Below are 288,358 nucleotides of genomic sequence, written 5' to 3'. Positions count from 1 at the left end.
CACGAGTCTGACCTCCTGCTGCTGGGAGTGATCCCGGCAAGGGAGGCTTGGAAAATAGGTTTCCTGCTTGGGGAGGTGCTAGCACCTCCCCAGACAGACTTTAGTGTATTGGGGCAGGGAGGGCTGAAAGGAATGAGACATGCCTGGGGCACACAAGGTGTCCCATGCATAGTCCAGTTCAAACCGGTGCTGGGGCACTCCAGCCCCAGTCCTGGCGCGAAACTGGATTAAGGGAAGGGGGTGTAACCACCCCCCTCCCAGGTCACACCCATAAGGCGTGACCTAGCAGGTAACCCAGCCCCCCAGATTAGTATAAGAGTGGTAGCTGGGCCCAAGGAGATTAGTTGGCCTGAGATCCTGCCATTCAGGGTCTCAGGCTGTCTGCTCTCTCTTTAAAATGGACTCCATGTACCCTAGGTACATAACCAATTGGTAAGGATCACCTTATTGGACCCTGTACAGTGTACCCTAGGTACCCAGGGCATAGGTGTACCCTAGGCCTCCCAGGGGCTGCAGCATGTATTATGCCACCCCTGGTCTGGCCTTCCAATCAGATACAACTGGCTGATCACTCAGCTGGGGCAAGGTCGTGTAATCACCCCTTGCTTAGATATAGTATACCTATATCTACCCTTAAAATAGACACATGTGTACCTATCAGCCACTCCTATGGCAGGCCTTAGCAATCCTGGAGGCAGAGTGCTTGGTAACATGTGAGATGGTGCTCTAGCATGAGCTGAGCCTGTCTGCAGCTTTCGGAACCATGTCCTTATAGCTGTTCTATGATATAGCCTACCATATACCCTTAAAGTGCCTTATAATCTTAAACGGTTATGGTAACTATGGTTTGGCTTTATCAAAACATGTCGTGTAAGGTGTCTAACACTTTGGAATAATACCCCCATACCATTTCTGGTGATGAGGATATCATTCCCCCCTTTTAGAGGGAGAGACATGTTAAAATCCTACTTTGCTGTTTAACTCTAACCAAAGCCTCAGCATCACAAAATGGATGCTGCTGCCACAGACACAAGTCTGACCTCCTGCTGCTGGGAGTGATCCCGGCAAGGGAGGCTTGGACAATAGGTTTCCTGCTTGGGGAGGTGCTAGCACCTCCCCAGACAGACTTTAGTGTATTGGGGCAGGGAGGGCTGAAAGGAATGAGACATGCCTGGGGCACACAAGGTGTCCCATGCATAGTCCAGTTCAAACCGGTGCTGGGGCACTCCAGCCCCAGTCCTGGCGCGAAACTGGATAAAGGGAAGGGGGTGTAACCACCCCCCTCCCAGGTCACACCCATAAGGCATGACCTAGCAGGTAACCCAGCCCCCCAGATTAGTATAAGAGTGGTAGCTGGGCCCCAGGAGATTAGATTATCCTGAACCTGCAACTTGAACAGAAACTCTGGACCTTCGACATTCGACGAAAGAAGAAGACTGAAGAATCTCCCTTGTGGCCAAGGAGTGGCTACCCTGTGCAAACAGGCACCATCAAGAGACTACCCTTTGCTTTGCTGAAGTTCTACGAGGGACCGACTGCAGAGCCCGACCAGAGCCTTGACTTCCAGACTTCTCCGACCCTGATCCACATCCACAGCCGAGCTGAGATCCGTGGAGGCGACGAGAGACGTGGGACCGGCTACCTGGGAAAAGTGGCGAGTATCTTCCAGCGCAGCTTCTGAGGCACCCTCTAAGTTGTGCACCGGGGATTGAGAAGCCCCAACCCCAAGCACCATCTGCACCGAAGATCAGCCCCCCACACTCCACGAGTCCTGCGTGGGGCCCTTCTGCATTTTCTTGCTTGCCGCGTCTGTCCGGTTGCTTGCCCGTTGGCTAGCGGCCTTTGTGACGACACACCTTGAAATCTTCACTGCTGGTTTGGCTCCTCCAGACTGGTTCCCGCTTCCTTGCAAAAGAGAAGCACCCCAGACCTTCCTGGTCTGCACCAGAAGCAAGTCCTCCGTTCTTCGTGGGTTCCGCTTGCCAAGGCTTGGTGAGTCCTAGTTCGACTTCGACGCCGCCGACTGCAAGAGCCTTCGTGGGACAGCTCGCCTCCTGGTCCTGGTCGTCCTCGACGTCTCCTGGTACCCGTGGCTGCAGCGACAAGCTTCACCTTTCACCTGCAATATTCACGACATCGCCTGGTTCCTTCCTGGTTCCACGTGGTCACTGGCTAGTGACCATGACTCTGTCCCTTCTGCTTGCAGGTATCCTCTCTTCCTGATCCCAGTCTTGGGATCCACCGGACACTCTTCACTGACTGCCTGTCAGCAACTTTCCTTCAGGCATCCATAGGAGTCCACGACGAAACCCGACGCAAGTTCACACCTATGCACCCGCAGCCCGTGGGCTAGGTAACTTGGGTACTTCGGTGCTCACAAGGGTAGTGACTATCCTAGGGTCTAGTTTCCGAGTCTCGACTCTCTAGCTGCTTCAGAAGTGTCCTTAAACTGTTAATTTCTACTTGCTAGTAATTCTATTGACTTTTACGCATTACGCGTGAGTGTTTCCACTCTGCACCTGAATCCCGTGGGCCTCCCACTTCCTAACTGTTGCTAGTGTAGTGTAGCCCCAGCGATTCCCTAGGCCTAGGCCTATCCTATTTTCGTGACAGTGGTCCTTATACCACTTCTTTAGTATATGGTTTGCGTGGCCCCTAGGGCCTAACTGTATTACTTACCTGTGTGACTTAATGTATGCTTAAATAAGACTGTGTTGTACTTACCTCTAATCTCATAAAGAGTGCTGAGGGTTTGACTAGAATAAATACACTTTATTTTATATATATATATCTGTTGTGGTGTCCTTTCATTTGGTATTCAAGGGATTATATATGGTATCACAGCTGGCTTCACATGCCATTCAGAGTTTAGCCTAAGACTGCTCTTGTCCATGCTACCACTAGGATAGCTGGTCTATAAGGTTGACTTTACAACCAATCACCATAAGGGTTGTTTGGACTGATATAAGGTGTACACTAGAACTAGTGACATCATACATCAGGCCAACTTCTCACATTGGTGAGCAGCGGTTGGGATCTGAGCTTGCTGTTGTAATACCATTGTAATCTTGAGATACTAAATTGAAAGATCACACAGATATTGTTTAGGTACATATAACATAGATTATAATACTTAAATCCTACTGGACTTAGTGGTTGTAGGTTGAAGGGAGTAACACACCCTGACTACAACTGCCAGAGAGGTTTAGTAGAAACAACTAGTGTAGGTAGGTGCACACACCACACCCTCACTAGATCATGTCTCTGGGAGGAGATCAAGTAGATGCTCTCTCAGGAGGGGCAGGTCTGAAGAAGACCCCCTCTAGATATTATACCCTAACTTTTCAGGAGATGAGACAATTGTGTACCTCCAGAAAGTTAAAACAGGGTGCAAACCCTACCCTCCTTCAGCTAGTACAACTCCTAGAGGAGTATGATACTTTTAGGGCCTCACAGGCCAGTACCCTAGGTACAAAGGAGGGTCTACCCACCACAGATGAGTCAGATGGGACTTCAGATGAAGAGGTAGACAGCCAGGGCCAAGTAGGAAGACTTAGCCAGGCTAACCTAAGCTTACATGGGAGTTTGCATGGGGTCCCCCCATACAGACCCCCAAGTGGGCTTACCCAGAGAAGCAGGAGAGACAGATCCCCTTCAAGGGAATCCATCCACTCCCATGTCTCTAGCATCTCTAATGCTTCCTCTCACATGGGAATGACTTCCCCTGAGAGAAAGGAGCATGAAGCCAGAATGAGGGAAGCTAATCTGAGGATTCAGAGGGAAGAACTTGCCCTTGCCAAGGAGAAGCTTGCTCTGGCTAGAGAGCAAAAATTGTGTGGGTCAGAACCCACTGGTGGCAGCAACATTCCTAGAGATAGGGATAGGTCTTATGACCATAGAAACCTAAGTAAGATAGTCCCCCCATATCAGAATGGGGATGGCATCCACAAGTGGATGACTGCTTTGGAGAGGGCCTGCAAAGTACAGCAGGTACCCCAGAGTCAGTGGGCAGCTATCTTGTGGCTCTCCTTTTCTGACAAAGGTAGAGACAAGCTCCTCACAGTCAGTGATGAGGATGCTAACAATTACAAAGTCCTGAAGAGTGCTCTGATAGATGGGTTTGGCTTAACCACTGAGCAATATAGGTTGTTGTTCAGAGACACCCAGAAGACACAGACACAGGACTGGTCTGATTTTGTGGATTGTGCCACTAAGGCTTTGAAAGGTTGGTTAACTGGCAGCAAGGTGCAGGACTATACAGGATTGTACAACTTGATTATGAGGGAGCAGATCCTTAGTAATTGTCAGAACCAGCTTCTCCATCAACACCTGGTAGACTCAGATTTGACATCTCCCCAAGAATTGGGAAAGAGGGCAGATAAATGGGTCAGGACCAGGATTATGCCTAAAAATCAGGGTGGTGACCAAAAGAAAGATACCACCAAGCCTCAAGAGAAGGGTGGGGATAAAACAAAAGAGAAATCTTCCTCAGGGCCCCAAAACTCCACACAGGGTGGTGGGTCCCAAGCTCCCTCCTCTACCACAGTTAAAAAGCCTTACTGCCATGAGTGTAAAACTCCTGGGCATTGGCAAACTGACAGCAGTTGCCCAAAGGCTAAAAACAAAACTGTTCCTCCAACTACTACTGTCACACCACCTATTACTGTCAGCAGTAATCCCCCAGGTGGTTGGAGTGCCCCCAAAAATTTGGTTGGGTTTTCTTGGGGAACACAGGGGGACCCTGGCTTAGCCAATTCCCCTACAGCAGGTACTCTTGTCTGTGATGGTGGCATGGGGTTTGCCAACTTCACTGCCTGTCCCAACACTTTGGGTAGGTACAGACAGGAGCCCTACATCAATGGTAGAAAAGCTGAGGCCTACAGAGACACTGGAGCTAGCATCACTATGGTGGCCCATAGGCTAGTTCCCTCTGAGCAGCTTTTGCCTGGTTTCTCATACCAGGTAACTAACATTGATGGCAAACAGAACAGTCATCCCATGGCAGAGGTATGTCTCAGCTGGGGAGGTGTCACTGGCCCTAAAAGGGTGGCCGTGTCTCCAACCTTGCCTGTGGACTGCTTACTGGGGAATGACTTAGAACTCTCAGCTTGGGCTGGAGTTGAACAAGACACCCATTCCAAAATGGTAGGCCTTTCAAAAAAGGGTAGTGGGGTTGTGCCAGCCACAACCCCTGTCCAAGTAGATTTCCTCCCTGAAAAGGTTGGAAGGGCAGTGGTAGCCACAGCCCAGGCAAAGACAGACTTCCCTGTAGAGACTGGCAGAGCTGCGACAGTCACAGCTCAAACACAAACTGAGTGCCTCCCTGAAAAGGTTGGCAGGACTGTAATGGTCTCAGTCCATACTCAGACTGACATAGGTGTAGTGAAGCCTGAAACTATGGATCACTCCACACAAACAGAGAGTAGTGGAGAGGAAGAAAAGTCTCCCTCTCCCCAGACATTAGGAAAAGGTCAGCCTCCTCAGGGATCTGACCTCACCCCCTGTGAAGGAACTGCCCCAGAGGTAGCCAGGCCTGGCCTGGCAGAGCCTCTGATGTCAGTGGCCCCTTCCAAGGTGGGACCCAGTCTGGTGCAGGTAGCCTGCCTCTCTCTACCCTGCCTCAGTCAGCCCAGAGCTGCAGGGGTCAGGGAGGCCAGTGGACCCCAAGAGGGCCCCTGTCCACAAGAATCCCCCCATCAAAAGAATGAGGATTGCCTGGCTAGTAGCCCTAGCCAGGTGATGGTTAAAAACATTCCTGAGGGATCCCCTTTACAGGTAGTTAGGGACCTCCCCCAGAGGGATTCTGTTGGGCACAGGCAAACCTGGGACCTTAGGGCCCCAAACCTGACCTGTCCCTCCAGTAAGCCCACAAAAGGGACCCAGCCTCCAGCTTTAGGTAGCCAGAGCACAGTGCAACTCAGTGAAAGACATCCATGGTGGAGGATGATTGGAGGAAGCTGAGGCCTCACTTTGAGGACACTCACTTCAGTATTCCATCTCAACACCAGCCTTTTACTTTGCAAAGACACACCAAAGGTAGAGATTCCCTGTGGTGGAGACCCTATGATACCTTTAGGGTGAGGGATTGATTAGTGGACCATGAGACAGGGGGTAACCATGCCAGTGCTGGTTCTTCCTTATATGGCCACTTAGGCAATAGAGGCTTACCTTGTAAAGGCCAGCCTTATCTCCTTTCGTTTGGGGGGGGTTGTGTAGGAAGGTGGATATCTGATTATGGTTACCCCCAACTTTTTGCCTAGTGTCTAGCTGGTTTTTCGACTTAGTTGGCCTGAGATCCTGCCATTCAGGGTCTCAGGCTGTCTGCTCTCTCTTTAAAATGGACTCCATGTACCCTAGGTACATAACCAATTGGTAAGGATCACCTTATTGGACCCTGTACAGTGTACCCTAGGTACCCAGGGCATAGGTGTACCCTAGGCCTCCCAGGGGCTGCAGCATGTATTATGCCACCCCTGGTCTGGCCTTCCAATCAGACACAACTGGCTGATCACTCAGCTGGGGCAAGGTCGTGTAATCACCCCTTGCTTAGATATAGTATACCTATATCTACCCTTAAAATAGACACATGTGTACCTATCAGCCACTCCTATGGCAGGCCTTAGCAATCCTGGAGGCAGAGTGCTTGGTAACATGTGAGATGGTGCTCTAGCATGAGCTGAGCCTGTCTGCAGCTTTCGGAACCATGTCCTTATAGCTGTTCTATGATATAGCCTACCATATACTCTTAAAGTGCCTTATAATCTTAAACGGTTATGGTAACTATGGTTTGGCTTTATCAAAACATGTCGTGTAAGGTGTCTAACACTTTGGAATAATACCCCCATACCATTTCTGGTGATGAGGATATCATTCCCCCCTTCTAGAAGGAGAGACATGTTAAAATCCTACTTTGCTGTTTAACTCTAACCAAAGCCTCAGCATCACAAAATGGATGCTGCTGCCACAGACACGAGTCTGACCTCCTGCTGCTGGGAGTGATCCCGGCAAGGGAGGCTTGGACAATAGGTTTCCTGCTTGGGGAGGTGCTAGCACCTCCCCAGACAGACTTTAGTGTATTGGGGCAGGGAGGGCTGAAAGGAATGAGACATGCCTGGGGCACACAAGGTGTCCCATGCATAGTCCAGTTCAAACCGGTGCTGGGGCACTCCAGCCCCAGTCCTGGCGCCAAACTGGACAAAGGGAAGGGGGAGTAACCACCCCCCTCCCAGGTCACACCCATAAGGCGTGACCTAGCAGGTAACCCAGCCCCCCAGATTAGTATAAGAGTGGTAGCTGGGCCCCAGGAGATTAGATTATCCTGAACTTGCAACTTGAACAGAAACTCTGGACCTTCGACATTCGACGAAAGAAGAAGACTGAAGAATCTCCCTTGTGGCCAAGGAGTGGCTACCCTGTGCAAACAGGCACCATCAAGAGACTACCCTTTGCTTTGCTGAAGTTCTACGAGGGACCGACTGCAGAGCCCGACCAGAGCCTTGACTTCCAGACTTCTCCGACCCTGATCCCCATCCACAGCCGAGCTGAGATCCGTGGAGGCGACGAGAGACGTGGGACCGGCTACCTGGGAAAAGTGGCGAGTATCTTCCAGCGCAGCTTCTGAGGCACCCTCTAAGTTGTGCACCGGGGATTGAGAAGCCCCAACCCCAAGCACCATCTGCACCGAAGATCAGCCCCCCACACTCCACGAGTCCTGCGTGGGGCCCTTCTGCATTTTCTTGCTTGCCGCGTCTGTCCGGTTGCTTGCACGTTGGCTAGCGGCCTTTGTGACGACACACCTTGAAATCTTCACTGCTGGTTTGGCTCCTCCAGACTGGTTCCCGCTTCCTTGCAAAAGAGAAGCACCCCAGACCTTCCTGGTCTGCACCAGAAGCAAGTCCTCCGTTCTTCGTGGGTTCCGCTTGCCAAGGCTTGGTGAGTCCTAGTTCGACTTCGACGCCGCCGACAGCAAGAGCCTTCGTGGGACAGCTCGCCTCCTGGTCCTGGTCGTCCTCGACGTCTCCTGGTACCCGTGGCTGCAGCGACAAGCTTCACCTTTCACCTGCAATCTTCACGACATCGCCTGGTTCCTTCCTGGTTCCACGTGGTCACTGGCTAGTGACCTTGACTCTGTCCCTTCTGCTTGCAGGTATCCTCTCTTCCTGATCCCAGCCTTGGGATCCACCGGACACTCTTCACTGACTGCCTGTCAGCAACTTTCCTTCAGGCATCCATAGGAGTCCACGACGAAACCCGACGCAAGTTCACACCTATGCACCCGCAGCCCGTGGGCTAGGTAACTTGGGTACTTCGGTGCTCACAAGGGTAGTGACTATCCTAGGGTCTAGTTTCCGAGTCTCGACTCTCTAGCTGCTTCAGAAGTGTCCTTAAACTGTTAATTTCTACTTGCTAGTAATTCTATCGACTTTTACACATTACGCGTGAGTGTTTCCACTCTGCACCTGAATCCCATGGGCCTCCCACTTCCTAACTGTACACAGCATTTACCTCTCAGGTCGCCCATTCTTTCATTCTGAAAACTTTTGAAATGTTTCTTTTCTTTGTTTACAACATCTCTTTCGTTTTTCTTTTTAGTTTGTTCTTCAGAACGAGTATGGGTTCTAACAATTTTAATAAGTTCATCACATTGAGTACTATTGTTAGAAGAAATTACTGTCTTGGTACATCTGGAAGTGAGTTCAGCCTTAGAAATTATAGATGTGATTTCTCGTAGGCTGGAATCACCATTCATCCATAACTTATCTTGTAAATGTGTATTATTACAATGCATCACTAATTGATCACGAATTAGCTCTTCTTCTATTACTCCAAATTTGGATGGTAAAGCTAAATTTTTTAATGCTGCAATGTAATCTTCTACTTTTTCATTAGCACCTTGTTTGCGATGGTAGAAATTGTAACGATGTACTGCTTTGCACACTGTAGGAGCAAAGTAAGAATCAAGATCTGCTAACGCATGCGAAAAAACATCACCTTCATCCCCACTCCTGGGCTTCTTTTCCATGCGGTTATAAATACGTAAACAACCAGAACCCAAACAATGTAGAAGTATTTTTTTTTTCCTTTCTCGGGACAACTTTTCACTATCAAAAACTTCTAAATAATTAATTAAGTGGTCTTTCCATTCTTCCCATTCTAAACTTGTTACTTCTCCTTCTTTTACCATAAATGCCTGAGGAGCTAGTAGGTTCATTGTCGTCATGGTGCAATCTATGATGAAAAGTAGAATGAAATAAACCCAAAAAAATAATATAATGTAACAGAGAAGAGGAAATCAAATAACAATTGTCACCATTAATTGACACATGGTGTGTGTATCACCGTAGAATGAAGGCTGGTAACCGATTTCTTGTAGTGCAGAAACAGCTGATATAACTTGAAGCATTTCCGAATAAAATCACTGTTCCACTGTATTGTCTCCGGTAATCTGTTGCCAGGATACAGTTGATGCTACTTCGTCATCAACGTGAAAGCGGAGCCTTTTTCTAATGCGCGCGTTGTGACGATCTGATTCGTTGCCAGAATATGCTAATCAGCCGTGTTGCCAGGATACAATAGATCGTCACTGCGCGCTCTCGTAAGCTCGCGTAACGTGTGGTGTCAGTATCAACACGTACGAAGCATAGCGCAGCACGAAGACAGGAGAATAGCAGCACGGATCCGAACGTGGGCGTATTCAAACCACGCGTTTGCTTCAACTGCGCTCACAACTGCCAGTCTACACACAATCAACAAACTGACCTTGAAACGATGATCCTGGTACATGCGATGCTTACAGCACGTACAGTTGTCAAATCGAGCTTGCAGTCCGGAGTTTAGCGCGTACAGAGATGGGGTTAATATGCAAATCCCATTGATCCGCAAATGCTGTCTATCTGTAATGAACTTGAATGTGGGATCGCTCTTGCCGGGTTCAAACGTCGCCAATGTTGCGTAAAAAAATAAAGTCCAAACCGCAGCTTGTAGAAGTAGGGTTTATTGTAGAACCCAGCAGTATGTCGAGGAGGACAGCCTGAACACTCCTCTTCCAGCCTTGAACTGCCTTCATCTGATCTCACTGGATTCCATGGTTACAGAATGCAAAAGCTGGAATCCAATGAGGTCATGTAGCAGCAAGGATATAAACACAACAGAAGGCAGAGACAATTGGCCATTTGTCCACCCACTCTAAATAGGGTGGGTGGACAAATGGCAAAACCTAAGACAGTCCCTACTGGGTCAGGTGGTCGGAGCTGTATGTAAAGCAGTAGACACAGAGCAGCCTCTGTCGTCTACATACTGAAGGTCCGCCCAACTCTAAATGAGGCAGGCAGTCTGTTGTAACTGTGGCACGCACTGCCAATCAAGCCGTTCCCATTGGTTCCCCGACATTCTACATTCCATGTATTACCGTTATTCCGTTATTTTATACCGTTGAAATATGCTGGTACTGACAGTTGTCCGAGAGCTGCGGTGCCATTCACATGTGTAGGGGCTGTTACATTAAAGCTTCCTTCAACGAACCACAACGAATCTGCCTCGTTTTTACACAGACCTTCAGTTTGGCTGAGAGGGTACTCCGTTGCAAAGTTTCCAAGTTCTGACTGAATTGTTTTATTTGATTTACTGAATTGTCCTTCCTTTTCAGAGTAAAAAGACATAGGGTTTATTTGAGTTTAACCCTTCCGTTGCTAGGCTTTTTCCCCTAGAATGCTAAGCCCTTTTTCGGCTATTGGGGGAAGTTTGTGCTTAGGCCTCCATAAAGTTATTTCCACAATAGGTATTCACACCAAATTGATGTCCCTTTTTCCCAACATCCAGGGGATTCCAAAGGTACCCAGGGTTGGTGGATTCCCCTGGAGAGGAATCAGAAAATAGCCAAAATAAAGCTACATTGTATTTCATTTTATTACTTGATTCCACCTTTGATAGAGGGCAAATACTTGTATTTGGATGTGGTAAGGAACCTCCACCATAGGGTTTAAGCGGATCCTTTTAAGGTTCTGCTTAAACCTAATCCCTCTGAAGTTGGGCTTCCCTTTGAAAAAAGTATGATAGTAGTGACCTGACTAACTGGCCTTGTGATAACCTATCCGCCTAGTCTGATCTCCACCTCCTTTTCTTTTGTCATTTTTATAAGGAACAGAGAGCCAAATGTGTTTACCACTTTTAAGGCGGTACAAATTTAGGCAATTTTGTGTCGGCTTGTTTTTTATGAAGTAGCTCCATGACCCTTTTGTATGCTTTTGCATAGCTTCATTTCTCTGGTCTTGTAAGCGAAGGAGACATTCAAAAGTCTTGTTAATCCTTAGCTCCACCTTACTAAAACTATATTAATCAGGTGTGATGCAACACAGGTCATGTACAATGTTTTTTTATGGTTTTAAAACTGCTGAAGGATGTCTTTTTAATTAAAATCAACTGTTTTAATTATCTATTTACAAATCAATCTGGTAACTGGGATTATGCCGCACTTTATTCGACCTCTTACTGCATTCATTGCACAAACTATAGACATTGAATTGCGTGTTTTTGTACAATTTAACTCTATTCCCTCATTGTTGGGTGGGTTGTGATATGAATTCTGCTATTTTTAATTTGTGATTCTTATTAATTTTTATTGTATTAAGAAGAATTATATCGTATTATTTTAACTTGCCTACTTTGATGATCTATGTTTCCCAAATTAGATTGAATAAAGTTTATAATTGAAAGCTACATTGTGGGGTTATGGGGAAAAATAAGAAAACGTGCTCTGCAAAAAAAGAGTTTTTTCACTAAAAATGTCTCCAACAAAATGTTTCCTCTGCTGAAATCACCATCTCCCCAGCTTTCTGGAACACGCAGAGCTGAATAAAAAAAAACATTTTTGTATCCCAGTTTTGGCTTTTTCAAAGAGGTAGTCATTATCTCCTAATTTTTTGCGCTTTGAATCTACTTCCAGTTTGTGGTGAAAACCGCTGTGAAGCCCATGCTATAGATTTTTGATAAGTGAACTACAGTATGAATTCAACATAGGGTTATTTTAGTAGATCCCTCAAGGTTTTCCCAAATAAACTAACTGTTAAAATAAAAAAATATTGAACATGAGTAGGAAAAAATGTCAATTTGTGACAACGTTTTCATTTGTAACTTCTTGTCACGATGGCCGGTTTACAAAACAAATATACCATATGTCTGCTATACCCTTCTGGATGTGGGGATATATAGGGTTTGTAGGTTTTCCATGAACTCGAGGTACCCAGAGCCAAACAGTTGAGCTACACCTTACAATTGTTTTTTATTGTGTACCAACTATAGAGCAATACATATGGTAAAATATGAAGAGTGAAAAATAAATGGGTATCAAGGAAACCTATGTATTTGAAATGGACACCAGATACATAGGTTAGAAGGGGTGGTTATTTGTATATGTCTGAATTTGTGGCTACCCCTACTAGACTTGGATTCAGAGGTCCTTTCTCAAAATATATTTTTTCTTAAAAACTAGCTTACATTTGGAAGGCACAAATAAAGAGAAATTTGATTGAAAATAACAAATGTTCTACTATTTTGTATTTGCCCAAGTCTCCTGAAAAAAATGGCACCTCACTTGTATGGGTAGGCTCAGTGCCTGTGACAAGAAAGGGTCCAAAACGCAACTTAGGCACATCACATTTTTCCACGGTAAAGTGATCCTTTTTTGCAATGTTGGTGGCTGTGTATTTTGGGCCCTAGTTCAGTCAGCACCTAGTGAAACCAAGCATATCTGCACATTTTTTTAAACTAGAAGCCTGTAGGAATCCAGGTTGGGGTGATTAGATTGACTTACACAAGGTTTTTTTTACCCAGAAGTCCAAGCAAACCTCAAACTCCGAATAAAAAAAAAAATGTCCTCACATTTCTGTGATGGAAAGTTCTGGCATCTGTGGAGAGCCACACATTTACTACCACCTAGCATTTCCACAAGTCTCCCGATAAAAATGGTACCTCACTTGTGTGGGTAGGACTAGTGCCTGTGACAGGAAAGGCCCCAAAATGACATAACATTTAGCACTGAAAACTGACACTTTTTTTGCAATGTGGGTGGCTATGGATTGTTGGCCCTAGCTCAGCAGCACCAAGTGAAATCTAGGACATCTGCGCATTTTTGAAAACTAGACACCTGGGGCAACCCAGGGTGGGTGATATGTGTGGCTCACATTGGGTTTTCCTACCCACAAGCTCTTGTAAACCTCAAACTCTGGCTAATAAAATAAAATGTTCTAGCATTTCTGTGATTTTAAAGTTCTGCAATGTGCAGAAAGCCACAAATCTCCTACCACCTAGGCTTCCCCCAAGCCTCCAAATAAAAATGGTACCTCACTTTTGGGGCTTAACCTAGTGCCTGTGATAGGAAAGGGTGCAAAAAATAACATGGAGACCTCAACATTTCCTGTCACAAAAATGACCTGATCAGGCAATGAGGGTAGTTGTGGCTTTTAGGCCAGGGCTTAGCAGCCACCTATGAAAACCTACCAAAGTCACATATTTCTGAAAACTAGACAATGAGGAGAGCCTAGAGTGGTGTGCCCTTTGTGGATCTCATACATTTTTCTCATCCACCATGCCGTGCAAACCTCAAACTGTGCCTAAAATTGTGCATTTTCCTTGCATTTCTGACGTAAACTTCTGGAATCAGCAGATATGCACAACATTCTTGCTACCAAGCGTTTCCCTACTTGTTCCAATAAAAATATTACCCCACTTGAGTGCCTGAGCCTAGAGCCCGGGGCAGACACACATCAAGCCAAGGTCAATCGCAGTCCAGTGGGGCACTCTCATTGACTCTGTTTTGATGTCTGCTTGTTGGGGGCACTAGGCCCAGCCATGCAAGAGGGGTAGCATTTTTATCAGGATAAGTGGTGGAATGCTGGGTGATAGGAATGTTGTGGATACCTGTGGTTTCCGTAGGTTTACATCACAGAAATGCAAGAAAATTGTAGGTTTTAGTGAAAGTTTATGATTTGCATGGCATTTTAGGTAATTAAATGCTGTGGGATCCATGCAAGACATACTACCCTGGATTCCTCTGGATGTCTAGATTTAAGAAATGATTCAGTTTGGAAGTTTTCCCTGGGTGGCCGCTGAGCCCAGGCCCAAACACCAGTGCTACCCCTAATGCCAATTTGTAAACATTGCGTTTCAGAGCCTTTTGTATCTTGTGCGCTAGGCCCAGCCAAACAAGTAGGGTAGCATTTTTATAGGGACTAGTGGGGGGATGCGGGGGGGGTGGGAATATTGTGGATCTCTATGGTTTGCAAAAGTTTACACCATTGAAATGCAAGGAGAATGTGTGATTTTAGTCAAAGTTTGAGATTTGCACTGCGTTGTGGGTAATACAATTTCCTGGGATTCTCAAGAGGCAAACAATCTTGCCCCATAGCAAAATTATGGATAAACACCCTCAATCCACCTTTGTAGGGGCAGAGAGACTCTTAGTTCATTTTGGGAGTGGGGGCTGGGCCTGATGTCTGGACAGGCTGCCCCTACACCCAACAGCAATAAAATGGGATCTAGTGGGCTTTCTGCTATCCCTCCGGGGGCAGTTTGAAGAAAGCACCTTACATCTGCCCCCAGAGGGGAAGCAGGCAGAAAGACTGTTGCAGGTGATTTGTAGGAGTGGAAGCCAGGCCTGAAGCCTAGGAAAGCCACCCCTACCCATTTAAATGCATAATGGTGGTGGGATTCTAACTGTCTTTAATATGTCCCAGGAGAGGTAGAAAAACTTTTGGGGGGAGAACATTAGGCTATTGACAGGGGTCATGCTCCCCTTCAAACACAGCCCCTGGGGGTTTCCAATTCCTATCTGCCCCGTCAGGGAGAAGAAAAGACTGCTGGGGTTAATTGGGAGGGTGGGAGCTTGGCCCGGTGCCTTAGTGGCCCGCTCCCACCCATTATTCATTAAATAAAACACCATAGTGTCTAGTGGACTTTTTGCCCTCTAGGGGCAGATTGGAGATAATTACCTCTAATCTGCCCTCTAAGAGGGCAGAAAGACTTTCATGACTAGAGGAGGGGGGCATTAGCCCATTAACAGGAGGGAGGGGGTGTTCTCCCCCTCAAAAATAGTTCCTGATGTCTACTGGATGGATATCTGCTTGGGGATTGCCCTCCTTTGGTCATTCTCAAGCAGGGATCCACTAAAGAGAGTTGGCATTGGAAAGGGGAGATTCTCCCCATAGTGACCACACCGTCATCCGCTCCACTCAACACGCATGCACAGACGTCACCCAAAGATTACACTGACACTTTCATTATGGGTGAAGAACTGCTGCAGGTTTATTTCATACAACATAAGTATGACGATAAGTGGGTTATCTTACGGGCGATCCAGGGGAAGCAGCCCCTCGCTGCTCCGCCCGCCTTGCGAGCCAGCACGCACGGTGGGTCGATGCCCGTCAGTGCGGCACATTTTTTCAGATCCTCCTTTGGATCACGTGATCTGTCTAATACTCCCGCCCCTTTTAACGGGGCGGAGCGTGTTATGGCACACCCCCAGTTGGTCAGGCCCCCCAACCGCCCGAAGGACTAACGGGGCGCCGTCGCGGTCTTCCCAGAACCTCCTTCGGCTCCCGGACCTTGGCTCGGGCACCCTTACTGTGCCGGACAGGGGTACCCTTACTGTACCGCCTGTCGCAGAGGTACCCTTACTGTACCCTTCTGCCTCCAGATCTGCACCTGAGCACCGATGTAAGTTATAGTAAATGAGCCAATCAGCTCATTTTACTTTCACTTTCTTTGCAATTACGTCAGCGCGCCATGCTGAATTGAGCAAAAAGAAAGCCCCCTGGTGCTGAGGACGGCTCCAGCATGTCCCTAGTACCGAAAAGTTTAAAGAGGCTTGGTAGTTGTTTTCCCTTTCAAGGATAAGTTGTGATGTGATTGGTTGCTCAGCCAGGGAGCCGAGCTGGGATTGCTGAGACGTCACCACAAATCACTGCTCTGAATGGTGGGTTATTGATGAAGCCGCTCTGTGATAGGTTGACCTTTGACTAGCTGTGATAGGTCATTTTTCGCTAGATTGTTTGTTGTGATTTTGAGTTGATTTTTGGGTTGCTTCGAGAAGAAAGGAGAATGGGAAGTCTGTTGGTAAAGTCTAAAGTTACTGTTTTACCTAGAGAAGGTCAGAAATTACTTGTGGAAGAAATGCCATCCTATGAAATAATGAAAGAGATAGGGTAATATATGACTGGAATAAATACACTGCACATGATGAAGCTTTACAATTTCCTTTTTAGGATACCTTTAATGTTAGAAAGCTACATTTCTTGAGGCAAACCATGTTTGACATCAGGGGTGGTTTGTTATCCTGAGCATTGGTGCCCTGTCCCTCCCTCTCATTTCCTGCAGCCTCTTTTTTCATGGATAATAATATTCCCCTAACATTAGTGACTACCTTGTCTACTATTGACCCACGGAGTCAGGCACTTTTCACAGACACATACGCTAGTGCGCATATGCCTGTCGTTGTCGTAGTTTTTACTGGGTCAGCCGTGGCCCTCGCAGGCCTTCCAGGCTGTGACGTGATACACGCTCGCTAAATGAGAACATGCCAGGCTAAATTACCCTTCAGCTATTTGCTTCCCCGGGCAGTGTGTCAAACAGTGAGATGCATACCTCCCTTCACCATCTCGTCACAAGGCGGATACAGCAGATCTCATTGATTCCACCTCTCCCTGCGATGAGATGGGAAAGGGGTGGGGTTGACAAGAGGCTGCGTCATCACATGGATGACTGATTTAAAATATATTCGGTAGCACGCTGATTCCAATTCCCGGCTCTCCTATACCCCCCAAGATGGCTTGGACTGCGAGTCCCTGGCACTCTATTGCCTTCCTTGCCACTCGCTCCTTCTGATAGTGCTGCACAAGCCAATAATTTAAAAGAGAAATAAGTACAGCTGTTATTTATCATTGCACGAATGTGAATTGCTTGACGAAAATGTATCAAGGTGAGGTTATTTGAAATTAATACCTTGTGGTGGTATTGGTATTTTGACTAACTTTCTGCAGCCCGCCTCAGTTTTCTCACACAGAGCTTAAGAACAGCACATGAAGAAAATTGTAAAACTGGACTTTTATTTAAAGATAAGGAGTTTGGATTGGGGGGGGGGGGGGGAGTCGGGGGACGTTCCGGTGCCGAAGCTAGCCATGGTTATTACATGTTATTTTATTATTTTCTTTGTCTCATCACGCTAGTACAATATGACAAATGTATTTGTGTTTAATGCTCTGCCGAACCCCGGCTCCTGTTGTGCTGGCATAAAAAAAATAATAACATTTGTTATTAATAAAAAGTAAGGAGTTTGTGTTTTACCGTGCCGGTCTCCACTCCGGGTAGGAAAGGCAGTGTTAATTTAAAAGCTGATCACTTATTAGGTTTGTTTGTTGTGTCAATTTATATTTAAAAGTATGTATAATGTAAGCAGTCTCGAGGCTCAGGAATTAGAGACCCTTCCATGGAACTTCCATGTTCAATGAGGGAAGCCCTTATTACTTCACTCCTGAAACCTGGAAAGCCTGCGGACGTTTGCGACTCTTATCACCCCCTTTCCCTAATGAATAATAATGTGAAAATCCTTGCCAAAATATTGGCTAATAGACTAAGTTTGCTAATGGAGAAATTGGTTCTCCCTGACCAAGCGGGGTTCATCCCGAGCAGGGCGACAACGCATAATTTACGCACACTCTTCTCTATCCTGCAGTCTGTAGACCCGTAGCTGGCTTTGGTGGCAGTCTTTCTAGACGCCACAAAAGCCTTTGATTCTGTCGAGTGGGATTATCTATTTGTTATACTTCAAAACATGGGACTCCCTAAAGGTTTTGTGTCCTGGATTCGTCTCCTATATACTGCTCCGGTGGCAAGAGTTCTAATCAATTGTCACACCTCTTCCCCCTTTTCCATTATGAGGGGCACCCGGCAGGGATGCCCACTCTCTCCACTACTTTTTGCGCTGGCTATTGAGCCTCTGGTGGCCAGAAATTGGCAGCCTCATCAAGACAGGGTGTTCCGCTGCTTCCTCTGTCTGATACTCATTTCACTTTATGAAGATTATGTCACTCTATTCGTTAAGGAACCGCAACACAATCTTAATCCCGCTTCGGGGGTTTGTGCGAATCGGGGGCCTGTCTGGTATACATATCAACTGGGCGAAGTCTCAGATCTTTCCTCTCACCCCATCGGTGAACGCATTTACCCCTGATTTCCCTATTGGGTGGGGCACTGCTGAGGTGCGATATCTGGGGATACACATCACCACTGATCGATGATGCGTCTCAATTATGGCAGGGCTTTGGAGAGCATCACAAACAGTATCACGAGGTGGATTGCTCTTCCTCTCTCTATAGCAGGGCGCACCTCCTTCATAAAAATGGTTGTCCTCCCCAAGCTGCTATACCTTTTTTTAAATATTCCATATGACCCGGGTAGGCATTTCTTCTCCTCACTTCAGTCGGAAACTGATATGGCTGACATGGGGTGGTAAACAACCTCGGCTGCAGTGGGACACACTCACCAAGCCCTATTCCCAGGGAGGGTTTGATATCCCTAATTTTTAGCTCTATTAACTCTTGGCGCAGGCCCACTATGCTCAATTCTGGTTCCATCCCCCCAAATACATGCCACAGGTTGCCACGGAACATTGGTTTTCTGATCCCATGCCTCTAGACGGTGCCCTTTTGACTGCTACTACGCCACGTGAGGTTGCCCTGTCGCCGGTCGTTTGCACAGTGAAGGCATGGGAAGGTACAGCCAAGCGTCTTCAGGCCCCCATGCTTTATTCCCCCTTACTTTCTCTGGCATATCACCCTAAGATGCCAGTCTTGCAGGAAGGTATTTTTCAAAAAACTATGGCTAAATACGATATCACGTGCTGGGGGGGACCTTTACCTAAATGACAAATTCCGTACGCTACAGCAGTTGTTTTGTAAACAACCTCCCTCTCCAATGGACATTTTTCTATATGTCCGAGTGCGACAGGGCATCAAAGAGCACACACCTACATACCCTCTGGAGCCTTCGGAGATCGCCCCACTACGCACGATTAAACACACTGATGCTGCCTCACATTTGGTTTCTACACTATATCATAGCTTATACACCAGCCCGGATTTAACCCGCTGCACATCTAGAGACAAATGGGCAGCCGAGTTGGGACACAAACTCACTGACAAGCAATGGACATATGGCTGCATTCAGACAGAGCAAATTTCATCTAGAGTCGCTTACGCATTACCCATTATACATTTTTACATCACACTTACTACACTCCGGTCAAACTGCATAGGTATAGGTTGCGCGACAGTGATAGATGTGACCGCTGTGGTATGGAGGCTGCTGATTTCCTACATCTGGCCTGGGATTGCTGAGCTGTGTACGCATACTGGCGACATGTGCTCACAGCATTGGAACAGATGACCTTCCTACAGCTCCCATTGTCCCCTTTGCTGGCCCTATTAGGATATACAGAGAATTTGATGGTGACACATCGGAAGTTTATATCATTTGGCCTTCTCTTGGCTAAAAGGAGAGTGGCCTGTAGATGGGGCTGGGTTCGGGCACCTAAGTTTAAGGAATGGATCAGTGACATGTTATTTTGGCAGGACCAAACATTCACATTTGCAGAACATCTTCCCCCCCACATCACGCCCTCGCAATATTTGGGACCCCTTAAAGTCATATTTACTTGCTCATCCCGTTGATGCCACAACACCCACCCGTGACACTACCACTGAAGACAGACTCCCGACCTCCCTTCATATTGTATACACGCTATGAGTAGAGATTGTGGATTCCACTGGCGTTACTATATTCCTTGATTACAGTTCTGGGTTTGTCTCATATGAACAGTGCTGCAGTGATTATTACTCTATATGTGGATCTGGACATTGCACTATACTTTAATTGATATTGCGCTCTCTTCAATTTGTTATTGTGTCTTACCTGTGCATCATACAAAAGCTGTATTCAATATATGCTTTTATAAAACTAAATAAAGGTTTAAAAAAAAATGTAAGCAGTCTCTTTCTGAACTTTTTTAATCACTCGCATATACCAAATTCCATTGCTGTATGCTGTCCCATTTAAAAACAAATGTTGGCCCCATATACTGCAGCATTCTGTGTTCCCGTCATCTACTCATATAATGTACCCTACATGTTTAGTCATCTTTCTGAGCCTTGTGTGGCAGTGAGCTAGTGGGGGTAAAGTGGATGCTAGGTCCTTGCATATTTTGGCAACCAGTGTAATTCTGCATTTTGTAGGTCGGTCATTGCCCTCTCATAGCTGCCAAGTTTACCAGGTCCATGCATGACTTATTAGGCCAGTCCGTGTTTTTTTTTTACAATTCTATGTCTCATAGACATATTTAATCTGGTTTAAAACCAGGACTACAAGTCCCAGAATTCTAGGGAAATAAACTCAGACAGGCCAACCCATTCAAGTATAGACACAGAAAACTTGGGAGGTATGGTATGCCCCCTACTTTCTGTGGGAACAAAGGTTACTAGCTATGTTGTACATTGGGAAGGTGGGTTTGAAAAATGTATTAACTGTGTTTTTTTTTTTTAACACATTCAACATTTTTATTAAGGAGACAAGGCAATCACAGCATTATCACAGCTGTTGATACAGAGTTTACCAGCAGACTGAGCAGACAGTGCAAAGCTCACACATATCTCAAGTACAGCCATGGGCCTATAACAAACTAGGTCCTGGAAATGAGAACCATTCAAAGATCATATGGTGGAAAACACATTAAAGGTTGGTTTGGGAGATGGTCATGTGCTTAAAAAACTCCCCTTAAGGCTATGCTCCATCTGATTCTTGGAATATATTAAAGGCTATTCGGTCCAAACAATTTGGACTATGGGAAAAGTTCTGTCTGTCGTAACCCAAGAAGCTTTTAGCATCTGGTCCAGGTCTCCTGTTCTGTACTCAGAACCTTATACATCCCTTAACAAGAGGCAAGAATGCAAGCCAACTTCTGTGCACTTGCCCTGAAACCAAATCCTCTTTGAAATCTCAGCTACGGATTTAATTACTAAAACCTTGAGGGTCATGAGTCCAAAAACAAAACTGTGTTTTATAAGGGTACATTTCCCCTTTCCTACACAGAAACAATCCCACTGGGATGTGATTAATGCCCAAAACACTGGGTCTTGCAATGAAACAAAGTTAAGAAAATCAAAACGGCAGTTGCGCGTTTCTTTTTCATTATCAACTCAGATCATATTGTCAAGGCAATGTTTCTTGTATACAGCTTAAATATTCAATCAGATACAAAGAAAGTATTGATGGTCTTTGCCAACCCAATTGCCAACTCAGACGCATACCATAAAGCATTGACAACACATAGCTATGGTGTCATGAGTTGGATCCGTAAGTCATGCTGCCAGATTCCAAATGTTATTAGGCACAGTTGGTAGTCCTCTGCTGGCAGGATGCATTGCTGAAGAGGACATCCCAGACCACAGTTAGAGGCTGCTATTCTTTAAGGATGTAAGCAAATTGTGGTGCACAGAAGACAACCTCTGACATCGTAGCTTAGCAACCAGGGCTCCTTCTAAGATGTAGTAGGCCCAAAAGGATAATTTGGTTGCAACGGCTGCATTAGTTTGAACAGCTACGCCCGATGCTGTCCAATATACACCTACTGGAAACCCTTGGTTGACGCCCAAATCCTACACTTCAGCTCTAGCCAGAATTTCTAAAAAACTCAAGTAGGAACCAAGGGAAAATATATCAAAATAATTCCACATAAATGCATGCAGAGACCACAAATTACCAATAATAGACCAAGTGGAAACCTCAACATAGCAAACATGCACATATCTCCAACTTCAATACAGAGAGCTCGGAATCCAGAGTGCAACATGTCTAGTGGAGGGGATAAGTAAGGAAAGGCCCAGTTATTGTCTGAATTGAGCAGAGACAAACCCACACCCAAACCTATTAAGCTAAAACACAACAGTTTTGCTCACGGCAAGCAAGAGAGTGCATAGTGGAAAGTATTCTACACACTCCATACTCGAAAGGTTGAAAGGAGTGGTGGGGCAGAGGTACCCACAACAGCTGGAACTAGGAGTGCTGCCTAAACACAATTTCATATTACATATGGGGCTGTAATAGTTGAACTAGTTTGTTTACTTCAATGATTACTGCAGTGCTCTTACATGCATTTCCTTACAATAGAGGGTTGACTAGTAGTGTGGAACAAACTCTAGCTCATCGCACCACTGAAGAAATGCCAGGTCCACTTTGGCTCATAAACTAAATCAGCCAATTAGTTAGGCACAAAGTGAGGCCACAGAAATGATCCAATGCCACATACAAACTGATGCAAACAAAACACTTTGGGCAGAAATCTTTACAGTTTTTGGCAACATTAATGAATCAATAGGAACAGAAAACTGCTACAACACTTGTGTACTTAGCCCAGCTCAAGGAGAAGAGACAGGGGTTGGAAACAGGGTGAAGAAATAACAGAGGATAAGACCGGGCGCTGGTGGCGGGAAGAAGACAATCTTGACTGGAGTTTAATGGAACAGCAATGCTGTCAGAAACTGAGCCTCAGTCAGGAAAGGGGAAGTAGCAGTAATCTGGAAGGCAGTACTCCTGCTTCAGGAGTAAAAGGAGATGCAATGCTCCCATTGAGAGAATCCATGGTACAAAGCATTACCAGTGAACCTGCTTGACATGATGGGTAGTGAGGAACAAATGTTCCAAAGGGAAAGCACAGGCTTCAAAGAGGGGGAAGTGCTGCCAGAGAGCCCTGGTTTCATGAAATGGAGAGAAACAGTATGACCACGGACAAAGTGCATGCTTTAAGAGAGGAGCAGTACTCCTACGTTCAGAGGAGAAGCAATACTGCCATAAAGGTCTCTGATTCAGGAATGGGGAAAGAGGTGCTCTAACATAGGACCTGTTTCAGGGGAATGGAGAATCAGTATTGATGTATGCAAACTCCATGCTTCAGGGAAAGGTGGAAAAGTGCTCTATTGCTCCCATAGAGTGTGTTACGTTTTCCTGCTCCAGAATCCCACAGAACAGAATCCTGTAGATGACACACAGAGCACAACTGGTTATTACAGCAGATTAAACATCTAAATGTGAACAGCCACAAAGTCCAGATCCTTGAGCAACAAGTGCAGTAGAACAAACCAGAAATAAATTTGGTTCATATATCAGGTGCAACAGCACAAAGCATAAAAAAGGATGTCCATGCAACAACACAAACCAAAGGAGGCATGGATGATGCAACAGAGGCAATAGCACCAAGTAGCAAAAGTGGGATTCTCTGGGTAGAGATGGCAAAGGAATTCCAACCTCTAAAAATAAAAACGAGTTGAGAGATTGGAACATACTTCAGACCCATTCTCAATCATCAGCAAGTGAATTCTTCACTTTTCTCAAAAGGGCAACAGTTTTAAGTGAAACTAGGCTCCAACTCAGAGAAGAAGCAAGAGTCTGTGCCCCAGGCCAGGGTGCTTTGGTTGCACAATAATAGGTGCAGGCAAGATAAGGCGATCCCATGGTACACAGCGTTCCTGTGGTCAGTTCTGAAATATGGATGTCCAGTGTAGAATTCTGCCATGCGCCTCAGCCATTAAGTGACAACAGTACATTCCAATGCTCTCCATGATCACATCCGAGATCCTCGTTCCTGAAGAATCTTGGCTTTCTCACTGGGCTCTATCACAAGACCATTTGTCGAGTTATTTAACTCTCTGGAGACGACACACAGAAATTACGATTGATCCTCATTTCCATAGTTATAGGAGGAGCCGATACTGATGAGCTGCTCAAACTTCCACCTATCGGACATTGTGGAGACCATCTGTGTCAGCTCCTCCTCCTGACACTGCAAAACCCGGTACACATGCTTCACCGGACCCGATCTTGGACATTGCCTTTGGCTGCAAGTGTGCCTCACCTGAGAGGCCCTATTCTCGTTGTCTCGTATCCGCTCCTTCACCAGTCGGACGAGTGAGGAAATGTTGTAAAACTCGGCCTCCTCCAGGACACCTTCTTCAGACAGTTCTTTGTTGAGGATCAGCTTCCCGTGTCTCAGGTAGTTGAGGATTGGCCCAAAGTAGGTAGGATCTCTAGCAATTAGGTAAGCCCCCGTCTCATCCTGAGGCCCCGCCCCCTCCAAACAGAGTCGGCTCAGCAAGGAGTGCGGTTCCCGATTAAGGCTTTCTCTGCTGGTAATGAAGCACGTACCGCCCACGTTCAGCCTCACCCACTGAGAGCGGGCGGCAGCGGGGGGTTCAGCCATTTCGTTCAAAACGGGAGTTGATCCTCCCAGCAGCAAAACGGGCACTTCCGGGACCCTTATTAACTGTGTTTGTAATATGCCTTACATTGTTGGAACCCGTCCCAGAGCATTTTGGGTAGAGTAACCAAAATATTGAAGTTGCATGAGTGGATCTTAAGGACAGAATGTGAGGCTTTTTTACTCCACTGTGACTGGGACACTGGGACTGCAAGTCATCTTGGTAAACAGGTATTAATTCTGCACAGGGTATAAGGACTGGAGGCAAATCTGCACTGTGCAGGTCAGAAGAAGATTTACAGTCTTCAATATCTGTACCATATAGTGTTGCCATCAAGGCATTTCCTATTGCCTTTCAAAAGAGGCATCAGTATTTTATACATATATCTATTCGTTCAATTGATTGGCTCGGTTGCTTCGCCTGCCCACCCCTTGCTGTTCCAGATGGTGGTTTATGCCCCAGCACTGCCATATTTCATGGGCCGCCACTGGATGTCATGAAACCGACGCCTTGGCTTACAAAGCTGGAAATCCTTAATAAGTGGGATGATATGGCTGCAGAAAATGTGAGTAAGAAAGCAGCAAAGTGAGTGAAAAGTTCTTTTGGACATTGGCTTGAGAGTAAAAAGGATTGACAGGAGAAAGGTTAGAGAGAAGAAATTTTTAAATGTGCAAAAATATTCCTTGCTATAATGACAGAGAAAGAAAAGAAGGATTACGTTTTTAGGACTCCAGGGGGTCAGTTTAGTTTTTAGAACTTATGGGAAGGTGGGTCGTTTTTTTTAAATTAGGGGTTGCGGTTTTGCCTCAGGGCAGTGGAAGGGGTTGGGGTAGCTTTAGGGACAACACGGGGGTGGAGGGGGTCAGAGTAGTGTATGTTAATGAGCCGGGTTTTAGGCCTAAGGGTAGGGGGTGGGGAATGGTTAGTCGGGGAAGCTTTTATAGCTTAAGGAAGGGCGGGGTCCTTTTTAGGGCTTGGGTATTTTTATTAATTAGGGGTTAGGGCAGTGGGAGGGTTTGAGGTAGTTTTAGGGACAGTGTGTCGGGGGTCGGGCAGTGCATGTTAAGGGGCACGTTCTAGGCCTCAGGGTAGGTGGAGGGGAATAGGTAGTTTTCAGGGAGGGTTTTGGCCCTCAGGATGGAGGGGGGCATGTAGGGGGTTTGTAATTTAGGGCTTAGGGTGGTGGGAGTAGGCCAGAGTGGTGGTGACCTTAGCCACACATACCCCCTCACCATTCATGCCTTTACCATAAAATTGTGTAATCAAGGCCTGCGTGGGAAAGGAATGCGTGGTTAAGATGCATTCGTCATTTGGGCTGCATGGTAGAGGCTCGCGTGGTTTAGTCATGCGTGCATCTTTCATACAACTGCTCCATGGCAATGTTGAATAGGCTGTTGACTTATACTGTCGATTAAATGAGATATTTAATCAAAGAGGCAGCCAGGTGTGTGAATGAGGCTCATGATAAAGAATGTGAAGTGAAATTATAAAATGGATTTCACACATGATGAAATTATGGAACTGGGCTTGAATACTTTGAAAGTTCATATTGAAGATATCATTGAGAAAACCCCAGATGGGAGTGATTTGAAAAAATATTGAGAAGGATGGGAAAAGGAGACAGCAAATACAAAGAGAATGAAAGGGGCCAAATGTAGTGTGAGAAATGTTAAAGTGAATCAGAGGTTGAAACTGGGGCAGGTTTTAGGATGTCCTTTGAGGGAAGCCCATGGAGGGAATCTTGTACATGTACATGGACTCAAGCGTATTTGTATGCATTAACAAATAATTTCCCGAAGTTGCAAGAGGATCCAGCAAAGTGGTACAATGAAGTACATTAATTGGCACACATTTCTCAGATTTTGTGGACGGATTCAAATTTGTTGTTTGAGATTGTGGTTCCTGGAGATTTGTGGTCAGAATGTAGAGTTGTTGTTGGCTGGCTGACACAAGAACCAGCTAGAGTTTGTCAAAATAACGCACCACTTGCCGAAACAGCAGACAAATAGAAGGCTGTGATTGAGTATCTGAAAAAACAAGTTTCTGACAAGGATATAAACTGGCAAAACATTTTAAGAACCTGGCAAAATGTATCAATGCATTCTTTTTTTGAGAGGCTAGGCTAATGCACATTTATAAGGAATACAGTGGAGTCAAAAGTTTCAATACAGATGAGGTTACTGGTTTTGTATCTGCTTTTTTATTGGATTGAGGTCAGAAATCAGTACCCACATTCAACAGAGTGAGTTGTGTTGGCAGACAAAAGGCATAGACGACATCTTGGTGTTGGCTAAGAATAGTAGTGAATATATTGAGACAAGGCAGAAAAATATTAAGGAGAAGCTGATGATTGCACAAACCAGTTTGATACAGGATCCACAAATCAAATGGGTTCAACGATTAATTTTGTGCAAATTGAATGAACGGAATGAATCAAGTACAGATTCAAAATAGTAGTAGAGGTGATGGAGTAAATATGAGTTTTGAAATGATGAAAAAGAATATGGCTTGTCACTCCTAAAGCAAGATTGGGCACTGGAAAAGGAAATGCCATCAGAATCCTAACAGGATTCAAGGGAATGTGGAGCATGTTTGAGCACTGGAAAAGGAAATGCCATTAGAATCATAACAGGATTCAGGGGTATGTGGGTCGTGTTTCACAGATGCAGAGAAATAATATGATGGTTCCAAATTTACAGAAAACAGAACAAAATGTGCAGTCAGAATTAATTATATCAATGTCAATGTTTACCACTCCTGTAATGCTGCAGAATATGAGAAACAGAATGCCCCATTCATACAGGGTATCAGCAGAATCCATTACTTCTTAGTGATGAAATGACGGGGAAGAAGTTTACAATGAAGGTGTCCGAGGGCGAAGGAGGATTGCATGCTTGGAGCAGTCGTAGAGGTAGACCAAAGTGCCCCATATGTTGACGGAAAGTCAATGGCCAACCTTTTTCAATTTTTATCGATACGAGGGTACAGGTTTTACAGTTCATTCTGTGGAAGTCCCAAACCTACCCCTCTTGGGAAGTGAAGTCTAAGTTGTAGGGATCAGTAATAAACACATTGTTAATCAGGTTACAGCAGAAGTTCCAGTTAGACTTGGCGAGATGGAAAATAACCACCAGTTCATTCTGCGTGACTTGAATCCTGGTAATCTACTAAGAAGGGATTTATTGTGTGAAATTAATTGTGTAATATATTGTACACCAGATGGTGTAGCAATAGAAACACAAGACGAGGACTCGGTGTTTAAGATGAGCTCTTCAGAATCAATAGTTGAATTATTTCCAGTTCTAACCAAAGAAAAGAAGCATCTGGATTTAAGACATATTGCCAAAGATTAAAAATGGGATTTTTCTGGTAAAGAGACAGGAATGATAAAAAGAGCAAAGCCTGTTAAAATCAAGGTCACATCTGATGCAATACTCCCTACAACTAAACAATACAGACTTATGAAAGAGGCAAAGAAGGGACTGAAGCCTGTGTTTGAAAAAAGTATTGAACAGGGAATCCACCTGTGGTTTACTCAGCAGGAGGTATTTGTTAGTCCTTGTAACTCTCCTGTAATGGGAATTAAAAATCTGAATGTCAAATGGAAAATAGTACAAGGTTGCCGTAATATTAATATAATTATTGTCCTATGTTCTCCAGTGGTACCGAATCCATTAGTGAGCCTGTTTCAAATTCTATCAGAAGCAGAATAGTATACAGTCATTGACTTATGCCAAGCGTTCTTCTCAATTCCCCTTCAAGAAAGGTCTCCATTCTTTTTTGTGTTCCAATTTTTTAATAAAGTTCTTGTGTGATGTAGAATCCCTCAAAGGTATAATGAAAATCATTCAATTTTCTCACAAATTCTGAGGCAAATTCTAGAAAGTTTGAAGTTGCCATGCTATTCAGTCTTGATGCAGTGTATCGATGACCTACTGGTTGCATCAAAGACAAAAGAGGATTGTAAACTTGCCACAATAGCCTTATTGAATCATCTAGCTGATAATGGACATTTGGTTTCCCTGATTAAAATGCAGTATTTTAAAAAAGGGAGCATTTATCTTGGATAACGTATGGAAAATGTTATGAGGAAAGTCTTGAAAGAACGGATATCTGCTAGTCTGAAAGCGAGTCAGCCAACGACCCAGAGGGTAGTTCAGATGCTTCTTGAAATTGTTTAGTGCTGTTGTCAGTGGATCCCAAACTTTTGCTTAATTGCAAAGCAGTTGGTGAGGTTAACATGCAGTAATCTTTATATGGGACAATTTGATGGTAAATCCATTGATGCATTAAAAAATTGAAAGAGAATTTGTGTCATGCACCCACGCTCTGAATACCTGATTACAATTTGATGATTTTCTTGTTTTGTCATGAAAAGGATGGGTGTGCACTTTTGATTCTTACTCATAAACATGTGCCCAATTGCATATCTTTCTGCTGGTTTTGATCCAGTACATGTGAATCTTCCAGGTTGTTTGAAATCATTTGTAGCTGTTTGCTTAGCCATTGAACAGAGTGAAGGAACTGGGATGGGCCATTCCTTAATTGTCTATGTCCCACATTCCGTTGAGATCCTTTTAACAAGAACTGAGAATATGACAACAAACAGTAGACTGACTTGCTATGAGTAGATCATACTTGCAGCAAAAAACATTTCCATTCAGAGATGTAATATCTTGAACTCAGCAACTCTACTACCTATTTCAGACAAGAATTAGACAGGACAAATGATAAAATAGATAAATAATTAAACCATTAATGTCTCAAGAAGACCAGATTACGTAGAAAGCCAAGACTAGATATTAAAAAAACCCATTAGAGATGACTGATCTGACATTATTTAATAACAGCTTCTGGTTAAAAGATCAATATGGAGCATTGAGAGCTGCTTATGCTGTGTGTACTACTTCTGAAACATTAGAAGCATTCCCTTTACTGACTATAACTTCAGCGCAGGTGGTAGAATTGATTACTTTAACAAGATCATGCTACCTATCAGAGTATTTGAATGTGCCAATGCATACAGACAGCCAGTATGGTTTAGGTGTTGTTCATGATTACAGGCAGCTATAGTTACTGTGAGGATTGAACACATCTTCAGGAGCTACCATAAAAAATAGTGTGTATATATTATATGCACAAAATGGCAAACAGAAAGCCAAAGGAATTAGCTGATGTGAATTGCACAGCTTAGAAATCTGGCATAGTTATGATTACTCTTGGATATAGATTTGAAGATCAGATGGCGAAGTATTGTACATTACAAGAAGAGTCAATTGTGCAAGAAAAAGAAAATGAAACCAAACAATTGAGATTTGATTCAGTATAAAATCTGAATAATGTGAATTGTTTCTTTATGGATTCAATCAAACATCTTTGAATGATTTGAGGGACTTGCATGAACATGCTCCAGAAAATGAGAAAATAAAATGGGAGAAGCTAGGCTACAGAAAGAATGATCAGGATTGTATGTCAATGCACAACAAACGTATAAACTCCCTCATTTAATGCTACATCTATTGTACAAATATTTGCATAATCAAATGCATGCAGGTAAAGATAGTTTGGTCAGAATTTTCAAAAGTATTGAGAGAATATAGGACTTTTATTTATTGCTGAGGATGTTTGCAGTCCAGGTTTGAAGTGTCATGTAAATAATCGGGAAAAGAGAACAGCCGCTGCTGAGAATCATATTGGCAAATCAGAAGGCCCATTTACAAGTCTCCAAGCAGATTTTATTGGGCTGGCAAATTGTAATGGGTTAAAGTATGCCTTGGTAGTTATTTGCTTTTTTTCTAAATGGGTGAAGGTGTTTTCCACAAGGAGAGCAGAAAGCATTACAGTTGCCACATTGTTCTTGAGGGAGTTACTACTGAAGTTCAGCCTTCCAACATCTACTGAGACTGATCGTGGTGCCCCTTAAAAAAATGAAATTTTGTAGATAATCTATACAGCATTCAACATAAACCAGAGATTCCACCATGGTTATAGACCACAGTCTTCTGGTCTTGTTGAACAAGCAAATGGCACTCTTAAAAATAAACTGGCAAAGGTGTGTGCTTCGACTGGCTTGAAATGGCCTGATGCTCTACCTCCTGCTTTGATGAGCATGAGAAGTACTCTGTGCAAAAAGACTGGTTTATCTCCACATGAAGTTGTCATGGGCAGAACAAAGAGACATGCATTTGTACCTTCGGCTGCACTAGTTTCAATAACTGATCAAAAGGTGTTAGATTATTGCAAGGGTCTGGCTGATGTAGTGAAATCGGTCTTTCATCACTGGAATTTATCAACAGAAAAATACGAGGATACTCTATGCCACATATTGAATCCAGGGGATTGGATTGTAATCTGAAAGCATGTGCGCAAGGGGTGCCTGGATGAGCACTGGAAAGGGCCATACCTGGTGATTCCAATGACGAATAGCTGAAACAATGGATGAGTTGAGTGATCTGGAAAAGAGTACACCAAATGTGCAGAGTCAAGTCCAGAGTCAGGCTCAAGTTCGCAGCCTTAATATAGAAGAAAGGGTGAAGATTTTGATGTTGAAACTGGTGAACACAGCGAGCCAATGCAATCTGAAAGAGTGAAGTTTCAGGTTAGTGAAAGCTCTGATGAAGAACCTGAAACGTCTGCAGCTGAGTCCAGGACTTAATCCACCATTAGCTTCACCTGCCATCGAATGTGGAATTCAACTAGCCTATACACACATGGTGTATTTAGCTTTCCAACAAAAACTGAACTTAACCCCAGATGTTCTGACGCAAGTTCACGTCTTCAAGGTTAAAGAGTCCATCATGGCAGTTGCCAGATTCCAAGTCTCAATCCATTCTAGGGGGGATCAACTATCCATTTTACAAGATGTTTCTCCTCTGATTCTGGCACGCTGTCGCAACTTCAAGGAAACAGCAATGGCTAGAAAAAATACCCTATCCCTGGGGCTACCCCCTCAGGCTCTGTTTCACCAAAGAGGGCAAAGAATATTATGCCAAAACACCCGGGATGCCTGTGAACTTCTCCAGTTAACACCTGTGCCTAACACCCTGAGTTCACCTCCTGGACCCTCGGAAGGGGCCTGTGGTGTCGAGTGGATGACCCTATGGCCAGCAGGTTAAAATGCAGGGCACGCAAGCTATATGAGAACATGGATACTCAACTGTACTTCTCGGACAAAACCTAAATCTATACTCTTGCAGACCCCTTGACTGGTAGTCAACACAATCTCAGGAGTTCTGGAAAATTTTCCAGATGCTCCCAACCGACAACCTTCTTCCTCACTTTTCTTGATTAACATTAAATATGTTTGAGATTCTACTGTGTTTGCAGTTCTTTGCATTGTTCCTTTTGCAAGTGTTCCATTTTCTCTTTACCTTGTTTACTCAAAACAATTCCACAGATGTAATACATCTTACCAGCTAACACACAAATGCGACTAACATTTATTCCTTGCTTATAATACCTGATTGCTCTCCACTACCGGTACTCAGGACGATGCCTACTCATCAATTCATCCGAATGGACAACCAAACACAAGTGCCCTGCCTACAGCTAACAACGCTGTCGCAATTGCACCATGCCCGATCGCATCTGCAATCGGACTGGAGCCATTGGGAAGGTTATAGGTGGCCAGCACAGGCGGAAGAGGGTTTTGCGTTCTAGTTGCCATGCACGCCTTCCGCCTTGCCCTTCTCTTACCTGATGCTTCCGGGTCACGATCCCTCGTCGGACGTCTGCACGTCGGATTCTAGTTTTCCTGTCCCAAATCTCGTTAGATTTCCCTATGCCGGCTTCGGTTCTCATGCTCCCGTATCTCGACGGGTTGGTTCTCCGGTCTCCTGATTAATGACGTTACCTGCGAAAAGAAGGCAAACACCAGTATAGGATCCTTCTTCTCCACTAGAGTGGTAACGCGCTATAGCCTGCACATTAGATGCTATTCATGCCTTTTACTTATCTGATATTGCTGCTCATGACAGCTTGGAGATTTTCTTTTTTCTGTGTACATTCTGCAATAAGGCTGTACTAAAACACACAAAAAAGACTGTTATATTTCCTGAAGTCTAAGAAGTTAGTTAGTTGAATTTTCTCCCCTGCACCTTTTTGTGCCTTTGAACAAATACATGTCCAGGAATATATTTCCTATTAACAAGGATATTTTTTATGGAGCATTTTCCTTGGTTGCAAGAATATCTTTAAACTCCTGTTTTTTACTTTTAAGGTGAGTGTTACACTAAATAGTTCATTTCATATATGTATCTACCTGTTGCAAGTACACAATATCTTATTGCTCTCTTTCCTTTCCATTAGTTCATCTATGTTTGATCCTGCAGCTGTCTACCTACCTGTCTTTTAGTGGAAGAGGGGAATTTAACAGGTGAATATCTTTTTGACACAATATTCAATTAAATGACAAGAGCGTAATAACAATAAATACACTAGATATATACACTAACACACATATTTTATTTATTTGCATACAGACATCTTCTTGACCCTAACTGACGTTACCTGTCCCCCCTGACTGTGCCTTGGAAAGAATATTTTCACTTCCCTTGTCTTTCCCATTTTCCCCTGTTCCACTCATCTGGCCGTGACTTTGTCAGGCAGTTTAAGTGGATAAGGGAAGTTGGGACCTTACTTCAGGATTGACATTTCGCCCCCGAGGAAACCTAAGGTGAGAATTACAGAACGCGAAGTCCACGTTCATTCTGCACCAGGGGGAGATTGAAGAGCAGTCTATAACCTTGACAGACTTAGTACGCATGATAGGGAACCTACTAAAAAAAGAAACTCAGGCCCTTACACTTAGAGTAGACACTTTACAAAGAGGTGCTTGTCCAACGGCCACAGCAGGGGTGACTACAGAAACTATTGGCACCTTTTTCTCCTCAGCCTCCTCATTTACTGGTGTTGGTCAGTCTGTGATCCATATCACAACTCCTTCAACTATCCCATTAGCACCCTCTGAGAGGTTTATGGGTGATCCCTCCAAATGCGCCTCATTTATAAACCAGTGTAAATTGCATTTCATGTGCAAGGCCTCCTGCTTCCCTACTGAACAAGCTAAGGTAACCTTTGTTTTGTCGTACTTAGGGGGAACAGCTGCTAAGTGGTCAGTTCCCCTAGTGGAGCATAATGACCTCTTGATCTATAACTATGCAGAATTTAAGGAGGAATTAAGTAGATTGTTTGATAAACATTCCTTCATGCAACCTATTGATACAGAACTTTAAACTTTGAAACAGGGTACTAAAGACCTAGGGGCATTTGTATCAACCGATTTTGTATTCGCAAACGCTGCGAATCGCAAAAAAACAGCGTTTGCGAATACAAAATCGCAAAAGGAGATGAATGAGGCATTTCAGCCTCGCAATCTTAAGGAATCGCTAAATTTGCGATTTCTTAAGTTAGCGTGAGCATTTAAGAAATCGTAAATTGCGATTTCTTAAATGCAATGTAACACGCACCCAAGTTGTGCGATTTCTCGTTAACAAATGGCAAATTACCACCAACTTCAAGTTGGTGGTAAATTGCGATTTCTTTGAAATATGCACTTTTTTGCATATTTCAAAGTGCCATGTGGTGCACATACATGCCCTTAGGGCATGTATGTGCGCCATATGTGCACAGATGCTGATTTCAGGGTGCATCAGGGTGTCATCATGACACCCTTGCACCTTTGAAATTATTCTCAATGTGCGATTAGCAAATAGCGAATCGCAAATTGAGAAGGACTTCCCATTCATTGCTATGGGCCTCCTGGCCCATAGGAATGCATGGGAAGGTATTCCTTAATTGCGATTTCGCAATTTGCTAATCGCAATTAAGGAATTTTGGGGCATATGTATGAAAGCAAAAATTAGTCGCAAACGCTGCGAATCGCAAAAAACAGCGTTTGCGACTGATTTTTCGCTATTTCATATGTATGACACACTTCCAAACTGAAAAATAAGAAATCGCTAAATTAGCGATTTCTTAGGCTGCGAAACAAGAAATCTGCGAATTTCCTAGCGAATACCTAATTTGCGATTCCTTAGCGTTGCGAATATCGCTAACAAGAAATCGCTAGCTAAGAAATCGCAAACACATGTATCAAAAAATCGCAAATTGCGATTTCACGAAATTCGCTAATTAAGAAATCGCTATTAACACCAATTGCTTGCAGGTGGTAAACTGGTGCAAGGTACAAAAACCAGCCCACAATGCAACAAACACACCCACAATGGCTGCTATGTACGTGATAGCCAGGAGGCTGCGTATTCGGGCCCTTGCACACAGGAGAATGAGACAGGAACGTATCTTCAGGCTGCGCATCACCCTGTTACAGAACACTGAAGAGGAGATCTATGACAAGTACAGACTGCACCCACAGACCATAATGGACCTGATTGAGGAGCTGAAACCCCACTTGGAGCACCCTACTCGCAGGACACAAACAATTCCCACACATGTGCAGGTCCTGTGCTCCCTGCACCTCCTCGCGTCAGGGAGTTTTCAACGGGTCATAGCGGAGGTTGGTGGGGTGTCACAGAGTGCACTTTCGCGCTTCTTCCATGCCTTCCTAGATGCAATGCTACTGAGGCTCCCACATCACATTTACTTCCCCACCACCCAACAGGCATTACAACAAACGATACTGGACTTCTACCAGATTGCACGTTTCCCCCACGTCATCGGCTGCATTGACGGGACCCATGTGGCCATCACACCCCCAGCAGAAACTGAATATGTCTACAGGAATCGGAAATGCTACCATTCCCTCAACATACAGATTGTGTGCAACGCTAAGTATCACATCACCGACATCGTAGCCAAATACCCCGGCAGTACACATGACTCCTTCATCTTCCGACACAGTGGAATACACAGACGTCTGAGTGCTGGAGAGTTTGGGGAGGGGTACCTGCTCGGTAAATACATTGCACACATCAATACATCCACTACATCAGTTGTGGGGGGGGACATTGACTCACCTATTGTGTTTTTTTCCATGCAGGTGACAGTGCCTATGCAGTGCGCGACTTCATCCTGACCCCATACCTGGATCCTGCAAATGCAAGTGAGAGGAGCTACAACAGGGCACACAGATCTACACGCTGTGTCATTGAGCGAACCTTCGGAATCCTGAAGAGCCGCTTCCGGTGCCTGCATAAGAGTGGAGGCGCACTGCAATACAGCCCTGAGACCTGCTGTAACATCGTGGCAAGCTGTGCAATGCTACATAACATGGCAATGAGGAAAGGCACCACAATTGATGTGACCGATACAGACACATCGGATGACGAGCGCCCTGCTCCCCCTGCCAGACCAGCACCAGGAGTTGGGGCAGCTGCTGGACGCCAGAGACGGACTGAGATCACACAAAACTACTTTTAGGTGAGTATTGAGGAAATGAGACTACAAAGCCTGATGATGTGTCAAGTGTTTAATCACACTTAACATGAAAGAAATTGTAATTGTCCCCAGCACATGTTGTACACACAGTGCAGAGAAGGCACAAGAAATAGGGCAAACAGCCTTTAGCGGGTTAATGCACCCGTGTTGCAGTCAGTGTCCCCGCAGATGATCACCTCCGTCGGTGCCGTCCAGGGTGGTTGACCCCCATGGTGCGCCCTTGGCCTGCTACCTGTCTGCCACTGCGGCGTCTTTCACCTGGCAAGGTTGGAGTGATGCTGCTGCGACTCGATGTGTCCTCACTCTCAGCAGAGGCCATTAGTGCGCTGCCACCTGCATTGGCTGTCTGCAGCTGTTCCACAGCAGTGGTCACCTGCGCCAGCCCTCGCGCTATGTCCTGGCAGCAATGTGCCATGTCCACCTGCATGGTTACGCTTCTGCGTGTGAGTGCGCTGGTGGTGGTGCAGAGGCGGTTGACTGCCTTGGTATAATTGTGCAGCCGTGCATTGGCACGTCGTCCAGCCCTGTCATTGGCAGCTTGGGTGTCCCTCAAAGTGGCACAGAGCTCTCGTATTGCCGCTACCATGTTGCGATTGTCCTGATGTAGGCGGCCTAGCTGGCGATTCATTGACCGCATTGCCTTGCTTTGCAGGCGCTGTTCGTGCAACATGCACTGTTCCAAGCCGGAGAACACGGTGCCTTCTCCTTCTGTTGCAGTGCTGCTCCGTGGCCTTGACCTGGAAATGGCCTGTTCCCTTTGCCTTGGTGTTGGTGCGTCATGACGGGGCATGTCTGTCACACCCTGACTCCCCTCTCTCCTGTCGGTGTCATCGCCTGTTGCTGGGACTTCATCCTCAAATGGAGGCAGTGGGGGCACATGTGCGCGCTTCCTGCGCTGAATTGGCTGCTGCTCTGTCTCATCGCTGGAGTCCGCAGGGTCTGCAGGCTCCTCTCCCTCAGCGCTGTCTTCTTGTGGCATGGCGTGTGCTGTGGATGTAAAGGGGACTATATGAGTTTGTGTTACTGTCTGCATGTGGCACTCAATAAAGTTACAAATCTTTGACGGCTAACCTCTGACACATTTCTATTCAATGATCCCCAAAACACATATGTTGCATTTACTTGTGATGGTGTCATGGACACACAGTCAGACACAGTACTACGAGTACCATGATGCATTGCTGGGTGTGCTGTAAGACCTGGGCTGGATTGGCATGTTGGGAGTTAACTATGCGCATTTGGGGGAGTGTGCAAGGGATGGGGAGGAGTGCAGGGTGATTTGGCATGCATCTTACCTTGTCTGCTGGATGAGGGGTCGGAGCTGTCGATTGCAGCCACACCACCAACGCTCTCAGGCAGGAGGGTTGACTCCACGAGCTCCTCATGGGGGGTTGGCTGCTCTGCAGTGGATGGTCCTCCTCCAGTCTGAGTGGCATCCTTGAGTCTGGCTGCCACCCTCTCCTTGGACCTCTGGCGCATATCATACCACCGCTTGCGCAGCTCCTCGATGGTGCGTGTGGTGACTCCAACAGCATTCACCTTGCTCTGTATTTCCAGCCAGATTTTCCTCTTCCTGGCCTCTGGGACTTTGAGTGCCTTCTTCCCAAACAGGAGCTCATGGCTGCAGACCATCTCCTCAATGAGGACCTCCTGCTCCTTTTCTGAAAACTTGTGCTTTCTCTTTCTTTTTTCTGCATCTTTGCCCTGCTGGTTTTGTTTGGGATCCATTGCTGGTTGCTGTCTCCAGGAAAGCCTCCTCACACTCCACAAGCAGCCTCTGGGTGTGGCTCAGGTGAGCAGGTGCAGGCAATCACTACAGTTTCCTGTTTGTGATGTCATCAGCCTGCACCAGGCTTGCAGATTCCCGTTTTTGCGATTTCTTATTTAGCGAATTTCGCTATTAAGAAATCGCAATACGGGATTCTGCGAATTATTTGCGATTTTTAAGGAATCGCAAATGATTAGCGATTTATTTTTTACATCCCGTTTAGCGAATCTGATTTTGCGAATCGCAAAATCTCGCAATTTGAGATTCGCTAAAGGGGAGTTTGATACATATGCCCCTTTAAGAAATCGCAAAAGTTTTGCAATTTTTTAAATACATCCCGTTTTGCAATTCTCAAATAGCGATTCTCAAAAAATCGCTATTTGAGAATCGCAAATGGAGATGTTGATACATATGCCCCCTAGTAACATACAATAACAGTTTCAATAGATTTATTGCAGAGGCTGGGTGGCAAAAAGCCAAACGTAGCACTCTCTTTTACAGAGGACATAAGAATGAGCTAAAAGGCGTGTTAGCTCAGGTGGTTGATCTCCCTGACGCATGAAATGCTCTTATTGACTTAGTGGTCAAATTGGATCATAGACTGCATGAAAGACGCAGAGAAAAAGGACGTCTGGACACCAAAGTGGTGTTGTATTTATTTTATTTATTTATTTTATTTTAAAGGTTTTATATAGCGCTGGCTAGACCCGGAGGTATCAGAGCGCTTTACATGAGTATCAAATCATAATTGCAGGTTACATCGTTACAAAGGTTACACAGTTATTAGAGCCTGACAACATAGTGACAAGTAAGGTCGAGACAAACAAAAAAGGACATATACGTAAGGGAGAAAGCAGGCAAGGAGAGAGATTCAGGGGAGGGGGTAAGAGCAGGGGAAGTAGACAGAGAATGGAGGAGGGAAATAGGAGGGGAGGGTAAGAGACAGCATGGAAAGAGGAGGGGGAGGGTGACGGGGACACAGACCGGTAGACGAGTCAGAGCTGCGTCCAAAGTCCAGTAAGCTGTGATCCCAGGGGAAGTGGTATCATTTCCCCATCTCTGTTGCGAGAGGCTCCCTATATGCAGTGGACTCTCTCAGAGGGGTCTCTGAGACTCCAAGGTCTACATACTGGATCCTTCCCTAAAAATGGGAGAGGGAGTGCTTTGGCAAAGGGTGCCATACCATACCTCAACTGTGAGTGGCTCCCTAGGCTCTGTGGACTCTCTCAGCGGGTTCACTGAGACTCCAGCGTATAAATATTGGATCTTTCCCCAACAAGGGGAGAAGGAGTGCTTAGTCAAAGGGCACAAAAAGGACAGGGGGCTAGGCGGTGTAGCGGGCAAGGGGAAAGATTCAGGTAAGAGGGGATAGGAGCAAAGGAAGTAAGTCAAAGAAAGAAAGATGCTAAATGGGAACAGATAGATAGATAGGAGACAAGGAAAAAGCAGAGTTACAGAAATACGATGGGGGGGTGGGCGAGACAGGGAGACGGGGAGAAAAACTGTGCCCAAGGTCCGGCTGGGTAGGAGTCGGTCAGGGGATGAACCAAGGCCGATCTCCTCAATAGCTGAACAAAGCGGCTAGATCCGAAGGTATCAGAGCACTTTACATAAGGTTCCACATAGTTGCAAACTTACATCAGTTACAAGTTACCAATGATACCAGTAAAAACATTTAAGGAGCATAGAAGAAAAGGAAAGTGGAGTGAGAAGAGAAAGGGGGTAAGGGGAAAAAGGGGTAGGGTATAGATACGACGGAGAGACGAAGGGAAAATCTGCCCAAGGTCCGGCTGGGTAGGTCACGGCCAAGGGGGAATCCTCCTAAAGAAAGGAAAGTAAAGCCTGAAAGGCATAGCGAAGAATCAGAGCCTATGCAAATAGGCAGCATTAGGGGATCACTTAGTGATGAGGAAAGACAACGACACAGAGATAAGAAATGATGTCTCTACGGTGGCAAGCCAGGACACTTTTAAAGGGACTGCTCAGTAAAACCCAAAAAACGAAGCGAGTCGGTAAACTACTGGTCCCAAGGTCTAAGGAGACCAGTACTTCGGGTGTATCAGGATTAATCGTCTCCAAACCTTTTAACTCAAAATGTGTTTTTTTCTACTTATCAGCATTTCTATGTAGAAGCACGCTTACAATGGGAAGATCAAGCAATGATGATTGATACTTGTGCCACAGGGAACTTCATGGACATACGATGGGCTAAACAAAAACTCCTCACTATCGTTCCTAAAGGGATAATTGATGAGGTCAAAAATATAGATGGAAGCAGCATTAAATCGGGCCCTATAGCTCAATATACTGATAAGCTGAGTCTTCTTATCCATAAGCAACATAGAGAAGTTGTTAAATTTGATCTTATCCAATCACTTTATTTCAGTGCCATTCTGAGCATTCTGTGCTTAATGCAACATAACCCAGATATAGATTGGACGAATCACTCGTTGACCTTTCATGCAGAGTTTTGTACTTCCCAATGCTTTCGAGAACCAGCACTTTTGAAGAACATAATGGTAGTTACTGATTCGGTACTACCCAAATTACCCACCTGTTATCAAGAGTTGGCTGATGTCTTTAATAAGAAAAATACGTCAAGTCTCCCACCACATCAGCCATTTGATTGCTGCATTCATTTAATCACTGGAGCAAAAATACCTTGTAGCAGAATCTACCCTTTATCTGAAAAAGAAAACTTGTATCTGAGAGAAAACTTAAATGAAATGCTCCTAATTGGGTTCATTTGACCTTCACGATCACCGGCCTCTTCAACTCTTTTCTTTATCCCAAAATGAGCGGGAGGTCTCAGATGGTGCATTGACTACAAGGCACTCAATGATATAACCATAAAAAATTGGTATAATCTACTATTGATTCAGTTCTTGCTTGACCAGGTCAAAGAAGCTATGATATTTACCAAATTGGACCTACGAGGGGCTTATCATTTGGTAAGAGTGCAAGAGGGCGATGAATGGAAAACTGCTTTCTGTACAAAATGTGGTTCATATGAGTATCTGCTAATGCCCTTTGGACTTTGTAATGCCCCTGCTGCATTCCGATGTTTTATAAATGAAACCCTAGGAGACATATTAGACATTTGTGCTACAGCATACATAGATGATATACTAGTGTATTGTTCATCCACAGCTGAGCCCATTGAGAAAGTGAAGGCAGTGTTAAGGAGATTAAGAGATAACCACTTGTACATCAGATTGGACAAATGCAAATTCCACACCACACAAGCGCCCTTTTGGGTTTTGTTTTATCCCTAGACAGAGTGGGCATGGACCCCTAAAAGATCAATGCCATAACACGTTGACGGGCACCTAGGTCAGTAAAGGAAGTGCAAGGTTGTTTGGGATTCAATAATTTTCATAGGGGGTTCATGGATAAATGTGCAACTTTAACAACTCTTATTACTAAATTGCTAAAACAAAACAGGGGATTACATTTTGTTGGAATTCTAATGCTGAAGAAGCCTTTTTAAAATTGAAGAAAGCCTTTGTCACTGCCCCCATCCTAAGGCTTCCAGACACATCCCAACCTTTCGTAGTGGAGGCTAATGCTTCCCAAGTTGCGATTGGAGGGGTCCTAACCCAAAGAGATTAAGAAACAGAGTGTTTGCATCAAGTTGCTTTCTATTCACTTATTATGAATCCAACTGAGCAGAACTATTCTGTAGGTGATAGAGAGCTCCTTGCCATAAAACAAGCCTTTGAGGAGTGACGTCAGTATTTGTTGGGGGCCTTCCATACCGTCACCGTCCTCACAGATCAAAGGAATGTACAATTCTTGAAGTCAGCTCGAGCATTATTTATGAGACAGTTACGGGGGACCCAGTACTTCAGTGATTTTGATGTTGTGATTCAATTCCAAACTGTGAAAAAACATGAGAAAGCAGACGCATTGTCTCAATTCGGTTATGAAGGAGTCGAGACCCATGTTGACCATCCTCCTATTATAGCCAGAGAGCGTATTTTGGGGGCCTTATGTTCCGAAGAGAAGTACATGAAGGAGGTTCTACAGGCACAGAAGCGTAAAGAAGTTGAGGATCTAACACATAAGTATAGTGGAGTGAGATATCAAAATCTCCTTTCTATACAGAGAGTTTTAGTAATTCCCACCATCCCTTTACAAAACACCAAGCTTTAGAATGGAGTCACTCTCACATGTTAGTGAGGCATCCAGGGTACAAAAAACCTCTGGAAATTCTTAAAAGATTCTTTTGGTGGCTTTCCATGGCTTCTGATTAAAAAAAAAATACATCCAAAGATGTCATGTATGTGCCCAAAGTATGAGTTCCCATCAAGCTCCAGATGGTTTAATAACCCCCATGCCTATGCTTCCTAGTCCATGGCATTCCATCTCAATGGACTTTATTGTGGAATTCCCTAAAACCACCCTAGGTTACACTGTAATTTTAGTGGTAGTAGATATGTTAACCAAAATGTCACATTTTATTCCACTGAAAGTCCTGCCTACATCCAAAGACCTAAGTACTATCTTCCTGAACCAGGTTGTGAGATTACATTGCCTCCCTTCCGTGACTGTGTCAGATCAGGGTCTCTAGTTTGTATCTAAATTCTGAAGGGGGTTGGGAACCCTGTTGCAGATCAATGTCCGTCTCTCATCCGGACATCATGGCCAGACAGAGAGGGTGAATCAGTGTTTAGAGCAGTACTTACGGAGCCAACTGTTACACTCCTCTGCAGATTGGGACACCTTCTTATGGATGGCTGAATTTGCTTTCAACAGCGGGATGAATTCCTCTATTGGTCTTTCTCCCTTTTACTGTAATTATGGGTTTCATCCCCGTCTTTTGCTTTTTTCTCCTCCTGTGTCTGTCCCCAATCCTACTGCCCTAGAGTTTGTTGCTCACATACATGATGCACAGACTAATGCTCAGGTTAATTTGGATAAAGCCAAGTTAGTGTACAAGAAAAATGCATATCTCCATTGTTGTTCTTCCCCTGCTTATGCTATTGGGGACCAGGTGTGGTTATCCACTCAAAACATAGCAGTGAAAGGAGCACACAAATTTAAACCCCGTTTTATTGGCCCCTATATCATAGTTAAGGTGGTGAATCCCGTGGTGATGAAGTTAGATCTGCCTTCTGCTCTGAAATTCCATCCTGTGTTCCATGTTTTCTTGCTAAAACCTGTGGCATTGGGGATGAACTTGCCTGCACAACCCCCGCCCCCCGGTGGTGATTGATAATGAACCTGAATACAAGGTTGAAACCATTGTAGATTCCCGCATGGTACGTCAGAGGTTGCAATATCTTATTAAGGGTTTGGTCCTGAAGATCGAACTTTGGAACCTGCTGGACATGTGCATGTACTATATTGGTACGTCTGTTTCACAGACATTATCCTGGTAAACCCAAACTTGCTGGTGGTGTTCTTGGGGTGCGGAGGTGTACTGTCACGATTGTGCCACGTCTCTTCCCATCTGCAGTTGGGGAGGAGCCATTGGGAAGGATATAGGTGGCCGGCACGGGCGTAAGAGCTGTTCATGTTCTAGTTGCTGCACATGCCATCCGCCCTGCCCTTCTCTTACCTGATGCTTCCAGGTCACGATCCCTCATCGAACGTCTGCATGTCGAATTCTAGTTTTCCTGTCCCACATCTCATCGGATTTCCCTACGCCGGCTTCGGTTCTCCTCCTTCCAGATCTCGATGGGTTGATTCGCCGGTCTCCTGATGAGTGACGTTACCTGTGAAAAGAAGGCAAACACCAGTAAAGGATCCTTCGTCTCCACTAGAGTGGTAACGCGCTTGCACCTGCTCATTAAAGGCTATTCATGCCTTTTACTTATCTGATATTGCTGCTCAAGACGGCTTGGAGATTTTGTTTTTTCTGTGTACATTCTGCAGTACGGCTGTAATAAAACACGCCAAACAAGACTATTATACTTCCTGAAGTAAAAGAAATTTGTTAGTTTATTTTTCTCCCCTGTACCTTTTTGTGCCTTTGAACAAATACATGACCAGGGATATATTTCCTATTAACAAGGATTATTTTATAGTGTATTTTGTCACATGAGTATCCATAATGTTGGTGTTATATGAAACTCCTGTTTTCTACCTTTAAGGTCAGTGTTACACTCCATAGTTGATTTCAAATATGTGTCTACCCGTTGCAAGTACGCAATATTTTATTGCTCTCTTTCCTTTCCATTAGTTCATCTATGTTTGATCCCGCAGCTATCTACCTACCTATTTGTGAGTGGAAGAGGGGAATTTAACTGGTGGATATATCTTTTTGATACAATATTAAATTATATGACAAAGAGTGTAATAACACTAAATATACTGGGTATATACACTAACACGTGTTTTATTTATTTGCATACAGACATCTTCTTGAGCCTAACTGACGTTATCTGTCCTCCCTGACTGTGCCATGGAAAGAAGTACTCCCCTGTTCCACGCATTTGGGCATGACTTTGTCAGGCAGTTTAAGTGGCTAAGGGAAGTTGGGATCTTACCTCAAGATTGACATCTCACCCCGAGGAAACCTAAAGTGAGACTTACAATAGCAGACACTTTGCATATAGTCAATCTTAACATACAAGAACTAAAATGGCCGATGAAAAGAGGGGCCCTTACCAAATAGTTATGACATAAAGATGCCGACATACTACTACTCCAAAAGACCCACCACTTAGCACAGGACCATTAGGCTACACTACTATCGGTATCCCATTCAGTTCCACGCCACAGCTCTCACCAAGATGAAAGGAGTGGCCATTCTTCTGAAATGAGGGATACTATTCACCATTCACAACAAACTAGTAGCCCGTAATGGTCGATTTATTGGCCTTAACTGTACAATTAGTACTGAACACTTAACTATATTCTCATATTCTCAATATATGGCCCAAATGACCATACTTTTTTTTGACCGCCTATTCCCTAGAATAGCGGAATTTCAAGCCGGACCACTTCTACTGAGGGGGGATCTAAACGTAACACTCGACTCCACACTCAACATATCATCCCCAGGAGTTTTAGACTCACAGCTGCCATTATCATTGCAGTACGCACTGGAATTATAGGACTTATAGACATATAGCGTGAACAAAACATAGGCGAACGCGACTGCTACTTTTATAAGAATGTCCACAGATCTTATTTTAGGCTGGGTTACCTTCTTCTTGACAGCAGATTTATTCCTCGAGTACTTGAAAGCAAATAGATACCAAAACCCTGTCTGACTATTCTCCTGTGGCGATTAAACTGGACTTATTCCTGCTCCCCACTCAAAACCGAACAGATGGATGATTAATGACCTCACATTCACAGATCTCACATTACGCGAATCCACCTGAACAACAATAGAAAACTACTTTAAAGAGGTTGACAATAAAGCGATCATGTGGCACATGATATGGGATGCCGCCAAGGCAAACATTTGTGGTGACATAATTTTGCATCCAGTCCACTTTACCTGATTGGCTTCCCAGCAAAAATCTAATCTTGAGCTGCACATTCAATACCTTGAAACCTTTCACAAACAGAGTGCCTCCCAAAGGGTTTACCGAGAGCTGCGTAACATGAGAGGGAAGCTAGAACAAATTCTGATTATAGAGGCAGCAAAATAATGCTCTGTACTAACCAACGATATTATGAAAAAGGTAACAAAGCCGATAGGCTACTGGCCTGTAAACTACAGAAACACCAAACCAGAAACACAATAATATCTTTCAAAGATGAAACAGATGCACTAGTCTCCACCATAACTTCATATTTTACATCTATTCTTCCATCCCACTTATCAGTCCTAATGGCTGATGAAGCGGCTCAAGATCATTATCGTGAGTCTTTGCTTTGCTTAATATCTCAAAACTTGATTTTTCACTGATCGATAGCCCAATAACAAATGATGAATTCAGAGATGCAATATCAAACCTCAAATCAAATAAGGCACATGTCCTCGATAGGCCATCAGCATCCTTTTACAATTCATACATTGCAATACTGGCCCTCCACCTCAAAACCCTATATAACCATATTCTCCAAGCGGGATATCTCACCCTTTACATGACAAAATCCATCATTACTTTGATTTTGAAGCCTGGGAAAGACCCCACACGCTGCAGCTCTTACAGGAACCCAAATAACTGACTAACCTATCCTCACTCTAATTACTTTCATATTTCACTATTCTAACTCAACACTAATCCTTTATGGGTTCCGGAGTAGCGTGCTACTCGCCTAAAAAGCACTTTGACGCCTCGTCAGGGGTAGTAAGTGCTTTATAAATGCAATTACGATACAATACTGACCGATTGCCCTACTAAATTTTGACAACAAAATCTTAATTTTGATCCTTGTGTCACACATTTGTGGTGTGTGTGGTCCATTATAATTTCCCCAGAACAGTTTGGCTTCATTAAGCACTGACAGGCAACTGACAACACAAAACTGGCTTATTCCCCGATTCACGCTTCTGAAAATCTCAAAACGTGAATGTCCTTCTCTCGCTAGTTGCAGTGAAGGCCTTTGATAGGGTGGACTGGGAATTCATTAGGAAACTCCTCCACAGAACAGGTATGGACACTAACCTCCACAGCTTTATTATGGCTGACTTTGCCCATCCGACTGAACACTTGAGGATCAACTGAGAACTCGCTGAACTTGTGACTCCCACTCGAGGTACCAGACAGGGCTGTCCCGTTCCCCCACTTGTCTTTGCCCTTACAATGGAGTCCCTGATATGGATTCTATGGAGCCTATGGGGCTATGTGCCAACCCTGCCATTCAGGGACTCCAAGTTGGCCCCAAAGAATACAAGCTAGCGGTGTACACAGATGATATCCTCTGTTTCTTAACTGACCCAGAAACTTCACTCCTAGCTCTACTCCAAGAGCTAAATCAATATGAGACAGTTTCGAGATTTTGTCAAATTCACAGCGACTGGCATTTCCCACTATAGGCTCAATCCAAACTACATTACAACAACTGGGGTTCCGTTGGGATGACCACTCTCTCCCATATTTAGGGGTCACACCATGGTCACAAACTCCATCTATGAGGTCAACTTCCCCCCACTGTTGGATATGCTGTACAAATACTTCTACAGGTGGGGGAAACTGGAGACATCCTGGCTGGGATGCATTGCTAGCATAAAAATTAACTTCCTTCCACAACTATTTTATGTTGTTGTTTCCCTTCCTCTCCAATTTACCCCTCACCTTCATAAACAAATCCAGAACAGACTGTTCAATTTTGTATGGAGCAATACATTTCCTAGAGTCTCTCGAGCTAATTTGTTTAGAAAAACAGGGGAAGGAGATCTGGGACTCCACAACGTGGCTGGACATATCCAAGCAGCTCAACTGTGACCAGCACTTGATTGGCACCAAACCCCAGCCACCACTCTCAGTACACAAGTGGAACAACGCTACGGGTGAATTGCCCTGCCCTGCTTACCATGGCTTCAACACAAAACAGTTTGACATACTATTTACATACTGGGAGACACTAACCCACAGACAGAATACAACCTCGTACCCCTCTCCAATGACACTGATCACACATAACCGCGACTTACCCCAGGTATGACGGATCAGTAATCCTCGATCTGGACCGGCAGGACCGATGGGGCCCCAATGTGCCTAGGGGACCTCTACCAAGAAGGGATGCTTCCTAATAGAGACACATGAAAAGACTGGTTCCATCTTCGACTGTGCAACGAGTTCCGATTGACTGTTGCACTGGGCGGGACAAAGGGACCACCACACAAAGGCCAATAAGGAAGAAAACTCTGCTTGAATTTCTTTTCTCAGATCGCACTCAGAAAAAGGGAAATTCCCTTCTGTATTCCAAGATAAATCGTACAAATGTGGACTGGATCTCCACACACACTGCATGGAATAGGAACTTGGATCGAGAGATCCCCGACACCACTTGAGGGGCCATGTGGGCCAGGGCTGCTAAATCTGCAATATGCATCCAGCGCAAAAAATACTCATAGAATATCCTCACCAGATGGTATCTTCCAGCTCGTATGAAAGTTGTAAACAGCAGCCCGGATTTGTGCTGGAAGTGCTGCGAGGTGAGAGGGGATTTGAATAACATGTGGTGGACCTGCCCTAAGGTCTACTCATACTGGGATGAGATAATACAAACAGTGGGTTCCATTATGACGATGAAACTCCCTGCAGACCCACTGCCTCTTTCACTAGGGGCTGCAGGAGACCCCTCCATATATCCTCTCAGGTAAATTGTTCATACACCTTCTCCTGGTTGCCCGACTTACGTTGACACAATTTTGGAAACAAGATGTGAGTCTGTCACTACATGTATGGTAGACTAAGATTTGGTCCATCTATGCAAATAAGAAACTAATGGCCCTAATGAGAGACATAATGCATAAGTTTGGTAAAATTTGGTCCCTTTCCAGACCCACATGAGAACAGGCAAACAATATAGGGTAGAAACCACAGGCACACCATCTATCTGCCAACGCTCTGAAATAGATGCAATGTCCTCAACAACTGACTGGCATTGCTGGAGCTTCCGACTGATGCCCTCCCATACATTCTCCACCTAGACAGTGCCCCTTCCTCCCCTCAGAGGTTCTCTGTATATTCCATGTCTCTTCCTCACTGTGTCTTGCATCAACAAGTCCTAAAGCGACTGATAGTGATGATACCACCTGCAAATATTTCTATGCAATGCCTGTTATGTGAGATGGCTAAGTCTGCATATCATCTACATATGTCACTATTCATGATAATAAATAAAACTTAGAAAAGTTTGAGCTCAAGTTTTTGCACAAGACAAAGTGCTATTGAAGAATAAGGAGACAAAGACTGTTGCTGAGGGAGAATTGTCTGAAGAATATTTGCCAAGAAAAAGAACTTGTAATAGGAAGCATTGTGAGCTAGAAAGAAAATCAGAAAGACAATTAAATTCAGGAACCAGTGGGAGTGAGTTTCTAATTGCTAAAAGGTCAAAAAGAAAGAGAGTACCAAATAGAAAATACACTTTGCCTATCAGGCTACAGTTTCAAAGTAGGAAGAAGATGAAGTCACAGATGATTATTCAGCTCAACATTTTTAGTTTTTGATTATTGTTTTAATAAAATAAGAAGAAAACATTATTGTTTTAAAGAAAACTTTAATTGATTTTTTAAATATTGCCACAATAAGACTTTTTGTCTCTATAGAACATGTAGTACAGCAGATGCTCTATAATTGCAGAGTTAGTAATACTAATTATAGTACTGATAGTTTTAGTGGAACTTTTGTGCTTATTGACCCCTGTGGGATATGCATCGGATTGTCTTAATAACCCTAAAATAAATAAATTTACCCATGGTGCACCCATACACAGGTTACATAAGTTAGTGGTCTTAAAGATAATCTCTATACTAAAATATTTAGTGAGTGTGAGAAATGTGGTTGTTTGTTGAGTTCGGTATTAATCCTGCCCAAGCAACAGCCACAATCCGTGTCAGGCTGAACTATAAAAGTTACTAAATTGATCTGTGCTTAACCCTCTGGTAGCTTGCCACAAAAGCAGTAAGGCTTAACTTAGAGGCAAAGTATAGCAAGCAAACAGTAATAAAGTGAAAACACTACACAAAAAAATCCCACACCAATTTAGAAAAATAGAGTAAAGTTTAGTAAATGATTTGACATGAAAACAAAAAAATCCAATAAGTAGAACTGGAGTAATGAATGTGTAATGTTTATCGTAAAAAGAAGTGCCTAAAAGATCAAAGAACCAAATGGGGACATCTAGTCCCGTGAGAACGGGTCAAAGCTGAAAAATATGGCCCACTGCGATGGAGCGCTGGTCAGATGCAAGAAGTGGATTGGGCCAGGGCTTAGAAGAAATTTCAGCAAAAAACTTCTGAGAAGGTAAGGTTTAGTGGTACAAGACTGCAGGAGGTGTCATCAAGGAGCCGCTAGATAAAGTCACAGTGAAGATTTCTACGTTCAGACATTCTTTTTTTTGGAAGTCAAAAACCTCCAGGGGGACGCAGCTGCAAGCTGTACCTGACGAGGGCTCCACGAGGCCAAATACCCCTTCTACGATGGACGATCTATCAATCAGTATTTATAGAGCACAGCTAATCACCCATGGGGGTATCCAGGCACTGATATCTCGTAAGTCTCTACTCGAAGAGCAGGGTCTTGTGCCCCTTCTTGAGGTCCGCCAGCATTGGTGCTGTTTGTAGGTGGAAGGGGAGGTTGTTCCAGGACCTGGCGGCGAGGTAGGAGAATGAACGACTTCCACTGTGGCTCCAGCAGATGCGCAGGACGTGGGCAAGGGAAGCAGAATGCAGTTGTTTGGTGGGCGGGTAAAAATTCAGGCGGTGGTAGATGTAGGCTGGACCGTGGTCATGGGGGCTTTGTAGGTGAAGGTCAGCATCTTGAACCATCACCTCTTCTGTTCGGGGAGCCAGTGGAGGTTCTTGAGGTGGAGTGTGATGCGGGTCAGTTTGGGGAGTTTGTGGATGAGTCTGGCGGCCGAGTTCTGTATGGTAGGGAGTCTCTTGGGGAGTTGGGTGGTGATCCAGGTGTAGAGTGTGTTTTCGTAGTCCAACCGTCTGGTAACGAGAGATTGAGTGACTGTCTTCCTGCTTTTGATGGGGATCCATATGAAGTACTTGTGCAGCATGCAGAGGGTATGGAAACAGGCAGAGGAGGTTGCGTTAACCTGTTGATTCATAGTGAGTTTTCTGTCCAGGATGATACTGAGGTTGCGGGAATGGCCCATGGGGGTGGATGCGAGTCTGAGCTCCAAAGGCCCCCAGGTGTTGTTCTACGGTGAGGTGTTCTTTACTAAGAACAGCACTTCCGTCTTGCCTGTGTTGTGCTTCAGGCAGTTGGTCCTCATCCAGTTGGTGACGTTTGTCATGGCAATTTGGAAGATTGTCCTGGTGGTGATGGGGTCTTCCGTAAGTGAGAAAATGAGTTGGGTGTCGTCTGCATAGAGGATGATTTTGAGTCTGTGGGCTCAGACAATGTTGGCCAGTGGAGTCATGTAGGTGTTGAACGGGTGGGGCTAAGGGATGGTCCTTGGGGGACGCCGCAGATGATGTTTTGGGATCAGAGGTGAAGGGCGGTAGTCGGATTCTCCGGGTCCATCATGTCAGAAAGGATGTGATCTATTTGAGGGTGTCTCCCTGGAGGCTAGTGTGGGTTAGTCTTTTGATGAGAGTGCTGTGGGATATGGTGCTGAACGCCGCTGAGAGGTCGAGGAGGATAAGTGCTGCTGTTAACCTTAATCGAGGAGAGACCTGAGGTCGTCGGTTGCGATGATCAGGGCGGTTTCGATGCTCTGAGTGGAACGAAAACTGGATTGGGAGGCGTCGAGTAGATTATTTCTTTCTAGGTGTTTGGTAAACTGGTCATTGATAGCTTTCTCGAGGAACTTGGTGAGGCACATGAGCAGTGATATGGGTCAGTAATTTTGGAGTTCACTGGCGTCTGCAGAGGGATTCTTCAAGAGGAGCCTGACCACTGTCTGTTTCTATGCTTTGGGTAAAGCGGCCATGGAAATGGATTTGTTGATGATGGTGGTGAGTGCACTGCTGATTTCCTTGTATTCGAGGATAAAGGCATGGTGGAAACAGAGGTCCGATTGTGCTGCGGAAGCGATCAAGGACATAATTGTGGTGGTCTGTTGCATTGTGAGAGGCGTCCAGGTGGTAAGTGGGTGGTCGTGGGTGTCATCAGGACTGGGGAGGCACCACTGGGGCTCACTCAGGTGGGGTCCAGGTATGGGTACAAGATGGTTGGAGCCTTTTCTGTCAGGAGGCCAACCAACTGGCCCTAGGAGTCACTCTAGTTGTCCTGAGTTCAAGAGGTGGAACAGGGCTCATGTAGTAGGACATGCTTCTGGAGGTTTGTGGCAGGCTACAGGCTTCAGAGCAGACCTTCCAGGTACAGCAAAGCAGTCTTCTGAAGTACGCAGCAGGCCACAGCAGCGGCAGTCCTCTGAGAGTCCTTTCACAGGTGCAGAAAGCTAACTGATGAGTGGGTCTGAGGATCCTATTTTTATAAATGGTGCCTTCTATGAAGTAGAGAGAAGCTTATAGAGATTCTATTTCAGTGCTTAGAGTTTCCTGACTCCCCTGCCCTGGCTCAATGCTGACTACATGAACAATAAGGTACTGTGAAGTCTTTGTGTGAAATCAGTGCACAGTCTATAGATTTGCAATTGAGGCCGAACCCAGCTCTTCCCACCCAGCCTGCCAATGATGGCCCATTCAGGCACACCTAATCCCTCTATTGTGTGCCCATCTGGGAGGAATAAACAAAGTCCAACTGGCCAACTACACCGATTCATGTGATCCAGGAACCAGCTGGAGGCACAAATTAGCTAGCACTTAAAAATGCCCTTACCTACAACCACCTTAGGCCTTAGACAATTTTTTACACAAACCAAAATCAGGTGTTTGTGAGATATAAATACATCTTTACTTATGCATGAGGTACATTTTACTCAATAATCATGACCTCAAATTTGTTTTAGTAATGATTGAACACAAACGTTTTTTAAACTTTCACATTTGGTGCGATAAAAGAAAGGAAAATCCACATTCAACTTGATAGATATACAGTGAAAAATATTTGAAAAACGTGTATAATAGGAAAAGTTAAATCAAAAATACATTGTGATAACACAACATTTATACATGAACTTTGCTAAAATTGCATCTTCACCAATCCAAGATTTTCCAAGACAAGAGCATTGCATTCGCAGTAAGTGCTCTTAGAACTGGAACGTATAAAGGGTTTAGAGGTATCTAATATGGGCTTCCAATAGTTTCTTTAGACAAATGAATTTATAAGTCCATATTGATACTGGTTGAACTAGGATCCCCTATTGATCCCGGTCTACGCGTTTCAAGCCCACACTTGCTTTGGGGGTTCACGTCAGGACAAAGGTTTGGTGAATTCTGCCTGGGTGAAGGGAAAAGAGTTTAGAGTTGACTGATCAGCAAACTCCAATATACAATCACATGGCGCAATGGTTATGAATTTACCTTAGGGGGCACGACAAAAGGTTTTGATTCCGACTAATCAGTTGTCGAGGTTATTAGGGATTTGTACTTGTGCACCAAATCAAAGGAGCAGGACAGGCTTTTCTGGATTGCTCATGTTGTTCTGAAAGGAAGGGATGAACTTCAATAAATAAGGTCTTTTAAAAATTGGAGTGAAGCACAGAGTTCGTGGTAATTTACAAAGCTTCTATTACCTGTGGGTCTATGTAATTTCTAGTTGTTTAGAAGTGGATTCTGGAGCCCAGTGTGATTCCCTTCTCTAAAAAACAAAATGGACCTGTTTCAGTCTTTGTTTGTGCCTGCGCACTTTAAAAACACAATAAACACTCGACAAGCCTTGCTGAAAATGCTTGCAATCAGGATTAGCTGTTTTGGCTTTTTAAAAATAACTTAAGAAGCATCTTGCAGTCAAACCATTCATGCTGCATTATATCAAGGTCACTCTTGCTGCTATTGTAATTAAATTACATTCGCTCTCCCCGTGTCAATAAATAGTTTTTTCTCAGTGTGCATATTCACAGAAAACAAGCGTGCAAGGCCAAGTCTTTTGGTCACTCGTTCTCAAACATGAAAAAATTATTTTTTAATGCCAATTCTGCCAACTTCAGTATGAATGAGGTGGGCACTCTATGGGGTCTTGGGCGAGCCTCAAGGAAAACCTTTGTTGCTTAAAGTTCATCATCTTGAGGAATTTGGGTTTAAAGTGAAACAACATCAAATGACAAAAGCCAGTGGTCTTCCATGATACATTAGTTGCCATCAATTTGGTGGTACAGGAACTGAAACTGAAAGAGGATCAGTCTATGGTTATTAAGCAAGCAGATAAGGGGGGGCGCTGTTGTTGTTTGGTCAAAAGATGGTTACACCTCGTAGACAAAAAACATTTGGACAATAGGAATTGGTATTGATGTATAGCGAATGACCCCACAAGGGAGATCCAAGAGGAAAACCATCAGGTGCTACAGGAAGGTTTCGACAACAACATTTTGGGCCCAAAGGAATTTGCCTACCTGGCAAAAACAAAGCCAAGGATTCCCGTCATATACTTTCTGCCTAATCTACATTAAGATCTCCAAAATCCACCTGGCCATCCAATTGTGTCTAGATGTGACTCGGTCCTCGGACCAATTGGCCAATACGTAGATGTATTTCTCAAACCATTCCTCCAGGAAGTGCCATCATACCTGGGAGATACAATGGATTTTATCACCAAAATCGATGGCCACCAATGTACCCTGGAAGACCACTGGCTTGTGACATTAGATGTTGTTTCACTTTATACCCAAATTCCTCAAGATGATGGACTCGAAGCAATAAAGGTTAACCTTGAGGCTCGCCCAAGACCCCAGAAAGTGCCCACCTCATTCACACTGAAGTTGGCAGAATCGGCACTAAAAAATAATTTTGTCATGTTTGAGAACGAGTGACCAAAAGTCTTGGCCTTCAACGCTTGTTTTCTGTGAATATGCACACTGAAAAAACAGTTTATTCACAAAGGGAAAGCGAATGTAATTTAATTACAATAGAAGCAAGAGTGAACTTGATATAATGCTGCACATATGGTTTGGCAGCAAGATGCTTCTCAAGTTATTTTTAAAAAGTCAGAACAGCTAATCCTGATTGCAAGCATTTTCCACAAGGCTTATCGAGTGTTTATTGTGTTTTTAAAGCGCGCAGGCACAAGCAAAGACTGAAACAGGTCAATTTTGTTTTTTACAGAAAGGAATCACACTGGGCTCCAGAATACACTTGCTGACAAACTCAATGACAATGATTTAAACCTTAAGTTCACCTGCACTACCAGTATGAAGTCTATTGTATTTCTTGATTTGGAATTGTACATCAGTAACAACAAAGTACATTCACGCACATTTAGAAAGCCATCTGGAAATGCCATTCTGCATGCCCAAAGTTTTCACCCCATCAATCTCATTGAAAGTATCCCCTATGCCGAGTGTTTGCGGATGAAACGAAACTGCAGCACCCAAGAGAGTCTAAAAGATTCCACAGAGAATCTGTGCATGAGACTCAGCAATAGAGGATATAAGACACAAATCTTGGAGAAAGCAAAACAAAAGTGTGCAGCCACCACTAGAGAAGACCTCATTTTCAAAAACAATGAGGGAAAGACGGGCCAAAGGAAATCTGTAGAACAGACACCCAGGTTGATTACAGGGTATAATACATACCATGCTAACCTGCGTAAAATCCTATATAGGCATTGGCCGATAGTGCGCTGTGACCCCATCATAGGCCCCTCCTGTGCCAAGCTTCCTCAATTAACTTTCAGAAGAGCCAAATCCATGAACTGGTATCTAGTGCTCCTGTGCAAGATAAGGGTGTCAGCTGGCTCAAGTCTCAAAAAGGTTTTTTCAAATACACCAGGTGGAATGCCTGTAAACATGAAATAAACACCAAAACAGTCTCCACTCCCTTAAGAAAAACTCCGCTCGAAATCAGAGAGAATTACACTTGCAAAACTGATTTTGCAGTATATGTGTTACGCTGTACGTGTAATAAAATGTACGTGGAAAGTACTATCCATCCCGTACACATCAGGATACTGCAACATCTAAGGGCCATCAGCAATGATGACCCTACGTATCCTGTGGCCCGCCATATAAACACATCACATGGCGGTAAAGCGGAGGACTTAACCTATTTTGTTATTGATAGTGTGAAAAAGAACATTAGGGGAGGTAATAGACAATTGGCACTTCGGAGATTAGAATTCAAATATATAATTTTGTTGGATTGCAAAATCCCAAATGGCATGAATGCTGATGAGGCAATGAGCGTACACCTTTAACTTTCTGCCAGTGTAGAAATTTGAATAATTGCAAAATTATGAATTAAAAATCACTAAATTAAGATAATGGTAACTGCCTACTTTAGACCCTTGAACCAATCAAACCCCCCCCCCCCTTTTTCTGACTCACTCTTTTCTTCAATTATGTTTCTTTACGTCTCAATATTGACACATGTAATTTATTATTTTTTTATTTTTGTGTTCTGACACTCCCTTTTTTAAAAACACCTTGAGATTACTCACCATATCAACAGACCCACTAAACTAATGACATTGAATTGAGAGAGGGTATGACCATCAGATAGAAACTCCAAAACTCCTGCCCACTAGGGCATAAATGAATTTATGAATAGATTTGTGCGCACCATTTCAAATCCATCCATATGCCCGTAAATTATCTCACGCACATGTGTGGTACCTTGAGGCAATTAGCATCACCTTCTCACTGATATTAATGGTAGAGGCTTTTTTGATGGCTGAACATCTGTGTAGCCCGCAACTTATCTAAAATAGATAATGTATTGTATTTTACTTTTATTTTTCCTTGGGAATGTTTTGGGAGTTTCCCAAAAATCTTGTTGTATCCGATTGTGGTAAAGATGTAATTTACATCTTATATTGTTTGATTTTTGCAATAAGTGGCAAGTGAGGTCTGTTTTTTCCGGGTATTGTGGGTCAGAATATGCACTGTTTATGAAAACTTTTCTATGTCTTTCACTAATCTTTTGGTTGCCATGGCAACCCCTTTGGTTTGTGTCACGAGTGTTTGAAACTTTATAAGAACTTACTTGAGTGATGCCGGACACAGTGAGCAAGGCGGACTTGTCCGCCGAAACGCATCTGGGCTTCAGCATATGGAATAAAAAATCTCTTTGATTAATGGTATCCCACGGAGTCAGTGCCTGCTTTGTGTCGACGAAACCAGGATTGGATAGAATATATATATACATATATATATATGTAGGCTATCGAAGTAATAAACTTACTGTGCCACAATCCCACGGAGTCAGCGCTTGTGTTTGAAGTTGCCAGGACTGGTAATATATATATATATATATATATATATTACCTACTGGCGGTCGCCAGTAGGTAGTTATAGTTAGAACCTAGTTTCACAGGAAAAGCATTTTTGATTTGCTAATAACTCTGGCGTCATTTGATGAATCGTCGTGAAATTCTCGGAAACAAAAGTCTATCCAGGTCCGCTCCCATCCTGAAAGTTTGGGGGTGATTCGTCGAGTGGGGGCTGAGAAAAAAGGGGGGTCCCAAAAAGTGTTTTCTCCGTGTTAATTTCCATAGGAAATTTTAGCCAAGGCCACAACCCGAACTGCTGAACGGAATTACACGAAATTTGGCAAAAAAAGGTAGTTCTTGGTTCAGAAAGAGACCTTTTTAAAAATGGAGTAAATCCGTTCAGTAGTTGCTGAGATATCGATAGAGGCAAGGTGGATCCGCGAACACTCCCGAGCACAAACTTCATTTTAATTGGCTGCCAACACTCCAAACCAGAAAGTGTTGGTAGCCATCTTGTGACTCGGTAGAACCGAGTCACATGAGAACAGAAAACCAAAGGGGAAAAAAAAGAAAAGGGGGCAGGACCCCATCCCCCAGGGCCTGCTCTATTTTTTCCTTATAAAAAAAAACTGGAAGGGGGCCACGCAGCCCCCCCTCCCGAGGCCAATTTCGTCCCCAGGGACCCCATCCCCCGGGGCATGGGCATCCTTTTTTTTTAGGCCTGGGCGGTAAATTTTGTTCCGCTCGCGGAAGTTGCGATATTTTGACATTTTCGCGTTCCATTGAAATTCACTGAAAAACCTATAGGTTTCAGGCACATTATAGTTATAAATTAGCATTTAAAAAACCATTGAAATTCACTGAAAAACCATAGGTTTCAGGTAAGGTATAGATATAAATTAGCATTTAAAAAACTTGGAAATTCACTGAAAAAAACATAGGTTTCAGGGACGTTATAGTTAGTTGGATATTTCACTCACACAAGACCATAGAAATTCCCCCGTTATAGTTAGTTCAGCTAACTATAACTCGCGCCCCCCCAATGCACTGCTGATGATGTCACATATTACATCATTCATGACAGGGTCAGTGACATCACTGATGACATCTCAAATTACATCACTGATGACATCATCCACGTCAAAATCTGATGCACCTCCTCACATTCTAATATAACTTTTGATACACCCACTGTAAAATACAGACTACCATTTTCGAAACTATTGACACACCAATACCAGTTACTACATACACACTCACTGATTCCTAGGTCTACACACACATCCACTCATTCACCCATACAATCGCTCATATATACAGTCACTCATCAATACAACACTATCATATGCACTCATACACATATACAGACACTCACACACCACCACTCATCCATGGAGTTACTCACACACCTAGTCAGTCATGCAAAGAATCAATCACACTCCCATTTCCTCAGCTATTCAGTTATACACACACCACCTCACTTATTCAAACATATTCTAACACATACTTACTCTCTTATACAATCACTGAGACAAGTACACACTCATTCATACAGCTATTCTCACAATCACTGACTCACGTATAGTCATTTATATACTCCAAATCTCACATACACTGCCTTTTACATATGTAGTTACTTGGATATGTAAAATGTATGACGACAGAACGCAAACAAAAACAACAAATGCCATTACATCGCATTTTATACATCGCATGCACCGTTAAATCATATGCATTTACCACGTAAACCATGGCATTGCATTTCCCTTCACATGCATGCAAAATACCTTTTCAACGCACACAAATACCACACATTCATTTACATCGCATAATTCTCCCTAACGGCCCCCCAAACACTAATATATGAACCTACCAAAAACAGTACGACCCCCTGACACTATCCTCAACCCTAAGCCTTAAGCCCTAAACACTAAAGCCTATAAAACGACCCTACACTGCGACCTCAACCCTAAGCCCTAAGCCCTAACCCATAAAGCCAAAAACAGTACCCTACACTACTATTAACCCTAAGCCCTAACCCCTAAAGCCAAAAACAGTACCCTACACTACTCTTAACCCTAAGCCCTAAACCCTAACCCCTAAAGCCTAAATACTATCCTCCATTACACTCCCTATCAACTACCCTAAACTCTAAAACACTACGAGTCCAGCGTCGTCCTTACCTGTTTCTCGTCGTGGTTCCAGCATTGTTTCTCCGTCCCAGTGCACGACCTTCCCGGAGCCCGTCCCGGCGCATGACCCGTCTGTGTAAAAGCATGCGTTGTCGTCGCATGCGATGTAATGTCATGCATAGTGAACGCACACGTCGTAACGTCGCATGCGTTGTGATGGCACGCGACATAAATGTATGCATTGTAACGCATGCGTTGAGATGGTTGTTCACCACCACTGAGACATCCAATCTCTCACCAACACACCCATACACACACTCACCTGCCCATACAGCTGTTTCCACATGCAATCTTGAACTCATACATCCAGTGAATCAACCACTCACACATCTAATACTCAGGCAACCAATCAATAACCCATAAAGACACTCATGTAGCTACTGACCAACACATGCAGCAGCTTACACAAAAACAGACATACTGATGCACACATTCAGACAGTTTAGTCACTAACCCATGCATTCAGTAAGACACATTTAATCACTCACTTATATTCACGCACCTACTAAATCCTTCATCCAGACACCCACTCATTCTTCAATACACCTTGGCATATATATAAAACATATTTAAACTTTACAGAAACACACAGTCACTGGATGATGTCATCAGTGATGTCATTTGAGATGTCATCAGTGATGTCACTGACCATGTCATGAATGATGTAATATGTGACATCATCAGCAGTGCATTGCGGGGCCGCGAGTTATAGTTAGCTGAGCTAACTATAATGGAGGAATTTCTATGGTTTTGTACGAGTGAAATGTCCAACTAACTATAACGTCCCTGAAACCTATGTTTTTTTCAGTGAATTACTAAGGTTTTTAAATGCTAATTTCTAACTATAACGTACATTAAATCTATGCTTTTTCCAGTGAATATATATATATATATATATATATATATATATATATATATATGTTATCTACTGGCGGTCGCCAGTAGATAGTTATAGTTACAACCTAGTTTCCATAGGAAATCTCAAAATTCTATTTTGAATAACTTTGGCGCCGGTTGACGAATCCTTGCGAAATCTTCTCACTAGCCTATGACACTCCGGGTCACAAAGGGTGTACATGTGCACTTTGCTCACTTTTTCAAATTAACACCGTTGCATGACAGAGTCTGTAGCAATGATAATTCACACTGATCTGAGATCTCTTTCTACAGTCAGGTTGGCTGTTCTTTTCTCCGGTTTCCCCTACATTGGTATTCTAGAATAGAGTTTCATGATTTATTCACGTCCCTCGTGTTTCATGTGTGGACACTTTTGCGTTTTTCTCTTTACTTACTCTCCATCTCTACTCACGTTTTTTGGTCCCTTTTGGGACATTCTCCAATTACTACTTATATCCATTTATTTTCATCTTGTGCATGCTGGCCTCTCATTCGTAATTACGTTTTGACTCACACCAGTTTAAGACTATGCTCTCCTGATTTTATAAGGAGATACATTGGTTTGTTTGTACATTGCAGCCTTGAAAAAGTCGCAGGATACTGTCCCTTTTGCGACGAAACACGTGTCGGCTGCTGCTGTCCTAAGAAGTCTTTCAGCCTGGAGACACACAAGAATTAAAAAAACAAGGAAATTTACATGTGTCGAAGATAATTTATGCTTACTGTTATGCACTGATTTCTAATCCGAAAGTTATTGTCTGACGTGTGCTGGGGATCTATAAAAGTTTTGAATGTATTTGTTGGCTTTTGGTCACAAAGATTTTTGAGGAGATTGGTGGCTCTCCACGCCCTGCAAGCACCGTCATCCAGATATCATTACCCCCAAAAATATATTAGTGGTATTTTCCTTAGTGGCGCCTAAACACCTACGACAAAAATACCACTGTAGCTAGCCATTATCCTCACACACATTAGATTGGCCTTTGCGTGTGTCTTTCAATAATGAAAGCACGCAAACGGCCAAAGGTGGGTGCATGTCTCACCTCCTTTTCAATGTTCACTCCTATGGCATTTTACACTCGGGAGCGAGCATCGGCGCGCAGGGTGGCAGCTGCATTCCTTGTCGTGGATCAGGGTTCTAATTAAACAAAATGCACCGCCGTGCTTTTTTTTCAAATCCTTGTTTCATTTGCCTTGGTTGTGTTCTTGGATTGTTGTGTTCTTCGGCTGTTTGAACCAAACACGCTTATCCAATGGCATTTTTAACTTTTAAGCACAATTTGCCAGGATATTTTTTAAGTTAACGTGTAAATATAGAGCAAACTCAACCCGAAGGCTATTAGAGCGCTAAGTTGCGTTCCACACGGACTCGTTCATTTTGTTAGGTAGGGGAGAATAAGTGATTTGCCCATTCACACTCTTATCTGCCTTGGAAGGATGAAAGGTGCGGTCAGGGTGACTGGTTTTGAATTGCACAGATTTCTTGAATGGGCGGAGTTGCCGGAGAGATGATTCCTGTTTCAAACCAGCGCGAACACAAATCTGTTTTTACCTTAACATCAGTTACAGAAGGGGCCTGTTTTTGCAGCTGAACCCGCACCCCACGCAGGCAGCAGTGCATTTCTTCTGGAGCCCTTCACACGCTGAAGATTGCACGCTCGCTCTTCGGGGTGTGTGTGCGCTAAAGTGCACTTTTACTTGGGTTCCTCTAACAGTTTCTGACCAGGGTGTGCCTGCTGCTGCAGGAGAAAGTACAAGCCATAGCTAAAACAGTGAATAATATAATAGCATAGTGTGTATTTGTAAAGCGCACCTTTGCCCTCACCTCTCTTACCTGCCTTGGAAGAATGAAAGGTGCGGTCAGGGTGACTGGTTTAGAATCACACAGATTTCTTGGATGGGCGGAGTTGCCAGAGAGATGATTCCTGTTTCAAACCAGCGCGGACACAAATCTGGTTTTACCTTAACATCGGTTACAGAAGGGGCCTGTTTTTGCAGCTGAATCCGCACATCACGCAGGCAGCAGTGCATTTCTTCTGGAGCCCTTCACACGCTTAAGTTTGCACGCTCACTCTTCGGGGTGTGTGTGTGCGCTAAATATTACTTTTACTTGGGTCTCTTTAACAGTTTCCGACCAGGGTGTGCCTGCTGCTGCAGGAGAAAGTACAAGCCATAGCTAAAACAGTGAATAATATAATAGCATAGTGTGTATTTCTAAAGTGCACCTTTGCCCTCACCCCTAGGTGTCTTGGTGCTGATATGACAAACAGTTATTGCTACCCAACTAAGTGGTACTGATTTTATTGACCTTGTAAGGATGAAAGGCTCAGTATCCCGCTTCATTGGAACCTATGACAATGCAGCGCTCAGGGTGGCAGCTGCATTCCTCGTCGTTGAACAGAAAACGCCGCCATGCTTTGTTTCAAATGCTTGTTTCATTTGCCTTGGTTGCGTTCTTGGATTATTGTGTTCTTCGGTTGTTTGAACCAGACACGCTTATCCGATAGTATTTTTAACCTTTAAACACAGTTTGCCAAGATATTTTTAAGTTAACGTGTAAATATAACGCGGACTCGACCCGAAGGCTATCAGAGCGCTGAGTTGCGTTCCACACGGACTTGTTCATTTTGTTAGGCAGGGGAGAATAAGTGATTTGCTCAGAATCACAGGATTTTGAGGATTTATTTATATATATGCATTAGTGCGGTTCTGCAGGAACCTGAGAAGTGCATCTAACTCTAGTCATCCAGCTTCTTATGTGAAAGGAGTGTGTGCTGCTGTTGGTATTTCTTCTTCACTCTCTATTCTCAAACTTTCTGCTGTCTGGACTCGGGACAGAAAGGATCACATTGCAGCAGGAATTTTATGGGCCCTAAGGATGGCCTTTGCTTGTCTTCTATAAATGTACATTATAACTACTAGTTTTTCAGCTCAACTAAATTCATGCAAATAAAAATGTTACCGACAAACATCATGCAATAAAATTTGCAGAAGATAAACGGTGTCATTTATTTAAGTAAATATATAAGAACACATTGCTCTACAACATACCTTAAAAACATTGCCAATACCTCTCGCTAAACACTTCTAATGTCCCAAAGGCGAGACCTATTGGCTATGTCAATGCTTGTTAGCTGGACATTTCACTCGTAAAAAACCAATGAAATTCCCCCGTTATAGTTACTGCAGGCAACTATAACTCACTCGACCGCAATCCTCTGCTGATGACGTCAGATATCTTTCTGAGATAATCAAGTCTGCTTTGCTTACGATATAACTTGAACTAGTTTTAGTATAATTGAATGCGCGCAAACCGGTTTGATTTTGAGTTTTTTTGCTTAATTGATATTACGAGCTCACGCACAGATAGCTTTTGTGTTTTTCGAAAATGGATGTTACATTATCACATGATAGTCATCTAGATTTTGGTATCCTCTCTCGTAGATTTTATATCTTACTATCACTTGCCAATCCGGACTATAGGACCCCATACAGTCAGGGTTTGGAAGACATAGAATCCCTTGTGGGACGGAATTAAAACCACGATTCATGTAGGTATTTGACTTCGCTTTAGAACCTAATAATTGAAAATATGGCTTATCTTTCCTCGTTACTCTGTAGTGATCCATCATGTATATTCTCATTACAGAAGCTTTTATCTGAAAGGACAGAGGTATTTATTATTGATACTCTTCGCACTAGCCTATGACACTCCGGGTCACAAAGGGTGTATATGTGCACTTTGCTCACATATGACATTTTCAAATTAACACCGTTGCATGACAGAGTCTGTAGCAATGATAATTCACACTGATCTGAGATCTCTTTCTACAGTCAGGTTGGCTGTTCTTTTCACCAGTTTCCCCTACATTGGTAATCTAGAATAGAATATCTCAGGTTTCATTATTTATTCACGTCCCTCACGTTTCACGTGTGGACACTTTTGCATTTTTATCTTTACTTACTCTCCATCTCTACTCAGGGTTTTTGGTCCCTATTGGGACATTCTCCAATTACTACTTATATCCATTTATTTTCATCCTGTGCATGCTGGCCTCTCATACGTAATTACATTTTGACTCACACCAGTTTAAGACTATGCTCTCCTGATTTTGTAAGGAGATACATTGGTTTGTTTGTACATTGCAGCCTTGAAAATGTTGCGGGATACTGTCCCTTTTGCGACGAAACACGTGTCGGCTGCTGCTGTCTTAAGAAGTCTTTCAGCCTGGAGACACACAGGAATAAAAAAAACAAGGAAATTGTTGAAGATAATTTATGTTTACTGTTATGCACTGATTTCTAATCTGAAAGTTATTGTCTGACGTGTGCTGGGGATTTATAAAGGTTTTCAATGTGTGGGAGGAGTCAGCCCCCACACGGAGAAGTTTAGAGTGCTCACAAGAAGCCTCCCGTAGTGCAGCGCCAGGATCCAACCAAAGTGGGAGCACAAGCTCAATCCAAGCCTGGAGTACCGACGGAGAGCGGTGCCCGATCCTGAGCTGTCGCCAGGTTGAGGTGGTTTGTTTACCCAGCTGACTGCGGGTAATGTTTTCTAGAAGAACAGACAGACTGACTTAAGTTCCTGTTCGTGTATCCTTTTATGTTTATATCACTCACACACTTTTGCAGCAGCACCATTAGAGGTCCTGATGAAAGCTTTGCCCAAGACTGGGCTTTAGGCTGAAACATGCCAACCATAACTCTCCACTTCACCCAAGCGGTTTAAATCCATACCGCTGGTGCACTGTTTTTTAACTCTGGCAGAGAATGTATTAGAGTAAAGTACATGATGTACACTCTCTAGCTAGTTTTAATTGCACTTTCTTCACATTCATTTATGCTTTGCGCTGCGCCCTTCCTCACATTTACATTGCTCATCATTTGTGGACTTAGCTAACTCCACCTATATTTGAAGAAAAACATCCCTGAGCTCCTTCCTCGCAGCGAGGAAGTTGTAGCCCCCAGAGGAACTAGGTTTTTCCTCTGGGAGGAGATTCCCAAATGATGAAGCATGTCACCTTTGGTGAGTGAGGGAATTCGTCCTTTAAAGGGATATGCCCACAGTTTCATGCTGTGAGGTATAGTCATTGGTTCTGAGATGAGCAGTTGATTAAATTGGAATAGTGCTTTGATACACTTCTTTCATAATATTTTGTTCATTGACCCCAGGATTTCATACTGCTTTTCGATATATCTTATGGGGAATAAATCTTGTTGTGGTCAGTAAAATTCCCTTAGACCCCCTCGTTTTGAACTGTATTGTTTATAAATGCTTTTGAAAGCCCAGAATGCAAGGATACTGCAAATAATGGTATGACCTTTCAGGCAACTTTCTGCCAATTATATGGATTGATATCTCACATGCAGGAAGCTCCAATAGAATTTGGATTCCAGCATTGTTCTTAGCCAAAAGCTTTTTTTTTTTTTATACGTGTACAGATTTTTGTATGTTGACATTTTTAATCATGTTTATTTTTCCAGCACTGATTGCAACCATGCACACTAAATATGACATACGATAATGGGTCAATTTGGAAAAGGCAAAAATTTCAAAATGACCATTTTAATATTTAGCAAATTAATGGTACAGCTATTTGCCACACCCCCAAACAAATGCAAAAGTTCTTCAACTAGAATTCTTCTGTTTCAAGCCAAGGTTAATAACATGTTTGGCATTGATGATACTTAAATAAACTGTTTTTTAAGTAAATGCCTAAAAACAAAAATATTGTAAACAGAACAGAGCTTAGCAGGGGTTTCCTAAAAGAGCATATTTAATATCATTATAACAAATCATGACATGGATAAAGTTTTGCCTGGAAATGTATGGATTCTAGTTAAACATAAAATCACACTTGGAGCGTGTGAATCTGATATACAGGTAAGTGAGAAGATTTCTACTTAATTTGATCTTCTAGGGCTTCTATGGCGAATATTTATTGAATCAATGGAACCTGAGATGTTGGATGCAAAGTCACAAAGTAATTTATCCAGAGCTGAATTGAGGGATAGTAGTGGTGGCAATCGCCCAGGGCAACCACAGCAGTAAACAAGCATTTGCAATGCAATTGGTCTCCTGCTTGGGGCCTAATAAGTATTTAGCCATGCAGCATATTGTCTCCAGCTGGGGGGCAGTAGCGGTGTCACTGAGAAGTATGTAAAAAAGAAATAAAAATAAAAAAAGTAAATTGTTTAGCCTGTGTCTTCAAGGACAGGCAATGTAAAATTTAGAACTAACTGTATATTTGGAATTGTAAGCTAGTTCGAATCACTAAACCATGTGCTCTAACCGATAGCGCCTTAAAGTCATTCCTGCTACATGAAGGAATCAGTTGGAGATGGCTTTTGCATATCTGCTTAAAATGTCTAGTACTGTCAGGGTGTAGGGGGCATTCCACAGAAGAGGATACAACAGGTCGATCGAGTCTCAATCTAAAAAGGTTCTTTTCCCAGAAGTCCCGCTTAATTGTAATTCTCACTAACAAGAATTGCAGACATTTTTAATTCATCCAAACAGAATAAAACACATCACTAACTGCCAGTCACGCTTCTCTCCATGTTAGAGTGAGGAGGCAGGGTTAGTGGTTGATGATAATCAGTACTGGTCACAGTGATGGCACCGAGATAAAGGAATATATGAGAAAGAGTACATTTGTGTGCAAGACATAAGACCTAGTGAATTCACAATTATTTTTAAAAATATTGTTTTAGATATTTGATATATCTCAAATTTAGTTCCAAAGAGCAACAACCACTTTACAAAGCATATTTGCATAGAAGGCTTTTATAGAAGCAGGAGATAAATAACTTAGAGCAATAGTGTGTATGTGTGTGTGTGTGTCAGTGTGAGTGTATGTGTATGTGCATGTATAACCCACACTGTGAGGACCAGATCGGTTTTCATAGCATGGGTAAACCCTGACAGAACCTGAGAAACACTATCTTTGCGGGGACAGGTGCGTTAAGAGCGTACGAGTTAGAATAGTAAATACACACTTCATTACGGTCAATGGCTGGTCTTCATAATAATAAATATGTTATCTTGTTTGTGAATGCATGTGTGTGTTAAGGGCAAAAATACAGTTCCCAGAAATGTTTGCACACATGGTAGTGCTTTAACATGAAATAGTGTCGTTTTCCTGTCCTGAGGCCACTTTCGCAGTAATTTCACTTCATTGCCAGGTACATCCTCTTTCGCAAATGCTCTTTCCAGAAATGCTACTTTTTACTCACATTGACAACAACTTTAACATCTTCGCAGTGTGACCTGCTCTATCTCTGTAAACAAATGATAGACATGGTAGGCAATGGATCAACTCAATTTGTACTCATCTCCTGAGAAAACAGAGCAACATAAACTTATTACATTACTACGAAGAGTCTGGAGTAATACTGACAATGCAGGAAAAAAACATAAACTTACACTTACAGTTCCCCTCTGCAATTCTCGCAAATTATGAGTTGTATAGAATTTACGTACCACCTGTTATTGTATCCTCATTTACATTTTGGACATACAGAAAATGGGTGGGCGAATTCTCAGGTTAAAACTAATGCTGTGTCTTTAAAAATGTTTGCTGGTTTAGAAAATCGTGATTCTAAACCTTATCAAATACACCTGGTTGAGCAGATTAAAATACAAATCTTTAAAGACTAACATGGCCAGTTGGCTTCCCTTAAAAATTCTTCAGCGCCCCTCCCCTACTACCTAGTTTGCCAAATGAGCGTCAAACACAGAAGAATATATAACTGCTAGTGCATACAAAATGTACCCACTTAGCTAGTATAGGGGAGGCGGGGAATAGGCTATGTGGTTTCGTAATTGGAATCAAAAGCCGTAGTGCTACCTGAAGTCGGAAGCCCTTAGATCTAATTTAGTTTTCCTTCAGACAAAGCACCACATAACCTTTAGGCTTATTCAGTAAAGATGAAAAGGGGCTGTCATCATTTTGGTCTTAGTTCCCCTAAAGACACCTTGAATTGATTCAAAGGCTGCAACTGTAATATCCAGAACATTCACATGCACATCTTTACTTAAAATCATGCAATAAAAGCTGAGGCAACTTTTCTAGCAACACTTCGAGGGGAAAAAGTTATTGTCTGGCTAAAACAACTGAAAAAAAGTTCGCATGACAGAATGTAAAACATCTGGGATTACGTATCTGTGGGATGTGCCTCAAAGTAGACCAAAACAGTGGGTGTTGCTGCTACTGTGGAGTGAAGTTATCACAAAATATCGTCAAGGTAAGGACGTGGTGTTAAGGATATTACATCTACACATACCTATAACTACTTACCTTGAGAATCTGTTGGTACTTCATATTGTGGATGTGATATTTTTGCAAGTGAAGGTTTCCACTCCAACATTGTGACATGTGACTCATTGAAGCATCATCAATGCGTTTTTGTCCAGCTGAGATTCAAGACCTTGTGTCAATTATTCTGTATGCATTGCTAGTCATTCCAATCAATTGTACATACATCCAATCCACTACAAATCAAAACACATGGGTAAAAGACATTGTAATTTACAATGCCCATAGCTCTAACTCTCTCAAATGCGTGACTGATTGCATTGCAAATGCTTGTTTTGCCATGGAAGGGATCCCTTGCAATGGGAAGCGGTGGGAACAAGTTGACACATCAGCGGCTAGAGAGAGTGCAGCACGATGGCGGGGAGGGCATGCAATGCCCTCCACCTGTGAGTCTTGCCTGCTCTTGCTCTCCCCGGCAGAGTACAGCCTTAGCAACTTGGCCCATGCAGCGTCCGGCCACCTGCACTCCTTGACAAGGAGGGAAAGGTTCAGCAAACCGCCATTGCACCATGCTATTGTTGGGTGCCCCATAGCTGGAGGAGTTCCTTCCGGCAACATTCCTTGCTGGATGAGTGCTTCCTGCCGTACCACCAGTACTGCACGGAGGACCCGGTGTGAAGACCAAGTCGAGGAGCAGGAGTGACTACCAACACCGCGGAGTGCAAGTGGCAATTCTATGACTGCTTTGGAGCCCTGTGCTGGCCCTCTGTTTTGATCACAGGGACAGTCAAGACAACACAGTGGTGTGACTTATGTCCACGGGGTGCTGCTGACTGCTGCTGGAGTGGTTGGGCTGTCTTTTGGTGCTAATACTGTGACAATGGTTTCTGCAATATTAAATGACTGACGTCCCTAGGGCTACCTGACATAGGACCCAGAGTGGGTAACTGAGGTGGACCACCCCAACCACCCCGGCCACCCTGAGAAAGGAGAAGCCCAGATCTTGCTGGTGCGCCCCTGGGAGCATCCTGTTACGCTCTTTCCCTAGTTTCCGACACCTATCATGGGCAGGAATCGCGCAGTAAAAGATGGGCTGAGCAGACCCAGGCATGATGAAGATGTCTCTCCCCCCCCCCCCCCCCAAATGGGGATTACCTCGCAGCGGTGACTGCAAGCGGGGGAGAGTCTAGGTCACAGCTGATGGACGCTAAACTTGACAGCATTCAGGCAGCAATAAAAATACTAAGGATACTGCGGCACCAGGTGGAGACCCTAGTGCAGAGGGGTCGACCTGTTTGACAAAAGGTAAGCTATTTGGAAGAATGGCTCTCTACAGAAGTGGGTCTACATGGTCTCTCTATATTCTTTGCCCTGGAACGGGCATACAGAGTGCCAGTCAAGCGGCCCCTATGGGGGGACCGCCCTTACCAGTGATGGCTCACCTGCTCCTCTACAGGGACCTGATCTTGCGGCAGGCTCAAACCCGCAAGCCTTTACATGTACAGAACTCTAAAGTGGCAATATTTTCAGACTACACACTAGAGGTGCAGCGCAGAAGGGCATCCTATCTAGTGGTCAAGAGAGAACTGAGACGGGGTTGCCAGGGGGAGGGTACATTTTACCATATTTTATGGGAATACCCGTATATAGTGCCCTTCTGGACCAAAGTAGTAAATACAATGGCAACAGTAGTGGAATCGCCGGTCCTGATGGAACCCAGGTGGCTACTACTTATGATCAAAGGAGCCACGGACTGGTCCAGATACATCGAGATCTGGTTGGCTATGGCAGCCGGGGTGGCAAAACGTAATATAGCCAGTTGCTGGGGGGCGCAGGCGCCCCCACGATGGGACCAATGGCTGCGAGACTTGGACTGCTGTCAGAGGGCAGAGTAAACGATCTACAAGTCCAGGGGATGTGTTAAAAAATGGAAGAAGGTGTGGGGGCCTTGGCGGAAGTATCGAGCCGTACGGTGTGGGGGAGGGTATGGGAAACAGTGTAATGGGTCCACTGTACTGCCAAGTTTGCCTTCAATTGTACGATAAAATGTTGTTTTCCTGCATGCCAACTGAACACTGCTGTGTATTGTATGAGACCTTGAGCAAAGTTAATAAAAAGATTTAAAAAAAAAAAAAAAAGAGAGAACTGAGAGATGTTGGAATGAAGTACATGCTGCTTTTCCCTGCCCGACTGAAAGTGCTGGTTAACAACAAGTTGCTCTTTTTTTATACAATCAGGAATCTGTGTGGGCCTGGCTGGAGCTCCATGGAGTGGACCCAGATGGAAGACTCAGCCCTCGCCACCTAAAAAGTGTAGACAGAAGTGGCGCAACCCGAAAGGGCCCGCCAAACAATAGGCAGAGTAGAAGAGGGCAGCAACGGTGGAAACCGCCAATGTGTTCTGAGTGCTGGAGACACAAGACTTGAGTGCACGCTCTTCGGAGGCCTTGCAGAGCGACTCAGACAATGACTTACAGCTAGAGGGGCTACAGGGAGGGCCCTAGCTGACCCCCGAGGATGGCCGATGACCTATAGTCTTGCGCCCAAGGACTGTTTGGGTAAGCTGCCGACAACTGCTGTGTGCCTGGTGTGCAGCTGTTGAGAGGGGTTGCTGGCAGATGGGCGAGCAAGAGGAGAATTCTCCTGGGACGCAACCTTTGATTTGTGCGATGGACAGTGAGAGGCCATATTGTAACTGATTTACATGCCCCTCAATGTCTTCTTCCATGTGCAATTGCGATTCAGAGGAAAATACATTGTTTGCTATGCAGTTCACTATTAATGGACAGTTGGCCAATGCTTTACTGCCCTGGGGGAAGGGAGTTGGGGATCTTTGTTTTGTTATTGCTTAGTCCAATATATAAGTTGTCTGTGTATTACTGCTCACTGTACTAGAAAGAACAAAAGCCCTCCAGTCTTGTATGTGGGGGCCTCAGCAAAGCAATTGAGGGGTGGGAGCCATTCAGCGGTGGCAGCACCCTGGAAAGACACACTTGACATACCATGACACACCAAAAGAACAACTACTTGTTCATTACCTGGAACATGAGGGGAATGGGCACTCCAGTCAAGAGACATAAAATCCTGGCATACCTTAAACAACAGAAGATAGACATAGCCCTCCTACAAGAAACATACTTAGTGCCCGCCGAGTTGCTTAACTGAACAGAAGATGGGTGGGACAGGTCTATTTCAAGGACTTCTCTTCTTATGCCTGGGGCTCACTAATGTGGATTAGGGCTGAGATACCATTTGATCCATTGCTTGTGCACATCGACAAAAAAGAGCGGTATGTGATCTTAAAGGGTAAACTTGATTGGACCCCTGTTCTACCGGACAGTATCTATGCACCTAACATAGGGCAGATCCCGTGGGTGTTTAGGGGTGACTCCAATTGCATGGCAGATAGTGGCGCCGACCGCTCCACCCCTCCTCTCCCTGATTCCCGCACCATCAAGCTGGGACATGACTTTACAGTGTGGATGATGCATTGGGGACTGATAGACGTATGGCAACTTTACAATGGGGAACGCTGAGACTACTCCTATTACTCTCCGTATCATGACCTGTATGTCAGACTTGATTAAATACTGTGCACTCATAACCTGACCGACATGATCACAGGTGCAGAATACCTATGCGGCACATTATCAGATCACAACCCCTTGTTGGTGTCTCTCCGCTGGGGTTATTGTGTGACCCACATAACAACCTGGAAACTGCCGGTCTGACGTCTGCAATATCCTGTCTTCGGGAATCCGCTAGAGGACGCTATTTTCACATATTTTAAGGTTGATGAAAACACCACAAATATGTGGGCTGTCAAATGGGAGGCCTTAAAGGTGGTTGTGAGGGGTCATTGCATTAGACAGGCAGTGGAGATACAGAAAATGCTTGAATCTGAGGTTACAGCGCCTGAGGGCAGGATCAATGAGTCGGAGGAAAAGGCACAGAAGTGGGAGCATGTCCGGGAGACCCTCTGGACAGCGAGGCTTGAGTGCAGGACTGCACAAGAATGCCCCCGTGCTTACTCTTACTGTGAGTACACAGCACTGTCTCACAAACAGAAGTCTTCAGGGTGGGCAGGCTGCTAGCGTGGCTTGTACGGGAGGAACATTCCTCCCACTAGTTAACTATTGTTAGAGCCTCTACAGGTGAAGTGGTTCATACCCAATTGGTACACCGATTTGTACGCCCCACATTCATGGGCTCCGAACCCTTATATTGCTGCTTTTTTACGCAGGTCCCACCTGCCCCGGCTGCCTGAGGTGGACGGAGAGCTGTAAGGCAAACCCATAACAGAAAATGAGATATGAGCAGCACTGAAGAGCCTGTCATCTAATAAAACCCAATGTATGGTTGGGGTACTGGCAGAATCCTGCCAGACCTATGCCTCGCTCCTGGCACCACTCCTGATAGATGTGCACCAACCAGGAGGCGTAAGCGAAAAGGGTGCTGCATGCGACCACCCACGAGGCACTGATACTCTCTATTCCGAAACCGAGCACTGAGCCACTGGATATCTCCTCCTGCAGACCTTTATCAATGTTGAATTTAAATTAAAACATTCTCAGCAAGATCCTTGCTGACCATTTTAACCCGCACGTATCAAATCGGTGCACCCAGATAAAAATGGGTTAATCCCATCTGGAAGCATGTCCTTGAACATCAGGTGGTTGTTCGGTGTCATCGGCGAGCTAGACATGAGGAGACACCCAGATTTAGTTCTCTTATCGATTGATCTCCAAAAAGGATTGATAGGCTACAGTGGGACTATCTCAGAGTGTAATGTGGAGGATGGCCCTGGAAACACAATGGGAGGAATGGGCATAGCTGCTACACACGGATGTACTAGCTAGGATCCATATGGGTGGCTGCATTTTGGGAACCGTTCAGAGTCCATAGGGGGACGAGGCCGAGATGCCCATTATCCCCATGATGTTTGCACTGGCACTCAAACACTTTGCCTGTATAATTCAAATGGAGGGCCACAGTACAGGAATTCAACTATATGATGAGGAGCATTGCATATCCATCTATGTGGACGAGATGCTGCTATATTTGCGAGTGGCATAAACAGGGGTATCATGGTGCGTAAACCTCCTGGACGACTTCGGCAAAGTCTCCGGACTCCACGTGAATTGGTTCAAATCATGTGCATTCCTGCAGGCCCTTCTTCAGCAGCGAGCCCCTCTGGGAGTCGTTCCTGTGGGTCTGGGATGGAAACCTATCTCTTTTAAGTACCTATGGGGGCAGATCTACCATGAAGAGGCCGAGATCCAGGAAGGGAATTTGGGAAGTGTGTTACCAGGTCTCAAGGGAAGCGTGGATTTCTGGCACAAAATACAACTGCCATTGATGGCAAGAATCGCCCTTTCTAAAAATGGTGTTGCTGCCTGCTAACCTCCCCGTCCGTATCCCACAGACTTGGTTTAAAACAGCAAACGCCCTACTGAGAGACCTGATTTGGGACGGGATCTGATTTAGAGTGTCCCTGACCATGCAGCAATGCCCTACCGACATGGGAGGCCTTGTGGCCCCGATCTTAAACTATACTATCTGGCTGCTCAATTGTCTCCCTTCATTGCTGTCGAAGAATGCTGAGGTTGACTGACCCACTCCCGATTTCTGCTTCTGCCTGCCCGTTGGTGGGTCTCTGGGAGGAGGGAGGCTGCGAGAGCTTCGCTCCCCAATCGATGAGGATGGGCTGCCAAATTCACAGTTACTGACCAATGGGGCACTGGTGCGCTCCTTGTATGTCCTCTGGAGAGATTCCCATGCTGAACCCTAAACCCATTAGGTATTACAGGCCCTGTTGAAATTTGGCAGCAGTTGCAAACTCATCTCCTGGTTGTATAAATCATTACAGGCAGCGACAATCGCCCCTTTGACTAAACAAAGAATGTTCCGGGAGACTGTACTGGGACGGGAGGTGTGGGACAAGGAACTGACTCAAATAGTGGCTTACCCACGCAAGTTCTCCAGAAACACTAGATTCCATTACACCGAATTCAATTCCTTTCACTCCACGTACCTCACTCCTCACATAATATATGTCATTTTTCTGACGACAAACAAGACATGCCCAGGTACCTGACGCCAGATGCGGAATTCCTCTCTATGATATGGACATGTCTGACCATAGTTGGGTTCTGGCGGGGGCAGGGTTACCATGGACCTAGAGAGCGACTGAAATCCCACTGGGTCTCTGCCCTCGTCTGCAGCCTCAAAGGGTGTGCACTAGGTTCATGGACTTAGGATTGGTCATTGCTCGATGGGCCGTGGCGATGCATTGAAAGTCACCTGAAGGACCCTTCCAGCCCCCGCTGCCGTTGGAGGGATAAGATCTGTAGCTGGGCAAAGGCTGAGGGCATGGCCCTCCTGGCTGAAAAATGCAGAGGACTCTGCAAACACCCAATAGCAAACCTTTGGAATGAACTGTCAGCCTCCTTTGAACCCCCACAACATAATCATGCTGCACCCATATACCAGTGACCTTGGCCCGTAACTGTGAAATTCCATGCCACTATATGCGATGGACTCCAGTGTGGCCCTCCAAAGTACGAACCAGATAGGTGAAGGACCACATAACACATTTGACTCACTCACTGCACATGATCCTTCACTAATGGACCAGGCATATGTGCTTTAGAAGTTGTTTGTTATTGCTTGAATTAGCACATCTTGTTGTTAGTGGCTATGGGCTCTTAATAAAATTGCAAAGACCTAGCACCAAAGATTAGCTATATGGAGCATCATGCCATGTCTTATGATCTACCATACATATGGCACTACTGTAACATGCAACATGTGATTTACTGATGTAACGTATAGTAGGAAAATGATAAATAATTTGTTTTTAAAAAGACAAATTAAGGAACTTTCAACAAACAGAAGAAGCAACACCCCCCAAAAAGACAAAAATATGAAAATGTAACAATAATATGTAGTAACATATATAATATTAAAAAATTATTACAATAAAATATAACATAATTTCATACTCCTATAACCCACCCCACTGGAATGGCAAGCAAAAAAACGATGGATTTAGGCCCAGATCTCTGAACTGGGGGTGAATGTTTGACTATGTTCAGCATTCTGTATATCATCATTTTGTGTTGCTATAGTCACCCTAAGTGGGAAGGGTATGCCCAGAGGTGGGTTCCGTGCTCACTATGCCATTGGATTCAAGCTAGCCTGGTTGATGAGGGGTGTTACCCCGAAACTGGTCCCACAACACTTGTTTGCGGTCCATGGAGAACCTGGCCTGGCAGTTCGGGTTGGACTGTTCCCATGGGGAGCAGGGCAAGACCAATTTACTTTTGGCTAGGTCCAAACTGGAATGGCATGGTGAGCAAATAAACAATGAATTTAGACCCAGATATCTGTACTGGGGGTGAATGTTTGACTATGTTCAAGCATTCTGTCCATCATCTTTTTGTGTGGCTATGCACAAATAGGACAGTTCAGATAATTAAGATTCAGAAACTGTTGCAATCAGATCTACCTCATCAATATTTGTGAGGTAGGGTGTAAATTGCGACTCACTCAGATTGGAGTGCATCAGAGGCATGGTATCCAGCTGGGGTTAGCAGACCACCTTGTCTGTGAAAGCCTTTCAATAGAGTAAATATCTTTTTTAATGTCACCGATTTTCATTAAAGGCTACAGCTGTGTCTAAAAAGAGAAATGTAATTGTTTTTGTTGGTTTGAGAGTTGGCCTTGGTCCTGTGGATGTCTGCCTACTTCCAAAACAAACCTATTATTTTTAATTCACAAAGGTCAAGGGGTCACATGGGGCCCCCCTTCCCTTTTGTGAATGGGTTACCACCCCAACTTGGGGGTTGTTAAAATATCAATGGTTTTCAACTGTTATTTTGATCCAAACCCATTGACACATATGGATAGGAAGAGCTATTTTGAAGGGGTACCTACAACATGCCACTTCCACATAGCAATTGTATATCCATTTCTAAACCCATTTTATGAGTCTGACTTTTTTTTACCAACTCCTCAAATGGGTTTAAAAAGCATATTTGCATTGGAAGAATGCCTCCCCTAATGATGTGTCAGAGGAACCGGAGGATGGTTGATACTGTAGCTGGATCATTCCATAATTGACCAGGCTCCCATGTCCCATCCAGCACCTCAGTAAGGTGAAAGCAACGGTACTGTTTGAGATAATATTCCAAAGCACAAAGAAATACTAAAGGATGTTGTGATTAGACACTTTGATCTGAAGAAGCAAAGAGGTTTGAGAATGGATGTCAGCCCCTGTGACCTCAGGCTTTACTATTGCAAGGAGAATCTCATGACACATGGACACCAATCACATTTGGAAGCAGGGCACTAACCAAAACAGAATGATGATACTGAGAGAGGCGTAGGCCTGAGATTACAAATAACATGAGTTTCCAGGTGCTGAAATCCCTCTGGAGAGTTAGATACAAGCTTAGTGCTATTACAGAGTGACTGACACCAAGTATAGATAGATTAATCATCCCACAAAACTTGCAGGAAAAGGTAGTATTATTAGAACATTAAGAGTAAAAAGGTATAGACAAGACTAAGGCTTGACCCTGAAAGTAAGTAGGGTTCTCTGCCATTGATGACCTAGTGGAACAGACCGTAAATGAATGGGAACTGTGCCAACCACCTGGGAGGGTGATTGGCCTGCTTTTGTATGCCTGCACATAATCCCCGGTTATCGAGACAGTTCTTCAACTACGCATGAGTATAAAAAGTCTAAATTAGGAAAAATAACTGCAGGCTATGGACTCAAGCCACTATGAAAACTAAAAATGGGCTACCAGTTTAAGGACATGATGTTTAACCTTCGAATCATTAAGGGTGTGACACCAGAAGATTACTCCACAACGGCTTCCGGCCAATGGCGAAGTGGAGTAATTCAGGAAAACATTAAGCAAAGTACCACGCAAAGTCGTTGAACAAGATTAAATATTGAAGTGATGATGCACAATTTTTTTGGCATGTACTGCAAAATCCCACTCTGTACCAACTGATGCAGAGCAGCATTGCTTATGTTTGTCCGAGCTATCAAGAACACTATGCAGGAGGGGTGGGAATATTGATTTAAAAAACGCTGGTCTTTCAAACTCAAGCCATTCAAGTGGACAAACAAGGCCGCTATGTGGCAGTTGCAGGTGAAGAGGGTTGTTTCCCTTTTGATGGGGTAAAACAGGATAGCCTAGACATGAGGTACATGAGACTCTTGATGGATTTTTCCATAAGACTGTGAATGTTCCGTCAATTCTGATCGAACAGCTGAACTGACACTGGAGTGGAAAAGTGGAGTTTCTCTCAACCAACACTTGAGATATATATATATATATCAGTGTTTTTGCATGGAGAGTTAAGACATGCATAAAGGGCCAGAAAGAGACCTGTTTCAATGCACAGTTTTAATTACTACTGGGTCTGAGATCTGGAGGGACCCAGCCCATTTAAAGCCCTGCGAGTTATGTATTTTATTTCCTAGCCCTGAGATACTTTATTGCATTGAGCCATGCTGACCCGTCTCTTTCCTTTCACTCTCTCAGAGATGAAGGAAATAGAGGGGGCAGCATGGTTCAGTGTGCAGGCCCTTTATTCATGCCTTTAACTCTGCATGCAAAAACACTGATCAGTTTCTGAACAATCGATGTAAAAAGTTAAGATTCTCAATGACGTTTCAGTTTACATTTTACATACTTTACTTAATCCTCCATTCACTAAGAGTGTTTGGTTTTTCCAGGATGTTGTTTTACAGTATTTTTTCCTGTCAGCATATTACTCTTATGAAATGCCTACTTTGAACTGAGTTGCCTTCAAATACCTATAATGGGATTCCAATGGTGTTCATAGCTGCCAAGGTTTCAAATTACTTATGTGTGACATTTTTCCGTATTTCAGTGCTATTATGAGTGACATTCAACAACTATGAGTGACACTTTCTCGCAAGCATAAATCAAGAAACGGCGACGAGGGAAATATATACATTTCAGAAATTACACCCATTTGAGCAAACAGAAACTCTAAGATTATCTGTAAACTGCTGCAAAGCACCAGTAATGGAAGGGCAGTCCTCCTCAACAGGTGCTAAAAGCAATACCACATTCTTCGTCGGCTTTCTCCCACGCACATAATCCTTCAAAACACCAATTCTCCTCTTCAAAACACTCTCATACAAAAGCATAATCTCCTCTAATCCTACACTTTATACCTGCTAGATTCACAGATAATTGACACCGCTCCACCCAGTGTAAAATTGCCATTCCATGCTACAATACCTTACCAGAGTGATCATTAAATCCAAACGTCTTCCTGTAAACTATTGCTGTAACTGGGCAGATGGTGAGTGGTACTTAGTACCTGCACTACTTTAATTTAAATGGGAGAGCATCTGAACTTCTCAGCAATGCTGTTATTTAATGGGAGAACAGCGGCACTTCAGAGGGGGAAATATGTATTGTGGATAAGTACCAGCACTTTTTGTATGTTTTCATTTAAAGTACTGCCTTCACCATTTCATAGCTATACGTCACTCTTCCAACTGCAGACTTCACTCTGTAAGTACGGATTGAGAGTCTCTTCTGGACAGACCACTAACCAACTTTCGGGATTACGGGGTTCTGCTAAATTGTCAATCGCCTGAATTGGTGCTGGCATTGCTCTGATAGCAGCAAACGCTTGGCCTCGCTTGACTATGGGGGCTCAGTGCTGCATTAAAGAGTTGACAGTCTGCAGAATCCTCGTTCGCAGCTGCTAGTTCAGGTCATCAAGAAGTCAAAGGCTCTGGTCTGCTGTGCCTTTTCAAGATAATACAGCACAGCGCTCGCCTGGACGTACACAAGTGCCAAGACCATTCCTGGAACACACATGGAGCCAGGGCAGGTGAAGAATGCTTTGTATCACAGGCACGCCCAGATCACGGGAATCTCTGCCTGGGGACCAGGGCTGGGGGGAGAGCAGGACTTAAAAACACTCCTGCCTGGTGTCAGTATGAGCACGATTTCCTCCACAGCAGACCAGCACTGAGAGGTCGCGCATGGACTGGAGGCCCTCAGTCAGGCCCGAAATTATATTTAAATTCTAGTCAGTGCTTTAAATAAATAAATGAATAAAGAGTTAGCTGAATGAAGCATAACTCGCTGTGGCACCACCCTGAGCCTGGAGAGCAGTGCGCAGAGCTACAGGCTCAGTGTCTGTCAGGCTGCAAAGTTTGAAAACTATTAATACCTCAGTGAGCCACTTAACAGCCTATCCGTGATGACAGTGTCAGTCTCTAATACGACCTCTCGTTTCCGACCAGGTCCTGTTGCAGGGCAGCAGCATGATGAGGCACCGTGACCAATTGGGCAAAGGCAGCGGTGCGAGTAGTGGCTGCCGCTCAAACTAAAGAAACAAATTGGTAACTGCCGCGCGCTCCCACCGCAGCACCGCCCACCTCAGGAGTAACTTAACTACCAGGCTCCCCTCTCATGAAATGGACACACTGTTGCAATCGTGAGTGCCGCCATATCACTTGAACCCAGGGCAGGGAATGTTCAGCAGCCCCGAGCCCACCGCCCCCCCCAGGCAGCCAGGCCTGCGTGTTCCTGCTAAATGTATTGAGGGTAGCACTGCGCAAAGTAGTACACTGTCAGCCCAAAGTCTGTCCAGTGCTTAATTTGAAGTGTTTCTGCACCGCAGCAGCACCTACCTGGCCAGCGAGTGGTACTGAAGTACAGCCTGAGTTGACCCTGAACTCAACTGTGAGAAGGCTGTGACTGAGCTGTAGTATACACTTACAGGCTTGGAATGATTACGCACTCTAAGAAGTATACATTTTGGGACACCTGAGTGAGCGTCATGGACCGGTACAGGCCTCCAGCTGCGATTACTCTCTCCAGGCAGCATGTGCGGTCCGGGACTCGACTCGCACGGCAATGAGGCTCCAGTTCAGTTCAGGCTGCTGAGGCGTCGGCGGAGGTCCCGGGTCAGCCAGGTCAAGGGCCTGGTGCTACAAATACAATGCATGCACCGAATGGGGCGAGCAGTGGCGGATGGCGCTGCAACGTTTCCAGGCTGTCTCAGGAGCAGCCATGATTGGGCAAATCATTACACACTCTCATAACTGACATCATGTGAATCTGAGAATGCCGCGCGGACAAGTGTATGTTCTACATTGTAGCCAGAGCGAGTTGACCAACCGCGCATCCAAGCCTAGCGCAGCAGCGCGAACACGCGTGCTGACAGATTTCGCTCAGTCTGTCAGTGCTAGTTAATAGAAGTGCTCAAGCTTGGCTGAGGCGCTATAAGTGTGTGACTGGGCATTTCAGTGCAGTGATGCGGACCACCACACTGAAAAAATGCGTTAGTCTAACGCCTGATGCGTGGTACTTGGCAGGGCTGGGTGTTCAGAATACATGGCCATCCAATCCTTGGCTTCTTTGCAAAGAGTAAAGAGAAATGGTCAGGTACGCCAGGTGCAGTTATGTTTCTATGCAAATGTGCGTGAAGGAGGTAAACAGTTGTTAAAAAACTGACAAGGCAAAATTAAATGCAAATGCAGTGCTTACAGGCTGGTTCAGCTGTTAGATCTGTCAGCCTTAGGATGGTCTTCCCCCAAACGTATTACTTCTAGCCTCCACTTTTTACTGAAATTAGTTTTCGTTGGTTATAAGACTCTGTGCACTTTACCACTACTAACCAGTGCTAAAGTGCTTGTGCTCTCTCTTTTAAACAATGTAAAATTAGCTTAAACCTGTTTGCCATATTTATTGTACTTATTAGTCCCTGAAGTGTCAGTAATAGTAAGTAAATACTAATGAAATCGTAATACTTGAATTAATTATATTTATTTCCTAAATATAAGACCCGCCACAGGTGGAGGAAGAACAGAACCCACACGAACGCCGTCAGAAGCAGAATCAGTGAGTCAGTGGGTGACGTAGATTAAGTAACAAACCAACATTCGAAATGACGTGTGTTGGTAACAACCAATAGGATGACAGTTAAGCCCCCAGTGCACGAGGAAGAAACTTAATACAATATACAACATCTCCCTTTTTTCATAAGATGAACTCAATACATAATGAAGTCTCTAAATCTGTTGGGAATGCTAGTTACTCTGCCAGAGCTGGTGCAAGAGCCTTCTACATGACTAGAAGCACACGCTTCATTGTTCTCACTACGGGTTACATTTCCTGCTGCTTCCCTTGGCTCTTGCTTCTCTAGATCAGCTGACGTACCCATAGTTACACTGTGTTGAACTGTTTCTTTTCCAACCATCTCTTGCATAGGTAAACCTGAAGTCTCTTTTGAAATAGAGTTATCACTGGTAGATTCTCTTACAACTGATGGAGAAATGTCTTTTTCATTTATATTAAAGTCAAACCAATTATCACATTGATCCGACTCTACACCCTCATTAAATGGACATGACATGAGTTCTTTCTGTCCATCCTTGAGCTTGATGACATCACTTTTGTTTCTCCATCCAAATTTATGGAGTCGAACCGAACCACTAGAGGCATCAATAACTTCACTGGGTTCATAATACTTTGACTCTCCCTTATGCCTGACAAAAGGTTTCTTGACAATGACCCAATCACCCTTGCCAATCTCTTTTACAACAGCTCTATGAATCTTGTCATGGTATTCTTTAGATTTAATCTGTTGCTTTACAATCTTGTCTCTCACTTGGAGGTTGGAGTCATCTAACCTTGTCACTTCCTGCATACGGTCCTGAATAATAGCAAACTTAGGTGAAACAGCAGAGTTGCCCTGCCGTCCTCTCATTAAGAAAAAAGGCGAATAACCAGTTACACTATTAACTGTATTGTTGTACATATAAACTCTTTCACGAGTAAAGTCAACCACTGGAAATCCAGCCGAAATTGCCATCTGAATGCCATCTTTAAGAAAACGATTGACTCTTTCCACTTGACCATTGGATTTAGGCGAATAACAAGGAGTCTTTTCTTGACATATACCGTTTCTCTTCAAAAATGTGACCATTAACTCCGAGGTAAGCTGTTTTCCATTGTCTGAGACTAAAACCTGCGGAAAACCTTCCAAAGAAAAACATGACTCCAAGAATTCTATTACACATTTGGAGTCTATAGTTGATACAAATTTGACATATATCCATTTGCTATAATAATCACACAAGACAATTACAAATCTAGAATTTTGCTCTAGAACACTGAAAGGACCTGCAAAATCAATAGCCAGTTTAACCCAAGATGAACAGGGAATATCGACTAATTGCATTTCTTGAACTCTAGGCTTCCAATGCTTATCTGACCTCAGACAAATGGAACATTTTTCTACAAACTCATTTACATCAGAGTCCAATCCAGGCCACCAATAATATTGCTTCAAAAATTTTTTTTGTCATGGTTGAGCCTAAATGGGAGTTATGAGCTAACTCAATTAGATGTTTTCTTATTTTTGTGGGTGGAACCAATAAATCTCCCCGCAAAACAAAACCTCTCTCAATGCTTAACTCTTCAGCTACTTGTACATACGTTTTTAATGCATCAGGTACATTTCTGATAGGCGGCCATTTGCTTAATATATACTCTTTTACCTTGTTTAACACTGAATCTTCATCCATGAGACTTAACCATTCCGATTCTTTACATAACTGTTCCAATTTGTTAAAACTGTGAACAAATGACACTACACATTCAGTTTCTTCTTCCACTTCGGTCTCTACATTGTTCAATGGAAGACGTGAAAGGAAGTCTGCACTTACGTTTTTCTTACCTGCAATATGTTTAATAGTAAAATTGTATTCCTGAAGTTTAGATAACAACCTTACTAACCTTGCGGAAACTTTACCGTTTCCCTTACCGCAACCATCCATTAAAAAAGTCAAAGGTTTGTGATCTGTGATCAACTCAAAACGTTTACCCCATAAATACATTTTGAGTTTATCAACAGCCCAAACACAAGCAAGGGCTTCTCTCTCTATGGTACTGTAATTACGCTCTGCATCCAATAAACGTCTGGATATGAATGCGATGGTATGCACCTTACCTGCAACTTTTTGAGAATAAACAGCACCTATGCCAACAGAACTAGCATCTACAGTGATGATGTTGATACCATCGGGATCAAATGGTTTCAACGTTGGGGCTTTAACAATAGCTTCCTTGATTTCTGTGAAAGCAAACTCTTGACTCTCAGACCAGATATACTTCTCTCCTTTTCGAAGCAACATTCTCAAAGGCTCAACTAAATCTGAGTAGTTTTCGACAAAACGTGAGTAATACTCACTGAGCCCTAAAAACGATTTAAGAGTATCTTTATCCGTAGGTTTTGGAGCATCTGATATAGCTTTGACAATACTTGAATTAATTATATTTATTTCCTAAATATAAGACCCGCCACAGGTGGAGGAAGAACAGAACCCACACGAACGCCGTCAGAAGCAGAATCAGTGAGTCAGTGGGTGACGTAGATTAAGTAACAAACCAACATTCGAAATGACGTGTGTTGGTAACAACCAATAGGATGACAGTTAAGCCCCCAGTGCACGAGGAAGAAACTTAATACAATATACAACAGTCCCTTGTAGAGTGGTATACATACACCCAGGGCATACAAATCAAATGCAGTTTTAACTGACAATTCGACTTGGCAATATACCCCCTTGCCAAGCCTTAAACTCCCCTTTTATTGCATACGTCCCCCCCCTAAGGTTGGCCCCAGATTGCCTATAGGGCACGGTGCATTTTAATTAAAAGGTTGAACATGTAACTTTACGCTTTATGTGTCCTGGTAGTGAAAAACTCCTACATTTGTTTTTTACTACTACGAGGCCTACCTCTCCTATAGAATAACATTGGGTTGCCTTTTTACATTTAAAAAGTGCTAAATTTTGAACAGGAACAGATGAACATTTCATGTTTGGTGTCTGGGAAATTGTAATTTAAAACTCTCTTTAATGGCAACATCGGATTTTAAGTTATAATTTCAAAAATACCACCTTTAGAATGTTGGCATGTTCCTTCCCTATATGGTGCCTGCAGTCTGTTACTGGGCCATAGGACTGGGCACACATTTGGCAGCTAGACTTTGTTTATTCCTCCCAGACAGCCACAACATTCGAGGGAATAGGTGTGCCTGGACCGGCCTTCAACTGCAGAGCTGTGATATAATATATGATGGTGCACGGAGGTGTTTGGGTGAAAACCAGTCACTCATTGTCATTGTTTGTTTAAAGGAGCTTTCCGTGGTCTACTGTAGCTGCCGCTCGTGCCATACCCTTAACACAGTTGGAAAGACGAAGCGCACCAAGCCTCCGGATTGCAGCTTCTAATCAACTTGACTACCCCTGATTCCGGAAAAGGAAAAGGACAGTACAGCAGACTCGCTTGGTGACACGGAAGGGGCGACCGCAGAGTGGAGCATTTCGGATCGGGAGAAAATGCGGGCTGCCAAACTTATGGCGGTTACATCCAAGGCGCCATTTTGGTGTTGTGTATATTTTAAATACACCAAACGAACTGAAAGGGATGCAGGAGAACACATATGCCGCCAATTCTTCAGAATTTGATGTTTTCATATAGCTATATATTTATTGAACGTGCGTTTGCGCTCAGAGAAGGGAAGTCAATAATAAGATCAACGTATTTTTGACATCGCTTGTAATATAGAAATTAAGCTACTATTTATTATCAGAAAATTGTTAACATTTAGGCATTTTTAAAAGCGTCTTGAGCGCATTTTTATTTTGTTTCGGTGTAATTGACTACATGACAATTCCCTCTAAACATGGCAACCGCGACCGATCGCGCTTAGCACAAATTCCCCATTTTAGTCCGCCTTTCTATTTCCATAAACGACAGTACTGTTCAGGGTCACTGAGAGTGGCAGCGACAGTACCAGTCGTACCTACATGTGTACCCAGCGATAGCTCAAAGATGCGCAGGAGCTTTACACTGTGCCGGGGTGCTCGGGGCTGCCTTAGTCGGAGATGGGATGTGTCTGTTCCCCACTTAAGGTAATTTATATTTTGCGGTTAATCAGCTTGTAGGTTTTTTAAGAGGAATGACCTTTCGGAGAGAAGGGGATGTACAGTACTCCCGTAACGTGGGAGGGAGAAAGGCAGTAACTTGACTTGGGCTCCCGAGTTTTAGATTTTTCGAACAAGCTGACTCGTAGAGCCACAGTGCTGCCATGTGAAAGACCCTTGCCCTCACATTTGCAGAAGGGCTTCCCATTTCCTAGGATTGACAGCCCCTATTTGCTATAGAAGACCCTTCCCGAATATCAAGCACGAGAATTAGCGAGATGCATCCCCTCCTAACAGTAATGACGAATCAGCCATGACAGATGTCAGTGTATATGAAGTGTATTAATGACTAGTGTTGTTACATATTACCGCTTGATTATTGCCAATCAAACTATTTTGGAGTGACCTTTTTTATGAAACACTAAATTACTTCATTCTGCTTCTGAATTAGTGCATTGTGATAAACAAATGCATATCTGCTCCCAAATGAGTACATTACGATCAACAAATGTGAATATAATGTTAAATGATTCCGTAGATTTAAAACAGCCTTTCTTTTTAGAAAAAAAGTACAGTGATCTGCGAAAGGGAATACAGGACCTTCTTTTTTTATGTTGCTGGTTACCCCTGACTTAACAAAAACCGACCGTTCTAAGCGTGGCTCAACATCTCAGGGATGACTGTTAAATATATTGGTAACACATAGCGGCCATGGAGGTTCCACAAAGGGTGTTCTTAGTTGCAAGTCTTCATGAGATAGATGCATGTGATGTGCTTCTGGCTGCACTAATATATACATTCAGCAGTCCATCATTTAACAGTTTTTTAAAATGTCATAAACTGCTTTAAGAAGAGAGTGAGGCAGTGCATGGAGTGCTTGTCTTGGCTGTGTTTTGGGAAAATCTCCATGGGACAAGGGTCGAACCAGAGCTAAATATTGGATCTAACCCTGCTTATCTTGCTCACTTCCAGGTGCATTAGCATGTATGGCAGTTTCAGAGGATATACATATTGCATCAATTGTAAGCTATCTCCAGCACTTATCAGAAGGTTACCGTTATCAATTTCAGCAAATAAGATGAAAACCTGTCTTCTACTCATTCAAGTAGAACTTGTTAATCAATCAAGATTGTCTCCCCTTTAATTTAAAAATTTCTAATTTTGTGTCACTTTAAGGATAAACTACCCCGTAATATATGGAAAAGAAATATGTGACTGGTTAGCAGGTTAATTTATTGTTAGAAGGTTTTCACATTTTTTGGTGTCATGATTTAATATTGCTTTTTTGTGTAAGACTCATAGTGGTGTCTTGCTTGAGAGTGTGCCCATTGAGGTGACATCTCTTGAACTAACACTGCTTCTAGTTACTCAGCATTGTCCCTCTTTCTGGCGAGACCCCTATGTGCCACCTGATACTGATACTGATACAGCTACCTCCATCAAACAACTGGTCTAAAGATATAGCTTTACTCCACTATTAAATTAATTTTAATATCCGGTTTAAGTTCTGTGATATAAAATTGGATCAGTAATGGGGTGATTTGACGCAGCTGGCTGTAGGGGTAGCCCCAGAAAGAGAATCTCCATGTACCTGCTCTCATGCAAGGACCATTCACCTATGTGCACTGTTGCTTCGCCTCCACTCCAGAACTACTGTCCCATCTCGCTACTCCTGTTTCCTGCCAAAATCCTGGAGAAGGCCATCAACCTCTAACTCCTCTAAAACCTGAAGTGAAACAACCTACTGTTGCTACTACTACTACTGAGGCAGTAGTTGTTGCGACCGTAGCCTAGGCTACGGAGCTCAGCGGCGAGGTACCTGTGGGAGTCCAGTGGGCCTGGGTTGCTGGTGCTGGGCACGGTCCAGGTGCTGCTGCTTTCATTAAGTAGGTCCTGGGAGGTGGGGAGTGGCGCTGAGGAGGCAGGAGTGGGAGGGCAAAAAAAAAGTCTAAGTTTGACGGCGGCGAGAAAATTGATGGCAAGGCTCCCAGGGGCACTGGAGGCCATGGCGCTGTCTTGGGGGCTCTGATTCCAGCACTTACTGCTGCTGGCTGGCTGGCTGGAGGAGGTGACTGACCTCTGGGGAGAAGGATTGGACCATAATCTCAGCTATGCCCACCTCCTTTTTGGGTCATAACCCCACACAATCCAAACCTTGCCTGGGTCTATCTTCACCCAGAGTCCTCCTTACAGAGCCCATCCAACCACCACCATGCACATCCCACATAACTACACAGTGAGCTGCCTGGCTTCTCTAATCCTTCTCACGGACTCTGTTCCCATTGGCGGGGAACTTATCTGTTTTGCATGGTCTATTTCCTCCAAAATCAACTCCATACCATACGTTGATCAGTCATGTACCTCTAACGGAATGATCTCGCACCAGATCACTATATCATAGCTTCCTGTAGCAGGGGTATAGCTACCTGCCAATTACTACGCATTATTGGTGGAGGGTACGACCCATGTTTGGTGGTAGCTTCCAGCACTCTTTTCTCACTTGTAATTCCTGAAGATCCATATCAATAACGTGATCTTCAAGATAGTTGCCATTCTCACAGTGCTCTGGCTACCCCTCTATAGTGTAGGGGTGGCAGAATTAGCGTAGTCGCGCTACGCAAAGCACTGCAAAACGGTAAAAAATCTCCACGAGCACGCAGAGTTCCGCGAACACGCAGAATTGCTTGTTCCGCCCGTTCGTGATGCTTTTTCCTGGTCGCGAATGTGCTCGGGAGGAAATATCTCGCGAACACTCATTTTGAAAGCGCGAACAAGCCAAAAATTTCTGCGGATCGCGGAATTTTTGGTAATTCCGCGTTCTCCGCGGAATGCGAAATTACCCAAATTCCACAAGCGGAACGGAATTTACCGCCCAGGCCTACTATAGTGACTATACTCAGTTACAAAATTGTCTTTTATACACTTCAAATTGTTCTATTTGCTTCATGATGTGCTTGCTCATATTTCCAAATGTGCCTGTACTTACCTATAGTTGTACAAACAGGTATAACCACAGAGTCATTGTGCGACGCCCTACTATAGTCAGTTTGGTTCCCAACTCAAACGGCTCCTGGGGTTAGCTCTATCTTTATAACTTGCCCCCTGATGCTATCCAAAGGGCGTAGCTTATTGCTTCGATGCACCTATGCTCAGCCTCACATGTCCTCCACAGTGTATCCAAATGTTTTTATCTCTACAATTCCCTCCTTATAAGATGGGTATTTACTCTCATTTTTCTCTACACCGGTCCCCTTTCTTTCTTAACTTCTTTCTTCTCTTTCCTCTCTTTCCCCCCCTTCTTCCCTTGCCCCCCTTCTCCCACCCCTTCCCCCCCACTCTCCCCTTCCTCTCCAGGGGTGTGGAATTTAATAAAATATCTACTTGTCCATGGGGCAGGTTGCATCATAAATCTACTTGTCCTGTAACAAAATCCACTCGTCCCTTTGGTGCCATATAGTGCGGCGACAAATTATGGCAGCAATCTCATTATATAAGAGCTCTGATATAGCCTCTCTGATTATGCCAGGGCTCATACCTTAGTAGTGTTTGAATACTTGCAATCCCCCTATGTTGCAGTGTTTCCGCAGATCTACATTCTGGGGCTGAAGGTAGTGGTAAACAGTAGTTCCAGGGATAGAATGCCCTTTTGAGTCTGTGCAAACCTACTAACTTGCATGTTTTAAGGGTTTTCAACAACTCTTCTCTAATCTTCTTCCATACTGAGAAATGTTAGAAATTTACTCCTGACAATGGCAGACGTAAATCTTCTTCCAGAGTTGGGAAAAAAGTGGTTGGAGGCAAAGTGAACTTGTAAACACTCAGATTTTCACATGAGCAAATAAATCTACACATGCATATTTGCTCATGCTAAAATGCAGTTCACAAATATTTTCTAGGAGTACTATTTCTTGTCCAACTTCTGTAAATTCTTCGGAATTCACGAAAGCTGTATAGCTGCACTTAATGCAAGGACATATACCATGGGTGCACTTTTGAGACTTTCTTTAATAATTGGGCCCCTAATTTGGTCTGCCGTTGAACGTGACCTTTTGTGTTTATTAAAATTCTGTCTCTCTCTTTCTGTGTATCGGCTGGCTTCACTGTGACTGACAGCATTCTGCTCTTTCACATGGAGCAAATCGGAGCACAAAGTAGTTTTATTCAGTGCCAGTAACTACTGTGGCAGGGTGTGCGTTTTGATACCAAAATCAATTTTTGCTGTTGCCAATGTTTGTTATAGTGGTGAGGGGCCGGCAGCTCCCTCACCAACAAGGTTTTACAAAAACCATACCAAAACAAGTCACACATTGACAAAACTGAAAAGTGGACCACTAATTTCAGACCTACTGGCTTTGCCAATGCTTGTTCATTTGTGTTTCCCACAATCTTATTGACACTGGTTGCACTGATTTTCCATTATGAATAATTTTGGAAAATACTAGCATGCATTAAGACATGTTAGTAAATGATTCTGCAAAGAAATGGTACCTGAAATTTTACAGTAGTTTAGCAAAATGTTTTTTTTCCTGCTCTCATTTTTTTATGAACATTTTATTTTGAAAGCAAAGAATCATCGATCTTGCTTTTAAGCTTCTGCAAATATTTGCATCAAATCAGAGAGCATTCTAGGAGCATTATACATAGCCTCATATTGCTAAACTTTGAAAACGTGTGTACACATTTTTATACTGGAACCACTGTCGGTGCTTACAACATTTACTTAGAGCCCTCACCCTAATAATAAAGGCTTTCAATTGATGAACATGAATACAAGTTTGAACAGCAGTAACATATGGACAAATATATTACCTTAGCTGCAGAAAGTGCCCTTCCTTGATCCATAATGTGGTACTGCAAACTGCCAGCCAAAGGGTTTCTGCTGCAGGGGGTTGGGCCTACTTGTCCTAAGGATAAAATACACATAAAACTTGTTGTCATTGACCCCAAACAATATGTCCTGGGTGTAGGAATTCCACATCCCTGCTATCCCTTCTACGCCACTCTTTGCAAACGCCATCACTGCCCGAGCGTGACCCCTTTGTCCCCCCTCATCCCACCCAGGGTGGGCATTGCTACCCATCCTTCACTCACTCAACAACTATTGACACATCCTGCAAGCTCTTCCATCCATGCATACTATAAAGATATCGCTTAACGTGAAGGGTTTAAATCACCCCATGAAGTGCCAAAAAAGTCTAGACTATCTACACAAACTTAAAGGTGACTTGATCCTGCTACAGGAAACACAAGGAAGCCAACCTTCCATGTAAAAAAGTGGGTCAGTGATCTCCCCTGTGCCCCAGCCATCAAAAAGAAAAACAGTCTCCTTACTCTTATCTCCAGCGCCTCTCGCTTACGAATTATCTCCTCGGAAATGGATCTGGAAGGTAGATGGTTATTAACAAGACTCCATATAAACAACACCGAAATCTATGTTGTGAACATTTATGCCCCTAACAATGATCTCCCAGTATTCTTGTCTCAAATAAAAAGATGTCACTTATCCCAGGCAACTCTAGAATTATTGTTGGCGGAGATTTTATCCTGCTTTTGGATAGTATCCTGGACAGAAACTCCACCTGCTCCTTTAGACCGAACTAGTCATACAAACAGATGCCTAGCTTATGCAATACCCATTGGCTCAAGGGCATGTGGAGACCGTTTAATCCCAGGCTTTGAAAAATCATAAAAATTTTACTAGACCTGCAGATCTAGCAAATAATCTACTTTACCTAACTATAATGCTCTTGATCCACTGGGTTTAAATTATGTGATCCTGGGCAAATATTGCAAATTTACCGAGGTGCCATTTTCTTCTTTATCACATGAGAGCACCTTCAAATGCGCAAGTTTAGCGTGTCTTCTGTATAATTAAACTCTTTTTTTGATTTAATAGACTAAACATTTGCTCCATATACACTACACAATATGCCCCATAAAGGCTACACAAGACCGCTGACTTTCCTCTTAGTTCATTAACCGCATTGTCATCACGGCGGGGGCAGGCATGTTTTCCAAATCATGTTTAAAAACTATTACTTTTAATAAATACATACCTGAAGCATGAAGTGGTAGCATGCTTATTTGCAATTAGCAGATTTTCCATTGAAATGGCCACAACATTTCCCTATGACGTTGTTTTACTTATAAAACTATATAGTTTATAATGTTTGGAAATCGAGTTTCGGCAAATATTTGTTATTTGCACATCACCAGGTATTTATTAAAAGTGATAGTTTTAAACATGATTTGAGAAACATTCCTGCCCCTGCCCTGATGACAATGCAGTTAATAAACTAAGAGGCAAGTGAGTGGTCATGTGTATCCTATATGTGGCTAGATTTGTATTCTGTATGGAGCAAAAGTTTACTCTAATAAATCAAACAAAAGTGTTTTTTTGCAGCAGACATGTTGAACTCGCATATTTGAAGGTACGCTCGTTGTGTTGAAGCAAATGCCACTACTGGATGCAACATGATCTTTCATGGATAAAAATGGATCCATTTTAACACCATTCCTTTGGGCATGGGGGCAGGACCTTTCTTCCCCACCCTTTCCTTCCCCCAGTTATCCTCTCACCTATCCACCTTCTCCCCTTCCCTCCACCCTATCTTTCCTCGCTTCCCCCACCTCTCTCTCTTAACACCTTTATCTTTCCGCTTCTTGCATTTTTAAACCTTGATACTAGATTGGGGTAACCTACCAAAATGTATGCCTTTTTGCTGCATCAGACGTACCTCTAGCTATCTCATAATAATTGTGCTATTATGATGATACAACAAAAGTCTTTGGTATACCTTATGCTAAATACCATACCCCACTACGCGATAGGACTTCCTTTCTCTCCTTTTGTATTACCTTTGTATTGGTTTAAAAAAGTTCAATAACAATGATTTGAAATTAAAGAAATGGCCACCAACTCTCCCACTGACATGTAGTTTTACTAATAAAACTATATGACGTATAAATGATAATGTATGGAGATTTAGGTTCAGCAAATATTTATATTTTTCCACAATCACCAATTAAAGTGTTCTTTTTTTGTTTTGATCCTGTTAATCTTTGTTTCCATCCACTTCATAATTTAAAAAGTGTTTTCCTAACTAATAAAATATATTTTCAAATATTTGTACAGTTAATTTACAAGCTACTTAAATGTTGTGTGTTAGCACAAAAACTGACATCCTACAAACTTTGATGTGACACTGCCTGTACCTTAGCACGATTGTCAGACAGATCACTTAATTTTTTTCTCAGACTACAAAGTTAGAGGATTTTGTAAACACCAATCTCCATTATAAAATGAGAAGCAAGTTGTAGGAAGACATAAGGTGACATTTGACCTTTGTCTTTGAACCCACAGTAAATTTGACTAGACAAAAACAAGATTTAAAGGTATCTTTATTTCTCATTCATTTTCTGAATGAACAAAACACCCGTTCTTTTTCAGCTCGAGTCGCTCAGCCCTAAAAATAGCTTGCCCTGATCAAATCTGACTCACCATAGCGAGTGGGTGAGTAGATTTCTCAAGGCTTGCAAGATGTAGTGCTCATCTTCAGAGATCTTAAGTTTTCCTGATTAGTAAGAATTAACTTGGAGAACAATTGGATGTTGTTTAAGTTGCATTCCTTTATTCCGGTGTTTTCTTTTCTATGTGGTACATTTTATAGATGAAATTAGGTTGGTGTTCCTTCATTCCTCCCCATGTAGCTTAAATATTGTAAAAATTAGCCATGTAACTGAACTGTAGTGGTCGTAGAACTCCACTGTGTACAAACAACATTTACATCTCTCCTCATTGCTTATTCCTTTCTGCTCCATAATCATGGTAGCACAAAACATTACTTACATTTCATCTAAAGACATCTTTTCAGTTTTAATCCATGGCTAAATAAGAAACGCCTTTCATCAGAACTTGGTGATAGAACTGGCCTCGTTAAGACCTTCGTTTTTATTTTCCGGTGACGGTGGTGTATCTGTAAATGAATGTCCATACAGATGTCTCTACCTTTCTCTGATTTTGTTTTCACTCATCTTGTACCTTCCTTTCAGTCATACATGGCACTTAATGACACCAATTCAGGCAAAAAGGGAACAACTCCATTACCTCAATTCTGCCTAATGTATGAATCCTGGCAGTTCTTCTGAAACACCATTTATCTTGGAGTCCCCTTTTCATCCGGAACTCTCCTAATAACGAAGAGAGTTTGGTTCTCTGAAACACACCTTTCTATTTCAGGAATCTGGGACACCTTTCAGAATAGCCTCAAAGCTCCCGGGTTACTCTTTAACTGTATGTTTTTCTAGGGGCTTTTGGACACAGGTATTAATCAGGGTTCCCTTTAAAATCTGTGACTCCTGGACTCTACCCCTTCTTCACTTCTACGCCTTACTCCCATCTTCCTTTTGACTTCTTCACATTTGTTTCACCTCAGCACTAGCATTCCTACAATGTTAGCACTGGTGCTAAGTTTAAACCCTTCTGCACAAAAGTTCTCTTAAAGACATCCATTATACAGGAACATACACAAATTAAGAGCACTGAGACCTGCATCTCCCATCTAACAAAGAGCGCTATACTGTACTGAAGGCAACTTGAAGTCAATTCCCGTGACTCTACCAGTAGATCAGCATTACTCCAGGAGTAACAGTTGCATCCTTACAAATACTACAATCATTGTCCTCATAGGGGTTGGTTATAAACCCTGGTGTTAATAGAATCCCTGTATACATTTGTATTCATTTTTATTTATTCGGGACTTTCTATACTACCATGGACTTGGTCCCACAGAATGCAGTAGCGCTTCATAGGCATAAATGAGGCAACAGTTAAATATATATCTAGCAGGAGTTCTAGCAAATGGTAACATCTGGCAGCTATGTGCATAACGTTTCCAGGGGCAAACACTGCCTGATAGGTAAAAGCTTCCTGAAACAATAAATGATCAGAAAAAACTTAACCAGCAGTTATGCTTTGCTGTAAACCATCTGCCCTCACCTGCTTATGTTAATAATCCGAGGGCCTGCACTGAAGAGTCCCAGACAGGAACTTTTTCCGATCTCCAAAAATGATTTAACAACTCCTTTCTCTGACTTGCTTTTGTGTGAAATGTATTTTTCCATCTTAAACTTGGCACTTTGTACTGTTTTGTGCATTGGTGCATTGGTGTATCTGTAGTTACAATGTTGGAAGCTTTAATGGTATTTCATTGATACAAAGAAAATCGAGTTAGGTAAACAGTAGATCTCTTTGTCGAGCCCTTCCTGTCAAGACTAGAAGTGGACTCCAATGAACAATGTATTTTCTGCATCTTTGCAAAGAAATTATTCCCATTTCAAGAAACAATTGTTTCATTGTATGATTAGCTATGTCACCCATACTGTTTTAATTTCAGAGGGTAACCCTCTGGGTCCCCTTTACCTCTCTCATCCCTGTGAATATCGCATCTTTTTAATTCCGCCACCACATATTATTGGTTATGATTTTCTTGTTAATATGTTGTTTAATGAATTTCCTGCCTATAATCTTGAGATTTTTACCTAATGCCTATTGTGTGTGTTTTATGAGTGAAGTCCTCACCCTTTTATGTGTTCCTCATTATTTAAATCTGCATTCATGTAGCATCAACTTGATTGCAGTTTCATGTGAGGAGATCAGGCAAACAACCCTTTTAGGACAAAAACCACTGCCCACACACTGCGTTAGGAAAACAAGCTTACTCTTATTCAAAACTTTGGAACATTAAAAGATTAATCTACATCACAACCAATGAAAAGCTGCATATAAATGGCCACGATTAATTAAAGGTGATATAATAAGTTCTGCATAATCCAATTATAGGACATTGGGTTACTGGTTGAAGGGGATTAAACCCTACTCAAGCAACAACCACAATTATTGTCAGGGTGAAACACTAGCAAACCCCAAATTAACCTGTGCTTAACCCTCTGGTAGGTCGGCACAAAAGCAGTGAGGCTTTACTTGGAGTCAGTGTGGAAAGTATTTATGCCGTTATTTATCAATGGTGTAACCCAGATACGTTCAGAACTTGAGGATAGGTACGTTAAATGAGCAATGGTTCTGCAACAAAAGAAAAATACAATATTCTCCTCTTAGGTCCTCACAGACGGCAGGACTTCAATAAATGAAAAAATAATAAAGAAAGTCTGTAAAAACACTGATTTTTACAAAATCAAACCAATCGCATCAAATAGTATGATTAGCTATTATAAGAGAAAATCTTTTGAAATGAAGTGAAAAAGCACAAGACATATAGACAAAAAACATAATTGAACAAACTCCACTTTTTACATACACACACCCACCCACCCACCTATGGTTATAAGATCTCACCATACAGTAAAAAAAAAAAATAAGTCACTGTAAACAAAGGTTAATGTGATATTATTAGGTATGGTAAATATATATATTTATTTATATGTCATAAAATATATACACACACATACTCTAAGGCCATAGAATGTATATACACAAACACACATATATTAATTCAGGGGCCAGAGAACATTGAGATTCCCAAAAGGTTCAAATCTGACCACTGTTGAAGCTTGATTTTGCAAACCTGCTATAATCTCCACAGTGATAGAAGAAATGTTCATCCTTAACATTATTAACATATATTTGTATATATATATGTATACACACACACACACACACACCCACACACACACACAAGATTCTAAGATACAGTAAAAAAACAACTCACTGAAAACTAAGGTTAATATGAGATTATTAGGAATGGTAATAAAATCTTAGCTTCCGTTAAAAAAAAAAACCACAACCTAGAAATCCACAGAATAAACAAAAGTTTAAAGTGACGTTATAGTTGGGTGATAAAATAAGATAACAATTTATGTTTAAAAAACACTGGAATTCGTCAGTTTTAGTTTATTGACTAACTTGAACCCTCCACAAACTGCTTTATCCCCATCATATTACATCACTCATTTCATGTTACATGCCCATTTGCCCCTCAGACACTCAACTCATATTTCCCTTATTATTTTCCATGTTTATGTTTTTCCGGCACTTGCCGCTCAAGCGCCACATCCATGGTATTGCAGTACCATGGAAGCTTCCTCTGGAGAATCTTGCCTGTACTGCAGTACAATGGAGTGAAACTTGAGTGGCGGTTCTCGCTGGAGGCCCGTGGTACCTCACCCGACAGATGTCAGGGAGTCAGGGGTTTTCCTACCTGCCCCTTTAACTTATTTGAATTTGTTTTATACGGGACACAAGGACCAAATGATTTTGGTATAAATGGTGAGGTCCCTATGGATCCTGTGTGCGTTCTGCACAAAATTATAGCTTACTTTGAAAACGCTAGCTGGTCTTCATGTCACCTGCCCATGTCCATCTCAGACATACCAGTCTGAGTTTACTTCTTTTCTCTACCTCTGGCAGGCTGGTGGAGGTACTAGTAGTTGTTGCCTGTCGTTAGCTGTCGAATCTGTGCAGGACTTTTCGGCCAGTACTTTGTTCATCTTTGCCAGCTGGACACCTGGGATGCCTGCACCCCAATGTAGAAAGAATATACTATAGGATTGGCTGAACCTTCTTCTACATTTTGGGTATTCCCTTGATCCTTTTGATCCAATTACTGCAGGATCGGTCCAAAATTTACTCAGCAGTTCAGATTGTTTTACCCACTCATTTCGTACCTGCCCACGAGACACGTTTTTCTAAATTCAGTCCTGTGAAGTGATTTCAGGGCAAGTTTGCCCATTCCTGAGAGTACATTCTTACTCCACCACATCGGGATCTGAGGAAATGCCCTCAGATGGATTGCATCCTTCCTCACAGGACCCAAAGAATCTGCCTACCTCCCTTCACGTTAGAACCCAAGAGTAGCATCGCCGGCATCCCGTAAGCATCATCCCTCATCCCCACCTTGTTCAACACCTACATGACGCCCCTTTCCAACATCATCAGAATCCATGGCATCAACATAATCTCCTACGCAGACGACACCCAGCTCATCCTCTCACTCTCAGAAGATCCCTTGACCACCATGACCAGCTTCCACAACTGCATGAAGAGCGTCGCTGACTGAATGAAGACAAACTTCATAAAGCTTAACTCGGACAAGACCAAAGTGCTGATCTTCGGAAACAAACTCGGACCCACACCCTCACAGACCGATCACGTCTGCAACTTCTGCATCATCCTAGACCATAAAATCACCATGAAACACCAAATCACCTGCTTCCACAATCTTTGCATGCTCCGAAAGGTCTTCAGATGGCTCCTAGTTGACACCAAGAAAACCGTCACCTAAGCCCTGGTCACCAACCGTCTCGACTACAGTAAAGCGTTCTATGCTGGAATCTCCACCCAACTCCTGAGAAGACTCCAGACTATTCGGATACTGATACACGCCTACCAGGCCCTCCGTGATGAAGGATCAGCACACATCAACCACTGACTCAACTACCACCAACCCTACAGACACCTGCACTCCACCACCCTCGCATACACTCCTCACATCTGTCGAAGCTACAGCAGAAGTCGCTCCTTTTCCTACCTCACCGCCATGTTTTGAAACAACCTTCCCCTCCACCTCCGAACAGCATCCTCGCTCACGGAATTCAGAAAGGGACTCAAGACTTCGACTGACAGCAGCAGGATCCCAGCACCTGGATAACCTCAGGGGTGATTAGTTGCACTCTACATTCCTAACTGATTTATTGATCGATAGATTGATTACCATGTTTACCTGATACAAAAAGGATGGTGCATGAAAGTGGCATCCCCGTCTTATTTTTAGAGTCACAATTATGAACACCAACAGTATACACCTGCTATTGCAATTCCCAACCATTGTTTGGTGTTACCCACACCAGAATTGGGCTGGCACCTGATTTGTACACCAACTGTTTTGTAAACTGCCAATTTAACTGCTCAGTGAATTAATGCATGCGCTGCAGTAATCTGTGTGTGTCCTGCAAATCACAGGTTCAAATCACATTGAGATAGTTTTGGCATGTCTTCCTTCTGAGGTCAACTTAGTAAGGACTATGAAATAAAGTAATAGCAGTGCCCATTTTTAAAAACTTTGGGAGGTTCAACAAGGTGCGGGAGAGGGTTTTAGTGTTATTGAAAATCAAAGGCAATCTTCTAGCAATGCAATGAAAATTTCCTACCTGTACCTGCCTGTCCTGCTATTTTTGTTAGGCCTTAGGTTAAGTTTTCAAGCGTCTGTGCTTCCCTCTCTTGCTTCTAGCTCTATCACTTAATGTTATAAACTGCATGTCTTTAGTCTACTTCAGGCTGATCTTTGAAGGTGTCTATGTGATAGTGTGATCGAATTGACAAATGTTTTTAGTATGGTTTCATCTGGTTTCCTGGAAGGTTATCACCACTGCAGAAAAGCTAGTAATGTTTGTGCTCTGTATCCTTGTAACATTACATAGCTTTCTTCTATCGCCATTCTGATTTGTTTGACTTTGTGTCGTAAGTTGTGCTGTTACGTTGGTCTATTTAAATACATTTGTGTCTTTTCTAGGATTGAAGAAAATGCCCCGAGGTGGTTAAGTAGCAGCTCCATCTTCAGGAGCAGTAAAGATGTGGCGGATCCTCCCACAGAAGAGGGTACTGAGAAGGATTCTGTGACTGAAAAGGAACCACCAAAGAATGCCAAGGAGAACTTGATAAACCTTATTGGTGGCATGAAAGTGGAACTCAGTTCAAAGAAAAGATTGAGAGCCATGAAAGTGCCCAGAATCAGGGAGCAAACCACAGAGCAACAGAATGACCTTGAAAGCACAAGCAGCATGTTTCAGAAAGCCATCGAAGACAACATGGCCAAGAGGTAATCGGTCGGTCTTCTGTTTCTTTGAAATTTCAAATTGGTTCTCCATAAATGTTTTTATCTATAACCTATAACTCCTGTGTAAGGCAGTGAACTGACTACATTTTGCTGAGCAGAATTCACTGCAGAGTTTGTCTCAACACAGTTTTAAAGCAGAGGCAAGCGTGAAGCATTCCAGTTTATCCTTCTGATTGCAGCGCTCACGCGAGTCAAGCAAACTCATTGTACTTTAAATAAGAAAACCAATGCCAAGACAGTCACAAGCTACCAAGGAGCCCAATGAGCATGTGCAACTTTCCATGGATTCTCTTATGAGCACTGAAATGAGCACATGTGAATAAGGCTTTTCCACTGTACCACAGTAGTGAATATTTAGTGGTTGTTTGAGATGGAAATTGCCATTTAACTGAAGAAAGTCATGCTTCTTCAACAGCAGGAAGAGAGGGCTTCTGCAACTCCCCAGTGCTTAGATCAGCGGTACTCAAAGTGCGGCCCGCGGGCCAGTTGCGGCCCGACAGCCCTTTCCATGCGGCCCTCGAGTAAAACAACAGACAGTTGGCAATCAACTGCAATTCCGCCTGTTGTTATTCCTCGGGGGCCGCATTCAGAAGCATCCGCAAAACCAGTGCCTCGCAATTTTCGGCGGCGGGGCGGGGGGTGGGGGAGGGGGGCTTGAATCTTTAAGCTATAGGCAGAGTGGAGCTGATTTCGGGGGAGGGGGGGGCTGAATCTTTAAGCAATAGGCAGAGTGGCGCTGCAGGGCCTCTTAGAAGGGGTGAAACAGCGAGGCCTCATTAACATGTAAATGGTCTTTTAAAGACCTGTGAAGTGCTCGGGTGCGGCTGTGGCCCGGAAAGCTGTCTCATCCCGAGCTGCCACACAGGTGGTTAAATGATTGTACATAAATATTCCTTCTTGCCACATACTGCTCCAAGCCTCCAAGCAAAGATGTAAATAAACATGGGAAATGAAGCATAGTTTAATTGTCCACTGATGTTGCTGGACTGTGCTTGTTTTCCATTTTACAAAAATAAATGACAGTAAAATATTTTTAAAGTACGTTTGGCCCATATTCAGGGGGCTTGTATTTGTGGGCTGGCAACTGCCAAAGATCACCGATGACGCCAAAAATCAGCACACAGAATCTAATCTTCACCCAGTTACCACTTACAGGTCAGCATGGCCTGTAGAACTTGGCGGGTTTTAGAATGGGTGCATGTTTAATTTTCGTCACAAGGACAATGAGTTCTCAGACAGAGAGAGGCAGAGAGATGTAGAAGATGGAGGGAGAGGGAGGGAGGGAGACAGGGAGCGAGACAGAGGGGGGGAGACAGAGAGAGGGAACAGAGGGGGAGAGAGAGGGAGGGAGACAGCGAGAGGGAGGGAGACAGAGAGAGAGAGAGACCCAGAGGGAGGGAGAGAGGGAGGGAGACAGAGGGGGAGGGAGACAGAGGGACACAGAGGGAGACAGGGAGACAGAAAGAGGGAGACAGGGAGAGAGAGAGGGAGACAGGGAGAGAGAGAGAGAGGGAAACAGGGTGAGAGAGAGGGAAACCGGTGGGAACCCGCCCCCACCGGTGCGGCCCTCGGCCACAAACCACACTGTAAATTTGGCCCCCGAGAGAAAGTTTGTGAGTACCCCTGGCTTAGATGATCTCTGTTAATGAGAAAACATTGCTGCCTTCCTTTCTGTAATACAAAGCTGGCCCAGTTCTATATTGGATTTATTGGTACTTTAGGTAGTCTCGTTCACCCCCAGTCATACAGAGCTTTGACTCCTGACAGGTGGAGTTGAGTAAATACGAAAGTTCACCTGTATTCAGTGTAGATTGTGGGCAGTGGATCGGGTATGCTGACCACTTGTTACAGGTTTTGAGCTGAAATTCTGCTTTCAGTGCATTATAATAGTTTGGTGTACAGACACACATTTTTGAAGGCAGGATATCAACAGGGCACATGATTTTGAATTAACTAAAAATAAAAAATAAAACTATGGTTACATGTTATGAAAACTGGTACCCCCCCAGGCCACCTAACCCATTAATTAAGAAAGGCTCATACCCCTTGCTTAGGTGTAGGGATACATTGCGATCCTACTAGTTGCAGGTTTTTGACTTGTCTAGGGTTTAGCTTATATAAATGTGCTCTTTCTGTGCTGTTTCATCGAGTAATCTGACACGTGAGTGAGTGGTTCACTGGATTTCCTATACTGAAATACTGTTCTCATTGCTGCACTGATCTTGTTGAATGCAGCTGACATCTACAATGCAAATGTGACAAGTGTTGAGTTGCAAGAGATTCAGCCATTCAAACAAGATGGATTCTGTCACATACAATATGCTTAAGTAACATTTAACCATTTCTATGGCTTGATACAAGAATCCAAGTAGGCTGTGATCACCTCCCTCAATATCGTCCCAAGAAATCAGTCTAAACATTCATTGCTTTGTGTCAATTGTGTCAGCAACCAGTCCGGATTGCTAAAGGACTTGATGCCCAACGGTCTTGTGTTCCCGAGGCCCCACAGAGGAGTATTTAACCAATGCACCCACCATCAATAAAGCTGTTAAAGTAGCCAGAGTGAAACCCTGGCAACCTCAAAATGTCAACTTCAGTTAATACATACATATTATCAATGCATAAAAATGTATGGCCCAGAGAATGTAGCACATCATTTGCATGTCTTTTTATTGCAAACTGGTACAAATTCAACATAATGTAATTTCTTCAAAATGAACAGGCGTAATATCCTGAATATCACTGTTATAAGTCACAAAGATACAAAAACCCATAGGCTAAAGCATCACTTACATTCACTTGCATACCATCACTCATAATTCTTACACCCCAACATCCAATCATAAAAACATTTTTATACATTCAAATTTTGTCTTCTCCTAAGTCTTGTATATTTTATTATTTTCCATAATTTCTTCTCCAGTTGATACAGTCTTCAATATTTCAATCACAATTCGCAAAACCGCTATAACGTCATCTACTGGTCATTCTTTTTCATTTTTCACACTGACTGTGGCTCTTGGTAGATAACTCCTTATACAACAACCAATCTTTGTTTCTTTTGTTTTTTCATTGGTGCTGTAGCTTGTATTTGATATCTTCTCAATGTGCGTTTCAGCGGGAAACGCCTTCTTCAGGAATGGCACATCCTCATCATCAAGACCCCAATCATTTTTAACTGACCTGCAAGCATAAGCAGAAATACTACTGAGCCTTACATTGCATGATATAATAATAGTCCCTCTTAAGTCAAATCTTCCAAAACGAGTACACCACATCCTGCATGCCCCCTCACCATAAGGATTATCATGAGTGCAATATACTAAACCATAACCAATGAGACCTAGTGCTAAAAAGAAGAACTATAGCCACAAACCACATCACCTTGTGCAGTTTAAATATACTTCTCCATCAAAACCGTCACCAGTGGAGCCTAATGCTTCAACTGAACTGTTGACGTATTAAAAACATTTGCACCCAAGACAACTTGGGCCATATAGGCATGCTCCTAAGTGTGGCACCTATAATTAATTTGACATTCTCATATTATTTATTCATTGCACCTCTTATGGACTCTACATGCACATATTGGTCAGTCTTCATAGAAATGGCAAATTCTCTGCAGTAATCGGGGAAAAAGAACAGCAGGTGGTGAAAGGGGGAAACCCCAGCAAACGGTCCTGGACTTACTGAATAGCCAAAAAGAGAAAACCGGGTATGATCAGCCCCTTGCGGTAACCAGGCCCGGACTGGCCATGCCGGGCACCGGGCAATCCCCCGGTAGGCTGGATGGGGTGGGGGCCGGTTTTTTGGCATGGGGCCGGTTTTGGTGCTGGGGCCGATTTTTGGTCCGGCCGACGGCGTTAGTCAGAAAAAGAAATGAGAAAATCAGAGAAGTTCACAAGAGTCACGACTCACTCACACTCTGCATGAGTCTCTCCTCGCTCCATCCGAGAAAAAACAGGCACAATTCTATCTCTGAGTCATTCAATCTGCATAAATAATGGCATGCATTTGCATTGGAGCACTGTGAGGGTAGGTCGGGCGCAGCGCGCTGATATCTCTGCGGCCGCCGCCGCGTCTGCGGAGCGTGCGCCGTCTCCTCAGTTCACCCACCTTAGGGTGGGGCGGCCGGTGTTGATCATGCGCATTAAAAAGTGCGCGTGACCGCTGGTGTGGCCAGGTCGAGGTCTCGAGCTCGAGGAGCATTCCCGAAGTAAGCCAGCAGAGACCAAGATGACGTCGACACCTTCGTGAGAGAGCTGCCCATAATTTAATTATTTCTAGCCCCTGCCTCTGCCTGTTCACCTCCCTGCTGCCGAATGCAGTGCCGCCCGCCGGTGAGTCACTCACTAGTGCCTTTGTTGTCTCTCCCTGTAATAACCGTGCCCGGCGTCCAGTCGTCTGTGGGCCGGGACGGGATTAAACAAAGATAGAGGCCCTCCGACCCCCCCACCCCACCCCAGCCCCTGGCCCAGGGGCCAGGGCCTTGGCCTATACCTTTGTTTCAGTAGCGCCTGGCCCAGTGGCCCCTGGGGCCCCTGAGTGTGTATTTAAAATTGTGACAGGCCTGCTGTTGGTGAGCAGGGGAAAGGGAGGACGAGTCGACCCGGCGGAGGCCGAGCCGGCTGCCGGAGCAAAGTGGTGGGTAGTGGTGCTGCCTGCCTGCCTGGCTTGAGTTGCGCTCCATCTCGGCTCCGGCCTCGCTGCGGGCCTAGCCGGCCCTGACTCCCTGAGCTGAGCCTGAGAGCCTGAGACAGACACACACACACACTGGGGAGAGTGACTCCTGGGCTGGTGACCGAACTGGCATCAGCCAACTTGAGCAAAGGCGTTTTTTTATTCTGAGGTGGCTCCAAATGCAGATGTCCCTAGTCGGCCATTCCCTGCCTGCGTCAGAGTGGAGTTGATTGTTTCTGAACCATGATGCTATTGCACCACTTAGAATGATGAAAAGGATGTGACTGTCACTGGCCCGGTCACCCTTGTGCATGGAATGATGGCAAGTACTCTATGATCGCTTGATGACAGGTGCAGGAAAGCAGGTCTGGGAAGACTGAAGCCTATTCAGACGATGGCCTGAGATCATCCCCATGAGTAGACATGCGGTTTCACTGAGTGCGAATGCAAATAATTTACACCCCATGCTCTTTCTGACACTATTGCAAATAATTTGTAACAACATTTTATATATGCCATTATTATGTGTGCAAAAGAAATTCTAATAGGCCTTTCCCCCGGCCCAGGGCCTTGGCCTAAGTAAGGGCCTACGTAACGCCTATCACCTATACTTTTCTGTTGATCCTGGCCGGTTCTTCACAGCGCACTACCGCCTTGGGCAGCCCCTGAGTCTGGATTGGGGATTTAGACATTTAGTCAGGCATTTAGAGCACTGAGCAGGCCTCCTTGCTGTTCGTGAGCAGGGGCCAGGGGGGGCGGATGACCAGGCGTCTCCGACTGGTGCCGGAGCGAGGTGGTGGTGGTGGCTGGCTCAGGCTGCCAGGCTGGCCTGTGCCTGCGAGCAGGAGTCCGGCTATGCTAGCAGTACCACTACCTACCAGGCCCGGTTCTAGAGGGTGGGCCAGGCCCACCCAAACATGAGCCTCCTTGGCCCTCTCAGTGAATCTGCCACGGATGTACAACAATAAAAACTGTTAAGATAACTTGTGATTTACGATCCTGCTGCAGAGCAACCATTGTCTGTTGGTAGTTCTTAAATGCAGATTAACGGAATTTTGTGGGAATAGCTCAGTGGGTTACTACCTCTGTCACAGATATCCTTGTGTTACTTGCAGTTTAGAAGTTACTATCATAACATAAGACAGTGACCTATGAACTGTCATTAAAGAACTGCATACAAACTTCGCTTTTTTGTGTTGTGATGTAGTTAGAACTTCTCCATTCTTTCATTATTCTACTGTTACTAAAAAGAGCTTGTTTGGGCAGTTATACATATTCATCAGTAAAGCCAACCCTGACAACTGAAGTACTCTTTAAATCCTGAGTTTGTGCTTCTTGCGACCAAACCCCTGTAAAATATATTGCCCACCAGAATGGATGAAGTGATTTCTACACCTTGTAATCCTCATTAGCTTATGTGACATTCCGCTTAAACTGATTTATTGTCTCTGTATAATGTGTGCTGTTATGTAAAGTACTGTGACACCCTACACTCATATGAGTAGCACAATACAACAAATGGAATGGATAGGAGAGAGGGGCAATGGAGAGATGAGGGGCACTAGTGGAGGGTGGCAGTGAAGGAATCCCAGGAAGAGGTCATGGGGTGGGGGGAGCTACAGAGAGATGAAGGGTGTGGGTGGCAGTGAGGGAGTCAGAGGAGGAGGTCACGGGGTGGGGGGGAACTACAGAGAGATGAAGGGCACTAGTGGAGGGTGGCAGTGAGGGAAGCCGAGGAGGATGTCATGAGGCAGGGGGAACTACAGAGAGATGAGGGGCACTAGTGGAGGGTGGCAGTGAGGGAATCTGAGGAGGAGGTGGGTCACGGGCTGGAGGGGAACTACAGAGAGATATGGGGCACTGGTGGAGGGTGGCTGTTAGGGAATCCGAGGAGGAGGTCACGGGGTGGGGGGGGAAACTACAGAGAGATGAGGGGTGCTGGTGGAGGGAGCAGTGAGGGAATCCGAGGAGGAGGTCACAGGTTGGAGGGGAAACTACAGAGAGATGAGGGGCACTTGTGGAGGGTGGCAGTGAGGAAATCCGAGGAGGAGGTCATGGGGTGGCGGGGAACTACAGACAGATGAGGGGCGCTGGTGGAGGGAGCAGTGAGGGAATCTGAGGAGGAGGTCATGGGGTGGGGGGCTACAGAGAAATGAGGGGCACTAGTGGAGTATGACAGTAAGGGAAGCTGAGGAGGAGGTCATGGGGTGGGCGGGAACTACAAAGAGATGAGGGGCACTAGTGTAGGGTGGCAGTGAGGGAATCTGATGAGGGGGTCATGGGGTGGGGGGAACTAAGGAGCGATGAGGGGCACTGGTGGAGGGTGGTAGTTGGGAAGTCTGAGGAGGAGGCCATGAGGGGGAGTGGCTACGGAGAGATGAAGTGCACGGTTGGAGGGTGGTTGGTAACTTATCTACAGAGAAAGAGGTCAAAAAAGAGATCAAAAAGACTTTTGTAACAGCACTAAAGCTGGCCCTGTCATGGCCTTTCTGTTTTTGTTTATTTAATTAACAGTCATGTGATTAGGACAACTGTGGAGCATACTTTAACATGCATGCTGATTACATTTACTGCTATATTCAATGTTTCAAGTTTGAAGGTGATTTTACTTTTGTTTTTTACTGGGAATAATGAAAATGGAACTGAATGGTGGCTGATATGGGGCTGGGTCCCAAGGTCAGCTGTGAGATAAGGTGTAATTGAGAGGGGTGGTAGAAAAGTGGATAATCAAGTCTGTAAGGGAGAGCGCTGCACAGTCATGGGTCAGGTGGAGGTAGTAATGAAGAGGGTTTCTCCCTGAAGGCTCGCACTGAGGGAGCCCGAGTAGAGTCCCTTGCTAGATACTCCCACCTTAGAAACCTCCTCTTCCCATCAAAGGGACATTACATGGAAGAAAAGCACTTTTTGAGAGTGATAACATTTAGAAAGAGACTTGGAAAAGAGTGAGTTTTACTGTACCTTGTAAGACTAAGGAGAGATAAAAGGAGGGCCCAGAAGCAGGCCTTGTTAAATATATAAGCGATAAATCGGGCCAGCAGTTACCCACCCAAATGTACCTATAGCCCACCCAAAAAAAAAATCCTAGAGCCGGGCCTGCTACCTACACCCCCCTTTTGCAGTCAACCCTTTGGTTCCTCCTTCCACCGGCGGAGTCCACTGCTGCTGGAGCGAGGTGGTGGTGGGTGGGTGGCTGACTGCCTGCCTGGCCTGCTTGTGCCAGCCTGTGCCTGCGAGAGTCTGGCTATGCTAGTGCAGCAATGTGGATACGTGTGACTGTGCTCCCTTTGGTGGCGCTGTTGTGCTGCTTGACTTTTGGGGGGCTCTAACTGGGGCGAAGGTTGGGGTCAGCAAGTCTGCTTAAAATATATATTTTCAGCAAAAGACCCAACTTGGAGCTTGTGCTGAAAAATATACTTGAAGCAGACAACAGGGCTTTCTAGAGTTGTTTTTTTTTTTTTAAGTTTTTCTTACACAACTGAGTCCTTTTGTTTTGTTTTCCACTGGCCACTGCCTGGTGTTGCCACTGGGCTCTGGCACTTGCGCCGCTTAGGCTAACGTGTGGGGGGGGCTTTTTTTTGCTCATGTTCAGGACAAAGGCTGTGTCCTGAACATGAAAGTGAAGTCTGTTTTTTGGGACGGAGTCCAAGCCATGTGGATTACCGAGTTTAACAGAACATACTGCCAACAGGTGACAGTCAGCCTGGTCAGCGCCGCGTTCAATCCTTACATCAGGGTGGTTGTTGTTGTTGTTGTAGTGTAGTCCGCATTTTTTCCTGAATTAGGTTAGATGTTTCAATTCGGTGTCAAATTATTGTGTGGTGCACATGGATTTTTCTTGTATCTAGATGTCATTGTGATTGTGCAGTCAGTATTCACGCTAAATAACCGATGTAGTGTGCTGAGAGACAGCGCATCTTAACCGGCTGCTAACACGGTGCCTGATTTTGTATTCGCTGTAGGAAGTGTGCTTCGTATTCAAGGCACACAGCGACAAGATGATGAGCTGCGCACAATATTTACATGCCTTTACTTATCTCAGTAATTTCAGCATCGCATCGACAATATCGGCGAGTGACCTCAACATAGAAGAGGGCATTGCATTGAAACACAGACATAGGCAAGTCAAAGGTGGCAGCTGCTTTTCTTTAAAGATGATGTTTATTTTAGGGCCACACACTTGCAGCAACATTCTCCTCTCGCTACCATTATGGGGATACATTAAATAAAAATAGTACTAGACAAATCACATCTCTCTGGAGAGCAGCATTTTATTAAAGCACTCCAAAGTGTGCCCCTCGTGCACGTTCTTATTAATAAAGTTTTCACCAACTAATGCGAACAGAATTTGAAGCTAGCCTACAAGAAGTGTCTTATGGGCTCCAGGATCATTGGCGATTCTGATATAGGATTGTAATTTAACATCTTATGGTGCAGGTTATAGAGTAAAGGGCTTAGCGCTGCTACCATCTTCTTCAATGTAACTTTTGACCTCTAATGGGCCTTTGTACCCTTGTATCAGTTCCATCTGTTGAAGGTCGCCATCGGTGCGTTCCCTATGCGCTGGCTCAGTTGCTTCATGAATCGTGACCTATATTTTGTTTAATTTTCCGGATTTCAGGCCGGATTTCACAAGAAAGGAGTTTGCGCTGGTAAAATGCGCACTTGCGTGTTCAGTGCTAGTGTCTCTTTTGAAAGTCGCCTCCTGCTGCTAGGGCCTGCTCTTTTGCTGTGTGAGGAAACCGAAACGGCCCCAATCAGTTCTGCTTGGCTAGCGAGTTGGCACTTGCCAGCCATGTGCCAAACAACACTGACCCTGGCGCACATAAACAGACACACACTCAGGGAGGCGGTGACGTGCTGGTGGGTGCAGTGAGGGAGGTTTGGGGGGGTGGCAGGGCGTGACTATACCAGCAAGTTAAAGCCGAAATTGGTTGCTTCAGTGTTGAAGGGGAGGAAAGAAGTAATACCTTTCCAGGAAAGGTATTACTTCTTTGTCATGATGAAACCAATTGCTATTGGACACTTCTCCAAGTAGCCGGGATCGCGCACTTCTATACGGTGCAGCTTTTTATGCGGTTGTACATTCTGAAGCAGCGTATTGATTCAACAAGATAATCTGCGACCTCCCCCAAAACAGTGGCTTCTATTTCCGCGCTGTGTTCTTTATTTCGCAAGTACTGCTACCTCACTAAGGCCGGCAATCAAATATGTAATCACACAAATATGCAAAATCTATAGCAATTTTACACTGACTCACTTTATGTGGCCTCCCACTACAAAATGATATAAATAGAACATCATGCTGCAGTAAGGAGGAGAGCCTGAGGCCAGATCACTTAAGAGGCATTGATTGGCACAGGTACCGTACAGTAGCAGAAATCACGCAGTCTCGTAGAAATAACACCGGCCTTCCGCATTGAAGTTTCTACCTAACTTTTCAAAACATTCCCATTACAGTTTGCATTGCATTGCCTGCTCAACAATCTCGTTGCTATCTCTGAATAATTGTAATACTGATCTGTTGAGAATGGGACCAGATTTACCATACCACACTAAATGTCCACCACTGTGACCCCTCCCCTCCCCCCACCCCCCATGGCACAAGATCACTAAATTGTACTGATAAAGGAGATAATTGTATGTTATGGTTACAAGGCCAGTGTCATATGTTGAAATCCCCCAGTGACGCAATTAAAGCCAGGAAATGCTGGAGAGGAGGGAAAGGAAAGGGGGGAATAATGGAAATTTGGGGGGAGAAACTTGGAGGAGATAACGAGAGACGTCCTGTTCACTCATAAGCTTGATAAAGGATCCATTTTGCCCTTTAGCAGCAGGTCCATGTACACCATAGTACCCCCTAGTAGTGGTTGCTCACTGCGCTTGCTTGATACACACCATGTGGGTGCTGGTCTCACTTCTCTCTGATTTACTACTTGTGCCTATTTTTGGTGCTCTCTGAAAGAATGTCTATGGGCACATATGACTGGGTGGGTAACCTGGTGCTCTTGAAGGTCATCATCTACTATTTACTGTGGTTTGAAAGTTGATACAATTGAATATGTAATGAAAAATGTGCTGTAAAATTCACAATTTTGGTCGGTTGTTTTCCAAAATTTTCTTGGGGGGAGAACCCCCCCAAACCCCCCTAATAGCAGTCAGGCTCGCACGCTTCGCACGCTCGCTACGCGCTGGACGGGGGCTGGTCTGCCAAATGTGACGGGGGCTGGTCTGCCAAATTTTGCCAGGGCTAATTTCAGTTCCCAGTCCGGCCCTGGCGGTAACTTGTCCCTGAGTTATGTCGACACCCTGATAGTACTGGATGCCATACCTGAAAGTTCTGTATTGGGGGACATCCTCTTCGCCTTTCTGTAGTTTCTTTTCCACAGGACTTGAGTGTCTGCGAATGGCCTGATACTCTGTGTTGCTGGAAAGCCAGAAGATGTGTCAAAGGGGATTCAATCTTTAATTGATACCCTGGCACACTGTCCTAATGAGAGTCAAGTGCCCCAGTGGGGGCCTCCGTAGCCTAAGGGACTTCTCTTCTCCATTCCCCCTTGTGCAGGGTATTTGCTGTGCCTTTGTTAAATTACCACCATCTGTTGCTGCAGTTTGGTATTAGTCACTAAAATGCATAAACCACTCTGTCAGGAAAAACTTGAATTTTTAAAAGAGGAAAATGCCTTTCCATGTTTTACTATGAAGAGTCTATGTAGTGCATAACCCCTATACTGCAGCCTGCATATACAAAGTGCGTCCTCTTTGCTGATGAATGAACAGTGTGTGTCTATCAGCTGCACCGGGACTAAGAAACGTGGCCCATCTGTCTTTACTGCTGAACCCGATGCAAACAAGAGAAAAGCTATTCTACTTGTTCTTGACTATACACATGCTTTCTAGTTATGTGGGGACATAAACCTGCACTCTGTCAGACTCCCGGGCCTGTGGTTATGGCGGCCGCCTCAAAACTTAGCTTAAAAATCTTGGTAAACTCCTCAACCGGCAGCAGCTTGTGACAGTCCCCACTTCGCTCCCATCTCACATCTTCGGACATTCAGAACACTGAACACAGGTGTGTTTCATCAGATCGGCAGCGTGATGGCGATTTCCTCTGCGTATGGGTTGAGTAGGAAGTGCGGGTGCCGTCGACCTCCCACGGCCATCTTGATGTAGGTGACTATCATCTACCCGAGCCTGGCTATCCATGTGTAATAATGTGTTGAGCATATTGGAGTTCTGGGAAGGTTTGACCCTCAATCTATTTTATTGAAAGTTGTCCTCCAGATCTAGTAAATGAGTTAGTCAGAGACTCCTCATGTAAAAAGGCTTGACTCAGTGAAAGTACCACTGATCATCCCTCCACTGCGTGTGACAGCAGCTAATAGTAAAATAGTATATTCTGGCCTACTGTATTCTGTAGAGGACTGTAACTGGAACTAATTGATTTGAATAGAGTCGTGGCAAGAAATAGTGGGTTAGATATCTGATTTTTGGTGGTTATCAACAGTAAACCTAATGATCCATTAATTGTTATATTGGATGGCATGTTCCCAAGGTGTTTCACTATTCAAACCCCGCAAATGGGTGTCCAGTGTAAAAAATACAATGGACTTTTCTGCACTTTCTTGACTCTACTGGATCCCCTCCTTCCTTGACTCCGCTCTTGTTGAGGATCAGCCATCTAATTTCTTCTGGTTTATGTCCCTTTTCCACGTAATGTTTAAGCAAGGAGCATTGACTTTCCCTGTTTTTATTGCATATCTGTGTTCTGTAAGGTGAGTGGAGAGACTACGTCCAGTCTCTCCCACACATCCATAACCACATGTGCATACAAGTAAATAGATGATGGTCTTGGTTTTCCAGTTTGTGAATGCTCCTAATTGTAATGTATATCTGTTCAATGTATAGATCTGCATCTCAGTCGCACTTACGCATGCCATACATTGACTACCTTTATAGTCCCCCTGAACTGGGATTTTCTCATCAATTGTTTTCTGAATACATTTAGTCTCTCTAGGGACCGTGATCATACAATATTATCTTTCAAATTTTTATTTTGCTGGTGTGCAAACATATGTTTGGGGATCCGGGTATTATGGTTCACATCGCTGTTGAGTATGTGCCAGTTCGAATTAATGATTTGACGCACTTTATCCATTGAGTACTGAGTGTCGGGTAATGCATAGCAGTTTCGGATCACTTTGTTGGAGTTGATTGTGTAAAAGATGTTCATAAAATCTCGCCCGAGTGGTTGATGATCAGAGATGAGAGCGAAGCGGGGGCTGTCATGATCAGCTCACGGTCCACCTGAGACTTTTACTTGCAGAACTTGTTTGGTTTGCTTGGCAAGTAAAATGGCAGTCTTATTCTTTTGCAGCCTTACTTGTGACCTTCTTTCCCCCGATTATAAGCTGTCATTCGCAGTTTTTGCTTTATGCATAGAATGGTACAGCTAACATTTTTTATACATATAAACATACTATTTCCGCATTGCATGCCACAATAGTAAGACCAAGCACAACGTTGAAGGCTTGTACCGTGGCATGAAATGGGTTTATGTACCAATGTTGCTCTCTTTAGCATCGATGCTTGACAGTAGCATAGCACCAAGAGGTCCAGTTGTAATCACTATGTTGCTTATTCATGAGTGTAGTATGGATAGTTCAAGAAGTATCCTAGAGTGGAGTAACAGGCGAAGAGCATTTAAAACATATAAAAGACTGTTGTAATAATCGAGATACGTTTATTTCTTCACAAATAGTTATGATAAACTTTCTTTATCAGTGACCTGTGTCTGGTAGGCAGCCAAATTGATATTCGTAATGTTCCATATAGCATAGCCGATAGATACATTGAGTGCATGGTTTCCATGACATAAGTGACTGGGAGAAATGCTTGTATCAATTGCATCTCTACTGATGAGTTGTGAAATAGTATTAGTAGAATGAAAACCATTGGAAAAAAAACGCTGGATTGAGTTTACCGACTATCCTCTTGAAAAGATCTGCACACAATGACTTGACCAGTAAGTATATGCCACCATTTTCATGTTTGCGCATTCCCTTCGATTACTAATGAATGTTGTTATAGTGATGTTCATAGAAGCTTATGGTGCACAATGTATTTGGGGCATATGGGCCAGATGCCCTGTTGAATCAAGAAATCACTTTCCTTTGTTTCCTAAGAACACGCCAGTAATGTGTAAAACCTTTTAAACCATGCATGTCTGGTCAGCTGTTCCTGTTAGTGCTTAAGTATGTTGCCTTCCAAACATTGAGTACTGAAGTGTACCCGCGCTTTGTTTAAAATAGAGGGCGTATGTACTGCGTAATCTGTGCTCTTCTTCAGTCTCAATCCAGATTTCTTGATTTCTTCTCACAATTTCTTGTGATAACACAGAGATGGAAAGAGGTGTTCGCTATGACCGTACTCTATCTGAAAACTGTACTTGCAAAGACATTGCAAAACATATTAAAGCTCCAGTTGTTATTTTCAGAGAGGGACACGTGAAATGCTTATAACCGTTTTTACCAGCTAGCCCTGCTCTGCCCACAGACTTTGCTACGGAGCACAGCCGGCTCCATCAATGGTTCATTAACCCGCTCTTTTAATTTGAAAAAAATGATGTAAGAACATTGGGAGTGGCCACCATGTTCACTTGTGACACGGCAACGGGAGGTGCAGTTATCTTCATTTGACTGTTTTTTTTTTTTACCCTCTTTATAGCAAGTCACTGGCCCCAGAACTCGTGGCTGCTGCTTCGGCTGTTGCGTCCTCACTGCCTTTTGACAAAAAACAGATTGAATCTGAGCTACTTCAACAGCTGAGGAGACACGATGAGGAGACTGACGCCCAGAAGCGAGGAGAACCCAACAATATTAGGTCTGTAAAATCTTGAATTTAAAGTAGGTCTAAGACAGTTCGCATCCCATTTGGAACTGAGCTCTATAGGAAGCACACCATACAGGTTTTTTATCCAGTGGAAAACATTATCGTCCAATGAAAAGTTTTTTTTTTGTTTTTTTTTCGTAAGTTGAATGTTGTGTCTTGAAGCACAACACAATCATGATAGTAACATAACACACACAGTGGCACAGGCAGCAGAAGTGGAGAAAGGAATGGCACGCAGATCTGGCCTGTTCTTCATCTATCAATTACCGACCTCCTTTAAATTGGTGGGCGACAACCACAGGGGTCATGCAAAAAACGCAATATGGCTTTAGGAGGGGGATGGGTACCACAGAGCAGTGCCTCAAACTGTCCCCCGATTATGGGCAAGTACATGAAGGACAGGAGGGGTTCTGTCCACTTGGCCTTCATGGACTTGTCCAGTGCCTTTGATACCATCAATCGGGAGAAATTGTGGACACTAATGGGGAAAATGGGTGTTGAGGAAGCACTGATCTCCCTTTTGCGTAGGCTTCATGCTAACACTACTGTTGCCATAAGATACGGCCTGCAAGGGGAAAAGACCAAATGTAAATGTAAATGTGTTTGTACTTATATAGCGCACAGCTACCCCATTTCGGGGTTTCCCGGCGCTATACTCATACCACTAGGGAACCCTTCCTGGCTTTTCCCTGTGAAATGTCCACTCCTGGGCATCCCCAGGGTGAAGCTAGGCATTCATGCGCTGTTGGGGCCGTTGTGGAGATTAAGCAAGCTATTGCCCAGAGTTGCAGCGTGGGACCCATGATTAGAATAGGCACCGAGGCGAGAAATCAGGTCCGAGGAATTATGAGCCCAAGACCCGCCAAGGTGGGAATTGAACCCTGGTCCCGGGCGGGACCTCTGCATCAGGGTCTGCCGCTCTAACCATTGAGCCACACTTCTCCACCAAGCCTATTGTCTGCACAGAAGGTGTTCGGCAGGGGTGCATTATAGCTCCTTTTCTCTTTTTTATTTATACCAATGGCCTAGAGGCATTTTTATTAGATCAGGAAATTGATTTCCCCCGAATTGGGGCAATCCGGTCCCGTTACTATAGCATGCGGACGATACCGTGTTAATGGCTCTGACAAAAAACAGCCTCCAGAAATCGCTCAATGCCTTTACCGATTTTATGTCGGCGCTTGATTTAAAACTGAGTTTGATTAAATCGAACATTATGGTGTGTGGCCCCAAATTGACTAAAACTAGAAATTTTGTTGTAAGGGATAAGAGCATTGACAAGTTGAACACTTTTACATATTTAGGGAACATTTTGAATAATATGATGAACTGGGATCCACTTGTCACTGCAAGGGTGCAACACACAAGCAGTGGAGCCGCTGTTTCGCTTTGCCTGTAAGCTAGGTCACAAGCCGGTGACAGAGCTGGATACCCTTTACAAAGCCAAATGCTTGTCTGTTGCATCCTATGGGGTAGGGGTTTGAGGCTACCACGAAAGTCGCCACCTTCAGGTCTAGGAAAACCAGTTCATAAAAAGGCTATTGATGACCCCAAATAGTGCCCCCACACTTTTTCGCCATCGAGAGTTGGGGTTGGAAGTTTTAGAGGATCACATAGATATTGCCCCTTCACTCCTATGGGCAAAGAGTTGGCTGTCTGAGAAATTAATGTTCTCAAGGGATGTCATTAAAGACTGTATTAATCTAGATAGTTCACCGTCGATTCCTTGGCTCTGTTTTAGTGAGAGACAAATTCCATGAGATAGGCCTGGGGCATTACTATGACAATCCTGTTAGTATCCACTCAAATGCGAAAGCCATCATAAAAGAGGCGCATTATTCTGGGACAAACATGCGCCACACATAACCTGAGGTGACAAGTCTCCCACGCTTGTTCCCTGCCCAACAGCAATTTAATTTAACTTTTACCACTAATGTACAGGCACGATTTCTTTTAAGCAGACTCCGTTTATGTACTTTGCACTTTTTAATGGCATTCCCGAGACAATCAGTATGGGTCGACAAACTCACGCCCTGCCCGTGCGATAGTTTGGCAGCTCAGAGCACCTTGCTCTTTGTTATTCTGCCCCCTTTATAAAGAGCCAATGGGAAAATGTTTAGCTCCACTTCTAAGGGAAATCCGGCCTTGTACCTACATTGAAGGTTTTAATTATCTGCACTCTTTGGCTACCTCTGCTATTTGCACTGTGATCTCTTATAAAGTTGCAATGACCATTAGAAAGCGTTATGAGCTATAGTAGACAAACAGGAGCGTTGTAATATTTTAATGAACAATTTTAATCCCAATGACATTTTATGGTTGGAGATGTATCTTGTAGCACTAGGTATTTTGTATTATGGATCATATCCTTTATTAACTTTCTGAATTCTAAGATTTGTTTTTTTGTTTATTAGTTTTATCTATGCTGTTGAACAAATATGTCATGAAATGTTTTAAATTGTAATGTCTTCTTTGTCAAACTGTTATGGTCCTTGGAACTGAAGAAAGTTATTTTGACTTGACCTGGTTGAGCAAAATGGCTACTATATTATTTGCTATCCCTTTGATGTATATTCCAAAAAAGCAAAGCATCGTGTACGCACATTTTACAGTTAAGGAATGGACTTTGCTGTGAATAGGCTAAGTAAAATAGACAAGGATATGATACTATGCAAATTTACACAGTCTATTGGGATTAGAGAGGCTGTGTGGTATATGAAGATATGTTTCTGGAGTTGGAAGTGATGGGTGAAGACCTAACCCTAAAAATAGTTTCTAGGTCTGAGTGTAGAAAATCGAATTGTAGAAGAGTACAGACAGTTTCTAAGAAGTGAACATCTGCGTTTCACTGTTGTGTACATCTCCACCACTGTTGTTACTTCCTTTTTCCAGCTTTAGCAAAATACAGCTAATATATTTGTTGAGTAGCCCGCCAGATTATCTTGTTCATCAGTGCCTCTGGCATGTTGATGTTATCAACATTTGCTTTTGTTTATGATTTTGTTTTCTGTACAACGTGACCAGGAAAGATGGGTTCCTTTGTGCTGCATCCTTAAGGAGATAGCGGAAGAATGACAGGGGGTCTACGCAGAACAGAATACTTTATATATGTGAAACCAGATTGGGGTAATTGCCAAGGCATCCTTTTCTATTATGCGGAGGGGCAGCAGTATTCAAAATATTAGCATAGTAACATTATTTAACCACATTGGGTCATTCCTACCGAGACTCACCAGCCTGTTGATAGGCTTCTCTGGGTGCAGTCCCCCTTTGGGGAGAAACTGGGGAAGGAAATCCTGTCTTGTTAGTGGATAATTTTTTTGACCAAGTCAAAACTGACATGGCTGCAGTTTTGTCCAATCACTAGCTTGTGTCTTATGTGGAAAAGCAGGTAAGGTACTACTTGAACTGCGAGGAATGTGGTAATATAGTAAAATACTATACAGTTTGCAGAAATATCTATGACCCGAGCAACTCTGTGTTTAGCACTCACCAGCATAGCAAAATACCACAGACTTAACTATTGTTAAACGATCTTCTGTTTCAGCATTCACTGCAGCTAAATTGGCAGTGTAGTGTAGTGTAGGGCACATAGTGCATAGAGTCCTTCCATTCCAGTGACTGACAAATTTGAGAAGAAAAGGTAACTCATTTCCTTGAGTATCATCAAAGGTAATAATAGACAAACAAATGTATGCGCTTTCACTTTCAAATTACCAATATCCACTTGCGACTCCACATAAAAGTCAAATTGCAAGAGGCTGTGCATTATGTGTATGTCTAACACACCACTGCATCATTATTTGGAATGAGACTGGGAAGATGAACAATAGTACTTCTCAGTGGTAATTAATCCAGCATTCGGCTGTGCCCAATGGTATTCCACTGTCGACTACATATGCTTCTTCATTGTAGACTCTGGACGACATGGTCCTTGTAACATACACTGTAAGTGTTCTTAGCAAATCATTCAAATATGAATGAAACGGCACACTGCTGCCCACAAACTACATTCACAATTTACATTTCTTTTGTCATAAGAACCTGAGACTCGCTCTGCCTACCATACCGCTGGTAGAAAGCACTTGATCGCTTTTTTTTTCTCACCATAGTGCTGTAACCAAGCAGGTGGACAAATAAAAAGGGGGTTCTTACTCTCTTGACTGCGTCATGGATATGTCGATCTGAGCCCTTCGATGCATACTATTGACCTGGTATTACTTACAATATGCTTTTCACTTCAAAAAAATCAAATGACTGTTATGAGTGATAATCCGCTAGAGTGCATTAAAGGGACTATTTATAGCAACATCGGCAGTGCCTGTTCACTGCCCCTTTAAATTATGAAAAGGATGATTACACTCAGTTATCCAACATTTATCTTGGATGAGCAATAGACAGAGGTATTGCTCCAGTTGTCTCTTCTACATTTAAACCCATGTAGCCAGCTTAGAAATGACTGTCCACTCCAAACCATATTTAGTAGTAAAAACATTTTCTGTATGTATCAAGCCGAGCAGTGGTTGGAAAAATGTTTGCATAATGAATCCATTCATAGTTTTTAAAAACAGAAAAAAGAAAAAATACAACCATTCATGTTAGTGCCATTTACATTACTTGTACACATTACTGGTATTGTACAACCTATTAGGATGTGCCATGTCACCTGCTCATATGGCTGTCTGCTTGTCTGTGAGTAAAAAGTACAGACCAAAGCCTGAAATTATTTTTATTTACAGCATTTTTAAAGCCTGTGCGAAATCTAAAAATGCTACCATCGTAGGTCACTGCCTACTCGAGAATACACTCACCTAAGGCCATAACTTAGTGGTTTTTGTTTTATCCAGGTGTTCTCCACTTTCACTGACCCGTTCTTTACTGTAGACCGAGGAAGTAACAAATAGACCTTTTTTTGCATTTTTCAGCTCACACTCATACCTTATTATTGCTTCACCCCATCATAACTGAGTGATCACCCTTAGTTGTAGGGTTAGATACCATAAACACATATAACTTGGTCAGATATCAGACTACACCACAAGAAATCATGTGTACTGTAATTTAATTTCTGTTTCTTATCTACGTGTAATTTGTATGAGCATCAACCACTTTTCTAAATAACCCATCCGTCCATAAGCTATAGCCTAGCTAATTTCAGTAAACACAGTGTAATGTCTTCATCCCAAGGCCACCTGAGGGGTTTGCTTAGACTTACTGCATTCTCATGAGGTTATAAACTTATGTTGATACTCTTCACCTTCTGAGACTTAGGACCACTTCTTAGTATCGTTCAGTCCGAGGTACTGAATCACTGAGTATCAAGAGAGTCTTTACCACTCTACAGCATTCACAATGTTCAGTCATACGGTTCTACCTGTTGTCCTCTCAGCAAGTATCCTATGGGAAATTCTTAATCCTTCCTCAGTGCTTCTTAATATGAGGATGCTTTTACAGCAGTCTATCCTGTAATGGACAAGAGCCCCTCTTGCCTCATTACTGCCTCACCATAAGAAGGGCCGGTGATCTTAATTCAGGACAGGACTATAGACTCCTGCTGAGTGTCAGGAACTAATTAGGAATGATCCAGGGTATGTTTACTTTAAAGCCACTGTACTTGGGACTGATCCAGCGGTGAACCAGCAACAGGTACTCTAACACCATATACTCACCTGGGCCCATAAACACACACTCCCACAATCCTAGTAACAACAGCTGGAGTCAAAGTTTAATTTTTATTCCTGTGTACTAAATTTCTTGGATTAGTCACCATATATCCTCAACTAATCTTTCACTAATCAAAAAGTTCTTTCCTCTGGTCGATGGACCATTAGTTGAACTAGTTGATGGTGAAAAGACATAAAAATTATTCTTTACATTTATTTTAAATGACCACAGACTTGGGAAAAGTTTTAAAGGCTTTATCTAAATTAATTCTGTGCGAACCATTCAAACACAATACAGTCCCCGTCACTTTCAGGAATGAAGATTCAAATTTATCAAACAATCAATCGAATGTCATACACAAGCAATGACGCTGCTCAGAAAGGAGAGGATAGAGAGAAAAGTACATCTGCACATTCAGTGAAAATATATTTACCAAGAATGGTGTGGAAACCTGCCCCCTGGCCAAGGAGCTAGGTAGGGTCCCCCCGGAAGATCAGGCGACAAAGGCTTCAGGACAGGAATCAGGACAGGATAGATGACCTCTCTAACACCGACGCTTGCGTAGCACCCCTCTCTGACACTCTCTCCTCCTCGAGATTCTTCCACGAACTTCTTCTAAATTATTTAAGTCTAGGTAGATGGTTCTGCAATCGATTCTTCTTCACTCCAACAGAATCCCGAGCTCTTCTCACTCTCCCTCTCTAACTAACTAACTAACTAACTAACTAACTAACCTACCTCAATTATACCTTTTTTTTATAACCATGTTCCACCCATTAATGTTTCAAATTTGGGGAAAATACTAACTCTGATTAGACAGGCAAGGGGGGTGATCATCACACCATGCTTATTTTTCAGTTTAAGTCTTTCAGTTCATTGTTTAAAGATCCCACCCCTTAATTCTTATTCATACAATTTACCCGCATATACATTTATTTGACACAAAAGTAAAACTTTAATGCGTTCTCAGTCGTCTTCAGCGGACGTTGGTTCTGGTTCCCAGGGTATGTAGCAGTTTCGTCCTTGGACGATGTTCAAGAATCACATAATTTCCCCAGCTCATTCATACCACGCATGTGTGGTGATCATGTGGGTTATAGACTCCAGACTTTTACGGCAGGCCCAAATGTATACTAATAGGAAATCAGTAAGACAAATATTAATTTCAAATAAAATTGGTTCCACTGCATACCACCTATCTCTATCGTAACCCCATTTACTTATAAACGCTTTCCCCGCATTAGCACTTAGTAACACAGCTTGTTTTAGTTTCAGCTGAGCAGATGCTGAGCACTTGAGCTTTCAAGCAGCCATGTTAAAAGCATCTGCGCAAGCGTAGAAAATTCCCTCCAAGCGACAGATCGTCATACTGCGTAGATGCAGTTGCCGCATGCGCAATACAGATTCCCTGTTTGCAGCCATTTTAGAACTTCACTCGAGTTACTTGTTAGTAAGACACGTAGGCAAGCTTCTTTCTCTATTGTATATCGAGTGTAATACATAATTAGTACAAGGTTATGAGTTAAATGAGAAGATTTCTTCAGAGCAAGTTTCTTTTTACAAATCCTTGCTCCATCAGGACTATATCTGTGAAGACCTTTCTAAGAGAAACTGGTCAGCAGCTCTGTGGCATCCACATGTCCTGTATCTATGACATCACTTGGAATGTTGTCGTAGATTCAGCTGAGGCTAGGCGTCCGTGGATGGCATGAAAATAGACCAAGCTCTAATGATGAAAGAGCACATCTTGGCCACCTCCGGAGTATGCTATCATTCCATGCCATGCGCCTTCTGCGCAGAATATTTCCCTACCTTTCAACCTCTGCCTGAAAGACTCTAGTCCAAGCCTTAGTAATAAGCACGCTGGACTACGGCAACGCCCTTCTAGGGGATGCTAACAAGACCTTAGTTGCCAAACTCCAGCTAGTTCAAAATACTGCAGCCAGGCTTGTTCTCAATTGCCCTTCCTGCACGGCTTCGGTTCTGTTGCTAAGGGAACTGCACTGGCTGCCAGTGAAGAAAAGATCCTGTTTTATGATCTGCTACCTTACCTATAATGCCCTAAAAGGGAAAGGCCCATTATATCTGCAACAAAACATTCAAGCATACACACCGGGCCGCTGCCTAAGATCTCGTGATAAAGCCTTATTGTGTGTTCCTCGCATTCGTATGACTTGCAGCGGAGGAAAGGCTTTTTCCTATCTTGCTCCCCACTACTGGAACAAGCTTCCACTCCATGTTTGCACATATCCAAACTACTGTAAATTTAGGAAACCAATCAAATCCCACCTATTCTGAACTCCTCTCTCCCTCCACTGATCCCTGTTTCCGCAACATCGCGAGATGCCCCCGGGTGAGTTGTGCGCTATATTAAATATAAATAACATAACATGGCATTTGGAGCTAAGTTTGTGTTCAAGCATATATCATTAAACGTGTTCTTAAAACTTTCCTAGTGTGAGTTTGCTATTTTACTTTGGCAGTGAGCCTGGTGCTTCCTACGACCACAGGCAGGTTCAGAGAACAAAAGAAAGAACAGAAGAAAGATACAGCATCAGAAGATAAATAACTCTCCAAATGAAGAATTAATACCCTGCTAAGAACAGTTGGTTACAGTAGCTGTGTGGTTCATGGAGATGGTAAATAGAAACTGAGGAGAGCAGAATTGGGAGTGGAATGTATTGCATTCCAAAGGCTGCAGCGCGGTCTTGAAGGAGGCAGCGGTAACACCAGAAAATGAACTGCTTGAGCCCATGAAAAGTGCGGTGTCCATCTTGGAGAGCATTTATTACATGAAAAAAATCGGGTTAGTTGCAAAACATGTATGCATAGCAGGATTGGTCGCTTGTGGAGGCTGACAATAATGAAGAGTTAACTGAATATTAAACCTTTAACAGACGGAGTGTTTGCACACCCCTGTTCCAGAGTTTTTTTAATTTTTATAAAATGGCACTAAGTGTATATATATGTATGTATGTATATGTGTATATATATATATATGTATGTGTGTGTATATATATATAGAGAGAGAGAGAGAGAGAACGAGAGAGAGAGAGAACGAGAGAGAGAGAGAGAACGAGAGAGAGAGAGAGAACGAGAGAGAGAGAGAACGAGAGAGAGAGAGAGAACGAGAACAATCTGCTCAATGTTGTTTTCTATTTCTCAAACGTACAAATGTAAATCCCATAAAGCTAGCCAGGGAGATGTTGCTCTAAATATCTGGTGTCTAACAAAACCAAACATGTGTAGTGTTTCGTAGGTAATATAGCCTGCAAACCCAATTATGTATTTTTAGGGCAGATCAATAAATATTAGCACTGTTGATTTGTTGACCAATATCAAACTCGGGCTCCATGAAAACTATACAAACTATATTTTCTAATTCTGTGCTACCTAAGGAATCTGTATCTGCAAGCCAGACCTCCTTAGCCTGACAGGCGGACTAGGAGAACTTGTTGAACATGGCATTTGTCCAGGTTTTAGAACTTTTTTCCCAAAATATTGCAATTTCCTTCAGTCACCCTGGTGCATGAGCATGTAGCTGCCAAGGCTTAACTCCTCATTTGTGATCTTCTGGGTCTCGCTTGCATGAGAGTACCACACTTACATCGTTTTTCTATGGGTTCGAAGTGTACACTGTTGAAAAATTGGGTGTAGGTTGGGACGTTTGGGAAGCAACTGAAATCAAAATGCTGTTTAGGGTCTCTGCATTTTGGTCGCAAGTGTCACCACTGGGCTGTACGGAGGCACAAAACACCACCACCATATATGTTTAACACATACACAGAATAAGGTTTCTATTGCTGAGGCCATACGTTTCTCACCCTGCTTGACTCCTAGAAAGAATGCACTGAGCATGACATTTGCCGGATTTATTTGCACTTTTCCCAAAATGTGTTTGTTCCCTCCACTTTCTCTTACAATGGAACATATCCCTGCCAAGGCTTTTTCCCCTACGTTCTTACTCTGGGTCTCCTAAGCTTGTGGGTAGCAGACCTTTTTCCTCTGGGTCTTCTGACCATCAGTAGAACTGTTAGAAGACTGGGTGTTTGGACTGTTGCCTTTCCCCATAAATTCCAGAACTTTCCTTCATTGAAACATAAGGGAATTCCATTTTTTGATTAAAGGTTGATGATTGAAGTGCATTCTGGGTAAGAAAAAGTGGTGGCTTCCACGCTAGGCACACCACCCAGGGATCCCCTCTCTCACCCCCTCCCCAGGTGTAGTTTACAGAGAGGTTTTGGGTTGGTAGGCTTCCTTAGGTGGCATCTCCTGGCCCAAAATACCTCCGCTAACCACGTCCAATAAAATCAACCTAATTCCAAGATTGTTTTGTTTTTGCTGTTTCTTTAGAGATAAACACACTAATATGTGACTGTATTAAATATTTTTAGACCCTTACTCTTATTCTCTTGTTGCTCTACTGTAGTCACCGCTTTATACAGGCTGTTTTTACCGACTTAATTTACTCCCTTTGGATCATTCTTTGCAGTTTGAGCTTAGCGACATAATTTAATTTTAAACTAGCTGTTCTCCTTGTTTTTGGTCCAGTCTTACCATATTTACAGTTTACGGGTTGTACTCTGTAGCTTAGACTTGTGTTGAGACTAGATGCTACTAGTTTCAGTAGAGGCTTTGTTTCTTTCTGACAGGATGTTGCTTTCTCCACCACTTAGATCATCTGGTATGATAGGAAACACATATTTGCACTACGTAATTCCACTCACCTGAGATGCGTTTAATGCACTTCAATCTCTGGAGAAATGTGCTACGCCCTACTCAGACGTTAACCTTCACTGTAGCTCTTACACCATGAATGCAACACTAGTCAACGCAAGTTCGCTATTAAAACATAACAAAGAAATTTGAGATTTTCTTTAACATCACAATTTAGATCTGTTACTTGGATTAAATCTTGGTCAATAGCAGACCCTCGGACCACAGACACATCCGCATCTACCGCCTGGTTAAAAGCGTGGTGATGTTGCCATTTTTATTAGAAATTTACAGTGTAACCTGCTTCCTGCCCTCCTTTTCAAATGGACCAAACTGATCTCATTGACTATGTACCCTTCCAGCTAAACGAACGTTTGTGTTCGCACTTGTATACCACACCCATGCGCCTTTTTAGCTAACCACTTTGTGCACTTGTTTAACTCACCTAACTGTTCTAAGAGGGTTTAATATCCAGGTTCTTTGTTCATTTCTAGGAAATACTGGATGGTGCTCAGATAGATTTCTTTCCTCGTTGCAGCAAAGAATTAACAATATTTGCCATGATTGAGAGAAAGGTTTAGGCTATTAGAAGATACTGATCTAACGAGTGCCCTGATTTTACTGGATCTGTCAGCTGTAATTGATCATAAAATTCTGATGAATCGCCTGCTTTTGGTGGGCATAAAGGAAAAGGTCCTAGATTGGTGTATCCCATTTTTTAAGGGGGAGAACCCAACACTTGAGATTAGGACCATTTTCTTTCCTCACCTGCCACATTCTCTTGGGGGTTTCCAAGCGCTCTGTCTTGCCTTTTCAATATCACGAAAACACTATTCGATCACTTGTTCCTTTTGGTCTCAGAGTCTGTTCCTGTGTAGAGGATACCCAGCTCCTATCTAGATATTTCAGTTTTGATGGTGGAGGCGCTCTGTCTTGCCTTTTCAATATCACGCAAACGCTATTCGATCACTTGTTCCTTTTGGTCTCAGAGTCTGTTCCTGTGTAGAGGATACCCAGCTCCTATCTAGATATTTCAGTTTTGATGGTGGAGGCTGTAATGTGGTTCAGAGAAAAGCTGAAAGGCAGGACTGTTTCACCTGCCCTAATTACGTAAAAGTTCTGATGGATTCAGGGTCTGCATATGTGGTGACATTTGGGGATACACCAACATTCCCGAGCTAAAATAAATGCGAACAAACTTCTGGAAGCTTTACTGGGCCTCCCCCAGAGTGCACCCAGCGCCCCCTTAATTTTTGAGTCACGGGCTATGCCCAGTGGAATAAGGAGTAAACATTTCTGCAAAAAACACCTACTCTAGGCTATAAACAAAATAGTACTCATTAACATATAGTTCAGTTTTACAACTGTTCTGTGGAGAACTCCCTGTTTACCCTGTCAGTTCGCATCTGTGGAAATCTCCACTTGTATAATTTGAAAATCAATGCCTGCTTTCTCTGAAAAGTGTTCTCTTTTGTCCTAGGAAAAATAAATATTATTTGCACCCACCAGATTTTCCTTTTTGGGTTCTCTTCACAGTACACGCCCAGTAGTTAACAGAACTATAAAATAAGTGAAATATTATCTAGTGGGTAAATTCAAGTGACGTTCCATCAATGTGTATCGATCTGACCATTGTTCGGTTTCCCTACAAATAATAAAATTGATTAAAACATGGCAGCGGCAGGAGAAGAGATTATTTTAGAAAGCACCTGGGGGACTGTTGTGGAGAAAGTTTTTGATGAAGTGATCACTGAAGTTGCGATTTTTATCAATGTCCAAACTGAACGGTCATGGAGAAAGCAACGAGGAAGAAATAATATCACCGGTTGCTACCCCAACAAGTTTGTAAAAGATTACTGTTAACACAGCGCAATATTGTTTGTGGACTTTATTTGTTCACAGTGATGTGTTGATATTTTTTATCTGACTATACAAAGGATGGTAGTATGAATAAACTACAGATTGTGCAGAACGCCGCTTTGCGCGTCCTGCTGGGCATTCCCAAGCACAAATCTGCTTCTGCTGCGCTAAAAGAATTACACTGGCTACCAGTAAAGAGATGTATCTAGTTCAAGGCTCTTTGCATAGCATTCAAGGCTACCCATGACATAGGACCAGCCTTTTTCAAGCGGAACATCAGTCGGTACGTTCCTACGCGCTATTTACGCTCAGCGGAGTCCCATAATTTGGTGATCCCGAAGTTCAGGAAAAGGTCCTGTGGTGGGAGAGGCTTTCTGGTCGGTACAGCCAGACTTTGGAACTCTCTCCCCCACAGGTTAAAAAGCGAAACTCACTTGTTGGCTTTCAGGAAAGCGCTAAAAACATGGCTGTTCAATCTCTGACTCTGAATTAAAACTCTTCATGTAATTGTATTGTGCTTTATAAATTTCCTTTTCATTCATTTCATTTCATTTCATTTCATTATGATAAATGTGTGTTATGAGAAAAATATGATATTGTAATGAGAGATTCAGTCCTAGGAGCTTGTATTGCACTGACAAAAATCTGTTTATAGGTAATGATTTCTAATGTTCTTATTTAGTATCAATTATATATTTTTGATAACAAAAACGGATTGCTTTTGAATCTGTGCGTATAAGCTAGTTCTAATATTTTATTTTTGGTCCTCAGTTTTGTTACATTTCCCTGTCCCCTTATCCTAGGGAGGTAGCTCTTTTTGTTTGTTGTTTTTATGTTTAACACCTTGTGCCCATTGAAACAGTGATGTGTGTTAAGCTCCTGCTGTATTGGGTATGTTATGAATGAGCAATGAGTTAGTAACATAAAGACATTATGATCATTGAAAGTAGTGATAAAGTAAGGTGGTTGAGATTTGTACGCAATCAGTTATAGTTAGTAGAAATTGCCAATATTTGGTTCTACGCAGGGAAAATCAATAGGGGCACATATTGGATTGTAAAACAAACATATATGAGATGGGCTGCTCAAATTATTTTAATGTCCTTGCTTTGAAACACTAAATGACCAGGGCCATATGACAAAGAACTTGGCCAGTTTTAAACAGTATCTAGATTATGAAGAGGCACAAAGTGATATGCAAATGGTGTTAAATTTCCCATTGGGAACTTTACCACTGGCAGAGTTAACTAAATCTGGGGCACATTGGTCCAAAACCCTATGACATGCTACGTTATGCCCAAATACTATAGAGTCAGAGGGGCATTCCTTGTTTCTCTATTTACAGCAATTTCTTTTGTTCGATTTAAAGGTGTAAGACAAATCCTGGGTGGAGCGAAGTGGCAAAGAAACTCCACCGCGCTACGTGGGGTTCCGCGAGCGGCGGGGTGCGTTGGGGTCATGCCAATCGCTGTGATTTTGAGTGCCGGGTGTTTGCCCACGCTGTAAAATCATAGTGAACGGCACCATGTACAGCGCAAGAGGGCGCAGCTTCCTTACTGCTGCTTGAGTGGATTTTCTACTCGAGGGGCAGCTTTCTCAACACAAACGGAAGGTTTCTCAACGTGAGCGGTCCCAGCAAGTCGCGACCACTCACGTTGAGAAATCCGAGGGCCCGTGTTGAGAAATCTCGTCAAGAGGTTGATTTTCTGCGCTCGCCAACTAGGCCATAGCGAGTGCGAGCAAGGAAAAGTCTTGCGGGAGGTGGATTTTCCTCATTTGCGCTCATCAACTTGACGATGACGAACGCTAGCAAGGAAAAAAACTCAGCGGAGCAGAGTTTTTGGGAACTGAGCGTGCTACGCGGAGTGTGGATAACTCCGCGAACAGGGCGGAGTTCACCGTCCAGGCTTATATAAGATTTTATGGAGATGCCCTAAAAAAGATACCTCAGAGATTTTTGATTTTGATGCTTCCAAATTTTTGTACTTCGCTTTGAATATACAGTTGAGGAGTCAAAAGTCAAATAATCTTCTGCCTCTGTGCTGAGGCTCAGCCATGTTAATGTGTGCCCCAGCAAGGAAACCAAACAGGAAATGGATTCTTATTCAGTACAGGCACATGTGTCTGCCCCACCAAGGTAATGACACAGCATCTGGCACCCTACTGGGGAACAGGCATCTTTGTCTGTTGCCCAGTAAGAATTCAGAGACTGTTAAGATTCTTTCTTGTGTCAGGAACAAATCCAAACAACATCTGGCTCCTTATTGGGACACAAACACACAGCTCCTTATTTTCACAAGGCTGGTCATAGAGAGAAAAGAATTGTGAGAGGAAGGATCTGTGTGTCTGTGCACCAATAAAAAAACAGACACTGTTTTGAGTTTTTCTTAAGATAAGAAAATATAGCCCCTTGATGGGGGGGAGGGGTGCACAGAATTATTTATCTGTGTCCTAGGAAAGAGTCAGACACTGGAGTTTATCTTAGGCTGAGAAATAATCCAAGCAGTGTCTGGCTCCAAGCTGAGGCACATGGCTATGTGCATGTGTCGCAGAATAGAGCCAGGCGCTGTTTGCGTTTTTTCTTAGGTTAAGAAAACATCTAAACAGTGCTGGTTTCTTTTTGGGGCGCAGACACATAGCTCCTTCCTCTCAGAATGACTGAGAAGCATTCTGGAATGAAGGAGCTATATGAAATGATCCAGGAAGTGGAGACTGGAAGAGACGGCAATAGGCACCAGCACAAGAATGAGACAACCTCTCATGAGATATATATATATATATATCAGTGAAATATATATATATTTATTTCACTGAAAAAAAACAAAGGTTACAGGGACACGATAGTTAGGAAATAGAATTAACAAAACCATAGAACTTCACTAAAAATAACAAAGGTTACAGGGACGTTCTAGTTAGGCTCAGATTTTACTAGCACAAAACCATAGAAATTCAGCAGTTATAGTTACCTGAGCTAACTATAACTTGCGCCCCTGCAAATCACTTCTTAAGAACTCACATATTACAACAGTCTTGACATGGTCAGTGACATCACTGATGAACTCTCAAATGACATCACTGATTACATAATCCACAGAACCACTCACACACCAACGCATACACCCACACAACCACTCACACACCTACTTACTCAGCCATAGATTTGGAACACCAGAGAACATTTCCTACAAAGCACATTCTGTAATGTGTACATAGTTGACAAAACAATAATAACTTGAATGAATAAAAACACGAAGATAGTATAAAATGGTACAGTGCTTTTCTGTTATGCCCACACCACAGATAAATAAATGATACTTTCTGCAAGAAGATGAGTTTGTGAATAAGTATATTTGTGACATTTGATGGGTTGGTGATAATAGCACCACGCTGATACCTCTGTCAGTAGGCTATATTCACATTCATTACCACAGAACGAGCACACACATACACTCACACATTGAATGGAGAACTTCCAGTGATACCCACATCAAATGTAGATGCTCTCACATAAAAAGAGTGGATATTTAAGGTAATAAAAACTGTGTGCTAAGATTATAGTCTCTGCATACATTCCTTACACGGTACAGGATTGTTCTATTTAGAAAACAAATGTAGCTGTCATCGTGAGAATGATTGTATGTGTGAAGAAATCAAACCAGTTAATTTTTTATTAAAAAAAGGAAAAAACAAGAGTAATAACAGTACATTTATAGTATATATGGATTACCACAATCTATCCAAAATGCATAAAGTGATTCTTCCCCCTTTATTTTTGGGTCATCTGGTAACCCCCTGTGAAAATGAGTAAATGGAAGAAGTAGTTTACTAATTATACAAGTGTGTGTGAAACAAATTTGAGTGCAGAACACAAATCTTTCTTATTGATGCACTCTTGGATCAGTGTACCAGGAAATGTGTGATATCCACTTGACTCAGAACAGGAAGAAAGTAGAATTTTGAGATTTGTGTTGCAACACTAGACTTGTATTGTTTGCCTCTTGTGAATGCTATTGTGGAGAGGTACAGGTTTTGGAAACATGCACACAATGAAGGGGAGTCAGTAGAAGACTGTAAAACAGTTGAAGAAATTAGCATTTTTATGCAAACTTGGTAATCAAGTGGAGAACAGAATACATTATCAGTGCCTATTGAAAATAAATATAGGAGTGAGAAACAAATAGAGGAACTGTAGTTTAGGAATGATCACCAAACAAGCAGTACTTTCCGTGGCAAAAAGGATTGAACATATGATGGAGCTGACAGGTGAGATAAGATCTAAAACAATAATTAGACGAGAGACCATAAAGGACAAGAATAAACCCACAGGGCACATGTGCATCTGAAAAGCAACATATCATCATGTGTTCAAAGGAATACAAACATTTGAGTCATATTGAATTTCTTATGTGCTTAAAAATGGTCAAAGAACTATGTCTCAACGTTAATCTGTCTGCAGTGTACCGAAGGTTTGAGACTATATTGGGTTCAAAAACGTTCTTCTGTTCATTGAAGTGGGATGGTAATTGTAGGCGGACACCTCGCACGTTTTTCTTACAAAATTTTAAGACATATAGTATCCTCTAGAAGACACTCCTGAATTAAGCGCATTAAATAATCCTCATCAATTGTAGCTCAACTGTTCTGTCTGCATCGCAAGGATATTTGACCATATGCAGATCATAATTGAAATGTGTTTAATCTTTTTAGTCAGTGATGACTGATAGGCATTATCTTCATTCACATCTCTTTTTCTGGACAGAGACCTATGTGGCCTTTGCTGTAAAGAGCACTTGCATGTACTATATTTGTAGTCCAGCGTTATTAGAAGTGGCCATTTTGTTATACGCATTTTATGGGAAGTGCTGATGAGAAGTTGCTGCAGCCATAGAAATTCAGGGTAAGGTTACCCTTTTCAAGCTTGACGCCCTAGGTCAAACCAATGAAAGTGGGATCAGAAGCAAAGATAGACTGCTGTCCATACTCTCAGGATTCTTTAAATATATGCACTTGCGTGAAGGCAGGCAAGGCAGAGTGCAAACATCAGAACATCACCTTTAAATTGGCTTCATAGGGAATACTGAACATGCCTCCGAAGAATAGCGCTGTCAGCACTTTATGCCTGAGAGCAATTCTTATATTAAGAACACAGTTCCGAAGTAATCAGTCCTCCTCAAAATGTCTGCTCATTTCGGATCGACTAGGGTGTTGAGGATTCTGCCATAGTTGACATTCTATTCCAGGTATAAGGTACAAGACCTCGATAAGAATAGTGATTCTCCAATTTAGATGCCAAGAGAATCTGAATTTCATTAAAGACACAAAGGCTAACATTATGCATTTATCCTTTAGTGCCACTCCACGCAGCACTTGAAAGAACATTTAATCATAAACCAAAAACAATCTAGAATAGAACATTGGCAGTATAGAAGTAGTCCATGCACAGAATGATCCCTTACAATGCAAAACTTGATCTCGCCTTTCCTCGAGAAACAGCAACTGCGTAACTCTCCAAAAGAACTGAACTATTGAGTATTATCTGAAAATAACAAAACTTTGTTATAGACCCAATTCAATACGAATGAAAGAACAAAAGACAATCACCTACTGCCAGTAAATACTAATATCAACTTGTATAGCCTTTATTTACTACCTTAAAGTTATTCTTAACAATTTATTACTTTAATTATTATATATATATATATATTTTTTTATGTGCGTCATTAAGAAAAATTCAACAAGACTGGGTTGGAAGGGCGGAATAATGTTAGCCTCCGTGAAATTCAGATTCTCTTGCCATCTACTTTGGAGAATCGCTCTGTCATTACAAGACCGAGGCTACCATTATGCATGTTTGTAGCCCTCTTTAATACCACATCGGACGTGTTCAACCGGTTTACAATAATGTTTAGCAAAGGTGAAAGCATTTGTCCAATCTGCTGCTTTGATAATGCCTTCCAATCGCCCACCTTTACAAAATCATTCACTAGCCATATCGCTGCTCATAGAGTGAGCATGAAACTTCTGAAAATCGACACCAGCCTGTTGCATGAAATATTTCACGCATCACCCAGTAGTGGTTGTGATAACCCCTTTAAAGGGCGTTATAAACGAAATCAATAATTGGTTTACTTCACCAGGATGAAACTCATTCATTCTGCAATCCTATTCCCTCAGGCAATCTACTACACACAATTTCTTGAACTCATCACATCTTGGCTAAATTATAGTGTCAGACATATCCTTGGTTCTTTTAGTAACATCAAATGTTACCCCAAAAGAGTCGTAGAACCTGTTACCTACCTCCAATGCCTTAACGTCCGAAACTCTACGACAAGATATTAGACACAATAAGGAGGCTAATTTCATAGATCGTCTTTTCAAATCTAAATATCTATTACCTGGCCATGTAGCAAGCAAGGACAGAACCAAATTGACATCCACAAAAGTTTCATATCTTGGTCTAGGAGGTCTCCTTATTCTGATGCGCTTAAGAACTCTGCAAACCAAAATATTTTTAACTACACTCTTGCCATTGATCAGGCTGTGACCCCCAGAGACTGCTGATCTGTAGCAATTAATATTTCTATAACTAAGACCCTATCGAACTGCCCCACCAGGAAGTTAACCACCTAAACTATAGGAGCCTCCACAGGATCCAAGTTCCTTTCCATGTGCCAACGCACCCAAACATTCTAAATTTCCTTATATCTGCCCCTGGTTCCAGGAGCCCAAGATTCCTCAGCATTTCTTCAGCTCTATCCGAACCCAGAAGGGATTTGTCAGTACAAGAGAGCAGCTCTTTAGTCTCCCCTTCTGAAGGACCCTTTGAATCATTGCAAAGGGGGGAAACGCGTAAGCCTTCACTCCATTCCAACTCTGAAGAAATGCATTCACAGTTAGGGCCCCAGATCCGGCATCCAACTGTAATATTTCTTCAGTTGAAAAGTCAGTCTGCTTGCAAAAAGGTCTATCTCCAGTGGACCTCAAAACTGATCTAATTTCCTGAAACACTCCTTGTTCAATTTCCAATCGCTGAAATCCCTTAAAAACCTTGATTTCCAGTCCGCTGTTACATTTGTCCTTCCAGGCAAACACTCTGCCCTCAAGCTGATATTGTGTGCCAAGCAAAATAACCAAAGCTTCTTGGCTAACTTTGATAGGGCCAGAAATCTTGTACCTCCTTAGCGATTTATATAGGCCACTGCAGTAACACTGTTCATTTTCAATAATACTGCTCTGCCTTCTAAACAATGCTTGAAACTCATGAGAGCATAAAGACCTTCTGTTAATAACAAATAATTTATGTGATGTAACCTCTATGTGTTTGACCACAATTCACCACTTTCTTGTACACACAAGCGTGCACCCCGACCAGTTAGACTTGCATCCGACTCTAAAATGAAATCTGGAGAAAATTCAAAGATTACCCGGCCATTTCAGGCATCTAAATTCTCTAGCCACCAAACCAGTTCAACCTTCGCCTCATGATCTAGCATTATCCTGTCTCCATACCATAATCCTGCCTGAAGGGCCCTTGCCTTTATGCTTTGCTAAGCACGATAGTGTGAAGGACGAGTAAAAGTCACCTGAATTGAAGAGCGTAGTAGACCTAGAAGTCTTGCTAAAACAGTTGAAGAGTCCTTTTTAGAACATAGCTTAAATCTTTCCGTATCTTGGTTACTTTCATCAAAGGAAGAAGCAAATCCACATTAACTGTGTCTATTGTGAAGCCTAAAAACTCTATTGAGTCGGAAAGGATAAGAATGGACTTTTCCTTGTTTACAATAAATCCCAAGCCTTCCAGTAGGGATTCGACCATACCTGAATCCTTCATTAGTAGAGATTAACATTGGGACATAATGATAATGTCATTGAGATAAATGATCATACGTATGCCCCTGTCACTCAGGTAGGAAGCGACTGCCCTCATCACCTTGGTGAAGCACCAAGGTGCTGAAGAAAGACCAACTGGAAGGAAATAAAAATTGGTAAAGTTGATTCTGCCACATGAACTCCTTTGCCATGCAATTTGTAAAGTAAGCATCTTTCAGACCCAACTTTACCAACCAATCATTCTTCAGTAACATGTCTCTCAAGAGATGGATCCCTTCCATCTTGAAGTGTATGTACACCAGGAATTTGTTTAACTCCCTTAAGCTTTTAACAGGTCTCTACCCCTTGTCCTTTTAACCTCCAAGAAGAGAGTACTCCCGAAAACTCTGTTTTCTTTTCTGACGTCTACAATGGGCCCTTTCAACAACTTAGATTTTACCTTGTCAACTACTACTTTCTGCTGATCTGCCTTCAAAATCAACTCCCTTGGAGGGGTATATCGAAATGAAGTTTACGTGAAGTCTTTTCTGAAACCCTGGATGATTTCTAAAACTCATGGATCTTCAGTAATAGTTTCCCACATATGGGTAAAATGTTTGAGGCAACCACCTTCTCATCCCTGGGAAGAAGTAGGAAAAATGCCTGGACTCATCCTGGAATCCGGAGGATCCTTGAACCCGGGGCTTACTCCCTTTTGCCTGTTGATAACGGCCTCTGCAGGGGAAGAAGGAAGGTGCTGCACTGGCTTGATAGCCTCTGCCGTAGCCTCACTACTTGAAGTTAGTGAACTGGGACCTTTGAAAGCCATGGCCGGTTGAAATCCCCATTCTGCCGGCCCGTATAAAAACACCTCCGCTGAAGGCCCTGCACATACTGGTATGTCGAGGGCTATGAAGATTGAAACATATTTACCCTTGCTCTTAACCATGTCCTCTGCGGATAGTAGGCCCTTGGGGTTCTCAGAGGCTTGTTTGTCAGCTAGATATGCTAACTTGGGGTTAATTTTCATTAGAACTGCCTTAATTAGTTGGGTGTTTAGTCCTGCATTAGCATTCCCCAGAAGTACAGTTGCGCGTTGGCCCTAAATTCTCAGGAGGTCTAGGTCTAAAGGAAGATCGTTAAGGCATGCCTCTTCAGACATATCAATAATTCTTGCTAGTGGACCAACAACATTGAGGAGTCTATCTTGACATTGTTTGAGACACCTCTCACGTCCCTTCCTGGGGTCTCCGCTCAACTTGAACAGAAATGTAATTAATTTGGGATCTAGTTTCGGTGTGAGACATACTTTATTATGGATTACTAGTCTAGAGCATTTGGCTTTGAGGACATTCCTCACCTCCTTCTCAAGTGGTTTCCTGATCCACCTCTTGATAAATTCGTCCACATGATCTAAAGGCCACCATTCCGCACTTCTAGGGTGTTTAATATTGTGTGGTTAGAAAATTTTCTCTCCCAGCCGGTTCTTAACGATGCCTTTAGAGGAAGAGGGGACTAAATCCTCACTGAAGAGGTCATCCACATAATCCTCCTCCTGTAGGAGGTCAAGTACGTACTCATAAAAATCCTCATCATCTTTCTGGAGTTTGTCCTCAACAAACTCGGTTTCTTCAGTGTCCATCTTCTAGGTGCAGCTCAGGACTCCCATTTCCAGAGTGCAGCATCGGACACCTCTCTTTTTTGTGCCGCATAGGGCACCGTTCCCTTGTGAGGTGCTGTGACCTCCCACTCTTTTTAAGGGTAGGCGCCCTTTTGCAATATGCTTTCCCTTTCTTCTTTTCTTTCCTCCTTTGCGCCCCCCTCTGAAATTGACCAGTATTCCTTGTCTGAACGCCTCTTGCTTTTTTTTCCACTGCATGACCTTATCAATGGTCTCCCAGACACAGCCCTGCATCTTGTGATAAATCAACTTCTTAATAATCTCCTCATTCATTTTTCCATCTGGGATCTCAGGAGATTCCCTGTCCTTATCAGCCATAATGTTATTAATGACAGATAAGGCAAAAAAAGGGTAAGCTCTGTAAAAAGAGCTATTGGGTTAATGTATAGCCATGGCATTATTTAACTATATCAGTATTAAATATATACATTATATTACATTGTACCCTTTCTCCTTAATCTCGTATTAATAAATAATAATATCAAGCAATCCATGCTAAAACTGGAGTACTTGTCAGCTGCTCGGCTGTTCGGAGAGATACTGTAACGGTCAACTGCCACTGTGACGCGTTACAGATGTCTCCGGTGGCAGAGTCATTTAATTATATACCAATGGGAATAATCCTGCACCAAAATGGTGCCAAAATCTCGCATTGAGTCCGTATTATGCCATTGCCAAACGCATTCCTCTAAAACCCAGATGCACTCATCATGATTTGGAGAGATTTGTCTGGCTGCAATGGGGGAATACCTCGTATCTGCCTGCCTGCTCTGCAGAGCAGCTGCGATGAAGGTATTTAGGGAGGCGTGCTCAAAGTCAGCGTGGGCTGTACTCAGCCTGGTGGCAGCAGGGGCCTAGGGTAACGCCTGCAACCAGCGCCGGCAATCACAAGCTGGTATTGGCGGGCTCGAAATTCAGAAATGGAGAGCAAGTCGGCTCTCAAGGATTAACCGCAAGGTGTGGGCCCAAATATTAATGCAAGAAGCAATAAAATTGGAAACATTTCCATAAATTTGAAACAAAATGAACAGAAATAACATAAAACGCTTATCTAACACTAGTTAGTTGAGCAGAAGTAATTTTAAAGCAGTTATAACGCTAACACCAGTAATGGTTTAAAGGTTATTAAGACGAAAGTGCTAATTATCTGAGGCAGGAGCAACATTTAAAAACGGACGATCATTCTGTGCATGGACTACTTGTATACTGCCAATGTTCTATTCTAGATTATTTTTGGTTTATGATGTAATGTTCTTTCAAGTGCTGCATGGAGTGGCACTAAAGGATAAATGCATAATGGTAGCCTCCATTCTTGTAATGAAATTAGAACTAATGGCCTTCTAAATAAGCTTATAACCGAGATAATCTTCCACTAAGAGGAGCCTGGAGACGCTCCTATGAGCCCGGAGCCAAAAACACGCTACAGAGCAGCCCTCAAGGCTTATCACAAACAGATCCGGAAGTCGAGGGCTGTACATTCTGCAAACAAAATAAAAAATAGTAGCAACCCCACTAAAACTATTTTTTCTCTTTTAAAAGGCATGATGAAGCCCTATTATTTCATTGGGACAGTAGAACGTATCTACAATAACTTTGGTCCAGATAGCATGGACTGTCATTCTGTGCTATCCTCTAGACATCCTTCGTCACCCCCTCCTTTCCTTTCCCCCTATGTATTTGGAGATCTCCTAACTTTATATAACAAGGTAAAGTCTGGTTGTCCTGACGACCCTCTTAGACTCAACTTATTCCTAAAGTTTCAGGACTGTCTGATTCCTGTGTGTCTGGAAATTATAAATTTGTCTTTGTCGTCAGCCTCGGTACCGATTATGTGGAAACATGCAAATGTTATTCCATTATTTAAAAAACCTGCTCTGGATGTTTCCAAGCCTGAAAATTTCCGCCCTATTTCTCTACTATCTTTCCTCGCCAAAGTCACTGAATCTCACATCAATGCTATCTTAACTAATTTCATGAAGTCTAATTGAATTCTAGATTCCTCCCAAAATGGTTTCAGACCCCAAAATAGCACGAAATCCGCTCTGCTGGCAGTCACAGAGCTCCTACGTGCCTCACTCGATGAGGGCAGATCTTCTGCTCTGGTTATGCTTGATTTAAGTGCAGCATTCAGTACTGTTTCTCGTAAGATCCTGCTGCATCGCCTGCAAGAGACTAGTATTGGTAGTAAGGCTTTTACCTGGCTCACCTTCTTTCTATCTGGCAGATCCTTCAAGTCCTCTCCCCTCCCTACCAATCCCAGACTCAAATGCTATGCTATGGGGTCCCCCAGGGTTCTGCACCGAGTCCTACTCTGTTCAACATTTACATTCTCCCATTGGCTCTCGTTGCGAAATCTCGCAACATTACTTTGGTATCCTATGTTGATGACATGCAGCTGGTGCTTTCCTTTTCCAATAACTCTATGCAGAACCTAGCCAAATTTCAAGGTGACTTGGTTGTCATTTTTGAGTGGATGGCAGCCAGTTGCCTCCAGTTAAATTCGAATAAATATGAAATTCTTCTCTTGGGGAGAGATACTCATTTATGGGGCAACCACTGGTGACCTCCCTCACTAGAACCACCTCCGCAGCCCAAAATGGCAGTAAAGAATCTGGGAGTCTGGGTAGACAATGCCCTGTCCTTTGAAGCTCAGGCAAAATCAGTAGTGGGCATCTGTTTCAGACTCCTACGAGGTCTAAACCCCATTCTGGGATTCCTTGATTTCCACACATGTCAGATGATTATCCAGTCCACCATACTCTCTAGGCTGGATTACTGCAATGCGCTGTGCCTTGGGTCCAATAAGACCGTGATCAAAAGGCTTCAGTTAGCCCAGAATGCTGCAGCGTGGCTCCTTCTCTGCGAATGCTCCCTCCCCCTGGAACACTCTGCCTCTATCTATTAGGTGCGCCCAGGATCAGTGGGCCTTCAGAAGGGCCGTGAAGACCTGGCTATTTCTGTTTGACCTCTGTCTCATCTGCCGATGTTGTTTTCTTTGATACTTGTGTTTGGATGCCCCGTTGCTGGGGCAGCCATGTGCTTTACAAATACTCTTTAAAATAACATAAATTTGATATTTTTCTCCATCAGGCTCCTCTCCTCTTACTATATACACTGCAATGCTCAGGGAACCTCAGGTCAACTTTGAGCATGTCATCTCTGTATGTTTTGATGCACATGGAAATAGGGAATGAAGTAGTCCTTTTGTAATGATCATAATCCACAAGGTCATAATAGCGGATGAATCCATACAACATGGCTCACTCTGGGCAAGGATCTGTTGGTTCCCATCTATTCATTTTTACATCACTTGTTTAATGAGTTTTGCATGAAATTTTGCATTTAGCAAAATAAATGTGCATTTACAGTAACCTGCCAGGTGAGCACTGAGCCATTTTCAAAAGGCTCTGCATTGTTCCTATCCATACAGTCCAGCCCAGTAGGTGGCAGGACAACAGTTTTATACATCCCCCCCATGTCTGTTATATTGTTTGAAGTGTCAGCTGCTTTCCCTCATATCACCCCTTAACTAGCCCCCCATGAGATTTTATATTTTCTACGTGTATTTTAAAGTATGAGATCCGTTTTCTCTAAATTATCTCAAAGTGTCATTGACAGCCCCTTCTCTTATGCAGCATTACTCTTGATTGGTTCTATAATACAATCATTAACCCAACCTGAAACAGCTCTGATATACTGCAGATTGGCCTACTGTGTGAACTTTTGCCTCCGTATCATCTTCTCACAACCTGGAACATAAAGTGAGGAAGTTGAAGGTGGTAGTCTGCATGCTTGTTGCTTTTTATTCTTGCAGCGCAAGCTGCAATATCTCCTAACAGCAACTGCCTGGGGTGCATTAAGTAGCTGAAGAGTAAGCCTGGGCAGTGAACTCCGCTATATTCGCAAAGTTTTTCGGACTCCACAGGGCTCATGGAGTTCCGAAAAACTCTGCTCCGCGGAGCAGCGCGAGCAAGGAAATTCCAATGCTAGCCCACTTCCCCGCGAGATTTCTCAAAGCGGGCAGTCGCAGATGGTTGCAGCCGCTTATGTTGAGAAACCTTCCGTTTGCATTGAGGAAGCTGCTGCTCAAGTAGAACTTTTACTCGAGCGGCAGAAAGAAGCAGCGCCCTCTTGCACTGTGCGAGATGCTGTTTGCGTAGATTTTACAGCACTGGACAAACACCTGTCACTAAAAATCAGTGCAAACAACCCAAGGTAACCCATTCTGCCGCTTGCGGAACTCCGCGCAGCTTTTTTGTCACTTCGCAGGGTTCGGCGTTGCGAAACTCCATGAACTCCACCCAGGCTGTTAAATGTTCCATGTGTGAAATCTATCGAGCACTCCATTATTTAACTTTTGTTGTTTTCATAAGGGCACTGATATATTCCTGTGAGTGTGAAATGTACTAAATGTTCATTAGACTTGTCAGATGAAGAAAATCAATATATTTTTTTTATATTTTCATTTGAAAAGATGCGTCCTTGTGTTTTCTTCAGTTCCTTTATAATTATGGCTTTTTGATCCCTTTCTAGTTCACATTCCTAAATATGCCTTCTTTTACATCTTACTCGAATGCTCTGCCTACAGTAGGAAAAACGACACAGTAAGGTACATAAGGATTATTAGAAAGAAAAGGACACATACTTTCAAAGCTGATGTAACTTCATGTTACAAACTACTTATGTTAAATATATTGCCACACAAGTTCATTTGAATTCCCCAGTCTGAACATGAAGCTATATCAGAACTGTATGTGCTTGTGGTTAGAGCTTTGCACGAGGTGGTATAAGGCTGCCAGTAGACCAACACAGTCTACCCACGTTGCCATCACAGATTTCAACATGCCTGGAAACTTTGACTTTTTTCTCCTCTGTAGAATTAGGTTCAGCATCAGCCAGGAGACTAAATAAACATGGCATGCTGTTTCCCGCACGCTGAGCTGTTCAGTCTTTATTATTAGTCCGGGTTCTTTTGGTAAGGAAGTTGGAAGATTTTAGAAGTGTCTCGCCGTCCCAATAAAACATGGTGTTCCCGCTGAAGTTTGTACTGTCATCAAAAACATTCTTTGCAGTAGGAGATCTGTTTCCTCCCAGCAGCTCAATTTGATTCACAGTTTGATCTGGGATTCTAATTCCCTTCCTCCATGTTAGCTTAACCCTTTGCGATGGCATTCTAGCAACCCGCCCTCATGAAGACCACGTCGGACTTTGAAGTAGCTGATGAGGCTCTTTGAGCATCAGGAAAGAAAAATACTGAACTGTGATCTAAAACATGTTAAGTCTTCTCACATTGGCGGTGTGTTAAGACCATCTCCAAGACAAGCCGTAAACAGCAGCAACAGTTGTGATGATGGATCATGTGCAAGAGAGTGAAGTCATGAAGGTGTGGAATTAAGCAAGGATTACTCGGTTTTTAGATAGGAAAAAGAGCTTAGAAATCATTGTTTCTGCTGTATCCAAGATTTTTTTTGCCTTTTTAGAGGCAGTAAATCCAGGAGCGGCTGGTGTTTATGGCTTAAGTTTAACCTAAAAACTGTTGATTTCTGCAGCATGTGTGTTAGTGCTTCACCTGAAAGGTTAATGTATGGGAGAGAGGAGATCAAATATTCTTAGAGCTAAGCTACATTTTTCACAACAATCTGGTTGGTGACTACAGAGGGAAGGCAATAGTTTCTTTAAAGTATCCTTTTCATACCGTTCAGCAGCATGGATCAGTGTTGAAGCCTTACGTTTCAGAAATATTTTAGGGGCGCTAGAGTACAGATACAAAGAGTGAAACAAGGGGTAAAGAATGTAATGTGCATGATAATTTAGTAAAAATGTGAGTATATTTATTAACCCCTTCGCTGCTAGGCCTTTTCCCCTCCTGTGCTAAGCCTTTTTTGGGCTATTTGGGGTAGTGCGCGCTTAGGCCCCTGTAACTTTTTGACCACATTAGGTATCCATGCCAAATTTGCGTCCTTTTCTTCCAACATCTTGGGGATTCTAAAGGTACCCAGGGTTTGTGGATTCTCCTACAGGGTTCCCAGAAATTAGTCAAAATACAGCAAAATTTTGTTTTTTTTGTGAAAAATTGGAAAAACGGGCTGCAAATTAAAGCTTTTGGGTTTTTCTCTGCAAATGGTATCAAAAAAGGGTTTGTGGGGCTGAAATCACCATTTCTCCAGCTTTTAGGGAATGACAGAATTTTGTTAGAAAACCAACATTTTTTACACAGTTTTGGCATTTTTCTGGGACATACCCTATTTTTGCTATTTTTTGTGCTTTCAACCTCCTTCCAGTTAACGGTAGAAATGGGTACAAAACCAATAATGGATCCTGGAAAGCTATACATTTTTGAAAAGTAGACAAAATTCTGAATTCAGCAAGGGGTCATTTGTGTAGATCCATCAAGGTTTCTTTATAGAAACTTACAGGTAAATATAGGAAAAATTAAAAATTTGTTGAAAAAAGCAGCATTTTGAGTCAACATTTTCACCTGTAACTTCTTCGAATTATGACATCTCTTTGAAAGCAATGTACCGTTGCATCCGGTGGACCTTCCTGGTTGTGGGGACATATAGGACTTGTAGGTTCACCAAGAGCCCAACAAACCCAGAGTAGAAAACTGAGCAGCATTTTGTAATGTTTTTTTTTTTTTGTTCCGGGTATATAGCAATTATTGTGGGAAAATGTATACATGGAAAAATCGGTATGAAAGTCACCTATGTATTTCTGAAATGGGAACAAATTACAGAGTTTAGAAACAGTGCATATTTGCACATTTTCGAAATTGGGAATACTCATATTTGCATGACAATTATTGGTCATTTTTCAAAATGACTTTTTTTTTACACAATGTCTTTCATTTGGAAGGGAGAAATGCATCAAAAATCAATAGGTAATAACAGTTGCTTTACAAATCTGAACTACCCTAAGTCTCCCGATAAAAATGGTACCTCACTTGTGTGGGTAGGCATAGTGCCCACGACAGGAAGTGGCTCAAAACCTAAGGTGAACGCACCACATTTTCACACTGAAAATTTACACTTTATTTGCGAAGAGTCTAGCTGTAGTTTTTGAACCCTAGCCCTGCCGGCACCTAGGGAAACCTAGCAAACCTATACATTTTTGAAAACTAGACACCCAGGGGAATCCAGGATGGGGTGACATGACTGCCTCCCAACATGGTCTGTTACCCAGAATCCCTTGCAAACGTAAAAAATTGACAAAAAAAACACATTTTCCCCACATTTCTGTGATGGAAAGTTCTGGAATCTGCGTGGATCCACAAATTTACCCCCAACCCCGCGTTCCCCAAAGTCCTACGAGAAAAATGGTACCTCACTTGTGCGGGTCGGCCTAGTGCCCGCGACAGGAAACGGCGCAAAACGCAACGTGGTTTTGCAGTGAAAAATGACCCTTTTTTTGGCAAAGTGACTAGCTGTAGATTTTGAACCCTAGCCCTGCCGGCACCTAGGGAAACCTAGCAAACCTATACATTTTTGAAAACTAGACACCCAGGGGAATCCAGGATGGGGTGACTTGACTGCCTCCCACCATGGTCTGTTACCCAGAATCCCTTGCAAACGTAAATAATTGACAAAAAAAACATTTTCCCCACATTTCTGTGATGGAAAGTTCTGGAATCTGCGTGGATCCACAAATTTCCACCCACCCCGCGTTCCCCAAAGTCCTACGAGAAAAATGGTACCTCACTTGTGCGGGTCGGCCTAGTGCCCGCGACAGGAAATGGTGCAAAACGCAACGTGGTTTTGCAGTGAAAAATGACCCTTTTTTGGCAAAGTGACTAGCTGTAGATTTTGAACCCTAGCCCTGCCGGCACCTAGGGAAACCTAGCAAACCTATACATTTTTGAAAACTAGACACCCAGGGGAATCCAGGATGGGGTGACTTGACTGCCTCCCACCATGGTCTGTTACCCAGAATCCCTTGCAAACGTAAAAAATTGACAAAAAAAACACATTTTCCCCACATTTCTGTGATGGAAAGTTCTGGAATCTGCGTGGATCCACAAATTTCCACCCACCCCGCGTTCCCCAAAGTCCTACGAGAAAAATGGTACCTCACTTGTGCGGGTCGGCCTAGTGCCCGCGACAGGAAACGGTGCAAAACGCAACGTGGTTTTGCAGTGAAAAATGACCCTTTTTTTGGCAAAGTGACTAGCTGTAGATTTTGAACCCTAGCCCTGCCGGCACCTAGGGAAACCTAGCAAACCTATACATTTTTGAAAACTAGACAGCCAGGGGAATTCAGGATGGGGTGACTTCACTGCCTCCCAACATGGTCTGTTACCCAGAATCCCTTGCAAACGTAAAAAATTGACAAAAAAAACACATTTTCCCCACATTTCTGTGATGGAAAGTTCTGGAATCTGCGTGGATCCACAAATTTCCACCCACCCCGCGTTCCACAAAGTCCTACGAGAAAAATGGTACCTCACTTGTGCGGGTCGGCCTAGTGCCCGCGACAGGAAACGGCGCAAAACGCAACGTGGTTTTGCAGTGAAAAATGACCCTTTTTTTGGCAAAGTGACTAGCTGTAGATTTTGAACCCTAGCCCTGCCGGCACCTAGGGAAACCTAGCAAACCTATACATTTTTGAAAACTAGACACCCAGGGGAATCCAGGATGGGGTGACTTGACTGCCTCCCACCATGGTCTGTTACCCAGAATCCCTTGCAAACGTAACAAATTGACAAAACACATTTTCCCCACATTTCTGTGATGGAAAGTTCTGGAATCTGCGTGGATCCACAAATTTCCACCCACCCCGCGTTCCCCAAAGTCCTACGAGAAAAATGGTACCTCACTTGTGCGGGTCGGCCTAGTGCCCGCGGCAGGAAACGGCGCAAAACGCAACGTGGTTTTGCAGTGAAAAATGACCCTTTTTTTGGCAAAGTGACTAGCTGTAGATTTTGAACCCTAGCCCTGCCGGCACCTAGGGAAACCTAGCAAACCTATACATTTTTGAAAACTAGACACCCAGGGGAATCCAGGATGGGGTGACTTGACTGCCTCCCAACATGGTCTGTTACCCAGAATCCCTTGCAAACGTAAAAAATTGACAAAAAAACACATTTTCCCCACATTTCTGTGATGGAAAGTTCTGGAATCTGCGTGGATCCACAAATTTCCACCCACCCCGCGTTCCCCAAAGTCCTACGAGAAAAATGGTACCTCACTTGTGCGGGTCGGCCTAGTGCCCGCGACAGGAAACGGCGCAAAACGCAACGTGGTTTTGCAGTGAAAAATGACCCTTTTTTTGGCAAAGTGACTAGCTGTAGATTTTGAACCCTAGCCCTGCCGGCACCTGGGGAAACCTAGCAAACCTATACATTTTTGAAAACTAGACACCCAGGGGAATCCAGGATGGGGTGACTTGACTGCCTCCCACCATGGTCTGTTACCCAGAATCCCTTGCAAACGTAAAAAATTGACAAAAGAAACACATTTTCCCCACATTTCTGTGATGGAAAGTTCTGGAATTTGCGTGGGTCCACAAATTTCCACCCACCCCGCGTTCCCCAAAGTCCTACGAGAAAAATGGTACCTCACTTGTGCGGGTCGGCCTAGTGCCCGCGACAGGAAACGGCGCAAAACGCAACGTGGTTTTGCAGTGAAAAATGACCCTTTTTTTGGCAAAGTGACTAGCTGTAGATTTTGAACCCTAGCCCTGCCGGCACCTAGGGAAACCTAGCAAACCTATACATTTTTGAAAACTAGACACCCAGGGGAATCCAGGATGGGGTGACATGACTGCCTCCCAACATGGTCTGTTACCCAGAATCCCTTGCAAACATAAAAAATTGACAAAAAAAACACATTTTCCCCACATTTCTGTGATGGAAAGTTCTGGAATCTGCGTGGATCCACAAATTTCCACCCACCCCGCGTTCCCCAAAGTCCTACGAGAAAAATGGTACCTCACTTGTGCGGGTCGGCCTAGTGCCCACGACAGGAAACGGCGCAAAACGCAACGTTGTTTTGCAGTGAAAAATGACCCTTTTTTTGGCAAAGTGACTAGCTCTAGATTTTGAACCCTAGCCCTGCCGGCACCTAGGGAAACCTAGCAAACCTATACATTTTTGAAAACCAGACACCCGGCGGCTTCCAGGGAGGTATGGCTTGCGTGGATCCCCCAACGTTTCCTTACCCAGAATCCCCTGCAAACCTCATTTTTTGCTCAAAAAATCCCTTTTTTCACACATTTTGGGGTGGGAAAGTAGTGGCATCACCGGGCTCACACAAATTTACCACCACTCAGCGTTCCCCCAGGTCTCCCGGTAAAAATGGTGCCTCACTTGTGTGGGAGGCCCAAGTACCCGCGGCAGGCAAGGGCCCAAAACGTAGTGAGGCGACATCAACATTGCCTATCCCAAATGTCGCCTCACTACGTTTTGGGCCCTTGCCTGCCGCGGGTACTTGGGCCTCCCACACAAGTGAGGCACCATTTTTACCGGGAGACCTGGGGGAACGCTGGGTGGTGGTAAATTTGTGTGAGCCCGGTGATGCCACTACTTTCCCACCCCAAAATGTGTGAAAAAAGTGATTTTTTTGAGCAAAAATTGAGGTTTGCAGGGGATTCTGGGTAAGGAAACGTTGGGGGATCCACGCAAGCCATACCTCCCTGGAAGCCGCCGGGTGTCTAGTTTTCAGAAATGTGTGGGTTTGGTAGGTTTCCCTAGATGGCCGCCGAGCACCGGGCCAAAAACCAAAGAGACCCCCCTTGCAAAACCAGGTGGTTTAGCGATAGGCCATTTTGATGTCGCCTCACTACGTTTTGGGCCCTTGCCTGCCGCGGGTACTTGGGCCTCCCACACAAGTGATCCACGCTTACCCACCATCTACACCCTCCCTAAGATACATAAAGACATGCTTCATCCACCTGGCCGTCCAATTGTATCCGGGTGTGGTTCACTATTGGAACCTCTCTGCAAGTATATAGATTTCTTTTTTAAACCAATGGCTGAGAAAACAACGACTTACCTACGTGATACTATGCAAGTTATTACCATCATCGACCAAAAATCATTCAATTCCAGTGAACAATTACTTGTCACGTGTGATATCGTCTCACTCTATACCAGCATCCCTCAGGAACCAGCTTTAAATGTGATGCGAGAAGTTCTGAATTCCAGACCAGCACCAATGAGGGTACCTACGGATTTCATTATAGCACTTCTCACTATTGCAATGAAGAAGAATTTTTTCTACTTTCAGGGCAATTACTACATCCAAAAGAAAGGAGTAGCGATGGGAGCTGCCTTTGCCCCAGATCTGGCGATCTTGTATATGGACAATTTTGAACAGCGCCATGTCCTTAACAACAACCCCTTCTCTCAAAATGTAGATCTATGGAAGAGATATATCGACGATATATTATTGATCTGGAACGGCGATATAACTCAATTTAATATGTTCCATAAATGGCTTAACCAGTGTGACCAGGATATCCAGTTTACCATCCAGTCTGATCCTCTGGAGATACCATTCCTTGATCTAAAAATCTTCAGTGAAGATGACAAGCTTTGCACGACCCTGTACAGAAAACCCACTGAACGGAATTCACTTCTAAGATACAGTAGTTACCACCCCCGAGGCCTAAGAGACAATCTTCCAGTGGGACAATTTTTACGGATTCGTAGAAATTGTACGAAGAGATCTGACTATTTAACGGAGTCTGAAGACCTGAGCACCAGACTCATTTCAAGGGGATACCCAAAGCGTTTGGTTAAAAGGGCCCAGAAGAGGGCGTGGTTCAATCCACGGGAAACCCTACTAAAGGCTAAAGAACCTGCTGCCTCAGCCCATAAGAAAATGATTTGCGTTACGACCTTCTCGACCAGAAGCAACGCAGTAAAGAGGATAATCAACAAGCACTGGAGCCTTGTATCAACCGAGATTGATCAACCATCCCTACCAATGCATTCCTTCAAAAAAGCAATGAGTATTAAAGATCATGTCGTCCATTCCTTTCTTGAAGACCCAGTGGAACCGACCATCCAGTCACTTTGGAATTTACCACCTGTTATAGGCCATTTCAAATGTGGGTCATGCAAAGCATGCCCAACAACGATTCAATCCAGAAACTTTGCCTTTAAACATCATGTTGTTACACTTGATTCCCATACTAACTGTAATTCTACCGACGTTATCTATGGGATCCTCTGTCCATGTGGCCAATTGTATGTTGGCCAAACACAGCAGAAGATAAAAGTGAGAATATTGCAACACCAAAGCAGAATAAGATGCCAGGTCATAGGTGCGCCCTTAGTTGAACATTACAAACAGGTGGGACACAGCCCAGACCAAATGCAGTGGATTGTGTTAGAAAAAACAAGACTGGGGCCAAGGGGAGGAGACATATCCTCTATACTTACTGTTAGGGAGTGTAAATGGATGATTCGCTTTGACACGATCAATATGGGTTTAAATGAACAAGATCCTAGCAATGCACAGTTAGCTAGTTTAAACATTTAGGCACCTTGGGTTACTTGTGGCCTCTCTATGCCTTTAATTAGCTTGATGATAACCGTGGTCTTACAATGTATCTGCTTGGTTGTTCTTTGGATTTATGTATTAATTCATTGTACACATCCATTTATTTGACCTTAGATCCATCAATATGTAATTTTTGTTACCATCTATAGCCAATTAACTACCGATTTATGTATTCCTGAATTTGACCTTTTCGTAATCTTTGGCATTTTTCACGGGTCATAATACATGTCAAACACGTTTATATATACTGTGTCGACTAATGTTCACATTGATGGTCATTTAACAATGTTAACCAATTCTGAGATCTTTTTTACCCATGTATCTATCTCGACTTAATGTTTAAAATCTAGATCTATGTTGTCTATTCGTTTAAACGCTTCAACGAACTATATGACATTGTTTCCTCTAAGTTGTAATTATGTGTATAGAACTATTTATGTGGCTCTTACAACATCCATTTGTCAATAATGTTGCTTTGCCCTTTTTAACTAAACAATGATTATTGCTGAATCACCCGAAGAAAACAACTCTTGTTGTCTTTCTTCCAATACATTTTTGACTGCAGGCATTTAGCGTCTGCGCAGCGTCCAACGTCACGCGGCGCGTTTCTCTACTTTAATGCTCAAACAGTGCTGTTTCAATGCTTTTCCTACGAACTCCGAGGATAGTGGGTGCTGCCGCCTCTAACGGTAAGGGTTCCACCACTCTTTAGTCATTGAGCGAAGAGCTGCCGAGGTATTTTTCACTTTTCCGGCATGCAGCTCATATCGTAGCGCTTTATCTATCTTTTGACGGGGTTTAGAGCCGTTTACATTACATCCTCTGTTATGTCATACCTGTAGGGGCCGGGTTTTTATTCATCACACTCGACCCTATCAATGTTTGAAATAATTTGTCGGACATATACCTTGTGTATGCCGTTGCCATCCCCGCTGCCATCCGGAGCTTTCCTTTTGAATGTGCCGACCAGCAGCATACTCTTTAAAAATTTTTGAAGTAATGTTTTCTGGTGGAAGTTGTTGGGTTTCTTGTCCCTTATGCTGTACTTCCTTTAGGCTTGGGTTTTTTAAGATGTCTGTATTATTACTCCTCTACTTTACTTCTAGAGGCTGGATTCCTTTGTGATTAGTTTCACTTTCGCCACTGAGATTGAGCCATGGCGGTTGATTTGGGAGCTATTAATTTCTCCGACCTTTTCGACATTGGCAATTAAGTAAGTTAATCATACTATAACCATTTTTGAATCCTATATTTGTTTTATGGATCTCCACTATGACACTTTATAATTTCTTTTAGGTGTCATTCACTCTACCCCCATCGGGAGCTTTTCAGCCCCTGCGCCATTTGACGCCAAGAAGTTATTGATTACATGTTCACCTTCTATTTGGGTAAATATAGTCATTTGTCCCATATCGAGTCCCTTCCATTTCGTCTGTTTGGGATTCCGATTTTATTTATATTATCAACTTAATATTTTTATAGGTGCCACTCCCCTCGTCACACTGTTTTTGTCCTGAAGAAGACCCCGTTAGTAAGGAGCCTACGTACCTACCTATGTCCAGGGGTCGAAACGTCGACAATACTTCATTGCCAGTACTTCCAACAGTGCATTTCACACTGTGTTCTTGCTTGTACATGGTTTTTGTTAATAATTCTATTGTTCAAACCAATGAATTTGATCTGGATTTTATGGCTTAAAATTGTTTTGTCTTGCAATTAAGTTGTGACAGTTTCATACAATTTATATGTCACTTACCCCTTTTACCTCACTCAATTCACTACCCCCATCATTCCCTTCCTTGGCACCCCGCACTGTTTGATCACAGTCGATTGTATTTATTAAAAAATGTGTATTTTGCCAAAGTGTGATTAAATAACGCTTTGTCATCATTCCTTTTGTATTCTTTGTTATTGATTGTGTGTCAGTTTTTAATAAGTCTGTATATCCTGGGACCCGTTCTCCCTTATACTCCCACACAAGTGAGGCACCATTTTTACCGGGAGACCTGGGGGAACGCTGGGTGGTGGTAAATTTGTGTGAGCCCGGTGATGCCACTACTTTCCCACCCCAAAATGTGTGAAAAAAGTGATTTTTTTTGAGCAAAAACTGAGGTTTGCAGGGGATTCTGGGTAAGGAAACGTTGGGGGATCCACGCAAGCCATACCTCCCTGGAAGCCGCCGGGTGTCTAGTTTTCAGAAATGCGTGGGTTTGGTAGGTTTCCCTAGATGGCCGCCGAGCACCGGGCCAAAAACCAAAGTGACCCCCCTTGCAAAACCAGGTGGTTTAGCGATAGGCCATTTTGATGTCGCCTCACTACATTTTGGGCCCTTGCCTGCCGCGGGTACTTGGGCCTCCCACACAAGTGAGGCACCATTCTTACCGGGAGACCTGGGGGAACGCTGGGTGGTGGTAAATTTGTGTGAGCCCGGTGATGCCACTACTTTCCCACCCCAAAATGTGTGAAAAAAGTGATTTTTTGAGCAAAAATTGAGGTTTGCAGGGGATTCTGGGTAAGGAAACGTTGGGGGATCCACGCAAGCCATACCTCCCTGGAAGCCGCCGGGTGTCTAGTTTTCAGAAATGCGTGGGTTTGGTAGGTTTCCCTAGATGGCCGCCGAGCACCGGGCCAAAAACCAAAGTGACCCCCCTTGCAAAACCAGGTGGTTTAGCGATAAGCCATTTTGATGACGCCTCACTACGTTTTGGGCCCTTGCCTGCCGCGGGTACTTGGGCCTCCCACACAAGTGAGGCACCATTTTTACCGGGAGACCTGGGGGAACGCTGGGTGGTGGTAAATTTGTGTGAGCCCGGTGATGCCACTACTTTCCCACCCCAAAATGTGTGAAAAAAGTGATTTTTTTGAGCAAAAATTGAGGTTTGCAGGGGATTCTGGGTAAGGAAACGTTGGGGGATCCACGCAAGCCATACCTCCCTGGAAGCCGCCGGGTGTCTAGTTTTCAGAAATGCGTGGGTTTGGTAGGTTTCCCTAGATGGCCGCCGAGCACCGGGCCAAAAACCAAAGTGACCCCCCTTGCAAAACCAGGTGGTTTAGCGATAGGCCATTTTGATGTCGCCTCACTACGTTTTGGGCCCTTGCCTGCCGCGGGTACTTGGGCCTCCCACACAAGTGAGGCACCATTTTTACCGGGAGACCTGGGGGAACGCTGGGTGGTGGTAAATTTGTGTGAGCCCGGTGATGCCACTACTTTCCCACCCCAAAATGTGTGAAAAAAGTGATTGTTTGAGCAAAAACTGAGGTTTGCAGGGGATTCTGGGTAAGGAAACGTTGGGGGATCCACGCAAGCCATACCTCCCTGGAAGCCGCCGGGTGTCTAGTTTTCAGAAATGCGTGGGTTTGGTAGGTTTTCCTAGATGGCCGCCGAGCACCGGGCCAAAAACCAAAGAGACCCCCCCTTGCAAAACCAGGTGGTTTTGCGATAGGCCATTTTGATGTCGCCTCACTACGTTTTGGGCCCTTGCCTGCCGCGGGTACTTGGGCCTCCCACACAAGTGAGGCACCATTTTTACCGGGAGACCTGGGGGAACGCTGGGTGGTGGTAAATTTGTGTGAGCCCGGTGATGCCACTACTTTCCCACCCCAAAATGTGTGAAAAAAGTGATTTTTTTGAGCAAAAATTGAGGTTTGCAGGGGATTCTGGGTAAGGAAACGTTGGGGGATCCACGTAAGCCATACCTCCCTGGAAGCCGCCGGGTGTCTAGTTTTCAGAAATGCGTGGGTTTGGTAGGTTTCCCTAGATGGCCGCCGAGCACCGGGCCAAAAACCAAAGTGACCCCCCTTGCAAAACCAGGTGGTTTTGCGATAGGCCATTTTGATGTCGCCTCATTACGTTTTGGGGCCTTGCCTGCCGCGGGTACTTGGGCCTCCCACACAAGTGAGGCACCATTTTTACCGGGAGACCTGGGGGAACGCTGGGTGGTGGTAAATTTGTGTGAGCCCGGTGATGCCACTACTTTCCCACCCCAAAATGTGTGAAAAAAGTGATTTTTTGAGCAAAAATTTAGGTTTGCAGGGGATTCTGGGTAAGGAAACGTTGGGGGATCCACGCAAGCCATACCTCCCTGGAAGCCGCCGGGTGTCTAGTTTTCAGAAATGTGTGGGTTTGGTAGGTTTCCCTAGATGGCCGCCGAGCACCGGGCAAAAAACCAAAGTAACCCCCCTTGCAAAACCAGATTAACTATTGTTACTACAGCGTGAGAATTTTGGAATAATACTGCAAAGAAAATGTGGCAGACAGTTTGAGGTTTACAGGACAATGGGGATAAAAAATATTTTTCAATTCACTAGAGAGACATCACCATGAACTCCCAAGGGTTTTCGACAATATCTACAGTTGGTGGGTTATTCTTGCATGGAAAGTGTACCTTGGCAGAGAAACTAAAGACAAAGATTCCTGCACAACCATCTATTCCTCAAACACACACACATACTGGTTGGATTTGGCACGAGGGCGAGTCATGGTTCAGTGTATTAAATTTTATTAACAAGAGATTTCACAAAAATGAAATGCACTGTCAATAATTAAATTCACAAAAAACCAAACCAATGACTCGCAGCTCGTGAGCTGTAAAGCCACGTCAAGGCACCAACCACTTTACAGGCCATTCACACACCTTTCATACGTGATACAAACAAGACCATTCGCACCACCAGGTACAAAAGCAACACAGTACAAAAATCACCAAAAAGGGACAAGGTACACCCTGCTCCAGAAAGACAAATATTACTGCACAGCCATCTAATCCGCAAGCACACACACATACTGGTTGGATTTGGCACGAGGGTGAGTGATGGTTCAGTAGATAAAATTGTATTAGCAAGTGATTTCACAAAACATGAAATGCACTGGTAATAATTGAAAGGGCGAGAAACTGAACCATTGACTCACAGCTCGTGAGCTGTAAAGCCACGACGAGGCACCAACCTCTTTACAGGCCATTCATACACATTTCATACGTGTGAGACATACAAAACCATTCACACCGCCAGCCGCGGGCCCATCACATAACAAAACTCACACCAGCACACAGCGCCATTCAAGGACCCATCACTTTCACACGCCCACAATCCAGACACAGCAACTACACAGGCTGATGGATTGCGTGGAGTGGCACTCAGCTAGCAGTGTGTGTAGTGACCAGCAGAAAGTCACTACTCACACACAGCCAGCCGAGCACCAGTCCACACACACCGCTAGCCAAACGCCAGTCCACGCACACCTCTAGCCAAGCGCCAGTCCAGGCACACCGCCAGCCAATCGCCAGTCCAGGCACACCGGCAGCCAATCGCCAATCCACCTACACCGCCAGCCAAGCTCCAGTCCACGGACACCACCAGCCAAGCACCAGTCCGCACACACCACCAGTCCACGCACACCGCCAGCCAAGTACCAGTCCACGCACACCGCCAGCCAAGCACCTTTCCACGCACACCGCCAGCCAAGCTCCAGTCCACGCACACCACCAGCCAAGCTCCAGTCCACGGACACCACCAGCCAAACACCAGTCCGCACACACCACCAGTCCACGCACACCGCCAGCCAAGTACCAGGCCACGCACACCGCCAGCCAAGCACCATTCCACGCACACCGCCAGCCAAGCACCATTCCACGCACACCGCCAGCCAAGCACCATTCCACGCACACCACCAGCCACGCACCAGTCCACGCACACCGCCAGTCCATGCACACCGCCAGTCCACGCACACCGCCAGCCAAGCACCATTCCACGCACACCACCAACCAAGTGCCAGACCACACAGGCCAACAGCCAAGCGCAAGCCTACACACACCGCCATCACATTTAGGATTTTTTTAGAAAAAAATAAAAACACAAACAAATTGCAAATAGATACAAATCTTCTAACAGAAAATCAGCAACTAAATATATTGCACTAACACCAACCTTGAAACAGAATCATATTTTCCAAAGAATACAGACCAGGCAGTTCACTTTACCACTCATGAATGTTCCCCAAAATTTTTTCGCGTGTGGTACGCTCTGAAACAAGCAGGGAGACACAGTGCAGGATGAGAGGGACAATCGGGGCAGTACATACGACTCTCCTTCCGCAAACCTCTTCGCCAACAGACTCTACATCTCCTACTGGGAAAATCTTTTGCGGGTGTGGGAGGAATGTGATCTGGAAAGTGGCGTTCTTTCAATCTAGCAACATCCTCCACCACTCCAACTCTAGGAACACTTGCCTGTTCCACTACAACAAGGCTGCCTATTACAGACTCCTGAAACTTAGCAAAAGTCATCTTTGACTCAGGGCAAGAATCCTGGAACACAACAAAAGCATTAAACATTGCCAAGTGGAAAAGATGGATAGCCAACTTCTTGTACCAAATGTAAGCCTTACGAAGAGCAGTGTAAGGTTCCAACCTCTGATCTACTCTGTCAACACCACCCATGTGCCTATTATAGTCTAAAATGCACACAGGTTTGCGCGCTTCAGCGACCTGACCCCAAACAGTCACAGGTGCAGTGCTTTCATCATGGATGGAAGTCAGCATGTAGACATCTCTCCTGTCTGTAAACTTCACAGCAAGAAGCTCCTGGCAATGCAACGCACTGCACTGTCCCCGCACAAGCTTTTGACAAACAAGTTCTTTCGGGAAACCTTTACGGTTAGAGCGGATTGTGCCACAAGCAACAGTGTCCACTTTGGCCAATTCCCTGAACAACCGCACACCAGTGTAGAAGTTATCTACATATAAATGGTGGCCTTTGTTAAAAAATCCTCTACCAAGTTCCCAAACAATTTTCTCAGTCACTCCAAAAGTGGACGGACAACCAGGGAGGTTAAACCTAGATTCCTTACCGGTGTACACCCTGAAATTAGAGACCTATCCAGTCCTACTGTCACACAGCATATACAGCTTTATTCCATAGCGTGCCCTCTTACTAGGAATGTATTGCCTAAAAACCAAGCGGCCCTTGAACAACACCAAAGACTCATCCACTGCAATTTCTCTACCAGGGGCATAAATCTCAGAAAATCGATCAACAAAGTGATCAAGGACAGGCCTAATCTTAAAAAGACGGTCACAATCAGGGTGATCTCGTGGCAACGCTAAACCATTATCAACAAAGTGCATCATCCGAAGCAGAAGCAAATACCTGTCACGACTCATGACTGCCGGAAAAATAGACGTTGCCATCAAGGGACTGCTAGACCAATATGAAGACATTGAGGGCTTCCTTAGCAAGCCCATCAAAAAAGTTAAACCCAAGAACTTCTTCATCTCTTCAACATTTGTGGGAGTCCACCGGGTAGCTCTAGAGTGTGGCTTAAGACTGGCACTGTTGTCCCTCAAAAACTGTTCGGCATACAAATTAGTCTGCTCAACAATCTCTGCCAAAAACACATCGTCCATAAACAACTGAAAAAACATTTACCGGCAAAAAGTTTTCAGTATTCACTCTAGACCCTGGAACACCAGTAAACTCTGGCAATGCCGGCTGCACCATGCCAGGGGCAACCCAGAGGTCATCACTTTCAACGGGAAGCCTTGCAGCCCCAGCCTGCAGCCCAGATGCCTCTTGCCGCACTACACCAAAGGGAAGCCTTGCAGCCGCAGGCTGCAGCCCAGAAGCCTCTTGCCGCACTACACCAACGGGAAGCCTTGCAGCCACAGGCTGCAGCCCAGAAGCCTCTTGCCGCACTACACCAACGGGAAGCCTTGCAGCCGCAGGCTGCAGCCCAGATGCCTCTTGCCGCACTACACCAACGGGAAGCCTTGCAGCCGCAGGCTGCAGCCCAGATGCCTCTTGCCGCACTATCGGCACATCAGTCTCCTCCTCTAACACAGGCACTTCATCCGCACTAAGAGTATCTTCATCATCCGATGACCCCATACGGAGAGAAAACTCACTGCCAGAATCGTCCCCTGCCTCCTCTCCCTCAGATGCAGAGTCAGTCTCTGAACCATGGTCAGAGGAAGACTCAAACAGCAAACCAACAACCTGCTGAGCAGTAATCCTGCGGCTAGCCATTATACTTACTAAGATAGAAGACTGCACAAACAAGTCAACAACAACCAACAATGTGCAAACCAAGTAAGTAAAGAAATGTGTACCTTTATCACAAAGATCAATGTACTCAAAAACTATACAATCCAATTACAAGAGACAGCTGCACTCACCAGAAACAAACTCTGCAGTGACACAGCAAAAACCAACGATATCAAACTAGAAAGAAGAAAAAAAAACAAATTACTCACAAGACAACAAAATACACATCGAGCACCAATGCAAAAAGTTTTTGACACTCAAAAACCAAACATACTGCTATTATTACACCATTTGCAAAAAAAAAAACAGGCAGAGAAATCAAACACATTTACATTGTACAAAAATAAGTCTCTTACCAAACTACACAAACAGCAGAACCACCAGTCACAAAACGGCAACGTGAAAAGAAGAAAAGCCTTCACCTAGAACAAAAAAGTAAACAAAAAAAAAACATTACAATTGGAATTCACAAAAAATATAACAATAAACATTATAACATGCTATGTCACTACCCAAATGGTCAATCGGGTTGTGTGCCAGGTGGGGCAGAAAACAAATTGCACCCTGGAAGCGAGGGGTCACTTCTATTTTTATTTGAACTAATTCCCTGGTGTCTAGTGGGCTTTTCTGCCCCCCCTGGGAGCAGAAACGGCGAAAAAATAAAACCGATCTGCCCCCAGAGGGGGCAGAAAAGTCTACAAAAAAATTAGGGGCCCAAGGAAGCGACCCTTGCCCAAGGGGTCACTTCCTACAACAAAAATTAGATCCCTGGTGTCTAGTGGGCTTTTCTGCCCCCCCTGGGAGCAGAAACGGCAAAAAAATAAAACCGATCTGCCCCCAGAGGGGGCAGAAAAGTCTTCAAATAATTTGTGGGCCAAAGGAAGCGACCCTTGCCCAAGGGGTCGCTTCCTACAATAATAATTAGATCCCTGGTGTCTAGTGGGCTTTTCTGCCCCCCCCCCCCCCCCCTGGGAGCAGAAACGGCAAAAAAATGACACCGATCTGCCCCCAGAGGGGGCAGAAAAGTCTTCAAATGATATATGGCCCCAGGAAGCGACCCTTACCCAAGGGGTCACTTCCAAAATAAAAAAAACTCACATCCCTAGTGTCTAGTGGGGCATCCCTGCTCCACGATCGCGACGCTGTGCGCGATCGTGGAGCAGGAATGCCCTGTATTGAGACATCAGGGGAGAGGAAATACTCTTTCCTCTCCCCCGATGCCTCAATACACTCTAAAAGGCCCCCGCCGCCCCACCGGAGCAAACAAGACTCACCTTGCCTCTGTGGACGCCTGGAAGCAAATGGCTTCCAGGCGTCCGAGCACTTCCTGATGACGCCGGCGTGCGCTGTGCGCGCTGACGTCACCAGGAAGCGTGGGGGGGCTCGGGGGTGTCAGCGGAAACTCTTCCGCTGCCATCCCCGTCTGTGGGGGCACGATCGATGCCCCAGGGGGGGAGCGCCAGCGCTTCCTCCAGGGGCTGTCCTCATGACGGAACCGCTCCGTCATGAGCATCCAAGGGGTTAATTCATAGAAGATACATTTAATGAAAAAAGATGGAAAAATGTCGCTTTTCATAGGATAATAATGGGTTTACTGATTTAGCTACAATTGAAATTATAAAATAATAATGGCCAAAGGCATCATTACAATAAAGTGTCTTTAGTGTGAAAAGATTCTTAGAATCTAATTCTCTGTAGCGCTTTTGCAAGCTTTCAAATCTGTATGTTGGCCCTTTAGACTAGGGATTAGGAAGTTGGCGTAGTGGATGAACATTGAATAGCACCCATACCTTACCCTTTCTCTGGCTGGTTACCAAATAATGGAGCGCATGCACACCACAGGTTGTGTGGGTATCACATAAGTCTCTGATGCTCCCTGGCAGTGGACACTGCCAATCATCTTATTCTTAAAGAATGGCCAGCTGCATCCTCTGGGTATTTTAAGGTTTCACAGCTGCATAGTCAGTGGAGGACTTCCAAGCACTTAAATCTCTCTTAGCAGGCAATCTGGGCAAAGCAGCAGCAGGACTGCTTCATTTATCCTACTGATGTGTCTGGGAACTTGCTGGACCAACTCTGATAACCACATGTAATTCTAAACCAGAACACTACATAGGCTTCTTCTTCTCCTGCCAATCAAGAGTCAGAGGAGTTTTTTTGTTCAAGAACAGCTGTAAAGAAAAACATGCCCCAGCCAGGCACTATGCAGATGAAAACTGTTTTGGATCATTACTTTCTATAAGCTATGAAGCCAACAATCACAAGCTTCCCAAGAGCAAACGTATTCAGAGTTTTGCAGCAAACTGTCATCCGCAACAGTGTGCTTGCTTATCTTCAGGCCACTAAAATCTCATGTATATTTTCCTAGAGATACATAGTGGGAGGTAGAGCTCACATCTAATGTGTATCCTGAGTAACAGATCAATTCCTTGCTCTGAGGTATATCTGTGGATGAGGCCCTCATGCTGGACTTGGAATTTGTGAGACGGACCTGCTCCATTGAAGCACAAATGGGTCCTCACTTAATGAACAGAAGTTCTTCTTCTTGGGCCAAAAATGTTTGTAAGTTTACTCCGCAAGGTAAGCCTGCCCGCCCAGTCAAAAGCAGTTGAAAAATCTATAAATACAGTATAAAGATTTTGAGATTTAAAATTTACATAATTATCAATTACATTTTGAAAGATTGCTATGTTGTCCATAACTGAAAGCTTTGGTCTAAAACTGGATTGTTCTCTTGGAATAAATCTGTTCCCAAAAGCTCAGTCTTGTAGGTGTTGAATACGTCTTGCGAAAATGTTTCCTGTTGCATCTAATCAGGCAATTTGCCTATAGTTCCCTGGGTCTGAGCAAATACCTTTCTTGTGTATAGGACCTATGATGCTTCCTACCTTTGGAATATGATCTGTTTCATAACAATGTACAAAGGGGCCCATTGCAGCCGATGATCTTGCTCTTCTTCTGTAGCCTACTTATTTGCGTACTTGATGGAGGAAAAATATCTTAAACAACACAGAAGTCCGCGGGTCTACAACAGTCTACCTGAAGCGCAAAAACAACACACCAGCAAAATTCAGATGCAAAAGTCCTTTTAAAAGGGACCAAGTCCCATCACCCACCGAAGTGGCATGCTTCATCATCTGGGACCTCCCTTAACCGCACCTGATGCGGTTAAACAGCTACAACTCCTTTATTTACTGTAAAGAGGAGGAGCTCAAGGATGTTTTCAATTGATGTAACATGGAGGATAGAGCTCTCCTAGTGAAAAAGCTGCCAAAAGTGTGGTGAAACTAAGTGCAGTGTGTGAAATAGGAAAAGTGGTTTAAAATTGATTACCAATGGAAAAATATTTTTATTCGATATCCAATGGTATCAAAATAAAAAGCAGAGAAATTGGAGGAAATCGTGTACGCAAATATTGTAGGAACACGTCCTCTTGGGTCTACATGTTTCAGCCAACTAGTGTCTAATCAGAATGACAGTGGCTTTCTTCAGGACCATAACATAACACTACTGCAAAGTGGAAAAATGTGAAAAGTGAATACAAAAGGAACGATACAACCTACACATGTACCTGCTTATCAGGAGAAATGCGGCACCGTAGGGAAGTATAATTGTCACCTGTTGAAAAAGAGATAATTTAACAGTGAACGAAATGCATACTTGATCAAAGCTGGTCAAAATTACAAGTGTAGATAAATTTAATGCAAACATATCAGAAGGGGGTGCAAAATCCTTTGCTGCTACACCTACCTGCGGTCTTGTTGGTGAACGTCCTGCTGTCCCGCCGCTCCTGGGGTGCAAACGCTGTGTCTCCTCTGTCGGCGCTCAACGCTATCGCGCCCGCGACTGGGGGAGACTACAGCTCCCAGGCTGCTCTGCGGCCACTTCCGCTTGTGTTCGCGCCCGGAGGCGCAGAAAAGGCAGAGGCTCCCTCGGTGGAGCGGGGGTGCAAAATCCTTTGCTGCTACACCTACCTGCGGTCTTGTTGGTGAACGTCCTGCTGTCCCGCTGCTCCTGGGGTGCAAACGCTGTGTGTCTCCTCTGTCGGCGCTCACGCTATCGCGCCCGCGACTGGGGGAGACTACAGCTCCCAGGCTGCTCTGCGGCCACTTCCGCTTGTGTTTGCGCCCGGAGGCGCAGAAAAGGCAGAGGCTACCTCCGCGTCGCGGGACGCGCGCGGGCGACGCCGGGCTAAGCCCGGGCAAAGGGCGGGCCCTCTGTAGCCCTCAGGAGCCGAAGGAGGCCGGGCCGGGCTCACCCCCTTGACATTCTTCTGTGCTGTTTTTAAAGTATTTTGGTTTGTGCCTTATTGTTGGGTTGTGTTCATACCCTTTCTTTTTCGTTGTACGTATTTTTATAGTGGTGTACGATATTAAGTTATATCGATATGGCTGATTGTGCTAATAGGGGTACTCTTGACGGTTATCTATTTAAAGTTACCTCGAGTTTAGATCGTGAAGCTACACTTGCAGAATTAAGAGTGAGGCGTCGTAATTCTATTGAACTGATTAAAAGTACGCCTCCACTCATGACCCCTCAGTATGTGGTAACTTCCCCAGATGTGAGTGGCCTTTCCTTTAAAGAGACTCCACTCCCTTCTGGTAATAATGATTCCATCGTATTGTCTCAAAATGTACATTCTTCTGAGACACTGATTGATTTATCCCCTATGGTTTTAACCACACTCCCTAGTCAAACTGTCGAGCCAGTTGTTTCTAATGGGTCATTACTACAAGCTAGCAAGTCTCCACCCCATAAGGTTAACCTATCCAGGCAATTTAAATCCACGGGCCCAGTGCCTAATAAACGGAGAAAGATAGACTCTGATTTGTTAAGGAATAAAAATAAAATAAAACTTAGCCGCAACTCTGGTGTGGCACCTACCGACAAAGGTCCTACACACTGTATAGTTAGTACATCTTCTCCTGGCAGGCCAACACCCTGTCTGCTAAGCGACATAAATGTTATAGAGTTAATGGGTAATATAGATCAGCTATTGAAATCTTTGTTGGCACCCGTTGTTGAGAGTTTAAAAACAATTGAAAAAAGGCTGGAGAAAGTGGAACTCCTAATGAATAGCAAAATGGAATTAGCCGCGGATTCTCGTAAATCATATACAGCGCCTCCTGCTGGTCTAGGTCCTGCTGAACCATCCTATACTGCTCCTCCTCTGGAGATCAATTCCCAAACCCACCCGAGTACTAGCAAGGTAACCTGCACTAATGCAGGTGGAATTACAACTTCCAACCTAATGCAACCCAATATTCCAAATAATACCAGTGATTACTTGGGAGATAATGTTCTGTCACAAACAGGCCCAATGAGTGATAGGAAAAGTTATAAGTTAGCTCCTACCTCTAAACCACGTGGACCTTCTTTTATTAACCTGCCACCAGAAGCTGTCCCTCTTGTGGTTGTCCTTGCGGGTGTTCCTATTTTAAAAGATGGCACAACAGAGGGATATTTGCAGTTAAAAAACAAGGTGATCCACTGGCTTGGCCAGAACCGCCCTCTTCCCTCATATATCAACGGGGAAATTCTACATGTTCGGCGCTTATCCTGGCTGGGAAACACACAAAAAAATATAGATGGGGATATCATTTTAATCAATTTTAGGGACCCTAGAGCTGTCAGTCATATCCTTAATTGGCATACTAATTATACAAGGTCTTTTATCACTACTTGGGAATTAACCTATTTTTATCCCAAAACTCAGATAGTTCCCAATATTAATTTTGGGGCTCCACTTTTTAATCAATCCAACCCTCCTATTCCGCTCAGAAATCGATATGAGGTACTAGCAAACCTCGAAGACGTGGACTGACTTAATAGCCCTAAGGCTTCCTCCTTGGTCCTTGGAAAGCCATCTTCTGACACATTCTCAGCCTCTAGTGACCTAAGAAAGCCAGTATCACAAGCAAGCACAAATACCTGTAATGGTTATTTCCCTGCCCCAGATTTTTTACCATCTGTTGACAGCTTGGCTGGCACCAAGGCTATCACGGGGAACCTACTCTCCTGGAATATAGCTGGATTGTCCTCTAAATTGGATTCTGAGGATTGGATATCGTTTGTTAACAGTTTTGATTTGTGCATATTCCAGGAGACTTGGTTATGTGAACCATCTTTTGTACAGGGATATTTGAATTATTCGGTACCTGCACTAAAAGGACCTAGGGGAGACCAATGGGGGGTTTAACTATATGGGTCCGTCAGAATTTAAAACTATCCATCAAAGTTGTAGAAACTAATAATCGAGATATCCAACTAATTAAAGTGAACCTAGAAAAACTAGGTATGTTGGATATTTATAACATCTATGTTCGGAGTAATAGGGGGGGGAGGTTAGAGACTCTAGCAGCTTTGAGCTGTCTTCTTGATACCCACTCTTCAAATAACAACATTGTCATTGCGGGCGATTTTAATAGAACATTCGAGCCATTAGTCAATGAAGACTATCTTTTCGGGGAGGAAGAGGATTGTCAATGGGGAGTCCCCAAATTAGAGCTCAATGCGGTTGTGCGCTGGACCAATGATGTCATTGCCCTCAATTCCCTCTGTTATGAGAAGGGCTTAAGAGCTCTGAACGGAAGGACTAATAGTGACAGGAACGGGGCCAGTACATTTGATAATGGGTGCCATAATAGTAGAATTGATTACGTTTTATGTAGCCTTAGATTGTGGTCCTCAATATGCGACATGGAGGTTGTCGGGAGAATTGAGAGTGATCATAATCCCTTGTGTACAACACATAAATGGTGGTCCCATACTAACCAGCCCGATGGCTCCTCTGAGTTGGTTCCTCCCCCGATTGTTCTGACTAATGACCTGCGCAGATTAAATTGGGAAAAGATAGCAACCAATCACCAAGCTATTGCTGAAATATCTGACCAGGTTGATCAAGCAATATTGGCAATTGAGCTTTCTAACTCACGTGACACTGGTTTAGACAAGGTAGAAGGAATACATAATACCCTCTTCTGCACAATCAAAGATTACTTTCTTAAACTGTTAAAAAACAATGGAGCTAGAGCCCCCAAGCCTACCAAGTGGTACAACAAACAGTGTAGAAATGCACGTCTAACCTTGGGTAACGCCATTAAGGGCGGTCAATCTTCTGTAATCCAAATAGCTAGAAGGGATTACAAAATTAGCATATCCAAGGCTAAGAAAGCATGGGACGAGCACCATTGGTCTGAGTTAAGGGTAGCCAGCAACAAAAGGGACTCCCGGTTGTTCTGGCACATTGTTAGGTGGGGAAAATCTGGTTTTCCAGAGACCCCGTACAATAATGTGCCTAAAGAAGAATGGGTAACAGTTTTTAGAGCGCAGTATGCTGACCCAAACAGTTCTAGTTCGGGTCTAGAAATTAGAGCAGAACAAATCCAGGAAACTTTTTTTAGCATCTCTGAAATTACGACGGCCCTTGGCTCAGTGGCTTGTGGACGTGCTCCTGGTCTTGATGGAGTGCCAGCGGACTTATTTATTAATGACAAAGAACGCTGGAGCAAGTATGTGAGAAGTTGGCCTGATGTATGATGTCACTAGTTATAGTGTACACCTTATATCAGTCCAAATACCCTTATGGTGATTGGTTGTAAAGTCAACCTTATAGACCAGCTATCCTAGTGGTAGCATGGACAAGAGCAGTCTTAGGCTAAACTCTGAATGGCATGTGAAGCCAGCTGTGATACCATATATAATCCCTTGAATACCAAATGAAAGGACACCACAACAGATATATATATAAAATAAAGTGTATTTATTCTAAGCAAACCCTCAGCACTCTTTATGAGATTAGAGGTAAGTACAACACAGTCTTATTAATGCATACAGTAAGTCACACAGGTAAGTAATACAGTTAGGCCCTAGGGGCCACGCAAACCATATACTAAGTAAGTGGTATAAGAACCACTGTCACGGAAATAGAATAGGCCTAGGCCTAGGGAATCGCTGGGGCTACACTACACTAGCGTTAGTTAGGAAGCGGGAGGCCCACGGGATTCGTGTGCAGAGTGGAAACACTCACGCGTAATGCGTAAAAGTCAATAGCAATGTTACAGTTTAGAAATAGATAGATTTAGGACACTTCCGGAGTAGCTAGGAATTTGAGACTTGAAAACTAGACACTAGGATAGTCACTATCCTGATGAGCACCGGAGTACCCAAGTTACCTAGCCCACAGGCTGCGGGTGCATAGGGGTGAAGATGCGTCGTTTTCGTCGTCGACTCCTATGGATGCCTGAAGAAAGATGCTGACAGGCAGTCAGGGGAGAGTGTCCGGTGGATCCCAAGCCTGGAATCAAGAAGAGAAGAAACCTGCAAGCAGAGGGGACAGAGTCAAGGTCACTAGCCAGTGACCACGTGGAACCAGGAAGGAACCAGGCGATGTCGTGAAGAGTTGCAGGTGAAGGTGAAGCTTGTCGCTGCAGCCAGGAGGACCAGGAAGCGTCGAGGACGACCAGGACCAGGAGGCGAGCTGTCCCACGAAGGCTCTTGCTGTCGGCGGCGTCGAAGTTGGACTAGGACTCACCAAGCCTTGGCAAGCGGAACCCACGAAGAACAAGGGACTTGCTTCTGGTGCAGACCAGGAAGGTCTGGGGTGCTTCTTCTTTGCAGAGAAGCGGGAGCCAGTCTGGAGGAGCCAAACCAGCGCAGAAGATTTCAGGGAGCGTCGTCACAGAGGCCACTAGCCAGCGGGCAAGCAACCGGACAAACGCAGCAAGCAGGAAAATGCTGAAGGGCCCCACGCAGGACTCGTGGAGTGTGGGGGGCTGGCCTTCGGTGCAGATGGTGCTTGGGGTTGGGGCTTCTCAATCCCCGGTGCACAACTTCGAGGGTACCTCAGAAGCTGCGCTGTAAGTTACTAGCCACTTTTCCCAGGTAGCCGGTCCCACGTCGCTCGTCGCCTCCACGGATCTCAGCTCTGCTGCAGATGTGGATGAGGGTCGGAGAAGTCTGGAAATCAAGGCTCTGGTCGGGCTCTGCAGTCGGTTCCTCGTAGAACGGTCGCAAAGCAAAGGGTAGTCTCTTGATGGTGCCTGTTTGCACAGGGTAGCCACTCCTTGGCTACAAGGGAGATTCTTCAGTCTTCTTCTTTCGTCGAATGTCGAAGGTCCAGAGTTTCTGTTCAAGTTTGCAGGTTCAGGATAATCTAAAGTCTTGAGGCCCAACTCCCACTCTTATACTAATCTGGGGGGCTGGGATACCTGCTAGGTCACGCCTTATGGGTGGGACCTGGGAGGGGGTGGTTACACCCACTTCCCTTTGTCCAGTTTCGCGCCAGAGCTGGGGCTGGAGTGCCCCAGCGCCGGTTTGAACTGGACTATGCAAGGAACACCTTGTGTGCCCCAGGCATGTCTCATTCCTTTCAGCCCACCCTGCCCCAATACACTAAAGGCTGTCTGGGGAGGTGCTAGCACCTCCCCAAGCAGGAAACCTATTGTCCAGGCCTCCCTGGCTGGGATCACTCCCAGCAGCAGGAGGTCAGACTTGTGTCTGTGGCAGCAGCATCCATTTTGTGATGCTGAGGCTTTGGTCAGAGGTTACACAGCAAAGTAGGATTTTAACATGTCTCTCCCTCTAGAAGGGAGGAATAATATCCTCATCACCAGAAATGGTATGGGGGTATTATTCCAAAGTGTTAGACACCTTACACGACATGTTTTGATAAAGCCAAACCATAGTTACCATAACCGTTTAAGATTATAAGGCACTTTAAGAGTATATGGTAGGCTATATCATAGAACAGCTATAAGGACATGGTTCCGAAAGCTGCAGACAGGCTCAGCTCATGCTAGAGCACCATCTCACATGTTACCAAGCACTCTGCCTCCAGGATTGTTAAGGCCTGCCATAGGAGTGACTGATAGGTACACATGTGTCTATATATAAGGGTAGATATAGGCATACTATATCTAAGCAAGGGGTGATTACACGACCTTGCCCCAGCTGAGTGATCAGCCAGTTGTGTCTGATTGGAAGGCCAGACCAGGGGTGGCATAATACATGCTGCAGCCCCTGGGAGGCCTAGGGTACACCTATGCCCTGGGTACCTAGGGTACACTGTACAGGGTCCAATAAGGTGATCCTTACCAATTGGTTATGTACCTAGGGTACATGGAGTCCATTTTAAAGAGAGAGCAGACAGCCTGAGACCCTGAATGGCAGGATCTCAGGCCAACTAAGTCGAAAAACCAGCTAGACACTAGGCAAAATGTTGGGGGTAACCATAGTCAGATATCCACCTTCCTACAAAGTACATTCATCTTCTGAATGCTATTGCTCTGGGCGCATCGGTACCCACATCCTGGCAGGGCGCAGTAATTATACCCATTTTTAAGAAAGGCATCCGGTCCCAGCCGGGTAACTACAGGCCAATAAGCCTTATAGATACTATCCAAAAAGTCGTGGGGCGTGTGATCGTTAACAGGCTCCTGGATTGGGCGGAGGAGTTTAATGCTCTTTCACCCTTTCAGGCAGGCTTTCGTTGCTCCACTAGCACGGTGGACCAGGTCTTCCGATTTACATTGTTACAGTGGAAGACCGTAGTGCTGGGCGAGGGAAGCTTGTATGCGGCTTTTGTCGATCTGAGGGCCGCTTTTGATCTTGTCCCTCGTTCTATGTTATGGTCGGTTCTCAAGAAGCAGGGACTCCCAAACGAATTATTATCCCTCATAATGAGACTCCACGAATCTAATTACGCTAGAATTCAGTGGGGGGGGGATGGGTTCGGTAACTGCGGACTTTCCTTTTGAAAGGGGAGTTCGCCAGGGATGTTCGATGGCTCCCGTGCTTTTTACACTATACATTAACGATGTAGTAGGCCGGATGCTCTCAGCACAAGTGGATGCCCCTTTTTTAGCAGGGATTAAAATCCCTATTTTAATGTTTGCAGATGACACGATCATTCTGTCGAAAACCCCTAGCGGTTTACAGCATGCCTTGTCTATTTTCGATCAATTCTGTGGGGAGTATGGCTTAGAGGTTAATACAGCCAAAACTAAACTTATGATTTTTAACCCCCATCGTAGTTTCAAATCCAAAATTACTTTGAATAACCGCCCGCTAGAGGTAGTGAAAACTTTTACATACCTAGGTATACATATATCTAAAGAGAAGAGCTGGCGGCATCATATTGATCTTGCAACACTTAGACATAGGCAATTGTCTGGTGCTATCTCTACAGAGCACAGAAAATCTTTAACTAAACCTGTTAAACCCGCCCTGCAGATTTATGAAGCAAAGGCTATTGGCTCTGCGCTTTACGGCGCCGAGCTTTGGGGCTTTGAAAAGGTGGCTGCACTTCAATCCTCGGAGAATAAATTTCTCAGGGCTATAACTGGTGTTCCTAAAAGCACCCCATTGTTGCCCCTAAAATATGATTTGGGTAGAAGAGCAGTTACAGATTTAGTTAAGCTTCGCCCGATTATTGATTGGCATAGGCTTTGGACCACTCCTGTGCTTCATCATTACGCCGAGGGTTTTTTAGATATCATAAGATCTGATGCATACCACAAAATTGGATGGCTGAAATCACTAAAGATATCCTTGATCGACCTTGGTATGTGTTCACTTTGGGAAGACCCTACGAGAGCAATCTTCCCATCTAAAAGTATTTTAAAGAGCACCTACTGGGAGATGGTTGCCTCCCGACACTGGAGAAGCTCCAGTGCTGGTTCAATGTCTGGTGAATTTTTGGAGGCTAAAATGTATCCCTGTTTAGAATCTTACTGGGACACTATAACCAGGCCAGGTGAAAGGAAGCTTCTCTTCCAACTCCGAGCAGGTGCACTTCCCCTCAAATTTTTGACAGCCAAGTGGGAAGGTGGATCTTGTGACACCTGCCCTGTTTGTGGTATTACCAAAGAAACCATCGGTCACTTTTTATTTTCTTGTCAACCCTATGCGGTACCAAGGCGTATCTGGTTGTCCCCAATGTGCAAAAATTTCGGGACAGATAGTAGCACTGTGGCTCTGCGCATTATATGCACCAGCACTTTGACATGGGTTTCAGTAGCCACCGCAAATCATCTAGGTTGGGCGTGGTCAATTAGAAGGAGATTGCTAGTTACCTAACTACTTTCTTATTCATGACGAGACTGCTAGCCATTTGACTATTCTCTGTTACGTTTTATCCCTGTATTTTTATCTGTATGCCATTTTTTAAACTATTTTAAATTATGCATCTTATCATTTTCTTACCACTATAAATAGAACAGTACATATATATAGGATCAATAATTTGAGTCAAAAAAAATTTCTCTTGAAGTGTGCTTTGCACTTTGTTGCTAATGATTGAAATTTAATCTTGTTTTAAAATTGTTGTATGTATTCGTTTTACATTGTATTTTGTTTTTCTGCTTTTATGAATGAAATTCGAATAAAGCATACTTTGACTTGACTTGACATATCAGAAGTAAACGTTTGTCATGAAGAAATCTGAAATGACTTCTTACCCGTCAAGGATCGGGGATGCGTCCTACACTCCTGGTAACAACTCAGGGCGTGAGGCAACGCTCTAAAAAACAAAAGGAGCAGACTAATACTAAAACGGCATAGTATTGTCTATTCACTCAAGCCAACACAAACAAGCTTGGCTATACACACAAAACAGAACAAGGACGGTCTATTGACTAACTAAAGAATGAAAGTAAAAGTGGACCCCACACTGGGTATACTGACATTCATCCAAGCATCAGCTGATAAAATCCAGAGATTCTTAATTAGACTACCAAAAACACTGAAGCAACACAGCGATGTACTGCTTCACGCGAGTCGGTGACCTGTGTGTCACATGGCAAGCTACTATGTCAAGAAGCATCACGCGTGCGCCACACCGGTGTGACCGGGTGAATTCAAATGCTAATAGTTAAAGAACGTCACCGGAGCACTGGATTACGTGACGCAACTGTGAGCACAGGTTACAGACCACCATAAACGCCAGTGTCATGGAGCGTAAGGGAGGTGGGTTATGCCCCAGCGCTATGGCCGATTGGATCTCGATGACAATAGTTAAGGGGGGTTGATATCCCAGCGCTATGGCCAATTAGATCTAGATAACATTAGTTAAGGAAAGTATCCGAAACTAAGGCTTTAACCTCCCGTATGTAAACAGAAGACTACATTCTCCGGCATGCTAACCTGTCCGTCGTTACCCCGGACCTTCTTCCTGGTTGTTCCGAGTGGTAACAGGAGCAGTGTAAGCATACCGAACTTGAAGACTCACGGTGTTTCCTCCATATTGCTAGACCAATCCTGTGCGTGACCCTCGTCACATGGCTGGGGAGAAAACGCGTCCTGCGCGATGTGAAGCGTGTCGGTAAGGGAGCATGCCGGGTAATGTAGTTTACTCTCAAACCCTCAGTATCTTGCGGGAGCGTCCGGTACGTAGATCGTTTCACACATAGGAACTGCCAAGGGTGAAGGTATGCCGAAGACTATCTGATTATCTGCGTGTGCAAAAACTGACCAGCTCTCGTTCAAAGTGAAACCCAATGGGTACTCAGAAGTAACATACTGTTATGAACATCCTTAGGTGGGACAGAGAGAGATCAAATCTTCAAAAAATGTATGTTAGTGTTCCACATAATCCTAGACATTGATCATAGTACCAAACACCTAGGAGAAGGACCCCTTGTGGACAGCGCCCTGCGCATATACAATATAGAAAAAGCGGAGGATCAGTTCTGACCAGATGTATTAGGCACTGAGCAAATGTGAAAGAGACAAGCAAAAAGGCTATGTGATTGTTAAAACTAGCCAAATGCCTAGCATCAGCCAGTACATCCCAAAAGGGGGGACTCGTAAACTGATAGCTAAAATATTGCCGAAGTAACACGGATTCATTTTCGTGACATGCAGCCTATAAACAGCAATGAGCCCTTAATATCTGGTTCGAAGGCATATGTGGAACCAGTAATGTCATCTATCTGTCAAAAAATTATTATTTGCTGAAGGTCATTGATACAAACACAGCAACAGAATGGTTGTGAATTACTGGTAAAGACCCCATGACCACATAGCAAGCGAGACACGCTTATGTCATAGTAAGGTCCAGGGAATGGCCTCATTCAACCCCACTTGATCACTACTCAGTTTAAAAACCCAACGCTGTTCTTTTCTAAACAGAAATTTGGAAATTTCAGTGACCTGGGACGGAATGAAAGGTTGTTCGAGTATCGTCCAACTTATGTCTTCGGGCCTGTGTTTCAAATCCAAGAAGTGTCTGGTTAAACGTGTGGCCTGTCTCTGGCATCTAATGGTACTTTTATGTTCCATTATCTGCATTTTGACCTTCCTGGTAGTCATCCCCACATATTTCTTTTCGCAGGGGCAGGTAATTAGATAAATTACCCTCTCGCTATAGCAGTTTGTGTGTTTTAACTGTCTCCAAGGTTTGTTTGTACCAATGTCAATTTCGGTGGTATGTTGTGTGTATATGCAAACCACACAATTACCACAAGCATAATGGCCCTGAACAGGTGGCATATTCCAGAGAGTGTTAGTCGTAATCTGTCCAGAGGGGCCTTAGGTATAGATGGCTCCAGTAAGGCTTCTCGGTTATTGTTACCAGCTCGTTTGTACGATTGTCGAATCAGCTTCGAGGGGTACTGTCGAGCCTTCAAATTGCGAGAAAGGACATTGGCATGCTCCTTGAAACTGTCCACAGTGGAACAGTTCCGCCTCAGTCTAAGGAATTGTCCAAATGGTAGACCTGACCGGAGTGACTTGGGATGGAAACTGTCATAAGACAAGAGGGAATTTCTTGCCATAGGTTTGGTGTATAGCTCGCTGCCCAAACCATTGTCAATAGGAAAAATACGGAGGTCCAGAAATGGCAAGCTGAGCTTGCTGGCTTCCATTGTGAAATTGAGGAAGGTGTTCTGATCGTTAAGCCACAAGTGAAAGGTCTCTAATGTGGCAAGCTCACCTGGCCAAATGACGAAAATGTCGTCAATATAACGTTTCCATTCGACTATACAGTCGCGAAAAGGGTTGTTGGAATTCAGAACAGAGTTTTGTTCGAACAGATGTACATAGAGATTACCCAAATTGTGGTGTCAATCTCCAAAGAGCAAGAAGAAATGGGTCAGAGATTCAGGTCCTGCATGGTCCAAATAGATCATTGGATGAAAACAAACTACCTAAAATTAAACGCGTGTAAAACAGAGGTCCTACTATTCGGAAATAATAGATCCTTTTGGTCGCCAATTTAGTGGCCTCAGAATATGGGACCCTTGCCAACGCCAGTACAGAAAGGAAGGAACTTGGGAATTCTCTTTGATGATAAACTCCACTTTGACCTTCAAGTAAAAGCACTCTATGCTTCTTTTTTCTATACACTAAAATTAATGAAGAAAATCTGTCCATACATCCCGAATGAACTTCAAAAAATAGTTGTCACTTCCCTGATTCTGGCCAAGTTGGATTATGGAAATGCTCTCTTTATTGGCATCCGAAAAAAGTTGTTACACAAAATTCAAACAATGCAAACTGCATCAGCTCGACTTCTTTCCGGAATTCCCGAACATAAGTCAGAGGCTCGGACACTGGTCAACCTGCACTGGCTACCCATAGCAAAACGTCTAGAGTTTAAGGCCTTATGCATCTCCTTTAAAGCACTGCAAAACTCAGGACCAAGCTGCTTTCGCAAACAATTTGCTTGGTATTCCCCAGGTAGAAAGGTCAGGTCCTCAGACGCAATGCTGCTATCCCTCCCAAGAGGAAAACGCACTACCTGGGGTGGCAGGAGCTTTCTACTGAAAGCAGCTACACTGTGGAACGGCCTACCACCGGCTACAAAGAAATGCTCTGACTTCCTGACCTTTCGGAAATTAATAAAAACCTGGATGTTCACATGCTATTAATCAGCATCAAACATTATCCCTTCAGTACCGCACAAGACAGCAGCAGCACAAAAGACGCCTCCAGGCATTCGCGCGCTATACAAAACCAAAAATCAAATCAAACATAAGGATTAGGATGTCCCTTTCCAACAGCCTGTTCATGGCAGTCCGACCACCATGCACAGGCAGTCGGGGGGGGAAAACTTTGTGGGACCTAGGAAGCGCCTCCGTCCCCAGTGGGCCACTCAACAGTGGCCCAGGGGGTACCTGCGGTCCCTCCACACAAATCCATGCACCCTGTGTCAGGCACCACATTGTATGGATGTGCACAAATGCCTTCTTTAACAGCAGCTTGTGCTGCGGCCCTTTTTCAAGCCGCTGTTGAAAAAGGGATTTTAGGTCCACCTGCGTGGTGGTCCTATTGTAATCGGGCAGGTTGAACCGCTGACACATTGTCGGACGGACACCTATCCAATACGATGGTGGTCGTAAGCTCATCCGACTGACATCGTAATCCGGCCTTAAATGTCCAAATCTGGAATTTGCTGTAGCTGACTGGTGGTAGTTAAGTGTAGAACTGCATGAATGCTAACTTCAAGAAAAAGTGTTATCAATCCAGTAATTAGACAAAACAAACTGTAATCACAAAATATAAGATCTAGTATTGATGTAGCTATAATACCTTCTGTAGGTTTGGTTGGTATATCCGTTCCAATTGTTCCCATTAATGAGGACTTCCTCAATAATTCTTAAAAATTCGAGTAGCATTTTGCCATGCATATCTGCTTTAAGATTTATTGGAATTACACTTCGGGAATGTTCCGTGCTTCCTCCAGACCTGTCTCTGTTCAAGCTTGGTATTAAATTTGGGATCTTTGCGTTGAAAAATCCCCAACTATTAATGTACCTGTGTTTCTTTTCTTTTCAGCTACTTATGCGATCAAGTCAAAAATGTCAATTATAAAAACCTACTTTTCTGTTCCAGTGGAATATAAATGTTGAACAGCAAAAGGTTTTTTTCCATATTGCGGCCGCAGTCAAGACATGTTCAATTTAATACATTGAACATTTTTGTTGGGAGATAGAAAGACTTCATAATCCCCAAAATAATTTATAGAAAGCGGTATCGCTAGACCACCTTTTACCCTACCTTTAGTTGAACTCTGTGCCGAACTTGCTATTATGTAATGTGCTTCCGGTGAAAATTGCTATGGAGATTAGGTCTCTTGTAGACATATGATCACAGCCGCCTGGTTCTCCAGATATGTAATTTTTCTTTTCTGAATACCTACAATGTTCCATGAGAGTTTATCAAGTCGTTTTGGCTATAAAGTTCATTCTATTCTCGTTTAATTTTTCTGAAATCCAAGACCTAGATCTATCATTGTCAATTTTTTCAATTATTGAAATCTAGCGATTCAACTATTGAATTTGCAAATCACTAGGTATTTATACCGCCTGCAGAGAATGAAAACATGGATCATCGTCATCTAGAAGAGGCTGGGTTGGGCCACCCCTCTTTGTCCTAAGGATAAGCCATCATCGATAAATAGTGGTTTATTAATGGCCCCATGTGAAGGTATCAATTTTTAGTGATTGTTTCTTTTTCTCCTTAATGTGTATCTCCATACATGTGTGCCTATTTCTATATCTTGCCTCGCTTGCCATGCAGGAAACCCTGCCTGTTGTTTTAGGCACATCATCTGACTGCGGCGCACCACATAATCTGACTGCGGCACACTAGAAGGCTTGCGGATCTGCCACTGATAAAGCCAAAACCCCAAACAAGCCCCACAGCACTCTTTTTGTTGTCCAGAGCTGTTGTGGTCATCTCTAAACAGACTGACTAGGCTGAAAGACAATTAGCTCTGGATTTCAGCGACCACTCGACTGCCCCCAAATTTTTTCCCATTACCAATAATCAATAATGCCCCAGTAGGGGAAGCTGTCATCAGTGAGCCTTTGCCGTCAGGAATTGACTTAAAAGGCTCGACTATATCACGTTAGTGAGCGAAGGCCTTCAGTAAAAAGGAAAAGGCTGTCAAAGCGCACCTGCAACACTTCGGCCTGTGCCACCAAGCTTGTAGGCTGGGGTCTCCCCCCATAAACAACTTGTATCATTTGAGATCAGCTAAAGGAACTGCCAACTTGCATCTGGAGCAGCTCCTCAGGAAAATAAAGGCCATTGTTGACGCCTGTATTACCTCATTGATGGAAAAAACAATACGTTTGGGGTGTGCAATTTTAAAATTAACTAATGCTTGAAGAAGGATCAAGCCTTGCTCAGAAATGAACCAGCCAGACCAATGAACTCCATCACTGACACAGAAGTGCCAACACAAAGACAGCCTCATGGGCCTCCTGTCGTTAAAGCACATAAACGTCCGACTGATCGTATTTTCATGTTAAAGAAAGGAGGGGACACACACAATGAAGTACAGAGGATAAGGATAATCCTCCAAGGTGTGACCTCGAATGGAAGAACCCGCAAGAAAATATCATCAACCATCCTCTCCTTAATCTTCCACCAGAATGTTGTCCTTATGTAGCAGTTATGTGTAACAATCTACCCCCGTCTACATATGTGGGGGAAACAGCTTCCCAACTTAAAATCAAGGTGTGTCATTGGCTAACTAAAAATTCTAATTTTAACATTGCAGAGTATATATGCATTGTTTTTGTTAGGAGAGTAGAGTGGGTTGGTTCTTCAGCCTAACATCTCAAGCGGGATTGTGGTCATCAATTGTAAAGACTCAAATTTAGCCTACAATTTGATTTCATATAACGGGCAATATATTTTGCAAAGCTTCCTGAATAACCGTATCAACATCTTGCAGCTAGGTAAAACTTGCAATTTGGATGCTTTTAAGCTGTGGGATCATGGCGCCTCTTAGGTAAGCGTAATTAAATGATTCCTCTTTCTCAAGCAGTACAGTAGATGAGGGAAAGCACCCTGAGCCCTCCAGGTGGACCACAAAGGATCACACTAATAAACTGAATACTAGGCTACGCACATGCTTTTACATTTAGTATACACTTAAGGGTCACTACATAATATTCACAATCAAAATATCTTGAGCTCTTCAAATGAATACAATTGTGATTTTATATTGTTCTTGGTTTCTTTAATTTTTAGATTTTGCCCAGCCAACATGTGTTTCGTCGTGGGGAATAATCCCACTTGACTTCTTCAGGGCTGTCCGAAAAATAAACTAATCTTGTGCGTTCTCCCTGCCAGTTCTACTTCCGTCCCGGCTAATGTGTAGTTATCTCTTCCTCACGTCAAAGTTAATAACCTTGATGGATTGACAAATTGCCACTTTGTGTCTCCGTGTCGAGAAGTTTTCTTCCTGTTTTATGAATTCCTCTTAATAGTGAGTTTCCTGAACCATTAAGGACCGCAACTCTCGATTTCTAAGTGAGTACACTTACATCTTATTCCGCCTTCGTGAGCGCCCGTATGACCCGGATCACTGAGACACAAAGTGGAGATACGTCAATCCATCAAGGTAGAATTCTTGCGTGCACTGCACTATAGGGTTTCCGAGTCAGTTAGATACAAAATGGATGGAGAATGCACCGACTCATTTGCCCTATCCCAGGGGTATGTCAAGGCTGTGTTTTGATCCCTATTTTATTTCTTCTTTATATAAATGGCATGAATTCTTTTTTAACATCATCAAGGAAGCATCTGCCCAAGGTGAAATCTACTTTTGTCCCAGCTCTTCTCTACGCTGTTGATGCCTTGCTCTCGCACACACCAAACAGCCTTCAATGTCTCATGGACCATTTTCTTATGTTTATTGACAACCTGGATTTGGAGTGTAATATTGAAAAAACTCATTATATGGCTTGTGCTCAGCAAAACTATAAACTCCGATCCATCTCAATTAAGGGGGAAAGTATCACCAGTGTCAATAAATTTTCCTATCTTGGGGTGACATTTGATTCCCACCGTTGTTGGCTTCCCTGCATCTCTAACCGGTGCCTCCACTTTAAACACTCTGTTGGAGCCCTGTTGGACTGGTGACTAGTGTTGGTAGCAAACCTATACTGCCCTTGCTGAAGGTTTATGGACTTAAATGTGTTCCAGTTTTGACCTATGGGGCTGCCATATAGGGGTATCATGATTTATTTAAACTACAGCAGGAAGAGAACCGCTTTTGCAGACTGTTGCTAGGTCGAGGCCCTCGTAGCCCTCATTATTTTCTTCATGAGTAATTAGGCATAACCTATATGGAAGAGCACATAAAACTTATGCTACTATGGAGTAACCGCTATACCTCATTTAATCGAAAGGTTATTACTGATTGTCTAGCTTGTGATTTTGGGTATAAGACCCTGTGGCTGAGCTATAGCAAGAAAACTGGTGAAGTGATGAGCAGAGCCGACTGGTACACGTCTCCTCATACGGTGAGTGGGTCAGTGCATGGGGGTAAAGGAGCTTTTCATGAAGAGTGTACCTGAAGCTAGAGAGAAGCAGGAATTGGAAAACCCGTCTTTGAGAGATAATATAGTACTCCAAACTATGGGGGGATTGAGCCTTATTTATCTCTAGTCAAAAATGTTTACAAAGGTCACTCCTACCTAATTTTATGCTGGTTCGATTAGGAAGTCACCTTTTCTTTCCACTAGGGCAGTATATTCCTGAGGTCATATTGGTCTTCCCTTGTAATGAAACCTTACCCCAAACGCTGGCCCTTTTTACTTTTTTTCTCCTACATTATATGAGCCTTTTAGACGTAAATACGTATTACCTGTTCTTAAAACATATGGTTTTTACGAATATAAACCTGCACTTTACTTCCTTCATATGTTATCCATTCAGTTGTGTGTCCTTCCGTAGGTAGCTTCCTGAAAAGGAAGTTTATGAAAGCGTACCCCTGTCATACATTGAACATACAAATGCCACTTGGACCGCACCCTTCCAAACACTGGGAGACTGTGGACTTCGGGAACCTTCAGTCTGCCTCAGGCCTACATTAGCTCCAGGGTATCCACCGCTAAGAAGCGAGTGCGGGTGCTAGTACCCACGGGGGTAAATGCTAGTGGAGAGCCACTAAGCTACCCTGCCGCATGCTCCCATCCCCAGCTCCAAGAGAAGAAAACACAGTGGTCAAGTGCCCCCTCCTTCCAAAAGCCCCACTTCCCAGCGACACCGCTACAACAAGGAGACTGCCCAGCAAGAGCACCAGGCTTCAGACTAAGCCACAAAAATGTTGTCATAGCAATCAAGGTCCTACGTGAAAAGCATGCAGATTCTGCTCCGATTATCAGGTATTATCGGATTTTTAGATCAGATGTATTGATGATCCAAATGTTCTAAATATTTTCAGACTGCCCCTAAAAACTTGATTGATTCAATCGCTGACCGCGTAGCATTGGAATCTGACGGCCGCATCAGCCTTCACTGATGTTTCCGCTTCCTGACGGCTTCCTGCACCTATGGCTTCAGTGAGTAGGCACGAGCACAGCAAGCACCTACATTTGTATTCACCGATGTTTTGTATCAAAGTACCATGCAAGTGCATACCCTAGCCCCTCATCAAGCAACAATGTCTCACCATTCTAGCATCTAATCCTACCATAACATAAACCTTGAATTGAACCTTTAGCCCTGTATGCCTAACCCACAGTTTAGATCAGTGAAACAGCTTGTGCTCTGCCACTGAATTAATTTATAACTGCAGGTGAGGGTGTCAAAAATGAGGAGCACCTCCTCTGTGTCTTCCCTTCTGTGAGTATATCCAAGCCTGGGTGGCCATAAGGCAGAAACAAGTGTTTATCCACAGAACTTGATCACCTATGGCACTGTTGGTCTTGCAGCTCTAGTAAATTGCTGTGGCGATGGAGAGACATGATTTCTGGTTATCTTGTCTTTAACAAATGGAGGTGCCAAAATATAGGGCCGATTGATACAGCCACAGGGGACGTGGTGACTAATGAAATAGTCCCTCCAAGAAGAGTCCAAGTTTGGTGTATGCTCTACTATTGCATTCATATGGAATCTGGTTGTACATACTGCGTAAATAGGAGGTACGGCCCATTTAAGTGCTGCACGAGGTGGGGTAAGTTAAGTGCAGAGTATCAGTAAAGGAGGCCCCCAGTCAACCAGCAAATATATATTTCAATTACTAATGAAAATCTTGAGACCTGTACTCTTGGGTCAGGTGAATTTATTTTGCAGGTAATTTAATATTGTTAGAATGCAGACCACAGTTCAACTCAGCATCTATAAAAAGCTGTTTAAATACACTATGTTGGTAAAATATTCCACACAGGCACAATCCTCCTTTTGGGACAGCCAGTAAAGAAACCTTTTTCGAACAGTGTGCAATTCACGTAGATCAGATGATCATCACGATTCAAAAGAAAAACACCAGAAACCACTTGTATGGCCGTTTATACTTGAAAGAATCAATTACTGAGAACCCTCAACCATTAGTGATGACTATTTTTTTGTACAAAGTAAACCAAGTCGTCCTGCTGAGGGTATAGGATTGTCAGTTCATTAAGATCTTGTCTATTTTTATGCCTATGCCATTGGGTATCTCCCTCACTGCTTAAAGGCATTCCTCAGCTCAAATCCAATATCATAGCATCAAGGCTGCCCAGCTCTACGGGTCTCTCTGGGGCGGTTTGACCGGTGCCACCGCACCGGGTTCTGACTTCCAGGGAGCGCTGTGTTTGCCAGTTTATTATTATTTTAAGGAACCTGCTGCTGCGTTTGTTTCCTTTAGCAATTTCGAAGCAACAAACAAAAGTCAGAATATCTCCTGTGATTAATATTCTTCCTGAAGAGAGATCATAGTTTTGTCTACTTGGGGGTTTGACTCACTATAAAGTAGCGCAAAGGGTTAATATGCCTGTTGCAAAGAACAAGTGCCATGTAGATTACAAAGTGCATAGAAGGTAGATAGGTCAGTGAGTTACTGCTTTTAAAAGAGACATGCTTTTGTTACTTGCAATTTATAAGTTAAAATCCTAATACTGAGCTATTAACTTTCATCAAAGAACTGCATGCACGCTGCAAAGTATAGATTTGAGCATAGATTAATGTTGCAAAAATTAATTTGGGTAGAAATCGATTCTCATTATTAAAGAGAACCCCCAACTAAGGTGTTCCTTTTTAAAATCTGAGTTTGTACTTCTCTAGACCAAGGCCTTTTAAACTACAATGCCTACCAATATTGATGAAATGTGACTACTACACCTTGTAGTCCTCTGTCTTATGTAACATATCATATACACTTATTTACAAACGTATGATTGATTATCTCTGTGTAAAGTGTGTGTGATGCAAAGTGCTCTGACACTCCACACTGGTATGAGTGTTGCTATATAGCTAATTAAATGCATCTGAGAGAGAGTGGTTATGGAGACCTGGTATTTGTTAAAGAGTGGTGGTGAGGGAATCCGTGGTGGTTGTGGTCACGGGGGGGGGGCGCCAACAACCATTGACGCGCCGTGCGCCACCGGCTCTACTCCCTGCCACTGTCATATCGCAAACCTATGACCAATCACTGTTCTAACGCCCTTAGGATTACGGACCACGTCCTAGGTGACTATCAGCAGTCTTAAATCTTGCCCCCGGATGATTTGCGCCCTGTTTTAGTTGTCATATCCCTCACATCTGTTGATGGTTGGATTACAAAAATACCTTCATATTTCTCTATTGCCATACTACAAGCCCAGTCCTTGGAAAGCAGACGGGAGCGGTCACCTCCGTTTTGCAAAAAAAGACAACTTGAAAGTTTTACTTGTAGAAAAGCGTCATCCTGTCACCGTGCTCCCAGCGTTTGTGAAATGCTAGAAAAAATGAGTACCAAAGGTGTTCGTCCTTTCTTGAACAAAGTAAGGGTCTAGAACCTTGCTTCCCAAACTTATTAGAACCACGACTCAATTTTTAGAACGACAAACTTTCGCAACACACCTAGCTTTAATGAACATGAGATGGCCAATTAATTTTTTTATGTAACTAAATCGTCGTGTGGTAGCACACTGTCATTTACACGCAATACATTTTACATTGAAATGGCCACTACATTTGCACAGACATACAGTGTAGCAGAAAAAACTATACTGGACATAAACTATAATGCATGGAGTTTCGGTTTCAGTGAATATTTATCATTTGTGCATCACCAAGTAAAGTTTCTTGATTTGTTTTGATCCTATTAAAATTTTTGTTTCCATCATGCATAAGAAAACAAAATGGAACACTTTTTTTGTAATTCTCAGCGTCTGGATTTAAATTTTGTTGTGTGATACTAAAAAATACATCCTATAGCCTTTTCTTTCACACTCCCTGTACCCCAGCAAGATTGTTATATAATAACACTTTACCTTTCTTTCTCTAAATGAAAAATGAGAGGAGTTTGTAAACACCAATTCCCATGTTAAAAAAGTAAGCAGCAATTTGTCAGAAGACATAGCCTGACTTTTGACCTCTGTCTTTGAGGTGCAGCAAATGTGGCACGATAAATGCAGGATTTAAATAAATCTTTATGTATTGTTTGGACATTTGCGTCCCACTAAAAATCTGTGACCCAACAGTGGGTCGTGACCCACAGTTTGAGAAACACTGCTCTAGGACTTTTTTTGTCCTGGAAGAGGCACAAAATCTACCCCACTGATTGCATTGGATGATCTTGGCGGCTCAACTGGCGTGTTTTTTTTAGTTTTGTCTGCCAATGATTATACAACGAATGCCACTATCCTCCTAATCGGGTTTAATAAACTGGGGGATTGATGAGGCAGTTGGGAAGTGGTTTACTTCCTTTCTGACCAGTTGCATCCAGGCCTGGGTGATGATATTGCCTTTGAGATGAGGCAATTTAACACCTATGCGGGGGTGGCTGGCGAGTGGTTGTGTGTCTGCATGTGTAAGGGTGCCTGTGTGTGCGGTTGTGATGTGTGTGTACCTGTAAGTGTGTGTGTGTGCATGTGTACAGTGGAGATGTATTTTGTGTGTGTGTGTGTACACATATCTGCAAGGGGGTGTGTTCACAACCTCAGTTTTGTGTAAGTGTTCACCAGTGGGATTGGGTGAATATATGTAGGTGTGTGTCTTTGCAGGTGTGTGAGCATGTAGTGAAAAAGCTGCAGGTCTACTATTCCTACCGAAGAGGAGCCGTAGGAAACAAAGGGCTTAACTTACTAGCATCTATGCTGGCTTGTGGCCTAATAATGATTCACGTGTCAGATCCAAAGTTCTTCTTCAGTTGTGTCTGTGCTGAGTTTAGCCTCAGCCCTGTTCCAGGAAAGGTAGAATGATTACAGCCAGCATGGAGTCTTGTTCCATTTGGAAGTAATTGAAGGTAGCCCTGACATCTGTTCTCTGGCTTTTAATGGGCTCCCTAGGATATGTAAAGTAAGCAGTTTTTAAAGGGGAGCGTCATTCATGTGTTTAAACAGACTGTCCTTTCACTGCTCTCCCAATGTCCTTGGCATATGTTCTCACTGGGCAGCGATGGAAAAAATGCATTCAGGAAGATTAAAGCATTACCAGTGAAAATAAAATTCCTTTTCTGATTTACAAGGTAGAGGAAATACTTCTGCAAAGCTAACTCTTTTTGACAGTGGTCACAGTTTTGGTTGGTAACCTTAATTATTAATCTAAAATTGTTTCAAAAGAGTTCTGGATAAAATGTGTGGTCAGGATCTTCACTCCATGCTTTCAGGCTGGTTTGACGGTTCACTGTTAACCGAGTTAGGTCTTCTGCTGGCCTCTGCAGCCTTCAGTGTTTCTATATGTTGCAGTTCCACCTGAATCCTTTCACACTCCGTCCTCAAACTAGGGGTGGGCGGAATTTGCGAAATTCACTTTCGCAAACTATCGCGAAAATGTTAAAAATCTCCGCAAACACTCCGGAAATATTGCGAATATGCAGAAGATTTTTATCCCGCCTGTTCGCGGTATTTTTTGCGTGATCGCGGCTCGCCAACTTACCCATGCGGCTGCTCACGGCGCGGCCATCTTATTTTCACTTGTCCCGCCCGCTCGCGTTCGATATGACGTGCCCGCGTCCGCACGCTCTCGCTCGCGATGGAGAATGACGTGTTCGAGATCTCAATCTTCTCATACTCTCGCGGTGCATGATCGCGAGAAGAAAGACGTAATTGCGCGACAGATGACGTGATTGCGCGACAAATGACGTTAATGCCGGCGTGAACTGTCGCGAGACAGCGCAAATGGCTACCAACAATCCAACATCTCGTGGAGAACGTGACCGGATCGTGAAAACTTGTCGGCGAACGCGGGGATTCAGGTAAGGCGATCGCGAGAATGTATTTTTTTACAGCGCGAGCAAGAAAAAAATTACCGGTAAGATGCGGATTTTGGAAATTTACACATTTTCGCGCTTTCCGCGGAATGCGAAAATGCCAAATTATTGCAATTTCCGCGAGCGGAACGGAATTTTGGCCCAGGCCTACCTCAAACCATGAATGGCAACGGTGTCTGATCCTTGTAATGAATGAGAAATGGGTTTATCATTTCTTCTCTGGAACCATTTGTATTATACTCCCAGCCTAGAGCAAAGTAGTGGGGTTATTTTATTAAGCACCAGATGTCCTCTTCATTAAGATGCTTTACCTTGTTAATCGTTGTTGCCCAACTTTTGCACACCAAAGCTGTTTTTTCTTCTTGAAGATGTTTTGTTGCTACTTACAATAGTTAAGTCTGGTGACTGATTTAGCATCTTCGTGATATCTATGTTTACGTACTAATACCTATCATATAAAGGCCTTAGTGGATCATTCATATCGCATTGTGCTCCACAAGTCTAGGTCTTGTTTTCATGATCACTTATAATAATTAGGTGAAAACCTATCGAATACAGCCTTCAATGTTACTTGTGTTCAAATAAACATGTTCGATAATTGCCAGATTGAAAACACCATTATAGCTCCGTGGACGGTGATCACTTTCCAGTCTGTCTATGTGAACATGTAAACAATACATAAAGAGATCACATGCTATAAAGGGGTAATCCCGCGAAGAACTAGAGCCACCTCTATGCCAAGTATATTTTGCTAGAAGACGATCTCTGGTGGGACCATTCTTGGTGGCAGCCTTCAAGGCATTCAGTGATTGAACTGATGCCTGTTCTCGCTGTATTCAATAGTGGTTTGAAAATTCTCGTGCACAAGAGCATGCTTACTAATGCATTCACTTGAAGTTGATCATTCACAATCTTTACATTTAAATTTCCCACTTAGCTTTGTGTAGATTGCCCTTTAGGGTATTATCATTGGTGTTGCCATGTCTGAAGTAACCACTGGCAAGTACAACATTTACACCTATTGGTAGGTCATACTGATCGCAGTGTGAGCGTGGCCTACACCTTGAGTCCTACCTCAGATGTGGCGCCAGGTTTATACAGATAAATAGCTGCCCCACTAGGGTGACCAGTGCCTTAAGTCAAGGCAGCACCAGTGAATGTAGGTTTCTAAAACCAATGTATAGAATCCCTCTCCCAAGCTTCTTGGTGCATTCTCTCTGCATATTGATTCAGGTAGTCTCATACATCAGATTTCGCCATAAGGAGATTTAGATTAGCTGCACTCCAAGACACAAAAACCAATTACATTACAGTTCTTCTGATTGTGTTTATTCATCCAGTGCATCTAAAGTCATCAGCGGTAAAAGGACTTCTTTTTCCCTAGAAACCAACATTCTATCTAGGCAAAATATATATATTTTAATGTAAAAGCACACATTGCACCAGTTGGTGCCGAAGGGGACTTACTTATTGTGTGGATCTGCACATTGTACAGGAGTAGAATACCGTCATAGGTAAGTCAGTGGCTGAAGTGGACTTACTTTTTCCCATGCTGTAGTGGGTAAAAGCAAAGTGTGAATGACACTACAGCAGACTACCGGATGAAGAGGACTGACTGAAAGCTCCTCTATGCAGGTATGATTACTACATATATTAAAACGAAATAGCTATGGCTAAGCCCAACCTAAAAAGCATTGGCATAGCCAATAGGTCTTGCCTTTGGGACCGATTAACTATGCCAGTGGTGTTTAGCCACGCTACATAGCACCCCTGATGCTGTGCAGCATGGATTAACAATTTATTTAAAGCCTATGATGCAGTCAGGTGTGGTAAATAATTTAATTACCGGGACTTAATTTGATACAGAAACATAATAAAATAGCTCAGTAAATAAGAGGCAGAATCCGTGGTATTATAGGTTCGGAATGGGCTTTATTCCAATGGTCGATTATAATCGGTTGCTCCAAGTTCCATCACCACGAAGGTTCAGGAAGTGAAGTACATACATTATTGACAATCAATTACTTTTATACAATAAGCATTACAGTGAAGCAAATACAAGAGGCGTAACAATTGATAGTGGTGATAATATGTTCGTGCGTAGCAAAAATAGGCGTAACTGGGAGTGATTTAAAGAACGTCATCAGATGTGATGTCATAAGAGGGTGGTTCTATGAAAGAATTTCGCAATGTCAGCAGAAATACTTGGCAGAAATGCGCGCGCAGCAGCATGACGTGTGATTGACGTGCAACTAGGGGGTGAAGGGGACTTGACTTTTAGCTCTACATGTGGCGACAGAAGTCTGGAGGGTCAAGTCAACCTAATCCCAAATCATATCTAACATCCTATGTTTAAAGAACTAAGTTATCCAAAAGAGAGGTTTCTTCGAGTAGAATCTTATTCTATACTGACTATACTGACCATTAGTGCGTGTACAAGCGTCTAAGTGTCTACACTAGATGCGAGGGCGGAAATCTTCCATAGCAATAGGGCTATGAATTACTTTCATAAAGACAGAGAAGCCGAGCCTTTGCTCGGTAGTTGGAAGAATGTTTACTTTAATCGGTTAGACAGGAATGCATCGGGCAGGGAACGGAGCAGATAATTTCGAAGGTGAAATACAGTTTTTGGCAAGCAGCAGGCTTCGTGAGCCGCGCAGAGAATGAGACAAAGTTCATGGTCACAGATGCAGGCTCAGACTGGAGCTTTCAGAGGCAGAAGGCAAGAAGAGTTCGATGACAGAATCAGGGCCTATTTGCCTGGACAATAAAATGGCATAAGTGAACCATATAAAGCCGGTGGCCTTTCATACTTAGGAATGGAATATCCGGCCTATTCATGGCGGATCTGACAGAGGACATGTTGACGGTGGACGCACATGTGTTTGCGTCTTCATAACTGGAACTGGAGGGAACATACATGTATTTGTGATTCATACATGAAACCGTTGGGGTCCAAGATAGGGGACATAACTGATCAGAAAAATCCATATTTCCACATTCCCTCCTTGTCCCCTACTTGCCCGTTAAGAGATATCAATCTTCATCAATCCATTGATCTGTTCATATAACATCATTTGTTCTTCTTTCTTTTTCCGTGACGAATGAAATCTTGGTGGTGGAATACACGATGTGGCACACAGACCACAGATCGCTGGTCCACATTGTAGACATAGACAGCAACTGAATAGTATGAGAAGGCCAATACCTAGGAAAGATAGGACCTTCCATCCAAAGGTAGACAATACACTCCAAAACCAACCGGACCAAGTCCAGGTGCCTGGGTTCTGGTGTATCTGGCTTACAATCTTATGAAGGCGAGTTATGGCTTTATATACAGATGGCGAATTTTCTGGTATGAAAATGCAACCGCTTGATCCGATGACCCTACAAGCTCCGCCCCTATCGGCCAAGATGACGTCAAGGACAAGACGATTTTGAAGCACAACAATCCGCATAGCAGACTGCTCTTCTGTTAAATTGCCTAAGGCGGAAATAGTTTCGTTCACTACTGCTTCAAGGGTTCTAGTTAATCTACGTATCAGTTTACTATTAGTAACGGTACCTATATAGGGAAAAAGACCTTTATTGAAATCTGTGTATTTTTCCCATGCTGTTTCAGTGTAATCAACTATCGGGAGACCTCTCCTTACCCTATTATATACTAAATGAGTATTTCTGTGATAATCAGGAGGAGCTAGGAAAACAGGTGGTAAAAGGAATCCAATATAGCAAGTACCATCCCAATCTAGAGGTAAACGTACATATGCCGTCTGACCACATATGAAATAAGAATGGCGGGAAGCTCTAAATGTAGACTTGCCTTGATCACTAAATTCTACTACAGTGGTGCATTTACTATGGCCCATATGTATGGAACCATTCTTTCTTACACATAATTCACCCTTTACTGGAAATATTGACATAGCGGGCAAAATTGGAGTAGCTTCGGATTCGACATTTAGGATCATAAGATTAAGCGTAAAATTACCTAATCCATACACTTAGTTTTCTAGATCAGTTCCTGTTCTCTGGGGAAGTCCCTCCTTGTTAGGGTAGCAGACCTTAAGCAAGACTAGGTTCAAATTTCCCCATACCCAGTTATCTTGATAAACTGCAGAATTCGAATCTAGAGAATTAATTAAACTAAACCATGCTCCACAGGAGCCGTTGTGTGTGAACGGGTATGGAAAGAGAGGTAGAATTCCTTTATAATTCTGATAGGGAGGGAGTCGGCCACATATCCAACAATTTGTAGCATTGCTAACCTGATGGGAATGATGTGACATACTGATAAACGTGTTATTGCGCAGCGCAAATCTATACGACAACTCAAGCGGAGGTAATTCACTAAAAGAATGTTCAGCAGTAACATTGTAAACATGTCTAGAAATAGGATAATATATGTGCAACAATATACTTGCAGTAATTATTAAAAGATTTAAGAAAAACAAGATTAATAATGTCACTATGCAATGACTACGCAGTGATTTACAGTACGCCTGTCGTTTCAACATTTTTCGGGTGCTTTCTCTACTCAGGTCCAAGGGATACATGTCAGAGACAATTCAACCGCTTCACCTTGGAGAGGACTTAAACAATCAAATTGCTAGACTGATTGGACCTAAGCTTTAGTTTATAGTGTTCGGAATTACTTTTTTCAACAAGAGGAAGTTTCGAGTCAATGGGTGAAGACACACAAGGTGTGGTATTCACATCTGTTGGTAGTCCATGAAATTTCTTGATATGACTTGAATGAATCCAGCCTTTTCTGCCCTCGATCTTCACGGCTGTCCTTGTGGTGAGCAACACCAGCTGGGGCGACTTCCACCTAGGTTCCAGCTGAGTCTTTCGATCAAAGTTCCTCACGAGGACCAAGTCTCCCGGAACTACGTCATGGGGTTTCACCTCAGTGTTGTCAGGAAAAGCTGCAGCTACCTGTGAACGACAAGATTGTAGTGCAGACATCAAGGAAGCCAAGTAATCTGTCAGCATATTACAGTCAATATCAGTTATTTTGCGTGGTATAGGCGTCCCCCACATATTTGGTGGTCTGCCGAAGATCACTTCATACGGGGATAGCCCTGTTCGAGAATGTGCTACCATTCTCATGTAAAAGAGTGCAACTGGTAATGCTACTACCCAGTCGACACCTTTCTCTCTGCATATTTTGGACAATCTGATTTTCAGTATCTGATTATGTCTTTCTACGAGACCTGCTGCCTCGGGGTGTCGAACACAGTGGAATTTCCACTGATAGCCTAACAGAAGTGAAACATGTTTCATTAATTCGGATGAGAACGGCTGGCCGTTATCTGAGTGAACAACACGTGGTAAACCGTATCGTGGGAAGAATTCTCGAACCAACTGTTTGGCAGTAGTCGGGGCAGTGTAATCTGAAACCGGGTATGCCTCCGTCCAACGGGAAAGAGCACAAACAACTACGAGAACATATTTGAATCCTCGACATCGTTCCATCTGGATATAATCCATCTGGAGAACTTCAAAAGGGTGATCAGGAGGATGAAATCCACCCTGTTCTACGGGAACGCTTTTTCCTGGGTTGAACTGGCAACAGATCATACAGGTACGAACCTTTTGTTTGGCTGCTGCTCGTAAATGTTTATTGAACCAAATGTGTTGAATGCTGTCTAGCATAGCTTTTTCTCCTAGATGTGCTGGACTATGTATAGTGTTAATAATGACTTGGACCATTGAATCAGGAAGGAACCACACAGACTTTTCCTTCATCATCCATCCTTGGTCCGTTTGGATCCCTCCTAATTCAGTCCATTTCTTTATTTCGTCTGGTGTAGCATGTGTCTGTATGTCAATTACGTCAAGAGTAGGATCTTTAACCGTCATACAATGTGTCGGCGTCGGGACTATTGTCTTTGTCATGTCGAATGTTTGAGTTTGAGCAGTCTGTTTAGCTGTTCTGTCGGCTAAATCATTGCCTTGAGAAATGATATCAGTAACTTTCGTATGAGCTTTACATTTCATAATTGATATTGCAGTGGGTAGATGTATCGCATCTAATAAGGCATGGATGAGGGGTCCGTGCTGAATGTGGGCACCGTGGGAAGTTAAATAACCTCTCTCTCGCCACAGCACGCCGAAGTCATGTACAACTCCGAATGCATAACGTGAATCAGTGTATATGTTGACTTTTTTATTTGTGGCTTGAATACAGGCTTGTGTCAGAGCGATAAGCTCTGCGGCTTGAGCTGACAAGGTATTTATGCAATTTGTTTCAATGACTTCAGTATCTGTTGTGACTGCGTAAGCGGCCACCAACTCTCCTATACTTGTTCTCATACATGAACCATCTACATACAACGTCAGGTCTGGGTCTGACAATGGGACATCGGTTAAGTCTTGTCTGGGTTTCGTCGTTATTGTAATAACTTCAATACAGTCATGGGCTAGTGGGTCTGTTCCAATCACAGGTAAAAGTGTGGCAGGATTCAAGGTGTTACAACGTCTGATTTCTATATGTGGCTGAAACAATGTTAGTTCGTACCCAGTGAGTCGCGCAATAGTCAAGTGTTGTATTTGCGTTCTATTTACAAGAACCTCTACTGCATGTGGTACTTGAACTGTCAATTGGTGTCCTAACACTATGGCATCGCTTTGTCTGATTGCTAAAGCTGTCGCTGCCACTGATTTCAGGCACGCAGGCAAAGCCTGAGCTACGGGATCTAATGTACTAGAAAAATAAGCACATGGTTTGTGTGCTCCTGCTTGTTCCTGTGTGAGTACTGACAAGGCAGTACCTTCGCGTTCTGTAACAAAGAGTGTAAACTGTTTACTGTAACATGGTGTTGCTAAAACAGGTGCTTGACATAAAGCTTTCTTTAGGCTTTCAAAAGCTTGTGTATGTTCCTGAGTCCAAGGGAGAACAGTCGATGTGGCTGCCTCCTGTGTTGTCAACTGAATGAGTGGTTTTGCTAGAAATGCATACTGAGGGATCCACTGCCTACAATATGAAGTGAGGCCTATGAAAGCCCGTACCTCCTTTTGTGTCTTGGGTATTGGCATGTTAGCTATTAACTGAATGCGGTCGGGTGTAAGCTGCCTTCCCTCCTTGGACAGCGAGTGTCCAAGATAAACAACTCGCTGGACACAGAATTGCAGCTTAGAAGGGGACACCTTGTGCCCCTTTTCAGCTAGAAATTGTAAAACGGTCAGTGATGCTTTCTCACATTCGGGTTCGCTTCTCGCGGTGATCAGCAGATCATCGACATATTGAAGCAAGGCAGTGTTAACTGGCATGTGGATACTGTCGAGTTCTCGTTTCAGTGCTTGGCTATAGATGCTGGGGCTTTCTGTAAATCCTTGAGGTGCGCGTGAGAATTTAAAGCTACGTCCATTTAAACTAAATCCGAACAAATATTGGCTTTCCGGATCTATTGGGACGCTAAAAAAGGCATTCTTGAGATCAATTACAGTAAAGAATGTTGCTTCGGAATCAATAGCTGTCAGTAATGACGAGATATCTGGGACCACAGGGAATTGTGGCACAATGCATTTGTTTAATTCGCGCAGATCAATAACCAATCGATATACTGGCGGTGCCTTTGGATCTGTTCGTTTAAGAATCGGAATTATCGGTGAATTACATATATTGGAGTCTGTTTCCACAACCACTCCTTGGGCAATGAGCTCGTCAATGATTTGTAGTAAAGCCACTACAGCATCTGGTGGTAACTTGTATTGTCGCATTCGTGGTAGTACCACTCCTGCCTTTAGTGTGACTCGATATGGTGTAATATTCATGCAACCAACATCAGTAGGGCCTTGTGCCCATAGATGTGTAGGTAAAGTCTGCAGTCGGGGATCCATGTCTCTAGACACATAGTGACCTTTAAAATCACGTAAAAACAATCTTACTCCTTCCGGAGAACAACATATTATAGCTCCTAGAGCTTTCAGTGTTTTTATTCCTAACAAGTTTTCTGGACATGATTTAGTAAGCAATAAATCTGTAGTTCGGGTCAAAGGTCCTATCGTAAGTGGAAGAGGCTGTGACACTTCATTAACAATAGGTTTTCCTGAAAAACCAAGGGAAATATTCTGTGAGCCTGAGAGGGGTGCCCCTGGAACTTCACTACGTTTTATAGTTGTTCGACTTGCCCCGGTATCGAGTAAAAATTTTCTGTCTTGGCCTAATAATTCACTATGTACATAAGGTCCTTCTTGGTCTACTGGGATCTCGATAAGGGGTAAGTCAACTTCCCTCTCTAGGCTGGTTCATGCGTATCGTTGATAATCAGGATAGTCGTACTGTGCGGTCTGGTACAGTTGTCGTGTCGTGGTTTGTGTGGCAGCAACAGGCAGCGCTGGTGCAGCTGGCACAAACTGTATAGACTGTGGTGGAGCTGGCATGGACTGTGCATGCTGCGTGGCTCCTTGTTCATTCTGATCCTGTCTAGGTGGCCGTGGTCTTTCTTTTGTATTACCTATGGCGATATTATGTTTCAAAACTGGACAATCATGTACGTAATGACCTGGCTTTTTACAATAGTTGCATGTCCCTTTTACAGGTCCTGTTGAATCACTGGAATGTGTCGTACCCTTTTTATGTCCTTCAGCTGGAACTGTCTGGGAAACTAGCATTTTCATTTTCGTGTCTTTCATACGTCTATGTTCATGTTCTTGTTCCTCTCTAATTCTATTGTGATGGTACTGTAACATTTGTAACATTTGTGATGGGGTGTTACCTTGCCAGGTACTCTCGAATTTTAATACTCTATTCTTTACTTGGGGCAAGGCATTTTCTACTAATTTTGTCACAAACAGATGTGGGTATGATTCGCTACTCGCTTTTATGCCACTATTTATACCAAAACATTTTTCAAATCGGGCATAGTAATCACTAGTGTCTTCATCTTGCTTCTGTTTACAGGCTGAAATTGTACCCCAATCTTCCTTTTTCGTAGTTAATAAACGTGGCAGTACCTGTACTAATAAACCTGGTAGTGCTTTAGTTTTATCCCCAAGCCCTGCTCCTGCAGTTCGGGCCTTTTCTTCTGCTTCTAATACTGACCATTCTATCTTTTGGTCTCCTACCTCCCACTCTTTTTCCCTGAGTTTCTCATAAATGCCAGCAGGCATTAATACCTTTAATATTGTCATAATGTCGGGATAGGTATACTCTCCCATAAGTAACATGTCTTTAATTTCTCGGTGAAAACCCGCTGGATCTTTGTCATGACTGGGTACCACTTTCTTCATTTCTAACAATTCTATTTTCGATATGGGCGTATATACAAATATGCGTTTAAACTCATTGTCCTCGCCTTTTATTGGGTGTACTTCTCGTAAGGGATTCTGTCTGTCCATGTAATACGTGGTTCTTTCCTTGATGGGTAATGAGACATGCTCTGAGCATACAAAAAGAATGTACTGTTTTCTTGATTCTAGTATTTCTTTAATTAATTTAGTACCTGAACCTCTCCATCTATTCATGAGTAATTCAGTCAACATATCAGGTAAGGGACCAGGATCCGAATGCTGGCTCTGATATAGTATAAGGAGTTGTTGAATCATATAAATCCCAGCTAAACGCTGTTCATCTGGGGTGAGATTCAAAAATGTGCGTGCTACTGTATCATCACTATACTTTCCGGGACTGTCAACCCAATGGACAGCTGACCTGGCTAATTCTTGTTCATCCATAGAATCGAGAAAATGATAACCCCTTCGTTCTCGGAGTAATTTGTCAGCGGCTTGGAACGAATGCTCGTTAGACCTTATATTATTTATAGGTCTTTGGGAATTCCTGTTATTATCTGGACATATCGGACGTATCGGGTCAATAAGACATCTATTATTATTACAAGATCTTCCTCTACCTACATAGGCTATGGTGTCTGACTGTCCTGTGGACAGTCCTGATCCTTCTTCCTCGTTTTGTTCGAACTGGTCTACCGTTAATCTTTCTTCGTGTAGGCGTTCTATTTCTTTACGGATCTTTCGGCACATGGCTATTATACAATTTTGCTTATCATGTCTCCCTTCTGATATATTCTGGCTCCATCTGGTAAGAATTTGCATTGCTTCCGGGTCTACCCCCGGTCGGTCTTGATTTCTGATCACACAATTTATGAGGAAACGTAACAGTTCCCCCTGTATTTCCACTTTCTGGTATTCCATAGCTCTGTTAATACTTTCAGAATCTCGCCCTGTTTGAACAAAATGATATATATTATCTAGATGCGCAGTCATTCCTGGTAACTTCCCTAAATACACTGCGGCTCGTCTGATACGTAATGATGCCATGATCATTTCGTCCTCTTTGCCGGGCACAGGGTCATATCTACAATCTACAAGAAGTTCCTTAAGCGTACGGGCATTTATGAGTTTGGGGGTACGTGAATGTGCTGACTCTTGAAAGGTAAGTTTATTTATTCTGGGTGGCGTAGAAAAAATGTTGGCAGCACCTCCCGTAGCCCCATCTGGGGTATCTGGTGTGAAAGGGTTCGTTGAACGTGATACAGCAACTATAGGTGTGGACACAGCTATAGAAGTAGCTGTAGGAACAGATGCAGAAACAGATGTGCTTGCCGGAATTTGTTGCTGTAGAGATACCGGTACTGGGTCTTGGCGTTGAACCTCCCTGGCAGGCGGTCTATGTGGGGCGGAATTAGCATACTCGGGAGCTGCGTCATCTAAATATGAGGAAAGAAAAACATCTTCTGCGGTTCTAGGATGCCCCTTAGGATGTACCTTTATTGGAAATAATGGGGGTGGCAAGTCTTTTGGTATCTCTGGAGTAGCCTTAGGTAATCCTTCGGCCAGAAGGGGATACATACCATTCATAAGGGCATTTCTTTGTCTGTCTACTTGTTCTGATTTCACTCGGATACCTTCTTCAATTAATAGATTTTCTCGAACTTTATTTGAGTTCTCTCTATTTCTCTCTTTCTGTCGGAGTGCTTTTTCTGTACGTCTATGAGATTCTTTACGCCATAACTCAACGGCGTCTTTCTGTGACTGTCTGACTTTCCTTTTCCATAACTCTTCCTCTACTTTCATGATGCACTCTGCATCCCAGGTCCCCGCTGTGGGCCACCTCTGACTTTCTGGTAATTCCTTGGTGTAGTCTACCCATAAATCAAGAAATAATATAGCGTCTAAGCCATGTTTATGATACATGAAGTACCCTGGAGTGTCCCTAGGAGGAATAGGAACGGCTTCTTCGAGTACCCCTTTTCTTGTTGTGATCTGTCTTAATTTCGAAAAGAGCGGCATATTGAGAACTGATCTGATACTTGATTTTAAACAAACTTAATACAGTAAACACGATAATGAACAGTCATTCACACCACAATATGCAGAACGTACTTAAAACATTTAACATTTACCTGAACAATCAATAATGATGACGATCTAAGAAAAACTTAATCACTAAACATAATACTCGACATTAACTGAATCATTCTGAATTATATACTTGATATACTAGATATACTGCTAAACAGTACAGATACACTGCTAAAACAGTGCAGACCGGATTTGTGTACCCAAACCCGTCTTGACCGGCACAAACTATGTGCACGTCAGAAAGCCTCCCCAGTAATGGTACTCACCGGGTAGCTCGGAAACGGAAGGCCTCGGAAACTGAACTGAACTTGAACCGGACTGGACTCGACTCGAACACTGCGGAGACTGGACTCGACTTGGGACCTCGGAAACTGGTGGGCCTCTGTATACCTCGGATCTTGCTCTCTCAGCTAGGCTCTGGTCGGGATACTTCGCACTTCTCACCGCCTCGTCTGGGTGTTGATCGCAGCCTCAGTCGCCCCCGCTTGACCGGAGGGAGATACAGGAAATCCTGCTGGTACGCGTTATTGTCCGTCCAGCTGTGGCAGGAGACCGGGCCTGCAACTCACCGCCGGCGCGTGAGATGAGAAAGAGTCCCTGTTCGGGCGCCATTCATGTGGTAAATAATTTAATTACCGGGACTTAATTTGATACAGAAACATAATAAAATAGCTCAGTAAATAAGAGGCAGAATCCGTGGTATTATAGGTTCGGAATGGGCTTTATTCCAATGGTCGATTATAATCGGTTGCTCCAAGTTCCATCACCACGAAGGTTCAGGAAGTGAAGTACATACATTATTGACAATCAATTACTTTTATACAATAAGCATTACAGTGAAGCAAATACAAGAGGCGTAACAATTGATAGTGGTGATAATATGTTCGTGCGTAGCAAAAATAGGCGTAACTGGGAGTGATTTAAAGAACGTCATCAGATGTGATGTCATAAGAGGGTGGTTCTATGAAAGAATTTCGCAATGTCAGCAGAAATACTTGGCAGAAATGCGCGCGCAGCAGCATGACGTGTGATTGACGTGCAACTAGGGGGTGAAGGGGACTTGACTTTTAGCTCTACATGTGGCGACAGAAGTCTGGAGGGTCAAGTCAACCTAATCCCAAATCATATCTAACATCCTATGTTTAAAGAACTAAGTTATCCAAAAGAGAGGTTTCTTCGAGTAGAATCTTATTCTATACTGACTATACTGACCATTAGTGCGTGTACAAGCGTCTAAGTGTCTACACTAGATGCGAGGGCGGAAATCTTCCATAGCAATAGGGCTATGAATTACTTTCATAAAGACAGAGAAGCCGAGCCTTTGCTCGGTAGTTGGAAGAATGTTTACTTTAATCGGTTAGACAGGAATGCATCGGGCAGGGAACGGAGCAGATAATTTCGAAGGTGAAATACAGTTTTTGGCAAGCAGCAGGCTTCGTGAGCCGCGCAGAGAATGAGACAAAGTTCATGGTCACAGATGCAGGCTCAGACTGGAGCTTTCAGAGGCAGAAGGCAAGAAGAGTTCGATGACAGAATCAGGGCCTATTTGCCTGGACAATAAAATGGCATAAGTGAACCATATAAAGCCGGTGGCCTTTCATACTTAGGAATGGAATATCCGGCCTATTCATGGCGGATCTGACAGAGGACATGTTGACGGTGGACGCACATGTGTTTGCGTCTTCATAACTGGAACTGGAGGGAACTTACATGTATTTGTGATTCATACATGAAACCGTTGGGGTCCAAGATAGGGGACATAACTGATCAGAAAAATCCATATTTCCACACAGGCATACCATTATATAGGTGCGTGCAACACACATGCTTACTTACAGAAAGGATCTACTGATTATTTTAGGTTTCCCTGCACAATGCTTGCGAAATCTATTGTCTAATATAAATCTTAAAAGGGGCTTACATCCCGCCCTTGCTTTTCATTGGTTCCTGTGCTCGCCACTTACTTTTCCGCCATTTCTCCTGGCTCTAGCATACTATTTCCTGTTGATCCTCTTTGTGTTTCCCTTATCAGTCTCCCATGGCCCAAGTACTGTTTTCATCCACTTTGTGGGACTTTTTTCTTTTTTTAAAGCTTTTTCCTGAACAGGCATGTCCTGCACTTTTTTTTTACTTTCTGCCAAGTGCATTTTCTCTACAATTCTTCTCCGTCCCTCATGTTGCTCTCCTCTCCCCACACACACCCTCACTCTCTCTCTCTCTCCATAATCTTGGATGAAACCGCTCCGGCTTCAGCCGTTGTAAACACATTGGCCGTCTTGGATAGGGCGTTTCATCATAGAATTCTAAAGAATGGCAACTGAAAAACAACATAAGAACGAATGCATCTATAAAGAGCCATTTTCTACTGTTACTTTTGAAAAAGTGTAAAAATTGTGTTTTACAGTAGTAAAACAAATTATATTTCTCAAATTTCCTTCTAAATTATTTTCATAAAAATATCTAAAATATAATTTTATCTGCTTATGGAAAAATATATATTTTTACAAGAAAACGCCCCTTTGTCTAGAATGTGCTTAATTGTAACAAAGCTTCTACACTTCAAAATGGCCACCACATTTGATGAAATTGTGAACTCTCCATTCGAGTCCCATTTCAACTCCATATCTAAAACAGACCTGTCGGTTGCCAGCACGCCGCAGTCTCCAAAATCTGAGAGTTCTATATCGACCTGCATCTTTCTGTCCAATTGACTACAGTGGGCAGGGCTGTTGAGGGCCAGAAAATACACGTTGACGTAGGTGTCACACAGTAGCAGAATTTTGGAAGTGGAGATGGTGCTGATTAAGGAATTGTGAGTCCCTTTCATCGATATAAAGTGCTGAAACCTGGGGTGCAAGAAGGTCTTGCGGGACAATAGAACATGCCAGGGGTGGAATGGGGCTGGACATTTTGGGGTTTATTGATAGTGTGCTGAGCTAGCACATACACATGCCTGGCTATTTGCTCACTGTGATGGGAACAGGAGTGCAGGTTTGATTTTAAAGTATACCAGCTGTGTCATGGTGCAATGTATATCAGTTCATGGTTTTATTTCATCCGATGGACTGTGGTGAGGGCCTGTGGCGCGCATACACTGAAAAGCAATCTATTCTGCCATATGTGTAACTGCTTTGCTCGTACATATATTGTAGTGCATTGCCCCAGCTCTGTCCCATTTGCATTGGATCTACCTTGCATGGCTATGTCCCATGTGCAGTGTTTTCGTTATGCTTGCAGGCTTAACCCTGCTTTATTTAGCTACGGTGTCCTGTTCACGATTTGAATGTAAATGGAGAAGCTATCCCATTTAAAACATTTAGTAGGTTTGCAAGGCTGTGCTTCAGCTTTGTACACTGGAAAGGCCCTGTTACCACTTTGACTATTGTCTCGATTCTGCTCGGAGTGCACCATTGTTACACAGTTACGCTTTCTCTAAACTGGAATTATTGGTCAGGCTCTGATGCTCGGGGTATCTCCTCAAGGCCTGAAGGTGCAAATCCCAAGTCTGACCCCTGTGTAGTGGGCCTAATTAGGACAGCCATGTTCTGGATGTAACCATTTTGGAATGGGTGTCACTCCTACTATGCGGAGCTGTGCCTTTTCTGGTCTATTGTGTATGTTGCGAATGTGTCACTCTCATCAAAATCTTCGCTCTATAATTAAAACCACAAGATGTTCAAAATGCTGATGGAAAAAAAGGAATTGGATTTGTTACTCCTGGTGTTGAATTTAGTGCTCCCTGCAAGCACTGTGAAATTCAATTTTAATATTAACGATTTATACATAGAAATGGTAGAAATATGGTGAATATACCTGCCAGTAGCCCTTAGATCAAACATTCTAAATAGCACATGCAGTTCGTCCTCCCTTTGAACTGTTTATCAAACTTGTATTACACATTCCTAGTTTATTGTGAAACACTACTAACACACATCACAAATAAATAAATATGCATCACAAAACTGAAAACTCTGAGCAGCAACAATTTTCAATACTCATGTCCCAGTCATATTCTTAGTACTATGAAATAATGTTCCATTGCACCCCTGGTCTCTTGAGTAGCCATTGTAAGATTGCTTACTGTCTATAGTTAAGAAAGTTATGCACTAGGTTTTTTTTTTGCCACATGCTCACTAATTGCTTTCTGGGAAAATAATTGGGGCAGTTCTGTAGATTTCTTGGCAGTTGGTGCTGGGCAGTATGTTGGACACTTTGCGGGGGAGGGTTTTTAGTTACCATTGGTAATTATTCCAAACATTCAGCGAGGTCGTGTCAGGCGGTTTCACTCTAGTTTCAGTAATGTTATCTTGGGGTGTTTACCATTCCATACTAATGTGTTAAATGCTTTGTTCATCATTTTATGGAGGGAGTAAAAAGAAGTGGCTGCACGCATTTCAAACGTGCTTGGCTGCTGCATGTTCTTTTTTTCTTTGTCCTCCACTCTTTACGTAATCTTCTGCATTATATTACCACCAGTTACTGCACAATATATCGGCTTTCTCAATAAACAAGTCATAACACTTTCATAAAGTGTCGGTAACTTATATTGCACAACTGCTCACCCAGCTAAATCTTAAAACAACTAAATAATAATATTAATCACATAGGCAAAACCTATTGCATTTACCAATGCTTGTTTTCTTTGTAGTTACCGATCCAAGTTGGAAAAAATACACAGGAGGGGGAAGTAGCTGACACGTAGAGAGAGAGCAAAGTGGAAGCCAGGGAGGAGAGCAAACAAGCAAAAGAGAACAGTGTTGTACGGACTAGCACGAAAGCAGCGGGGGACGTACGCAAGGGCGACTGCAACATGCAGGGTGGTGGAAAGAAGCACACAGACAACTGACAACAACACAGTGTGCAGGGGGAGAGAAGTACACGAGGGCTACAGTTGGAAAACACATGCAGTCCCATGGAGGGCTTAACCGTAAAGAAAAAAGTAGCCCTTGAAAAGTGAGCAGTGGAAGCATAGAAGCCAGCCAATCAAGAAATAGTCAAGAGGATATGCTTTGTGGGAGGAGCTACACAAGACTGACAAGCTGGGAGATGAATAACAAGCAGAAAAATGAGAGTCAACCAATGGTATGCAACGGGCTGGCTCCAAGCTCCTGTATGTTCTTGGTAAGCTCACGTTATTTCTCGTAACAGTGCATGCGCTGTCTAGGAGGCGAGACCTAAAAAAGACTGATTCTGGAGCACAGAGTCTATATTTTGGTGCTTAGGTGGTATCTTCTCTCACAAACTCTAAGGGGAGATGGGTGCCCGAAATCAGGCTTTGCACTATGACAGGATCTCTGTGGCTAAACTGGCAAGAACCAACCAGCCTGAAGAGATACAATTATAAGATATTTGGGAATCTGAAGAGGGAGCGAGTGATGAAGTTAGAGTATGGTTGTGACTAGATAATAAGTAAAGGTCAATAACAAATGTGTTTTTTGTTGTTTTGTACCTTCAGAAGCTTACATTAGAAACCAGGTCTCCCGGGTCCAAAGTCAAAGATTTAGATGCTAGGTCATATCTCCTCTTCGACATGTTACTCCATATTTATTATTGAGGAACTCACATGAACTGTTTCTGGGTTTACAAAAAACAAGCCAAGAATTAGTAGCCAATGACTCCTGCCTGCGATATAATAGCTTTTACTGTATTCAAGGAAGTCTTTTTCTTGTTTGTGGAATTTACGTAGAACATTCCCGGGGAAAGGAATATAATTTTAGCTCCCACTTCTGAATTAGATTAAAAATATATATCCAGAAACACACCCAGGGCTATCATATAGGCACCATTCTCCTAAAAAGCCGAATCGCAAACTTCAAAGTCATCAGGCACACAGCAGCTCTCCTAATCTCAAGAAACTAAACTATATCATATATTAAGATTATTCTAAATATGCACTTCTTCTGGAGCTGAAATACTCAACGATCATGAAATATTACATTATTACACCACAATATTAAGTGCTCAATTTGTTAATCAGTCCAGGGAATACCAGTTTCTGAACAAAATGGAGTGTGCACCAAACTAGGGATTCCAATCCACAATTTTCTTTGCACAAGTTTTGCCAGGATTAACCAGATCTCATGTGTCTAAGGAAAAATGGTTGGAAAGAAAAAACATGCCGTAATTAGGTGCGGAATCTTTGATGCATATGCTACATTTCAGTTCGGCACATGGGAATGGGTGGTAATACTGCATTCACCAAGTGCAAAACACAGAAACACTTTAAATGAGGCTCTATGTATTGTAAATGTGCGTATGTAATTGTATTCCGTACATCTGTTTCACATGTAGTTATTATTTTTGTATGTGTCCTTTTCTATCTAAATTGGTCATCCGAGCCACCTATCAAATTCTCATTCGGACATGTGAAGTTGAAATTTGTACACAAAATGCATATCTAATTAATAATGCTGCATTTGGTCAAGCTTCTGTGCAAAGTTCTGCTGCAGCACAGGTGTAGTCATCTATTTTTAATCACAAACAAACTATGGGCCTGATTTAGATTTTGGAAAGGATTTTACTCCATCAGGGTGACGGAGTACAGTATTCTGCCGCTCTGACTGAATCCCCACCTGCCAAATTTTGAGATGCCTGCAGGCTCCCGTGGACATCTCTTAAATTAGCAGATGCCATTGTCACTGTGGTTCCTGTCAATGCATTGTAAGTTTGATGGACGTATCTGTTACAATGTTTTTATTTTATTTTCCAAAACAAAAACCCAAAATAGGATTTTGTTTTGGAAAATAAAAAAAATCAATGATTACCTCACCATGGGATTTCTCTTCCATGGTGAGCGGGCATTTTGCAGTTTTCACTGCCGCTTACCACCAGGTTTTACCTGCCGGTGATGGACAATGAAAACGGGCCATGTGTTCACCCACTCTAAATCGTGTAGGCGACAAATGGCAAAACCTCTGATGGACCGTACTCTTTTGGGCCATCAGTGGGTTACATACCTTCCAACTTGAAGAACAATATCACTGTGTGTGGGAGGGGCCTTGAAGAGCTTGCAGGTGCTGATGTCCTGGGGTGTTTTCACACTCTTTAAGGGACGTTGGCAGCTCAAAGGCTCGGAAAACGAGCTGGAAAACCACTTTTTACAGTTGTTTTCTGCTTGTTTTTCCTGCCACCGTGTGATATCGGTTCCTCACTGGGAGACCGTGGGATGGGAGCCGATATCGTGTGTCACTCTGTGGCACCGTGTGAGTTGACAGGTATGGGGTTATGTTGTCGGCGGGGATGGCGTAGGTCCGCGCTATCGAATCTAAAGGAGGCTGGCGGACTGTCAGTCTGGTGGAAAGGGTACTCTGTGTTATAGTTTGGCAGAGAGGGTACTTCGCCGCAACAACAAATCAGGCCCTATATCACACATCTCGGCGTGTTGAGTGGAAGCATTCAAGACACAGCTATTCATCTTTGGACAGCATGCAAGCCCTCATTATGAGTTGGGAGAATTTATAACTGGGAGATACCAGGGCTGGAGTTATTGATTGTGGATGGTATTCCTGCATAGCTGTCTTCACTGTATATAGGTTTCTTTTCAAAGATTTATTTTTAAATTGCATTAGGCGTATTTAATATTTATGGGGTACTTTCAAACAAACACTAAGAAACTGTACAAAAATAGGTTCCTGTGGTTGTATGATCTTTGCATTCTTGCATGAACATATTTTCGTTAGTTACATAAAAGTTACAGGCGATAGAAAACACAATGTTGGTTGATGTCTCAGTTGACCCAGTTTTGATAGCTCTGCATGTGGTTATTTTGTGCAAAAAAATACTTCTGACCACTTAGAATGGACGTCCACCACAACAGCAGCATAACGCAGTACTACATAGATTACCACTGCATAAATTAGCTACACTAACCAAAACAAAGATGCTCGTTAAGGTGTGTTTAATGCTTATGTCCAGTAGATGGCACTAGTGGGTCATTCTTTGTATTTTTCACTGCTTCTGTGAAGCGCTGCTTTCTTAGCAATCAACTCTGCTATGCGAACCGCTTTCTAAAAGAAGAAGGATATATTGCTTGGCTCAAACAAGCTCGACACATTGGAGGCCACGAGCAAGAATGTTCGTTAGAAGAGCGTGCTACAATAGTATCTGGAAAGTTCCTTTCAGAAATAAAGCCTGGGTATTTTGGAAATTTACAGTTTATTAGCGGTGAATTCTGGTTTGTTGAATTATCGATGTGTCCTAAGCTAAAAAAACGGAATGTTATAATAAAGCGTCATTTTTAGCGTTATGAAAATTCATCAATCAAAGTTCGTGACAACCTTGCAGCAGCAAAGTTGACCAACCCATTGTTATTTGCTGATACAGAACAGTACTTAAATGGGACAAAAGCCACATTTTCAACTTGGCTCGGAATAGTCCTCTGGCTGTACTAACTTAGTCAAGCCTACATTTTCAGTAACCCCCCCCCACGCCCCCCCCCCCCCCGACTGCAGTGACAGCAAAGGAAACTATTGATGGACGGAATGCTGGACAATGCAAACATTCACCCCAGTCACAAAGATGTGGGTTTAATCCATCATTCTTTTGCTCACCACACCACCCCAGTTTGGACCCAGCCATATGCAAATCAGTCTTGACCCTGTACCTTGTGGGAACAGTCCAGCCTGAACTGCCAAGCCAGGTCCTCCCTGGTCCGGAAACAAGCATCCTGGGATTGGTTTCAGGGCATCACCCTTTATCAGCCAGGCTAGCTTGAATCCAATGGTGTAGTGAGCACGGGACCCACGTCTGGGCATACCCTTCCCACTTAGGGCGACATATGTAAAAGAAACAATTGATGGACGGAATGCTGGACAATGCAAACAATCACTCCCAGTCACAAGGATCTGGGTTTAATCCATCATTCTTTTGCTCATACATTTGCAAAAGAAACAATTGTTGGACGGAATGCTGGACAATGCAAATATTCACCCCCCCCCCCCCCCCCCGAGGATCTGGGTATAATCCAGAATTCTTTTGAAACCCCGAAACCGGTCCTAGGATGCTTGTTTCCAGTCCAGGGAGGATCTGGCCTGGCAGTTCGGGCTAGACTGTTCCCGTTGGGCACAGGGTCAAGACTGATTTGCATATGGCTGGGTCCAAACTGGAATGGCATGGTGAGCAAAAAAACATGGATTTAGTCCCAGATCTCTGTACTGGGGTGACTGTATGATATTGTTCTGCATTCTGTCCATCAGTCGTTCTTTTTGCATTTGTCACCTCGAGTGGGACGGGCATTCCTAGACGTGGGTCCTGTGCTCTCCATGCCACTGGAGTCAAGTTATCCTGGCTGATGAGGGGTAAAACCCCAAAACCGGTCCTAGGATGCTTGTTTCCAGCCCAGGGAGGACCTTGCCTGGCAATTCGGTCTGGACTGTTCCCATTGGGCACAGGGTCAAGACTGATTTGCATATGGCTGGGTCCAAACTGGAATGGCATGGTGAGCAAAAAAACATGGATTTAGTCCCAGATCTCTGTACTGGGGTGACTGTATGATATTGTTCTGCATTCTGTCCATCAGTCGTTCTTTTTGCATTTGTCACCTCGAGTGGGACGGGCATTCCTAGACGTGGGTCCTGTGCTCTCCATGCCACTGGAGTCAAGTTATCCTGGCTGATGAGGGGTAAAACCCCAAAACCGGTCCTAGGATGCTTGTTTCCAGCCCAGGGAGGACCTTGCCTGGCAGTTCGGGCTGGACTGTTCCCATTGGGCACAGGGTCAAGACTGATTTGCATATGGCTGGGACCAAACTGGAATGGCAAGGTGACCAAAAAAACGATAGATTTAGGCCCAGATCTCTTTACTGGGGTGAATGTATGACATTGTTCTGCATTCTGTCCATCAATCATTCTTTTTGCAGTGACAGCAGGCACATCGATGTGTGCGTGCTCACACTGCTCACTTCTCACTAGTGGAGAAGTTACGGCATGACGTCATGCCAGGTGAGCGTTGTAGGGAAAGGTAAATCCTTTAAAGAGAGTCATTTTCTATCTGGATTTCCCTTCTCTTTTTGAAACTCAGGAGCAGCAATATTGTTGTGGTGTCTCCAGGGCTTTAAGTGGAAGCTTTTTCAATATTATATACAAGCCATAGTTGCTGCTTATTTATCCTATGCCTCTAACAACCATTGACAAAGCAAATAGTCCTGACTTGTTGTGTAGGTATGATGTTACTTGTTGTATCATATATCTGGATGCAATGACAGACACAGCAAAATACAAGTCGGGAGCACACTATGCTAAACACAAATTTCTAGCTTAGGTGTTTTAAGCCACGCCCTGAATTAAATTGCCACGCCCCTTTGAGACCCCCAGTTATTTCATCCCACTTAAAGCCCTGACCACCTCACGCCCCAACCCCCCGTAACAGTTCTACATTTCCATTTTCTATGTATGCCCCATTGGCCACTTCCTCGATGTATCCTGCGCTTTATGAGCAAGTTGGCAAACGTTTGCCCCTATTCCCGTGTTTCACTTTCTCTGTGTGCAACGGTGCATATTATAGAGGAGGCTTCCTTGCGCTTTGCTCCCCTCCACCGGGTTGCTCTTCTATTAATTTGGTTGGGGGTGAGGGGTGTAATCAGAGTTGAATTCATAGAAGAGTTAATGCTCTGGCCTGAAGTCTTGCTCAGAAGTCCGCGGCCAGTGCTGACGACGGTCGGAGTGCCTAATACCGAGGCTGCCTAGACTTGATAACACCCGATCCCTCTTCAATCCACCACCAGACACTCCCAGATCTTTACCTCACTCTTGCAGATTCTTTTTCACCTTGCTTTTCCTCTTTTGACACAGTTTTCCCGTCATTCTCTTACCACTTCTTTCCCCCTGTGTTTTTCTCTCACTCTTGCTCTGGATCAAAGACTGTTTAGGAGAAAAGAAGTGCCGGTCCCTAAAAGAGTACACCCACCGGCTCAAATGAAGCACTGGCTTTAAATGGCCAATCTTTTTTTCCTCAGGCCCATTCTAAATCTTCTCTAACCCCCTATCTGACTCCACTACATGCTTCCCTTTCACCCGGCCTAGAAGGTAACTGGCAGCGCTCCAGTATACCGTGTGCTGTGTGTCTGTGACTGCCGCTGTTGCATGAAACATTCATCGAGATTTTGCGTTGGGTCGGCCGGCACATCAAATGATTAATGTAAAGCCAAACCAAATGCGCATGCAACTGATTTTTTTTCTCCATTCAGTTGCACATGAAATTCACTACATCCTCTGTTTCCCTGACTAACCCTTGCAGTTTTCCCTGAGTGATAGGCAAAATGTGCTCAGATTTGTCGAAAATGCTTCTGGCACCGATTTACAGATAGACAGCCTCCACCGTGCTCAGTGCCTCCGTGACGGCGATACAGTGGTTATTTGTGGGTAGTAAATTCACAGCAGGTTAAGTAGTGGCTTCCTCCGCTTGTGTTCGTTGATATCCGGTGCGCGCCAATGACGCACTCCCGCGCAGGAAGCTCGGGGCTGGCAGAGCTGTGGTCGAAATCACATTTCCCGTAACCCGAGGCTGTGAACTTCGGCTGCAGGCTGACACTTTTTCACAGAAGTGTTCCCTTAAAGTGTTCCCTTATGTAAGAGCCGACAAAATACTCGCATGCTGTGAAATATTTGGAGAACCTCCCATTTGTGTTTTAGTGGATAAGATAATATTAACGGCCTGCTTATGATGGGAAGAAAAAAAAAGCTATAGCCTTCTAACATCTTTTCTTGTCGTCCTTTAGTGGTAGGTCCGACATCACAAGCTATATTGAGCAAGCAACCCTAACGCGGACATAATGAGTAACTGCATAAGTGAGGACACAGCACTTTGGTAGAGGAAAACGCTAAGGGTTCTAAATTCTTAAGACGCACTGCTTCCCATAGGCACAGACAAAAGACTTATCGTCGTGCCGTGGGTTCAAGCACAGTCACAACTGTAGAGTCGAGGTGAGCATGCTAGCAAACTAACTGGGAGAGCCGAGCTAAGGGCCCAGCCTGGCAGTAAAAGCCCATGCATGAACCGAGCCTTGGACATATTCGGCATATAAATCAGGCATTGGATGTCATGAAAAGTATAATAAAGCCTCTTCAAAATTCAATTAAAATAGTATTTCTTTAAAATGCGGAAGCGTTTCCCCTTCGTACAGCGGATTTATATCACTGAATTGAGAGGTATTTATTAAAAGTGATAGTTATAGCTTTTCAACATGCGTTTAGAAACATTCATGCCCTCCCATGACGACAAGGTCTTTAGCGAACTAAGATTGTTATGATGCATGAAGCAACATTATGGTCTATTAAATCAAACTCAAGAGGTGTTTGTACACCACGCATCCTACACTCACGTATTTGCCTAGCATCACACTATTTGATTAGGCAGGGAAGCTGGGATTGAGCCTAGGTTTTCTGGTTTCACATTGTGCAATTTTGCCTTCGAGATTGGTACCTCTGATTTGCTCTTTTTTCCTACGTCAAAGGTCACAGCTTTGTTTTTAATTTTTAGTGTGTGAAGTTAGAGCACGGGTGTCTTGTCTGGTATTAGACACAAGGGTTCAATAGGACCTTGAGCGGAGTCAAAGCAGGGCATATATGGCTTGAGCTTTCAGTGTCTCATCCACCTCTACTGTGGAACTGATTCACATCTTACCAACTGCTGATAACGTTATAGTTTTCTAGCTTCCCAGTTGAAAATAATTTTTCCTATCAACCTCAAGAATATTGAGAACTGACCCAGGAATAACAGAAATAGCAGAACTAGTTTACAACTTGATGAAAATCTAAACCTCCGGACCATCGATAAGTACCGTCCAGTATTCCTTGAGGATCACCAGGTCTAACATGCGAGGAGAAAGGAAGCGTGGAGGCCAAATTTCTTTACGGCTGCCTTTGTGTACTACCTTACCAAGACAGCGATCTAATTGTTATGCACTGATATGTATTGTGAGACAGTGGGGGAAGAGGGCACTGGTGTTCAGGCTTTTATTTCAACCAAACCCTCGCATACCTAACTTGACCAAACTGTGCAACTTCCTGCCCCTAACTTTGAGCTGACAATCTCCCTATTCACTCAATAAAGAAGTTGATTGGCCTTAGACTGCATATGATCACTTACTTCAAGTCTCAAGGTGCACAGACCCAGAACAACGATACTGAGCAGAGCAGCATTAGTTTTTACACAGCATTTCTTGCACTAGTAGACAAACTGATAGTATGATAGAAGATCATCAAAGTGAAGTAGAAGAGGACCTAATGATGCAGACCCAGAGGCAGCATGGAAGTGCCTCTATTGCACATAGTGCTCATGAAGCAAGGACTCGTAGAAAAGAGACTTTGGAAGCAATCCTCTCATTTAACTTCTAACCTTGTATTACCTATGTATTGTGTAAACTAATACGCACCACATTTGACATGAAAGACAGAGAACCTTGCCTAAGTGTCTTACAAATAAGTAACTCAAGCAAAATTCTAAAATGGCAGCTAACGGGAAATCTTTATTCCGCATGCATCAACTGCATCTACTCAGTATGACGAGCTGTCGCTTGGAGGGAACTTCGTGCACCTGCGCAGACGCTATTAAAATGGCTGCTTGAAAGCTCACATTCTTAGCATCTGCTTTGCCGAAACTAAACCAAGCTATTTTTCTAATGCTAACGCGGGGAAAGCAATAATGATTAAAGGTGTTTAGAGTAGAGATAAGTGGTATACAGTGAAACCATTTTATTGTGAAATTAATATTTGTTCTTCTGACTTTCCTATTAGTATGCATTTGGCCCTCTCGTACGAATCCAGAGTCTATGAAAATTATACTTTTGTGTCTCATAAGTTGGGAATACGGGTGGGAATAAAGATTTGATAATAAAAATGAAGGGGTGGGATCTTTGAACAATGGACTGATAGACTAAGATGAAAAATAAGCATGGTGTGATGATCTTCCCCCTTGCATGTCCAATCAGAGTTAATATTTTTTCGATATTGTAACATTAATGGGTGGTACATGAATACCAAAGAGTATAATTGAGGTAGTCTTAGTTAGTCAGTCAGACGGAGATTTGCTGAATGCTGCAGAACCCGGGATGCTGTCGGAGTGACGAGAGATGCTGATGAAGAATCGAATGCAGAACCATTTATCTTAATTAATTGATTTAGAAGAAGATCGCAAAAGAATCTCGAGGAGGAATAGAGTGTCGGAGAGGGGTGCTACGCAAGCGTCCGTGTTAGAGAGGTCATCTATCCTGTCCTGATTCCTGTCCTGAAGCCTTTGTCGCCTGATCTTTCCCGGGGGGCCCTTCCCCGCTCCTTGGCCAGGGGGTTGGTTTTCTCACCATCCTAGGTAATTATACTTTCATGAATGTGCAAATGTACTTTTCTCTCTATCCTCTCCTTTCTGAGCAGCGTCATTGCAGAGTATGATATATTTGTTGATTGTTTGATTAATTGAATCTTTCTTCCTATGAGTGACGGAGACTGTGCTATACTTTGAAAGTGGTTCACATGAAATTAATTCAGATAAAGACTTAACATTGTCCCGAGTCTGTGGTCGTTTCATTGCAAAAATAAATAATTGTGTCATTTCACCATCAACTAGTTCAACTAATGGTCCATTGACCAGAGGAAATAACTTTTTGATCAGTGAAAAGATTAGTTGAGAACAAGAGGTAACCAATCTTGAAATTATATAAATCACAAAATCTTAACTCCAGCGGTTAGCACCAGGCTGTGTGTGAATTGTGTGTTTTATGGGCCCAGGTGAGTATAGGGTATTGGAGTATCTGTTGCTGGTTCGCCCCTGGATCAGTGCCACATGGCCTTGTGTACTAGTGAACACCTCCACCAATATCTTGAATTCTCCTTCCACCTCTTGTGACGGAGCCCCATTAAAAAATGTAAACTTAAGAAAGCACTCAAGTGATGGCATGCAGTCAGTTAAACTCTGGTGACCAACTTGAAAGCTGGTCACAAGTTCTAACAGCTGTTTAAACTAGGAAGACTTAGCCTTTCTAGGATCGTTCTGTATGCCTGGGTGACATCTGCCACCCATCACTAAGAAAATTGGTTTACTTAGTACGTCTAATAAGCTATGATTACTGCTTGTTACACCTGAGACACCTCCTTCAAAACCAATTTTATTGTTAATGACATTGATGTGCAGAACCTTAGACATCTGTCAGTCATTGAAAATGGATAGCCAAACATTCTCCAAGAAGTAGGCATACACATAGCTGACATCAATAGAAGAATAAATGTCCTTCACGTAGATGTGGGCGAATCAGATAAAGGAGGAACAACCTTAACCAGAGATTTGTGCAGTTGTTCAGCAATCTTTACCATACTTGGTGAAGTTCCTGGAGTAATCAAACGATTTTAAATGATTCATAAAAAAAAAAGAATAAAAAGAAAAACGCACACTCCCCGCAACAAGGCTTCATTTTATTAGTAATAGTCATTGAGACGTGATTGAAAATGTTGTTGTGCTCCATCGTCATCACCATCCAGTCTGATAATTATCTGAGTTATCTGTAAAAGACATTATTCATAGACAAAAGCTTTAATCAACTTTATTAGGAGTGCCACATAGATGTTATATAATGTAGGGCGTAAAGCTTGCAGGAGAACATGTAAATGGAGGGATGAAGACCGTTTGTTGTCATTCAGATAGAAAAGATTAAACCCAGCCAAGCACTTTATCCTGCACACCTTCCTCAGGCAGTGTATCCAATAGGACTGCATGATACAAATGTCCAACACTGTGGACAAATCAAGCAGGACCAGAGCAGATATGCCCCGCCCTATCCAGTCTCGGACCTCTATTCTTGAATGTTGAATTGCCCTTTTCTAGGAGCTAAGAATATTGGCTTAAGCAAGCAGTGTTGCTCTGAGCTGAGAAAGCAAACTCTACTTCTGCTGGCCTTCCCAAAACATAAGGCCCAAGTACCTTTTCAAGTATTTTTGGGCTTTATTGCAGGATCGGAAGGTCAAGACGTAAGATAAGAAAGATGAGATTGCCTTCACAAACCTGTCACCAAAGAGATGTCCTTGCGCATCAGCCTCAAGCTCCTTGACCGATATTTCTGTAAATTTAGGATCAGTTCTCTTTAAGGTCTTTCTGGACTCTGCTGAAAGGGAAGAGTTGGCTTTAACTAATGGCATGTTGAGTCAAACTTATTAAAGCAGTACATTCTTACACTGTAATTCTCCAGACATTCTGTGGTGTTGTGCTTTGCCATCTCCCGTTATTGCCATTATCATCTTAATTATTTAGCTAACTTTGTAGACGGTCTAAGCGAGTATTCTCTTCAGGCAACTTTGGGCCACTTCGGGCAATGGTGGCAGGCAGTATCGAAGCAGCTGCAACTTCAGTAATTCCCATAATTTGTGCAAGGGGGCCTAGAACTTTGATTAATTTATCCTGACTCACTCTTGGGGTCTTGTAGTCTTCCTTCTTAGGATCCTTGCCCTTTTTCAAGAATATAAACAATAATTGCTGTATTAATGTTGTGTGTTTGGACTCCAAATACCAACACAGTGTGGGTGTGGGCATTAGGAACACAATTTCTTTCTATGGGATTTTTCCATAGGGGAACAAATCCAGTGACTCACATAACATGCAATCGAAGGGAATGAAGTCTGTTCCCCGGAAGAAGGATGAGAAATTACACTAGGGTCTAAGTATCGCTGTCCCAATATATCCAAGATTACTGCGTACAGGCCTCCAGTAGGAGTTGGGGTTCCCACTGATAGAAAAGCTGCTTAATGGCCATTCTTATTACACTCAGCCCCATAATTGGACTCAGGTGAAATAAATAACATCAACGGGGGGCCCATACTACAGAAATTCCTAAATGGTATCAAAAGCTTGCTGTTCACCCTAAGATTCTAATTATCTTTTTGGGGCTTTGTCTGGTATGACAAATCTCCAGCAGGATCTGATGAAATTAAGAAACACTCCTGCAACTGAGTTGCCTCAGGAACATTCTTTCTTGTTCAGAACACTTCCTAGTTTCCAAGAAACCACTGGAAAGATGGCCGCGCTCATGAACATTGTGTGTCTTATCACAAAACAGTCTCTAGTCATAGACCCAATAACCACATTTATAGATTTCATTGTGACACAGTTCTCAAACTGAACCCACATATTGGTTTCTGTCAGAGAAGTCACTTGCTACTCACATTGCTCTTGTTCCCCCTCGTTCATAGAGGAGTGTGACTCCTCTGGTTCTGAAACTGGTGTTGACTTGGGAAGAGGCTACATTCCCAACCCACCGACAATAAGAAGGCAAGCATCCTTAGCAGTCTTAGTTTTTTATTTTAAACAATCGTTCGCCTTGAAATCATTATAATTTCTTTGACCTATAATTTTTTTAAACTGAAACTTAAGAAATGCAACTATTAAATGCTTATCGGGAAACCTGAAAAAACTGCTTCAAAGTAACGAAAACATCCAAAATGCTCTGCTAACCCTGGACCTGGCAGTGCCCAACACCAGTCTAGTAAACTCACTTCCCTGGCGATTGAAACTATGTTACTCGTGATGTCTGAGGAAGTTACGGATGTTCTCTGATATAGCAAGCGTGTCCACTGCACACGTCTGAAGTACAGAAAAGGCCCTCAATAGGAAATAAATGTAATCGTGAATGGCAGTCCACACTGGAAATCTTTAGTGCAACCCTTTGCAGCACCTGGTACTCAAGCCACAGAATGCCACTGCTGTTACTTCAAAGAATCAGGTGGGGGGGGGGGGTAGGAGCATGTAACACTCTGCTTCCTTAATTGGCATAGAGACAGTTAAAAGGAGTGCACCCGCACCCTTCTCAATTACTTGTCTCTTCATAAATTAGTAGTGAGACCCTCAGTGACTATTTTCCTCAATAGTATAATCTCACCACTATAGTACTAGTAGTCAAGTGCATCGTCATCAGGGCTCGCCTCCACCAGGAGGTAGAGTCTCTTATCTGAGAGACATGATGGGATCTGTGCAAAAAGATGTGAATTAAAATCGGGGCTTCCCCCAGGAAAAATACTTTTAATCGAGAGACTGGGACAGCCGCATGATTAACAACAGCAATGAGTTGTGACAATAATCCATTTTACACAACCAATGAGTGATCAAAAAGAGGTCGACCAAATGTATATCAGATCCCTAAGGTACCTGCTGGTACACTATCCCCCTGGAACTCTGTTTTTTTATGCTTTTTGTGCAATCATCTGGGGGCGTCTATTGGTGTCCCCTTAAAAATACAACAAAAAATATGTTTTGTTATACGTCCATTTTGATATATATAATTCACAGATTAATAACACTATTAGTTATCTGGTAGTGTTATCTGAGAAAGAGAGATCAAAGGAGTTGTGTACACATTCACACATATCATACCTACTGATATCGTCTGTGTTACGTGGGATTAGCTAATGGAGAAGTGACAAAATACAGATAAATAAGTGGATATAAACTAAAACTTCTAAAAACAGGTGAGGTGCCATGTCTCTACATATACGTCTATAGGAAATCTGTTATTAATAGTCAGTGTTTGTGATTTAAGAGTACATGTGCTAAAACAATTTGCAGTTGTACTGTGATATGTATATTGACAAAGCCTCTACGATATATGTTTGAGGTGGGATGGAATATCTTCTTACTACACGTCATTAGAATCTATGAGAGACGGTAAGCGGTACAATATATAAACTACGAGCTCTTCTTGTACTGTGGGTTCTTAAATATTGATCAGGTAACATCACTAAATCCGTTAAATAGTGTTCCGTGACTATATAACACAGTAGCAATAATACAGTTTTTTGGTAAACGTTTTTTGAGTTGCGCCGGGTTATCGGTAAGTTAATACAATGTAGGGTTGGGAAGGAGTTCTCTTTTATTAACTTACAATTCCTAAGTATTCCCAGTGTGCACAATGATGACGATTATGCCAATAAGGAAATAAGAGGCATCTGGCCATTATGTGCCCGATAATATGGAGAGCGGCATCACTTGTGAAAAGGAAAAACACTGTAGTGATCCAAAATAAGATAAATAGACTGGGAAAAGATATTAAACGATTCTCCCCAGAAAGGGTATAACCCTACATAAAGGAAAACTATACTCCACCAAGGGTCCAAGAGAGAGAGCAGACAGACGACACAACGGGTACCAGCTCCACTGATACCACTGGATGGAGCAATGTTAAAGACAAGAGGAAGACGAAAATACAGAAAAAGAAACCAATATGGCATGTGGATCCACTGTCTGAGGTTTTAGAATAGGTCTTGATTGATTCTCTTTCAGATGACCTTTCCAGGCTGCTTTTGAGAGAGCCTTTATTCAAAGGGATGACCCTCACAACAGGTAGCAATGGGTCTGCCCCAAACTCCTGTTACGCAAAACATGGGCATAAGCCTGAGTCCCCCGCATGTGGCTGATGGCTGTTATCGGCCTTCCTGAAGCAGTAATCTGGCAGACAAGATAGCAGTTCCTGTGTAGAAACCTTCTGATATTGATAACAGAAACTGCAGCCCCCCCCCCTCTCACCCCTACCATCCACCTAGTAGCAGTGCTCAGGATGAGCTAATTATTAGTCCTTTGCTAAAAAGGCCCTCCTGTAATTAGGAAAAGTAGCCCTGTCTCCATCCTCCTTCCTTCAGTGAATGATCTCCAGCTGCAGGAATGCAGGTAGCTCAACTTTTACTGTCTGGTTGACACTATCCTTACCTTCCATCTTGAGCCATGCTAAACCAGGGTCATCCAAAATGCATTTCTCTGCCTTCAGTCAGCTCACCCAGTACACAGAGTCCTCCTACTACACATGTGCTACACATGCACTTCACATTCAGACACAACTGACATACACATGTATTGTCAGCGCAAGGTTGTGGATTTCACATAACAGTGGAACTTGACATGAGAGGAGTAAATAAACAACCCTCCCACTGATAGAGAAGAAGGTCTGGCCACACTACAAATTCACAAAAGACAGTATGCTTCAACCTCCACTTTATGTGATGTGTCCAGGGCAAGAACAGTAGCCCATTGCCAGATATGAGGGAACACTTGGTGCACCACTTCAGGTCACAGGACAGGTCCCAGACCTCTCATTGTCAGTGACAGGCCTAGACCTCACACACTAACTTAGCCTGATGACAGGGCCATATTAGAAGGAAAGATACTAGTTTCACATGCAATCGACACTCGGGCAGAAGAACATGCCCTTTTACATTGCTAGTGACATTTCCACCCCAACAACTGTTTTGCTGTTGATGAAAGGCCACTGATGTAAATAAAAAATTATGATTCATATAAAAGAATTTGCACGATTCTTTAGAGCAGATAACCACTTACAGAATTCATGACCAGTATTGGATTATTTCTGTTATGTCAAAGTTGATTAATGTGTAGCCTTTTCTCCTTTTTACAGTAATATCATCTCAGAAATGAGGATTGGTAAAAGCCCATTAGTCCGACCTGGGTCCAGGCCTGCCAATCAAATTCGATTTGACGACGATGGGAAAGGATATACACTCAACAGAGGCATCACTCAAGAACTTGCTGGTGTCAAAAGGTAACAATGCTCACCTTGTTTTTTCATCTATACATTCCTATGAAGTTTCCGAATGTTGACTGTTACTCTTGCATGAAGCTTATTTTGCTGCCTCACTCATGAGGTGTAATAGTTACTTTTGAAGTTCTGTGGTCTTTGCCACAAATTTTGCATTACACAACCATGCTCAATCAGTCTTGCCGGTAACAGCAGCTGGCAAGCAGTAAACTGCATCAGCCTGCATACCAGTACATCATAAACAGGTATAGTATGCTGGCAAAAACCTTAGTTGAAGGTTTAGACAAGTAGTGCAGAAAATTCTTAGGCAATAAAAGTACTCAACATTTTTTGTGGTTTTATTGGATGATGTGGACGGATAGCACTGTGGTCAGCCTTGTGTGAGTTGCCAGCTTGAGCCTTTTGGTTTATTTACCTGCTCAAACATTTTAAATCAGGTTTATATGAGCAGTGTATTCAACTGCTGCTTCTTTATTTCTTAATTTCAGGGTATGGTTACACGTTCTTCATTGGTTTTCAACCTGTGGGCTATATTTTACAGTATTGCATTGATTTTACAAAATGAAACACTCATCTGGCATATATTCATGGACATTTAAAAACATATAAGCAAGCAAGCATGCCATAAGAAAGCAAGTCAAGCGTAAGGAAAAATATGTGGCGGAATAGAAAACCGTGGACCCTAAGAAGGTTTATGACAATGGGAGATAGTTGAAATCACTCTGAGACATATTGACCGACAACCATGCTTTAATTTGGAGCATATTGCCCAGACGTAGCTATCCACCATGTAGTAATCCACGAAGTAAGCCTCAAGAAAGAAATCTGCTTTATTTCTTCTAAAGACAGGAACCTCCAGCCAGTTTCCAACTTCAACCGCACCTCCTGGAATCCTCGCCCAACATTCCACTGCATCATCCTAATTACATCACAGTAAGGCATGACATACCTGAAAATATCTCTAATCTCTACACACCTCCCCCCCCCCCCCCCTTCAAAAATACAATCAGTATAATTAAACAATACAATATAATATACTATCTGGTTATTTATACATAAACGTTTTGCTTTTACTCTTTTTTTTTTTGTACCTTTACTGTTGCCGTAAATGCAGTACAAACAAACTCATGTATTTCGCCCCCCTAAAAAAATTCCATTAACCATGTGACGCCATATCAAAACAGAACAGCTTATTCCACCCATTACTTACTAGGTTCAGGAATCTTACATAGACTCCTTACCATCATTCAATACAGCTATTGATCTCTAAATCTTCATTACTTTTAAGAGGATGCAGATATATACTTTCTACTTTCCTTACAATTCCAGTCTTTCTCACCACCACCCAATCTCGACTATTCAAGCTCATGTGCCTTACACTCGTCCTATTATTTGTGCTCAACTTCTGCAAATCACTCGCCCTTGTTTTCATATCTTCCGAATCACCTACATCCTATTCTTGGTGTGCAAGCACATGGGCAACTTTTTGGTAGCAGGCTCTCTTCCCTTAAGAGTTTTAAAGGGAGATGTTCTGGTCACAGAATGAGGCGTAACTCTATGAACCCAAATCTTTTTGTCCAATTCCTCTCTCCATGACAGTCCATTTGCCACAAAAATTTGAATATTCTCCATTATTATTCGGTTGACCTTTTCCACCAAACCATTGGCTTGTGGCCTGAACAATGCAACTTTCTCAATTTTAATGCCAAACTACAACAGAAATTGAGCTATAGATGATGAAATGAATTGCATGCCATTGTCACTGACAAATACTTTAGGCATTCCCTCCTCCAAGAATACATCTCTCAAGAATTTTATGACATTATTAGTATTTATATGCTCCATACCCTTCACCACAAACCATTTACTATAGTAATCCACTAGGACTACAAAAAAACAATCTTCCTAGTTTGTCATTTGGACCTATAAAATCCACAGCCAACTTTTCCCATGGTCTCTTCGGCAGCTCTAAACATCTTAAAGGTGGTTGCCTAGTTATCTTGCTTTAGTCACTATTCCCACGAGCATGGCAGTCCCTTACCATAGCTTCAACTTCTATATCTATGTTAGACCACCAAAATAACTGTCTTGACATAATCTTCGCCATGTATCTACCCAAATGCCCTTCATTCACAATGTTTATTAATTTTGCCCTCAATCTGCTGGGTAAAAAAATATGACTACGTATTAATATCTTAAACCCATGGATGCTCAATTCGTTTTTCACCGTAAGATACGGTGTAACTCCATCACTGAGTTACTGCATTTGTTGCCAACCATCCCTTATAAGGCCTTTTAACTCTTCATATACATCGTTACCTTCCACAGCTTTCTTCCATTCATCCTCACTCAAGACATTACAGACATCCACATATTCTTCCCCTTGCACTCATAGAATCTACTCAAGTGGCATACGTCACAATTAGCTAACATCTTCTTCTTTCCAATGACATATTCCATCACCAAACTGTATTACATAACTGTGAACAACCATTGTGTTATTCTCTGTGTTACACTGCCCTCTACTCCTTGACCACATTTAAATATATGCAAGAAAGGCTTCAGATCAGTTCAGACAGAAAAAGGTGGACCCCATAGATAATATCTGACATGGTTCACCCTCTCCCCCTCCCAAGAGCCTGCCAATTCCTCCAGCTCCATGGCAGAGTACGATTGGTCCGCTCCATGCAACCGTTGAGAAGCAATTCCAATGATTTTTTCCTGCCCATTTACTCTTTGGGATGGTACCGCCCCAAGGCCGATATTGCTGGCATTAGTTGTGACAGTTGTTTCCTAGTTCACATAGCAGCGGCATTTATAATATTTTTCGTATGGTATAATTCCATTTGCAGAGATCTTACGGCCCAGATGGTCTACTTCTTCCTTTATCAGATGTCATTTTTCCCATTTTATAGTCAAATCAAATTTCTCAATTCTTGTCAGCATTTCCATTTTAATCTACCATGCTCTCCCTCTGATTCGCCTACAATCATGATATCATCTTGAAAGCATAATACCTTGCTTATTCCTTCAATGAAACATGCCAACACAACCCGAAGGCACCCTAAAGAGCAACAAAAGAGGCCAAAGTTTGTGAATCTTCATGCAAATTGACTTGATACATACGCTGCTGACATGTTTAAAACGCTGAATATCTTTCCTCCTCCCATCATATTCTGCATCTTTGTGATATTGGGTAAGGGTTGTCTATCCACCCATATAATTTTATTGAGCTCTTGTCAATCACGGCACAAGCAAATTTGACCCCCTTCTTTTGGGGCCACCACAGTAGGAGCTGGCCATTCAGGTGACATGATAGGCTCTATGACTCCTTCTGCAAGCAGCTTGCCTAACTCCCCATGAAGACGTTCTCTCATCAAATAAGGCCTTTGTCTCACTTTGTGCACAAGTGGCACAGCTTCTTGTCTCAGTATTACTCTGTGCGAAAAACCTTTCAAGAGTCTCAATTTTTTGGTGAAAAAATGAGGTAACTTTTGTACTGTCCTTTCACTTGACCCAGGACCTACAGTGCTTATAGTGCCACAACTTTCATTGATGTTCTCTATCACCATGACGGACTCCTTACCATGGGATCTAGGACAATGCTCAGGTCTTTGTAGTGATGTCATCCTAAAAGATCGGATTCTTCATTCTTTATGTACACCCTTCCTCTCACTCCATTGATTTTGAATTTTATATCCATCCATTTAATGCCTATTATTGCTATTCTTCCCCCCCCCCCCCCACAGTCCACAACTTTCATGTGTGCTTGTTGCAAATCCCCTATCCTTCTTTTGAGCTTCGTCTCATAACTCTGCCTCCAATTAGTGTGAATAAACTTCCTGAATCAACTAACATTTTGACTGTCATACCTTCTCCAATTTGTCTAAACTTTCTATCTTCATGTCACCACTAGGACTTGCATTTCTGTCAGTATCAACAATCTCTTGAGGCCTCCTCCTCTGTAAGTACTATCTCCCATATAGCTTCACATTCTTCCTCTTTCACTTTTACACCCTGTGTTTTTCCTTTTGAGCTACATATTTTACCAGATGACCTCTCTTACCACAGCTCCTACAAACTACACTCCAGGCTCCATGCATGGTGCTTAAACTAATATGCCCAGGTGTAAAGAGGCACATTTCACAAATTAGAAATAAAATAATCCTTTATTGTAGCAGCACAGTACCAACTGACCAAACGCTAGCCAGTCACTAGAAAACTGACTGTCAGCCACATTCTAGAACTAGCATAGCAACAGCAGCAAGATGCAGCACCTAAACATGAACAGGAGAAAAAAAGAACAGTCCTATATCTTATAACAATGTCTTCCCCTTCAAGAACACAAAAATAACAAAAGTAAAGGCCAAAGAATGCAACAAAAGTCATACATAGTCATTAACCCTTACAGTAGGGTAACTAATCCTGCACTCCCTGTTAACCTTAGATGCCACAGATTCAGCATCAACACCTACATTACTGTCATCTGCCAACTCAACATTCTCCACATCTCCACTGTAACTGCCAACATCACTGGAGAGACACTCACTTACATTGTTCGGCTTAGAGTGACCTGAAACTTGCTTGTTTATCTTTAAGAGACATTGGCTTCCCTCTGATTGGACTACCGCTTAATAAAATGCCATTTCACTTCAACACTTGACCTCCGACCACTCTCCTAACATTCTGCACCTTCCCTTCTTGAGTGACTACACTATTTTTGGTCACTTTCACAATTCTCAAAGCTCAACCAAATTTTGAGCTTCCCTTCACTTGAAACCCAGGTTTGAGTATCTTTACCCTATCTCCCACCAAAAAAGTGAGTTATTCCGCTCTCCATTTATCAGCGTATCTACTTTTCACCTTTTCTTGTTTTTCCTTTACTCTCACTGCCACTTCCTTAACATCCATGAACATTTATTTTGGCCATTTCTTCTTTATCCACCATGGACACAGTTTGGTGACTGGATCTTTTTCTTTCAAAAAAGAAAGGGCTCACTTCAGTGGCAGAATGAGGAGTATTCCGGTACATCCATAATCTCTCTCTTAACACATCCTTCCATTCACTTCCAGACTTGTGTGCCCCTTCAATCCCATCCTCGTCACCACTGTAAAGACACATATTTTATGAAGTAGATACAAAATAAACTTTTATTGGAGCAGGACTGTATTAACTGACCAAATGCTACCCAGTCACAAGAAAACTGACTCTGCCAGCCGCATTCTAGAACTGGCATAGCAATAGCTTCAAGATGCAGCATTCAAACAGGGGAGAAGTATATAACAGTCCTATAAACTATAGCACTAGGACTCCCACACTAATAAACAATGGTTCTGCATTCCCCACTATTAGATTTACCATTGGAGTTCTCAATCTTGTTCTGTTTTTAATGTTTCACTTGTTTTACTTCAAACACCTCTCTTTTTTGTGTCTCACAGTTTCCTTATATTTATCAGTTTCTTTCAACCAAATTGCAGCATTTTCCATACTTCTCGCAATGTTTATCTAACATGGTATTGACATATCATAGACTTTGGCAGCTTGACCATCATCCACCCCTATTGATAATTCTGCAAGATCATCATATATTCTTTTACCTTCTACTCCCAGATGATGTAGCAAAAAAGCCTGTTTCCTTATTGGTCCATATTTGTCTTCACCTATGGCTAGCATGTATGTGAAAAAAAAAATTCCAAGGAATTATTAGTTCAGCTGGGGTCACTAAGAAGGTGGACGGGCTGCCAAATTCATTTCCACCATCCCTGTGAAGAAAGAAAAATAATAGACTAAAACAATTTACTTAAACAATTAACCAACACAATAATTTACATACCTAATCAAAACAATTCAAAATAATAATCATTCTACTATGGTCACAGTGTTCTTTTTTGTAGCCTTTTTCTGTGTTCCTACTATTTCTGAGTGGTAACTTAATACAGTCTTACTCGTGTTGGTCCTTTTACTATTTTTAAATGGTTGCCCTACTTTTCTTTCATGCACGTTGAGTGGAAAGCGTTCATCCAATAATGCCAACGGGAAAGTATGTGGTAAGCACTCCGTTTGTTTTTCTTTATATTTTTTTTCTCCTACAGTGTCACAAGCCATTTTATGCTGCAGGCGCTCACATGGGTAATCTGTTCCTTTGATCGCTGTGGCTGCTTGACATAGCGCTTGTGCTCCAGTTCCAATTATGCGCCCACTGCAGCACGCGTATTGTGCACTCCTCGCGCTCTTAAGTGCTGAAGCCGTGTTTACATTCAAGGCTGATCCCATACCATAGGAATTACAGGTTTCTGAAATAAATGTTTTCAGGTTTTCTGAATGTTTGCCGAGTCTTTCTTTTCAAAGGACCATTGAGTTTCTTTAACAAAATAGAGAAAAAGAAAATCCACTTATGGCTAGGTGACAAGGTTGGGGCCACTCTTCAAATCGTTACTGCTTTTTTAGGGCCGGAGGTCACTGTAATGCATTGCCTGTCCCCTCCAAAGACGCTCTTTGGCAAAAATATGTAGAAATTCATTCAATCCAAGGCTCTTTAAAGAAATCTTTATTTCTTCTTATGACGCTAACCTCCGCCCAGCTTCCACCTTCAGCCACACCTTCCATAATCCTCCCCCAACATTCCACTGCATCATCCTAATTACATCACAGTGAGGTATGACACACTAGAACATATCTATAATCACACCTCTTACAAGACATTAATGCATGTAGGGGCATTCCTATGCCGTCTGAATGAAGGCGGCTGATTTTGAAAGAATCTTTTCAATAACTTGGTTGCAAAATACTTGGGGGGCGGGGGGGGCAGAATGAAAGGGTTGTAGTAGTGGAAGTACTGAAAAACTATTGATGACCCAGCAAAGTTGCCTTTGTGGCACAATTCCATGTGCAGCTGGTTAATTATCAAGGCTTTGCAACCTGTGGCTAACTAAACAAAGAAACATGCAAACAGGTGCTTTGATCAAATGAAACTGACCTCTGAGTTGACCTCTGTCAGGGCTGGTTTCTGGGAGGTAATGACAAGTTTATTAAAATCACACTCTTTACTACTGTGGGAGCTTCTCAAGTTGAGATACCACTTTATGTAAATGCCTTGAAAATGAACTCCTTTTGTGTGCTATGTTGTGCACCAGCAGGGCTGTGGCTGCAATTTGCATCCAATGGGGTACAAAGTGAGCTCAGTGAACGCACTCTGCACCCAGCTACACTCATAGTGGACACCGCTGCTTTCGCATCATACTTAACCTTGCTCTTAATACGTCATAGATTGATCAGGCTCACCTTTGCATCTCTTTAGAGGAAGGGCAGCTAAATGTTGACTGTTTGTAGCATTGGCTTATGTTGTTGTAATCACCTAATGTATGCTAATGCTGTGATGTAATGTTGCATTCTAGAACTGTGTTGGTACAGACTCCTAGGCAGGTTCTGGAACTATTAGGTAAGTGTCCGTTGCTGGACTGTTCCTTGACCTGCCTGGTGGTCAGTGTTGTCGTAGGTCCACTTATCAGAGAAACTTACTATCTGCACCCTTTGACTGTGGAGTATTCTTAGAGATAGTCTAAGAAGTGAATTAAATTTGTACTTGTTGTATCCTCTTCCCTACACTGTTCCTGATTAAAATGTCTCATTAAAACGTATGCGATAAACCTAGATATTAATGTGGGAATAGCCTTTTTAAATATGTTTCACACACACCGCTCATAATGGCTTCTAGGTGATATTTTGTGGATGTCTCCTCTAGCTTAGGGCCACTTTATAGAATGCACGCTTATCTTTGTCCTTTATTATGTCATGGAACAATGCCTGCAACCGAAATAGGGCTGGGTGTCGGCGTCATCATGTTGACCAAGATGTTATATACTGGACCCACTGCCCGAGTTAGAACCGGTAGAATGATTTCGGAGAAGAATGAGGTGGGAAGGGACACACGGCAGGGGTGCCAGCTGTCCCTGCTGCTATTTGCGTTGGCAGTGGAGCCCCTGGCGTGTATTATCGGTGTTTTGTAGTCCATGGTACAACTCCTCATATGGCTTTGTATGCTGATGATCTACTTTTATTCCTGTAAGACGCGACTGTAGGAATGAAGGGTGCGATAAAATCGCTGGATTGGTTTGGAGCAATGTCTGGGATGGGTGTCAACTGGCTGAAATCCAATCTGTTCCGGATGTGTGCAGGTTTCTAACCGCCTGTGGACCCGGGTGCGCTGGTTGGGAACCAAGATGTTTACAATATTTACCACAAGATCAGAGATTTGCTGGACGGCAATGTGGGGACGGTGGTCCAATCTCTCCGATCCAGTGTATAATTTTAGAAAATGCGATCTTTATCAGTAGCAGGCCGAGTTGCAATCTCCAAAGTGGTGGCCCTTCCCTGGCTCCTATGCTTTTTTGCGGTGCTGTCGATACTGGTGCCTCATAGTATTTTTGGAGAGTTGGAGTCACTTCTAATTCCCTTAATTTGGGGGATGGGCTGCCGTAGAGCGGTGCTGGCCAAGCTGCAACTCTCAGTAGCTGATGTTGAAGGATTAGCATTCCTAGATCGTGAGGCCTACTATTTAGTGGTACAGATGCAGTAGGTAACACAATTGGTGCATAGCCAGCAAGGCCCGCTACAACACGTAGGAACTTTTGTTCCTGAGCTTCCTTAGCTGTTCGACTATTACTTGCCCTTCGGCGCCTCACTTGGGAGGGCTCAGAGGAGTTCAGAATACTGAAGCATTGCCAGCTTTGATGTATGCAAAAAACCCATATGCGGTGCCCGTGCTCCCCAGAGATGCCATTATCAATTCTAGAAGCACTGCCCCACAGAGGGAATTGGAGAGGATTGACAAAGAGGATTGAGGTGGGTATTACATGGGTGGGGGATATGTTTTGAGCTTAAATTCTGATTCCCTTTGAAGACTTGCGGTTAGACTTCAACCTTCCACAAGGCCACTTCTTGCTTCATAGAGTGGTAGCTGCAGCAATAGATAAGCACTTAAGGGCAGGTTTAGCCGAGCCACCCACACACCAGAGTTGCCACCTAGTTTGTACAACCTCAGGGAAATTCAAAGAGATTTCCTGCTTCTAGAGGGCCCTTAGAACAGATATGTTGAAACCTTTGATAGACTCTGGGAACAGTGGGAGGAAGATATCGGGGTTCTGATCCCAGAGGGAGATTGGGGGAAAATATTGGAACAAACACCAAAGGTCTCTAGAAACGCTTGATTTAAATGTTTAAGCTTCTATATCCTCCACAGGGCATACCTTAAGTCTGGTAGAATAAACCGACTCTTCCATGCAGCGACAGCAGTGTGTGGTGCTGAAGGGGAGAAATTCTTCCATAAGCTGTGGTTCATGATGTACATGGCTGACGTTGCCCAACAGGAGGTCCAATGCTCGTCTGGATTGTGCCTGCAGGGTTGGTTTCCTCATCCGGCTAAAACTAAAGACACAAATAGATTAATTGACTTGGCAATGATCTGGCGAAGCGTGAGATTACCTAAAACTGGAAGGCCTGTCGGGGACCCAGATAAATGGCTTGGCATAAGGAGCTTGAGAGATGAGCAGGCTATGAAGGAGGGTACTGCTGCAAGAGGCCAAGAGTGGCCGTTGTTCTATAGAGGTGGACCAGGCATGGGACAGTTTGGTAGACAGTATGAAAGAACCGGACAATGCCTCTGAAGGGTCCTCTCTGGGAAGCTGCAAAATAGCAGGATCAGGGGATGCCTGCTAGCATGGGGTTAAGGGTGCCTGAGGTAGTGAGACAGCGGGATAGTTTGGTCACCTATGGGCAGTACCTGCTGTTGTAATTCTTACCTTTGTCCAGATCAAGAGACCGCTGTAACTGCAATGGAGCTCCATGATTAGAGAGAAGGAGAATGGACTGTAACTTTGTCACATTTTTCTTGCAGCTTTGCAAGAGTTTAGGACGCACTCTTAGCAGATAAAAATCCCAGATACCTCAATGTGGTCTTGCAGACTGTAAAATCCCACATACCTCAATGTGGTCTTGCAGACTGTGGTCCCAGATGGCAATAGAAATGTTGTCACACAATCTGAGAGATGAGAGAAAGATAGCGGAGAAGATCTGGAATCTAGTAATGGGCTATTTTCAAGAACAATCATCCAACCTGAGATGCCCTAGGACACTGAAGGTCCTGAGATTGAATTGGTCCCGGAACACATGACTCGTGTGGTTTCACTTCAGAGAGAAGGGGAAGGATCACTGTCGCTGTACCTTGTAGTGGTTAGCATGTTGAACTCTCCAAAGATTAGAAATGATAATCCCCTATTGGGTGTGTGTGGAGGGTAGAAGAACTGAGGGATTTCTTCTTTTTACTTGATTTACTGTTGTATATGTTGTTATGCAAAAAAGGGAAAAAATCTAAACTTTCCAACTTCACTCCTTCAGTGAAGACTGGTTTCATTTTGGCATTTGGGGAACTACTTTTATTCCCCTATCATGATATTGCTTCTGTACTGATAACTTTGTCTCCAAAGTTTCACAAAGTCAGAAGCAAAACTAAGGCTTAGTGGTTTACCAAATCTCACTTCTCATAAGCAAAAAATTAAAAAGGCTGGGCAGCATTGAGTCAGATACTGCTCCAGGCAGTCAAAATGTTCTCTTTCTTCATTTTGTATTTGCCAGGTAAAATTAATTCAATCAGTCAAAGCTATTGAGTTTGTAAAAAGTCTTGACATCAAATACTGCACTCTTATGCCTTTCATGTAGAATCAATTTCTTATTTCCCTAAAACTGTCCTTGAATTCCTATTCTTAGACGTGGCCTTAGCCAAAACCTATTGATTTTTACTAACAATATATATGTTATATACGCTAGGGGCTTTCAGAGGCTTTCTTCATCTACTGGTCTGTTTTTGTGTCATTCACATTTTTCTTGCACCCACTAAGCATAGAGCATGAGGCTGTGGGTTTTCCCACTTTAGTAATTAGTTAACTGTGAGTAACTGCATTTTGCTCTTTGGTAAGAGCATATCCGCACACAAAGTAGCTCCCTTCAGTGCCATGGACACTGTGGCTCTGTGTGCTTTTTGAGACTAAAAAATATTGTTTTGCTTTTAGGCAGAGCTTCCTTTTTTTATTCATTGCCAGCTTCTTCAACAAAAGAGTTTCACAAAATACATGACAAAATTGCATTGAAAAGGCCAAAAGGCTGGCAGGTAACACCAGACCTTTAAGCTTTGCCAATGTTTTTTTAATAAAGATAACCAAATTCAAATTTCCTTGGCCCCACCCTTTGAACTAGATTTAAGCGGTAGTGTTCACATCGGCAAGCAGTAATGACTGTTAATTACCCTTTCTGTAATCATAAATAGGGGAAGGTAGTTAAAAGCAGTTATTATCTTACAGTGGCATTAAGACTATTACCATCTCACCCACCAGCAAAAATGAATCCTAATCACTGGTCATTGATGGGACAAACATCTCATGTCAATCACCACCGCAGCCCAGCTCCAACTTTTGTTGAGCATACGCTGGGACTGATATTTCGGGCATGTTAAGACAGCCCCTCTTGTTCCTCCATTAAAGGGGAACGTAAGCCCTCCTCGCTTTGCAGTTGTTATGGATTTTCATTGGTTGTCAGGACCTACAATTTACTTTGGTAAAGAAAGGGCAGGGTGCTAATCTCTATGAGAGCCCAATACACTTTCATGTTTGTTTTCGTTTTCAGAAATTGATAGCTGCTGTACGCAGGTAACACTGTTCCTTCTTCATTCAACAGGTTTGCTTGTCTAGCTTTTAATGCTGCATTGCTTTTGTGAATGTGTCAGTGGAGCTAGGCATCTTTCTTTCCCATCTCAAAATATGGTAACTTTCTCAAATATTGAAAATGCATACTTTTGACAGCTCAGATCTTCAGGCCTTTCGATCCATTATGGTCCACACTGTCTGTATAACATTTCAAATGCGTCTTTGACAGTTCAGTTCAGATACAATCTAAAGGATCACTACAACTCTTGAACAATCAGTCGAGTTTCAGCTCTTTATTGTATTGTAATTGCATTTATATAGCACTTACTACCCCTGACGAGGCGTCAAAGCGCTCTTTCCGTGAGTAGCACGCTACTCCGGAACTCATAAAGGATTAGTGTTGAATTAGTATAGTGAAATATGAAAGTAATTTGAGTGGTGGATATGTTATTCAGTTATTTGGATAGAGAAGGGTAGCAGAGGGATAGAAGAGGGAAAACAGTTTGCATTTATATAGTGCTTGCTACCCCTGGTGAGGTGTTGAAGTGCTTTTTAAGCAAGTAGCACACTACTCTGGAACCCAAAAAGGATTGGTGGTGAATTCGTATATTGAAATATGAAATTTGTGAAGCGGACATGTTAGTCTGTTACTTTGATTGGAAAGGATGGTGGAGGGATAGAATAGTGAAGAATGTAGACTTTTTTTTGTTTGTTTTGTAGGTCATAGCAGTAGGAGGAGGTTTAGGATGAATAAAAAGGGATGTGGAGGGGAAGAGTCAGAGGGAAGTGTTTAGAAAGGCTTGTTTTGGGGGATCGGTATAGTAAAAGAGGTGTCAGATGATGCAAGGATGGGTAGAGTAGGGGAGAGTCTAGAAAGGTTTTTTGGGGGGGATCATAGTAGTGGTATGGGGTTTGGGAGAAATGAGAAAGTGAATGTAGAGTATATATTGATAAAGGTATAGGGTGAGAAATGTATGTAGACCTGAGGCAGTCACCCAGCATAATAATGCTTCTGCCTCACTGTTGAAGTATGGCAGAAAGTCTCTGTGACTGCCCTCCCATGTAGGTAGGGTCGGCAAATCTGCTTCTGAAGGAGAAAAGACTATGAGAGACTTGTCACCATGATGAGATGGTGGTTGGTCCTAGAAGCGTGTGAAGCATTATTGGTTAGAAAGGTAATTCTATCCCATAAGGCTATAAAACTGTTCTGTGGCGCAGACCTCCAATGCTTTTTCATAACAGAACTACTGAATTAACGCACATCAAAACAAAGTGTGTTCGTACATGTACTATTTGTAACATGAAAAGAAATGTAAAGTATGGCTCAAAAAGAAGTGTGAGTAGGTAGGGTGAAGATTGTAGATCCATGCCAGTGGACGATAGAAAGCAAATGGAAGGGAGGAAATGTTACGTAGCCCCACTTTTTTAGGTGTCTCTTAACCACTTAGATATCCTAAGTAGCCGGAAATGTCTATATAACCTGGATCTCAATGAAGAAAAGGACAAGAGGCAAACAGACTCTACCCACCCCCCCTCCTTTGGGCTATATTCATGAGGAGCATCATATCTTTGTATTACATGATAATTCTAATAATGTACATCTTGATACCTTTACGGCTTACAGGAAATGTCCTTCACAAACATCTTGTTTCAGGGTTCCACTATTTAATAACTTCCTGGAGGAGAGTTAGGAAAGACTTAAAACAACTCAGATACCCTCTACCTCTTTGAAAATCAAGGTAGTCCTTTTAGAACTCAAAGGGCCTTCATTCAAACTGATCAATAAGTCTTCTTTACCGCAGATTTTATGAAAAGCTCTTCCGCATAGCTATTACTGCAGCCTACATGGTTTTTGAGATATACGTACTTCATAAGACAATACTGACTTGATTCAAACTATGGCTGACGCCCAGAAGGAACAGGCAATGTTTTTAGGAGTCTCATTGGTGAGAACATGATGTTTTCAGTTTTTTTCCAACATTTTGGGTTCAGGGAATGGGTTTTCTATTCAGTGATGTGATTGTCAATGGAGTTCTCCTGAAGAGAAGGGCAAGTTACCTGTGATACTAGTTCTCTGTCAGGGTGATCTCCATTTAATCAAAAACAACCCTTCCTCGCCCCCATGAAAGAAAATTAACATTGACTGCAGATACGGCAGGATCCCAAGTGTCCGATCTAAACGAACTGGAGCAACTGCCCCTGAGACGGCATGATGCAGGTGTTGTGTGCGCCTTAAAAAGCAATGCCCATTCTCCAACCTCTATAGGTTGCTGCCTATCTAGTTACATTTCTCTTCCTTTCTCTTACTTTTTGAAAGATTTATAAACAGGTTTTACTTGTCTGTTGCTTAATCTAGCTGATCTAATATGAATATGATGTTACTTGATCTCTGAATCTGATTATTTTTTTTAAGCCCTTAGTTGCATGTTTTATAGGTGCAACATTTATTTGTGATGTGTTGACCTATGCATGCCTGCTGTATATCATGTAACTACTGCACTATATATAGATGTCTGTTATCTTGCCAATAATCCCCTTTAGTCTGGAGACACGCAAAATCTTTTCACCATTATGTGCTTTTCTAGCTCTCCCTTCATCCATCAAAGTTGCTTATCCACCCCTGTGGGTATAGCCTGTTTTGTATTTCAGCCTTCCTAGAGACCGAGATTTCCATTCAATCCTTTTTTATTAATGTTGATTTTTAAGGGTTGGTATCAGAAAAATAGCTCATCTTCAAAACAAGAGAAGTCATTCGGAGTCCTTTACAAGGTCCCCAGAAGGTCCAGTAGAGCTTTGTCAGTGTTGACTAAAGTAATATAACTCGGGCCTAGACCGGTAGCCAAAAGCAGCCCTGGCAAAAATGTTCAAACCAGCCTGGCTCATTTCCTCCTCACTTATCTTCGTATCTCTCTCCTTTTCTTCGTATCTCTCTCCTTTTCTTCCTTTCTCTCTCTCCTCTCTCGCTTTCGTTCCTTTTTTCCTCAATTGCGTCTCTCATGCCTGCTGCAATTACCCGGGGAAGGGAGGTTGGAGAAAGTAGAATGGATGCCATTCAAAGCCCTCTTCCTTCAAAAACTAGCTTCCAATGGCTCCAGACTATCTGGGAAATTAATGATGGATGGTGGTCTGGCCCCAATATAACTCTACATGTTCTGTACCCTCTTTACACAGCCAGCACATGTATTGAATTGAAACTGCTTGCCAAAGCTGAGATAGCATGGATTAACTGGAGATGAGGATAGACCTATGTGGTTTTCTCTCCACAAAATGAGGTGTCTGTTTTAGGTAGGTAGAACCAGTTTAATCATTAACACATCAGGATACAACAGTCAGGCCACCACCGGCTCCAACTCTCCATCCCTGAATCCCTCAACATTCTTCTTTGATGCGTGTGTATTCCACAGCACACAAGAAACAACACATCTCCCTCCTTTGCAAACACTAGCACGTGTTGGCAACACCCAATGAATAGAACATCCAAATAACAAAAACATCTGGGACTCAAAAGCTTTAACACAGTTGTCTACAGCAAAATATATCTAAACAAAAAGCATGTAAATGCAAAGAACAAACGTGTGCATCAGTACATCACATAAACCTTGCACCACCGGAGCATCTACCGAGTCCTCCCACTATTCATATCACATGTAGCAGGAAGAGAACCATTCAGAACACGTTCAGAACACCTTCAGAACTTTGGTCCAACTCCTTGGTGAGACACACTGCCATTTTAACAACTTTCTTCAGCTTTCACACATTGCCATCTCTCAGTACCATTGTATGTGGGCTCACCTTCCTTACCTGCAAAGGATCTAAGGACTTTGATAGCCCCTTCCTCCCTTTGTGTCCACGCCTTACTCTCATCCGACCAGCCAATATGTCCCAGCCACACATTTCCTGTGCCTCCAACTCCAACACCCCATTCAAGCTTCGCTTTTGCACTCCCTTGGACAAAATCATCCTTGCTTTTCATCCTCTCATAAACTCGAATGGTGTCTTACCCGTGGCATTATTGGAAGTAGCGCGATACGCTCCTATCAATGTGTTTGCACCATCCTTCCATGAACTATCTTGACTTAAAGCCAATTGTGATCCCTCCTCTTCTGTCCTAGTCCAGCTTTACACCAGTCCATTCCCCTGGGTGTAATAAACAGAAGAACAAATGTGTTCTACCCCCCATTTCGCCAAGATGTCACGCGAAACAAACTGCATACTATTGTCCGTCACTGTGATTTCAGGAACCCCTTCACAATGAAACTGATCCCCTCATGGGTGGTGACCAGACCGGTAAACTTGACTTCTGGCTACCTGGAATGATAATATGCAACAAGGAGCTTAGGGAGTAAATGGGCAGGTTGCCCCCCACTCATCAATCAATAACAACACAGGACCTGCTCAAAATAACCAGTGATAAGCTTTCAACAGTGGCCCCTTCAAACGTCATCCTAATTGTCATGACCACATAGCGGCTATTTTTATACCGTCTAGAGGAGGGGTCCTGGATCACCTGAATCTTTGTAAAAAAGGATTGTGTCTGTATAGATTGTCTATATTGTCTCCCCTACTTTCTCCCTACCAACAGTGTACGAGAAAGAAAAGCATGCAAAAGTGACAAAAATTGGTGAAAAAGGATGGCAGTGCCTCACGGGAGTAATACCATGGGAGTTTAGCAGACTGGTACTCGCCTGCTTCCTCAGGTTCTCATCATTAGCAACTGCCATCCTATAAAAGATTTTTTTTTTTTATGTGATGTGAAAAGAAATGCAAAAAGTGCTGCATGTCAACATTAGGCACCGGTATACACATCCGGGCCCAAAGTAGTGTCAACCCTAAAAGGACTGACTGGGTCTGGTCAGAACCTGCGCCAATCCTAGTTAAAAATAAGCTAAACACCACTAGCTATCTGACTTTTTATTCCATGCTGTGTGTTTGCTCACTTAAAAAACCAACATGTTTCATTGCCTCAAGAGACTTGCGGCAATTTCATCAGGGCAAGGGTCAACTAGCCACACTGCAGCATTATTTATCCGTTTTTTATTTTTTATTTTCTATGCACCTTGGGGAGACAAAACCAGAAACATCCAATCAGCAGTCTGCACCACATAGACTCTTATATTGTATCGTGCTTAATAAAGGGTCACCTGAAACAAGTGATCATATTTACCACATTGTCGCACTCGGTTTCATACCTATACCCTTCTACTTTGTGGATTCAATTTGTGTCTGTGTGTACCAGTCCACTCTTTCACTGGCCGCCAAGTAAACTGCATATGGGTCAGTCTAAGGAGCAAACTAAAAGATTTAAAACCAGCGTCATATTTATTTAAGTGCAGTCAACTGGGCCCTCCAAACTATGTCTTTAGCGTATGTTTATCCATGAAAAGCCTGATACAAAATTGCTCGAACAGCAGTGAATCCAGAGTTGTCAACAGCTCGATGTTTCTCAAAATTGGAAACTGCATGGACTACATAACCCCATAAGCATGTGGGCATATCGCGTTGCGTGTTTCAATCTTTCAATATGTGTACGCCGCCATGTCCCTGCTTAAACCCCATATCAAAACAGTGCCCAATTTGCTAAGTAAATCACTGCCCACTCACCTGGTCAGCCCGCACGCCCGGCCTTAACTCAGCCTCGCCATACTACACCGGATTACCCGTGTCTTGTATGCGCAGCGCATCGCGTTCGCGCATGCATATTTCCTTGTTTTGTACTTTGTAAGTATAGAGGGGGACGGCCGCCATCTTATATAGGTATTGCCATAGATAACCTACACTCTGAAAATGCTGAACTATGGATCCCAGATGTTAAACCAAAAAGGAGGCGGCTCTGTATCTCCATGTCCAATGAGCTTGTTATCTAAAAACAGGTTTATCATAATGGATGTTCAAACATACGTTGTCCCGTAAATAATACTGCAATTTGCATATTACTCGTAGATATCACGCTTTATAAAAAAGAAGTATGGCTCGGTCTTCCACTTGTGCCATCCATAACAAACTAATACGGGGGAGTGTTGTCTCGAGAAGCATTTTCATCAGAAATGTTTTTAGTATGGTAATATATAGATTCACTCAAATGCTGTACTTATGAAATCTAAGTATGCCACAACAGAGAAACCCTTAAACTGGGGCCAACATGGCCATGTACAGATACATAACATAGCTATATTTGTTGGAATAGAGGGGAGGGCATTGAATACATATTCATCGAACTGCAACCTTGTTCCATTCAATGAAGTTGTTTAGCCCCTGTTGATCCACCCCCTCCTGATAAATCCATCTTGCTTCTTTTGTACACAACCTCGTTTCCAAATTGTATTGATCACCCATAAGTCTTTCCAAAACTACCCATCGCACATCCTGGGGACTGTGTTTGGCTGTTCGAAAATGTTGCACGAGCTTCGTGGTCAATTTACCTATTCTCAAGGTACTAAGGTGTTCCTGTATCCTAATCTTGACTTTACGTGTCGTGAGACCAATGTAGTGAAGTCCGCATGGACATGTGAGTCTATAGATAACATTTAAAGTGTTACAATTACTGAAACTGTTGAGGTGCCAAATCTTACCTCCCACCAAGGTGACACTTTTAACAGACTAAGTAAGCTCACAAACTGAGCATCCCTACATTGATAATGTCCCGATGGTATCCCTGTGTTTCTAATTTGTTGTGTGGGTCGTGAGTGAACCAAGCGATCTCGCAAATTAGTAGATCGCTTAAAGGCAAATCTAGGTTGGGGCATAGTCATGGTGGAGGTACTCAGCAAATGCCAGTGTTTTCTGATTATTTGTCTGATTTTAGTAGAAAGAGGTCCGAATGTAGTGGGCCAGTTTGAAGCAAACCACACCAATCATACCACCAATCTCTTCCAGAGGAACATTGTCCTCTGGAAGAGATACATTGATAACGTGTTATGCATCTGGACAGGCACTGAAATTGACCTCCACATGTTTCTGAATTGGCTTAATAACCTCGATGAGTGTCTAAAGTTCACTTGGACCATTAATAGCAACAGCGACCTACTTGGATTTGGATATTAAGGCGGAAAATCACAAACTAGCCACTAATGTCCACCAAAAACAAACAGACAAGAATTAGCTATTGCGTTATAGGTCCTATCACCCTAGGGCCCTTCAGGACAATTTACCCGTAGGACAGTTCTTGTGATACCGCAGGAACTTTTCCTCTACTGAGGTGTATATAGAGCAAGCAGACGACCTGTCCCGCAAACTGGAAGAGCGAGCATATCCTAGAAAAGTCATTAAGCGAGCAAAAAAGAGAGCCCTTAATACTCCACGAGCAGCACTGCTTGAAAGAACACCTAAGAGTAGAGGGGAGTGTATTCCAGTGGTCACTACATTCGGACCTCTTTCTACTAAAATCAGACAAATAATCAGAAAACACTGGCATTTGCTGAGTACCTCCACCATGACTATGCCCCAACCTAGATTTGCCTTTAAGCGATCTACTAATTTGCGAGATCGCTTGGTTCACTCACGACCCACACAACAAATTAGAAACACAGGGATACCATCGGGACATTATCAATGTAGGGATGCTCAGTTTGTGAGCTTACTTAGTCTGTTAAAAGTGTCACCTTGGTGGGAGGTAAGATTTGGCACCTCAACAGTTTCAGTAATTGTAACACTTTAAATGTTATCTATAGACTCACATGTCCATGCGGACTTCACTACATTGGTCTCACGACACGTAAGGTCAAGATTAGGATACAGGAACACCTTAGTACCTTGAGAATAGGTAAATTGACCACGAAGCTCGTGCAACATTTTCGAACAGCCAAACACAGTCCCCAGGATGTGCGATGGGTAGTTTTGGAAAGACTTATGGGTGATCAATACAATTTGGAAACGAGGTTGTGTACAAAAGAAGCACGATGGATTTATCAGGAGGGGGTGGATCAACAGGGGCTAAACAACTTCATTGAATGGAACAAGGTTGCAGTTCGATGAATATGTATTCAATGCCCTCCCCTCTATACCAACAAATATAGCTATGTTATGTATCTGTACATGGTCATGTTGGCCCCAGTTTAAGGGTTTCTCTGTTGTGGCATACTTAGATTTCATAAGTACAGCATTTGAGTGAATCTATATATTACCATACTAAAAACATTTCTGATGAAAATGCTTCTCGAGACAACACTCCCCCGTATTAGTTTGTTATGGATGGCACAAGTGGAAGACCGAGCCATACTTCTTTTTTATAAAGCGTGATATCTACGAGTAATATGCAAATTGCACTATTATTTACGGGACAACGTATGTTTGAACATACATTATGATAAACCTGTTTTTAGATAACAAGCTCATTGGACATGTAGATACAGAGCCGCCTCCTTTTTGGTTTAGCATCTGGGATCCATAGTTCAGCATTTTCAGAGTATAGGTTATCTATGGCAATACCTACATAAGATGGCAGCCGTCCCCCTCTATACTTGCAAAGTACAAAACAAGGAAATACGCATGCGCGAACGCGACGCGACGCGCTGCGCATACAAGACACGGGTAATCCGGTGTAGTATGGCGACGCTGAGTTAAGGCCGGGTTCGCGGGCTGACCAGGTGAGCGGGCAGTGATTTACTTAGCAAATTGGGCACTGTTTTTATATGGGGTTTAAGCAAGGACATGGCGGCGTATACATATTGAAAGATTGAAACACGCAACACGATATGCCCACATGCTAATGGGGTTATGTAGTCCATGCAGTTTTTAATTTTGAGAAACATCGAGCTGTTGACAACTCTGGATTCACTGGTGTTCGAGGAATTTTTTATCAGGCTTTTCATGGATAAACGTACGATAAAGACGCAGTTTGGAGGGCACAGTTGACTGTACTTAAATAAATATGACGCTGGTTTTAAATCTTTTATTTTGCTCCTTAGACTGACGCATATGCAGTTTACTAAGCGGCCAGTGAAAGAGTGGACTGGTACACTCAGACACAAATTGAATCCACAAAGTAGACGGGTATAGGTATGCAAACGGAGTGCGACAATGTGGTAAATATGCTCATTTGTTTCAGGTGACCCTTTATTAAGCACGATACAATATAAGAGTCTATGTGGTGCAGACTGCTGATTGGATGTTTCTGGTTTTGTCTCCCCTAGGTGCAGATAAAATAAAAAATTAAAACACTGATAAATAATGGTGCAGTGTGGCTAGTTGACCCTTGCCCTGATGAAATTGCCGCAAGTCTCTTGAGGCAATGAAACATGTTGGTTTTTTAAGTGAGGAAACACACAGCATGGAATAAAAAGTCAGATAGCTAGTGGTGTTTAGCTTATTTTTAACTAGGATTTGCGCGGGTTCTGAACAGACCCAGTCAGTCCTGTTAGGGTTGACACTACTTTGGGCCCGGATGTGTATACCGGCGCCTAATGTTCACATGCAGCACTTTTTGCATTTCTTTTCACATCACATAAAAAAAAAATCTTTTATAGGATGGCAGTTGCTAATGATGAGAACCTGAGGAAGCAGGCGAGTACCAGTCTACTAAACTCCCATGGTATTACTCCCGTGAGGCACTGGCATCTTTTTTCACCAATTTTTGTCACTTTTGCATGCTTTTCTTTCTCGTACACTGTTGGTAGGGAGAAAGTAGGGGAGACAATATATACAGACACAATCCTTTTTTACAAAGATTCAGGTGATCCAGGACCCCTCCTCTAGACTGTATTAAAATAGCCGCTATGTGGTCATGACAATTAGGATGACGTTTGAAGGTTGAAGGGGTCACTGGTTATTTTGAGCAGCTCCTGTGTTGTTATTTATTTACCTGAAATGATAGTCAATTGCAACACTAGCATACACAACGCCAGAACTCAAAACATTGTATGCCTCTGATATATCAAACCCAATTTCTTTCAGTGGGGCGTTCGTTTAGTCAGTAGTCACAGGCGGATATTCCACTGTCTTTTGAGACTTGTCACTCCCCACTGAAGGTGTGCAATTTCTGATATTCCACTCAACATCTCAATCCATACTAGACCACCAGTATTCAGCCCTTAGATTGCGCTTTGTTGCACTCATACCCACATGAAACTTAATGCACCAAATTTGTATTCCCCCAAAACTTCAGGCACCATAAATGTTTCTCCTCTCCACAAAACGTATTCAGTAATCAACCATTCATCAATTATGTGGCGGAAATTTTTGGCACGATCCGACGCATCGCCATTCTTAGAGCATCATTCTGACCCATACCTTATGACTTCCTTCAACACCACATCTTTAATAGCCTGCATTCATTCCTCATGTGGAATGCATGTGACAGCCACCACACTGACCACAACCACCATCCAATCCATTTCATTCACTCCATTTTCTTCCAGACTATAGACCGGCAACTATAACAGGCAGTCCGCCAACACATTTTTCTTTCCCGATACATACTCCATGATGTACTTATATTCCATTATTCTCATCATCCATCTTGCTATTCTGGCAGAAGCTTTACCTGACCCCTCTGTAGTGAAAACATCTACCAATGGACGATGATCATTATGTAAAACAATTCCATACCCCAAACAAATTTCTTAAAATGCTCAACCCCTCCCACCAGAAGGCCAAAGCATCTTGATCACTGGTGGAGTATGATAACTCTTCTCCCCTTAATAGTTTTGACGCATAGGCTATGTTGACTTCACTTCTATATGTACGCTGTAATAATACTGCCCTCAGGTCGACATTGCTGGTGTCCCCGCAGATTATATTCTTGTCATGAGTGTCAAATGGTTTCAAGGCGGGAGCAGGCCATATATCTTTGCTCAAGTTCACAAATTCACTTTTGCATCCCTCACACCATTCATACTTGCAGTTCTTAGTCATTAGTTTTCTCACCTGCAGTGTTTCGTCAGCAAATCTAGTTTTGAAACGTGAGTAATGTGCCACCATACCCAGGAAAGATCACAGCAGATCCTTGTTCACAGGGGACGGAGCATCCTGCATAGCATTCACCAATTTAATCCTAAGCGAAACACCATTCTCATCCAACCAATGCTCCAGGTATTCCACCCCTCTCACTTCAGTCTTGCATTTTTCCATTTTGATTGTCAACCCACACCCTGTCATGCGTCTCCTTATCCTTTCCAAAAACCAAAATGTCATCCTGGGAATATGACACATTAGGTATATTCTGGAACAAATTATACCAAACCAAAGGGCATGCTTACAAACAGGCATGCTTCATCAGGTGTAATATAAGAAGTTAGTGGCCTTGATTCCAGATGCAATAAGATTTGGTGGTACACGGAGGACAAGTCCAACGTGGAAAACAGTCTTGCCCTCTTAACCAAAGCCGACATATCACCAATGTTAGGCAAAGGATGCCTATCCACCCATATTGCTGCAGTTAGATCACGAAGATCCACGCACATCTGTAGATCCCCATTGGCCGCCTTTGTAATCACAATCGGAGCTAACCACTCTGATGCTTCAGTTCTTCAGTTTCTTCAATAATATTTTCTTCACATAGTCTGCGTAGCTCCTTCCTTAAAGGCTCTCTCATGACAAAGGGTGCAGAGTGTGCTTAGAGCATAGTTGCGTCCTTCGATATTCTCTTGTGATAGAAATCTTTCAATAAACGTGGTGAAATTTCCTCTTCCACATGTATTCCGACATTCCATTTATGCTTGTCATCACCCCCAACACCTGATCTGGATGGTTGGGATGCAGTCTGATTTGTAACTCCCTTAGTTGTGTCCATCTCAACAGGCAAGACCCATGCTTTGCAATGTACACCTTTGACTGGGTAGCGACACCCTGGAAGCCCAAAACACCTTCGAAGTATCCAACAAAATCAGTTGGTTTGTTGCCATATGCCACGAGTATAACATCTGGGGTCTCAAAATTCTGTTGGGGAACTTGTCCAGCTGTTGTTCCCCAATCAGGGTATACCGAGCTCCTGAATCGACCATCACCTAGACCTTCACATCATCAATGGATATTGTACAGAATGGGTTGTCTGTCTGGTTCACGGTTCCTACTTCACAGACCTGCAATAAAACTTCCTGTGACACCTCATTCTCGTCACCACTTTCCACAGCGCAACTGCATTTTTCGCTCTTATTAAAAAATGTTCACTCTTACTTTTGCATATCCTGGCTAAATGTCCTTTAGCTTTGCACCTTTTGCAAATCTGTCCCATCCCAGGACAAGTGGAACTGGTTGCAATATGACCTCTCAGCCCACATTTGTAACACACTGTTTCCTTGTCCCACCTGGAACTTTCACCCTCTTCGTTTTTTCCCAAAACCATCCTTATGGGTCACCTTCTGTACCCCTGTGATTTTGTTCACCCCACCAGACAGCATCTCCTTCAACCCTTCTTCGGTATTCTCCACTCTCTTTGGTATTTTAGCCACTTTCTTTAGAGTCAAACCATCGGTATTAGGCAACCTTTCTTGGGGTTGTTTGTCTATTATCTTCAGCACCAACTGGTCTCCTAACATGTTGCCCAGAAAATCTTTGTACTTGCAGGTGGAGGCCCTCTGACGTTAGTCAGCCATGATTATCAGCTGATTTACCCAGACATTAACCTCTCCTAATAAATGTACATCTTTCCACCACATTGTTTCTTTTTTATAGCTACTTCAGACTCATCCAGAACCTCCTCATCTTTTTCTTCAAAATGCAATGGACCAAGATGTGTCGAAATGCGCCAGCCTTCTGCCCCTAAACACTGCTTAAGCATTTTTACTTAGCGCTACTTTAAATATGTTGCCACCAATGGCTACTATATAGGCTTGAAAGCCCTCCTTTCAAACTTCCTATAATATCACAAGTTCACCAGGTGCGTTTAAAAAGGTAGTTGGTAAAATTAGTCCTTCCATTAGGCAACTCTCGATGATGGCGCTACTGAGAAATATATTTATTTGTTGGTGCTCCCTTTTTCTCATTTTTTTCTATGTATATTTTGCCAACACTCAGAAATGTTCTATTATTTTGTTTTTCCTGGGTATGCTGTATTTTGATGTTTATACGTAAATTTTGTATTGTGGAATGTGCTTGCTGGCAATGGAAAGGTGCTTGCGTCTATTCATATATATTGTCCCTTTAAATGCCCTTCGCTGATGGAAATTCAACGATCCTGGCGTCCTGTTCCTTGACAACAGTTACGAGTGTGCAGCCGATGTTGATTGCTCATGCATGGCCTGCTTGGCAGCCGTTGTGTTCGCGTGCAGGGTTCAGCTCGAACGCGCGACAATACATTGTATTTCCTGTTCTTCTTGTGTTATATTCTTTGTTTATGCCCCCAAATCCGCAAATTGTTTATTCCCCCAATCAGACAGCTTTTCACCAGGTTGCTGACGAAGTTCCAGACACTTCCTGCTCCCGATGCAAATTCTTGGGTCGCTTCAGGTTAATCTTCCGCCTAGAATCATTGTGGACTGCTCATCACCAAATGTGGTGTGCTCTCCTCTAAACGAGGCCTCTGTTAAAGGGAGGTAGTACCAGTTCAATCATTAACAGATTGGGAGTCACTGCCCGCTCTAACTCTCATTTTCCAAATCCCCCAGCATTTATCTTTGACTCATGTGTATTTCACAGCACGCAACATAGAACACATTATTGTTGCTCCTTAAATTTTTTTAACAAGGGACAGTGTCCACTTCTGCTCCCTACTTGTTGAGTTGTTACTGTTATTGTGCTCAGCAACAGGAGTACAATGAGATAGCCTTTTCAATTCATTCTCTTTTTGCATGGATCTAGGGAAATGTATTTTCAGTTACCTACTTTATTCCAACAACATGGGATCTCGTGCACTCCTCCTGCCAGTGCCATTCGGGTGGTATTTGTCTTTCATGTCTGTGTGCTAACTTTACTGGGTTTCCTAATTTAATTAATCAGTTTCGTCCACGGGACGTCTAATGTCATCGAACGGTTTAGCCGAAATGTGTTGACAAAATTCAAGTCCATCCTTCATCCAGTGAGTCATCTGAGAGATTAGTCAGTGGGGAGTTCTTCGTTGAACCTAGAAGGGTCCTTCTTTGAGGCATAGCTCAAGAATCAACATTATATTAATACTGTTATGTTGCTTGGTACAGAACATTGCAGCACGCGCCATCTTTGCCCTCCCCAAGTACAGCCATGCTTCCAATCTCCTCCTCCGCCTGCATTGGCTGCCCCTCGAACACCGTGTTCATTTCAAGGCGCTCTGTATCACGCACAAGATCCTGACAGGGATCGGCCCAGACATTCTTGCCGACCTGTGCGCCCTCTACTCCCCACCATGAGCGCTGCGCTCGGCTAATTTGCTCCTTGCGTGAATGCATGCATATGAAGGACCAGATCTGGCGGTCGCTCCTTCAGGCGACTGGCCCCCTCCTTATGGAACTCTCTTCCTCTACACATCCGCAGCAACCCTGACCACCAGGCCTTCAGACAGCTTGTGAAGACCTGACTCTTCTCTCAGCTTTAACTCCTCGTTTGCTCCCCGCTTATTCCTGCTTCAGCGCTGGGATGCCTCTTTGCCGAGGTAGCCATGCGCTCTACAAGTATTTTAATCTAATCTTGAGTATATTGCTGAAAAAACTCTTTCATTTTACTATATTAGTTGAATGGTTTTTAATTTGTTTATTTTTCGTGAATATTAATTAATAAATTGTTTAAAAAAAATATATATGATCATTGGTCTTACGTGTTCCGAATGGTGTTCGAGGAAAATGTAGCACCAACAATTCAATGTTGTAGTATTTTTCTTCTTTTCTCTTCGTTCCTTCTTAGTTCCTTTAATATTCTAGAAACTATGTTGTCTTTGAACATTCCGGTGTAAGAACATTGTTTGTATTATATGTGCATATTCTACTAAAGGCAATATTTTTAGAAATATCGTGTTTCTATTGTTGCTAGACCATCCTCCTTGGAATGTAAAATGAGATCTAATCTCCAAGTGCCAGCCACAAACCTTGTGCATTATAATTTAATAATGATGTGTTTCTGCCCGCCACGCCAGTGGCGCAGTCTGTGTTTAGTCACCTGAATACAAACCACTAGCGTGGATTATAATGGTAGGGAAGCAATATGTTACTGTGGCAACCGTGATTATGCAATAAAGCAGGCAGACACGGTAGGATTTTCAGAGGGGGGGGGGGGGCAAACAATCTGCAAACAGGAGAGATTGTGTGCCCAATAGAAATGATTTGCTTGGGTTTTATCAAATGAGCCAGTTCGCTCAAAAAGGGATGTTTGATTTTGAACATAAAGGGCCGAAATACTAAATTGCAACAGTCAGTCAACATTTAAGTCCGTGTGCCCTGTATGTTATCTCGAATGTCAATAGCTGTTCTTTCATTAATTTGTACACATTATTACATCCAAATGGAGCCTATTTCATGAATGATAACAGAAAGAGAATTGTTCTGGGGTTTTCATTTTCGAAGAGAACAACCTGAGCTAATTATGTGCCTTGAGCGGCTCTTCCCGTGAATCACTGGCAGTAAAAACCGACGAAGGACAGAGAACCATTGATGAATGCCAGATGAGCGCCTAGTTTGTAAGGAAGGGAAGCTTTTGATCGTCATTCATTGTTTTTGTTCTGAATTGTGCAATATTTGATGTAGCAGAAATTACAACTTGGAGCCAGAATGTGTACATATTTTCAGCTATGACTCACAACTGCTGCACCTAATTAGCTGCTCTCTGCTAAATTGGGCTTCCTAAGCACTTCGATAGAAAACAATTAGTGTTTGAATAACCCGCAATTATGCTAATCATTTTGCTAAGGGATGAGTGGGGAATTGAGCTACTGTGCCCAATTACCTGCATAATGTATGCTTATCCTGAATGCAAAGATTAATTTGTCTGTCTTGCCAACAGGCAGGTTAGCTAATTTGGCAATTCAGTGGGTGCGCTGTTTGGAAGGCTCCTGGAGAGGCTGTGTTGATGGTTGTAATGAAATGGCTCGGTTTATCCAAAAGAGTTTGGAATCCGAGCATTTTTCACTTTTGGCTCGTTGAATTTTAATTTCTTTTTCTTTCTCCTAATCAGTAGACGGGGGCTGTACATAGGAAAACGACTCAATATATTTAATGCTGCGACAATGCCAGACGAAGTGTCTACTGAATTGGGTAAGCTGAGCATCAAGGAATGATTTTGCTAAAGTGTTTTGGTAATGCATTATGTTCTTAAAATATTGTGGGAGTTGATAAGAAATATAGGCATTTGTACAGAAACGCACGCAAACGATTCGTTTTTATTTGTTCCGTCTGCAGTGGTAAGTTTCAGAAGGTATCTTGGATTTATGACTTATTCTGGCTTGAAAAACGGAGTCAGTAAGGCGTTTCAGGACGAGGATGGAAATGTAAACAGGATTACGATTTAATTCATAGCTGAGTGCGTTGAATAAATTAATGAATTATATATCTGAGCTAGTGGTCATTTGATGTACATAAAAAGAGACTTTTTAAGGCATGAGCAAAGTGTGCAACTGGTAGTGATCGGGACAAACACAAGCCTCTTAATCTCTCTCACTCTCTCTTCCTTGCTCTCCCCTGTCTCTTCCTCAAGCTTGCCTCTCTCCCTACCTTCGTCTACTGTTGCCTCTCTTTACCTATCCTTACTTCACCACCCTTTAACTTTTAACTACCTCTTTTTCTGCCTTACATACCCACCTTTACCCCTTTGTCTCGGTTTAAGACGTTGTGCCGCTCCGTGCAGACGTCATTCCTGCCTGAGAGTGATGTGCGAAGTCGCATATAAGCACCACCCATACACAGTGACACCGGTTTCTCTCTTTCTATGCCACCGGACGTGGACCCAGAGCTACTCCTTGTCTCTTTGAGACTGTTTTTGCCAAAATGTTTCTTAATATTCCAGTGTGCTAGGAAAATGCCCCTACCCCAAAACTACAGGGTTTAAACCTTGTAAGGACTGCCGCAATCACATTTCTGTGACAGAGCCCCATCAGGTTTATCGGTGGTGCCTGTGGTTGGAACACAACTCCATAGACTGTGGTGACTGTGTCTTGATGAACCACGAGGCCAGCTGGGAACGAGAAGTCAAGCTCTACGTTGCTAAGCACTGGAAAACTCCACGCTGGAACCGGCTGAGGTCCAAGGGAAGGACCGGGTTCAGCTCCCAAAATCATTCTTGTAGCTAATCTTAGCCACTCTCAAAGTCTTCGGGTAAGTCGAAAAAGAAACATAAAAAGTTTAAGTGGGACTCTGCCCCTTCTCCACCATTCTCAAACTCCAGAGAACGCTCAGGGGCATCAGTGTGCCTATCAATCTCACTCCCAAAACCAATCCTCTTGGGAGCCAATGGCGATGCTGCAGCAAATCTAGGATATTTGTGAATCCATGCTCCGCCTGTTTGGCTCATTACTGGCTCCCTCTGGCACACCAAGGAACCGAAAAGGCCTCCATTTGTGACTCCACTGGCAGGTCTTCTCCGGGTGCCATTTGGACTCTCTGGACCCACCTCGTGCTCCGCTCTGGCTTCAGTTCCGACAATGCAGTGCAACCCATGGTGCTCTCCAAGTTGGCTCCACTTCGACCTCGATACACTGCTCTTCCCTCGTGAAAGGGCTCACACTCTACATGCTTTATTTGGAACCAATTCTGATAATGACCATTTTGATCCTGATTCCGAAATTGCCCAACCATATACCGACGACAACTGGTAGGATGACTTTCAGGATGCCCGTGGCCTGGACACCCCACCAGACACTGGCCTGGTTTCGCCACCAGGCCCTGCTCCAGCAGATGGTGCTTCCTTAACAGTGGTCATGGGGAGGGCGGCTGAGGCCCTTGAACTTCAGTTGCCCATAATGGAGGTGAAAACCAAAGTCCTCACCAAAGTGCTTCAGACTGGGCAAACCAAAACAGACCCATTTCTTTTGCTCAGCGTGGCCCTCACAGACACCCTTTACATGGCCTGGGTTAAAACCCGTTCTGGACCTCCGATGAACAGACAAATTGCTTGACGCCATTGCCCAAACTCTGGTGATCCAAATGTTTTGAATCCACACTCACGCCAGAGTCTTGTCATGCAAGCCTCAGCAAGTAAAGTCAACCTAAATGCATTCCCTACCACTCCACTAGACAGAGGATCGAAGCCATTGGAAACATTTGGGAAGCGAATAGTTTCTTCTATTAGCTTGGCCCTACATTTGACAAATACCAGCTGTCTTTTAGCGTGTTTCCCCCACGCCGTTTGGGATTTTGTTGCCCAAATCTTACCTGGTGTTCTGTACGATGTGCGGCCCGCTCCCATACAAGCCATTGAGAACAGCCGTGATGTGGCTAAATTTACTATTCGATATGGTTAAGACACTAGGGAGTCTCTCGGTAGGGCAATTGGCACCAGTGTGTCAATCAGATGGTATGCCTGAATGAGGTCCATGGGCTTCCAGTCCACTTTGTTGAACATGCTGTTTGATGGGTCTCACCTGTGTGGGTGAAAGGGAACTCTGCCCTCAAGCTCTCTAAAGAAAGTTGGGCCACGTCAGCCCCACCACCAATATCATCCCCTCTGTGTCTGTGGCTATGGTAGGGGGTTTCAGTACCAACAGGACCAGGAAACCCCTAAGCCTTTTTCAAGGCCGTGGCCATTGTAACTACAGACCGTGTGTAAATCAGGGGCTGTGTGCAGTTCAGTCCTCCCTCTCCCTTTCACGGTTGTCTGAGTCACCAAACATCTTTAGTGTGAGCTTCATGGCACACAGTCATGCTGTCGGAGGCAGGATCCAGCACTTTCTACTAGGTTGTGACTTAAGACAAGTGGGCCCTACAGATTGGTTAGTGCAGATACACCCTACCACCGCGCCATATTTCCACCATTCAGAGAACGACTGACTGAGGACCATCTGTCCTTTTTGCAGCAGGAAGTGCAGGACTGTCTGGCCAAAGGAGCCATAAAGAGGGTGCCAGCATTATGAGTAGCCTGTGTTTTTGTTATTCCAGCTTCATTCTGATGCTGAAGAAGGACGGAGGCCTTCATCCTATTTAAGACCTTCGGCCTGTCAACGTATTCCTGCTGAAGGCCAAATTCAGGATGCTCACCCTGGACTTGGTCTTGTCTGCGCTCGACCCTGGACACTGAATGGTAGTGTTGGCCTTGCAGGATTCTTCTTTCCACATCCCTGTCCTGCAAGCCCACATGCAGGAGCATTTCCAGTGCTCCCCTTTGGCCTCACCATCTTGGATGTTATCAAACATAATGGCAGTGCCTTCAGTCAATCTTCAGATGTATGGTGTACCAGCCTTTCCTACCTCGTGACTGGCTGTTGAAGACTAGCTCTCCCAAGACAGTTGTCCCCCACCTCCACACTACAGCGGACCTCCTGACATTGTTGGAGTTCACTATCAATATGCCAAAGCGATACCTGACTCCTTCGCTGATGCTTCCTTTAGTTGCAGCCATTCTGGACACAGTGCAGTTTTGCCCCGTCCTCCCAGAACAGATTGTCCAGGGCGTTTAGGCTAAGATCCCGATGTTTCAGACTCTGTCCTGAATCTCACTGAGGATGACTCAGAGTCTACTGGACTGATGGCCTCCTGCATATTGCTGGTTGAACATGCCAGGTGGCATATGTGGGCTCTGTATTGGGATTTGAAGTCCCAGTCGGCACAACGCCAAGGGGCTTCTCTTCAAATACATCCAGATTTCAGAGGACACTGCAAAAGGCCTGCAGTGGTGGTTGCTGGACCGCTATTGGGTCAAATGTATACCCCTCTCCCTACCCCACCCAGAGCTGACAGTGGTTCCCCATGCATTTCTTCTGGTTTGGGGCAGCCACTTGGAAGAGGTGAAGATCCCAGTCATCTGGTCTGTAGCAGAGGCCCGCTCAACATCAGTCTTCTGGAGCTGCAAGCCACCTGTTTGGCATTGTAAGCCTTCCTACAATCAACCAGATGGAGGCTGGTACTCTTTCTCACAGACTACACCACTGCCATGTGATACTGCATCAAGAAGGGTGGAGAGGGTTAGTGGTGCCAGTTCATGGAAGCATTAAACAAAGGGGCTTGACCACCAGAAGATCCTTCCAGTGGTTCACAATAAGGCAGGATCTCTAAATGCCAGGGTGGACGAACTCCGCCACCAACGCCTAGCACATCACAAATGACAATTACACTCAGAGGTGGCACACGGCCTCTTCTGTGAATAGGGAGAACCTTGTCTAGATCTTTTCACCACTGCAGAGGACTGGAAATGTCAGCAATTTTGCGTGTTGTAGTTTCGAAGGTGTCTTTCTCTGAGGTCTGTTCCATCCAGATTGGAACTTGGGACTTCTGTACACCTTCCTGCCAATGCCTTTTCTACCCATAGTACTGAAGAAGCTCAGGAACAACCAGGCCCAAGTCATTCTAGTGGCACCAGATTGGGCAAGGAGAGTGTGAGCTTTGGACACAATTAAAGGGTACTTGTCGTCTCTTTTGCCTTTTTGCAGGTGCCAGATCAGCCTTCTCTGGTTTAGTCAACTGTTCTGATGTGTTTCTTGGAAGGTTTATAATATATGTTTCCACCTTCTCCGTCATAATGCCCCAGTGGGACTTGAATTTGGTCCTCAATTTTCCCTTTGTGCACTCTTTTTGAACCCCTACATAGTTGTCCCCTAAGGCTCCTGACCCTCAAGACAGTCTTTCTTGTCAGCATAACATCTGCGCAGCAGGTGAGTGAGTTTCAAGTTATTTCTGTCAGCCAGCCGTACACCAATTTTTACTGTGACAAATTGCCCCTGAGAATGCGGGCCTCCATTCTCCGGAAAGCAGTGGCCCAGTTTCACATTGGGAAAAATATCCCTATGCCGACTTTCTTTGCTCCACTGCACCCCTCGAAGGAGGTTAGACTTCATCACCTGCATCCTAAAGAAACTCTTAGCTTTTCCCTCCATCGTACTAGAGAACATCTTTGTGAGATTCACTGGAAGTAGGACAAAGCAGTGCAGAAGAGTACTATCTCTCAGTGGATTGTGTTCTACGCTAAAATCTGCTATGCATTGACCAAGAAGCAGCCCCTGGAAGGTTTGTGGCCTCATTCCACCCGAACCAAGGATGCTATCGCTGCTTTGGTACGTGAAGTGCCTATCCTGGATATTTTCCAGGCTGCTATGTGGGCGTCACTCCACACTGTCATTAAGCCTTACTACCTGGATAGCCAGGTCTAAGGAGAAGAATGCTTTGTCGGGCAGGACTTTTTTGGGTTCAGTCAGTTCATAGCCCCGCCACCTGGAATGTACTGCTTTGGTACCTATTCAAAAGGTGAGGAATCTGCGGGTAGATCTATCTGTCAGAAAAACAATTTACTTACCTTTGGTAATGCTCCTTCTGGTAGGTACTGATCCCTCACCGACCCTCCTATCCTCCCTCTTCTGTGAACTGCACCACCTTCCACCGAAAAAATCCCAAGTTTAGACATCTGTACACTAGTTCATACCAATGAGCTATGGGGCTCTGCATCTGGGGGTATGCGTGACCTAGAAAGCAAGTGATGTCCGCACACAAGTGTAGCTATATGTGGCTCTGCACATCAATTCTGGCGGTTAGTCACAGGACGCCACCTACCTGCATGCAGGCGCTGCTAAAGATTTTCCAGTTCCAGTCTGACAATTGGAAAGTATTTAAAAGGTGTTAAATCTGTGGTTAGATAGAGCACGTAACAGAAAGAGCATTACCGAAGGTAAGTAACTGATACTTCCTTAGCTCACCACCCTCATCTGTCTGCCTTCTGGCTATCTCTAGCTGACATCTGACTACGTTATCTCTCACTACCTCATCTCTTCTACACCCTCTTTCTTTCCTCACATAAGTTCTCAACTTACCTCACCATTCATCCGATACTTTGCCTCTTCACCTACCGTCTCTTTCTACCTGTGTTACATCTACCTGACCTCACTTGCAACCTTACTCCTTTGTTGTTACCGCTCTTCCTCTATCCAACTTTTTTCTCTTTCATGCCTTCTGATCTTTCTCTACACCACCTTTTCTGTTTCAGCTCAATCTATCTACCTCTCCTCTCCTTCACTTTAGCTTTATATATATACCTCACTTTCTACCTCTCAACCTCTCTCTACTAGTTTCAACACCACCCATTGCTTTTCATCACTTGTTTGTCTACATCACCTCTTTTCTATTTGCACCTCAACTCTCTTTCTACTCTTGTTTCTTCTTGTTCTACCTCTCTTTCTGTAACTACTCTCTTTATCTGACTTTTCTTTCTATACCTCACTTCTCATTTCTCTCTTCTCTCTACCTCGCCACTCTGTCTGTCTTTCCGGTCTCTACATGTCTTCACAACCACACCTCTACATTTCTAGTTCTACTGCTGTTTGTCTTGACCTTTCTCTAACTCACCTCGCCTTTCATCTTCTCCATGTCCACTTCATCCCTGAGTGTTCCCCCAGCTCTCTCTACATCTCTAGCTCTCTTCTCCTACCTACCTCACTCTACAACCGCACATCACCTAGGTCTTACATCCATTACTTTGGAAATTGCTTCGCATATGTTCGGAACAAAAGCAATCACAGAGCCCCTAGACGGAAACCCAAAAGGTAGTCTTCAAAGGAGTACGCGTCTGAATGCTGAGACAAAAGGAGGAGCCGATACCTTTAGCTAAAAGGAGGGCAGAGTGATCGAATATTTGTCAAAATGGCAAAGCTTCATTTTCTTCGTTTTGAACGGAAGAGGCAGGAGGGGCCGTAGTAGCTACATCTGAGACAAAGCAAACTGTCAGGTCCTGCTGAAAAGCACATACATAATGTCAGCCCTGTGTTTTCCTGCTGCATTTGTCACACGAGTCCTCGAGATTGGGGAAGGCTGGATATTCATTCACTAATCTGAAGTGCAATCCGCATGAATTGCACCGAGCTCTGCATTCGGTGCAGTTCAGAACCCCGTGAAACGTGGCTGCCGCGGGTCCGGAGAGAAGTGACTGCACAGCAAGAGGCGCTCTAAGTCTCTTTGCATGATCGACAGTTTTAAGATATCTAAAGCCATCATCTGTTCACCCTCAGAAAACCGGCGCCGCCTGTGCGTTTATATCTTAAAGCGGCTCGGGCCGGGGGTGTCTCTTAGGCTCTCTGGTCCCCAGGCCGTGGAGCATTCTGTCTGTCAACCGAAGTCAAACAGGAAGTTATGTAGCCTTTTGAATGTCCTATAAAGTTTTTATTTTCTATTGATTTGCCATTTGCACCTTCATGTTTGAATGCGCAGCATATTAAGTTGTTCCTCAAGTTGTCTTAACAACATAAAAGTAGATAATGTGCGCTTTCCAAATGAAATAATCGCCATAGTAATAACAGTATTTTAACAATATACTCGCACACAAGCGGGCAGCTACTTCGTAAGTGTCAGTAATACGTATCAGGGAGTTTCCACACTGCCCCCATGCAGAGCCTAGGTGCCAGTGGAAACTCTACATGTGGACAAGATGCAGTAAGACTTTATTGTAGTATAAAAACAAATCCCCCTTCAGAACAGCCTGGCTGTATTCTGACTGAAGCTACAACAGGCAAAGCTTCTTCCCAGCGCAACCCCCAAATGACGTCACATTCCTCCTGCAAGTAAGCCTCCTTAGCCAATCATTGTAACAGAGCTACCACCATGCTGATTTCCGGCCCACCATGTGGCCCTTCTGGGCTTCCTTGTGGATATCTGGATTGCAAGCGATTACGGCATGGCAGATATGGGCGCGCTATGGAGGCACAACTAGGCATTCAAGAAGGCCTTGTCTGCTGTCTCCAAATACTACTATTGGACTGTAGTGTACTGTGGCATCACACTGCGCTTGTACACATGAGTAGCACCCCACACCATGTCGGGTGTGTGGCTGGAAAGATGTTGTTTTGACCTTTTATGTGAAGCGTTTCTATGTCGTGCGTGATGACTAGCAAGGTGCGGATATCGTGCTATGGGACGCAGCGCGTTGGATGATGAGACAGTCGCGCAGTTTTATGGTTTTCGGTATGCTTGTTGCTCTGCAGGTCCCTTAATGGGATAAATGATCTAGTCTGCTTAGCTGGTTACTGCACTGGGTTGTCCAACTATGCCACTTACTGTGGGGTCCATGCACCTACTCCAGCTTCTGATACCTGCTTGAAGATAGACTTTATAATGACAGGGATTGACCTTGTAGGAAACAATAGCATGTTTAGCTTTAAGATGCTCAGTATCTGCAGGATGGTTTCTGATCATTCTCAGATTAATGAGATCATACATTCATGTAGTTTCTCGGGCTCAACTGAGAATGAGAGAAGCACAATCCTAACTTTTCTTTAGGAAATAAAATCAGATGTCTAGGAGATGATAAACATTTTGGCCTTGCTCCCAGTCCTTTTTGGTGTGCTTAGTAACACGACCTCCTTCAGAGTGATCATTTCACAGTCTTTGTCCTCGGGTCTCTCACACCGCATGAGTAGATCTGGGCAGCTCACTGCAGGCAGGTTCCAGCTGTAGGAAGACTGGACTTTAAACAACAATTTCCTGTAGCTAAAAGCTATTTCCTGGCACTTTACCTCAACAGGTTTACATACACAACACCACAGCCATAGCATGCCCATTCAAACAAGAAGTAACACTCCCATCCCTTTTGCCATTTGGCATTGTAGCTGTAGGTGTGTACAATTTGCAGCAGTGTTGAACATACAAACAAATTGATCATATCACCAGGCACATACTATCCACACATATGGGAAGCTGCATATAAGTATCTTGCACAAGGCGCCTCTCTGACTTCAGAGACCTCTCCACGTTTTTGTTTAATCTCCTGAAAGGGATGGGTTCTAGCATTTTTAAGCAACACCTTTATGTTCGAGGCATGTGGGCTGCTGAATTCATATCTGTGCACAGATCGCCGCCTAGTGTTGGGTCCGGATGATTGCACATTGTTGTCCTGGAAGAGTCTTCGAAGTATCACGAGATAGGTGGCTCCTTCCCTGGACTACAGTGCGCATGGGCATCCTCTCCATCCTCAGATTGTTTTTTTCCGCCATTGGGTTTGGATGTGCTTATCTTAGCTCAAGTTAGGAAAACTTTCTTTAAGGCCAAAAGCCTTTAGGTATCGTCAGTATTGTTTGCGTTCGGTATCGACAGACTATTATCCTCGTTCTCGGTCTTGTTCACACTTCTTGGACCTAGTACTCGGTCCGAACATCGATCGACGTTCGAGGATGGAATCGAGGACTCCCTTCAAGAGATGTCCTTTATGTCATGCAAAATATCCACACATCGATGTCCATCCGGTGTGTAACAAATGCTTATCACCGGATCATGATGAGTCAAGGTGTATGGCCTGCGCCCGGTTCCGGTCGAAGAAAACACTTCGGAATCGAAGGGCGGCTAGATTGGAGGCCAAACAATCGGCGCCTAACCCGGTTAACATATTCAGCACCGAGGATGAGGAAGTCGAGAGCGTCGAGGAGATAGACTCGAGCCATGCTTCGGAGCATGAATCCCAATCTGACGACGATGATGAGGTGATCTTCGAGGACGAAGAAGTCGTCGACGAGGTAGGAGACGACGATGAGGCCCTTGGGGCCGAGGAAGATAGCTCGGGCGAGGAGCTAGGCCAATCCGTCGATGCGGAGGCCACAGTCTTGACAAGGCTCAGGTCGAGGGATCGCCTGCGGGCCTTACCCAAGATCAGTCGGATCGTTCTACAGCCCCGCCTAAAGGCCCGGCTTCGAACATTTCACAAGAGCCAATACCGTTAAAAAAGACTGGATTCGATTCTGTGAAACCAAAACCAGCACAGGTCGCATCGAAACCGAAAGTGCAACTGGTTCAAGTCGGATCGAAGGCATTGAAGCCCTCCAATCCGTCGACACAGAAAAGGGACGTCGGAGCCGACCAAAGAAAGAAGGACTTCGGTACAGAGAAGACGAAAAAGAGCTTCGGCACCGAGACACAGAAGAAGGCCCTCGGTCCAGAGAAGACGCAACGGCCTATGGCACCGAAGGTTGGAGCACCGACCACCAAGGTCACGGTGGTCGATCTGACTACGTCGACACCGAAGAGTGCGGCGACTGCCAAAATATCGAATCCACCAGGCGTCGATCCCAAACTTCGGATCGAGAACCCGAAAGCTGGGAAGAAACCGGAGACCGTGTCCAGGCCTGTCTCCAAAGAGCCTATCGGTTCCAAAGCACCGTCTGCATTCACATTGCAACAGGTGTCGGAGTCCCTACAGCGCATCAGGGAACGGGCAACCCTCGAACCAAGAACGGGCCCCGAACCACACAAAGTCGCTAAAGCTCACTCGGCGCCGGCGCCGATCAAGTTTGGATTGCCGCCGCCAGGGGCACCGAAGATGTTCGAACTTCGGAGGAGTCTCCAACCAACGCAAACGGTGCCAACGGAACACACCGATGTCGAGGACTCGCAGGACCAGTTTATCGACGCCGACACTGGTAGGCTGTTGTTCCGCAAGCGGAGAATTGTTCCAGAGAAGGCTCTGGACTCCTACAAAATTCCAATAAAAAGGAAACTGGCATCAGGTTCAACGCCAGTGCTTGTAGAAACCTTCCACACCTCTCATCAGGAACCACCATCCTTTTCTCCTACACACTCGGACCAGGATGCAGGAGAGGGCTATCTTGGGGATTATGCCACTTATCCTGTGGATAATGACACTGATGACCAACAGCAAGACCAAGATCAAGCATGGGGAGACCCTACTGACCAAGGTGACCCTCAAGATGCTCCTGACACTCATCTTTACAATATCAAACCATCTCCCACTGAAAATACTGCTGCTTTTAACGCCCTCATTGAAAGGGCAGCTGCCAATCACGGAGTTGAACTCCATTCGGACTCTGTGGAGGAGGATTTCTTGGTGGACACATTCTCCACGTCGGAAAGAACGGTCAAGACTCTACCAATGCTAAAAGGGGTTCTTAAACATGCTAAGGACATCTTTAAGGAAACCACCAGGGCACGGGTATTAAACCCCAGAATAGGAAAAAAATACAAACCTGCACCCGGAGACCCCATGTACATTAGGGGTCAATTGCCGTTGGACTCCATGGTAGTTTCTAATGCTCGCAAAAGGGCTAACTCGCAGACTACCGGTGATGCTCCTCCTCCGGACAAGGAGTCCAAAGTGCTAGAAACATCAGGCAAAAGGGTAGCGGCACAAGCAGCGAATATCTGGCGCATTGCCAACACTCAGGCACTCCTGGCCCGATACGACAGGTCATACTACGATACACTAGAAACACTGCTAGAACACCTACCAGATGAATACAAAGATGGAGCGTCCATCAAATGCGCACTGGATGCAGCTGACACTGCAGCAAGGGCAATCAACACTAGTGTAATGTTGAGGAGACACGCATGGCTGAGGATATCGGGCTTCAAACCTGAGATTCAAAATAATATCTTGTATCAGCCAGCCAACCCAGACTTTTTATTTTGCCCCGAGGTTGACACCACACTGGAAAAGATTAAAAAGGACACTGAAACTGCGATATCTATGGGGGCTCTACAGTCGCAGCAGTTTTGGAGTGGCTCCTTTCGTCGCCCCGGGAATAGAGGAGCAGCTACAGGTCAGGGGTCCCAGCAGCAGTACAGTAAAGGAGGTACCCAGAGTACCTATAATAAAAACAATAGGGGTGGATATCGTGGATCCAGCACCAAAGGCAGAGGACAAGGACACGGCAACACCAGGTCCTCCGCCAATAACAAACAGTGACGTCTTGTCGCTGCCCCCAGCCCACATAACACCGGTCGGGGGGAGACTCCAACAGTTCCTGCCAGTCTGGAGATCCATCACCACAGACAGGTGGGTCAGAGAAATTGTCCAGTACGGTTATTGTCTGGAATTAACATCCAGTCCACCCAACATACCACCAAGACACCGTCCTATGTCCGCAGAGCACTTGACATTATTGCAGCAAGACGTACTAAGTATGCTGCAAAAAGGAGCCATAGAGCTCGTGCCTATGGAACAGCGGGGGTCAGGGGTTTACTCTCTGTACTTCTTAATCCCAAAAAAGGACGGGTCTTTACGACCTATACTAGACCTCCGCCCACTCAACCAATACATGCTGTCAGAGCATTTTCATATGCTCACCCTCCAGCAGGTTCTGCCGTTACTCAGTCAGGGAGACTTCCTCGCAACACTAGATTTAAAGGATGCGTATTTCCATATACCCATACACCCATCACACACAAAATATCTCAGGTTCACTCTTCAGGATCAGCATTATCAGTTCAAAGTACTCCCTTTCGGAGTAACAACAGCGCCCAGAGTCTTTACCAAGTGCCTGGCGACAGTGGCCGCACACTTAAGGAGACAGCACATTCACGTCTTCCCTTACCTGGACGACTGGCTTGTTCAGGCAAAGTCAGCCCAGCAGTGTGCCAGCCACATATCCCACACCATTCACCTTCTTCACAGTCTGGGATTCTCACTGAATTATCCAAAGTCACATCTCCTACCCGCCCACGTACGGCAGTACCTGGGCGCCACTATAGACACTCTGGCTGCCAAAGCTCAGCCAAATTTAGCGAGAATCAACAGCATGCAACTGCTGATAAAAAAGTTCAGACCACAACACTCCCTTCCAGCGCAAGTATTCATGCAGTTGATAGGCATGATGGCCTCCTGCATCTTCATAGTCCCGCACGCGAGACTACATATGCGCCCGCTTCAGGAGTGCTTGGCACGTCAATGGAACCAGACTCAAGGACAGTTGAAAGACCTAGTGTTGGTGAGCGGTCGGGCATACAACTCTCTGCATTGGTGGAATCCACACAACCTTTAAGGGCCGACCGTTCCAAGAGCCTGTTCCACAAATAATACTGACGGCGGACGCGTCTCTCCAGGGATGGGGAGCTCATGTACTCAATTACACAGTGCAGGGACTATGGACAACACAGCAAAAGAAGATGCACATCAACCTTCTGGAACTGATGGCAATCTTCCTGGCAATGAAGGCACTTGTGCAACAAAGTCGTGTTGATCCGAACGGACAACATGACTGCCATGTACTACATACAGAAGCAGGGAGGAACACACTCTCCACAGTTGTCTCATCTGGCTCAGAGCATGTGGAAGTGGGCCATTCAGAGGAACATATTCCTCATGGCGGAACACCTCCCGGGCAAGGACAACCAGATGGCGGATCTGCTCAGCAGACACAGCCACCAAATGCACGAATGGGAGCTACATCCATCAGTACTCCAACCGTACTTCCAGCAGTGGGGTCATCCAGAGATAGACCTATTCGCCACAAGGGAAAACGCAAAATGCCAAAGCTTTGCCGCCAGGTTTCCGCATCCACAGTCGCAGGGCAATGCGATATGGATGAACTGGTCAGGCAGATTTGCGTACGCTTTTCCCCCAGCGCCATTAATACCGCTAGTGGCACGCAAACTACGGCAACACTCGATGACACTCATCCTGGTTGCTCCAATGTGGGCACGCCAGCCATGGTACACCACGTTACTAGAACTGTCCGTGGTGCCCCCTCAAAGACTGAGGCTAACACCCAAACTTTTAACGCAGAACCATGGCGAAATTCAGCACCCAGATCCGCAACAGCTGAACCTGGCGATCTGGCTCCTGAAGTCTTAGAGTTCGGCTACCTGAACCTGCCTCCAGAATGTATGAATATCATAAAGGAGGCCAGGAGACCCACGACCAGAGCTTGCTATGCGGCTAAATGGAAAAGGTTTGTCATTTACTGTAAAAACAATGACATTAATCCGCTGGATGCATCCATTCAGAACATCATCTGTTACCTGTTACACTTATACCGATGCAATCTGGCATACAACTCCATCCGTATACATCTGACCGCAATAGCGGCCTATCTTCAGAATAGGCAGCACCTCTCTTTATTCAAGGTACCTGCCATCAAAGCCTTCTTAGAGGGACTCAAAAGAGTAATTCCTCCAACTCTCCTACTGGCACCGGTGTGGAACCTGAATGTGGTCCTCACCAGACTGATGGGTCCACCTTTTGAACCTCTACATTCATGTGAGATTCAATTCCTCACCTGGAAAGTAGCCTTCTTAGTGGCAATCACTTCGTTAAGAAGAGTTAGTGAACTCCAGGCACTAACCATTCAAGAGCCATTCATACAGGTTCACGCAAACAGAGTTGTACTACGTACTAACCCCACTTTCATGCCTAAAGTGATATCGCAGTTCCACATGAATCAAACTATTGAACTGCCTGTTTTCTTTCCAAATCCAGAAAATGTCGCGGAGAGACTGCTCCATACACTAGATGTAAAGAGGGCCCTCATGTACTATATAGAGAGAACACAGGACTTTTGGAAAACAAAACAACTGTTCGTTGCCTTTTCCCCACAACACAAGGGCAACGCCATTTCCAAAGCAGGGATAGCCAGATGGATCGTTAAATGTATTCAAATCTGCTATGAAAAAGCTAAACGCACATTAACGATTCCTCCCAGAGCCCACTCAACACGCAAGTTAGGGGCGTCCATGGCTTTCCTAGGGAATATTCCTTTAGAGGAAATATGTAGAGCAGCCACATGGTCAACTATACATACATTTACAAAACACTACTGTGTAGATGTACATTCAAAACAGCAGGCAGCTGTAGGACAGGCTGTTCTCAAGACCCTTTTTCAGACTGCTGCAGCTGGCACGGGCAGCCGCCGCTAATGGAGGGACTGCTATATAATCTATGCACAGATATGAATTCAGCAGCCCACATGCCTCGAACTGAATATGCTACTTACCAGTATGCATCTGTTCTTGGCATGTAGGGCTGCTGACATTCATATCGCCCACCCTCCTCCCCGGCGCCTGTAGCGGCTGCAGCACTCAGAATTACTGTATAGCATGGTCATCACTTACGTATCTACTCCATCACTGCCACAATGGCGAAAAACAATCTGAGGATGGAGAGGATGCCCATGCGCACTGTAGTCCAGGGGAGGAGCCACCTATCTCGTGATACTTCGAAGACTCTTCCAGGACAACAATGTGCAATCATCCGGACCCAACACTAGGCGGCGATCTATGCACAGATATGAATGTCAGCAGCCCTACATGCCAAGAACAGATGCATACTGGTAAGTAGCATATTCAATTTCAATTATAAGGAAATACATGAAAGGTCAAATATTATCTATATCACATTTACTTTTGTACAGGTATGTGTGGGGACTACAGAAGGTGCCTTTTTTGATGACTTCCAGGCAGACCAGTTGTTTGGATGCCTGTGAAGGGTGATGCAGAAGATGAAGCGGTAATAGTTTTGTATATGACTAGGGCAGTGCTGTTGCCTGACTGCATGTGCATCAGTGTGTGTGATTAGAACCCCTGAAGATAGCGGGCCAGCGCTTCCAGATGCGCCTTTCAGTGGGGCATCGCTGAAGGTCTTATGCCTTACCCTGCCTTTTCCAGCTGTGGGGGGCCTGACTGCCCCTAAAAATAAGGGATGATAGAGATCAGCTGGCGACCCCAGCCTGACAGGACTGATTAGACACAAGGGGGTCTAAAGGCTAGACTTTCAGGCACCATCGAGCCAGCGGCACACAGAGTCCCTGTGGCTATCGACATCACACAGCGCGTCTTCACCAGGTGCAGAGATGCTAAAAATGAGCAGGAGTTGCTGGACCTGCAGTTCCCTAGTGGGCTGTAAGTGCATGATGCGCAGCAAGTCACCACTAATAGCTCCCTTGGGGATGAGTTATTGGCAGACTGTGTGAGGAGTGAATGCACACTCCAAATGAAGGCTTCCTTGGCAGTTGTCAACCAGGGATCAATGGCATAGCGTAAAGAGGTTGGTGACCCCCAACATGGATGTTCGGGAATCTACTGCCACCACCACCTGAACAGGTACACAACCTAGAGTGGATGTAGTGCACGTCTCAGGTAGAATTGAGGTGCTTGGCTCTGTGATGAATTGTAAAGTGTAAGACGAGATGATACCGGACTGGTGTGAGTGAGCCACCGGACTGGTGTGAGTGAGCCACCGGACTGGTGTGAGTGAGCCACCGGACTGGTGTGAGTGAGCCACCGGACTGGTGTGAGTGAGCCACCGGACTAGTGTAAGTGAGCCACCGGACTACTGTGGGTGAGCCACCGGACTACTGTGGGTGAGCCACCAGACTAGTGTGAGTGAGCCACCGAACTAGTGTGAGTGAGCCGCTATTTATGTTAGTGTAGACCTGTATAACTGAGTGTATGCAGCATGTACCCAGCTTTGTGTAGAGCTGTAGTTAACAGCGGCTGTAAATAAACTTCTGGGCATGGTACCCAGCCAGCGTTTGGCAGCATTTTATTTAGGCGATACGCGACAGAGGATTTTCTGGGACTTCCAACCGCAATGAAGTCAAGTAAATTTACACTACGCTTTTTAAATATTTTAACTCCCAGACCTCAAAGAAGCAGCTTCTTTGCAGGCATAGCCAAAATTAGACCCACAGGAAGAGGAGTGTCACCAAGAGGTCAGTGGTGCGAAGACTCGCATTTACTGCTTACCCCAGACAGCAAAAGAAAACGGAGCGTATTTGTGCCTTTAGAACGAGAACACCTAGGTAGGTATCGTTTCTCTTCGGATCGTCGCTCTGTTGCTTTTACCAGTTAGATGATTACTCTGATTAATAATTTAGGGCATTTTAATTGGTGGCCTGATAGCATTTTCTTTGTTGGTCATTTGGGTTGATCCTAGATTTCTGGGCTCTACTTTGAGCTCCAGGTTTTTATTAAAAATGTAAATGTCTTATTTTGACTCTAGAAGATTTTGTTGTACGGAGCATGACTGCCTTCGCACATTTTGTCTTGCTCCCATGCATGATGGTCTTCTTTTGAAAGTTGCAAGGGGGTAGTAGCAGTGCTTGTTTACTTGCAGCCTGCTCCTTACTCTGCATGCTGACTCCCTTTGTCTGTGGCCATGGTCCCTCTGAACAGATGTCGCCAGCGCTGGAGGTTGCAGTCTGCACAAGTGTTTCTATTGGTCCCCACATGGGACCCTACAGGCCTTTTGGGAGAGGGTTACAATCTTGTAAGAGATTTTTGTGCTTATGTGATGTCATAAGTATTCTTGGCACTCCACTGACAGGGATTCTTACTTTTGATAGATGTTTTTCTTTAATGAATAATGACAAAGTGACATTTGCATTTGTTGTCACATGTAGTTAGATGAATCTATTTTTGGGACCTGGTGAGGATAATGGTAAAGTCAGATATGTGTAAAACCATAGACTCGTGAGTGGGTTTATTTTCTTTCTCACATCACTGGAGCTGATTAAATCTGGAACCCTAAATAGTTTTCGCTCTTACTGTTCAGTGGTGCCCTCTTCTAATGGGACACAAGCATTCACAGATCATCCGCTTATATGTAATAATTCAGTTTGGGGTTTTCTGATAACTGAAAGATACCTGTATAAGGTCATGTTATCTGCATTTGTATGGAACGTTCAGTCATTGCTCTGGCATCATAGCACTTTCTTAATCAGGACACCCACTCGGCGGGATCTGGGAGTGCCATCGATTGATTGCAAATGTTGTTAGTGTCTGACGGTGTGTGGTTAGGAGAACATTTGTTCAGTGCTTGGTTCAGAAATGGTTGGTGTGAAGGTAAAGTGAGTTCCATCAATGAAAGATCTTTATTATGTTCTATATATATAAGTGCGTGTGCTGAAGCACTTTAAAGGTTTTTTTTTCCTTTGGATTGGGTGGTTGTCCATTGTTTGGCTGGTGCACAGTGTGGAACATCGCAATTCTGATAGATAATCATAAAGCAATATTGTGCACATGAGGGTGTATTATGTTTGCACTAGACTTGAGTATTACAGGGTGTACATTGGTGCGGTATGTTACAGTGTTAGTTGTATTGGAGAAAGGAAGAGTTCTAAGTGGGACGGTGAACAGCCAGAAAAATGTAGAGCGAGCGAGTGAGTGAGGCTGGCACTCATTCCGGGAGTTTTGCTCTCACTGAAGGAAATTTGGAAAAGATTTGGTCCAAAGGGTGCATTTACACCTCACTTCTGAAAGAATTTTGCCAATACGGTAGACGTTTCTTAAGTCGTTCTGTATGGACGCTCATGAAATAATCGCATGTTTCAAGGGCTTCCCACTGTGGCTGCTGTTTCAAGGATGTTCAAGAAAGGAGTCACTCGTAAAGAACATTTTGGAAAAATTGGGACACGTTCATTTTAAAGAAAAGAAATCAACATTGGCTAAAAATGCTATATATTTTACAAGCAGTTATGAAGAGGCACTGATGCACAAGAAAAGGTTCATCTTTTTTTCAATTATCCTTTACTTATCTGCATCCTTCTATTTTCCATGTATCTATTCATGCATCATTCATATATCCTTTCCATCGTTCTTTCTTTATCCAATCACGCATACACCCTTTTCTCCTTTCTTTCTTTCCTTCTCTCAAGCCATCAATCATTACATTCTCATCATCCGTCCATCCTCCTTCTCTCCATCCTTTCTTCTTTCTCATCCATCCACCCATCCTTACTTTTCTCCATCCTGCTTTGCCTACTCCACTTTTCTAACCATCCATCCATCCATCTCTCCTTCCTTCTCTTCATCCATCCACCTTTCCTGTCTTCCTTCATCCACTGATCCATCTAGCCATTATTCGCTCCAACTTTGTCCCCATTTATCTTTCTCTCCATCCACCTACCCTTTTTTGTCTTTCTCTTGAGTCATCTATTTTTCTCTCCATCGGGGTCAGATTGGGATTGCGGGCAGTTGGGCATTGGCCGGTGCTTCAGGGGCACCTGTGGGCTGTTTTTTTTGGACCTCTGTAAACCAGACTGAGAGACTTCTTGTCTTCCCCAGTCCCCGCCGGGCCTCTGTAATGCGGCGTCAGCATCACAGGCTCTCTCCTGACCTGCTGTAATTTGAGACTGGGGCCTGGTGTTGCTCTGGCCTTTGGGGCATTCTCGCCTCAGCCCCCTGCCTCGTGGGGCCTGCCTGTCCAGAGCAGTGTCACCCCCTGCGGGGCCATGGTCTTCAGGTTATGGGGAGGATGTGAATATGCAGGGGCCTCCATGGGGGGGGGGGGGGGGGGGCAGAGGAGGAGGTGATTTTGTGGTCGTAGTGCCGTTCTCCCCTCATGCTATGGTGGGTTGAGGGGGGGGTAGGAGAAGCGGCCAGGTGTTGTGACCACAGCCCCAGTGTCTTTTAGGCCTTTTTGGGAGTGCCAGACTCAAATAATTGGGTATGGCATTGAGGTCATTCCTGAAGCACTGCCCAAACCGTGTGCCTACAAAAGTACAGAGTGCAACAATGTCCGTGCTGTAAACGAGCATTAACGACAAGGCTTGAAGTAAATGAACATTACAATACATGAAGATGTCAGAGAGGCCTAAAGTAAGTGCACTCATGTGGCAAAACCAGATGGGCCCCCCCTGATTGAGGTTAACTGAGTAAAGCTGAATTAAGTAGAGTATTATATCATGAACTGAACGTCACCTGAAAACCGTGAGCAAAAAGACAAGCTTCCTAGGTCTAATGATCATAGGCTCCTGTGCTGTCAGACAGGAAAGATGTTATGCAGCCATAGAAGCTTTAAAATATTTAATCTAGCAAATCTTTCTAAAAAAAATTAATCTAATAAGACTAACCAGATGGTGATCCATGAAAGGGACGATCCGGGAATGTGGCCACTTTTTTGGTGAGTGCCCGGGCCAAATTGTGATCTCTATCCGACTCCATCCATACTTCTGTTCATCCATACACTTTTTTATCCATCATCGGTAAATCCTTCTTTTCATCCATTAATTTCTCATTTTTTTCTCTTAATCCCTCCTTCCCTCTCTTCCTTCTTTTTTGTGCTCTTCTGTATTATTTGTTCCACCTTTCTCCACGGCTCAGTTATTGGTCTTTATGAGCTTCTGTCTGGAGTGTTTGGAGACCAGTTTCGTCTCCCACTACACTGGAGGGAGAAATAAACAACAATGGAACGAGGGCAAGAGCAGTGAGAGGAGGGTGTGTGTGGGGAGGGGGGGGGGGAGTCATAGCGCCCTTGTATGATGTAGTATTGTTGGATCAAATTTGCTGTTGAGATTTTGATGATGGCCAGTTGAGCCATATCGGAATTTTAGTGTGTGTGTGTGCGTGTGTGTGTGTGTGTAAAGTTCTGTCTGCTGTGTACCGATTGGATGAATCATAGTTATTAAAGGCAATTCGTAAGCTACATGCCACTGAATGCATGTGGGGTGTTGTCAGTTAAGGCCTATAAAGAGTTGAGTTGCCTGGGAGAATGGTATGGCTTGCAGTACACTGCATTGCATGATCTAGAATCATCAGACCCATAGTTTGTGGTGCAGCAAAGCATACAGTGTAAAACCTCTGCAGAGTTTCGAAACCGGTATTGCATAAGGGCTGTACACGAAAATGATAATTATGTGGCATGGCAGCCTTTATGTAGGTGATGTTTTTCTAAAGCACGTTGGGGTTTCGTTTTCTAGCAACCTCACAAGACTCGCTGACCCCTTCAAGGCCACGCTCTTATTGCTCAATATCCTTGGCTGAGAGCTGTTTTGCAAAACACCTCTCCTCCCCCTCCCGCCCCCCCCCCCCCCCCCCCCCCCCAGAATACCAGGAAATACCACAAGATATTTGATTCCTGAATGTGTGTCCCACATCTTCCTTGTTGGCTCCGGAAATGCAATTTTCAGATTTTGATTTTTAACGCAACGTTGAACTTAAGACACGATTCCCAGTGCCACATTTGCATTTCTTATACTTTTGGAGAAGCCATGATCTTTTTTTGAATAACATTTGCCAGGAATAAGTGAAACTTCTGCATCCACGACTTTGAAAATAAACGTTTTAATTCGAAAAGAAACTGAGACTATTTCTGTATTTGTTCTTATTTATATTAAATTGTAATATTTCTTTTCATCTGGTTACAATAAAGGATGCAAGTGAAATATACTGTTCAATGCAGAACGCTAGGCTGACCTGAGCACCCTCTTTCTGTTGGATCCCTTGACATTTTTGGCATGCTTTTCATAAGGGAGGAGGGGCAGATAAACTAGATGGGGGCGTGTTGTCTACTTTGCTCAAGATGGCCTTGCTGCCATTGTGATTTCCTCCATTTTTAAATTTAAGACCCCCATGAGCCATTTGTACTAGAAAAGCACAACTCACACACTGTACAGCCTTGGGATCGGATTACTTTTATAAGGAAAAAAAAACCTTTAAGGGTGTCTGTTGATATTAGACATTGGGGTTAAGCAGTCGAATGGAAAGTTGCTCAGATAACCCGAACGAGTTACCTGCAATAATATATAGGGAGTGTTTGGGTGCTTGCATCTGGGTTAAGGGCTTTCACTGCCTCCAGCAGAGATGGCCATTTTAGGTCTAGGAGGGCTGTATCTGATGTCAATATTCAGAATAATCGCATAAGTTAGATCTGCGTACAATGAACCTTAGTGAAATTAGTTTGTATAGTCTGCGGTTATTCTCAAACGCTGTGGGTCTCATTACGAAGTCTGGCGGAAGCGTCCGACCAGCATTCGGAGGCTATCCACCTTACATGGTACGTTTACAGTCCGACCGTCGTATTAGGATGACGGCGGTCAGAGTTAAACCTGCACGGGAATTCCGACGTGGTTCCGATGGGCTAATGGAGTGCCTCAAAAAGACCGCATAAGCCCTTAATGATGATTTGTTTCGCCGTCGGGATTATAATGTCGGTTTCCAACAGCCATTCTATGTTGGCCTTTCCGACATGGAAAGGCTGTCAGAAATTAACATTGGGGGTCTCTAGCAGGGCCCCCTTACCCACTGGCCATCCGCAATGGGGTCTGGGGTGTGCACCGTATGGCAGGAAACGCAAGTTTAATCACACTTAACAGAGACAAAGGATAACAGAAAAGAGCAAATCTTGCAGTCAAGGATGCAAAAAGTGGGAAAATCAATAGATTTTATAATACTGCCCTCACACACCCGAGAGTGTCATGCTTCATCATTGGGCCGCATCATACACCAAGGTGCAGACCAACACCTTTGGTGGAGCGCAATTTTTTTGAGTGAATGATGAAAAAATGGTGGTGAGGGTAAAGTATAAAAGACAGAATAGTTAGAATAAACGCAAATTTGTGCTATTCAAAAAGAAAGACAACAGATAGTCTCTCAAAGTCAAGGGACCAAGGAAAGCAGAAAGAAATTTAAAACTGTCTAGGGGTTGACTTTTGTACTTTATTCATGTCAACCTCTGGCAGGGTTAAAATGAAAAGGATGGGGTCTCTAGGGCAGGTAACGACCCTATAATCCCCCTGCTAAAACCAACATGTTTCTGCCAGCTATTCGTGTGCCCAGCCGGGTCACTCTGGCATTCGTCAGGGTGTTGGTCCCTATGTTGTACCCCTTGTCGAGTACTTATTACCTTGGATGTTCGGGACAATATACCCGTCTCGCTCTTTTTTAGGAAATTCCAAGAGGAGGAACATATCTATAGGAGGAAGAGGAAAACAGTGGATAGTCATTCCCTCCAAACTTCTTATTCTAAAAAAATGAAACATCATTCTATGTCCCACGCATCCATCATATGCGAACCATGTTATCACACTACAGCCCATTAACCAGCACACCCAGTGATCAGCTGTGGAAAACACTCGCACACAGACCCCCCCACACAACTGTTTTGTGGGTATACCGAGTCATCTTTTTGTTTATGTGTCCTGGTAGTGATCAGAACCACACTCACACGATATTGCTAAAACCATGCTCTGTATAATACTAAAAACTGTGTAATCCCCCATTTTCTCGATCTCTCTCACCCCTTCTGTGTGTCCATCTCTACATAAAACGTAGACATACTCACAAGGTTTACGAAAATTTTTCTAAACCCGGGGCTGCGGGGGCGGGTGCTCTTGTAGTCACACTCTGCATAAAACAAACATAGTCAGTGTCTCCAAGCAAAAGACTCATTTATATACCACAGAGACTCTTATTTCGAAATCGCTTCTTTTGAAAAGGAGAGATCAAATGCGTAATTCAGGTGCCTGCCACATCCTACTGTGTTCCGGGCGGTGGTAGAAAGACTGTAAAACCAACTACCCAGTACTCCTAGTATTTGCGGTTTTCTCAACCCCACCCAGACTCTCCTTTCGAGCGGTCAAAGCCCTTAACTGAATGCAAATAGAGCGTTACTTATACTCGCGCATCAAGGAATCAATAAACGCTTACTACTCCAAAGAGGCACCCGTTCCTTTTTCCCGCCGTCAGTCCTCTGCCGATATGTTACGCTCCTCTCGTGTCCTTTTTAAACACAGGGGAACCTTGTTTCCGTGTGGACGCTGTTAATCCCGCCCCTTCTGTTCATTGGCCAATCCCCTCGCTGTGTCCCTGACATAGAAAGAGGCCTTCTATATGCTCTCTAGCCCGGTTGTTCTCAAGGCGGCCATCTTTGAATTTCTACCATGCAAAGTAGTTAACAACAGCAATGGTTAACCACATGGTGTTTCTCTCGGTTATGAAGGGATGGCGGGGTAGGGTTTTTACATACTCTTATTTTATTCATACTCACGAGTGTTAAGCTTATAATGTCCTCATCATATGTGAGATAGCAGTGGATTCAGAGACTGAGATTTTATTTTCTTCTAAATTCCTTTCAACGCAGTCAGTACAGATCTTATATTCATTACATTATATCCGGTCTTATTTTGTGATACCATACAGCTGGAACCAAGGGATTCCATCATTTAATCCTAAGGTATGGCTTTTCACCCGCTCAACCCATCTCTGTTCTCTTAGTAATAGGAAGCTTGAAGTGTCACTCACATTCTGCGGGATAAAGGGTTTGTCCAACACTATCCACCTAATGTCTTTCTCATCATGTTTTTGCTCTAGAAAGTGGGCAGTAAGTTTCGTATTGGATTTACCACACCGAATTGTGCTCATGTGTTCTAGAATTCGAACTTTTACTTTTCGTGTGGTCATGCCCACATATAATAGATTACATGGGCACCTCAGCATGTAAATGTCATTTTCAGTGTTACATGTGGTGTGCTGTCTCAGTTCCCGTGGACTTCTCAAACCAATGTCAATATTTTTCCCATTGATTGACAAGGGGCAGGCTCTGCACGATCCACAGGCATAATGCCCAACAACCGGGGGCAAAAAGTGTGCGCCCATACCTAAGTTACTCATTTCTCTTGATGGTCTCGGACGAGTGTTTACGATAATATTCTTCAGACTGGCACTCTTCTTAAAAGCAAATAAAGGGACGGGTTGGTTCAGTCCATTTGAATTGAGAATCTGCCATTTCTTATGGATGATTTTTTTAAGGTTGTTTGAAATTGTATTATATGTGGTCACGCAAATACTCCTGTCCGTGGTCTCTCTCTGATTAGTCTCCAAGAGAACCTCCCTGTTGCAATTCCTTGCTCTTTTTTGGGCCTTTTTAATTACACCCTCAGGGTAGTCCCTACATCTTAACTTCTCACTCAGGAGAGTTGCTTCCTTTTTGTACTCTTCCACATGCGAACAGTTCCTGCGAAGACGCAGGAACTGTCCATAGGGAAGATTCTCTCTCAGGGTCCGTGGGTGGAAGCTCAAAAATGATAGTAAGTTGTTCCTATCTGTATCTTTGTGGAACACACTGCTAATCAGGCCCCCTCCCTCGGCTTTGATATTCAAGTCGAGAAAGGGGAGAGTATTGTTCGTGATTGATCCAGTGAAAAATAGGAAAGGATTTCTCAAATTAAGCCAAGTTAGGAAGTTCTCAGCCGAGGCCCTATCCCCCCGCCAGATTATCAAAACATCATCTATATACCGATGCCAACCCCTTATGTTGTTAAAAAAAGGGTTGGTCGGTTGATAGATGACATCTTCCTCAAACTTTGAGACATACAGACAGGCCACGCTGGGGGCACAAGAGCTCCCCATAGATGTTCCGTGGGTCTGTAGGTAGAACGTGTCTTCAAACTTAAAGAAGTTCTGAGTTAGTACCATCTCTAGTAGGCAGAGAATAAAAGCTCTTGGTGTCTGAAAAGCCCAATCTTCCGAAAACAGTATGTTTTCAATCACCCTCAGGGTTTCTTGTTGGGGGATGTTGGTATATAGGGATTCTATATCCAACCCTATCAACAGATCTTTTTCTACATCAAACTCAAGATCTTTTATGAGGTTGAGTACTTCTCTAGTATCTTTCAAGTAGGCTGGCATCTTTTGAACAATTGGGCGCAGATAGAAGTCACAGAACTTGGACAAGGGTTCCAGAATTGAGTTAACCCCTGATACAATCGGTCTCCCCGGGGGCGGTCGCGTTGGTTTATGTACCTTGGGCAAGGTGTAAAAGTAAGGTACTGTTGGTTGATCCTTACTTAAAAATGCGGCCTCATTCTGGCTTATCCAATCATTAGATAGCGCTTCTTCCAAAACGGATGCAATTTTAATCCTCAAATTTTCTGTAGGATCCCTCTCAAGTATGGTATAGTTTCTCCTGTCATTTAGGAGGAGGAGACATTGTGCGTTATAAGTATCCAAGTCCTGAATAATTATCGCCCCGCCCTTATCCGCTGGTTTTATCACTATTGATTTCTCATTCTTGAGTTCTTGTAGGGCCTTGTTTTCCATTTTGGAAAGATTGAAAAATGGTCGTCTTGCTCCTTCTGCGTCCAATCGATCTACCTCTCTCAAGACTGCTTGTTCAAATACCCCTACTTCAGGTGGCAACTGGTTGAGAGTGGGGACAAAGGTTGACTTGTTTCTAAACCCTGTATCGCCTCCACTATTAGTAGTATCTTTTCCCTCGAAAAAAATTTTTAGTCGAATGTTTCGAAAGAAACCCGCTAGTTCACATTTAAGTTTGAAGTTATCGGGTTGATTGGTGGGTACAAAACCCAATCCTTTCGCTAATACTCTCTCCTGTGTTGGTGTAAGAGTTAGTTTGCTCAAATTCATGACCAGATCTATTCCCTGCTCGTGCTCGGTTCTCCTTCCCGGGCCATGCTGCGTGTGATCCTCTAATTCAAATCGTCCCACTGCACCCTCTGTGTTCTCTGTGCTCTCTGTCTCCCCCTGCCTCTCCCCCTGCCTCTCTCTATAAAAGGAGTGTAGTCTTTCTGGAAAAATTGTGGGGGGCCCATCGGTGGGTACATCGGAGGCCATCCAAAGCCCATTTGCGGTCCCTGTTGGTATGGTCGCATGTATCCTCTGGCCCAGCCTCTACCCCTGTATCTCGGTCTATAGTCGCTGTCACTACTCTCACTCCCTGAACTGGAGTGATCTGTAGCCGGACGAGTCTGATTCTTTTGTTTCGTTAGAATTTCTTTGTTCTTAATATATTCATCATTAATATAGGGGTAGACCTTCTCCCTTGAGAATTTCTTCAGGTCTTTTTGAAGTTTCTGGACTTTGGAATTAACCAAGTAGTCTTTATACTCATTGACTACTCTATTCGTCTCCTCTAGTTTCTTTTTGAACACAGAGATTTGAATCGATGCACCGTGTGGCAAGTTGCCTGCCACACGGTGCAGGGATGTTCACAAACATCAATTTTTCAATGGAAGCTTGTGCTGCAGGCCATTTCCGCCCACCGCACAAGCTTCCATTGGAAAACGGATGTTTGGCGGTTGCATCGTAATCATGTGGTTGGAACCGACGACCTATGGTCGAGCTATTCCAAACTGTAACATCCGCCCGACATCGTAATCAGGCCCTGTGTGTCAAGGTCTGTGTGTCAATATCTTTAGACACTCTCCTTTGCAGAGTCTTGTCTTCCTTTGTAAAATTTGTAGCTACTTTTTGGCTCCATGGTCAGTCAGTGTAGTGGATCATGTAGGCCCTAGCCCTCATTGAGTATATTTTTTGAAAACCGGAAAAAAATATGACCCTGATGCATATTCATTTTTCTCCCTATGTGTCAGGGTCATGGTTTGATTTTTGTGTTGGGGACCGCCACAGCTTGAATGGCGTTTCCCCGTGGAGGATGTAGTGATGTTACCTGTCCTAAATAGTGTGGGTGACCCTTGTTATGACCTGCCGTGCCAGTGGGAGACAGGCAGCCAGTTCAGAGGTTTTGCCACCAGAGAAACCGGAAGCTTCAAACCGCCCGTCCCCCTCCTCCCCACCTCTACATGAGGCGAGGCAATTGAGTTACATTGAGCAGGGTACTCCAAAAGATGCTCCGTCTTGTGAGATTTTGGATTTGCTCCAATCAAAAAGCAGATGCCCTCAAAATATATTGCCAAGCAGTGGAGTCCTTACTGCAAAGTAAGAATAGCTCCATTTCAGGCTTTGTTAGACACAAGTCTCACCTTGCTGTGCCAGCCCAAGTATAACCAATAACGTGGCACCATCCTCCATAAACTGAAGACAAAACATGCGCTTAAGCCAGTATTGTTGCAGGTAAATGAATTTGGTGATACCAAGTACCCTCCTCTGAGTGTGCAGCACATCAAATCTAAAACGAATATCGTTTTCTTCTAACTATATATTTTTTTATTATACAAATCATTGATTTGCTTAAAATATATACCCTGAATGCAGTTGTAAATTGTCAGATCCTGTTGTTTGATGACTCCCTTTGTTTTCCCAGACTCCAAGCCAAGCCTGTGGGATCTGGAGCTGGCAAATGAGATTGCATCAGTCAACCAGCGACTACCGCGCAACGGGTTCGAGGAGATGATCCAGTGGACAAAAGAAGGGAAGCTTTGGGAGTTCCCCATTAACAACGAAGCAGGTTTGTGGGCCAATGGACACTGTTTACTGTGCGGGACAGGCTAGTGTCCCTCATAAATGGATGCCGCACAGGTACCTTTGTGTCATCCACGGTCCACAATAGAGGCTCTTTGAGGGTGAAAGTCAGACCAGTGTCTGCAGCATGGTTTGTGTATCATTTATTATCAGGGGCCATTATAAAATGCCCAGCATTTCATCCCTTCTTTAACTTCTTTGGCTTAAAAAGCATCATAGCAAACGTGAGTGTACAGGTGTATCAGAGTGACCCATCTCTTGTGCCTGATTCTCTCTCCAGCGTGCAATGTGCCCTGAGAGGACATCAGTTCACATTCACACCTCTAGATGACTGTTGAAGTGCAGTATGGGCAGAGATTTCCTCTCCTGCTGGCTTGCATTGTCGCTCTCTGGCTTGGAGACTGGCTGCCATGTCACACAGTTCCACCAGATTTCATTGAAGTTGATTCAGAAATGCGTCTTGTGATCACATGTGAACACATGCAAGCGTTTGACTTCCTAAATAGTTTTGTGGCATTTGTTTATGAAAAGATTAACATAAGGTTCTTTAGACAAACAGTAAGTTACTGTTGAGAAAAATAAGTAGATGCCTGTATGAAAGATCATTATGAAGGAAAACAGTCTCATATATATGAACACAGCCCAACAGTCTGCATGTGTTAACATAAAATTAAACTTTGTATGTTTTAATGATATGATAGACTTAACCTACAAAATGGCTTTGTGGGAACAGAAATTTTGCAACGCCAATAAACCCCAAGGACGCATATAGAGGGGTTTGTGTTCATGGTGCTATCATTGTTTATTCAATGTTTCTGATTGTAGTTATTAATACATTTGTTAGATAAGCCTTAGCAAATCCGGAGCATTTAAGTAGTTTCTTTGAAAAACCGCCCTATATTCGCTTTCCTGCAATTAACCCACCTCATGTATTCTCCTCTTGCTACTAATACAATATTCTGAAGCTCTGTTCATTGCGCCAAAACCCTTGGAACCTATTGCATCTTTGGAGTAAACAAAGTAGTACGCGTTTGGGTACTCTTGTATACCCTTGTGAATTGGTCCCAGAACATCTACAGTGAGAAAGTTCACACACACCTAGTACAAACAGAAGGGATTGTGTCCACTTTGCAATGTTTACAAATAGGGACTTTTAGGTTTCCAGGCTGATTTACAAAGGCATTTATGAGGAGGTAAAAGAGTACTCCTGTAATCTACTTCCCATACTTAGTATTGCTGTTGTGAATCTGCTGCCCTTGTGTCTAAGTAAAAGTTAAATACATCCGGGGAAGTTCATGAAGTTTACCCAAGGGGTCATTGTTAAAGCCCTTTGTTAGTTGTATAGTTACGTTAATTAATTTGCCGTTCTCTTTTATTGTGAATTTTGGGCATCAAAGTAGATTTCATGATGTAAAGAGTTTCAACAGAATGTGTCTCACCTCAATTCAGAAATGCACAATATTTCAGAGATAAGGTTTCCAGTTAACTCCAAAGTGTAAAATGCAAACAATATGCTTAATTCTAAGAAATGTTTGACAGGTGTAAATATAATTAACAAATGTATGTCGAATCGGTGGAACTAAACAGTGCATGAACTGCCTTTCCAAACCCTCCCACTATTGGTGACTATAAAAGGACACCTCAAGCAGAACAATTCCCGTTTTACCAGTTTCATGCTACTGACGTCCAATGTGACTCTCTGGAGATAAAACTCACTGCTGAGTATGGGATACCCATCTGGATCAGTGGCGTAACAAAGGCCCTCGCAGTGCGGGAGGGCCTCAAGCTCCAGGGGCCCCCCACACCAGAGTTCCCTGGCATGACAGCTCCTGACTGAGTCCGGGGGGGAGGGGGGGGGGGGCTTCGATGTAGATTGCAGGCCCCCCCCCCCCCCCCAAGTTTCATTACGCTAGTAGATGTTGATATCGAGCCCCTGTCTTCAGTTGGGTGTGAGCAGGAGAAGTCTGGTAAAGATTGGTACACTCACCAGAGCAGAAACATCTGAGGTATGATAACTCATTTAATACCCATGGGAGAAGGTGAGACATTGTTTATCAGTAAGAGTCCCGCACAGTTTTTTAGGTCTCGTCTGACCCAGCGCATGCGCTGGTCCGGCTAGACTTATTGAGAGGGCTCCAAAAAGTGCTACCAGGCCAGCCTAGAGCTACAGTGCATGTGCGCGTGCGCGCGCACCGCGCTTTACCGCAATTACTTTCACTTTCGCTGCCGCACGGCCGCTTTGATGTTTGATCGTGATCGCGATCACTTTCACTTTTGCGGCCGAACGGCCGCTTTGCATAGCCAATAGGTCTCGCTTTTGGGACCTTATAAGTATTTAGTTATGCAACTGTTGCATGGCTAAACACTTATAAGGTCCCAAAGGCGAGACCTATTGGCTATGCCAATGCTTGTATTTCCTTGCGGAGTGTTGATATCTTATCTTTGAAGTTACAGTCCTATCATAAGCTTTGACAAGGCCTTGTGTGGACTCTTAAGTTCCTTGATCCCACCCCCTACTGCTCTCTCTGGCTTCTAATTGGTTTGATGGGCGCTTTGATAAGTAGGACTTCCTGGGGTGCTCATCTCACACAGGTCATGCATGTGAAGTATGGCTGCTGTGGATTTTCCCTGTGTGAGGGGCATGACACTGAATTAGACATGACACATGGTCAGATCAGATATCCATCTAAAGACTGCAGCATGCTCTCTTTTCCTTACAGGTGAATCATAGTTGAGTCAAGTGCTTAGTTTGTAAAAGAATGAGTGCCGGTGCTCAAAGCTCTGCTAAAAGTCTCGCACCCAGTGCTGTTAAATGATGCTGCACTCCATACTAAGGCTGCCTGTTCTTCCATCCACTTCAAACCTTTTTAATACACTATCAGATACTCCTAGCCCCTTCATCGCACTCTTACAGGTTCCTGCTTTCTCCCTTTCAGTTGTTGTTATCATCATTAGCTTTTTCGGTCTCTTTGCGTTGTTTTTTCTCTCCCTTCTCTTGGTAAATGTCTGATGAAGAAAAATAAGTGTTGGTCCCCAAATAATGAGTGCTGGTAGCCCCAACCCCCAGCACTAATTAAGCAGTGGTGGGGTCCTTAGGCACCCTCTTCCTATCGCTGTCTGGTTTGAGCATCAGGTGGAAGTCGATAGGCATTTTTAGGTCTCGCCTGAGACAGCGCTTTAGCGCTGCTCTGGCGAGACTTATAGTAAGCGACTTTTGGAAGTGGAAACGAGTGCATTTCAGGCCGCCAACTACAGTGCATGTGCTCCGGGCGCGCGCACCATTTGGCAGCCTGAAAGCATTCGTTTTCTTTCACTTTCACGGCCGCCCGCGAAAAGTGCTCACCATTTGCCAGCCTGCATTGCCTCTCTCCCCTACCCCCTCCCTTATCCCACTTCCTGCTTGTTTTAACCTTTGTATTTTTAAACTGAAGCCGCCCTGGTTACTATTGAAATTACTCTATTTTTGGGGATACCTCCGTCTTGTTGGAGGCTTTTTCCAGCTTTTGAAAGCAGCGCCACCTGGTGGCATAACATGGTTACAATCGAAGCTTTCCTAAATCCATCGAATCGTGCAGTAATCGCTAATGGTGCCTTGGCTTCTTCTATTTTTTATGTGGCAACAGTTGAGGAATGGTTCATTGTCAAATGTGAGTTCAGCAGTCCTCGTACAAATGCATGAGCCTTTTTTTTACTTGTGTAGTTTCCTTCATGTCAGGACATTACATGTCCTCCGTCTTAACCTCTGCTACTGAGAACCACTGACATTTTACTGACCGGACACTGAATAGTTGAGGAATTGTGTTCAACAAGATCAGAAATAAGTTTCTTTATTTTTTTGTTTTCCCTACAATATCTAGGGGCGCGCGGCGTCCACTGTGGGAAACCGCGTATCCGTGTTTCCGATCATCCAGACATTTGTATGGAGTTGTCCCACCTAGAAGTGCCCTCCTTACACGTTAAGCTCTTTTCAGCAGGTTCATGTCTCCCCCTTTGTCCATGTCCCTTGGGTTCCATGAAGCCTCAGCTAAATTACTCCAGATTGTGAGTTATTGATCTTGCAGCTAGTTTCAGCTCCGTCTCATTGATTGGGCGGGAGGTGGACAGCGATGGCTTAATTTTGGCGCCTCCATTTCTTCACATTGAGGCATGAAATATCGAGTCAAAGAAAAGTCCCTGTGGCACCGGATACTGATGCGAACGTACAGCCTTGCACTTAATGAAGATTAAAGTAATGGTACAGGCGCGAGACGCGGCCTCCACATCCACGGCTTCTTGGCCCACCGATCGCTTTGCATCTGGATGATGCACCACAGTCTTGCTTGACAGGCAGCCCTGTTACAGCCTCTGCGTTGCCCTTAATGTAAAGCTAAAGGACTTCTGTGGTACAGATCACCTAAAGTATTATCAACAGCCATGAGTGATGGCCATTGATTTAGCAGATCGATAACGGGAACATTTGTAGTAAGTCTTTTTGCCCTCGAGATGTTCACCCCTATAGCGTCGCCCCCATTGAATGTTTGTCCTAAGCGGGCCTCTGTAGCCTTCCCTTGAATTACCCCGAATTGTCTCATCGCCCCCTCCTCCCCCGCCCTCTGTCCATGGGTGAGGGTTCAGTGGGGGACTGTTCTGCCTGCCCTTCTAGCGGCATATTGTATCACAGGTGAACACTCTACAGAAATACCATTACTCGAGCAGCCCCCCACGTTTCACACAGTTTAAGGAAGGGTTCCTGTATCCGAGGGCTGTGGAGTCTTCATGGACAGTGGGGATTCCACCCCTTTACCCCAAGAGCTGTTGGGTTCTTCTTGCATCGTCCATGTCTCGTGTAACTGATGCGGGCCTTTGAGGGTCGCGTGCAATCTGCCACTAGGACAGCATTTTAATTCTGTTTTTGTGTCGCTCCTCCGTGTGATTCTTGGAAAGACATTTGGAACCCATCCTGGAAACGAAACTCGCCCTGGAGCCCGAAGGTCCTTGTCGGTCAAGGCTTGGCTTCGGGCTCTTGGGCTGATTGACGTTCCATGTGTAGGATGTATGTTGAGGGGCCCTCAGTCAAGGCGATGAACCCTGACTTTGCCCCACTCCCCCGTCCCTGGACATCGAGCCATTTCGCGAGCGCAGTCCTGTTCTACGTTGGTGGAAACGTCTGTTAGTCTCGATGCAGCCCAGCGTGCAAGCCTGCTGCTGAGAGAGGTATGAACCCTTCAGTGATGCCAAAGATCTGCCTAGAGAAGAAACAAGCATTGGCATAGCCAATAGGTCTCCCTTTGGGACCTTAGAAGTGTTTAGCCACATAGGCAAGTGAGATGGGGTGTGCTCATCCTGCTCCCTTATGTGGCCTTTTGTGTTCTTTCTGGAGACATGTTCCATGCCCTTTAGTCTGTAATGGCAGCCACAAGAGAAAATGTTCTCTTGCAGCCAACCAATCAGCATTTAGTGCACTAATCCAGCTGAGAGTGCACTGATCGTGAATAGCCTATGGTGAAAAAATACTCCTTTATCCAATTTATTTATTTTTAGGTCTCGTTGAGACATTTTGTAAGTGAGTTTTTAAAGTGCTTCCCCTGGCATAGACCTACAGTGCACGAGGCGTGCACGCGCGCAAAGCAGCCATATGGCTTTAGGTCGCTCTCCCTCGTAGCCCCTCTCCGCCCCCTTCCCTGCTGCTATTTCACACGTCTTCATCAGAATTCACGCTTCTCTCCCCAACCCACCACCATCGCGTCCAATGCTTGTTTATGTAAACAATTGTGTTCGGATGCAGAAAAAGCTCACGCCTTACAGATCCATATGAAGACACGTTTTGGGGATGCTTCTTTTAGTTTTGATTTTTGCAAAGCAACAGAGCGCGGTGCAGTTAGCGCCATTCTTTACTGCAGAATGAGGTCTATGCTATTTATTTTACAGTATCAGATGTACTTGGATCCTGAGACGAGAATGGGATTATTAGTGGAATGTATATTCACGCGGGGGCTAAATCGGGCACAATCGATTTTGAGTTTTGAGGACTACATTGTTGTTTGTGCTGCGTTTTCCTTCGTGTATTTTGAGTTCGATGCCGTAGATCCATACAGTGCGGAATCAACTGTTGCGTGTCCGATATCTTGCAATCTTGCACTCTTTTTGCCTGCATCCCAGTGACAAATTGTCAGTGAAACTATCGGATTTTTTTCCAGCGTTGCCCTCTTGACGCTTCTCAGACAGAATTGCATTTGGAGCTGCGATTGCGCTATGTGAAAGTTGTCCTGTATGTTCACGTTTCGTCTAGCAGTATGCTTTTGTTTCAAGATGAGTTTGCATGTGATGGAGACTGCGTGTGAGACTCCTGATGGATGGCCGACATAAACTGCCAGTCACTCGCATTAAATGATTGCAGCTCATGTGATGTGTGATTTGTCACACTCTAGATTGTTTTCTCACCCCTTGGATACATATGCGCATTTTGAAATCCTCTACATTTGTGTTACCAAAAGGCTCTGCAGACGGAAAACTAATGAAGATGTGTGAGAGTTTGGCCGAGTGGTTGGGATGCCCGGGTTTCAGCAGCATTGTGTCGCGAGCTCACAGGCATGTTGGAAAACAAACACACTCGGGGTGGAATTCGTTAAGTACATGTGCTTACTTCCCAGGCAGCGGTTTGTCTCTGGCCTCAGAATGTCATGTTACATGTGTTTGTTTGCATAAACCGGAGGTAGCAGCTGTGCCTTCTTCTGAGGCAGGCTGCCTCCTGGGTTATAATTCTACCCTGTGCAAAAAACGAGCAGTTTTAATGTCGGGTTGTATTCTCGCAAGGCTTATTGCGCGTGCACCACAAACCCCGACGTCTGCCCACGATGCCTTGCTTGCACCCCTGGTTTGTGGTGGCCTCCTGTGTGCGGGATGAGGGGAGGGTCGGTTTACATACTCGAGGCAGCATCTAATAGCTGTTATTTTTCCACCACACGTACTTTCTCTACGTGCCACAGCTTATAAAGCTGCACGTGGGCCGCTATGTGGTTTTGATTTTTTTGTTTGTTGCTGCGGTGTAACTTGGAAGTGAATCCAGAGCCGTGCTGAAGGGGTTAAACACCTCAGTATGGCACTGTGCCCGACACTAGACTTGTTGAGACTGCTACATATGTGCTAACAAACAACAAGCATTTGCAATGCATTAGGTCTCGCATTTACGCGAGTTTGAGCTATTGACATTGCAAATAACAATGCCTATTGGCATTGTCATTTACAATGCCAATAGCTTTAACTCGTGTAACTGCGAGACCTATTGCATTGCAAATGCTTGTTAAAAATTATTAATCGTTAATAATAAAGGTTTTTTTCAGTCATAGAGATACTTTATGGCTGAGAATAGCTCATTTACTCTACAAGTGCAGATAAATCTGCAGTAGTAAATCCAACTCAAAGGGTGTTTGTAGGATTTGTGACCCACTAGGGGTGTAACTTGTTCCACATTCTGGTCCAACTTTCTGCATTTAGCACCAGGAAGCCCTGAATGGGCAGCCATATGCTTTATAAGTAGCCAATGAACAGAAACATGCAAACTTTAGTTTAAATTTACTGTAAGTTTTTTGACAATTCAAGAAGCTTAAATAAAAATGCCACTGTCAGCTGACTTGTACCGTTTGTGTCTCAGCGTGCTGTAGTGCTGGCATACAGAGTTCATCTTTGACCATGAAGATGAAATAGTGAAATTGCATGGTTTTGCCCTTTGGTACTGTTGGTCCGGTCTTTCCCAACAGGCTACCAGTGCAGGTGATCACAGAACTATTCTGCTCTCATACAAAGCAATTGTCTCTTGTACTTTTGCCCTTTTTCTGGGAACAGTTTTCCTGCGTAATAAATATACCCAGCATCTGTGTAGGTGTTATATCAAGAATCCCTCTACGATCTAGTCAATCCCATTACCTGAGAATGTGAGAATATGGGACCCCGTCCTGGTCTCGAGTTGGATACCCCGTGAGGGATGTTAGACCACTGCGAGCTGGAGCGTCTGCTTGAAGGAACTTCCGTGTCTCTGGTCAGTGTGTCAGCCGGGAAGTCTTGGTCTCCTCTGTCCTTCTAAGCAAGATGTGATGTATATATACCCATAGGTCTCCCCAGGGGTCCAACCTTGCTGTGTTACTGTGTCGGGCCTAAAGGATGACGTCTGGCCTGAACTTTATACAGAGATATTATACGGGAGATGTTAGTCCTGCTGTGCTTCCAAGAAGCCTCATGCATAATGTATGAGATTCGAACTAGGGGGAAACCCGCGTTCTGAATGCAGAGTTGTATCTTGGTAAAAGGTCAGTCCCTAAGAACTGTTATGCATGTAATGTAGGGAAGAATACAGGTGAAAGGTTTCAATGTTACCTGTTCCTATATAGGGTACCTATATGGAATATAACAGCAGTAGAATGTTCCTAACACATGCAACCCCAGTAACACAGGTTGGATTGACAATACAAAGCACAGACAAATTCCTCAGTAAGTTGTGTGTAGTAGTCTACTTCAGGGCTGGGTGGGCCAAGAGATCTTTAGCCCTTCCAGCCCTGACAGCAGCCCAATACCGCCTATTTTTGTATAAACACAAACATGATTTGGCATTGCTGAAAAATTAAGTAATGTTATTTCAGACCATGAAAATGGAGTCACACTTGCTTACTATGGTCACTTGTTTGGTAGTCAAATATTTTCCTGCGCTCCTTTTATCTCCCAATGCAGCACTGATTGCAAGTTGTGATACAGGTCAGTTTTTGTAACTAATTTAAAATGGAAAGTAGTGACTGGATTAGGTTCTGTTGCAAGGGTAGTATTCACATTGAGCAAGTTAGTGAGTGCAACTTGCGCAAATAAGTTTCAAATCAACATATCAGTCATTTGTGCAGTAACATAGTCCTTAATAGATTGGCGTTATTTCAAATCCTTTTCTAATTTCCTATCTCTTAAAACATTTCAATTTCTTATTTTGTAGGTCTTGAAGAGGAGCAGAAAGTTGAATTTCACGAGCATGTGTTTCTGGAAAAACACCTGGAAGATTTTCCAAAGCAAGGACCAATTCGCCACTTCATGGAACTAGTGATCTGTGGGCTTTCCAAGAACCCATATTTAACTGTGAAGCAAAAAACCGAGCACATTCAGTGGTACGATGATTACTTCCAACAAAAGGAGGACATTTTACGTGAGAGCGGCCTGTGCCTCAACTAAAGAGTCAACTAAGCTAGTCTGAGTTTTTGTGTAAACTCAAAGCTATGTTTGATTTTCAAAGAAAAGTTTTTGTGCTTCTTTTGATAACATAAAAGTATCTTCAATACTAATTTCATTTTGTCTGATCAATAAAGCTAATATTGTCACTGTATCAAATAATTCTATTTGTAGTTCATACGTAATGTTTGAATGTGAGTTTAATGTGTATTTGTGGAAATAGACAATATTGTTTACCTACGTTTAGTTGCGCATGGAGTACCGTAACTTGGAACATGACCTTGTCTAAAGTATGGAACAAGGCAGATTTAGGGGATCATATCATTGTGATGGGTCTGGGCCGCCTTCCAGCCTTGGAGCACAATGTCATAAGGTTCTGGCTCCAGTCTGGCACCAGAGTTATTCAGCAGGTGAAGAATCTGTAGGTACTAGCATTCATCAGAACCCTGCTTTTTTCAAAATGTTGGGTTTTAATCAATCTCAATGGTTGAGTAGTGTGATTGTAGATACTGGTCCAGATAATGACTTACTAGAGATATCATGTTTTGGCTCACTACGATAGACTGCCAAGAAGAGGATCTCCTGAAAGCCTGGTCTACATAATCAGGTCATTAATTATTCATGAATGTCCTTCTGTGGAAAGTCTTGTAATTGAAGTTTAAGAATAGTGATAAAGCTAATATCCAGGGTCTCATATTTGGATAAAGCAGAGCTTCCTTAGAATGATCAAAACACCTATTGTTTGCTCAACTAATCCATCATGACACTCAAGGTCCCTGATCAGAGTAGAAAGTGCTGAGCAGATGATGGTCCTGGATATCCAGCACCTACCTAAAGTGCAACTCAACCAAGACAGAATTCCTGTTATTTGCCAATAAAAACAAACAACAAATAGTACAAACCTGGCTAAAAGGCATGAACTTTGATGGCTTTAAATCCCAACTTTCACCGAATGCCAGGTTTCTTGGAATCACCCTGGACACCAACCTCACCCTCAAGAAACACATTGCCAAAAAAACAAAGACTGCCTGGTACCAGCTATGTCTTCTAAAGAAAGTCAAAGACATTCAGAGAGCAGCTTCAGAACTGCTGTTCAACCCCTCATACTCTTGTATCTGGATGGTGGTAATGCCCTACTCCCTGCCCTCCCCGTCCCCACACTGGCAACCCTTATTGACATCCTACAAGCCACAGCCCATCTCATCCAGGCCCTGTTGAAACATGACAACATCACCCCCATCCTGATGGCACTCTATTGGCTCCCCTTGCTGGCCTGCACCATCTTCAAAATGAGCTGCATCATTTACTGAGCTACCATGACCAGCACCCCTTCTTGCTGACAAGCTCACCATTTCTGGTAGATCTCGGTACACGCACAGCCACAACACACCCAAACTGCAGAATAAGAGGTGAAAAACAAGACAACGTGCCTTTTCCGTATATGCCCTCAGGATTGGTTGGTCTTTCGCATCTACTCTGACAGTGCATACTCTTCAAATTATAATTCCTCCAAATTGCCTATGTACTTTACCTGGAACTCATTATTGGTTTGATTTACATGACCCACGCGTCTGGTATTTGTTTATACACTTACACTTGATGTGCTTAACACTACTCTAACCATTTGTGTATCTTAGCTGACCTGCCTTTGATGAATGTATGTGATTCCCACTACTAAGGGTTGGAATTTACGATACACTTCTTGCTGGTTGGGATTACTTGATCCAATTTAGACTAAAGACCTAACCCTAAACCGCCTGTTACTGACTGTTAATCACACCTTCTTACTGAATCATCTTCACCTTCCTACAGATAACTTTAATCCAAAAAACCCAACAAACTAATGCCTGGACTTAATTGCTGCATTATGCAATACAATCCCGATAACTGCATTATTTGTATATACCTGTTCCCAGCACCAATTTACCTCTTCGAAAAAAGCCAATTCATTTAATGGACACTCTAAGCTATTGGACCATTGGTACTACATTAAGGTGACTGGCGTCTATATCGTATTATGCACTGTATTATTTACTGTACTGTGTACCATATTATGCACCTACTCAAATGTCTACTGAAATGTAGAAGCAAAGCACACTGAGCTATATACCTGACCTTTTGCATTGCTCTAATCCGTAGGTCAACAACGACTGAAATAATGGCCCAACCTTGATAACTGAGTTAATTTGGAGCCACAGGCCTGATTACAGTTCAAGCTGTTCGCCATGATTGCTTATATATTGATGTAAGACAAGGATGAGCTAGTATTTAGACAAGAAATCCTGTACACAGCAACAGAACATGGTACACCATAAACAGTAGCAGGTAGATATTCATGCATATTAGATGTTAACTGAGACACAGTATAGAGAAGGAAGATATTTACAGTATACATGTTAAACTGTTTTTTATATATGCATATTTACATTGCAGGATGGCGGAAGGGTGTAAGAGTCAGCAGTTGAGAATTATTTGTGTTCACTTTCAGGCATAAGTAGGTTAGATTGGTGCATTTTTTAAAGCAAGAATAGAGGAGATGCAGGGCATTTCAGCTGAGAATCTGTTACTGAGGTGGGGGACAGGGAGCTGTAAAAGTATGTAGTCGTGAAGCTCCAAGTGGAGGTTTGGGCAGACAAGAAGGCTTCAGTTAGATAAGGTTGCAGGATGGCATAGGTATAGTAAGCAGTTCAGATAAGTAGCTAGGCGATAGGTAATTAACAGCTTTAAAAGCTGTAACTAGCAGTTTGTAAGTTGCCTTCTCTTTTGCTTATAACCATTCAATTTGATGACAACTTAGGGGTCGATTATATGTCGGTTGGAGTTGCCTCTGACCAACATCATCTCAGAATTGGGACCAATCAACCGTTTGGCTGTCCCGACTGCCAAATTGCGGTGCAACTGCACATGGTGCAGTCGCATACTCACATTTCCCTATGGGAGCTTGTGCTGCGGCCGTAGCACAAGCTCTCATACAGAAATGGGAAGTTGTGTTCATCCCTGAACCACATGGCAGGCACCTCAGAGTGCCTGCCACATGGTGCAGGAGTCAACGGGGGGCACCATAGGTGCCCGCTCTGCCCCAAACCGGAGGCCGCAAGGGGAAGGGGGCCCTGCTAGGGTCCCCCAAACTCGTTTTCTGACAGGCTTTCCATATCGGAAAGCCCGGCATGAAAAGTCTGACAGAAACTGAGCATCGTAATCCCAACGGCAGAAATGCCGTACATTGGGATTATGTGCTGGTCTCCAACTGGCCGACGGGCTCATTGAGCCAATCGGAATCCAGGCGGAATGACCGGCCGGTTCCAAATCCAACCGCCTACATTGTAATTAGGCGGTCAGAATTGAAACCAACGATGTCAGTTGGAAAGACTCCAACCGACATTATAATAGGCCCCCCTAAATTGAGTTCAAATAAGCCCCAAGGTTTCTGCCTGATTGTTCTGTGATAAGTGTGTCTGTAGGAAATTAAAAGTGATTTGGCAGATTTGTAGGTTCTAATTTAGTACGGTAGTAGGCATTTTTTGTCCTTGAAAAGTTTAGCATAAGGAATTGTGTGGCTGTGAGGCAATTAGAGACTTTGAATTGGTTTTCGGCACTGAACGATGGGAAGGAGAAGATAATTGGAGTGGCATCACTATATAGATGGTGAGAGATTCCAAATGATGAAATAATGTCTCCCAGCAAAGTACTACAAAGAGCAAAAAGTATATGACCTAGGACACAGATTTGTGGTTCAGAGAGAAGAGGAACCTCAGTCTTTCTTGGTTAGTAAGGTAGTGAGTGTGGCTACGAGTCTGGCGTGGTTGATATTGTAGAAAGCAGCTGTATAGTTTCAGTCATATTCTAGGTTCAGTTCTTTATTCCAGAAAAAGGAAAATTAGTCTTAAGTAAAAAAAAAAAAAATAGAAAATTACGTAGGGTGAATTATTAAGTGAGTTAGTAATACAGTATGGATTTAGTTATAATGAAATTAATTCAGAATTTTGGCATACTATATAGCTCAAATAAAACTATGTCCAAAAGATGTACATTTATTAAATACAAAAACATTTAATACAAAACATGATTATTTAATTCTTATGCAGTTTTCGTAATCAAATCGTAATTGACTCAGTGGTCTGAAATAACTTGTTGTCCTTGAGTTCATGTTTCATCAAGAAGTCCATTTGTGTAATTAGAGTTGGTTAGAAATGGGGAAGCCAAATTATTTCATTCGAAAAAGTGTTTTTTTCCCTATAGTTCCAACACAGAATGAGTCCAGTGCGTTTTATTAAAGCAGTAAGGAGACTTCCTGGAGGTATTGACTCGTTCTGACCAGTAAGCAATTCCAAAGGCCTCACCAGGACAGTCTAAAAGACATGTGGAAGAAACTGGGTTCCTCTAGCTTGTTTACAGAGAAAACATAACATATGCACCAAATGTCTGAATTGGAAGACGTTTGTATATGCACACACTGCCATAGCTGGTAAGTAAATCTAGTAAAAAGCCAATGTGAATCTCAAACTCACCAGCCATAAATCAGTGCAATTAAGGATGACAACTAGTATTGCAAGTGCTATTAAGCCAGAAAGCAACAATTGTGGGCTGAAGCCACTTGCAAGGAAGCTGTGCCGAAGGTTGCGTCAAGTGAGAAGGATTGCACTCCCACAATTCCCAAACAGGATTGGGACATGCTTGGGTACTCAAGGTTGGGAACAAAAAATGCAGGGGGAAGCAAATACCTGTGCTTGCAATTATATTGTATGTGGTCCCTGATTACTGAACAAAATGTAAGTTGCTCACGCCCTGGTTTTCTTGAATAACCAGCATTGGCACAACTAATAGGTCTCGTCTTTGAGACCTACTGGCCTTGCCACTGCTCTTTGATGAGGCTGAACTGGATTGGTAGAAAGTAATGCTTTTGACTGGTGGGATTTAATATAGGCAAAAAAACAGGATGCCACAAATAGGCACTATTTTTTTTATTTTCCGATTTAAGATGGCAGGCGCCACTCAAAAGTCAACAGAAAAGAGAAGGCTAGACAGTGGAACCCTATAAGACACAGCACCTGACGCACTATCCCTAGTCTAATATGTCTGTCTATTGGGGGTATCTAAAGATCTGTGTGCACACTGTCAACGCACCCACTGCCACAATGCAATCCAATACAGGATTATCACAGTAAAACCAAAAGCAAAGGTGCACCACAAAAACAAGGAAAAATATTCAATCTGTGTCCACAGTATGTTCTTCAAAGTTCTTCTTTTATTCAAACGGCATTAAAACAGGGATCTTGATAGTTCTGAGCAGCTGGCGCGTTTCGTCCATACACATGGACTTCTTCAGGGCATGGGTATAAAAGATGCTCTAATCGAAGGAAATCAGGCCAGCTGATTTTAAACACGGCTGATGCAGTAAGGTCTTTTTCTGGAATTTCTTGAAAAACAGTTTGTCTGTATTTGGGCGAGCATCTGTTTACAGGTCAGTATTTACGCCATCATAGTTATATGAAATAATAAAAACATCCATGGAGCGCTACTGAGTCAAACGTGATAAAGGCCCTTAATACAGGTCAAATTTACACATTGTAATTCGCTACCAGTCCCAAAAAAAGAAAAGCGAGGTGAAGGTGAGCGTGGTGGGAACGAGGGAGAGAGCAACATTGAATGCTGGGAGGAGAGAACCATGGGCCAGATCGCAACACTTATCGCAGTGGAGAGAAATACATGGACAATGGAGAAAAACATGGAGGATAGGAGGAGAGAACTACACGAAGGAGAGCTGGAAAACACATGGACTCTCATGGAGTAATTATGCAAAAAGAAAAGATAATTGCCTAAAATTTAGCAGGTTTTGCTTTATGGAAAAGATAAACATGAGATAAATAAGGCAAGCGATGAAATAAGAAATCAGCAAATGAAAGTGACATAGTCAACCAATGGTAAGCAACAGGAGGGGTTTCAGCCCACTGTAAGATCTAACTTAAAAAAAAAAAAGGATTTCGCAACCGGACAGCATGTGCGATCTGGTAGGCTGGACCTAAAAATATGAATATGCAGCGCAAACATTAGTATTCTCATGTAAAATCGGAAACCAAAGCATGCATGTACAACCTAGATGTGAGACCACAACCATGCGTCACACCAGCAAAGATGAGTAAAAGTACCATATAACAAAGGCCACTTAACAAGCTATGGGGTAGCTGTTGTAGCATAATATAAGCAAGTTGCTGTCCCGACTTGCCACCCCTCATCTAAGCCATAAACTAAGGATAGCTACCCTTCCACAGCTGAGCCCTCTACCCTGAAATTTGAAGCAAAAAACACCAAAATTAGCTTCATTGTCCCTCAAGGAAAAATGATGGGAAGAATATTCACTAGTTCAGACAGCACCAAAAATAAACTGATAAAAATCAAAGCAAGCAAAACATATTAATGATTACAACTCCAGGAACAGAGACCGGCTAAATCTGCTGAAAGATATTTGAATGTTTATCAGAATTTAGTAAGAACATAATATACAAACTGTGTTGCCACAATTCTGACAGTGGCTCAAATGTTTGCGTGCTTGATTTCCAGCATTTTGCATTTTTAAGATCTGTGGACCCCAGAATAAACAAACTCTTCGAGTCAGTGTCTGTTTTAGTATCATGCAATCGGATAGGAGTGCGGCCATTGGTGTTGGCCAATCATTGAACCAATTTCCTTCTCTACAAACTCTTCCTACTCTGGTTTTACCAGGATCTTACAGGATGCCTGTCCCAGTCAGCATTACTCCAGTATCTGTGAAAGCGCCAACTAACCAAGCTGTCTATCACAAGACAGTTCCGTCACCCTAGAGGGTTAATTCCATTAATACCATATTTAATCTGTTGGTTCTCAGCCTTTATGGCCAACTCTGTGGTCCTCTTCCCTACTTTATTTCATACTCCAGTCAGACTGGAAAATCCTCAGACTTTCAATACTCTTCTGCATTTATTAGTTACACCTATTAATTTAATCAATTTTGCAGTGAGGCGACTAGAAATATACACAGCATAGATATCCACTAAACCATAAGTAATGTTTGAGGGGCTAGATGGTCCGAGTGCCACTGCTGGAGCAGAGTTTTCTTTTAGAAAATTCTGGGGCTTTTGAAGCTCTGGCATGTCTATGCGTTTTATTAATTTATTAATAATTAACAATTAATTATTTGTCTTGTGCAAGTGTGTTTTACTAATCAACCCGTTTGTCCTAACACAAGAGAAAGTTACATGAGGGTTAGCTTATTTGTGCTGTTCATGTATTTACAATAACGTGCAAGTTTTCATGTTTAAACGTTGCTGTGTGCTATTTATTTTGAGCACAAAACGCTGTCTGAATTAATGCTTTTTATGTCGCAAAGCTAGATAAATGCATACACATAAGGGTATTAGTGGGGTTAACACTGTTTAATCATTATGCTGTAGTAACGTTGTTTTTATTTCTTTTAATTGAGATGGTCTATTGTGGCCTATGGGGGCCTAATCCATGATGGCAAATTTTGAGAGCCTGGCCTCGAGTGAATATTTCTGTGATGTGGCAAGAGAGACCCCTGCTGGAAAAAGGTCGAAGACAACTGACCATGGTCCTTCTATGAAATTTTCCATAAGGACGGCAGCAGCTTTGGGTGTTCTCCAAGAAAAGTGAAGGTGTCCTTGGCAATCTCGAAAGACAAAGGAGCCTTAGAGGGAAACTCTGAACTGTGGCTCGATGGCCGAGGGAAACCGGATTAAATGTGTTACATGTTTTATTTTCTTGGTTCCTGTTCCGTAGTTCACGTCTTGTGACTTTTCCTGAGCGGAGATTTCCAGATGTAGCAATGTTACATTTCTTCCTTCTCGTTCTGCTCAGTGATACAGTTTATTCAGCCAACTTTATGTGTATTTCTATTGTATTTTTCACTATAAAAACTGTTAGTTTAGGGAGGGCTCTCCCCACTCTTTTGGCCACCTTCACGCGTTGCTGAGGATTGATGCTGAGGACTCTGTCTTGACAGACTTTACCGAGAGACTGGTCCTGACCCGTTCTGACACTTAGTTAGAATAGGTAACTATGAGAAATGATTTATTCTGATTTATTTGACTAATTTTAGATAAAGCAATATAACTTTTAAACATGGTGTTGAATATTCTTTCTTGTCAATTATTGAGTACATTTTGATCATTGTTGTATAGATTGTATAGAGTATAATTAAGGATAACCATCATAATTAGGTCCTATCGTCCTAGATATAGATGCAGGGTTTTCTTCCCACAGGTCTTATGCTGATAGAGTATTTGAGCGTATGTTAGTGAAATGGGCCCTAGCGTATGATGAATGTATGTGCGTGTAACTGTGAAATTACTCTATCCGTGGTAGTGGGTTTATTTTAGGTACCCTGATCTCTATCAATTTCTCTGGTAGCAGAGGATGGTTTTAGATGGTTGTCTTGATCTGATAAGATAAGATTGCTTGTATATTAGCTTTTTGATTATTGATTTATTTTGGTTGATGTTGGTATATGTACTAATATTATATGTTGAAGTCGTCATGTTGAGTTATATGTAGTGCTACTGGAATTTGGAAGCTGTTGTAGCAGTTCCGTAGTAGGGCAGAGGGAAGTATATGCTGCTCTCGGGAAAGACGGGATTGTAAGGAATTACGTGTGACAATTGAAGTTGCGCGTTCACATTGTCTGGGTTCGGAATCAGTGACATCGTCGTATGTTACTATTAGAATATATTTCTGGTATATAAGGAGTGTGTATGATAGTGAAGGTTATCTATGAAACTCTGGTCTTAAGTCCCAGGGATCCGTAAGGATTGCCGTTAAAGCTTATCGCGGGAGGAGTAATAGGTATTCTCTGAGCTTGTTTGAGGAACTGGGCAGAGGTAAGCTGCTTAGTTGTTGAGTTATAATTCTGTACAGAGACAGATTGTGCGCTGTTCTCGGGAAGCAGGATTCTGTGTGCATGTACTATATTTTTCTCGTGTGAATGTGCGTGAATGCATATACATTTATTGACTGTAAGACTCTTTGGATAAGTCCTAGAGGAAACAGTTATGCGATGTATGAAAGTTGTTGATTCTTGAGAAATAGACTCTCTTTTACTATTCTGTGGTTAGCGAAGCAGACAATGGAGATGTTTTTATGTTGTAACTAATAGATTTTGTAGAAATTTTGACACACGAAGTCTACTGAGAGTTTTGTAAAGGAGGGGTAGACGAGTGACAGAAACAGGAGACAGAGACTGCAGCGACTGTTGACGTCAGAAGGTCCGCGCACTGATTGGATAGTGAATCAGAATAGGGTTCGCGCTGGGATTGGTGCGTTAGTGTGAGTCGCGCAAGGATTGGAAGAGCTGTTTAGTGACGTAGACGCTCCAGGATTAGTGCGTTAGTGTGAGTCGCGCTGCTATTGGTTGAGAACCTCGTATTGTATATTTATAATACGGAGAGAATAGAGAGTTTTAGTAAGTGCTAAAATGTATTACCAAGAAGAGAAAAAGAAAAAGACGTTCTTTGGAAAAGTTAAAAAGTGGTTTACTAAGGATAAAGAGGTTAAAACGAGAGAGGGTGAGTTGTTACCTCCAGCGAAAACACCTGCATCCTTCATGGCTGCGAAATATGGATTACATACCTGTATATGGTTGCAGAATTGGGTTAGGTATACTAAAGAAGATGGTGTTCTAGCATTTCCAGAACATGGTTCATTTAATTTGGCCGTGTTGAGAAATTTACGGGAAAAGATGTTATGCTTAGACCCGAAGCCGAGACCTACACAGTTTGAGGCTTTAGTGGAAAGGGAACAGGAAGTTCATGACCGAGAAAAGCAAAGGTCTGGAGGGTATTACAGGTACATGTTTGGGAGGAGACATGATCGTGAGACACATCATGATCGAATGAAAAGATGGCGAGATGCTAGTATGACAGAGGGATTATATCCAATGAGAACAGTTGAAGCTTCTGCTCCTTCAACAGAAAGGGTTCCTGAGTCAGATATGAGAAGATATGGAGAGTATGAGGATGAGGTCTTAAATGACATGATTTACAAGAGACCACCTCCATATAGACCAGAACCAGATGAGAGTACACCAGTTGTCTCTCCGATAAGAGATACAGTTGAGAAAGAAAAATTGACACCTGAATCAAGAGGTAGTAGTTCTTTCAGGGAGAGAGAGAATAGAGGTAGTGAGGAAAATGCTAGAAAATTAGCAAAGACGACAACAGAACTGACTGAGAAAATTAGGGAGTTAACGAAAAATCTGGAAGCTGTTACGGTGCCTGTAACAATAGGTCCAGTTATGCCTGTGTTTGATAAACAGAGAGCAGGTGAGAAAGGATTGGTAATTCCATATATTGCAAATGAGTTGACAAATTCAGTTGGTCCTTCAGGAGATTCAGATAAAAGAGCAGAAAGAAGTGACCTGAGACAAACCAGACATGATACATGTAGTGAACTATTGGATGTTAGTGAACCTAGTTGTTCAGGGATGCCAATTTTAGAACCGCAGAAAAAAGTGGTTCCAGTGAGAAAAACTGCTGAAATA

General features: G+C 43.6%; 1 protein-coding gene and 1 pseudogene across 2 annotated transcripts; one reads left to right on the top strand and one right to left on the bottom strand.

Moving 5' to 3' along the window:
• Nucleotides 1-23,330: 23,330 nt before the first annotated feature.
• On the bottom strand, nucleotides 23,331-24,316 carry LOC146802185 (BTB/POZ domain-containing protein KCTD2 pseudogene; annotated as a pseudogene).
• A 60,187-nt stretch (nucleotides 24,317-84,503) lies between these two features.
• On the top strand, nucleotides 84,504-277,982 carry MRPS31 (mitochondrial ribosomal protein S31). 2 transcript variants are annotated; one of them, XM_085621771.1, is made up of 7 exons: nucleotides 84,504-84,657; nucleotides 98,196-98,501; nucleotides 112,923-113,078; nucleotides 213,200-213,343; nucleotides 241,046-241,122; nucleotides 268,493-268,636; nucleotides 277,601-277,982. In XM_085621771.1, the coding sequence occupies exons 1-7, from the start codon at nucleotides 84,578-84,580 to the stop codon at nucleotides 277,831-277,833; spliced, it is 1,140 nt and encodes a 379-aa protein (XP_085477897.1). In that variant the 5' UTR covers nucleotides 84,504-84,577; the 3' UTR covers nucleotides 277,834-277,982. The 2 variants fall into 2 exon arrangements, with proteins under 2 accessions (XP_085477897.1, XP_085477896.1); XM_085621770.1 differs by having other exon boundaries at nucleotides 241,043-241,122.
• Nucleotides 277,983-288,358: the final 10,376 nt, after the last annotated feature.

Source organism: Triturus cristatus, chromosome 8, assembly GCF_964204655.1.
Source record: "Triturus cristatus chromosome 8, aTriCri1.1, whole genome shotgun sequence".
Lineage (NCBI taxonomy): Eukaryota > Metazoa > Chordata > Amphibia > Caudata > Salamandridae > Triturus > Triturus cristatus.
Note: the sequence above shows the minus strand (reverse complement) of the source record. Positions and strands in the feature narration are given on the sequence as shown.

What these genes read in the sequence shown, in the direction of transcription:
- MRPS31 (XM_085621770.1), top strand. Translation starts at nt 84,578, where the DNA reads ATGCGCAGGAGCTTTACACTGTGCCGGGGTGCTCGGGGCTGCCTTAGT. An exon ending in GTGTCTGTTCCCCACTTAAG is followed by an intron (nt 84,658 to 98,195) that starts GTAATTTATATT and finishes TGTCTTTTCTAG; the next exon opens with GATTGAAGAAAATGCCCCGA. An exon ending in GGAGAACCCAACAATATTAG is followed by an intron (nt 113,079 to 213,199) that starts GTCTGTAAAATC and finishes TCCTTTTTACAG; the next exon opens with TAATATCATCTCAGAAATGA.